Source organism: Bos indicus, chromosome 8 (genome assembly GCF_029378745.1).
Source record: "Bos indicus isolate NIAB-ARS_2022 breed Sahiwal x Tharparkar chromosome 8, NIAB-ARS_B.indTharparkar_mat_pri_1.0, whole genome shotgun sequence".
NCBI lineage: Eukaryota > Metazoa > Chordata > Mammalia > Artiodactyla > Bovidae > Bos > Bos indicus.
Window position 1 is genome coordinate 82,874,689 of NC_091767.1, and position 231,093 is coordinate 83,105,781.

The 231,093-nt window shown below is 40.7% G+C and overlaps 3 protein-coding genes, 1 long non-coding RNA gene, 1 other non-coding gene and 1 pseudogene across 13 annotated transcripts; 1 reads left to right on the forward strand and 5 right to left on the reverse strand.

The window, feature by feature from the left end:
* Nucleotides 1-32,624: 32,624 nt before the first annotated feature.
* On the reverse strand, nt 32,625-93,343 carry HSD17B3 (hydroxysteroid 17-beta dehydrogenase 3). Of its 2 annotated transcripts, none has more exons than XM_019965729.2 (11): nt 87,288-93,343; nt 82,327-82,373; nt 61,786-61,861; nt 59,927-60,034; nt 58,832-58,899; nt 57,222-57,257; nt 54,139-54,173; nt 52,676-52,757; nt 52,079-52,144; nt 48,171-48,320; nt 32,625-33,596 (listed from the first exon to the last, which is right to left on the reverse strand). In XM_019965729.2, the coding sequence occupies exons 1-11, from the start codon at nt 87,439-87,441 to the stop codon at nt 33,486-33,488; spliced, it is 933 nt and encodes a 310-aa protein (XP_019821288.1). In that variant the 5' UTR covers nt 87,442-93,343; the 3' UTR covers nt 32,625-33,485. The 2 variants fall into 2 exon arrangements, with proteins under 2 accessions (XP_019821288.1, XP_070651190.1); XM_070795089.1 differs by lacking the exon at nt 32,625-33,596 and adding an exon at nt 42,691-42,885.
* On the reverse strand, nt 63,653-63,758 carry LOC139184684 (U6 spliceosomal RNA). Its single transcript, XR_011568257.1, has one exon. It is a non-coding gene; the product is annotated as a U6 spliceosomal RNA (small nuclear RNA).
* On the forward strand, nt 64,251-79,683 carry LOC109562425 (CDK5 and ABL1 enzyme substrate 2-like; annotated as a pseudogene).
* Nucleotides 93,344-101,919: 8,576 nt separating the features above from the next.
* On the reverse strand, nt 101,920-160,104 carry SLC35D2 (solute carrier family 35 member D2). Of its 7 annotated transcripts, none has more exons than XM_070795090.1 (14): nt 159,812-160,093; nt 150,782-150,815; nt 148,805-148,891; nt 138,318-138,385; nt 131,364-131,435; nt 129,891-129,959; nt 124,478-124,580; nt 122,837-122,929; nt 119,480-119,567; nt 118,176-118,249; nt 117,208-117,275; nt 104,776-104,854; nt 103,583-103,665; nt 101,920-102,560 (listed from the first exon to the last, which is right to left on the reverse strand). In XM_070795090.1, the coding sequence occupies exons 1-14, from the start codon at nt 159,967-159,969 to the stop codon at nt 102,458-102,460; spliced, it is 1,179 nt and encodes a 392-aa protein (XP_070651191.1). In that variant the 5' UTR covers nt 159,970-160,093; the 3' UTR covers nt 101,920-102,457. The 7 variants fall into 7 exon arrangements, with proteins under 7 accessions (XP_070651191.1, XP_070651194.1, XP_070651192.1 ...); XM_070795093.1 differs by lacking the exon at nt 159,812-160,093 and adding an exon at nt 159,380-159,603; XM_070795091.1 differs by lacking the exon at nt 119,480-119,567 and having other exon boundaries at nt 104,776-104,891.
* Nucleotides 160,105-163,862: 3,758 nt separating this feature from the next.
* On the reverse strand, nt 163,863-190,000 carry ZNF367 (zinc finger protein 367). 2 transcript variants are annotated; one of them, XM_070795096.1, is made up of 5 exons: nt 189,150-190,000; nt 173,761-173,911; nt 170,724-170,843; nt 169,576-169,714; nt 163,863-166,379 (listed from the first exon to the last, which is right to left on the reverse strand). In XM_070795096.1, the coding sequence occupies exons 1-5, from the start codon at nt 189,564-189,566 to the stop codon at nt 166,157-166,159; spliced, it is 1,050 nt and encodes a 349-aa protein (XP_070651197.1). In that variant the 5' UTR covers nt 189,567-190,000; the 3' UTR covers nt 163,863-166,156. The 2 variants fall into 2 exon arrangements, with proteins under 2 accessions (XP_070651197.1, XP_070651198.1); XM_070795097.1 differs by lacking the exon at nt 189,150-190,000 and adding an exon at nt 177,862-180,590.
* Nucleotides 190,001-219,944: 29,944 nt separating this feature from the next.
* On the reverse strand, nt 219,945-220,742 carry LOC109562718 (uncharacterized). The gene is made up of 2 exons (XR_002181198.2): nt 220,618-220,742; nt 219,945-220,238 (listed from the first exon to the last, which is right to left on the reverse strand). It is a non-coding gene; the product is annotated as an uncharacterized lncRNA (long non-coding RNA).
* Between the last annotated feature and the right edge of the window lie 10,351 nt (nt 220,743-231,093).

Sequence of the window (231,093 nt, forward strand, 5' to 3'; positions counted from 1 at the left end):
TGGCCCCTACAACTTTCATAAGCACTCGAGTCAACCACCCACAGCACTGCCATTCCTCTACCTCTCAGAACCAAGCATGGCTCCCTGGTGTCTTCCAGCCATCCACCTCAGCTCAGCGCCCTCTACCTCGCTGCAGCTGAAGCAACTGTGAACTCCATTATCCTGCCCCTTCATATCTCTTCGTCTTTCTTCATATCCCTACCCAGCCTGAGCTCCTGACCTGGCACTGCAGCAGTTCTCTGCTGGGGGAGTCTGTGCTGGGTGTGCTAACCCCTCAGCTGAGACTGGAATACTAAAATCTAAGGCAGGAGGACTCGCGGCAGAACAGTAAGCAGGTACAAAGGCCCTGAGGTAGGGACAAGCTTAGCAGGTCCAAGAAACATCAAGAAGGCCAGTGCCCTGGATAGAAGTGAGTGAAGGAGGTGTGGCAGGAGAACAAGATGTAATACTAAATAGATGTAAACATGTGAATACACAGCTCGGGGATGGGCACCAGCATATGTTCAGCAAACTTGTATTTCCTTTCTTTCTGTGTTCAGTGGTATCAGACACTTCGAAGTTTCTAGTGTGGAAAGCACATTCAAATGTGGCCAGATCACGCAGGGACAAAAGACTGAGACAAAGCTTTGAACTTCACCCCAATCCCATGGAAAGCTGGTAGAGGGTTCTGAGCAAGGAAATAGCTAGTCTGAACCATATTTTTAAAAAATCATTTTGGGAGAATTCCCTGGTGGTTAGGATTCCCAGCTTTCACTGCCGGGAGCCTGTGTTTCATCTCTGGTCAGAAAACGAAGATCCTGCAAGCTGTATGGGATGACCAAAAAACCATTTTGGCTACTGTGTAAAGAAAGATCCATGGGAGTGAGACACGTTAAGAAGCTACTGCAGAGACAGAGCCTCAGTCTAGAACAGTGGCCCCGGTGGCAGTTGAAACAGAGAGGACTGAGTGAAGAGGGATATACTTTGGACACAGAGCTCAATGGATTTGCTGATAAACAATGTACATCTCGCTGTCCCAGTCACATCCCTAGGGTCTCCAGCTTCCCACTGACAGTGTCTGCATCTCTGGCCTGAGCCTTTACCCCAGAACCTCAGAAGTCTCTCTGCCAGGTACCCACAGCAGGCAGGAAAGCCTAGGGAGCTAACGTACCCCTGCCACTCCCACTAAGACCCTAAGTCAAATACTCTTTTTTTTTTTTTTCCATTTTATTTATTTATTTATTTTTGGCTGCACTCGGTCTTCATTGCTTCATGCAGGCTTTCTCTAGTTATGGAGAGCAGGGGTCACCCTCTAGTTGCAGTGGCTTCTTACTGTGGTGGCTTCTCTTGTTGCAGAGCATGGGCCCTAGGGTGCACAGGCTTAAGTAGTTGGACTTAAGCTGTGGACTTAGCTGCCACGGCATGTGGAACCCTCCCGGACCAGAGATTGAACCCATGTCTCCTGCATTGCAGGTGAAGTCTTAACCACTGGATCACCAGAGAAGCCCATAAGCCAGTTATTCTTAAGTTTGACATGTCAGTCCCCCAGCTCTCTTGTGCCTTGAGCTGGCTGGTTCGAAGATGTGTTTCCTACATTTCCACATGAGACTGTGCCCCAGTGTTCCACTGTGCTAGCTGGCCTTGTGCTCACCTGCTATTGGTCATCCTTCCCTGGCACAAAGTCAACCCCACGCCCTTCTGCAGTCCTCAAGTGATGACGACCCAGGTTGTCTGAATGGCTGACTTCATTCTCCTCTCTTCTATCTGGACAGATGTGCCTGTCCTGGAGGAATCAAAATGCTTCACCTACTTAAAACATCTTTACCTCCCAACACCAGATATGAAACAACCATATCTCTATTTCAGGCAGTCTCCAAATGCCCCCAGAGGAATGAGACCAGGATGCAGGGCTGGGGCATATGAACTCATCAGCCACAGGAATCCACCACTTCTGGCTGGATTAGAGGACTGGCGGCAGAGACACAATGAAAGCAAGAAGAGTAATTACTCAACATGAAAACAGTATTGATCTTTGGAGGGCTGTGAGGGACTTTTTCCCCCCTTCTCCTTGATTATACTTTAAAAATTAACTAAAACATACAATGTATATTAAAAATAGAGTATTCCTAAGATACTTGTGAATTATGAAGGGGAAAACTATAACTTTACAATGGAGAAAACTTGCAGACTTTTTCCATGGTAATGGTGCAAGCAGACCTTTCTGCCTCCTTGGGTAGAGAGCCCTGTGAGACCATGAGAGGATGTCAGGCAACCCAAATTCAGGGGCTTCCTACCAAATAACTGGCTTATATTCTTTCAAAATGTCTAGGTCATAAAAGACAAAGCAGATTGAAGAACTACTCCAGATTAGGGGAAACTAGAGAACCAATAGCTAACCCAAGATGTGATCCAGAAAAAGACATCTCTGGGGCAATGGGGGAAATATGAATAAGGTCTATAGATGAACAGTTGCTGTGCCAGTGTTAACTGCTGGATTTGATCTTTAGACTGGTCATAATTTTAGGTAATACAGACTGAAGGCTTGAGAGGTAAAGGGGCATTGTATCTGCAACTCAGTCTCAAATGCTGTTACCGAGGCAATCTGGGTGAAGAGTATATGGGAATTCATTGTATAATTTTTCCACATTTTTATAAGCTCAAATTTATTTCAAAATAATAAATTAAAAAATAAAAATGTATTGAATTTTTTAAAAAAATTTAAAGAACTTTTCAGAAAGAAAATAACTCCACATTCAGAGCCTGTGCTGTGAACCCATGGGATAGATTTTTGCTGTCAGCAAAGTTCCCAACAGCCGGGGAAGAACGAGGAACAAAGGCCCCCGCCCTGCCCTCCCCAGCTGTCAGAGCGCCAGACACACACACAGCTGCCTCTGAGGGGCTTTACTGAGAGATAAGTGCTGATAAGCCCTGCAGGTCATCTTCGTCAGCCACTGGCCCCCCAGCTAGCTGAGAGGAGGCCAGCCCTTCCAGAGCTCCTTCCGACATAAGCCAGAGCACAGCGAATTTCTTTCAAGTCCAAAGCTGCAGCTGGCCTCCCCCCCGGGTATGAGCAGCCCCGCAGCGGGGTGCCCGCCAGAGTAGGGGTACTGCCGGCGCCCCTTCCCAGAGAGGCCAGGAGGTCACAGTTGGAGTCTCCTTCTAATTTACAGGAATGCTGTTCTGTTTGGATCTGTTTGGGAAACTGAACAAAATCCCCACATCACGCTTAGTAAAAAGATAAGCTACAAGAAATACCCAGTGACCTAAACGTGTATCACTCCCATCAAGTCCAGTGCAGAATGGACCTGGGAGAACATTTCCTTTGCCCTCCTTTGGGCAACGCCTGCCAGGCCTGGGTGGATGGACCTCTGACGCTGCTTGTCATAGGACAAAGGACCGATCGCCTGGGGACCAAATCCTCCTTAACAACCATGAATGGTTTTCCAGGCCAGCCTGACCACACTGCACTTGTCTCAAGGAAATGTTACACTAAAGCACAGTCAAGTCTGTGCTTTGTAGCCCAGTCAGCAGAGGCTGGAACTGGACGTCTGGGTAGGACCCTGGACAGATAGACCCCAACTAGGTCAGTAAGAGCAAACAGAGGCTGTGCTCACAACAGATGCAAAACTCTGCTCTCCCCCACTTTAATTGGTAGTGGTGGGGGGAGCTCATTATCCAGTCCACAGGTTTGGGTTTGTTTTCTTTTTAACTTCTGGAAGATGTACCAATGAATCAAACCCATTCCACCACCTTGCAGTCATCCTGAGAAAGGAGAAATGAACGAATCCTGAGGCTGAAGAAGTCTCTAGTGCCAGAGAACTGCTTCTGAGAGGAAGCCACTGGAACGCTATCATGGAGGAACAGTGCCCTCGTGCGGCAGCTCTGGGCACGACCTGCGGGGCCAGCATTCGCTCCCTTGCCCCTCACTCCTCGCCTCAGCCTCGTCAAGGTGTGGAAGATAAACTGTAACCGTAGGTTGTATGTATCACAATTAAGATTGGTGTATGGGCGATTGGTTAACCTGAAGCTGGGAAGAACAGTCCAAATAAGGAGTTAAAGCTGTAGGCTTAAGGTCTGGCTCTAGAACGCTGGGCAAAGTGCTGAAATTCTCTGTTCTCTGCAAAGGGAGGAAAATAGTTTAAAGCTGTGTTGTTTGCATCACAGGTTTGTTATAAATATTACATAAGATAATGTGTGTGATACAGGCTTTACCATTCCCTACAAACACATACAATTCACACACACAGCAAATAGTAACTGAATGGTTTCAAAGGGATTCTCAACAAAACTCTGTCCTTTGAACATCCTCCAACACAGTCCAGTCCAGCTTTCAGGCTCACCCAGAATCTTTTGGTTGTAAGGAATAGAGATCTCTCTCTGCCCACCTCAGTGAGGCCAAGGACAGAGTGGCACTGCAGCAGGGGCTGGTGGAATCCAAGGACAGAACCGGTCCTTCAGCTGTAGTGCAGGTCTAGCCTCTATGGGGTGTCCACTGTACTGGGGTCTGTGCCACATCATGGTCTCTGCCAAGTGGCTATCACCTACAAATTGGAACTCTCCATCTACCTCTCCAAAGATTAAATTAAGAGCCTCTGCAGTTGCTGAGCTTCAACATCTTTTGAAAGGAGTTCAGGGTGGCACTCTGCTCTGGAAAAAACTGGCAGAACAGGTCTTCAAATAGATATTTTCAGGAGACAATTTTATGAGCCCAATTTTTGCATCTCCTCATATTTAGAAAAGTGCTAAAATCTGACACGATGACATCTGCTCCCCACAGTAAACTTCACAAGACTAGCAGAAACCTTCTGCAAAAAAAAAAAAATATATATGTGTGTGTGTGTATGTGTGTGTGTGTGTGTGTGCGTGTGTGTGTGCACACGCTTGGGGACTTGCCTGGTGGTCCAGTGATTAAGAATCCACGTTGCTATGTAGGGGATGCAAGGTTGCTCGTCCCTGGTCAAGGAACTAGGATACCACATGAGCCCATGTGCTCTGGAGCCAATGCACAGCAACAAAAGATACAACGAAGATCCGACATGCTGCAACTACCACCCAACGCAGCCAAATAAATAAATAAATACTTCTTAAAAATATGTGCTCGGTTGCATGTACTCCCCCTTCACCAAAATCACATGTATACTGACCTTCCTCTCTACCTCTCTGAAGCAGTTTCTCAGCGCTATCTGAGAGCAATCTGAAAGGCTATCTCCTGGATAGGACTCTGGATAGTGTCCTATCCCGTTCACATTCACATCACACAATACTGCCACTAACCTCAGCCTCTTTGTATCCAATTCCCTTGATCTCTAAAGTAAAATGTGTTTAGCCCCACCTTCTTTTAGAGTGGGGTCACTAACCAGCCTACAGATGGACCACAGCTAGTACTAGAGAAATAGCGTGACTTTGGATAAATATGTTTGTGCGTCTCCGCGGGGCCATGAGCCAAACGGTGGGTGATTTGGGCCAAATATTCAAGTAGAAGATGGGGAGGGTGAAGGCTGCATGCCTTTCTTGGATGCTAAGCTTTTTTCTTTGATTTTCATCGAGTCCCAGGGGCTGTGAAGGCACCCTGAGAGCAAAGCTTTGTAACTGTGGAAGACAAGGCTCCACTGCACTTTCCGAAAGTTCCGTGAGCCTTGGGGAGACAGACACCTTCCTTGGAGCAGAAGCAGGAGGTCTGATAGGGGGAGTGGGGTGGGCCTGCTTTCTGGTACCCCCTAGGTGAGCAGCACCTCTGAGAGCTAGCCAGGTACATTCTCAAAACTGTCAGGGAGGTGAGAGGACAGACCCAGTTTCTCAGTCTCAGAACTAGACCTGAACCCTCAGCCCCTTGCAGTTTGCATATATTAACCCTGGATAAAAGACTCCAGTTCATCAGGGACTATCGATAACCTTGCTAAATCCCATTCTTTCTACATTTTGGCACGTGTGCACACACACACACGTAGAGACCAGCAAACTGTCTGTGCCCAAACAGTGGCTGATCTTTACTTCCAAACTAGATGTAAAAGAAGCACTGGAGTGGAGGCTGGCAAGGCCGTGACTGAGAATGGGGATGCTTTACTCTGCGTCCCGGACGCCTCCCTTGCCTCACTCTATTCCCAGCCCTGCTTCTCGACCTCCTTGACTAGTGGAAATCTCCAGATGCTCACAGCACTGGGTCCTCTTCTCCAGATACCTGTCATAACTGCAATTCTACCTTCGTTTCTGGGGTGATTTGGCTGTCTCCCCTGTTGGGCCATCTGCTCCAGGACAGCTTCGGTGCCTTCTTACTGCCAGGTATATATTAGATACAATAAATACTTGTTGATTAAATGAAAAAAAGAAAAACTTAGCAAGATGACAAGACCTCTGGAGTAGGCCAGAGTCACCACACTAGGAATCCCCAGAAGGCAGAGCTCCATTCAGTGATTCTAATGGCCCCCAAATGAATGTTACTCAAAATGTCCTCACCATTTTTATAGAGCAATGCTGTGAGAACACAGTCTTGTGTATATAATAAAATTGAGTGGATATAATAAAATCTGCTCTTGAGAGGAAAAAAAGGCCAAATGCATAAATGTCTAGAGTAGAAAGACAGAGGAAAGAGATGGCATTTGTTGGGTACCCGTGATGAGCCAGGTACTGGAGGCTTCACCTGCTGTATGCTTAATCACTCAGTCATGTCTGAGTCTGTGACTCCATGGACTGTAGCCCACCAGGCTCCTCTGTCCATTGGGATTCTCCCAGCAAGAATACTGGAGTGGGTTGCCTTCCCCTCCTCCAGGGGATCTTCCCAACCCAGGGATTGAACCCAACTGTCCCAAACTGCAGGCAGATTCTTGTACCAGCTCGGAGGCTTCACCTGGCTGCATTATCTCACAACAACCCAACCGTCACATCCTCTTATCTTCATTTTCCAGGCAGCTAAGTATGAGAAATTAAATAATATTTAAAATGTACATGTACCCACCTCTAAACCTTATATTCTTTCTGCAGCATCAATATAAAAGAGGTGTCAAGCGATAAGAAGGTTCTGAGTGAGAAGAGAGATAGAATTTGAGATAGACTTTAATGTTAGAATTTTAACTGGCATAGACGATAAGAATGAGAAGAAAACAGCGAGGTCTTAGAATAGCTCACAGCTTACGTGGGTGTGTTGTTTCATGTGTGTGTCTTAGCCTGAGGCACTTCATTTGCCCAACCCTCTGCACCTCCTCCCAGCTGCTAAGTCCCTCAAAGAATTGCCTGGATCTGCAGTGGCCAATGAACGTCTCAGATGGTGGAGGGCCTGCTGCTTCACGATCGCTGCAGATGATAGTGAGTCACTTAAAAACCCAGATCCTGTAATACTGTGAAGTGGCTGGACCTTCACACATTGTTGGTGGGAATATAAGATGTGTAGTCACTTTGGAAAATAGTTTGACAGTTTCTTCAAAAATTAAGCATATACCCAGCATACAATCCAACTCTTTCATGGCCGCAGTCACCATCTGCAGTGATTTTGGAGCCCAAGAAAATAAAGTCTGTCACTGTTTCCACTCTTCCCCATCCATTTGCCATGAAGTGATGGGTCTGGATGCCATGATCTTTGTTTTTGGAATAATAAGATTGACTTACAATGATATATTTTTTCATTTACCTGTTGATGGGCATTTGGATTGTTTCCAGTTTGGGATTCTTACACATGTAGCTGTTATGAACATTTATGTCAAGTCTCTCTATGGATATATTTTCATTTCTCTCGGGTTAAAATCTAAAGCTGGATGAGCACTGAAGAATTGATGCTTTTGAACTGTGGTGCTCTAGAAGACTCTTGAGAGTTCCTTGGACTGCAAGGAGATCAAACCAGTCGATGTTAAAGGATATCATTGCTGAATATTCATTCAAAGGACTGATGCTGAAGTTCCAATACTTTGGCCACCTGATATGAAGAGCTGACTCATTGGAAAGGACTTTGATGTTGGAAAGACTGAGGGCATAAGGAGAAGAGGGCAACAGAGGATGACATGCTTGGATGGCTCAGCCTTCTTTATGGTCCAGCTCTCACATCTATACATGATTGCTGTCTAGATGATACATGATGCTGTGCTGTCTAGGTTTATCATAGCTTTTCTTCCAAGGAGCAAGTGTCTTCTAATTTCATGGCTGCAATCACTATCCACAGTGATTTTGGAGCCCAAGAAAATAAAGTCTGTCACTGTTTCCAATGTTTCCCCGTCTATTTACCATGAAGTGATGGGATCAGAAAAAAGATTTACTGAGCATGGCCACACCCATCAGAACAAGACCCAGTTCCCCCTCAATCAGTCTCTCCCATCAGGAAATTGCCATAAGCCTCTTATCCATCTCCATCAGAGGGCAGACAGACTGAAAACCACAATCACAGAAAACTAACCAATCTGATCACATGGACCACAGCCTTGTCTAACTCAATAAAACTATGAGCCATGCTATGTAGAGCCACCCAAGATGGATGGGTCATGGTGGAGAGTTCTGGCAAAACTTGATCCACTGGAGAAGGGAATGGCAAACCACTTCAGTATTCTTGCCTTGAGAACCCCATGAACAGTATGAAAAGGCTAAAAGATAGGACACTGAAAGATGAACTCCCCAGGTTGGTAGGTGCCCAATATGCTACTGGAGATCAGTGGAGAAAAAACTCCAGAGAGAATGAAGAGACAGAGCCAAAGCAAAAACAATACCCATTTGTGGATAGGACTGGTGATAGAAGCAAGGTCCGATGCTGTAAAGAGCAATAGTGCATAGAAACCTGGAATATTAGGTCCATGAATCAAGGCAAATTGGAAGTGGTCAAACAGGAGGTGGCAAGACTGAGCATCAACATTTTAGCAATCAGCAAACTAAAATGGACTGGAATGGGTGAATTTAACTCAGATGACCATTATATCTACGACTGTGGGCAAAAATCCCTTGAGAAATGGTGTAGCCATCATGGTCAACAAAAGAGTCCAAAATGCAGTATTTGGATACAGTCTCAAAAAGGACAGAAGGATTTCTGTTCATTTCCAAGGCAAACCATTCAATATCACAATTCTATGCCCCAAGTCTATGCCCCAACAAGTAATGCTGAAGAAGCTGAAGTTGAACGGTTCTATGAAAACCTACAAGATCTTCTAGAACTAACACCCCCCAAAAAATGTCCTTTTCATTATAGGGGACTGGAATGCAAAAATTGGAAGTCAAGAAATACCTGGAGTAACAGGCAAATTTGGCCTTGGAGTACAGAATGAAGCAGGGCAAAGACTAATAGAGTTTTGCCAAGAGAATGCACTGGTCAGAGCAAACACCCTCTTCCAACAACACAAGAGATGACTCTACACATGGACATCACCAGAATGGTCAATACCAAAATCAAATTGATTGTATTCTTTGCAGGCAAAGATGGAAAGGCTTCATACAGTCAGCAAAAACAAGACTGGGAGCTGACTGTGGTCAGATCATTAACTTATTGCCAATTCAGGCTTAAATTGGAGAAAGTAGGGAAAACCACTAGACCATTCAGGTATGACCTAAATCAAATCCCTTTATAGTGGAAGTGAGAAATAGATTCAGGGGATTAGATCTGATAGAATGGATGCCTGAAGAACTATGGATGGAGGTTTGTGACATTGTACAGGAGGCAGGGATCAAGACCATCCCCAAGAAAAAGAAATGCAAAAAGGCAAATGGTTGTCTGAGGAGGCCTTACAAATAGCTGAGAAAAGAAGAGAAGTGAAAGGAAAAGGAGAAAAGGAAAGGTAAACCCATTCAAATGCAGAATTCCAAAGAATAGCAAGGAGAGATAAGAAAGACTTCCTACGTGATCAGTGCAAAGAAAGAGGAAAACAATAGAATGGGAAAGACTAGAGATCTCTTCAAGAAAATTAGAGATACCAAAGGAACATTTCATGCAAAGATGGGCACAATAAAGGACAGAAATGGTAGGGACCTAACAGAAGCAGAAGATATTAGGAAGAGGTGGCAACAATACACAGATCAGATCAGATCAGTCGCTCAGTCGTGTCCGACTCTTTGCGACCCCATGAATTGCAGCACGCCAGGCCTCCCTGTCCATCACCAACTCCCAGAGTTCACTCAAACTCACGTCCATCGAGTCAGTGATGCCATCCAGCCATGTCATCCTCTGTCGTCCCCTTCTCCTCCTGCCCCCAATCCCTCCCAGCATCAGAGTCTTTTCCAATGAGTCAACTCTTCGTATGAGGTGGCCAAAGTACTGGAGTTTCAGCTTCAGCATCATTCCTTCCAAAGAAATCCCAGGGCTGATCTCCTTCAGAATGGACTGGTTGGATCTCCTTGCAGTCCAAGGGACTCTCCAGAGTCTTCTCCAACACCACATTTCAAAAGCATCAATTCTTCGGCACTCAGCCTTCTTCACAGTCCAACAATACACAGAATAACTATACAAAAAAGATCTTCATGACCCAGATAACCATGCTGGTGTGATCACTCACCTAGAACCAGACATCCTGGAATCTGAAGTCAAGTGGGCCTTAGGAAGCATCACTACAAACAAAGCTAGCAGAAGTGATGGAATTCCAGTAGAGCTATTTCAAATCCTAAAAGATGATGTTGTGAAAGTGCTGCATTCAATATGCCAGCAAATTTGGAAAACGGCAGAGGCCACAGGACTTGGAAAGGTCAGTTTTTATTCCAATCCCAAAGAAAGGTAATGCCAAACAATTCTCAAACTACCACATGATTGCCCTCATCTCACACATTAGCAAAGTAATGCTCAAAATTCTCCAAGCCAGGCTTCAGCAGAACATGATTTGTGAACTTCCAGATGTTCAAGCTGGATTTAGAAAAGCCAGAGGAACCAGGGATCAAATTGCCAACATCTGCTGGATCATCGAAAAAGCAAGAGAGTTCCAGAAAAACATCTACTTCTGCTTTATTGACTATGCCAAAGCCTTTGACTGTGTGGTCCACAGCAAACTGTGGAAAATTCTTCAAGAGATGAGAATACCAGACCACCTGAACTGCTTCTTGAGAAATCTGTATGCTAGTCAGGAAGTAACAGAACTGGACATGCAACAGCAGACTGGTTCCAAATAGGGAAAGGAGTACATCACCCTGTATATTGTCACCCTGCTTATTTAACTTCTATGCAGAGTACATCATGAGAAACACTGGCTGGATGAAGCACAAGCTGGAATCAAGATTGCCAGGAGAAATATCAATAACCTCAGATATGTAGATGACACCACCCTTGTGACAGAAAGTGAAGAAGAACTAAAGAGCCTCTTGATGAAAGTAAAAGAGGAGAGTGAAAAAGTTGGCTTAAAACTCAACATTCAGAAAACTAAGATCATGGCATTTGGTCCCATCACTTCTGCAAATAGATGGGAAAACAGCGGAAACAGTGACAGACTTTATCTTTTTGGGCTCCAAAATTACTGCAGATGGTGACTGCAGCCGTGAAATTAAAAGATGCTTGCTCCTTGGAAGAAAAGTTATAACCAACCTAGACAGCATACTAAAAAGCAGAGACATTACTTTGCCAACAAAAGTCCATCTAGTCAAGGCTATGGTTTTTCCAATAGTCATGTATGGATGTGAGAGTTGGACTATAAAGAAAGCTGAGCGCCAAAGAATTGATGCTTTTGAACTGTGGTGTTGGAGAAGACTCTTGAGAGTCCCTTGGACTGCAAGGAGATGCAACCAGTCAATCCTAAAGGAAATCAGTCCTGAATATTCATTGGAAGGACTGATGCTGAAGCTGAAACTCTAATACTTTGGCCATCTGATGCAAAGAACTGATTCATTCGAAAAGACCCTGATGCTGGGAAAGATTGAAGGCGGGAGGAGAAGGGGATGACAGAGGGTGAGATGGTTGGATGGCATCACCAACTCGATGGACAAGAGTTTGAGCAGGCTCCAAGAGTTGGTGATGGACAGGGAGGCCTGGCATGCTGCAGTCCATGGGGTCACAGAGTCGGACATGACTGAGTGACTGAACTGAACTGACGGGATCAGATGCCATGATCTTAGTTTTTTTAACATTGAGTTTTAAGCCATCTTTTTCACTCTCCTCTTTCACCTTCAACAAGAGGCTCTTTAGTTCCTCTTTGCTTAATGCCATAAGGGTGATATCATCTGAATATCTAAGATTATTGATATTTCTCCCAACAATCTTTATTCCAGCTTGTGCTTCATCCAGCCCAACATTTTGCCTGATGTACTCTGCATATAAGTTAAATAAACAGGGTGAAAACATACAGCCTTAACATACTCTTTTCCCGATTTGGAAGTAGTCTGTTATTCCATGTCTGGTTCTGACTGTTGCTTCTTGACCTGCATACAGGTTTTTCAGGAGGCAGGTAAGGTGGTCTGGCATTCCCATCTCTTTAAGAATTTCTCACATTTGTTGTGATCCACACAGTCAAAGGCTTTAGCATAGTCAAAAAAGCAAAACTAGATGATTTTTCTGGAATTCTCTTGCTTTTCCTATGATCCAACAGATGTTAGAAAATTTGATCTCCAGTTCCTCTGCCTTTTCTAAATCCGACTTGAACATCTAAAAGTTCTCAGTTAATGTACTATTGAAGCCTAGCCTGGAGAATTTTGAGTATTATTTTGCTAGCATGTGAGATGAGTGCACTTGTGCAGTAGTTTGAACATTTTTTGGCATTGCCCTTCTTTGGGATTGGAATGAAAATTGACTTTTTCCAGTCCTGTGGCCACTGCTGTTTTCCAAATTTGCTGGTATATTGAGTGCGGCACTTTCACAGCATCATTTTTAGGATTTTAAATAGCTCAGCTGGAATTTTATCACCTCCACCAGCTTTATTCATAGTGATGCTTCCTAAAACCCATTTGGCTTTACACTCTAGGATGTCTGGCTCTAGGTGAGTGATCACACCATCGTGGTTATCTGGGTCATGAAGATCTTTTTTGTATAGTTATTCTGTGTATTGTTGCCACCTCTTCCTAATATCTTCTGCTTCTGTTAGGGCCATACCATTTCTGTCCTTTATTGTGCCCATCTTTGCATGAAATGTTCCTTTGGTATCTCTGATTTTCTTGAAGAGATCTCTAGTCTTTCCCATTCTATTGTTTTCCTCTATTTCTTTGCACTGATCACTTAGGAAGGCTCTTTTATCTCTCCTTGCTATTATTTGGATACATATTAGTCAAACTAACAAAAACTAAACTAGAGAAAAAAATATTAAAAGTGAAAAAGAAAAAACAACAAGTAACATCCAAGAGAATCTCCATAGGGTTAACAGAAGATCTTTCAGAAGAATCTCTGTAACAAGTAGGAAGTAACAAGATATATTTAAAGTGATGAAAGGGAAAACCTACAACCAAGATTACCCAGCAAGTATCTCATTCAGATTTGATAGAGAAATCAAAAGCTTTACAGACAAGCAAAAGTTAAAAGAATTCAGCACCACCAAATCAGCTTTACAACAAATGCTAAAGGAACTTCTCTAGGCAGGAAACACAAAAGAAGGAAATGACTTACAAAAACAAGTCCAAAACAATTAAGAAAATGGTAATATACTGAGCACTGAAGAATTGATGCTTTTGAATTGTGGTGCTGGAGAAGACTCTTGAGAGTCCCTTGGACTGCAAGGAGATCAAACCAGTTAACCCTAAAGGAATTCAGCCCTGAATATTCATTGGACGAACTAATGCTGAAGTTGAAGTTCCAATAATTGGCCACCTAATGTAAAGAGATGCAGAGAAGGCAATGGCACCCCACTCCAGTACTCTTGCCTGGAAAATCCCATGGATGGAGGAGCCTGGTGGGGTTAGGGGTCACTAAGAGTTGGGCACGACTGAGCGACTTCACTTTCAATTTTCACTTTCATGCATTGGAAAAGGAAACGGCAACCCACTCCAGTGTTCTTGCCTAGAGAATCCCAGGGACAGAGGAGCCTAGTGGGCTGCCGTCTATGGGGTCGCACAGAGTCGGACACGACTAAAGCGACTTAGCAGCAGCAGCAGCAGCAGCAATGTAAAGAGATGACTCATTGGAAAAGACCCTGATGCTGGGAAAGATTGAAGGCAAAAGGAGAAGGGGAGGCAGAGGATGAGATGGTTAGATAGCATCACTGACTCAATGGACATGAATCTGAGCAAACCCTGGGAGACAGTGAAAGACAGGGGATCCTGGCATACTGGAGTCCACGGGGTAGCAAAGTGTCAAATGACTTAGTGACTAAAGACAACAAATAGGACGTTCCATCCAAAAGCTGCAGAATATACTTTTTAAAACACTTTTTTCTCAAGTTCACATGGAACAATTCTCCAAGATAGATAAAATCTTGAGTCATAAAACAAGCCTTGATAAATTTAAGAAAATTGAAATCATACCAACCTTTTTTCAAACCACAACACTATAAGATTAGATATCAATTACAAGGGGAAAAACTGTAAAAAAAACACAAACAGATGGAGGAAAAACAATATGCTATTAAATAACCGAGATCATTGAAGAAATCAAAGAAGAAATAAAAAATACCTAGAAACAAAGACAATGAAAACACAGTGACCCAAAACCTATGCAGTGCAGCAGAAGCAGTTCTTAGAGGGAAGTTTATAGCAATACAGTCGCACCTTAACAAACAAGAAAGTCTCAAATAAAAAACCTAACCTTAAACCTAGAACAATTAGAGAAAGAATAACAACAACAAACCAAAGTTAGTAGAAAGAAATCATAAAGATCAGAGCATAAAAAAAAATGAAAAAGAAATGAAGAAAACAATGACAAAGATCACTAAAACTGGCTGATTCTTCTAGAAGAAAAACAAAGTTGATAAACCATTAGCCAGATCCATCAAGAAAAAAAAAGGGGGGGGGGGGGAATCAAATCAGTAAAATTAGAAATGAAAGAAGAGAAGTTACAATTCATACTGCAGAAATACATAGAATCATAAGGGACCACTACAAACCATATGCCAATAAAATGAACAACCTGGAAGAAATGGACAAATTCTTAGAACAGTACAACTTTCCTAGACTGAATTAGGAATAAATAGAAAATATGAAGAGGCCAATCACAAGCACTGAATTTGAAACTGTGATTAAAAATCTTCCAACAAATAAAAACTCAAGGCCAGATGGTTTCAGGTGAATTCTATCAAACATTTAGAGAAATGCTAACACCTATGCTTCTCAACAGAGAAGGCAATGGCACCCCACTCCAGTATTCTTGCCTGGAAAAATCCCATGGATGGAGGACCCTGGTAGGCTGCAGTCCATGGGGTCGCTAAGAGTGGAACACGACTGAGCAACTTCACTTTCACTTTTCACTTTCATGCATTGGAGAAGGAAATGGCAACCCACTCCAGTGTTCTTGCCTTGAGAATCCCAGGGACGGGGGAGCCTGGTGGGCTGCTGTCTATGGGGTCACACAGAGTCGGACACGACTGAAGCAACTTAGCAGCAGCAGCAGCATCCTTCTCAAACTCTTTCCAAAAATTGCAGAGGGAGTAACACTCCTAAACTCATTTTCCAATGTCACCATCACTCTGTTACTAAACAGACAAAGATATCACACACAAAAAATTACAGGCCAAATCACTGGTAAATGTAGATGCAAAAATCCTCAACAAAATACAACAAACAGAGTTAAAAGGATAGTATGTCATGATCAAGTGGGGTTTATCTCAGGGATGCAAGGCTTCTTTAATATACACAAACCAATCAGTGTGATATGTGCCATACTAACAAATATCTACATTACCAATATCAAATTACCAACTTCATTTTTCACAGAACTAACACAAAAAAATTTCACAATCTGCATGGAAAAAGAAAAGACACCAAATAGCCAAAGCAATCTTGAGAAAGAAAAATAGCTCCAAGTATCAACATTTCTGACTTCAAACTATACTACAAAGCTACAGTAATCAAGACAGTATGGTCCTGACACAAAAACAGAAATATGGATATGGTATATTGTTATATACATAGTACTGACACAAAAACAGAAATATCATATGTTAGTAAAATAGTGCCATACTAACAAATAGAAGGACAAATACCATATGATCATCTCAATAGATATATTTAATAGAAAAGCTTTTGACAAAATTTAACACCCACTTATGAAAAATCTCTCCAATAAGTGGGCATAGAGGGGACATAACTCAACATAATAAAGACCATATCTAGCAAACCCACAGTAAACATTATTCTCAATGGTGAAAAACTGAATTTCCTCTAAAATCAGGAACAATACAAAAGTGCCCACTCTCACCACTATTATTCAGCATAGTTCTGGAAATCCTAGCCATAGTAATCAGAGAAGAAAATGAAATGAAAGAATCTGAATAGGAAAAAAAGTAAAATTGTCACTGTTTGCAGAAGACATGATACTATACATAGAAAACTCTAAAGATACCACCAGAAAACTAGTTGAGCTAATTAGTGAATTAGTAAATTTGCAGGATACAAAATTAATACACAGAAATCTCTTGCATTGCTATATACTAACAATGAAATATCGGAAAGATAAATCAAGAAAACAATTGCATTTAGCACTGCAACAAAAAGAATAAAATACCTAGGAATAAACCTACTTAAGGAGACAGAATTCCTGTATGCAGAAAACTATAAGACACTGATAAAAGAAATCAATGATGGCACAAACAGATTGAGAGATATATCATATTCTTGAATTGGAAGAATCAATACTGTGACAGGGGCTATACTAACTCAAAGCAGTCTACAGATCAAATGCAATCCCTATCAAATACCAATGACATTTTTCACAGACCTAGCACAAAAAAATTTCACAATCTGTATGGAAAAAGAAAAGACCCCAAATAGCCAAAGCAATCTTGAGAAAGAAAAACAGCTCCAAGTATCAACATTTCTGACTTCAAACTATACTACAAAGCTACAGTAATCAAGACAGTATGGTACCGACACAAAAACAGAAATACAGATCAATGGAACAGGATAGAAAGCCCAGAAATAAACCCACGTAACTATGGTCACCTCATCTTTGATGAAGGAGGCAAGGATATACAATGGAGAAAAGATAGCCTCTTCAATAAGTGGTTCTGGGAAAACTAGACAGTTACATGTAAAAGAATGAAATTAGAACACTTTCTAACACCATACACACAAATAAATTCAAAATGGGTTAAAGACCTGAATGTAAGGCCAAATGCTACAAAATGTTGAGAGGAAAACATGGGTAGAACACACTTTGACATAAATTGCAGCAAGATCCTTTTTGACCCACCTTCTAGAGTAATGAAAATAAAAACAAAAATAAACAAATGGGACCTAATTAAACTTAGAAGCTTTTGCACAGCAAAGGAAACCACAAACAAAATGAAAAGACAACCCTCAGAATGGAAGAAAATATTTGCAAATGAAGCAAGTGACAAAGGATTAATCTCCAAAATATACAAGCAGCTCAATATTAAAAAAACAAACAACCCAATCAAAAAATGGGGACAGAACTTAATAAAGTGTTTTGCCAAAAAAGACACATACAAATGGCTAACACATGAAAGGATGCTCAACATCTCTCATTATTACAGAAATACATATCAAGACTACAATGAGATATCACCTCACATTAGTCAGAATGGCCATCTTCAAAAACTCTACAGACAATGAATGCTGGTGAGGATATGGAGAAAAGGGAACTCTCTTGCACTGTTGGTGGGAACATAAATGGATATAGACACTATGGAGAACAACATGGAGGTTCCTTAAAATACTAACAATAGAATTACCATATGCTAACCTCCTGGCCTGAGAAAACCATAATTCAAAAAGACACATTTACCCCAGTGTTCACTGCAGCACTATTTACAATAGCCAGGACATGGAAGCAACCTAGATATCCATCAACAGATGAATGGATAAAGAAGGTATGGTACTTATACCATGGACCATTAATCAGACATGAAAAGGAACATAATTAGGTCATTTGTAGGGATGCAGATGAACCTAGAATCTGTTATACAAAGTGAAATAAGTCAAAATGAGAAAAGCAAATATTGTATAGTAATGCACACATATATATATGGAATCTAGAAAAATGGTACAGATGAACCTATTTGCAGGGCAGGAATAGGGACATAGACATAGAGAATGAACATGTGATTACAGGGGAAAGGGTGAGTGGTACGAATTGAGAGAGTAGTATTGACATGTATACACTTCCATGTATAAAACAGATAACTAGTTGGAAGCTGATGTGTATCTCAGGGAGCTCAGCTTGGTGCTCTGTGATGACCTATAGGGGTAGGATGGGTGGTGGGTGGGAGGGAGATTCAAGAAGGAGGGGATATATGTATACATATAGCTAATTCACTTTGTCATACAGCAGAAACAAACACATATTGGAAAGCAATCATACTCCCATAAAGAAAAATTCCATGGGATGCATTTAAAAAATAATAATGGGCAAAATTATGATGAGAAGTAACAGGCTATTTGCATAGTCTCAAAGTATTTTTCTACAAGATAATTATTAACTACAATGAGAAAAATAGTGCCTTTATGGTTACCATCTTAACCAGTGTTCAAACTTAACATCACCTATCATGAGATATTGTGAGTCTTCTGAATGCTGTCCCGAAAGCAAAATTTCTGTGGTTATTGATATTCAGTTGCTAAGTCATATCCAAGTCTGCAACCCCATGGACTGCAGCACACCACGCTTCCCTGTCCTTCACTATCTCCCAGGAGTTTGCTAAAATTCATGTCTGTTGAGTTGGTGATGTGATCCAACCATCTCATCCTCTGATGCCCTCTTCTCCTTTTGTCTTCAATCTTTCCCAACATCTGTACATGACTACTGGAAAAACCATAGCTTTGACTATACAGACCTCAGCTGGCAAAGTGATATCTTTGCTTTTTAACATGCTGTCTAGGTTTGTCATAGCTTTTCTTCCAAGAAGTGTCTTTTAATTTCAGGGCTGCAGTCATTTTGGAACCCAAGAAAAGAAAATCTGTCACTGCTTCCACTTTTTACCCTTCTATTTGCCATGAAATGATGGGACCAGATGACATGATCTTTGTTCTTTGAATGTTGAGTTTTAAGCCAGCTTTTTCACTCTCCTCTTTCACCCTCCTCAAGAGGCTTTCATTACTTTCTGCCATCAGAGGGATATCATCTGCATATCTGAGGTTGTTAATATTTCTCCCAGCATCCTTGATTCCAGCTTGTGATTCATCCAGCCTGGGATTTCACTCGATGTACTCTTTATGTAAGTTAAATAAACAGGATGAAAATATACAGCCTTGTTGTACTCCTTTCCCAATTTTGAACCAGTCAGTTGTCGCATATCCAGTTATAACTGTTCCTTCTTGACCTGCATACTGGTTTCTCAGGAGATAGGTAAGGTGGTCTGATATCCATATCTCTTTAAGAATTTTCCACAGTTTGCTGTGATCCATACAATCAAACACTTTAGTGTAGTCGAAGAAGCAGAAGTAGATGCTTTTTTCTGGAGTTCCCTTGTTTTCTCTATGATCCAACAAATGTTGGTGATTTGACCTCTGGTCCTCTGCCTTTTCTAAACCCAGCTTGGACATCTGGAAGTTCTCAGTTCACATACTCCTGAACCCTAGCTTGAATGGTTTTGAGCATAACCTTACTAGCATGAGAAATGTGCACAACAGTCTGGTAGTTTGAACATTCTTTGGCACTTCTTCTCTTTGAGATTGGAATGAAAACTGACCTTTACAGTCCAAGGTCTGCTGCTGAGTTTTCCAAATTTGCTGATATATTGAGTGCAGCATTTTAACATAGCAAGGAGAGATAAGAAAGCCTTCTTCAATGGACAATGCAAAGAAGTAGAGGAAAACAGTAGAATGGGGAAGACTAGAGATCTGTCAAGAAAACTGGAGATATCAAGGGAACATTTCATCCAAGGATCAGCATGATAAAGGACAGAAACAGTAAGGACCTAACAGAAGCAGAAGAGATTAAGAAAAAGTGGCAAGAATACACAGAAGAACTATCTAAAAATGTCTTAATGACCAGGATAACAAAGATGGTGTGGCCACTCATCTAGAGCCAGACATCCTGGAGTTTGAAGTCAAGTGGGCCTTAGGAAGCATTATGACAAGCAAAGCTAGTGGAGGTGATGGAATTCCAGTTGAGCTTTTTAAAATTCTAGTAGATGATGAATCACTAGCTAATCCCACAAAAAGGATGGCCAAAAAAGTCCATAAAAATATATTCACTATCAGCTACTTGTAAAAAACAGAATAACTCTTAACTAGGTTAAAAAACAGTGCATTTCCTACAAATTCACTAGAACACTCTCTTTTGAAACCCTAAGTTACCAAGCAAGATCTCTGTGCTGTGAGGAGGCTCAAGCCACATGGATAGGCTTCAACTGACAGCCCTAGCTAAGGTCCCAGCCAATAGCTCACATCAATTGTCAGATACTGTTACTTCCACCCATCACACCTTCCAGGTGAAGATGAGGCTTCATGCGTCTTGAAGCAGATACAAGTCTTTCCCACTATTTTGTTATTGTTCAGTCACCAAGTCATGTCCAACTCTTTGTGACCCCATGGACTGCAGCATGCCAGGCCTCCCTGTCCCCCACACCGTCTCCCAGAGTTTGCCAAAGTTCATGTCCGTTGCATCAGTGATGCCATCCAACTATCTCATCCTTTGTCTTTCCCACTGTATCCTATCTGAATTCAAAACCTGCAAAAGCCACAAACATAATAGAATAATTTCTTTAAGCTGTTAAATTTGGGTGTTCATTACACAACAACAGTAACCAGAGCAAACAGATATTCTTAGTTCTCTCTGAAAAACATTGACTACAAATCAGGGACTACGCTAACTAAACGTTTATTACCAAGTATAATGCTCCTCTCTGTTATCTACCCTTTCATTTCTTCCTACCCAAAGAATTTAGTGCTTATGAAGAGAATTGTGTTATTCCTGTTTTTATCTGTTGCATTTATCATTATAATTATTCAACGAATTAAAAATTATATAAACCAACAAAATCTTGTTATGAAAAGAAAGATGATTCAGTTCAGTTCAGTTCAGTTGCTCAGTCGTGTCCGACTCTTTGTGACCCCATGAGTCGCAGCACGCCAGGCCTCCCTGTCCATCACCATCTCCCGGAGTTCACTCAAACTCATGTCCATCGAGTCAGTGATGCCATCCAGCCATCTCATCCTCTGTAGTCCCCTTTTCCTCTTGCCACCAATCCCTCCCAGCATCAGATTCTTTTCCAAAGAGTCAACTCTTCGCATGAGGTGGCCAAAGTATTGGAGTTTCAGTTCTATCATCATTCCCTCCAAAGAACACCCAGGGCTGATCTCCTTTAGAATGGACTGGTTGGATCTCCTTGCAGTCCAAGGGACTCTCAAGAGTCTTCTCCAACACCATAGTTCAAAAGCATCAATTCTTCAGTGCTCAGCTTTCTTCAGAGTCTAACTCTCACATCCATACATGACCACTGGAAAAACCATAGCCTTGACTAGACGGACCTTTGTTGGCAAAGTAGTGTCTCTGCTTTTGAATATGCTATCTAGGTTGGTCATAACTTTCCTTCCAAGGAGTAAGCGTCTTTTAATTTCATGGCTGCAGTCACCATCTGCAGCGATTTTGGAGCCCCCAAAAATAAAGTCTGACACTGTTTCCACTGTTTCCCCATCTATTTCCCATGAAGTGATGGGACCAGATGCCATGATCTTCATTTTCTGGATGTTGAGCTTTAAGCCAACTTTTTCACTCTCCACTTTCACTTTCATCAAGAGGCTTTTTAGTTCCTCTTCACTTTCTGCCATAAGGGTGGTGTCTTCTGCATATCTGAGGTTATTGATATTTCTCCTGGCAATCTTGACTCCAGCTTGTGCTTCTTCCAGCCCAGTGTTTCTCGTGATGTACTCTGCATATAAGTTAAATAAGCAGGGTGACAATATACAGCCTTGACATACTCCTTTTCCTATTTGGAACCAGTCTGTTGTTCCATGTCCAGTTTAAGACCTAACAGAAGCAGAAGATATTAAGAAGAAGTGGCAAGAATACACAGAAGAACTGTACAAAAAAGATCTTCACTACCAAGATAATCACGATGGTATGATCACTCACCTAGAGCCAGACATCCTGGAATGTGAAGTCAAGTGGGCCTTAGAAAGCATCACTACAAACAAGGCTAGTGGAGGTGATGAAATTCCAGTGGAGCTATTTCAAATCCTGAAAGATAATGCTGTGAAAATGCTGCACTCAATATGCCAGAAAATTTGGAAAACTCAGCAGTGGCCACAGGACTGCAAAAGGTCAATTTTCATCCCAATCCCAAAGAAAGTCAATGCCAAAGAATGCTCAAACTACCACACAGTTGCACTCATCTCACATGCTAGTAAAGTAATGCTCAAAATTCTCCAAGCCAGGCTTCAGCAATACATGAACCATGAACTTCCAGATGTTCAAGCTGGTTTTAGAAAAGGCAGAGGAACCAGAGATCAAATTGCCAACATCTGCTGGATCATTGAAAAAGCAAGAGAGTTCCAGAAAAACATCTATTTGTGCTTTATTGACTATGCCAAAGCCTTTGACTGTGTGGATCACAATAAACTGTGGAAAATTCTGAAAGAGATGGGAATATCAGACCACCTGACCTGCCTCTTGAGAAACCTGTATGCAGGTCAGGAAGCAACAGTTAGAACTGGACCAGGAACAACAGACTGGTTCCAAATAGGAAAAGGAGTACGTCAAGATGATTATTATTATTAATATTAGGAAAACTAAAGTTAGTGCTTTGGCAAGACTCAATAATGGGAAATCAATAAAAAATTATCACAGTAGAATTAGAAATGGACAAAACAACTGTGAAATATTGTTGGGGGGATTTTGAAACTTCAAAATGATTCTGCATTCAGATTGCTTCTAAATGTGAAGTTCTCATCCCCCTTTAAAGAAATAAAATCTATATGCTGTAACTGATGCATTATATGAGTATGATTTATGTAAGAAAGACAAGTTGCAATTCCAATCAGTGGGACCATATTTAAAAGAAAGGACTTGGCCCTATGTCAAAAGATTGCCAAAGAAATACACTTTTACAAGTGTATTGGAAAAGCAAATGTCCATCAGGAGAAGAATGGATAAACAAAATGTGATATGTTCCTACATGAAATAATATCCAAATTGGAAAGGAATGATTGAAAAAACATAGATGAAACTCACAGACATGATACTGAGTAGTCAGCCGCAGAAGAACCAAGACTATATGATTCATTTACATAAAATTCTAGCACAGGCAAAACTAATCTATACTGATGGAATTCAGAAAATTTTCTGGGGTAATGAAAATGTTTGATAACTTGATAAGATCATGGATCACACCTGTCATTTTCAAAATTGTATAGTTAAGATTTGTATATTTTAATGTATGTAAATTTAACCTAAAGAAAATGGAATTTAAAAATTCAAGTGGAGGCTTGGAAGAAGATGAAGTTATAGATGAAGCAAGAAGAGCAAAATGTTGATCATTGTTGAAAAGTATAATGAGGGTGGCTTAAACTACTGTGATTGCTTTGTTTGTGTTTAGAATTTTCCATAATAATTTTTTAAGTTAAAATGTTTAACGTATGTGTTATCCTTCTTGATTCCCAGGTTTAACCAATGTTTCTGATGAGCTTCCCAACTCACTGTCCCACTTGGCGGTCTTTGTCACAGATTCCTGTGAGCTCTCTTCAAAGGGTGAGTCACAGCTCTGGCGTGAAGTTGGCACATGGGAGCTTATAAGACCACAGCTAGAACGGGGGGCCCACTGCTCCCTGACACATATTCTAACACCTTAAAAATATCTGCCTTGTTTTATAATTGATTCGTGTCTTGGTATCTCATTAAAACTTTAAATGAAATGTGATGTGATATAATAGAAATAACATGAATTTTATTCTCAGAGAGAGCTAGGGTCAAATCTCAGGTCTGGCATTTATACGTGTCCCTGAGGTTCCATGTCCTTATCTCTAAAAGGAGAGCAAAAACTATGCACAGACTGCTGTTCTCTCCCCATTTCTGTTATCCTTTTTTTCACATAATAGAAGTCTTGAGATTTGCATGTGTTGTCACAGAATGTCATTCTCTTGCAGCTAGTTTCTACCCATGGGAAATCAAAGAATATAGCTTTTACTATGTAATAGGAATACAAGTTCTATTATATAAAAGGAATGTTTCTTCAAATAAAACTGGCATACACTCTTTGTTCCATTTTTGTCATCCCTTTCTTCCATTTTGCTACCAAAATGCAGATGGCATTTAAATGTGTGAGATTCAGCCACCAACTTGACACCTTAGGAATAGAGTAGTAATAAGCTGGCAGGAACCTGGGTATTGAGATAGACACTGTGGGGAAATTAACAAGACGGAGCCAGTTAGGCTCTCTTGCTCTACACTCTCATGCCCTCTTGCCCCATGTTCTGTAAACAATGACTTTGCGTGGCTATGTAACAGCTGAGCTCACTTACAGCATTGCGCATGCACATCGTGAGGTACTCGCTTGGTCACGAGCTACCCTATGCATTACGCCTGTATGAGTTCCACCATGAAAGCCCTGGCTGCTGCTGCACTGGAGCTACACTGGAGCGACACCATGGTTATGTTGTGTGAGGTTATGTTGTGGCGGCTACTACAGCTGACATGCCAGCCAGGAAAGAATAAACATATCTGCAGTTCCTATGGCTCCTCGCGTCTTCTTCCAGCCCCTTAGCTCGAGTCTTGCCTAACCTGGATTCAGTGAACAGTGCAGACAGTATGAACAGCGAGACAGTTGGCTATAACTGTGCACTGTAGGATGCTTAGAAGCATGCTTGGCTTCTATTCATAAGAAATGCCAGTGGTATCCTCCTTCCCTGAGTTCAGATAACCAAAAATATCTCCAAACATTGAAAAATGTCCCCCGGGAGAGAAAATCACAACCACGATTGAGGACCACTGCTAAAGATGGAGGTATAAATTTATGCAACTTTTCTGGAAACAATTGGTAATAAGCATTAGGACTTTGTTTGTTGTTGTTGTTGTTGTTTTAATGTTTAGATCTTTCCCTCCAGAAATCCTACTTCAAAAAAAATAACCAGTAATGTAAATTCATACACACATGAGATGCAAAGAGCTGACTCACTGGAAAAGACTCTGATGCTAGGAAAGATAGAAGGCAGAAGGAGAAGGGGATGACAGAGGACGAGATGCTTGGATGGCATCACTGACTCAATGGACATGAGTTTGAGCAAGCTCTGAGAGATAGTGAAGGACAGGGAAGCTTGGCGTGCTACAGTCCATGAGGTCGCAAAGAGTCGGACATGACTGAGCGACTGAATAACAACAACATTTAAAAATGAGCAAACAATCTGAGTAAACATTTCTCCAAAGAAAATAAAGAAATGGCCAATAAACACTTAAAAACGGCTTGACATCATTAGCCGCCAAGGAAATGAAAATCAAAACCACAGTGAGATATCATTTTAAATCCACTAGATGGTTATGGTTAAAAAGATAGATAATAACAAGCACTGGTGAGGATGTGGAGGGCCCTTAATGCTTAAACCCTTAAACACTGCTGGTGGTAATGTAAAAATGGTATCCTCAGTTTGGAAAACAGTCTGGCAGTTCTTCAAAAGATCCAAACGTAGAGTTAACGTATCACCCAGCAATTCCACTCCCAGGTATATACCGAAGAGAAATGAAAACACAGAAATTTGTACAAAATGATCATACTACCATCATTTATAACAGCTAAAAAGTAAGAATAACCTAAATGTCCATCAAATGAGCTGACAAATAAAAGGTGATATTCTTCATAAAATAGAATATTATTCAGCAATAAAAAGGAGATACTGATATCTGCCACAAGATGGATAAACTTTGAAAACATTATGCTAAGTGAAAGAAGCCAATGAAAAACCTACGTTTTATATGACTCCAGTTACACCAAAAGTCTAAAGTAGGTAAATCCATAGAGACAAAAAGTAGATTAGTGGTTGCCTAGGGCTGCGGATGGGGCATGTGGATTAGAGAGTGACTTATGGGTATGGGCTTCCTATGTGGGGTGATGAAATGTTCTAAAATTATTCTAAAATTAATTGTCAGTCGCTGCTCAGCTTTGTGAACAATTTACAGTCTAATAAATACCATCTTACGGAAAATCCCAGATGAAACTTTTGGCCAATCTAATATATTGTTATAAGTTATTTGTAAAATTTTAAAAATCAGAAAATATCTAAATGCAAAGCAAAAAAAATTATACAATAAATATGTTTAGTCATATTAAGTAACCATTGTAAATCATCTTTTGAATACTGATTAACACAAGGAAATTCCATACTATAATCTTAAAGGGAAATGCAGAATGTAAAGTCTGTGTCTCAAACACACACAGAGAGAAAATGTAGAAAAGAAAATCCTTAACCAGTAAAGAATGGTTAATACTGGGTGATGGGATAAATGGTGGTCTTTATTTTCTTCTCTTTCTTCTGTAGTTTCTATATTTCCTATACTGTGTGTATTTTACAGTAAGGAAAATTATCTTTTAAAGATTGAGAAAAAAAGCTTATTTTCAAAACTTACTTGAGATGTATAGACTATAAGAGCTGAATAGCAAATTATTGATCATATAATACTATATATACTATACTAAGTCACTTCAGTCGTGTCCGACTCTGTGTGACCCCATAGATGGCAGCCCACCAGGCTTCCCCATCCATGGGATTCTCCAGGCAAGAACACTGGAGTGGGTTGCCATTTCCTTCTCCAATGCATGAACGTGAAAAGTGAAAGTGAAGTCGCTCAGTCGTGTCCGACCCTTAGCAACCCCATGGACTGCAGCCTTCTAGGCTCCTCCATCCATGGGATTTTCCAGGCAAGAATACTGGAGTGGGGTGCCATTGCCTTCTCCGTGATCATATAATAAGATCTTTCTAATTTTACTATTGAAGTAATTTTACTGAAAAGGCTAAGTGCCTTAGCCCAGCGGTCTCCAGTCCCTGGGCGGGTGGACTGCTACCAGTCCTAGGCCTCTTAGGAACCTGGGCCCACGGCAGGAGATGAGCAGTGGGCAAGCGAGTGAAGCTTCATCTACCACTCGCATTACCACTCGCAATGCATCGCTCGCATTACAGCCTGAACCACCCCCTTCACCCTCCTTCTCTCCCCTCTGCCCGCTCTTTCTCTCTTGATGACACCCTACAAAGATACACAAGCACACTCACTCACAAAAGCAGCTCAAAAAATGAATTGAGGGCTAGACCTTGAGGGCATTATGCTAAGACAAACGTCAGACAGAAAAGACAAATACAATATGATCTCATCTGTATGTGGAATCTTTTTTCGAAAACCCACTTTCATAGATACAGAGAGCAGATTGATGGTTAGCAGAGGCAGGGTGCAGTGGGGGAATGGGTGGGGGAGGGTGGTCAAAAGGTAAAAACATCCAGTTATGACGTTATCATATTCCCAGACAAGCAAGTCCTGGGGATGTAATGTGAAGCATGGCAACTGAAGGTACCAGTGTGCACGCAGGCTTCAGTCGTGTCCAACTCTATGCGACCGTATGGACTGCAGCCCCCCAGGCTCCTCTGTCCACGGGATGCTCCAGGCAAGAATGCTGGAGTGGGTTGCCATGCCCTTACAGGATTGAAGGATCGAACCTGCCACCCTTACATCTCATGGCAGGCAGGTTCTTTACCACTAGCACCACCTGAGGAGCCCAAAGGTGACAATACTATGTTGTATATTTGAAAGGGGCTAAGAGACCAGATCTAAAAAGTTCCCACCACTAGAAAAAAATGTTTGTGACCATGTGTGATGATGAATGTTAATGAAACTTATTGTGGTGAGGATTTTGCAATATATACATGTATTGAATTATGTTGTACACTTGAAATATGTTATTTCAAATATTTTTTCATAATATAATGTTATATGTCAGTTATGTGTGTGCATGCTAAGCCGTGTCTGACTCTTCGTGACCCTATGGACTGTAGCCCCCACCCCCATCTCTTATGTCTCCTGCACTGGCCACCTTGGAAGCCCCATAGGTCAATTATACCTCAATTAAAAAAAAAAAAAAAAGAACTAAAAATAATCTGAGAGATTCCTTTCCCCAAATTGGATTCTGTTCTAAAACTCCTACAGGATTATGGAGAAAAACCCAACAGTGCCTGTCCTAGACCATTAGAGGGCAGTCACAAGTTAAAACAGACTGAGTCCTAAGTGCAGTGGATAAGCTACAATGAAAAAAATCATCATTTTTTTGGCATCGGAAGCAGACAAACATGATTAAAATCATGCTGACCTTGGGATGACCGTCTTCAGCTTTCTTTGGCAAGCACTGGCTAAAAAATCTTTTTGAAGTAGGGCATTCTGGTTCCCATCCCACAAGAACAAGAAATGGACGATGCCTGAGGGAACTGCCCCAGCGACAGCTCCCAACTTTTTCAGAGCAGCAGCCCATAATCACCTCATTTTCCTGCTCCAAGTGTTGTCAGGGAGATTCTTCCGCCTTTGGCATCTAGGGAGGTAATACAGATGGAAGGCTGGAAGGACGACCAGCTGCTAATGCTGTTCCTTGGGGTCCTAAGCCCTCCAAACAAAAAGAAACAAGAGTCCAGTCCTACTCAGCGGAAACAAAAGTTCCATGAAATTTGGCAAGCTTCCCTGTTCCCAAATGATTCCCAGATGATGGTAAATTTGGAAAATGGTCAGTGTTGAAATCAAGACATGTGGGCCTGGTTGCAAAGCCTGATTCCGCCTCTCTCTCCATGACATGTGAAAGTGAAAAATACAGAGTTGGGGGCAATAGTGTTCACTCGTTGCTATTAATTCCAGTTGAAGAATCTTATCCAGGCAGGTAGGGCTATACTGTAGTGCTTTAGCCTACAGACACTGGAAGAGGACCCATTTCAAATCCCAGCTCTGTTACTCACTGGTCAGGTGAACCTATACAGCTTACTCACTTTTCTGTGGCTCACTTCACTGTGGCTCACAATTAACTTTCCTCATCTGTACAATGAAGGTAATGATAATGTGATTTCTTACCTATTTCCTAAGTTATTACAGAAGAAGAATTTACATAGTCCTGACACATTATGGCATCTGGTCCCATCACTTCATGGCAAATAGATGGGGAAACAATGGAAACAGTGACAGACTATATCTTTTTGGGCCCCAAAATCACTGCAGATGGTGACTGCAGCCATGAAATTAAAACATGCTTGCTCATTGGAAGAAAAGTTATGACCAACCTAGGCAGCATATTAAAAAGCAGAGACATTACTTTGCCAACAAAGGTCCATCTAGTCAAGGCTATCATTTTTCCAGTGGTCATGTATGGATGTGAGAGTTGGACCATAAAGAAAGCTGAGTGCCGAAATTGATGCTTTTGAACTGTGGTGCTGGAGAAGACTCTTCAGGGTCCCTTGGACTGCAAGGAGATCTAACCAGTCCATCCTAAAGGAGATCAGTCCTAAATGTTCATTGGAAGGACTGATGCTGAAGCTGAAACTCCAATACTTTGGCCACCTGATGCAAAGAACTGACTCATCTGAAAAAACTCTGATACTGGGAAAGATTGAAGGCTGGAGAAAAGGGGACAACAGAGGATGAGATGGTTGGATGGTATCATCGACTCATTGGACATGAGTTTGAGTAAACTCTGGGAGTTAATGACGACAGGGAGGCTTGGCATGCTGCAGTCCATGGGTCACAAAGAGTCAGACACGACTGAGCAACTGAACTGAACTGACACATGATTAGTACTCAACAAGTTATTATCTAGTGCTAGTGGTGATGGGAATAAAGATCTTAAAATACAGAATTTTTCTACCCTCATTTCATCCAGTCCGACATCTTAAGACTTTCCTATGAGGAAAATTCTCTCTTAAAAACCCTCAAAAATCTCATTAGAAAATCAACCCAGGATTAACACACCAGAAAAACCCCTATTTCACACAGGTAAAAATTACATCTAAAATCTGGCTCTGGTTTTATTAGCTGAGCTGCATTCCTTTTATCACCTAAGATACTGGTTGTATAAGTTCTTCTCCAAAGGCAAATTTACCAGGGATTGAAATAAAGGTTTAGAAACACAATGTCTACACTTTTAAAAGTTGTTCCATTGATAGTTGAAATGCAGTTGTTTTCCATAATTGATACAGGCCAGGACAAACTTATGGTAAGATTAATTAGTGTGGCTCATTTTCCAAAGATGTTCACAACAATATTTCCTATTACATGTGATACTTCTCTGATCAAGAGGTGGAGTTTGTGTTTCCTCCCAGTGAATCTGAGATGGCTTTCAAATAATGCCATGTGACTTCCAAGGTTAAGTCCTATAAGACACTGTGGCTCCCTCCTAGTTTTCTTTGGGATGCGCATTCATAGGACCCAGCCACCATGCTGCGAGGAAGACCAAGTAGCATTTAGAGAAGCCATGTAGGCATTTCCATCCCACAGCCCCATCCGGGGTCCCAGGTAACAACTTCTATCAATTGTCAGACATGTAACCAAGCAACCCTTCCAATGATGCCATCTCCAGAAACTGAATCATTTCCAGTCATTGAGTCTTTCCAGCTGAGCTCCCAGACATCATGGAGCAAAATGAACCCTCTCATTGTGCCTGTTCTGACCCCTAAAATCCATAAGCACAAGAAGACGGTTGTCAGTTTATGCCACTAAGTTGGGAAGTCAGTTATTACATAGCAGTAATAACTAGTACAGCTAGCAAGAGAGATTGTCTCACATTTAAGTAGATGAGTATTTAATGTCTATAAAATACCTCCCACTTTGTTGATATCATAAATTTCACAATGAGATACATAGTCTTTTGGCTTAAAGTTTTACCCCCTTTGAAACACAGAGTGAAGTAAAGTAAGAAAAGAAGTTTAATGTCCCAATCTAGGTGCTAGGAACTATTAATGGTATGACTTTGGTAAATCTCTTAATATGTGGGACATATATTGCAACCCTTTCCTCCAGATCCAGTCTGTACCCTTCCCCCTCCCCACCCACAACTTGGTATCTAAGGAGATTGATCTTATGAAATACATCAATGAGTTTCCAGTTGGATATGTCCAGTGGGAGGCACCAGCTGGAGATTCAGAAGAGAATAATGTTTGGATATCATTCCAGTAAAGGAAAAACATCCCTGTTTTTCCATTCATCCTTCTCACTACTCTCAAGTAATTTTGATCATCAGCTGTGTGGGGAGATTTGCCCACACCAGGCAATTCTTGGACACCTGCTGGATGTCCTACAATTCAACTCAATCCTGATGCTATCTGCCTGAAGATAGCATTAGATCTCACAGGTTCAGGGTTCAGTCCCTCAAGGCTGCTCCCACTTCATATGGGAATTGAACTTCAGGCTGTTACCTGGGCTTCTGACCAACTGGTTATAAATCAGGAGTTCCTACAACCCCCTCCTCAGGTGTGATCATTTGCTAGAATAGGTCACAGTTCTAAGGAAAATAGATTACTTACTAAATTACCAGTTTATATACAAAGGAACACAACTCAGGATCAGCCAGATGAAAGAGATGCATAAGTCAAAGTATGTGGGAAGGCATGTGGAGCTCCATGCCCACTGTGGGCATGATACCCTCCCAGCACCTGCACATGTTCACCAACCTGGAAGTTCTCAAAACCCCATAATTACACTTCATATTTTGTGGAGGCTTCATTACATAGTCGATTGATTAAATCTTTGGTCATTGGTGATTGAACTCAATCTCATCTCTCCCCAAAATTTGAGGAGTGGGGCTAAAAGTTCCAACTCTAGTCACATGGTTGGTCCCTTGGCAACCACCTGTCATTTTTAGGGGCTTTCTAAAAGCAACCTCATTAACTTAAACTAAAGTGCAGATGAAAGGGGCTAACTATGAATAACAGTTGACATATTTATAGATCTTAACATTTAGTAAATTCCAAAGAATGGTAATGAAAATGAAATATATGTTTCTTACTGCAAATCACAATGTTGCAATCCACCTCTCCCTGTCTATGGTGTGGCCACAGCCTAGTAACATCTTTCAGTCGAAGGTCACAGCTCCTCTGAGGCAGTGCTTCTTATACAATGCCCCTCTCTCTCTGCCTCCCTCCTTCCCAATCTTCCTAATATTTCCTCTTTTGCTAGCCCTTTCAGACCTTGGGGTAGTAAAAGCACCCCTCAATCACTAGCTCGGATGACTTACCTAACACTCTCCCCACACGTTTGCAATTAATTCCTCACATTTCTCAATCATGCCTTCTGTTTCCTCTTGGGATACTGGCTGATAAGGAGATTTTATTCTTCATCATAAAAAAGAGATTTCACACAACCAGCCTGCCTCATAGATAGAGCAAGATAATCAATGTGACAAATTAGCTCAGGTCCAGTCACAGGCTTCCCTGATAGCTCAGTTGATAAAGAATCCACCTGTAATGCAGGAGACCCCAGTTCGATTCCAGGGTCAGGAAGATCTGCTGGAGAAGGGTTAGGTTACCCACTCTAGTATTCTTGAGCTTCCCTCTTGGCTTAGCTGGTAAAGAATCCGCCTGCAATGTGGGAGACGTGGGTTTGATCCCTGGGTTGGGAAGATCCCTTGGAGAAGGGAACAGCTACCCACTCCAGCACATAATCTTTGTTCACACCACAAATGCAAATGACAGTCTCAGAAGAGATAGATGCCGCCAAGCACTGCCAGTACTTGGAGCATGATGATGTCTAAGGGGGGCACCCTTCATTAATGCCAGACAATACCAGCTCACCAGCTGGCATGCTCCTCCCTCAACTCCCTCAAGACTTGAATGAGTAATTCCCCAACATGCCACCCTATATATGTTGACAGTTGAAACCCTCAGTCCAGCACCCCAAGAACTGGAGACCTGTAAAAACCTCATTTCTGTAGATATCAACTCCTGCACTAGAACAATGGTTTTTTAAACTACTTTTATTTAGCAATGTATCATTTTTTGTTTTTATTTTTATAAACACAGTCTTACATGGAACTCCAAATAAAATTGAAATAGATAAATCTGGGGCAGCATTAGTTGAAACAAGGGGTTCCCAGCAACTGTCCTGAAGTAGCCATTGCCCCACCTATTCTCCTAGACAGTTTCCTGGGTCTCTAAGGAAGCCAGCTTGAGAACCAGTGACTACTCAAGAACTACTACAATCTTGATAATGTTTAGGGAATTCAGACAGTCTATCATATAGCTATAAAAGTAGATTACTAGGTATAATTGTTTTTAATATTCAAAGAATCAGAAGCTTTCTTCTCACATTATATAATCCCATATAGAAATTTTCCAGTATGACATACAGACACTCTTACCTTCTCTATTAAAACCCTATTGCACAACACATGTTTTTACATCACAGCTCTCCCAAAGATCTCCAGACTTGAGTAAAATTGCAAAAAAAAAGTTGAGTTTTATGTGCTGTATCTGTGACATGGGCCCTCCAGTTTCAGAGAGGTTAAAGGTAGTGGTCTGTTTCTGAGTCCTCTGTGGCCAATGCAGAATCTGGTGAAGAAAGCAATGCTGGATGGCACACGAGTTCACCAGCACTATCTGATGTTGGCATTCTTCTTGAGGTAGTCCACGTAACGAGTCAGGAGCATCTTCTGAAACACACTGCTGTAGAAGGCCCACGATGGGATCAGGCTCAGAATGACAGCCTTAAATAGACAAAGACATAAGTGTCTGGGAGAGAAGAGGAGCAAGGAGGATGCAATATAACATCTCAGTTTATATTCATCATCTTTAAAAATACATATCTGATGAATGAGGTTAAGTACCAAACCTTATAAGTAGTCATTAAAGTTTCAATGTCTTGTGACACTTTCTTGGCAAATGAGGTTTTCTCAGGAACCAAAGTGGTCACTTGTCAGATCAGTTGTGATATATTTCTAAATTAAGAGAACTCTGTCCATAGTAACACCCTCCCTATCTTCCTTCTCTTGGTGAGCACCTTTCTCTTGGCCCTTGATCTCCCAGTATCTTTATATTTATTCTACCAAGGTTCTACTAAAATGAGATTCCAGGAAAGAATCAGAAATGCTTTCCATCACCTGACACAATGCTGAGGCACACTGGTGTACCTGAACGCATGAAAGAGTTAATGAACAGGAGATTGGCCAAGACGGTGGAGTAGGAAGATGCTGAGCCCCTCCCCTCTCACAGGCACACCACAGTTACAGCTATTTACAGAACAACGATTAATGACAGAGACCTGAAATCTAGCAGAAAAAATCTCCTACAACTAAAGACAGAAAGAGGAAACCACAAAGAGATGAGTAAAAGTGGTGGAATGTGGTATAGTCGAGGCCCTTTCCCATGGGTAGGAGACCCACAAATAGGAAGATAATTACAAGTGCCGAGGTTTTTCCTAAGGAGTAGGTGTCTGAGCCCCACACTGGGCTCCCTAGCCCAAGGGTCCTTTGTCAGGAAGAGGAGGCCACAGAATGTTTAGTTTTGAAGGTCAGCAGGCTTACTTTCAGTAAAGCCAGAGGGTGTTAGGGAATAGAGACTCCACTTTTAAAGTGCTGTGTGCTTAATCGCTCAGTCATGTCTGACTCTTTGTGACCCCACGGACTATAACCTGCCAGGCTCCTCTATCCATGGGGATTCTCCAGGCAAGAATACTGGAATGGGTTGCCATGCTTTTTTCCAGGGGATCGTCCCAATCCAGGAATTGAACCCAGGTCTCCCACATTGCAGGCAGATTCTTTACCGACTGAGCCACCAGGAAACCCCCACTTTTAAAGGGTGCACACCAAATCTTACACACTCTGGGAACCAGGGCAGAAGCAGTAATTTGAAAAGATCCTGGGTCAGACCCACTTGTTGATCTTAGAGAACCTCCCAAAAAGGCAGGAGACAAGTAGAGATCACTCTGGAGATATAGACCCTTGGGCAGCCACTTGGAGAGCTCATTCTACCACTGATGCTGGTAAGCACCATTTTGGAATCCTCCGACTAGCTTTTTAGTGTCAGAACGTGGCCCCACTCACCAGCCTCTCAGCACCAATACTGAGACTACTCAGGCCAAGCAACTAGCCAGTCAGGGACACAGTTTCACCCACAAGTAGGCTGGCTGTCTTAGGACACCTTCTTGAACACCTAGCTTCCCCAGGATCCAGCCCCAACCTCCAGTGTATTGGCACTGGCCCCAAGACCCTCAGGGCCCCATGGTCAGCTGTCAGGCCCAAACCTGCCCATTAGCAGGCCAATACCAACTCCAGGACTCCCAGGGCCTGCAGCCAGAGACCCTGGGACTCAGTTCCACTCACTAGTGGGCTGTCACTAGCTCCAGGACACTTTGGGTCCTAGTCTTGAATACCAGCAGGCAAACACCAGTTCCAAGACCCACAGGCCCTTTAGCCAGAGAAGCCAAGACCTGGTTCTGCCCACCAATGGGCTGTCACTAGCCCCTGAACCCAGTCTCACCTACCAGCAGATGGACACTATTTCCAAGAATGCAACATTCCCACACCCTAACATGTCAAGACCCAGTCCACCCACCAGTAGGCTAACATCAGTAGCCTCCTGAAACACCTTGGGACTCATAGCTGCCCTGGAATCAGACCCAGCTTACAGCTTTGGAACACCACAGACTCAGCAGCCAGCCATGTGAAGAACCAGCCCCACCCACTAGTAGACCTACACTAGATCCAGGATGCCAAGCCCTGCAACCAGTCACCCTGAAGTCTGACTGCACACACCAGTGAGCCAGCGTTAGCCCTGGGACCCCGCTGGAGTTCCCACCTGGCTCCTAACAACCCAGACCCACCCGCCAGCAGCCTCTGCAAAAGACAGAACTGGGAGCCAGCCAAGCTTATCAGACCACCCACAGTAATCAGCCCACCAGAACAGACGAGCTCGCACAGTCCACATGGGGGCACTCCTAGAATATACAGCTCTGTTGAGCAGAGGAGAGCGTACTTCTAGGATATACAGAACCTTTCCTACAAAAGGCCACTTCTTCAAGATAGGGAAATTTAACCAACCCACCAGATACATAGAAATGAAAACAGTAAATTAGGCAAAATAAGGCAACAGAGGAATATGTTCCAAATGAAGGAACCAGATAAAACACCAGAAAAAAAGAATTAAGTAAAGTGGAGTTGAGCAATCTATCTGATAAAGTTCAAGGTAACGATCAGAAAGATGCTCAAAGAATTCAGGAGCAGAATGGCCAAAGATGAACAGAGTGAGAAGTTAAAAAAACAATTTTTTAAAAGAGAAAACATAAAGAGAAGATATTTGAAGATATAACAGCTAAAAACGTCCCTAATCTGGGAAAGGAAACAGATATCCAGGTCCAGACAGCACAAGAATCCCAACCATGATCAACACAAAGAGGACCACATCAAGACACATAGTATTAAAAACAGTAAAAATTAAAGACAAAGAGAGAATATTAAAAGCAGAAAAAGAAGAGCAACAAGTTACATAGAGGGGAATTGCCAAATGGCTATCAGCTAGCTTTTCATCAGAAACTGCAGGCCAGAGGAGAGTGGCGTGTGTATTGAAAAGGATGAAAGTGAAAAGCCTACAATGAAAAATGCTCTACCTGGCAAGATTTTCATTAAGATTTGAAGGTGAGAACAAGGGTTTTACAAACAAGCAAAAGCTTGAAGAGTTCAGTGCCATGAAATCAGCTTTACAAGAAATATTAAAGGAACTTGTTCCCTAGGCAGAAAAGAAAAGACCACAAGTAGAAATACAAAAAGTACTAAATAAAAAATCTCATCAGTATAGCCAAAGATTCAGTAAAGGTAGTAAATTAACCACATATAAAGCTAGGAGGAAAGTCAAAAGAAAAAAGTAATAGTAAAAGCATCTATATCCACAATAAGTAGTCAAGGTATAAACAAAACAAACAGATACAAATTATAATGTCAAAAAAGTAAATATGGAGGGGCAGGGGGTAAAAATGCAGAGTTGTTAAAATGTGTTTAAACTTGAGCAATCATTAACTTAAAACAATCATGTTTTAAGTCACCCAGCTGTGTCCAGCTCTTTGTGACACGATGGACTGCTGCACACCAAGCCTTGATAGCTATATATAAACCTCACGGTAACCACAAACCAAAAACCTATAATAGATATATATGCACACACAAAAGAAAAAGGAACCTAAATATAACATTAACAACTGTCACCAAATTAAAGGAAAGCAAGGAAAAAACTTTGAAAGGAACTACAAAAACAACCCAATTCAAATGGCAGAACATACATATCAATAATTACTTTAAATGTAAATGAATTAAATGCTACAATCAAAAGACACAGAGTGGTGGAGTGGATATAAAAACAAGACCAGTATATATGCTGCCTACAAGAGGCTCACTCCGTATCTAAAGACACACACAGGGAATGCTCTGGTGGTCCAGTTGTGAGGACTTAGCACTTTTACTGCCATGATCCCAGGTTTGATCCCTGGTCAGAGAACTAAGGTCCCACAAGCTGTGGCACTGTGACCAAATTAAGTAATTAATTTGGACACATACAGATTGAAAATGAGGGGATGGAAAAAGGTATTCCATGCAAATGGAAATAAAAAGAGTCAGGTTACAGTACGTATATCAGAAAAATACACTTTAAAACAAAGACTGTGTAATAAGAGAAAAAGTAGGAATTATTTAATAATTAAGGGATCAGTTCAAGAGGATATAACTATTGTAAATAGATGTGCAACCTACATAAGAGCACACAAACACATAAAGCAAATACTAAAGGGGGACACTGACAGTAGCACAGTAAAAGTGGGGGGACTTAAATGACTCACTTGTCCATCAGCGGACAGGCCACCCAGACAGAAAATCAATAAAGAAACACAGGCCTTAAATTACACGTTAGGACAGATGAACTTAATACATATATATATATAGAACATTCCTTCCCAAAGCAGCAAAACACACATTCTTTTCAAGTGCACATGGAACATTCTTCACAATAGATTATATGATAGGCCACAAAAGAAGTCTCAGGAAATTTAAGAAGATTGAAGTCATATCAAGCATATTTTCCAACCATAACACTATGAGACTAGAAATCAAACAACAACAACAATGAAAAAAAAACTGAAAAAAACACAAACATGTGGGCCATTGCTTAGCAGCATAAACGATATGCCACTAAACAGCTAGTGCATCACTGAAGAAATTAAAAACTGCCTGGAGACAAATGAAAGCAAAAATAATGATGTAAAACCCATGGGACACAACAAAAGCAGTTCTAAGAGGGAAGTTTATAATGATACAAGCCTATCTCAGGAAACATGAAGAATCTCAGATAAACTATCTAACCATACACCTAAAGGAACTAAAAAAAGAAAACATCCCAAACCCAAAATTAGTATAAGTAAAGAAATAATAAAGATCGAATCAGAAATAAATGAAATAGAGACTAAAACACAATAGAAAAATCAATGAAACTAATACCTGCTTCTTTCAAAAGATAAAATTGATAAACTTTTAGCCAGACTCATCAAGAAAAGAAGAAAGAGAATCCAAATCAGTAAAATCAGAAATGGAGTTACAACCAACATCTCAGAAATAAAAAGGATCATAAAATATTACTATGAACAATTACATGCCTATAAAATGGACAGCCAAGAAGCATTGGAAAAATCACTAGAAATGTACAATTTTTCAAGATTAAACCAAGAAGAAACAGAAAATATGAACAGACCAATTACCAATAATGAAGCTGAATCAGTAATTAAAAAGACTCCCAATATCTCCCAAGGCAATAAAAATAAAAGCAAAAATAAACAAATGGAACCTAATCAAATTTATAAGCTTTCGCACAGCAGATGAAACTATAAGCAAAATGACAACCTATGAACTGGCAAAAAATATTTGCAGACAATGCAACCAATAAGGGCTTAGTTTCCAAAATACACAAACTGCTCCTATAACTCAGAAAACTCCAAACAACCCAACTGAAAAATGGGCAGAAGACATAAGTAGACATTTCTCCAAAGAAGACATTGTTGCTGTTCAGTCACTAAGTCATGCCTGACTCTTTGTGACCACATGAACTGCAGCATTCCAGGCTTCCCTGTCTTTCACTATCTTCCTAAGTTTGCTCAGATTCATGTCCATTGAGTCAGTGATGCTATCCAACCATCTCATCCTCTGCCACTCACTTCTCCTTTTGCCTTCAACCTTTTCCAGAATCAGAGTCTTTTCCAATGAGTCAGCTCTTTGCATCAGGTGGCCAAAGTATTGGAACTTCAGCTTCAGCATCAGTTCTTCCAGTGAATATTCAAGGTTCAGATGGCCAATGGGTACACGAAAAGATGCTCAACATCTTATTTATTACAGAAATGCAAATCAAAACTATAATGCATTATCACCTCACATGAGTCAGAATGGCCATCATTAGAAAGTCTACAAATAATAAATGCTGGAGATGGTCTGGAGAAAAGGAAACCCTCCTACACTACTGATAGGAATGTAAATTAGAGCAGCCACTATAGAAAACAGTATGGATGGTCTTTAAAAAACTAAAAATAGAGTTGCCATATGATCCAGCAATTCCACTCATGGGCATCTGGAGAAACTTGAATTTGAAAAAATATATGCACCCTAATGTTCATACCATCACTATTTATAATAACTAAGACATGGAAGCCACCTAAATATTCACTAGCAGATGAATGAATAAGGAGGATGTATATATATATACATCTATGAATGAAATGATTTCATTTGAAGCAACATGGATGGACCTAGAGATTATAATAAGTGAAGTAAGTCAGACAAAGATAAATATTATATGATATCACTTACATGTGGAATCTTAAAAAACAATAAACAAATGGACTTATTAAAAAATAAAAATAGACTCACAGATATAGAAAACAAATTTATAGCTACCAAAATGGATAGCAGGGGGGAGGGAGGTAAATTAGGAGTTTGGGATTAGCAGATACAAACTACTATATATAAAGTAGATAAATAACAATATCCTATATCTCGTGATAAACCATAATAGAAAAGACTGAAAAAGAATATATATATGTAAATGTGTATATATATATATATACATATATATGTATGTATATATATACATATATATGTATGTATATGTATATATATATATATATATATAAACTCATTCTATGATACCAAACCAGACAAAGATATCACACACCAAAAAGGAAAATTACAGGCTAATACAACTGATGAATATAGATACAAAAAGTCTCAACAAAATGTTAGTAAATTCAACAATAATTAGAAAGATTATACACCATAATCAAGTGAGATTTATGTCAGGGATGCTAGGGTTGTTCAATATTCCCAAATCAATCAATGTGATACACCATATTAACAAATTCAAGAATAAAAATCATATAATTATCTCAATAGATGTAGAAAAGGCTTTTGACAAAATCTAACATCCATTTATGATCAAAACTCTCAACAAAGTGGGTATGGAGGGAATTTCCTCAACATAAAAAAGACCAAATATGGCAAGCCCACCACTAACATACTAAATGAGAAAAAGCATTCCTTCTAGGGTCAGAACATTCTCATCACGCTTATTCAACGTATTAGTGGAAGTCCTAGCAAAGCAATCAGACAAGAGGAATCCAAGTTGAAAAGGGCAAAGTAAAACTATCAGTTTGTAGATGACATACACTATACATAGCAAATTTTAAAGAGACCCAAGAAAACCATTAGAACTCATCAATGAATTCAGTAAAGTTTCAGGATACAAAATTAACACACAGAAACTTGCTCTGTTTCTATACAATAGCAACAAACTATCAGAAAGATAAATTAGGAAAACAATCTCATTTACCATTACATAAAAAAAAAAAAAAGACCTTTTACCTAAGGAGTTAAAAGACTTGTACTCAGAAAACTATAGGTCACTGATGAAAGAAACTGAAGATGACACAAAGGTGGAAAGATACAACATGTTCATGAATTGGAAGAATTAATATCGTTAAAATGACCACACTACCCAAGGTAATCTACAGATTTAATTCAATCCCTATAAAAATGCCAATGACATTTTTTCAAGGAAGTAGAACAAATAATTCTAAAATTTTCATAGAAACACAAAAGATGCAAAGGAATAGGCCAAACAACTTCGAAAAAGAACAAAGTTATGTATCATGCTACCTAATTTCAAGCTATACTATACAAACTATACTACTGTAATCAAAACAGTATGGTACTGTCACAAAAACAGACAGATCAGTGGAACAGAATAGAGAACTGAGAATTGAACTGACATTTACATGGGCAATAAATCTATAACAAAGGAGACAATAATATACAAGAGTAGAAAGACACCCTCTTCAATAAAAGGGATTGGGAAAACTGGACAGCTACATGCAAAAGAATCATACTGGACTATTTTCTCCCACCATGCACAAAATTAAATTCAATGTGGATTAAAGACTTAAATATAAGACCTGAAACTATAAAATTTCTAGGAGAAAATATAGGCAATATGCTCTTTGACATCAGTCTTAATAATATCTTTGCATATATCTCCTCAGGTAAGGAAACAAAAACAAAAAGAAACAAAAGAAACTATATCAAACTAAAAAGCTTTTGCACAGCTAAGGAAACTATCAACAAAACAAAAAGGTCACCTACCAAATGGGAGAAAACATTTGCAAAAGATTTGTCCAAAGTACACAAAGATCACATAAAACTCAGCATCAAAAAAAACAACCAACTTGTGTGAGGGAGATTCAAGAGGGAGGGGACATATGTACACCTATGGTTAATTCATGTTGATGTATGACAGAAATCAAACCAATATTGTAAACCAATCAATCAACTAAAAATAGATAAATATTATTTTTTTAAAATGGACAGAAGCTAGAACATGGAAGCAACCTAAACATTCATCAACAGAGGAATGGATAAAGAAGATGTGGTGCATATGTACAATGGGGTGTTACTTGGCCATAAAAAAGAATGAAATAATGCCATTTGCAGTGATATGGATGGAACTAGAGATGATGATACTGAGTGAAGTTAGAGAAAGATAAACTATATAATATCACTTGTATGTGGACTCCAAAGAAATAGTACAGATGAACCTATTTACAAAAGAGAAGTTGAGTCACAGGTGATGTAGAAAACAAATTTGTGGTTACCAGCGGGGAAAGGAGGGGCAGGGGGTAAGGATAAATTGGGAGATTGAGATTGACATGTATAGAATATATGACTAATAAGAACCTACTGAGTAGCACGGGGAATTCTATTCAATACTCTGTAATGACCTACATGGGAAAGAATCTAAAAAAGAGTGGATCTATGTATGTATAGCTGACTGACTTTGTTGTACAGAAGAAACTAACACAATGTTGCAAATCAACTATACTCCAATTTAAAATTAATTAAAAAAGAAAAAATGGGCAGAGGATTTGAATAGACATTTTCCCAAAGAAGACATATAGATATCCAGCAAGCACATGAAAAGATGCTCAACATCGCCAATTATCAGAGAAATGCAAATCAAAATCACAATAAGATACAACTTCACACCTGTCCGAATGACTATTGTCAAAAAGACAACAAATAACAAGTACTGACGAGGATATGAGAAAAGGGAACCCTCAGATATTATAGAAAACAGTATGAAGAGTTCTTAAAATATTAACAATAGACTACTGGAGAAGGCAATGGCAACCCACTCCAGTACTCTTGCCTGGAAGATCCCATGGACAGAGGAGCCTGGTGGGCTGCAGTCCATAGGGTCGCTAAGAGTCGGACACGACTGAGAGACTTCATTTTCACTTTTCACATTCATGCATTGGAGAAGGAAATGACAACCCACTCCAGTGTTCTTGCCTGGAGAATCCCAGGGACAGCGGAGCCTGGTGGGCTGCCGTCTATGGGGTAGCACAGAGTTGAACATGACTGAAGCGACTTAGCAGCAGCAGCAGCAGAACATCCAGCCACTTCATTCTTGGATATTTATCTGAAGAAAATGAAAACACTAATTTGAAAAATATATGCACCTTTATGTTCATTGCAGTATCATTTATAGTAGCCAAAATATGGTAGCAACCTAAGTGCCCATTAGTAGATGTATGGATAAAGAAGATGTGATATATATATATAATATATATGATGCAATAATTTATATATTAATAATTAATGTGTGTAATAATTTATATATTATACATAATTTACTCAGCCATAAAAGTAATAAAATTTTACCATTTGTGGCAACATAGGTGCACCTAAAGGGCATTATGCTAAGTAAAACAAGGCAGATAGGAAGACAAATACTCTATGATTTCTTTCATATGTGGAATCTAAAAAATCAAATGAATATACAAACATAACAAAACAGAAACAGACCCAAAGAACAAACACGTGGTTTCCAGAAGGGAGGTTGGTGGGAGGAGAGAAATAGATGAGGGAGATTAAGAGGCACAGACTTATAGTTGCAAAACAAATGTGTCACAGGCACGAAACGGACAGTGTGGGAAACACGGTCAATAATTATATAATATCTTTCTGTAGTGAGAGACTTACGGGGATAACTTAAAAATTTATAGAAGTATCTAATCACTATGTTGTGTAACAAGAACTAACATAAAATTGTAAGTCAATTATTCTCCAAAAACAAACACACAGAAAAAGAGATCAGATTTGCAGTTACCAGCGATGAGGATATGTTATGTGAATGAAGGTAGTCGAAAGGTACATACTTCCACTTAAAAGATAAGAAAGTACCAGGGATATAATGTACAACATGATAAATGTTGTATTATATACATGAAAGTTGTTAAGAGAATAAATCCTAAGAGTTCTCATTAAACAAAAAATTTATTTAATTTTGTATCTGTATGAGATAATGAATGGTCACTAAACTTATTGTGCTAAAGTTTTCATGTAAGTCAAATCATTATGATGTACACTGTAAATCTATAGAATGCTGTTATGTCAATTAAATCCCAATAAAACTGGAAGAAAAAAAATCATTTACAGAGTTAATGACTTACAGTCATGCTGCTAAGTCACTTCATCGTGTCCGACTCTGTGTGAACCCACAGACGGCAGCCCACAGGCTCCTCTGTCCCCCGGATTCTCCAGACAAGAATACTTGAGAGGGTTGCCATTTCCTTCTCCAATGCATGCATGCACGCTAAGTCGCTTCAGTCGTGTCTAACTCTAAGGGACCCTATGGACAGCAGCCCACCAGGCTCCTCCGTCCACAGGATTCTCTAGATAAGAATACTGGAGTGGGTTGCCATTTCCTTCTCCAGAATCAGTCATGCTGCTGCTGCTGCTAAGTCGCTTCAGTCGTGTCCGACTCTGTGCGACCCCAGAGACGGCAGCCCACCAGGCTCCCCGGTCCACGGGATTTTCCAGGCAAGAGTACTGGAGTGGGGTGCCATTGCCTTCTCCACAAATCAGGCATAGCAAGGCGTAAGTTATTATCATGGAGTATTTACTTTGAAAAAGGGGGGAAGCCGCAAGTTGAGGCACAGATGCCTATTTACATACATAGGAGGCAAGAGGCGCAGGCGTTGGAAGGTTCTTGACCTCAAATTACATTTGTGTCCTATAAGACAGGTCTAGGTAAAAGCAATTATTTCATCCACAGTGTCATCCTGTTAATCCAACATTCCTCAATCGATCTACAAAACATCCCAGAAACCATTTTTAGTTTCCTGCTTTGGGATACCTCAGAGGAGTGCAAAAATCACAAGGCTCAAGCTGCCTGAAGAAATCACGATACTCCCCACAAGGTTCAAGTTTTCCTCTAGTTGAACTTCTGTTGTTGAACCAATTGCCTTCTTCCACTGGCCAATTCTATGAATCAACACAACTTCTTCAAAAAACTTCATTTTTATCCCAGCCAGAACTTTTTAATTTCACAACAAACCCATTAACTTGGTTTTTTTAATTAATTAATTTATTTTTAATCAGAGGATAACTGATTTACAATATTGTGTTGGTTTCTGTCATACATGAATCATCCATAGATTAACATCATTAGCCTTGTCTTGAACTAAATGTTCTGGATTACTGAAGTCAGCCATAGATAAAATAAGTGGAAATATCAGCCTCCAAGAAAATGTTCTAAAAAGCCCCCTCTCCCATCCCCATCTTTATCTACCTTCTCCCAACCTGGAGGCACCATGTAGAAGGGACAGGAAATGTTTGGCATCAGGCAAAAGTGGGCTTAAAACCTTGCTTTACCATTACAAGCCAGGTGCTCTTAGGCCATTGGATCCATCTGAGCTTCATTTGATCTGATCCAGCTCTGAGCTTCGGTTTCCTCAGCTGTAAAAGGGGAGCCAATGTCCTGTCTCACAAGATGTTTAGGAGAATTAAATGAGGTAACTATGAAGCCCCAAGTTCCACATGGATTCTTAGGCAGAGGCTCCAGTCCCACCTCAGTTGTTGCCCCAAAACTCCTTGGGGGTACCCAGCATCCTGTGTTGACCTCACCTCTCTGAAGTGGAAGACTTGCTTGTCTGCTGGTTGATTTTATTTGATTACCCATAACTTTAGATTCAGTGATCTTTCTACACCCTGGAATATTCAAAATTGGTTTTAAGGGTTTTAATGATTTACGTGTTTTCCTTGTTTTCTCTTTTGCTTCACCAAGCACAGACTTTTTTCTTGTTTTTGGCATCTGTTTGCCAGTAGAGATCAGAATTTGTTACATAAGAAATCAAAGAGAAATTTTTTTAAAAACTCAACTTTTGACATCTAGAATTGTATCACAGTATGTAGCAAGACAATAGTCTTGCAAGCCACGCTATTGTCTCAAGAAAATATTTTCTAAATGCTAATGAATTCCATTTAAAACATCAATATCCTGGATGACTGCAAGTACAGAGTTCTGCTAAGGGATGGAGAGGATGTCTTACCCACTGAAAGTGAAAGTGAAGTCGCTCAGTCGTGTCCGACTCTTTGAGACCCCATGGACTGTAGCCTATCAGACTCCTCCGTCCATGGGATTTTCCAGGCAAAAGTGCTGGAGTGGATTGCCATTTCCTTCTCCAGGGGATCTTCCTGACCCAGGAATCGAACCCAGGTCTCCTGCACTGCAGGCAGACGCTTTACCATCTGAGCCCCCAGGGAAGCCCACCGGAGCTTGCTGAAGCCCACTGAAGTCTTACCCACTGGAGCTAGCTAAATCCCTCTAAGATGGACAGGATGTGACAGTGGGAAAGCATGCAAAAAGCCCTGGAGATGATGGGAAGAAGAGAGAAAGCGCGAGACATAGCCAGATGTGTGTTCTCTGATATGTTTGCCCTCTGGGCTTAGGCTGGAGGGCTGGGGGTCTGGGGTGAATGATAGAGAAGTGTGATAAATAAGTAAGGGTGGCCAAGGAGGGTTTATTGTCTCCACTCTTCCTGGAGTGCAGCCACAGAATATTATCTCAGCTTAGCAAGGTAGGTGCTGAGATTTGATTTTCCAGCACCTCTCAGTTCACGTTGGTGCTGATGCAGAGTAGAAAGCCAGAGAGCCTCTGTTAACCAAAGCTGCAGATGGACAGCTGGCCTCTGGTGGGATGAAGGAGGTAGCAGAGATTCAGGGATCTGCAGCCATCACTAGCTAGCCCAAAGGACAGAAAGAGTCACCCCCTCACGCCCACAGACATAAACTAGCAAGGTGAGCGATCATCAGGTAGATGAGGGGACACCGGCCACATACACTTAAGGACCAGTGGGAGCTCATAAGTACTCTTTCCCCAGTGTCATCTTAGAGAGGCAGGAAGAAGGGACACTCCAGCAAGACTGAACATTTTTCTCTAAATAATGGGCAGCATATTTCCTAAATGCACAGTTTAGATTATCAGATCAAACTAAGTTAAAATTCATTAGACATTCCACTAATTTGTTTTCATGCCATGCAGAAAGCAGTGGTCTGAAGAAAAATGAGATCAGCAATTGGCAATAAAGATCTTATATTCTTTCTGGTTGTCTACTTTGCAATGTGAGTTCGAACAGTGATTCCACACATTGTTGACATTCTACAGTAAAAGTAGCAAGTAATCAGCTAAGACATTCAATACCTCTTGCCACAGCCTCAGTACTGAGGCCCAGGAGATAGCCTAATGCTTTGGAAGGATTCAGTGCACTGCCCTATGAATCCCTCTAGCATCAGAGAGAGAAAGAAAGAGATAATTCCCACAGCAGGAGGAGAAGGGAACGACAGAAGATGACGTGCTTGGATGGCATCACCGACTTGATGGACATGAGTCTGAGCAAGCTCCAGGAGTTGGTGATGGACAGGGAGGCCTGGTGTGCTGAAGTCCATGGGGTCGCAGAGTCAGACACGACTGAGTGACTGAACTGAACTGAATTCCCACAGCAGAAAAGCATATGAGATAGAGGAGAAAGTCGATATACGAAGGAAAAGTAAATACCTGGCTAAAATTCTTTGGTGATGCTGGAAACAGAACTATCCTGTCTGTCTGTTTTCAGTATTAGTATGCAACTCCTCTACCTTTGTTTCATGTTTGTTTGTTTGTTTTTACTAAAAACAGCCCAGGGATGGCCAGAACTCCTCATGCCACATACTTCAGACTTTATTTCCACATTTGATGGAGTCCATAGCGTACAGGAACCGTCTTGTACTTGCTCACGAGAGCCAATTGTGAGCTTCCTCCTGAGTTCATGTGCAGTGACAACACAGTGGTAGCTTCACATCAATCATGGTAATCAATCAGTAAATGCTACACAATGGCAGTCCACTCCAGCACTCTTGCCTGGAAAATCCCATGGAAGGAGGAGCCTGATAGACTACAGTCCACGGGGTCGCAAAGAGTCGGACACGACTGAGCAACTTCACTTTCACTTTCTTTCACTTTCAAGGTATTTTGTTTTTTTGGTTTTTTTTTCCCTGGAAAGTTAAACATTTACTGGCACAGAAGGCCAAAAACATAGACAGCCCCTACAGGGAAGAAGCACCTTGAGTTTTGGTCTGACCTCCACAAAGCTCTGGGAATCACTTTACTTTCTGAGGGGAGAGGTGAGGCACCCAAGGATGAGATAAGCCAACTTCGGAGTCATCTACAGCTGGACATCCAGCCCTCCAGCTTCTCCTTGCCCTGGCTAAATATGCCTTTTCATGGGCTGGATTACCCTCAGCAGCATACCTCTGGCACCACCACCCTTGTGTGACAGAGAACTACTGAAAGCTCCGACAGCAAGGAAAAGCTGACTAATCCCTGCTGGGGCCACACGCATGCCTGTCCTCCCTTGCTTCAAGAAAGGAGAAGTTATCAATTACCAAGATTTCATGGGTGAGGCAGCCACAGGTTTCGTCTCCAATCGTGACATAATTCAGTGATTCTTTAACAAACTCATCCGCAGTCTTGGTTATCATGTTGGTACTTAGATACTTGGTCATTGGAGTTGAAATGGCATATGGGGTCAATACCTACAACGGGAAATGAAAACCATGACACAGGAGCAATCTGCCCAGCCCTGAGAAATTAACACCCATGTTACCATCCCTTCGTGTTCGAACTCTATTCTTCCCTTAAAAAGTCTCAGGACAATATATGATCATAGAATAGTTAAAGGTGTGGAACCAGCACAGAGCTGGGATCAGAAAGGTTGATTTCTGGCTTAATTTAGCAACCAACTCCGGATAAGGCCTTAGTCACACTACATCAGGTGGTTCAAGTAGACACAATGTGAGTGAGAACATGAACTCTTAGAACCCAGTTCCCCCACTTGGAAAGTGAAAATGCAGGACATCCAGTTATATTTGAAGTTCAGACAAACAATGGAAAAATGTTTAATTATATATCAAGTTGATGGGATATACTTATTCTCAAAATATTATCTGTTACCTGAAATTCAAATTTAACTGGATGTTCTATGTTTCATCTGGCAGAGATATCACAGAAGTTTATTTCTAACACACGTTACCAAAGTTGGAGCCCTTTCAAGTACTTTAGATTCCCACTTTCACACTTTAGTTAGGAGCCAGGAACGGCACATACCTCATAATCTTTCCTATTCTGGTAAGAAAAAAAAAAAACCAGCAGCACACTGGACTCTGAAAACCCCACCATGCTTCCACCAGTGGTCTCACCACATGTGGCCTGGCGTGAGGTTTCATGATGGGGTTTCTTACTTTATTCCCTGACATAGAGACCTTGGCATCTTCAGGGAAAAAAATCCATGTTTTTTTTCTTTTTCTTCACATTACTTTTGAAATTTTTGTCACATCACTTTTTTTTCTAATCACACTTGAAATTACATTGTTTCACAGTTGAATCCAGTGTGTTTCAGTCAATTCAATTCAATTTGTTCTCACGGAAATTGACACAGTTATTCATTTGTATAATACTTTTCTTCCAAAGATCTCTAAGTGTACTGTTAGAGAAATATAAGAAGTATCCTTTTTCAAACTCAGTTTTCAGATAGGGAAATAATAAAAGTGTTTCTATTCCCACAGTGAGTTTTGGTTGACAAAACACCTTTCTGTACAAAACAAGGGCTCAATAAACATTGGTAAAAATTTGCATAATTACTTATTCACTACATCTTCACAGTAACCCAGAGAAGTAAGCAGCTATTATAAACCCCTTTTTACAGATGGGGAGACAAACCCAGAGAGTTTAAGCAGGCTGTTCAGAATCACTCAGAGGATAAACGGTAGCACTGGGATTTGAAAATCAAACCCAAGGGTACAGTGCACACTGCCTCAGGAATTTTACAAATATTCATTGAGTACCAATTACATGTGTGTTTGGAGAGACCAGTTAGTTTTCAAAACATCATAGAGTCTTTGCCAGGACTTGTAGCAGCTCCAAGGCTTCTGCATGAGAGAAGGAGCTCCCTTCCTCTACCCCACCTCCCCCACATCTTCTGCTCCACAGAATCCACTGACTTAGCAGCTACAGTATCTCTGGCCCACAGCTATCAAGCTCAAGATGATACTGAGACTGTCACATGGCTAGGAAGTGGCTAAATGTTTAGTTTAATTATATATCAAGTATTGATGGGATATACTTATTCTCAAAATATTATCTGTTACCTGAAATTCAAATTTAACTGGATGTTCTATGTTTCATCTGGCAGAGATATCACATAAGTTTATTTCTAACACACGTGACCAAAGTTAGAGCACTTTCAAGTACTTTAGATTCCCACTTTCACACTTTAGTTAGGAGCCAGGAACAGCAGATACCTCATAATCTTTCCTATTCTGGTAAGAAAAAAAAACCAGCAGCACACTGGACTCTGAAAACCCCACCATGCTTCCACCGGTGGTCTCACCACATGTGGCCTGGCGTGAGGTTTCATGATGGGGTTTCTTACTTTATTCCCTGACATAGAGACCTTGGCATCTTTAGGGAAAAAAACCTTGTTTTCTTTTTCTTCACATTACTTTTGAAATTTTTGTCACATCACTTTTTTTTCTAATCACACTTGAAATTACATTGTTTCACAGTTGAATCCAGTGTGTGTCAGTCAGTTCAATTCAATTTGTTCTCACGGAAATTGACACAGTTATTCATTTGTATAATACTTTTCTTCCAAAGATCTCTAAGTGTAAGTGGCTCTGGTAATCATTAGCACTGCTCACCAAGTATTTCTAGTTCTTCTTTCTTCCAAACACATGATAGACTTGCACTTCCTGGGTCCCTATAGTTGGATGGGACCATGTAATCAGATCTAACCAATGAGAATGAGTAAAAGTGACAGGTGACCTATCTGACCCAGAGCCCTTAATTATCAAAGGAAGTTCTCTTGAACTTGTTCTGTTTTTTCTTTGACATGCCAACTGACAGTATTCAAGATGGAGGCTGCTCCATCAGCCAGGCACCCAGTCACTACAATGAATTAATCCCCTCTGACAGTTCACAGTGAATATGTAGCATGAATGAGAAATATATCTTTGTGGTTTTAAATTAATGAAATTTTAGGAATTGGTTTTTACTGCAGCAAAATTAGCTTACGCAGAGTAACACTGTTGCAAAAGGAATCTGTCCTCAGCTAGGAGCTGCAGAATGGATAGAAGGGAAAAATCTTTGATAAGTAAGACTTCAGTTCAGCAAGGCTGAGAATGGGATTGTACTCACTATAACTGGAAAGATGCTTTTATTTACACAGTTCCTACTATTAACTCACACCTGCCTATTGAATAAGCTTCATCCTATAACTTGTTAATTCATAGGAATGTCCACCTGAGTGTTTTAATTGAAAATTGGTATGTATAGCACTAATTTTAAAAATAAAACTATGAGTGTGACTTTTTCATATATAATGGTGGTGGTTTAGTTGCTAAGTGGTGTCCTTGTGACCCCATGGACTGTAGCCTGCCAGGCTCTTCTATTCATGGGATTCTCCAGGCAAGAATATGGAGTGGGTTGCCATTTCCTTCTCCAGAGGATCTTCCCGACCCAGGAGTTGAACTCAGGTCTCCTGGATCGCAGGCAGATTCTTTACTGACTGAACTGCATGGGAAGCCCTATTCATATATAATAGCATGTCATCAAACTTCTCCACAAACAATTAACACAAAAAACCTCTCTAAACTGTTTATTCCAAGTTCCAGAAACCACTTGAGAGTTAACTGTGTTGCCAAAGAAAGCACATGGCATATTGTTCAGGCTAAAGACCGCAGTGATGATACAATTTTCTGTTTACAGTTCAAACAAGGTCAACTCCATGACTCAAGAGGAAGCAGAGCACCTCTTCCCCTACTGCTCAAGAACCAGACTGTGGAATCTCTGTAGCCCATCACAGATGAACAGCAACCAAACACAGCATTCTCTCCCCTCTTCCAACATAGACCAAGTACCCGGTTTTCTGTTGCTTGTTCCCCACACATAGTTCCTCCCACATGAGCCTATCTTCTGGATCTAGGTCAGAGAGTAAAGGATGGTTAGACAAGATCCTAATTTCTGTCCTGATGGCAGCATCAGGCAGCAAGCATTTCTGAGCACCCACTCACCCCACCCCATTTCCTTCTCCGGCACTCAGGGCACAGATGAGGGCAGCAACAGGCAGAATGATGGTGGCCCCACTGCCACCTCAAGGATCACAGGAACCCACGTGGTGTCATACAGACCCTCTCTCCCAGTCACACATGCTCAGCCCATTCTGCCAGAAGGAGTGGCCCTGGCTCCATGGGGTCCAGAGTCCCCATTCCCAAGGACACAGAACTATTGACCTCACCTGGATGATGATTCCCTTGTCCTTATATTCTGCTTGCAGTGCCTTGGAAAATGTGCACACAAAAGCCTGGAACAAAAAGAAGAAACACCTAAGGACTTGATTCTCTCTTGGAGCCAACTTGCTCAGATTTCAAAGGACACCAAGAGAGCTTGCCTTGATGGGAGTTAGTTAGAACTTCATTTCCTGGTCTGGGAAGAGCTTCCTCAAAGCAGAAATATACATTTTGTAATAAATACCTACTTAGGGCTGCCATATGTGTAGATGCCATACCCAGGGAGGTCTCTGGGATGGAAAGAAACTATCAATACAATGTTACTTGTTGGCAGGAAAAGTGCACCGGCTCCCAGGCAAGGAAGTGAAAGGGGGCTGGAATTCTAAGGTGGCTGCAGAGCCTGGCTGTGCTACCCCAAGGCTTCATCAGCCCAAGGGCACATCTTTTTCAAATTTGCACCCAGATACTGGTGGACTAGCTCCCTGTACCTAGAAGAGTGCCTCTAGGCAAATCTGCCTATCAGCTTGCCAGATGATCTGAAGGAAAGAGCTAAATGGGAAAACCAAAGGAAGGAGAAGGAGACTTGGGCTACATCTGTCACTCACCTTGGAAGCTGAATACATGGAGTACAGAGGCCAGGGAAAGAGGGCCACCCCAGAAGATATGTTCAAGATGAGACCTTTCTGCCTAATAGGCAATGAAACAAAGTTTCAGTTACTTTGATACTTGATTACACCTTGAGAAGGGAGAAAACAAAGGGACTCATGTGAACACTAGGAAACTTCCATCCTCTCTAGGTTTCTGTGTGTGTGCTAAGCATTTTGCTTCCAAGAACTGAGTCCAACTTCACCTCCATCATGAACAATACTACCATACAATGATGTCAGTTGGTAGCCAGTTGACCTCAAGGGCTGGTGACAGGAAACAGGGGCTCAGCTCCAGCAAAGATCCCCCATGAAAATGCAGAGAACTCAGCTCAGACAAGACTCAAGGGGGAAGGGAGGCCTCTCTCTCAAGTGTGACCACATGAGCTCAAAGTCCCTTCTGACTCATAAAAATGACCCACAACAGGAAAGATGTCATATGTAGAATCCTTCCCTGGGTGGAATTTGACAGTCCATCATCAGCTTACACAGGCACTTCTACACAAGTCTCTGAGGTTCTTACCCTTTGGAAGTTCAGTATCTTTAACCCTTCCCTAATAGATGGATTCAATCCAGAAAAACCAAGAAGCTTCACATTTGAATACCAGGGCCAAGCCCCTTCTTTCTCTAGGGAAGATAAAACTATCAACCATTTGCTTTAATGAATACCACCTGAGCAAAACCAGTTCCCAAATGGGTATTGTACTGCTGCTGCTGCTGCTAAGTCACTTCAGTCGTGTTCGACTCTGTGTGACCCCATAGACGTCAGCTCACCAGGCTCGCCCGTCCCTGGGATTCTCCAGGCAAGAACATTGGAGTGGGTTGCCATTTCCTTCTCCAATGCATGAAAGTGAAAAGTGAAAGTGAAGTCGCTCAGTCGTGTCTGACTCTTAGCAACCCCATGGACTGCAGCCTACCAGGCTCCTCCGTCCGTGGGATTTTCTAGGCAAGAGTACTGGAGTGGGGTGCCCTTGCCTTCTCCAGGGCATTGTACTAGGGTGATTTAAAATGTGGAATAAATAGAGACACTGATGGGATAGTGATTTTTACCCCTAAGTTGGAGTATTCATTCTGACAAGAGTTGAAATACATAATAACAAAGAAATGGTCTCAGCCCAACTTCTGAAGTTTCTTTTAAGCTCATTGTGAGTTAGTTTTTTTTAATACAAGGTCTGCTGGAATTGCTGTTTTCTTCCTCCCTCCAGTATATGCTACATTTGACCTTCATATATGCTTATCTGTTGGCAAAGCTGGCCTGGTCCAGAATGTTAGGCTTTCAACCACAATCTCCATGAACTTTCACCACAGTTTTATCATTTGTTAAAGCAGCAGCAGATGAACCTTGTCCCCCTGATCCCCAGCTCAGCTGACTGCCAGGCCAGGCAGCACAGGCTGCTCCAAGCCTTTTCAAGGAAAGAACTTACCTTGATTCCATGTGTTTCAGAATCAGCTGTGTCATCTATAAGAGAAGACCAAAGCCCTGACATTAAAGAAACAAAGTAGCAATGGGCAGTGGGAATTTGGGAAATAGGTGCTGGAAGAAACTGGAGAAAGAACTTCAGCTTCTCAAATGGCCTTGAAAATCTGCTGACACTCATTGGAGGTAATTTTGGCAACATTAGAGTCTGCTGGAACCTACCCAAGGCATCTTAAACAAATGGCAAACAGTTCAGAGGCCTCTAGTTTCTTCTTCCTAAAACTGAAGTCTTTGTGGAAAACGGAGTGAAAAGCTATGGAACTGACATATGGCTATGGGACCAACAATGAGGCTCCCAGACTCCCTTCATTCTGGCAGAGAGCTAAAAGTAGGTTGGCCATTATAAAACCCCACAGGAGTTAGAATTAGGGAACCGTCAGGAAACCTAACAAGTGTCCATCTCACATACAAGGTACGAGATAAAGAAGGACATCTCTTCAATTCAACAGCAGCCTTGTTAGCCTGCATGCGGTCTATGAAATAGCTCCCTAGATACATGTCTGCTGGTCTGCTGGAGTTACAACAGGATTGAAAAATCCCTTCCCCAGTCCAATTTACTGCCCCCGGGAGAGGTCCTCCCTGTCAGTTCTGGAGCAACACCCTTGCCTTGATTCTCCCAACTTCATTAAGGTGGAGCACTGTTGGACAGCATTTCTCAAAGTCTCCCAAAAGCCTGATTGGGTGAATGATCCCAATTAGACAGACAACACCGGACTTTGTGGGTCCCTGTCTCAAACATTCCAGTATTTAGTCTCTTATCCTACCTTCCCTTTGCCCTCAAACTCATTCTCCAATTTTGCCCTTGATAGAGAACTCTAGTGTTTCCAGATGGTTCCTTTGGAATAACTAAATGATACTAGTCAACATTCAGAAAACTAAGATCATGGATCTGGTCTCATCACTCCATGGCAGATAGATGGTGAAACAATGGAAACAGTGACAGACTTTATCTTTTTGGGCTCCAAAATCACTGCAAATGGTGACTGCAGCCATGAAATTAAAAGATGCTTGCTCCTTGGAAGAAAAGTTATAACCAACCTAGACAGCATTATTAAAAAGCAGAGATATTACTTTGCCAACAAATGTCCATCTAGTCAAAGCTATGGTTTTTCCAGTTGTCATGTATGGATGTGAGAGTTGGATTATAAAGAAAGCTGAGCACCGAAGAATTGATGCTTTTGAACTGTGGTGTTGGAGAAGACTCTTGAGAGTCCCTTGGACTGCAAGGAGACCCAACCAGTCCATCTTTACAGAAATCAGTCCTGAATATTCATTGGAAGGACTGATGCTGAAGCTGAAACTCCAATATTTTGGCCACCTGATGCAAAGAACTGACTCATTGGAAAAGACCCTGATTCTGGGAAAGATTGAAGGCAGGAGGAGAAGGGGACAACAGAGGATGAGATGGGTGGATGGCATCACCAACTCGATGGACATGAGTTTGAGCAAGCTCTAGAAGTTGGTGATGGACAGGGAGGCCTGGCATGCTGCAGTCCACGGGGTCACGAATTGTTGGACACAACTGAGCAACTGAGCTGAACTGAACTGAGTCATGTTTCCAACCAGCATGGCCATCTTGGGCATGACATACTTAGAAGCTAACCTTCAATTTGTTTTCTTTGTTACTTAAGGAAGTTAGTGTCTACCAGTGTGTAAAAAATATATATATTTTTTAGAAAATCAAAGCATTTTTCTGCTAAAAGAATCAGAAGGTTGTCAAATACATTTGGGAAACCCTGTGATCAAACAGACCAAGACTAAAAGAGCAATGTATACATTAATGGAAAGGTTTTAGTGGTAAGGCTGCAGACAACAGTGGGACATATAAAACTTTCAGTTATATGGCCTGGGGATTTTAAAAAGCCATTAATTGCTCAACATAAAAAGAATGTATATTTACCAAAACAAACAAAAAAACCAATGGTATATATATATAGAGAGAGAGTTTTGGTCTGCTCAGCATCTACCCCCCTTTCCTCTGGAAAGCAGTCTTCTGCTGCCAGTGCATGTTGTGAAGATGAGTCTGCACTTCCCACTGCTCTACAACAAGGGTCCCAGTTTAATAAAATCAGTCATGCCTGATTCATTGCTGATGTTTCACTGAACCATCCAGAGCAGTTATGAGGGCTTCCATGCACAGTTGGGAACTGCGTATACCATACAAGATGCCCAGCTGTGGGAGTGAGTGTGGGCTAAAAGTCCAGGGTTCACTCAAGCCATTTAGATGGCTTTCATCATTCAGAGGTAAAGACCCTGATGCTGGGAAAGATTAAAGGCTTTTTTTGTTTCCACACAAAAGCATCATCTACTCATCAAGCATAGGGCTATGTCCACTCTCAGGCAGTACCTTTCTCCAAACTGTCTGCCCAATCTGTCTACCTTTTTTTTATTCATACAAAGGTACAGCATAGGATAGCCTATAAATGCTTATGCAGTAAATTCTAATAAAAGGACCTGAGTGCTGAATGGCACTTGACACACCATTTAGTTCAACCCTCAATACATTAATAGCAGATGAAGAATATGAAGTTCAAGGGAGCTAAATGGCATGCCCAATGCTGTCTACTTAACTAGTAACTGATCTGGAATCAGAACACACATGCACTTGAACTTCAATTCAACAAAAAAAATTTTTTTAACAAGTCTATAAAATTTAAACCACAGTCTCTGTCCTTTTTCCAAACAGAGTGAGCTTTCCTCTATTTACAAAGACTAAATTCAGAGGAGGGTACTCATTTTTATAAGTTGCTTTGGAATCCTGAATTCATCATCATCAAGCCGCATATGTTCTGACATATGACAAAACTGAATGCAGAAATAAGATTCAGATGCTAGGGAGAGTGAATTCACTGTATTTTCTTAATGAAAAATGAATGAGACAATTAAAAGGCTACTACATAGTCTTTCAATCAAGTACAGTTCAATTTTAAAGAATTCTACATTTACAGGGAAGGGGCCAGTTCTCCTGAGTTGCCAAATTCCAACAGCTACTACATTTTAATGCGCTGAGCACATACATTGATCACATACCTTCACAACGGAGGTGATGTTACAGTGGATGAGGCTCTGTAATAAATAATCACAATCATGATTTAGCTGGATCATTTGAGAAATTCTCTTGAGAAATATTCAATGCTAAAGAACCACAAAGTGGACAAAAGTGTGTGCCTAAATTGTTGTATCATTTAGTCTGCAAACTACACTCCAAGTTGATATTCAGCAACAATGCACTAGAACTGGGGAAAATCTGACAACTATACTATGCGTCTCCAAGAACATGATCTTGAATAGAAGTCAATTAAGAGTTTCCTTGAAAATTTAGGGAGGAATATGGACACTGTTTCTCAAAGGGAGATGGTCAATTTCCAGCTAAAGAAAGGGAGGTTGGTAAATGTGGGTCTAGAAGACACTAACATAAAGATTTGGAGAAGGCCATGGCACCCCACTCCAGTACTCTTGCCTAGAAAATCCCATGGACGGAGGAGCCTGGTAGGCTTCAGTCCATGGGGTCGCTAGAGTCGGACACGACTAAGCGACTTCACTTTCACTGTTCACTTTCAGGCATTGGAGAAGGAAATGGCAACCCACTCCAGTGTTCTTGCCTGGAGAATCCCAGGGACAGAGGAGCCTGGTGGGCTGCCGTCCATGGGGTCACACAGAGTTGGACACGACTGAAGCGACTTAGCAGTAGCAACATAAAGATTATTAAGATGAATGGTTGTATAATATAAGGTAGAGGTTCTGGGCTCCAGAAGCCAGATAAAGAAACTACCAGAATCACCCAAGACACACAAAGAAGGAAAGAGGGACAGACACATAGACAAGTACAAATGTAGACATAAATAAAGAAAAGCAGGAATGGAGTGAGCTTAATGAAAAGACACACAGACTTATGCCAGAAACAGGAACATGGAGTTAGACATGTGGCCAGAAGAGGTTTGGTGAGGAGGTTCAGCAGTGTCCAAGCAATCTGGCATTATTCGTCCATGCAGTACACTGGGGCTTACATGGAACCTTTAGGAACACTTGCAAGATTGGGGAATAGAAGCATCATAGCCTGTTCAAAATTGGTATAACCCTTTGATTTCAAAGGGCAAAGCCTGGAGAAGAGTCAAAATACACTGCCTTCAAAGACTGTTAATGCATAATAAATTTACTCAAGACCAACAATGACAGTCATGGGTCTGAGTTAAGCTTGTTGAACTTACAACACCCTCAGCCACAAAGTCTGTATTATGGACTTCCCTCACACTGAAAGTTGAGTGAATCTTATGACCTTGAAAGGCAAAGAAAGCCAAAGAGCTGGCTTTCTCCCAATGAATCCAGAGCTATGAATTTGTTAGGCAGCATTACTTCCCTTATAAAGCACAGTATAGAGCCCCCAAAAGACTGGGACAAGTGAATTTTGATGTGTGGAGAAGAGGGAAGATGTTCTTTTCCTAGAGATAGTCCAGAACAGTGATACCCTTCACTATGTATCAAGTACTCACGTGAGTACTTGAAAGGGACACCTCCAGTCATCCACCTGCATTGCAGAATTTTGACCACACTCCCATCACCCCTTCCCAGCCCTGGTATTACCCAGCTGGGGGCTCAGGACTGGGGGAGAGGAAAACATCCACAGAACAGTACAAGCCTACCTGGATGTCATCTGACGTGTTAAGGAAATGGCTTGGGAGAAGGTTTGGAAGCATTCCAACATTGTTGACTGACCAAGAAAGGCAAAACGAAAAGATATCAGAAGAGTCCATGTCAAATGTCTATTGAAAGCCTTAAAAATTGTCATATTCAACCCAGAAATTCTTCTCTTGAGAAGTTTTCCAAGAAAGCATGTACAAAAAGACTATATAAAAGGCTGTTCACTGCAACATAATTCAATAACAGTGAGGAAACTGGAAGGGAAAAAATTGTGGTCCAATAATATAATGCAGATAAAATGAACCATGGTACAGCCATATGGTGGGATGCAATGCAGTCATTCAAAACTATGACTGCTCAGAGTTTTAAAAACCTGGGAGAACATTTGTAATGTATAATTTTTTTAAATGTTGCAAAACCGTATGTAAGTTTAATCCTCATTTTGAAAATATGCATGTATGTATCTGGAAAAATATGTACCAAGATGCCATCTCAGGCTGTTAAAGATTTTAAGGAACTCATAATTCTTTTATGTGTTCATCTGCTCTTTCTAGTTTTCCTAGAGTACATTTTACATTATTATTAGTAAACATGTAATTATTTTGAAAATCAAATCCTCCTTCTCTCTACAATACATTGTACTGTGTATGCGCTCACAAAACAGATCATCTATAAATTATCACAGAAAAAAAAATTGGCTCTTATTTCCCAGATGAGAAACTCTATCCTCATATAACCATACTGACTCACTACTTCATGAATCAATCACGGCAATGTTGGTTTACTAAACTAATTCCATTAGACCAAAGTTTCCCTCTTCCTGTCAAATGTCAACCTTCAGTGAAAGAAAAATATTTTAATACTAGGAAATATGGTTGGGAAGATTGAAATTATGTAGGTTTGCTACATTCCAAAACCATATACAAATTAGTTAATCCAGTAATGCCTTTTGTAGAACTGAACTTTAATATTTGGTTTAATGCTACAGCTTACAGTCATGGGTTAAATTTAAGCTACTACTGAATAATCAAGTCTCACTAAGATCATTATTTCACTGACTTATTTCGACAAGCTTTGCATTATTGCAATTTACTTACCTAAAATTCCAATTTCTAAGCCTTTAAGTTTTTCTTTAATATAGTCATAGATGTCATCTTTGGCAAAATCTGCTTGTATTATCTTCACAGTACTTCCTATCGTCAGCTCTGCATCAGAGACAATAGTTATTTTTCAATGAACAGGTGTCTAAATCCCCCTCTTGTCCTTATTCCCCTAATATTCCCTGAGTATTACCTAAACAGAACAGACTCTTAAGAACACAAGCCCATCATCTTAATTAGAAACAAGAAATAACCTCAGATAAATGCTGGAATGTGTTAAAGGATTTGTGAATGATGGTTTCTGTGTGATTCTAAGAGTCACTGCAGTGACAAGTAAAGGCATTATAACAGATTTAATACAATAGTTCTCAAAGCAAGGCCCGCAGACCATAGCATCAGCATCACTGGTAACTTGTTAGAAATAAAATCTCAGGCTCCACCCAGACCTGCTGAACCAGGAAACCCTGGGAGTGGGCCTGGTGATCTGTTTTCACACGCACTGGGGGTGACTGTGGTGCATGCTCAAGTTTCAGACCCGTGGGCTGAGGGCTGTTAGAGCAAAGTGTGAGCCTTGTCCTCAGTGAGTATCCGGTCCTCTCCACGTACACTCAGAAACCCTTCGCATTTGTCCAACACTTTAGCATTTACAAAACATTTACACGCACAGTATATTTTTTTAATATTCTGAAGAATGAGGTAGGCATTGTCTCCACTTTCTGCAGGAGAAAATTAAGGCTCTAAGAAGCTTACTAGCTTGACCAAGGGCACCCACACCCTGCTCCGTCCAAGTTCAATCTTCTTTCCACTGGTCTATGTGAACTTGCCTTCTGCTGGAGCTTTTTCTTAGATATAAAAACTGCAGGCAGATTTCACTAGCTGCTGCCCACTCAGCTTTGGAGTTAGACCCAATATTTCTGGGGCAAGTGATCTTAAGGCATAGCCTGGGGACACTTCAAAGACACTACTTGTTTTTCAAAAAGACAATAAAAAGTGCACATTAAGGAAAATACTGAAGAATGTCCTAGTCCTGGTCAAAGTTATTTCAGATATCCAGTCAGAGAACAAAAGCAGAATTCACTGGTTCAAGGGCACTGAGCCTCCTCATTGTGAGTGTTCAGACACATACTCCCCCACGGTCTTCTCTTATTCAAATTTGTCCCAGGGAAATAAGACTGTCTGCAGACAGCCTGCTATGGTCTTCATGAGTCTTCATAGTTAAAGACTCATTCCTTTGCATTGAGTTTATTAATCACTAAGTTAATAGTTAATTATTCAAATTCAAATGCTCAGAAGGGGATATGATGATCATTATTGACTAAAAACACTTCAGAGTGGATCATCAAAATAAAATATTATAATATAAATCCTACCTTTTAGGGTTGTATAGTGACAACCCTCACACCATACATAGCAGCCCTGAATTAAATCTTTTTTTTTTTTAATCTAACAACTAGCAGTGAGCATTGTCTCTCATCCCTCTGCAAGGAGCACCGCACAGACATAGGAAGTCCCTGCTTTTGAAGGAAGTAACTGAAGCATTCAGACAGCTGAGGCCTCTGGATGAGGGGATCTGATTCTAGAGACAGACCCTAGACACAAGAAAGGAGTGGACCTATTTGTGGGGTGAACGTGTTTCTGCTTCATGAAGCCCAAAGAATCACTGATGAACTAAAGTGAGCTCAAGCCACTTATGTCCTGCACTTAACTTTGTAAACTGGGCTCCCCAAAGGAGGCTTGTACCCCAGGCACCAGAGAGCAAATGTAGGGATGCTGACAGATGCCTCTGCAGGCAGGATGTGAGCAGACCTGGCTAGTAGGCTCCACAAACATCTCCATTATTTCTTGGAGTCACTCACCAATCTCCGCAGCAATGGCCTGTAGTTTTTCCAGTGTCCGGCTGATAAGCACGACATTGAATCCCTGTCTTGCTAACTGAAGGTAGGGATGGGAAAACCAAAAGAGAGATGATAAGCAGACAAGGAAGGCTTGTTATATTAAAGTGAGTTGGGGCATCACCCATTTGGTCATAGGGTGATATGCTTGATCTTCCTAAGTTTAAATGTGCACAATGTGACAATGGCTTCTAGGCTAAGTAAAACAGCCACACTGGGCCAGGCTAAACGTGACGTAATACCAGTAGTTTCTTTGTGTACGTTTATTATACACCAGGGCTTCCCTCATGGTCAGCAGTAAGAATCCACCTACAATGCAGGAGACACAGGTTCAGTCCCTGAGTTGGGAAGATGCCCTGGAGCAGGACATGGCAACCTACTCGAGTATTCTTGCCTGGAGAATCCCACGGACAGAGGAGCCTGGAGGGCTACAGACCACAGGGTCTCAAAGAGTCGGACAAGACGGAAGCAACTGAGCACACATTACATGCCAGGAACTATTATTCTAAGTGCTTTTCTGTACAGATCCACAATCTGAATGCCCTCTACCTGAAGCATTTATGATCAGATGTGTGTTGGAATTCAGAATTTGGAGGATTTTATACTATAATTTATGTAACAAGGTCTAGGGCTGGAGGATTTCATACTATAATTTATGTAACAAGGTCTAGGGCAGCAACCTATAATTTAAAAAAAATTCTGCAGCAACTTTTGAGCTGGCTTCTATTCACAAGGACGTTCTTTTGTGGTTCTCCTCACTCAGACACAGTCATGGACCTGAGCCCTCTCTTTCTGCTCTCTGGCTCCCAACAGGATAGAAAATGAAATAGGGAACTGGAGAGTAAATGGATGTTTTCCTGAGATCACAAGGAACTCTCTTCAGAATGGACAGTGCCTCGACTCACAGGGGCAGAGCAACAATGTGCAGAAGCAGCGTACATTAATATGGCCCAGAGGACACCTGTGCTGGGCAGCCACAGACAGGCCCAGACTCCTCACACGTAAAAAATGCTACAGGTGAGGAAAGACAGAGTTTTGCCTGAAGAAAAACAGGAAAACCAACGTTCATCTGGAGTGAAACAGACAACATCTGAGTTAGTGACAAAGGACTTACGGAGTCCTATCTCAAGCCCACAGGTGCAAGGCTGCACACGAAGGCCACAGAGGCAGAGCCCAGAACCAAGGTCATTTCCAGAAATGACTGAGCCCCTTTGTAACCGCTGCCAAAAGCCCCCGATCCTTATTAGCCAGTTCCTGACCCCGTATTAGGCAAAAATGCCCACCCCGCTGCTCACCCTATAGTGCCCTAATAAATCACTTAATGCTACCCTTCCAGCAAGAATTTTCTTTGTCTTGAGGCTCCAAAAATTGGCTACTAACCCATGAAGAGTCACTTTCCCTGGTCTGTCAGGAACTCGGCCTGGTGTATTCGCAGCCTCCCTCACTATCTATTCAGAAGTATCTATTCACTCAGAACTATCTATTCAGAAGTATCAATTCATTCAGAACTATCTGTTCAGAAGTATCTATTACTTCTGTGGGCTCTCCCTTGAGCCAATCCACTGGTCTAATAACTTCCTGTGGACTCTCCCCTGGTCTGTTAGGAGGTCAGCTCTCTGTGCTTGCAGCACCTTCATTATCTCTACTCTTTGTTCTTAACAAACTCACTCCTTTCTGAAATACTGTCTGGAAATTCTTTTCCAACCCAAGCTCAGACTATGGAGACATGGCTCAATGAACTGAAATCCTTCTTAATGTTTTTAATTAAACAAAACTGTTACAATTTTAAACCTTGGTAAAATACACACGACATAAAATTTGCCGTCCTAACAACTATATGGAATGTTTCACAAATTTGCCTGTCATCCTTGCACAGGGCCCATGCTAATCTTCTCTGCATCGCTCAGTGTTAGCGTGTGTGCTGCCAAAGCAAACACTATGCCAAATTTTAACAAGTTATACTATAAAAACACTTAAGCTGAATTGAGGACTTTACCATATAGTCTCCAATAGCCAATATTCAAGCCTGTGGTCTCAGAATCACCTAGGAAGACATCAAACAAACAAACAAACAACACAATTCCCACCAAAACCATCCAGTTAACAATCTCTGAGGGCAGTGGCCAAAGCATGTGCAGCACCCTGCTCATTCCCAGGCCCATACCCAGCCATGCTGCCAGGGCCACCCAGCAGGTGCTGAAGAAGCAAGGGGACTGGAGATGCAACCAGGCTGCAATCTTCTCCCCTCGACGGGCAGCCCCAGAGTCTGGGCCTGCGCAGCAAGAAGCACCTGCTGCCCCTGCCGCAGCCATCTGTTGCTGGAACCCCCTGGCAGGGCCTTGAGACCCCAGGGACTGCTCAGCCCTCAGACTGGGCCAGAGCCTGGACAGGCAGGCTGAGTGTGGCCTGCCCTCGAAAGATGCAGTGGGATGTGCCTCTTTCAAAGAACCAAACATATCTAGATCCCCAGACCCAAAGGCATGGAGGAGACTCACTTCATCAAGGACATAAGGCAGTATGACTCCAAGAACCACAGGACTGCGCTGATCTGTGCCAAGTGGTCCCAGTGTGCAGCCTTCTCAGGCCCACCCTACAGAGAAGGCTGCGGGTCAGTGACCTGAGGGTGGGCAGCCAGGAGCAGACGCATCCCTCCAGCGGCTCTTCTGAGACAGTCTTCCAGTTGGGGGCAAATGGAGAGGTTGTGCCTTACGTCAAGTTCCTGTACTCCACCAACACCCTAGTCACACTCAAGACAGACAGCCCTGGTCCAGCGTCCCCTCACTCTGCCAGCTCAGATCTAGGGGACAACTCGGGGATGCCCTGGAGGACAACCCCAACCTCCTGGATGACTCTTGGGCCCTGTGGCAAGCACAAGTGCCGTCTTCATGTCCATCTGCTACATCACGACAGTGATAGGGTACGTGAAGCCCCCCAACCTCAAGAAGGACATGAGCAAAACTTTCCCAGAGAAGTCCCTGCACATCGAGCTAACGCTAAGCAAAATTAGAACTTTAAAACCAGAAATGCAGAACCTGTCCAGGAAGTGTGGTTTGGAGCCATGACGGTGTCCATGTCTACCTGTACTTGGAGAAGTTGGTCTTGCAGGGTGAGCTCAACAAGCAGAACTGCAGGCTCTGCACCCAGACCAGCAGCGACCTCCTCAAGTGTGACATGGAGCAGCTCATCAACAAGTTAAAAGAAAGGTTTCAATTCAACAGATGCAATCTAACTGGGTTTGAGTTCATGGTGCTCGTGGTCTTGGAACTTGTTCTCCACCTTCCCAAGAACCAAGTGTTACCTCATTATAGATGCTTCACTGGAGCTTCCCTGGTAGCTCAGCTGGTAAAGAATCCACCTGCAATGCAGGAGACCCTGGTTCGATTCCTGGATTGGGACGATCCACTGGAGAAAGGATAGGCTACTCACTCCAGTATTCTTGGGCTTCCCTGGTGGCTCAGTTGATAAAAATCTGCCTGCAATGTGGGAGACCTGGGTTCGACCACTGGGTTGGGAAGATCCCCTGGAGAATGGAACAGCTACCCACACCAGTCTCTGGCCTGGAGAATGCCATGGACTGTATACTCCATGAGGTCACAAAGAGTCAGACACTACTGAACGACTTTCACTTTCACTTTCTTTCATGCAGCAGTTCTAGCCCTGCCGGCCTCCATGGTGCTCCTGGCACTTCATGAGTCCGAAGGTGGGCTCCTGCTATCTTTAGTTTGCTGTTGATCCTCCTCTCTAACTTTCTCCATATACATGTTCCCATACATACATACAGAAATAGAAGTTTGTTTTGTGGGGTTTCTTTTTTTCACACTTTATAAGTGGCATTCTATGTGTATGTGCTAAGTCACTTTAGTCGTGTCTGACTCTTTGCGACCTTATGGACTGTTGCCCACCAGGCTTCTCTGTCCATGGGATTTCCCAGGCAAGAATACTGGAGTGGGTTGCCATGTCCTTCTCCAGGGAATTTCTCCTGTACAATGAAGTTATTCAGTTATATATATATATACATTCCTTTTTAAATGTTATTTTCCATTATGGTTTATCACAGAATATTTTATTTGTTTTTCTCTTTTTGTGACTGGTTTATTTTACTAAGCATGTCTTCAAGATTCATCCACATTGTAGAGTATGTCAGAATTTCCTTCCTTTTCAAGGCTCAAAAGTACTGTGTTATATGCCTATATCACATTTTGTTTATTCGCCCATCATCAATGAACTTTTAAGTGCACCTTTTTTGAAAAATTTTCCCACTGTGTTTATATTTTTAATTTTTATTGGGGTATAGTTGATTTACAATGTGTGTTAGTTTCTGCTGTACAGCAGAGTGGATGAGTTATCCATTCCTTTTTTAGATTCTTTTCCCATATAGGTCATGACAGAGTGTTAAGTAGACTTCCCTGTGCAATATAGCAGGTTCTTATTAGTTCTCGATTTTATATATATTATTGTGTATATGTCAATCCCAATCTCCCTTGTAACCATAAGTTTGTTTTCTACAACTGTGACACTATTTCTGTTTCGTAAATAAGTTCGTGTGTACCATTTCTTCTAGATTCCGCATATAATCGATATCATACGATATTTGTCTTTCTGTCTGACTTCACTCAGCATGACAATTTCTAGGTTCATCCATGTTGCTGCAAATGGCATTATTTCATTCTGTTTTATAGTTGAGTAATATTCTGTTGCGTATGTCCCCATCAACAGAGGAATGGATAAGGAAGATGTGGTACACATCAGAGAACACTGAATGTAGCTCTCTGTACTATACAGTGGGACCTTCTTGTTTATCCACTCTCTATATAAAAGCTAATATCTGCTAACCCCAACCTCCTAGTGCATCCCTTTCTAATCCTCTCCCCCTTGCCAATGTCCAGCCTGTTGTGTTTCGTAGATAGTTTCATTTATGTCATATTGACTTACTTCACTTGGTATGATAATCTCTAGTTTCATCTATGTTGCTGCAAATGGCATTATCTAGTTCTTTTTCTGGCTGAGTAGTATTCCACTGTGTGTATGCACACATCTTCTTTATCCGTTCATCTGTCAATGGACATTTAGGTTGCTTCCATACATTGGGTATTGTGAATAGCACTGCTATGAACATAGGCGTACGTTTATCTTTTTGAATTACAGGTTTGTCTAGATATAACCAGAACATACCTTTTGCCCATTCTACTCTTTCAGTTTTCATTTTCTTATCAATTTGTAGGAGTTTTATTTTTATATATTCTTGGTATTAATTATTCGCCTAATCTCAAGGATATAAATACATTTTCTTATAACCCTTTGTAGTTTGTTGATTTTTGTTGCTGTTGTTTATTTTTTGAGAATAGTGTGAGGTTGAAATCATCCAGTATTATTTTTTTTCAAAATGGGTGGCTAATTGCCTTGGCAACATTTTTCTATTCATCCATTTTTTTCCTGATTTGAAATACTTAGTTGTATGCCCAGTTCTCATATGTATGTGGGTCTGTCTTTGACCTGTTTGTTCTGTTGCACTGGACTGTTTCTTACTTCCTATGTCAGTGTCACTTCTGATCATCTTATAATAGGCTTTGATACCTGGTGTCTGATATCAAGGAAGTGGATTGCCATTTCCTTCTCCAATGTATGAAAGTGAAAACTGAAAGTGAAGTCGCTCAGTCGTGCCCGACTCTTAGAGACCCCATGGACTACAGCCCACCAGGCTCCTCCTTCCATGGGATTTTCCAGGCAAGAGTGCTGGAGTGGGGTGCCATTGCCTCCTCCAGAGGAAGTCTCTACAATTTGTTATTTTCTTTCAAAATGTTATTGTGTTTTCTTCTTTGTTTAATTTACCAAGTAAATGATAAAATTGTATTTTTTATGTATTATATTGAAATTAGATGGTGATTGCAGCCATGAAATTAAAAGACGCTTACTCCTTGGAAGGAAAGTTATGACCAACCTAGATAGCATATTCAAAAGCAGAGACATTACTTTGCCAACAAAGGTCCGGCTAGTCAAGGCTATGGTTTTTCCAGTGGTCATGTATGGGTGTGAGAGTTGGACTGTGAAGAAAGCTGAGCGCCGAAGAATTGATGCTTTTGAACTGTGGTGTTGGAGAAGACTCTTGAGAGTCCCTTGGACTGCAAGGAGATCCAACCAGTTCATCCTAAAGGAGATCAGTCCTGGGTGTTCATTGGAAGGACTGATGCTGAAGCTGAAACTCCAATACTTTGGCCACCTCATGCGAAGAGTTGACTCATTTGAAAAGACTCTGATGCTGGGAGGGATTGGGGGCAGGAGGAGAAGGGGACGACAGAGGATGAGATGGCTGGATGCATCACCGACTCGATAGACATGAGTTTGGGTGAACTCTGGGAGTTGGTGATGGACAGGGAGGCCTGGTGTGCTGCAATTCATGGGGTCGCAAAGCTCGGACACAACTGAGTGACGGAACTGAACTGAACTGAAGGAGAACGTTATATCTTGTTAGAAATCAGTTATCTCGTCCATAACATGCTATTTATTCAGATCTTCTGCATTCTTCTAAAACTTTTAGAAGTTTCTTCATAAAAATCTTGGGCATTTCTTGTTAGTTTGCATTAGTTAGGATAACTTAAGCTTCTATAACAAATAACTCCAAAATTTCAGTGGCTTCACACAATGCAGTTTGGTTTTTATCTTATATAACAGATTCTATTACACATAATTCTTTAGGACCCACAACTGAGAAAGGCATTGCCACCTTTAACTTTAGGTTTCCAAGGTTGCCCTGGCTGTTGACATCCAGCCAGTGAGAGGATTGAAAGAGGGTAGAGAAGACACAACTCTTCCCTTAACCTCCTTGACCAAGTGACACACATCGTTTCTACTTGATTTCACTGGCCAAATGTCACAAAACTCCAGCTAGATGTAAGGGAGTCTGGGAAATTCCCTGGCTGGATAGCTGCCTTCCAGCTACACCTTTATACAATGGAAGAATAGGGAACTGGGGGACACTTAGCTGTTCCAGCCATCAATATCTTATGTGGCCATTGTGAATTAAATTATTATGAATAACTAAATTGGGTCAATTTATATAATGGAATACCATACAATACTGAAAATGAATGAACCAAGTTCCACACACACAAGCATGAATGAATTTCAAAAAGCACAGTATTGATCAGAAGCAGAAACAGATTCCAAAAGACATATGAATCAATTTACATTAAGTTCAAATTAAGTAATGCAGCCAAATGTACTGGGAGACACACACATGCTACAGAACTTTTTTAGAGTAAGGGAATTATTAACACAATGTTCATGATAGTGTTACATCTATGGGGGTGAGGGAGGGGAAACACAAAGGCATGACATGTGCCTGTATGACAAGCTTCAAGGGAACTGGGGAGGCTGTATTTCTTAAGCTCGGTGATAAGGGATACTGCACTCATTTTAATTTTTATTTTTGTAATCACATTCAGACATTATATGAAGAAGGAAATGGCAACCCACCCACCCCAGTATTCTTGCCTGGAGAATTCCATGGACTGAGGAGCCTGGCAAGCTACAGTCCATGGGGTCACAAAGAGTCAGACACAACTGAGCGACTTTTGCTTATTCATTATATACATTCTTGTCTGGTACACCTCCTTCCACACACACACACATGAACACAGCCACAACATAATTGCACACTATTCAACATACAGTGAATTTAGGATATTCAAAGCCTGAATCAGAAATTATAGGGTTGAAGTCAAGCCACACAGGAACAGAGAAATGAAGCCAAGAAAATATAAAGATAATTAAAAGCTGCTGCTTTCATTTAAGGCAAGATGAAAGCAAATACGCTTACAGTGCAGCTGGAGTAATTTAGACTAGAATAATTTAGACATTAGGAAGAAGAAATTCCTTGCTGAAACAGCATAAGACACCATCATATATTGCCAGTACATGTAGGATAATATTCAAGAATAGAGAAAAGCAGTTGTTTTTCTTGGGTTGGGCTGAGCCAAGGGATTTTAATCGAAGAGGCAACTCTGTGCCATTACCTGTATCTGCCGGGATCACTGTCCTGGGAAGAATTCTAACAGCTTGTCTGACACACTGGAGCTTGTAGCATTTCTTTCATCCCAGATGTTGGGGGGTGGCACTAGAACTGCCCAGGTATGAAGAAATTAACCAGACAATCTTTAGTCATATATTTTGCTTCTAGCACTCTGTGCACATTAATAGCCAAGAATGCATGTTTACATATATTAGAGTGATGAAAAGTAAATCTTATAATGTTTAAATATATATTACATATATTATATGTATATAAATATTAAAATTTATAGTAGTAGAGGGTCAGTTAAAATTGGTTCAATAGTATAGAGGACAATCTGGCACTCATATCCAGTACTTGAGTGCACACACCCATTGATCCAGCAATCTTTCTGATAGGGATGTATTCTTGGATATATGTAGGTTTATTTTCAAAGATGTGTCTTGAAACATTATTGCAAATACAAAAATAAAAGACAAGCCCATCCCAATAAAAGAAACATAGTACATTGCTGGGATAGGATAACCTGAAATGATTAAAAGGAATGAAGGCCATCTGTTTGCCTTTGCTATGGCAAGATCTCCCTGTTACATTATTAAATGAACAAGCAAAGTTTAAACAAGGGTTTATGGTTGTGGGACACAGGATCCCAATTGTGCTCATGTGGAAAAAAGGTAAACATATAGGTGTAATTTCTGCTAAGAGACTGCTAGGGGGCCAGTAAAACTTGCCCCCCTCTTCTTCCCAGGTATGTGACTAGATGACACTCCTGGTCTTTCTTCTGGTTACAGGACTGAGTACTGTCAATGGGCTCCAGGACACAGACATGCTTATGACCCAGCTCCAATCTTGAAGAGTAGCACAGAGGCTTACAGGATAGATGAAGAGGCAAGACAGAAGGAACTAGACAGAGCCACTTGCCACTCAGGAAAGTCTCTGGATTGTTATGCTGAAATTACTCTGTACTATCAACCTCCATATCAACATGTAAGTATGGATATAGCCATGGTTTTCCTTTACCTTTTCTGAAAGGAACCTCAAGATATTGTGAACGCTGGTGACCTGTACAGAGAAGGGCCAGGTAAGGGCAGGAGTGAGGAGAGTCCTTTATTTCTCGTTCTATGCCTTTCTGTGCTGCTTGAGTTTTCTAATTTTATACCAGTATTACTTTATCTTTAATAGGAATTATCTGGGCAAATAGATAACGACCTTTTCTCTCTTTTCTTCCTTACACTTCTTTGAATTAAAAACAAAAACATTCTATGAAGACCTACAAGACCTTCTAGAACTAACACCCAAAAAAGATGTCCTTTTCATTACAGGGGACTGGAATGCAAAAGTAGGAAGTCAAGAAATACCTGGATTAGCAGGCAAATTTGGCCTTGGAATACAGAATGAAGCAGGGGAAAGGCTAATAGAGTTTTGCCAAGAGAATGCACTGGTCAGAGCAAACACCGTCTTCCAACAACACAAGAGAAGACTCTACACATGGACATCAACAGATGGTCAACACCAAAATCAGATTGATTATATTCTTTGCAGCCAAAGATGGAAACGCTTCATACAGTCAGCAAAAACAAGACCGAGAGATGACTGTGGCACAGATCATGAACTCCTTATTGCCAAATTCAGGCTTAAATTGAAGAAAGTAGGGAAAACCACTAGACCATTCAGGTATGACCTAAATCAATCCCTTATGATTATACAGTAGAAGTGACAAATAGATTGGAGGGATTAGATCTGATAGAAAGAGAGCCTGAAGGACTATGGATGGAGGTTTGTGACACTGTACAGGAGGCAGGGATCGAGACCATCCCCAGGGAAAACAAACGCAAAAAGGCAAAATGGTTGTCTGAGGAGGCCTTACAAATAGCTGTGAATAGAAGAGAAGCAAAAGGCAAAGGAGAAAAGGAAAGATATAAACATCTGAATGCAGAGTTCCAAAGAATAGCAAGGAGAGATAAGAAAGCCTTCCTCAATGATCAATGCAAAGAAATAGAGGAAAATGATAGAATGGGAAAGACTAGAGATCTCTTCAAGAAAATTAGAGCTACCAAGGGAACATTTCATGCAAAGAGGGCTCAATAAAGGACAGAAACAGTATGGACCTAAAACAGAAGCAGGAGATATTAAGAAGAGGTGGAAACAATACACAGAAGAACTACACAAAAAAGAAGATCTTCATGACCCAGATAATCACGATGGTGTGATCACCAACCTAGAGCCAGACATCCTGGAATGTGAAGTCAAGTGGGCCTTAGGAAGCATCACTATGAACAAAGCTAGTGAAAGAGATGGAATTCCAATTGATCTATTTTAAATCCTAAAAGATGATGCTGTGAAAGTGCTGCACTCAATATGCCAGCAAATTTGGAAAACTGAGCAGTGGCCACAAGATTCTAAAAGGTCAGTTTTCATTCCAATTCCAAAGAAAGGCAATGCCAGAAAATGCTCAAACTACCACATAATTGCCCTCATCTCACATGCTAGTAAAGTAATGCTCAAAATTCTCCAAGCCAGGTTTCAACAGTATATGAACCATGAACTTTCAGATGTTCAAGCTGGATTTAGAAAAGGCAGAGGAACCAGAGATCGAATTGCCAACATCCATTGGAACATTGAAAAAGCAAGAGAGTTCCAGAAAATCATCTACTTCTGTTTATTGACTATGCCAAAAGCCTTTGACTATGTGGATCACCACAACTGTGGAAAATTCTTCAAGAGATGGGAATACCAGAGCACCTGATCTGCCTCTTGAGAAATCTGTATGCAGGTCAGGAAGCAAGAGTGAGAACTGGACATGGAACAACAGACTGGTTCCAAATAGGGAAAGGAGTACATCAAGGCTGTATTTTGTCACCCTGCTTATTTAACTTATATGCAGAGTACATCATGAGAAACGCTGGGCTAGATGAAGAACTAGTTGGAATCAAGATTGCCAGGAAAAACATCAGTAACCTCAGATATGCAGATGACACCACCCTTATGGCAGAAAGTAAAGATGAATTAAAGAGCCTCTTGATGAAAGTGAAAGAGGAGATTGAAAAAGTTGGCTTAATGCTCAACATTCAGAAGACTAAGATCATGGCATCTGGTCCTATCACTTCATGGCAAATAGATGGGGAAACAGTGGAAACAGTGACAGACTTTATTTTGGGGGGCTCCAAAATCACTGCAGATGGTGACTGCAGCCATGAAATTAAAAGATGCTTGCTCCTTAGAAAGAAAGTTATGACCAACCTAGGCAGCATATTAAAAAGCAGAAACATAACTTTGCCAACAAAGGTCCATCTAGTCAAGGCTATGGTTTTTCCAGTAGTCATGTACGGATGTGAGAATTGGACTATAAAGAAAGCTGAGCACCAAATAATTGATGCTTTTGAACTGTGGAGTTGGAGAAGACTCTTGAGAGTCCCTTGGACAGCATGGAGATCCAACCAGTCCATCCTAAAGGAAATCAGTCCTGAATGTTCATTGAAAGGGCTGATGTTGAAGCTGAAGCTCCAAAACTTTGGCCACCTGATGTGAAGAACTGACTCATTTGAAAAGACCCTGATGTTGAGAAAGATTGAAGGCAGGAGGAGAAATGTACGACAGAGGATGAGATGACTGGATGGCATCACTGACTCAATGGCCATGAATTTGAGTAAACTCCAGTTATTGGCAATAGACAGGGAAGCCTGGCATGCTGCAGTCCATGGGGTTGCAAAGAGTCAGAAACGACTGAATGACTGAACTGAACTGACATAAACATGATCGGCCATCAGGAAAGTGCAACTCTAAAGCACGATGATATGTTACTGCACAGCTCTCAGAATGGCTAAAATAAAGAAAAAAATAACAACACCAAATGCTGCTGAGAATGCTGAGAAAATGGACCACTCACACAGTGCTGTTGAGAATGGTACAATCAATCTGGGAAATAGTTTGGCAATTTCTTAAAAAACTAAACATGCAGCTACCATGCTGTGCTGTCCTTAATCACTCGGTTGTATCCCACTCTTTATGACCCCACAGGCTGTAGCTGGCCAGGCTCCTCTGTCCATGGGGATTCTACCATACCAGCTGGCAATTGCACTCCTGAGTGTTTATTTCAGAAAAAAAATAGCCTTATGTTCACACAAAACTTACACATAAATGTTTATAGAAGCTTTATTTGTGTTGCCAAAATACAGAAACAACTTAAATGTCCTTCAATGGATGAATGGTTAAACAGACTGTGTAACCTCCATACCATGGAATTCTACTTAGTACTGAAAAGGAACAGAATATTGGGACACCCTGGATTAATCTGTAGAAAATTATGCTGGGCAGAAAAAAACCAATTCAAAAAGGCTACAAAGCATATGATTCCATTTATATAGCATTCTTTAAAAGACCATGTTATAGAACTGGAGACCAGATAAGCATTTGCCACAGGTTAAGAAGGAAGTAAGAGACACAGAGAACATATTCATGATTGCCAGCGGGGTGGAGAGGTGGGGGAGGAAAGGATTTGGAGTTTGGGATTAGCAGATACAAACTATTTTGTTATCAGCTGGATAAACAACAAGGTCCTATTGTAGCACAGGAAACTATATTCAATATCCTGTTATAAGCCATAATGAAAAGAATATGAAAAAGAATATATATAACTGATCATTTTACTATGCAGCAAAAATTAACACATCATAAATCAATTATACTTAAAGAAAGAAATAATGAAAGAAGGAAGGAAGGAAGGAGAAAGAAAGAGGGGAGGTGGGGGTATTTATAAAACAGCCACACAAGGGCTCCTTATGATGATGGAAATATTCTGTATCTTGACTGTATTGATGTTGATACCGTGACTTATATGATAACTTTGCAAGATTGGGTAAAGGGTACATGGGATCTCTTTGTATTCTTTCTTACAGCTACTTATGAGTCTATAAATATCTCAAAATGCCTGGTGGGCTGCAGTCCATGGGGTCGCGAAGACTCAGACATGACTGAGTGACTTCACTTTCATGCATTGGAGAAGGAAATGGCAACCCACTCCAGTGTTGTTGCCTGGAGAATCCCAGGGATGGGGGAGCCTGGTGGGCTACCGTCTATGGGGTCGCACAGAATCGGACACGACTGAAGTGACTTAGCAGCAAAAGGTTAGTTTAAAAAAAAAAGTTAAAGGAGAACTAAATAAATACAGGAAAATTAGGTAACAGTGCATATGCTCCCTAAGCACTGGGCAGAGCTGACTAGAACTCTGAATGACTGGAACCCTGCTGCTGCTACTGCTGCTGCTGCTAAGTCACTTCAGTCGTGTCCGACTCTGTGTGACCCCATAGACAGCAGCCTACCAGGCTCCCCCGTCCCTGGGATTCTCCAGGCAAGAACACTGGAGTGGGTTGCCATTTCCTTCTCCAATGCATGAAAGTGAAAAGTGAAAGTGAAGTCACTCAGTCGTGTCTGACTCCCAGAGACCCCATGGACTGCAGTCTACCAGGCTCCTCTGTCCGTGGGATTTTCCAGGCAAGAGTACTGGAGTGGGGTGCCATTGCCTTCTCCAGACTGGAACCCTGGGAGGCATTAAATATGCCTATTGACCTAACCTACTTGATTGTTCACAATCACTGGGTTTTCTTGTAGTCTCCAGTGATTAGAGGTAGATTTTGGCTACAGATCTCCCTGCTGCCCAACAACTACCCAGCAGATGATGTGTTGCAAAATGCAAACAAGTCTAAGACCAAATCCTACCAATAACGAATTCTGTCAGTAAGCAGCCATCAAAGCAATTATGAACCTGTTCTCATAGCTTAGTGGAGTCCCAGCCATCTGTCCCTTAGGCACTCTGTGAAGGCTCATCCCAGGTAGATACGATCATGTTCTGGGGGCAGGGTGCAGTCAAACTTCTGGCAGGGTTAGGTGACCGAATCCTCCACTCTCAGGACACGGGGCCAAATCCATTCAAGGTCAAGAACACCACTCTGCCCTGCTCATAGACACCACATCCTTGTTCACAGGAGGGCGAAAGTGCCTGTGCAACACTTCTAGCAAATCCACACATCTTGGAAGATACTTCCTCAGGAAAACTATCGATAACCTTTCTTAGGCTAAGGGGCAAACTCTGTAATGAAAGTCAGGTTAGCTGATGCACAGATGTTGATGAAGTCTGATTTAGCATCTTTAAAAATTAGCTGAAACCTAATTTGCCAAAGTCTTGGCAAAAACAGCACACTCTCTGGGTAACTTGCAGACAGTTTAATAAAAGGCTGATTTACAAAGTGTGAGTAGTGTGTGGAAAACCCACGATATTCTGGAGCTATTAACAACAGCAGCTGTGAACCTGAAAGGGTTGGGGGATGAACGGATACCAGAACCAGAGGGTGGAGAGGGCTGCTCAACAGAGCTACGGCCTTCAGCAGAGGGACACAACCTTCCCTGACCCACAGAAAGAGAGCAGAAAGAAACCCAGCTTCATGTTCCTGACTCCCTCTTACCTGTTGCCAGTGTCTCCCAACCCCCACAAACCCTGCTGAAACCAGAGATCAACTGAGGTGCTTGGTGCAGGTCAGCCTCCTGGGGCACAGAGGAGGGTGAAGAAGAGCAGAGAGTGAATCCTGAGGGGGCAAGTAGAAGAAACTCAACACACACCACCTTGGACATTATCTTCAACTGTTAACGCACAGCAGAAACGTGCACTCACTAATCTTATATACAAGTTTACCGTACAACCCAGTGATTCCATTCCTAGGTAATCTACCCAAGAGAAATGGAAATATATGTCCATGCAAAACAGCACATAAGAGTATTCGCAGCAGCATATTATATACCTCCCAAGAGGGAACAACCCACATATTCATCAGTTAATAAATGAATAAACAAACTGTGGTGTATCCATATGATAGAATATTATTCTGCAATAAAAACTGAAGAACCACTGACAAGTGCTACAACATGGATGAACCTCAAAAATACTCTGAAGGAAATCAGACCCAAACGACTGCATAGTGTGTGGTGGTATTTGTATGAAATGTTCAGAAAAGATGAGCAGCAGCCTAGGACTAGGGGTAGGAATGGGGGATTAACCATGGCCAGTTGTCAGTGATCTCACTAGGGTCATTAGGATGATGGACATATGCTAAAACTGGATAGTGATGATGGTGAACTCTTTGGCCAATTTACTAAAAGTTATTGTACTGTACATTTAGGTAAATTTTATGGTATGTGAATTATACCTCAAGAAACTTTTTAAACTTACAGACTCACATATATATCATATTATGCATGCTGAAGTATTTTAAAGCAAATTATACTCAGTATAACGCTGATCTTCAGTCATAAAGTATTATTACAAGTCCCACCCCTGGCCTGGAATCTGTATAGTGAGGTTTCACTTTGTAAAAAGACATATATATATATATATATATATATATATATATATATGTATATATAATTAGGGGTGATATTCTGGGTTCAATCCCTGAGCCAGGAAGAACCCCTGGAGAAGGGAAAGGCTATCGCTCCAGTATTCTTGCCAGGATAATTCCATGGACAGAGGAGACTGGCAGGCTATAGTCCATGGGGTCGAAAAGTCAGACATGACTGAGTGACTAACACCTTCCCTTTTTTTTTTCATTCTGCATCTGTCGTTTCTTTAAATAGTTGATTTCCTAGTATATTTTTAAATGACATGCAAAGAAATTTACTCACAGGCAGTTTGGCTGGAACATAGCTATGGAAAGGAAATAAGCCACAGAAAATCTCTCAAAGACTTTTGTATCAATTTTGACTGACTTGAGATAGAGAAAGCTTCATTCAGACCAGACTGAACAGAGGAGAGGGTAGGAAGAGGGTCCCTAAGAGAAACACATTTTCAGCTGTGCCCATACCACACTTCCCTCTGAAAAACAACCACCATGGAAAAACTAAACCAAGAAGAGTGAACCCCAAGGTAAACTGGGTGATAATGATGTATCAGTGTATGTTCACTGATTGTAGCAAACTTGCCACTCTGGAGTATATATGGGGACAGGGCGTATATGTGAACTCGCTGCACCTTCTGCAAGATTCTGTGGTCAGTCTAGAACTGCTCGAAAAAGTTGTCTACTTTAAAACTCTCAAAATAAATAGAAAATTAAAAGATAAAAAAATTAAAAGTAAGAACTGTCCAATTTTAAGGCTAGTGATATCGTGAAGTCTTCTCTTTCTCTCCTGGAAAATCCCCCACCTCCCACCCTCCACCAGCCCTCATTTTCAGTCTGGGAATCTAGCAAAGCATGGCTAAAAATTAAGCACCTTCGTCTCACAATTCACTTCATCAGCCTCCTGGAAAGGAAACTGTTCATTAAATGGAAAACAATTTGCATTTTCAGCACAAAGGACTCTCTGCCTTGTGGGCTTCCAGCCTCTCCTGAATTGTGCCATTTCTCTTACGAGCCATAGACTTTGTAAAGGTTCCCTGTGAAGTGGTCAGAGTCAGGAGGGGGGCATGGAAAACACTTGATTGTCTGGGCCAGCATTGTTTCCTTTGTCCATTTGAGCAGGGCTCAATCTTATTTCTAGAATGTCCAGGCTGACAGGCTCCATATATGGGTTTTACTGCCCCCTGCTTCAGGGAGTTAAGCCCCTGAAGCACTCACTTTCCCAGAATTCCCCGCTGGGCACTGTACTAAAGAAGAATGGCTGCTGCTGTGATAAATGGGCCGTTTTCCTTCTGCTGTGTGTTAGGGCCTGGTTCAAGGAAGGTGCTTGTCACCGCTAATCTGTAACAGGTGGTGGGAACACCAGGGAAGACAGGGCTTCTTCTGTGAGGCAGTAAATAGAAAAGCTTGAATTCAGGTGCCAAAGGAACAGAAATGGTGTGAAATACAGAGTGAAGCAGAGGCTTCAGAGGTGTGAAGAGCAGGCTCATTCTTGTCCTCCTTCCTCCATGCCATCCCTCTCAACAACTTTTTTCACCTGCTTCCAGTAATGGTTGACATTCCTTTAAAAGGAGACAAAGTCTCTTTTGCTTCTCCAGTTACAAATACAGACTAGGTTAGAATGCTTCCAGAAAGATGGAGTGAAAATACTTTTCCCTATCTCTACTATGAAATGCAACTAAAACAGGCAATGTGGACATAATACATAAAATAAATATAAGAAGACTCCAAAAGAGAGTGAGAAGAGTAGCTATGGGCCTTGAGACCTGAGGAAACCAGCCATGAGTTTCCTGGGTTTTATTTTTGCCTCATATATCCCAGACTTATTGCTGGATAAGCTGGATATTCAGAAACACCAACAGATATGGACATAAAAAGTCCCAACAAGAGTCTGCTGTCTCTAACAAAAAGACTAGAAAACGGGCACGCTAGCAAGGCTGAAAACTTTAGAAAATAACTGCTTTACTGCAGGCAAACAACTCAAATATATATATATATATATATATATGCATATAAGCTTCTACTGCCACCCTCGCCTCCAAAGGTTGAGGGGGGAGCTGACACTTCCACCCTGGGAAGGCTGCCCTAACAAGGATTCCAACCCCTGCCATGTTGGCATCAGATAAGTCTGAGCAGGATGCCAGGACTTTCATCCCAGCCATCCTACCCCTCATGTCAGCTGAGACTTGAGCTTCCACTTCTACCTGATAGTGCCAGAGCACCCCCTCAGCTCTCTCCCCTCTTCCTTCCCCTGGAATGATGACAGAGGAAGCCTAGTGGATATTCAGGACTTATACCATCACCGCAGTAACAGTGAGACCACTGCCTCCAAGCACCACTTGTGGAGAGCAGTAAGGACGCACTCTTTCCCCCCAAAATCCAGAGTGGCCTTTGAGGAGCCAGAACTCCTACCCATATCCAGCAACTGCCAGTGGAGGCCAAGTGGAAAACCTGGGCTCCTATTTCACCTGATAGAAAAATGTCAGCACCCTCTCCTCCCCATTCTGAAGCAATGGCCATACACATCTAAATAGGAAAGTTTAAATATGATCCAGAGTCTCACAACTTAAAACCAAAAATATCCAAGATTCAATAAAAAAAAAAACAAAAAAACACACCAAGAAGATCTCGGTTTGAGTAAGATAAAAGCAATCAACAAATACCAACATTGAGATGACATAGATATTAGAATTATCTGGTTAGAATTTCTAAAAAGCTGCCATAAAAACACTTCAGAGAGCAATCACAAACCTAAGTAAAACAAAAGAAAAATAGAATGTTTCAGCAAATAAAGATAAAAAGAATCAAATGGAAATTTTAGAACTGAAAAGTACAGGAAGTGAAATTAAAAAATCAATGGGCTCAATAGCAGAATGGAGAGACCAAGGAAAGAATCCATGAACTTAAAGATAAAACAATAGGAATTATCCAATCTAAACAGTGGAGAAGGAAATGGCAATCCACTCCAGTATTCTTGCCTGGAGAATCCCATGGACAGAGGAGCCTGGCGGGCTATAGTACATGGGGTCACAAGACTCAGACATGACTGAGCAACTAAACTGCAATCTAAAGAGAGAAAAAATACACTGAAAAAAATGCACAGCATCTCAGAGACCTACAAGGAAGGACTATAAGAAAAATCTCACATTGTGTCACCGGAGTCCCAGAAGAAAAAAAGGCAGAAGGAATATTTGCAGAAAGTATAAATGAAAAATTCTCAAATCTGTGAAAATGTATAAACTTACAGATTCAAGAGGCTAACTGAATCTCAAAGAAGATAAACTCAAATAAACCCGCACCAAGAAACATAACTAAACTCCTGAAAACTGAACACAAAGAAAAATGTGTTGAAGACAATGAAAGAGAAACAACACTTGACCTATGAGAAAAATTATTTGAATGACATGAAACTCACCAGAAACCATACAGGCCAGAAGGAAGAGGCACAACATTTTCCAAGTGCTGAAAGGAAAGGATTGTCAACTATAAATCCTATATTCAGCGAAATTATCCTTCTGGAATGAAGGGGAAATTGATACATTCTATGATGAAGAAAAACAATGAGAATGTGCCACCAGCAGAACTACTATAAAAGAATAGCTACAGGAACTTCTCTAAATAGATAGGAAATTAGAAAAGAAAAAATCTTGGAACATCAGGGAAGAATAAACAATAAAAAGAGTAAAAATATGGTAAATACCACACATTTTCTTTCTCAAAAAAAAAAAAAAGCAATATATGGGAGAGAAAAGGCAGCTTATACATTCAATAATAACAGTGGCTAAACTTGGAGAGCTTACTCTCTGCAAAGCATTTTGCCCACCTCATCCATATAACTTTTACAAAAGCCCAGATGGAATTAGCATCTCCTCCAGTTTATTGATGTGGAAATTCTGCAGTAAGCATATTGAGGCAGAGTTTGAACAGACAGTGATCTAATTAATTTTCAACCTCAAATTCTTAGCTATTACAATCCATAGTATTCCAGACTCTGAACTGCTTTCCTTGAAGCAGCATTTAGCAGGGAGACAAGAACAGGTTCTCTGGAAGAGAGAAAATCTTGCATGAAAGAAAGATCACAGAAAATTGTTTAATACAGCCTTAGAAAAGAATGAAAGGAAACAAAGAATAAGATTCTACAAGAGCAAGACAAGAATTAGTCTAGAACAGAAACAGAATTTGAAAGTTCTTAGGTGGTATCTTTTGTGCTAATAAAGACCTGGAAGCCCAGAAAGGATATATAATTCATCCAAAATCTGCAGACCGTGTCTGAGTGAGGACTAGAGTACATAGCTCCTGACCCTTAGACCACTGCCTAGTCGCTAAGTTGTGTCTGACTTTTTGTGATCCCCATTGACTGTAGCCTGTCAGACTCCTCTACCCAAGGAATTTTCCAGGCAAGAATACTGGAGTGGGTTGCTATTTCCTACTCCAGAGTATCTTCCCAGGGATCAAACCCACGTCTGCTGTGTCTCCTGAATTGGCAGGCAGATTCTTTACCACTGAACCACATGGAAGCCCAGTAATAGCTTACCAAACTACATATCCTGTAAACGCATTTTTAGAAAAGCGTTACTACCTGCTATCTATCTGTCTACAGAGAAACAAAAACCCTGGAAGAAAACACTCAAAGACATCATACACCAGTGACCCTCAACCCTATCAGATTCTCTTTATATTATTTTTTAATGTTCATTAATCTTCTTGAAATGAAAGTTTTATATATATATGCTACCTATACAAATGATTTTTAAATTAACATATACCCTGGCTATGATGTAAAGGATAAACACAAGGAAAGTAGTTGATAATTTTTTATTGTTTTAAGTATAATAAATGCTTATGGTACAATTACCCTAGAAAATAACAGTGCCCCCATAAATTCTAAAACAATTCCTAAGGAGAGATACTGCCACCTTTGAATATCATTGTATTTTTTTAAGGTAGCGAGGGGGTGAGATTGTGATTTTTAAATTTCCTTTTCAATAGAAAATAGTTTTCTTCGTAAAGGAATGTCTCTTGCTTTTCTAATCAGAAAAGTAGTGTTTGTGGTGACACATGACCATGGTATGTTTAATACAAGGAGAGGAGAAAGTCCCCAAGAACACAACCTACCTCGAATGAGTAAGCTTTCCCAATCCCATCTCCTGCTCCGGTGATCACTGAAAAAAGCAGAAATGGTTTTAAAGGATAGAATTAATTAATCTTTAAAATCTTCTTTCTTGCTGGCTACATTTGACTGCAGGCCTACTCTCTAAGATACAATATAATATTCCAAAGCAATGCCCTCCTACTCTCTAACCCAACTCTGCTCAACTGTGACCAACTTTGCTTAACTGGGAATGTTCCAGCCTTGACTTCCTTCACTAAACTTCAAAATGAAACTTTTTTTTGGATGAGGTTGGGGGAAGAGTTGGTGAGGCTATGGAAAACATGGTCCAAAATGAAACAAAGTGCCTTAGCCAGAAAACACTTTATTCAAACCCCATAAGGGTTTACAGTTCTAAGCCTTAATTCATCAAGGACAAGCAGTGTACTCTATTCTCTCTCTACCCACACACCCAGTTGTCACTGTAAGGATGTTTCAAGGTTCCTAGTGAAAGTCAAGTTCTCCCCATTTCCTATCCTCACCCTCATAGGACAGCAGAAATCAAAACCCATGGAAGATAGAGAACTTTTAACAAGGAGGAAAATACAGAAATGCAAAAAGAATATGGAGTGACATGAAGGAACCTAAAGAATTTGTGTTCACTAGATCAACTGATTAATAGATGACAGTGAGATGTGCTATCTAGTCCTTTTATAGTCCATAGCACATACATTAAAAATTTTTTTTAATTGGTAGAATATTGCTTTACAGTGGTGTGTTGGTTTCTGCTATATAACAATGGAAATTGGTCATAATTATATATTCCCTGCCCCCATCCCATCCCTCTAGGTCATCACAGAGCACCAGGCTCGGCTCCCTGTGTTATATAGCAGCTCCCCACTAGCTATCTATTTTACACATAAGAGTGTATATATGTGAATTCTACTTTCTGCAACTCTTGCCACCCTCTCCTTCCTTCACTGAGTCCACAAGTCCATTCTCTACATCAGCATCTCCATTCCCTCCCTGCAAATAGGTTCATCAGCACCATTTTTCTAGATACCATGCTATGCTATGCTATGCTAAGTCACTTCAGTCGTGTCCGACTCTGTGTGACCCCATAGACAGTAGCCTACCAGGCTCGCCCGTCCCTGGGATTCTCCAGGCAAGAACACTGGAGTGGGTTGCCATTTCCTTCTCCAATGCATGAAAGTGAAAAGTGAAAGTGAAGTCGCTCAGTCGTGTCTGACTCTTAGCGACCCCATGGACTGCAGCCTTCCAGGCTCCTCCATCCATGGGATTTTCCAGGCAAGAGTACTGGAGTGGGGTGCCATTGCCTTCTCCGCTAGATACTATATATATATATATGTGTGTGTGTATATATATATATATATGTATGTTAATATATACTTTTCTCTTTCTGACTTACTTCACTCAGTGTAACAGGCTCTAGGTTCATCTACCTCACTGCAACTGACTCAATTTTTTCCTTGTAGAACTGAGTACTTTTCCACTGTATAACAGCACATACATATTTAATGACTGAGCTCTAGAGTAAAACTCAATTGTGTGAATGTCATAGCTTCAAAATAAACTACAATTCAGTATATACCTATCTGCAATTTACCTTTGCAGCAAAATCGAAGGATATGCTTTCCAAAAGTGTGTACGAAAGCTGTGTGTGCATTTAGTTTACTTGAGAGGGAAAGCGGACCAAGCAAGCAGCACACTGGCAGAAGCACCCTCATTTTAATAATTACCAATTATTTTATGTGTTTATTTGGATACTTTTAAGTGACTCCATGCATATGACCTATTTCACTTGGTAGAGGTACTATGCTCAGGGTTCTGTTGTCTTCCGCTCCATCTTCCCCTTCCTTACAGGCGTCCTCCAAATCACCAAGTACCAAGCCTGAACTACATAGGCAAGATCCTGTCGCTAAGTGGCTGGCATCTACTGAGTGCTTACTTTCTGCCATGCACTTTATTTGGGGCGTTTGTTTGTCATTCACTTAGACCTAATTATTTACCAACTAAATTACACAGCAGCTTTACACAGCGTGAGATGGACAGGAGACAGAAGAGAGGAGGCGGCTGGCATCTGAGGTTCCTGGCTGCCTCCCCTCCTGCTCCTGTGCGTTAGCGGTGAAGTTCTCAGTGCCGCCTCCGTCCCAGTTCCCGGACCGGGCCTGGGACACAGGTTAAATTAGGTCCAGGCTCTGTCACTCCACAGCCACCTGGGTTCCCACTAGCAGCTTCTTCACGGGAGTTGGGGGTGAGGGTGACAGATGAGGCTGTTTGAATTTAGGGAGAAGGTGGAACAGGCATCATAGGTCCAGTAAAGCTCTTCCTTGTCAGGCTTACAGAAACACAGAAAGCGCATGTGGCTGGGCAGCCCCACAGCCACCATTTCATCTAACCTTCAAAACAAGCCTGTAATGCGGGGACCATCATTTCCCTTATAAATGAGGAAGCTAAGGGAAAGTTCTTAACCCAATCAAGGCCGCAGTGCTAAAGATGATGGCAGCAGGATCTGAACCCAGGCTTTGATCTTGGCCCCAAAACTCTATAAAGGATACCAGTGACAAAATTGGGAAATCGGCCACATATAGCTGCATATGAATTTCTTTTGGAATGCTTGTTCTTAGAAGGGCCAAGTTCTAACCCCTCAGAGCATGGCATTTAAATCTGTGTGGAGCTGGGCTTAAAGGATCCAGAACACTCAAGTTCAGAATGCTCAGCAAGTACTTTGGGAACTTCCTACTGACCTGAGAGGAAGGAGTTCTCACACATACATATCCTCTCTCTCTCTCTCTCCAGATATAACAAGCAACAGTTAAAAACACATTTTTTTCATGCCAAACAATTTCCATATAATAATTTTTTAATTTCCAATGCTGAGGGTATAAGGTTGCCAGCTCTTGCAAATAAGGACACAGGATGCCCAGTTAAATTTTAATTTCAGGTAAACAGCAAATAATTTTTTAGTATAAGAATGTCCCATGTAATAACTAGAGTATCATGTATTAAAAATTATTTATTTATCACTAAATAAGAAATTCAAATATAACTTGAGTATCCTGTATTTTATCTGGCATTCCTATAAGGTTGTTTACAATCTCTCCTATTTAGCCTGGGATTGTATTCCTAAAGCCACTTAAAATCTTTTTTATTTTTTTTAAGTCACTGGATTTCTTACAACCCTATTGTAGCATAAAACCTGACAGCTGGGTTTTTGTTTTTGTTTTTTTCTTTTTCATAATGCAAGGTCTTGGCTTATGCTTTGATTGCCAGTTAGGTATCAGTTTCAAAGAGGCACCTACTTTAAAAACGGTGATTGCTAATATAAGTTATTTTGGCCACAGGATAACGTAAAGAGCCAGATAATCTCCCCCAAACGAGGTCTCTTTTTTAAAAATTTTGTTATTCAGTTGCTAAATCGTGTCCAATTCCTTGCAACCCCACAAAACTGAAGCACATCAGGCTTCCTTGTTCTTCACTATCTCCCAGAGTTTGCTCAAACTCATGTCCATTGAGTCAGTGATGCTATCTCACCCTCTGCCACCCACTTCTCCTCTTGCCCTCAGTCTTTCCCAGCATCAGGGTCTTTTCTGATGAGTCAGCTTTTCGCATCAGGTGCCCAAAGTATTGGAGCTTCAGCATCAGTCCTTCCAATGAAAATTCAGGGTTGATTTCTTTAGGATTGACTGGTTTGATCTCCTTGCTGTCCAGGGGACTCTCAAGAGTCTTCTCCAGCACCACAATTCAAAAGTATCGATTCTTTGGCATTCAGCCTTCTTTATAGTCCAATTCTCACATCTGTACATGACTAGAAAAACGATAGCTTTGACTATACGGACCTTTGTAAAAAAAACCTGACGTCTCTGCTTTTTAATACGCTGTCTAGGTTTGTCATAGCTTTTCTTCCAAGGAGCAAGCATCTTTTAAAAATCTTGGTTGGTTTCAATAACTGACCATTTTGACCACTTGTTTTTTCTCTTCCCGTGCTTTAACTTCCCTCTCTTATGTTTTAAATTCACTATTAAAGAAAGAGTTCTTGAAACCCTAGGCCCCCAGTCCGGAATAAAATAAATGCAGAACCCCAGGCCCGTTCACTCTCTCCCTCTCTTTCTACACATGACCTTGTTGTGGCACCAGGTGCGCTGTATAATTTACAGGTCCTGTAGGTAATAAACCTTTATTTTTTCTTAAGTTTCCTGATGGTGCTGAAAGGCATTTTGCAATCATAGTAAGACCTACAAGGGCAGGCCAGGTCACAGCATTGGTTATTGATAGACTGACACCAACGCATAATACCAACTTTGAAATGCAAACCTAGCACTTCATTCAAGGAGATGCTGAAACCATAGCCTCCTGTTCTTCACCTTAAACTCAGCATAGGGCTGAAATTCTGCATGACAGTTTCAGGAGCCAAATTCTATTGAGAGGCAGTGATTAATCAATCTACTTGGGACATAAACCAGACCCAGATTCTGAATATAACCATTTAAAAACATGTCTCCACAGAGATCTTTATTGCCTTGATTTTGCATTACCCTCACTTGGTGACAGGTCTCTGAGAAATTAGTATAATAAAATGGATTTAAATTATTATTGGATTTCAGAATTTTGAAGCTCTGTTTAAGGAAATGAAAGCACTCTGGGTTTTTGAAAATCTGGGGAAGATGATACATAATTTTCTGCCTCATCCATGATTTGTATCATCAGAAACTCCAAAAATAAGAAAAACCAACTAGTGAGGATGAGAGGAAAAGCACACAGGAAAGAACTGAGTCACATTCTTCCTGAATGATTCTCCTGATGCCTCACATCACGTTTTTCAGTCAAGTTCATTTGTACTTTCCAACCCCGCAAATTAACCCAAAGGAATTACATCTTTGCTCTCAAAAGGAAAAGATGCAATATATCATTGAGACCTAAGTAATAATAAAAACAACAAGAACAAAAGATGAAAAGCTTTCTTTACCTGCCCATTCTCCCATTGACTTCAAGAAAGACCTTGGCAAAACTTTCCAGAAGTGCAGGAAAATACATTTAGAGAATCTCACGCATTTCATCAGGTAGACCAGGCAAACCAGCAACCCTACAAAAATGAAGAACTGCTCCAGAGCCTCCTTCATGATGGCACCATGGCAGATGCTGTTTCAGACCTGGTCCAGTCCCTCACAGCCTTCGAAGTGAGCGTGGCTGCTCTGCAGGAGCATCGGTCCCCTTCTGGAGTCACTGGGAACATTTCAATGAGTCACTGTGTCAAGGCATTCAGATTAGAGTAACTTCTTTACACAATCCTCTGATTCACAAGCTTTAAAATAAAATATTCTTTCTAATATTTTTATAGCACAGTTGGGCTTTTGTGAGGCAGGGGAGTGTTGAAGAAGTCAAAGGTGAACATAAAGATAAAGACCGGACAAAGAAAAATGGCAGCCCAGCATTCCCTCCCTAAATCTGGAAGCTAAAAAAGATACTAAAAACTATGCAAAATTCTAGAAGTCATTCATTCACTTAGTCAACAACTATCTATTGACTGCCTACCAGGTGGCAATCACTGTTTGAAGCCTTGGGAATAGAGAATAGTAAACACGGGCAGTCACTGCCAGGGGGAGCTGAGATTCAGAGTCAATATGCAAATAAAAAGATAATGTCACATATCAGTGCCATAAAAAAGTGCTGTGGAGTGACAGGAAAAAATTCTGTGAAGAGGTGGTATTTTGAGCTGAAATTTGAGTGGAAAGGAGATAGCCCTACAAAGATAAGTTTCTTCCTCCAGGCTGAGGGAACAGCTAGTACAAGTGACCTGAAATGAGAAAGATGCATGTATTTGAGGAGTAAATAGCACTACACAGAGGATCTGGTGTGTACAGAACAAAAGAAAAGAATAAAGTAAGATGGAGGCATGCGGAGGAGCCAGATACTCCTGGTGAGGAGTTTGGACTTAAGTGAGAGGAAGCCACCAAAGACACTCAGATAATTGTTGTTTTCGTTGTTCAGTCACTCAGTCGTGTCTGACTCTGTGACTCCATGGACTGCAGCATGCCAGGCTTCCCTGTCCTTCACTATCTCCTGGAGTTTGCTCAGACTCATGTCCATTGAGTCAGTGATGCCATCCAACCATCTTGTTCTCTGTCATCCCCTTCTCCTCCTGCCCTGTCTTTCCGAGCATTAGAGACTTTTCCCATGAGTCAGCTCTTCTCAGCAGGTGACCAAAGTATTGGAGCTTCAGCTTCAGCATCAGTCCTTCCAGTGAATATTCAGGGTTGATTTCCTTTAGAATCGACTGGTTTGATCTCCTTGCAGTCCAAGAGATTCTCAAGAGTCTTCTCCAACCCCACCATTCAAAAGCATCAGTTCTTTGGTTCTCAGCCTTCTTTATGGTCCAGCTCTCACATCCATACATGACTACTGAAAAAACATAGCTTTGACAATATGGACCTTTGTTGGCAAAGTAATGTCTCTGCCTTTGTCATAGCTTTTCTTCCAAGACAATAGCATTACATAATCTGAGTCACTTGATGCTGAGAAAAGGTGACCTTTTGGAGGTAGAGATGGAGAATGGTCACGACATAGAAACAGGGGAATGAAGAGACTCTGACATCATCCAAGAATAGTGTCCTCATGTTCAGCTCTTGGCCCTCTTCTCTTTGGTGTCCACACTTAGTCATTTGATGGCATTACCTAATCTCTTGACTTTAAGGACTTTGTGCACTGAGAACCCCTAAATGTATAACTTCAACGGTAACCAGGCTGCTCATCCATACTTGCATTTCCATTTGAATGCAAGTAACATTAACACCTCCATTTGAATGCTTAATAGTCATCTCAAGCTTAAGTCTAATAATGGCTTCTGATATTATCTTCAAATGTCAAAACTTATTTCCCTTGCCAATTTCCCTATACCAGAACATGGCAGCTCTTATGTTCCAGTTGTTCAGATTAAAAACCTTGGAGACAGGTTTGCCTGTATGTCAGGTGATGAGCAAAATCCTTTCAGTGAGGAGGAGACCCAGGAAGGAAAGTGAGAGGTACAAGTTACTGCCAAGTTCAGCCTGCATCGTTCTCTAAACCATGGCATGTATTTACCCTGGCACTTTCAACTAAGGTCCTTATCTGGAGCAGCTTCTCAGTTCCAATTGTCACTTGTTCATGAAGCTATGGGCTACCTGAAAAAAGTACAAGTAATATGGAGATTAAACTATAATTAGAGCAAATGAGATGGCCTTTGCCAACAGCGGCTCCCCATTTCTTCCCATTTTTCCGACTGCCCCTTATTTACTATGTCTTGTGTACCCAACTCTGTACTAAGCACATTACAAGGATTACCTGTCTTGGTTAATTATTACTCTTTCCACTGATGGTTAGTTGGCAGAAGCAGATAGTGTAGATCAACCATCTCAGCTCATCCACAAATGTTCCCAAAGGAGTGAGAGGCTGAGGTGTTTGATAAACATGAAGACAACAATTATTGTTTTTACTAAGGTCTGGGAAAAGCCAGGCCAATGTCCAGCAGTCTGTCCTGTGACTCTGGTTTATAGTTTTATTCTGAGCATATTTTTTATTGGCTTATCTTATTTATTGCTTGTGGTTGGGTCTCCTGCCACGACAAGTAAATTCCTTTGGATTGGGACTTTGCTTTGTAGAACAAAAGTACTCTGACCCACAGAATAGAAGAATATTCAAAAGAGCATTGTTTCAATAGGGAAAACTGAGAACTATCCCAATGAGTTTATTCTCACAGTGGAATATTATACAGTAGTGCAAATGAATGAATGATAGCCAAACAGAACAATATGTGACATTCAGACACAATGTTGAGTCAAAAAAAGCAAATGCCAGAATATTACATTAAGTCTGATATTTTATAAACTCAAAAAAGCAATATAAAGAAATATATTGCTTATGTTAAAATGTGATAAAATTGTTGTTACAAACAATGGAATGATAAACACAAAATTCAATAAAGTGGTTTCATCTGGGGAAAAATGATATGATGGAGAGGTCCTATAGGCAGGTATAAGCTACTGGTATCATGTGCTTCTTGAACTTAGCAGTATGTACATGAGTGTTTACACAATATAATACAATGTTTTATAACTTATATACATTTCACACATAATCTTTTGCTTGCAATAATTATACTATACTAAAATGTACAGTGAAAAACCTGAATATTCATGATGATTTCAAACATGAAAATTAAATAAAATATAATTATATGGTTAAAAAAAAGCAAGTAGTCAAGGTTGTATATTGTCACCCTGCTTATTTAACTTATATGCAGAGTACATCATGAGAAATGCTGGGCTGGAGGAAGCACAAGCTGGAATCAAGATTGCCAGGAGAAATATCAATAACCTCAGATATGCAGATGACACTACCCTTATGGCAGAAAGTGAGGAGGAACTCTTGATGAAAGTGAAAGAGGAGACTGAAAAAGTTGGCTTAAAGCTCAACATTCAGAAAACGAAGATCATGGCATCCAGTCCCGTCACTTCTGGCAAATAGATGGGGAAACAGTGGAAACAGTGGCTGACTTTATTTTTCTGGGCTCCAAAATCACTGCAGATGGTGATTGCAGTCATGAAATTAAAAGACACTTACTCCTTGGAAGGAAAGTTATGAGCAGCCTAGACAGCATATTAAAAAGCAGAGATATTACTTTGTCAACAAAGGTCCGTCTAGTCGGGTGATGGTTTTTCCAGTGGTCATGTATGGATGTGACAGTTGGATTATAAAGAAAGCTGAGTGCCAAAGAATTGATGCTTTTGAGCTGTGGTGTTGGAGAAGATTCTTGAGAGTCCCTTGGACTGCAAGGAGATCCAACCAGTCCATCCTAAAGGAGATCACTCCTGGGTGCTCATTGGAAGGACTGACGTTGAAGCTGAAACTCCAATACTTTGGCCACCTGATGCAAAGAGCTGACTCATTTGAAAAGACCCTGATGCTGGGAAAGATTGAGGGCAGGAGGAGAAGGGGACGACAGAGGATAAGATGGTTGGATGGCATCGCCGACTCAATGGACATGGGTTTGGGTGGATTCCGGGGGTTGGTGATGGACAGGGAGGCCTGGCGTGCTGCGGTTCATGGGGTCGCAAAGAGTCGGACACGTCTGAGCAACTGAACTGAACTGACTCAATAAATGTTGTTGTCAGTCACTCAGTTGTGTCTGACTCTTTTCGACCCCAAGGACTATAGTTCACAAGGCTCCTCTGTCCATGGGATTCTCCAGGCAAGAATACTGGAGTGGATTACCATTTTATTCTCCAGAGGATCTTCCCAACTCAGGGATCAAACCTGGGTCTCCTGCATTGCGGGCAGATTCTTTACCGTCTGAGCCACCAGGGAAGCCCACTCAATGAATATTCACTCTTTAAGGAAAAAGGAAAAATGAGCCTTTGTTTTGTGTGGGTGCAATGAAGTTTGTCCTGTTAAAGAAGTCTTTGGTCGACAGGTGACAGACACTGGTACAGGTCAGGGGCAAGCTGCAGAGCCTCAGGGAGGAGGGCTGGATCTCGACTGGAAGCCTGTGGAGTTAAGTGACGAGGAAATGCAAAAGAACGAACAAGGCAAAGAAGGGAATGGATTCCTTCACAACTGACCCATTTATCAATATTTGTTTGGGGTTTACCTGTCCCAGAGGACACAATGGTTGCACTTAATGTGATAAGATGTGGAGGGGAGAGCCAAGGGGGTGGGAAACTGGAGAAATTCAGAGAAAGAAAGAGGCCTGAAGAAGGCTGTAAGATAATTGTAAGGGCGTGGCCTTCCGCCTGAAGCATCTGTGTAAGTAAGCTGTGGTATGCATTAGGGGAAAAAATTATAAGAAGTTTCACACCAGAGAGACCTGAAGAGAATGTGACTTTGTCGCCAAGTTTTCAGTAAAAGAGAACAAAACTAATTTTTTCTAATGATGTGTGTCATCAAACGTCATCCAGAAATGGATAGCGGCTTTCACAAAGGTTTCTCTGATAGCTCAGTTGGTAAAGAATCCGTGTGCAATGCAGGAGACCCCAGTTTGATTCCAGGGTCGGGAAGATCTGCTGGAGAAGGGATAGGCTACCCATTCCAGTATCCTTGGGCTTCCCTGGTGGCTCAACTGGTAAAGAATCCACCTGCAATGTGGGAGACCTAGGTTCGATCCCTGGGTTGGGAAGACCTCTGGAGTAGAGAAAGGCTACCCACTCCAGTATTCTGGCCTGGAGAATTCCATGGACTCTATAGTCCATGGGGTCACAAAGAGTTGGACACAACTAAGATATGCAGATGACACCACCCTTATGGCAGAAAGTGAAGAGGAACTCAAAAGCCTCTTGATGAAAGTGAAAGTGCAGAGTGAAAAAGTTGGCTTAAACCTCAACATTCAGAAAACGAAGATCATGGCATCTGGGCCCATCACTTCATGGGAAATAGATGCGGAAACAGTGGAAACAGTGTCAGACTTTATTTTTGGGGGCTCCAAAATCACTGCAGATGGTGACTGCAGCCATGAAATTAAAAGACGCTTACTCCTTGGAAGGAAAGTTATGACCAACCTAGATAGCATATTCAAAAGCAGAGACATTACTTTGCCAACTAAGGTCTGTCTAGTCAAGGCTATGGTTTTTCCAGTGGTCATGTATGGATGTGAGAGTTGGATTGTGAAGAAGGCTGAGCGCCAAAGAATTGATGCTTTTGAACTGTGGTGTTGGAGAAGACTCTTGAGAGTCCCTTGGACTGCAAGGAGATCCAACCAGTCCATTCTGAAGGAGATCAGCCCTGGGATTTCTTTGGAAGGAATGATGCTAAAGCTGAAACTCTAGTACTTTGGCCACCTCATGTGAAGAGTTGACTCATTGGAAAAGACTCTGATGCTGGGAGGGATTGGGGGCAGGAGGAGAAGGGGACGACAGAGGATGAGATGGCTGGATGGCATCACTGACTCAATGGATGAGTCTGAGTGAACTCCGGGAGTTGGTGATGGACAGGGAGGCCTGGCGTGCTGCGATTCATGGGGTTGAAAAGTTTGGACATGACTGAGCGACTGAACTGAACTGAACTGAGTGACTTCCACTTTCAACCTTACCCCGCCCCCCGCACCACCACCCCCCCCCCCGCCCCGCCCCCCACACACATACAGCTAGATGTTCCTTGACACACAAGTCTCTTTGGAAAGCAACTTGCAAAATGGCACCTTGCTTCATCAGATCAAGCAAATGAGGAGTCAGATGAAAGAGAGAAGCCACACTCTTTTGCAACCTAATCTTGGAAAGAACCACCCATTACTTTTGCTGTATTCTATAATGAGAAATTAGTGCACATTCTAGGTCCAGCCCATATTCAAAGGGAGGAGATTATACAAGGAAGTGAATATGAGGAGGCAGGCATTGTGATCCGTTTCAGAAGCTACCCACAACATGTATTTACTATACGATGCCATTTCAGTTCAGTTCCGTTCAGTCGCTCTGTTGTGTTTGACTCTTTGCGACCCCATGGACCACAGCACACCAAACTTCCCTGTCCATCACCAACTCCCAGAGTATACCCAAACTCACGTCCATTGAGTCGGTGATGCCATCCAACCATCTCATCCTCTGTTGTCTCCTTCTCCTCCTGCCCTCAATCTTTCCCAGCATCAGGGTCTTTTCAAATGAGTCAGCTCCTTGCATCAGTGGCCAAAGTATTGGAGTTTCAGCTTCAACATCAATCCTCCCAATGAACACTCAGGACTGATCACCTTTAGGTTGGACTAGTTGGACCTCCTTGCAGTCCAAAGGACTCTCAAGAGTCTTCTCCAACACCACAGTTCAAAAGCATCAATTCTTTGGTGCTCAGCTTTCTTTTTAGTCCAACTCTCACATCCATACATGACTACTGGAAAAACCATAGGCTTGACTAGACGAACCTTTGTTGGCATAGCAATGTCTCTGCTTTTTAATATGCTGTCTAGGTTGGTCATAACTTTCCTTCCAAGGAGTAAGCGTCTTTTAATTTCATGGCTGCAGTCACCATCTGCAGTGATTTTGGAGCCCCATAAAATAAAGTCAGCCACTGTTTCCACTGTTTCCCCATCTATTTGCCATTTAGGGCAAATCTAATCTTCAGTAAAATAAATCAGAACATTGATTTATTTAACCCTAACCCTAACCCCCATCCCTGGGATTCTCCAGGCAAGAACACTGGAGTGGGTTGCCATTTTCTTCTCCAATGCATGAAAGTGAAAAGTTAAAGTGAAGTCGTTCAGTTGTATCTGACTCTTAACGACCCCATGGACTGCAGCCTACAAGGCTCCTCCATCCATGGGATTTTCCAGGCAAGAGTACTGGAGTGGGGTGCCATTGCCTTCTCCGGGAAAGTCATCGTTAAGTATACTTATATCAGCAAATTTTTTAAATGTTTGAGTTTTTTATTGAGGTATAATTGACATATGACATTATATTAGTTTCAGGTACACAACATAATGGTTTAATATTTGTACATGTTGCAAAATAATCACCACTGTAAGTCTAGTTAATATCCATCACCATATATGTTACAAAATTTTTTTTAAATATTTATGGTGAGATCTACTGTCTTAGCAACTTTCAAATAGGCAATACAGTATTATTAACTATAGTCACCAGGCTGTGTATTATATCCCCATAACTTATTTATAGCTAGATGTTTTTACCTTTTGACCTGATCACCCTACATCTAGTTCACCCACTGCTGCCCCGCCCCTTTGGCAACCACCAATATATTGTTTATCTGTAAATACATTGCGTGCTTAGTCATTTCCAACTCTTAGCAACCCCATGGACTGCAGCCCACCAGGCTCCTCTGTCCATGGGATTTACCAGGAAAGAATACCGGAGTGGGTTGCCATTTCCTCCTCCAGTGGATCTTCCCAACCCAGGGATCGAACCCAGATCTCCATTTCTGCAGGCAGATTCTTTACTACTGCCACCAGGGAAGCCTAAATTCAATAAATGGTAACAAAAAAGTGTCCTTATGATACATGTCTAGTAACTCTACATAGGATGGAGACAGAATAGTTTGAGATCTGGGCCTCTGAAACTGGAATCAAAGACCGAAATGCCTACAGTCAAGGCAGATTAGTGTGCATGTTAAGTCACTTTAGTCACGTCCAACTCTACAGCACTGTGGACTTCACCCGCCAGGCTCTTCTGTCCATGGGGATTCTCCAGGCAAGAATACTGGAGTGGGTCGCCATGCCCTCCTCCAGGGGATCTTCCCGACCCAGGGATCAAACTCATGTCTCATATCATCTATATTGGCAGGTAGGTTCTTTACCACTAGCACCACCTGGGGAGCCCCAAGGCAGACAAGTAATATAAATTAATGAAGTAGGCCAGGCACCTTAATCTGTATTGTTTCAAAACAAGCACATAGTAGGTGTAATTTCTATTTCCACAAATACACTCTTGAACCTTTGGCTCTCTTGATTCAGCTTTTATTTTCCTCCTATGCTCTCAACTCTGTTGTTTGGAGGTTTTTTAGCATTTATTTTTATTTATTTGGCTGTGCCGGATCTTTAGGTGTGACACGCGAGATCTATCAATAGTTCCCTAACCAGGAATTGAACCTGGGCCCCCTGAACTGGGAGCTCAGAGTCTTAGCCTCTGGGCCACCATAAAAGTCCTTCGACTTTGTTTCAAGGAAAACAACACTACAAGCACACTAATGAAAGGCAGACACTCAGTCACACGACTGGAGACACAGAAAATGGTGGAGAACATGACAAAATAACAACTACCCCCGACCTCAGCTCCAGCTGACTGTTACCCTATGGAGATTCTGGCCCACCTGGCAAGTTGTGATTTTTTTTTCAACTATTGCAAGAAATCCAGTTTCTAATGTGAAATTTCTCAATTTTTATTAAAAAAAAATTTATTTGAATGACAGCTAGAAAATAAAGCCACTAACTCAAAAAGCATTTTAACAAAGCATAGACTAATTAATCCTAAAGGAAATCAGTCCTAAATAGTCATTGGAAGGACTAATGCTGAAGCTGAAACTCCAATACTGTGGCCACCTGATGCGAAGAACTGACTCATTGGAAAAGACCCTGATGCTGGGAAAGATTGAAGGCCAGAGGAGAAGGGGATGACAGAGGATGAGATGGTTGGGTGGCATCACCGACTCGATGGACATGAGTTTGAGCAGGCTCTGGCAATTGGTGATGGATAGGGAAGCCTGGCGTGCTGCAGTCTATTGGGTCTCGAAGAGTCAGACAACGACTGGGCGACTGAACTGAATTGAACTGAGACTAAATAATGCAATCTCTAATCTTCCTTTGGACAATTTCCAGGGATCTTAAATGGTTTTACAGTCTTCTCTACTTCCCCTTGTATTCCTGGAGAGTGGGCCCACAGAGCATCTCACGCTGCTGTCCCACCTTCCCTAGACAGAATGTCACACTTCAAGTAAGCAGAATTTGAAGAACAAGGTTCAAGTACTGTGACACAATTACGAGGCACATCTCTGTTCTGAGCTGTGAGTGAGAAGGATGTGGCAGTGAAGCCTAGCTGTCCTGTCTCCTGGTCTCTCCCTTCCCTACCCTTTCCCCCCTTTTTCCTCCCCTTCCTTTCCTTTTGCCTCTCTCTCTCCCTCTGACTGCAGCCAGCTGACCACACTGGCTGGAGGAAGATGCCTTCCCACCAGGTAGCAGATATAAAAATTACCCCTGGGCTCATCCAGGAGCAAGCCTCCTGAGGCCAAAAATGGGACAACTTCTTGAGGAAACATATTAATCTTGAATTTTTTATTTTCCTCTAAAGCAGGGATCCTTACTTTTTTCAGTGCCATGAACTACAATGGCAGTCTATAGATGGCTACAGCCTCCTTCTCCAAATAATGTTTTTAAATGCAAGAAATAAAACACATAAAATTATAATGAAAACCAATTGTCATAAAGTTACAGCAATATTTTCTAAATATGATGTACTATAACATTAAAATACATATGAATATTAAAATACATCTAAATCTGATGTATTCTTCTTTATGAACATATTAAACAATAAGAACTAGTGGAGGCACTAAGAACTATAAGAATACTGAGCAATGCACCAATGATTTTCTACAAAAACTCTAAGGTGATACGAAAATATTTCAACTTCTATCGATAACTAAGTCACAAGTACAGCCAGTATTAACTATGGTCTTGCCTACATTCAAATGAAAAGAAATGCTGCATTTTCATTAGAAAAAATGAAGATGTTTTCTTTCTCCATTCAAGTTCATCAGCCCTCTAAATTCTGTGAACCTCAGGCTATGAACCCTTGATACTAAAAAGATGATCTGGACCAAAAGTCTGGGGTAGTGTGGCTCCCCACTCAAGTGCTCTTGCTTGGAAAATCTCATGGACGGAGGAGCCTGGTGGGCTGCAGTCCATGGGGTCGCTAGAGTCCGACACGACTGAGCGACTTCCCTTTCATTTTTCACTTGCATGCATTGGAGAAGGAAATGGCAACCCACTCCAGTGTTCTTGCCTGGAGAATCCCAGGGACGGGGGAGCCTGGTGGGCTGCCGTCTATGGGGTCGCACAGAGTCGGACACGACTGAAGTGACTTAGCAGCAGCAGCAGCAGTGCTCCTCAGATTACCAGGGTTAAAATGCAGATTCCTATTCAGTGTGTGTGTGCACCTGATATTCTGCATTTCTAACAAGCCCCAGGTAATGCTGATATTCTGATCCAGGAACCACACATTGCAGAGAAAAGGTTCTGAGGCTTATTATGGGAGACCTCAGCCTGGAATGGAGGTAAGAATCAGAGACACACAGATGGTGTTCCGTGACCCTGGGAGGTCCCAGGGATGGCTTCATCCTAAAGGGACATGTTTTGTTTTACCACATGCTTAGTATCTAGTGACAGAAAGGGAACTTAGAGATCCTGAGTTGCTGGGCGCCCTCAGTTTCCCAAAGTACAGAGTGGCAGCTACTGATCAGCTAAACCACTGACCCTTGACAAGTCCCAGTCCTCAAAATATATGCACAAGCACACACACCCATTCACAGAAAACAAAAAGTACTCACAAGTTGTAAACATGACTCAACAAGACTGCAAAGCTTAAGTGATCATGCAAAAGGAAAAAACTCACTAAAGTCTCTGAAAGTATTGACATATGTATCTTTGCCATTTTCCCGAGAGCACAGAAAATATATATAAATTAAAAATATGTAAAATATATAAACATATACTAACAATTATACACATATAATATATAACTCTTCTCTAAACTAGGTTTTATTCTTTAGGCAAACTCAGCTTTCACTAACTTCTAGTGCCCCTGTACTTTTACTTATATATGGAATATATTTTAAAAATACTAAAACAACAGGAAAAAGTACAAGTTAACAAACGTCACTGCTATTAGCAGTAAAATAGCCAAAAGTAAGCAAAGTAGCAAGTATATTAAACTAGTTTTCCTTGTTCCACTAGAATGGTTTTTATTACTTTTTTTTTTTTTTTTAAGAAAAAAGAAATCTGGAGACCTGATGCACTGGGCTATTCTTCTTCAGCCTCTCTGAAGTTCGTGGATCCCTTTTGCACCACCTCTCTGCATCCAGCATTCTCAGCTAAACTTAATTCAAAACCCAGATTGGCATTCCCATCAACCCACCCTAGTTCTGTAGAGGAGAGCAGAACTTGCACGTTTCAACCCAGCTACAAAAATCTGCCTGCACTGTCGAAGACCCAGGTTCAATCCCTGGGTCAGGAATATCTCCTGGAGAAGGAAATTGCAACCCACTCCAGTATTCTTGCCTGGAGAATCCCATGGACAGAGCAGCCTGGCGGGCCACAGTCCATGCGATCACACTGAGTCGGACAGGAGGAAGCTAGCCACAAGACACAGGACTGCTGGACTGCTCATAGGGTGCCCTCTGCTGGCCACATATGGAAACAAGGGAAGGAAAGCTTTCCACACTGATTTAAAAAAAGGCGGGGGCAGGTCATGTAAGACCAAGCATTTGAGGTGATTGCAAAAGAAAAATATTTAAATAAGAACCCCATTCCGGGAGGGATGTTCAAGACGGAGGAGAATATGTATACCTATGGCTGCTTCATTTTGATGTTTGACAGAAGATAACAAAATTCTGTAAAGCAATTATCCTTCAATTAAATAAATAAAAGGACCCCATCCTGAGGCATCCTGGCTATTGAAACAAAAGACCAACCATAGTAAGACTAGAAAAACACAAAAGCATCTTCCTTTAAGAATTCTAAAAATGAAAATTAGAAAAAACAATTTTGGAAGAAAACAAACCTTGTTTAAGCTTAACATTGAAAAAAAAAAAATGAGTTGAAGTTAACATTTTTCAAGTCTTAGTACTTTTGGTCCCTGGATTTCATTTGATGATGATGCAAGAAAAGGTGGTTACCCTGTTTGGGAGCCCCAAGGTAATATTCGAGAAGCCTTTAAAAGTAAATTGAAACAATAAGGAACTCCTACAATTCAAAAACACAAACAAAACCCAAACAACCCAATTCAAAATGGGCAAAGGATTTGAACAGACATTTCTCCAAAGAATATGTACAAAGGGCCAACCAGCACACGAGAAGACACTCCACATCACTAATCACCAGGGAAATGCAAATCAAACCTACAGTATCACTTCACACCCATTGAACAGAGGAGCCCGGCAGGCTACAGTCCATGGGTTCACAAGAGTCAGACACGACTTAGCGACTAAACCACCACCACCTCCTACTACTGCTACCAAAAAGAGCAAATAACAAGTGAGGATGTGGATAAACAGGAACCCCCTCACTGTTGGTGGGAATACAAAATGGTCTCTGTGTTACTGTGAAAAATGATGAGGCTTGGAGAGCTTCCACTCGATGAACACATTCATGTGCCAGGAGGGGTTATGAAAGCTCCAAACCATTTCCAATATACCTTGTCCTATGTACTTCTTTCCTTTGGCTATTCCTGAGTCAAATGCTTTATAATAAACTGGCAATAGAGAGTAAAGCACTTCCCTGAGCTCTGTGAGCCATTCCAGCAAATTACTGAACCCAAGGAAGCGGGTATGAAGACTCCAGCTTTCTGGTCAGTTGGTCAGAAGCACTAGTCACAACCTGAGACTTGGGACTGGCATCTGAAGTAGGGGGAATCTTGGGGGACTGGGCCCTTAACCTGGGGGGTCTGTGCGAAATCTGGGTGGAGACAGAATTTAACTGTAGGACCCCTTGTTGGCATCCAGAGAGTTGAAGAATTGCTTAATGTGAGGGAAAGTCCCTACACATTTGGTGTCAGAAGTGTTTTATGTGTAGAAGAAACAGGTTTCCTTTTACCATCCAAGAGCTGAATGCAGGGTCTCAAAGAAATATTTGTACACCCACGTTAATAGCAGCATTATACACAAATAGCCAAGAGGTAGAAGCAGCCCAAGAGTCCACTGACAGATGAATAGATAAACAAAATGTGGTATATCCATATGAGGGAACATTACTCAGTCTTAAGAAGAAAGGAAATTCTGACATATGCTGCAACATGGATGAACCTTGAGGACATTATCCTAAGTGAAATAAGCTAGCTGAGAGATAAATACTGTGTGATTCTACTTTTATGTGGTATCTATAGTAGTCAAATTCATAGAGACAGAAAACAGAATGGTGGTTGCCAAGGGCTGGGGAAAGGGAGGAATGGGGAGTCATTGTCTAATGGGTATAGAGTTTTGGTTTTGCAAGATGAGAAGGTTCTGGAGATTGGCTACACAACACTGTCAATATACTTAACACTACTAAACTGTACACTTAGAAATGGTTATGCTGATAATTGTATGTTATGTGTATTTTATAATTAATTTTTTTAATTAAACATGTCAACACAATCATTCCTTCATTTGCTGCCCTGTCCATCTGGTTCAGCTTCTATAAACTTAGAAAGTCAGAGCTGGCAGGGATTTGGGAATATTGTTCCATTGTACAGATTAAAAAATGGAGGCAACCATGGCAAGGTGACTTGTGGAGCTCTCAGTGAATCAGCAGTGAAGACAAGACTGAAAAGAAGGGCCCCTGATTCCCAGAGTGGGGCCTTACCTTGCGCCACAACCCCTGTGAGGACAGTCCATTTCTAAATGGTGCCGTATAGTGCGTGCGTGCTCATTCATGTCAGACTCTGCAACCCAGTGGACTCCTCTGTCCATGGGATTTCACAGGCAGGAATACTGGAGTGGGTTACCATTTCCTCCTCAGAGGATCCTTCTAACCCAGGGATCGAACGCACATCTCCTATGCCTCCTGCCTTGGCAGGTGAATTCTTTACCACTGAGACACCTCGGAGGAGATGATAAGAACTGTCATCCAATCCGAGGTTGCTTCCCACGCACCATTGGTCTGGGAAGTCAGGCAAGCCCAGGAAAAAAAAATATACCTTGGTTAAAGTTGATGTGATCTGAATTTCAGAGTCCCCTGAACAAACCTGGGAGGAGAACAGGAGAGAAATATAACCTACTTAAATAATATAACCTACTTAAATGTTGACAGAGCACGCTGAGTATTGTTTTTCCATTGAGTTATTTTGTAATTTTTCCCAACATGAGTCATTTATTACCCTTCAAGGCAGACTGAATAAAATGACTTACTGTTTATTGCCTGCCTACAATAACATAACAGTATGAGGCATGCATATAAATTATTTTTTATTTTACTTTGATGGTTGTGAAGATACCAACATATAAGATCAAATCAAAGCTAACAACTTTACTGGCAGTTAAGTGGTTGATTTTACTAAAATGAAGACATGTCTGCTTAAACCAAAAAAATGTTCTCATTGGCACTTTGCTTTGGCTGGGATCTTTGAAATTAAGGCCAAGGTGCTGATAAGCACGCTCACCAGCATTGGCCTTTGACCGCCCCTGAAGCACTTTGGATACCTGGAAGAGTACACAGGTGTGTGGGCCCCGCAAGTGCCTTGGAAACGATCCCTTTCACCAACTGTTTGAAAAGATTCACTTTCAGCTGGTAAGGCTTTGCCCGGGTACGTTTCTCAGGGTTGATGATGACTCCTTGTGCAGCACATGAGGTAGATTCGCTTTGCATTTTGCAGACATTCCTGTTGTGCCTTAACCAGAAGGGCAAGTGCCACAGCCAAAACAGCTGGGAATATCCCCCCCTCCCCACAGTCTGCAAGCAACTCTGCAATTCTGCCCCAGGTTCTAGACCTTCAAATCTTGAGAGATGTTTTCTTCATCCACAGGTTGTTTAGGCTTTAACTGGCTGCCTAGAGTTAAAAAGGAATATCTCAAGCCTCCTGCCATGCTGAAAGAAGGAAAAAAACAACAGTAAAAATAAATTCCATAGGTGGTACCATCAACAGTTATACTCTTGATAAAGATAATCAGCCTAATTTTTTTGATACTTTGGCTACTTATTTCTTTTTTCAAATTTTGTTGAAGTATAATTGATTTACAATGCAGTTGGCCTAATGCAGAGACATTACTTTGCCAACAAAGGTCCGGCTAGTCAAGGCTATGGTTTTTCCAGTGGTCATGTATGGATTTGAGAGTTGGACTGTGAAGAAGGCTGAGCACCAAAGAATTGATGCTTTTGAACTGTGGTGTTGGGGAAGACTCTTGAGAGTCCCTTGGACTGCAAAGAGATCCAACCAGTCCATTCTGAAGGAGATCAGCCCTGGGATTTCTTTGGAAGGAATGATGCTAAAGCTGAAACTCCAGTACTTTGGCCACCTCATGCGAAGAGTTGACTCATTAGAAAAGACTCTGATGCTGGGAGGGTTTGGGGGCAGGAGGAGAAGGAGAGGATGAGATGGCTGGATGGCATCACTGACTCAATGGATGTGAGTCTGAGTGAACTCCGGGAGTTGGTGATGGACAGGGTGGCCTGGGGTGCTGTGATTCATGGGGTCGCAAAGTTTGGACATGACTGAGCGACTGAACTGAACTGATTATCCTAAAATGGTGTCCTACCTCTGAGACCCCAAAATGCCTTTCAAAAGTATCTCCCAACATCTTTAACACATGTGCTTTGATGGAGCACAGATTTAGTGAGGCCCATTCACAAAAGGAAGGCCACGTGTAGGGTCTTTTCTGTGAGGAGGACACATGAATTAAATTCATCTCTCGACTCTGAATTTTCATTACACACATCCCCATGAACCACATGAGCAAGTATGTCATAAAGAGATGAACTGAATATTTCAAGTAAAACTTATTCTAGGAATTGTAACATCAAAACACCTCCTATTCTTTCACTTATAACATATTAATCAGGCTTTTAAAATTCATGTTACTAAAATGAATTCATTTAAAAATCCCACTTACCAAATATTTAACCCTACAAAGTTTAACACAGAGAAAATGTAGTCTCCACCTACTAACATTCCAATGTAGGCCACGGATACATTCTGCAAAAAGAGAGGATTAGTGATCTTAGAAGTAAAGGATTTGGGGGGAAAACACATATATATGGTGAAATCTGAAACAAAATATTTTAGTTACTTTTGAAAGAGATTTGCATATAATAGGAATTCATGGAATATTGAATATGTGAATAAAAACTATAACATATGGCTTTATAAAGAAAATGAAGTAAACTATAACACTATAATCACAGAACTGCATCATCCATACCTTCTTCCACATACTATACCAGAAAAAAGATGTAAGAGTTGGGTTGTAATCAGCTTTTCAGATCTCATCTCTTTATCATCACTGGGTAGGGAATTTTAATCATATTAGTCCTAAACGTAAACTGATTAAGACAGCTGACAAATTCTAAGCAGTACTCAGTCCAGGATATTCTCAATGGTCTTTGGGTAGCCAAAAGATAAGTCTACTGATGAAGCACTCATTCATCATAGAAGCTCATGTGAACAGAAACACAAAGCAACTGCAGAACAGAATTTAGAATACCTCACCCTCCGATTCATTAGTGTGTGTACTCAAATGCTGTACACACACAGCATATACACCAATCCCAGCGTTAATCACCTTATAACTGTGTGCAGATCTAGACTGAAAACAGTTCTTCATAAGGATTCCCTTAGTCAGCAGTATTCTCCCAGAAAATCAAAATGTAGATCACTCTGTATCTTGTCGCAGAAATTTGTAATTTTTTCAGCTATTTTACTTGGTTTTCCCATACCATCCCTTCCTTCCATTCCCAATTTAAAAGTTATAGAGGATGAGATGGTTGGATAGCATCATCAACTCAATGGACATGAGTTTGAGCAAACTCCAGGAGACAGTGAAGGACAGGGAAGCCTGGTGTGCTGTAGTCCATGGCGTTGCAAAGAGTCAGACCCAACTGAGCAACAGAACAACAAGCTTTAAAGTAGCAGGCCTTCCCTCTGTCTTGTGGATTAAAAGATTAGAAAATGTAAGAAGGGATTACCCAGCCATAGCTGAAAATATCACAAGCCTCCATTCTTACTATACCATGGATAATAACAACAATAAAATCAAACAGTCAATCCCCCAATTTGGTTGTTTATTTCAAGGCTTCAACCACTTACCTTGATGGCTCCAACCACCGCCGTTGTCAGGGCTGAATTGTAGTAGCTGCACAAAACTGTGGAGTACATCAGCAGAAACCTGGGACAAGGAAGCAAACACCTGAGTGGAGAGTCAGCTGTTTTAAACAAATAAAAAAGAAAAACATACTATGAAGATTTTAAAACCTACATTTTAAAACACCTCCTTATTAACTTCAACTTTTTACAGGAAAATGGTCTAGTCGTGCATTAGCCAAACTTTCTACCTTAGGTGTCCTTTTCATTTTATCTGTGCATTTCCCATCAGTGTTTCCACAAAAAGGGCATAAAGACAATAAGATTTTTTTAAATGATCTGAACTCTTTCACTTAACAGCTATGTTACAACAATGGTTTTCAATCCTCTCTGTGGATCAGAATCGCTTGATGCACTTTTAACACCATGATGCCTGACAGACAGTCTCCTTCATCTGGTTTGAGGTAGGGCCCCAGACATGTGCTGTATCAAAGATCTGTGGATGATTATAACGTGCAGCTAGTTTTGAGAAACACTGGTGTTAGCAGGGAAAGCTGCTGAACGATTGCTAGCTTTGGACTAAGAAGATTTAGATAATGGGTTCCACATGCCTAAATACTCCTGTACTCTACTACCAAAGTTAATTCAACAGGTATTCAGCATTGACCAGTATGTCCGACACTGGCCAACAAAATGATTACAGAATCATGACCAGGCATCAGAGAAGAAAATATATATTCACATACACAGAAAAGAATGAAGAATCCAATCAAAAGTAAAGAAATACATTCATTTCATTCAAGTAGTAAACAAAATTAGGTGTAACCCAAGTGGGGTGCAAAATTTCATCCACTGGAATCAGAGATTAAATGTTGAAAGAGGTTACCATCAAAACTGGTTAAGAATGAAACTGGAAAGATACAGAGAACATAAGATGTGTTGGATTTTAAAGCTAAATCCTAGCTTGGGAACTGTACTCTAAGAAAGGGCTCAGGCCCCAGGCATTAGGGAGACTCCCCCTGGGGCAATGTACCTACCAGTTTCAGGTCCAGGTCCAAATTTCTGATTGTTAACAATAGAATCTAGATCACTAATATGCAACACAATAACCATTTTTGGCCTGAATATGTTCATTACCAGGAATGATAGAGAAAAAATATTAGAGATAATATATATCAAGTTTTTATACTAAGTTAAGGAATAAACTCAATTACAAATAAATTTTGTAATCTTCAGAATAATGTATGTCTTTGTTATTAAGGTAATTACAACAATTTTACAAGTGAGAGAATCCAACATCTTGACTTTGGTTGTTTGTATCTGAAATCTATATTAAATTTGCAATTTTCACTTGAAAAGAATACAAAAATCTAAGTCTGTACACAGTATTCTGATGTTTAAAAGGTGATTTACCACATTGCCAAGTTTGGTTTACTAGATTTCAAAGAGTTTCTAGGTTTATAAAACAACCTGGCCCATCAGCTTCTCTAGGGTTTCATAACACCTTGGAATTGCTAGGAAAATATCAGGTAAATTACATTTGTAAATTACATTTAAGAAATTACATTTTTTAATTCACTAAGTTATGAGACTGATTTACAGTAAGTTGTTTAGGAGATTTCAATCACTTAAACTTCACTTAAACCATTAACCAAATAATGAAAGTATTCTTATATTAATACAAAAGTTACTAATTTTATAAATAAAGCAAGAGTATTTATAAATTGGCTTAAGAAAATACAAGTTTTTTTTACAGTTTTAATAAATTCAACATTAATTTATAGACCCAGGCAGCTATAAATAATCCAAAGCATGCATAATAAAAAGATTAAAAAATCAACCCAATGTTGATTGTTGCCTGCTTTTCTGGGCCTGGGTAGTAAGAGCACATAAGCCACAGCATCTGCCCTGGAGGAGCTAAGAGTCTAATAAAATAGCAGAAATCACAACTCCTGGGAGGGACCCAACCCAGTTTCCAGGACATAGTAAAGCTTCCTGTAGACTTCCTAACCTGGACCACAGCGTTATACCCAAGACAACAAAGATGTTCTTTATGTTCCAGTTTTGTTTAAATTTCCTAATCCAGGGTTCCAAACGTGCAATGTTTTCTTCATTCCAAATTTTAGTGAAACCACCTTGGCCAATTTCCATCTACCATGAATGTGGGCCACCAGGACACTCACCCACCAGCTGGGCTGAGTGAGGGGAGGAGTCCCTGTCTCCAGCCTCCTGGGGGAATCCGAATTAGCAGCAGTTCTCCTAAGTGCCAGATGGCGTCTGATACAGGAACAGCCACTTTCTACAGACAGACAGGCTGCATTTCTTTTGTTGCTGTTGTTCAGTCGTTAAGTCCTGCCTGATTCCTTGTGACCCCACGGAGTGCAGCACGCCAGGTTCCCTGTCTTTCACTATCTCCCGAAGTTTACTCAAACTCATGTCCATTGAGTCCGTAATGTCATCTAATCATCTCATCCTGTCGCCCCCTTCTCCTCCTGCCCTCAATCTTCCCCAGTATCAGGGTCCTTTTCTAGCTTCATATCTGGTGGCCAAAGTAATGGAGCTTCAGCTTCAGTATCAGTCCTTCCAGTGACTATTCAGGGTTTATTTCCTTTAGGATTGACTGGTTTGATCTCCTTGCAGTTCAAGGGACTCTCAAGAATCTTCTCCAGCACCACAGTTCAAAAGCATCTGTTCTTCAGCACTCAGCCTTCTTTACGGTCCAACTCTCACATCCATATATGACTACTGGAAAAACCATAGCTTTGACTAGACAGACCTTTGTCACCAAAGTGATATCTCTGCTTTCTAATACACTGTCTAGGTTTGTCGTAACTTTTCTTCCACGGAGCAAGCGTCTTTTCATTTCATGGCTGCAGTCACCATCCACAGTGATTTTGGAGCCCAAGGAAACAAAGTCTGTCTCTGTTTCCATTGTTTCCCCATCTATTTGCCATGAAGTTATGGGACCAGATGCCATGATCTTAGTTTTCTGAATGTTGAGTTTTAAGACAGCTTTTCACTCTCCTCTTTCATCTTCATCAAGAGGCTCTTTAAAGAGTTCCTCTTTGCTTTCTGCCATTAGAGCAGTATCATCTGCATATCTGAGGTTGTTGATCTTTCTCCCGGCAATCTTGATTCCCACTTCTGATTCATGTAGCCCAGCATTTCACATGATGTACTCTGCATAGAAGTTAAATGAGCAGGGTGACAATATTCAGCTTTGATGTACCCCTTTCCCAATTTGGAACCAGTCTGTTGTTCCATGTCCAATTATAACTGTTCCTTCTTGACCTGCATACAGGTTTCTCAGGAGACAGATAAGGTGGTCTGGTATTCCCATCTCTTTAAGAGTTTTCCACAGTTTGTTGTGATCAACACAGTGAAAGGCTTTAGGATAGTCAGTGAAGCAGATGTTTTTCTAGAATTCTCTTGCTTTTTCTATGATCCAACAAATGTTGGCAGAGAGAGTAACTATTATATAAAATGACTAGGCCCAAAGGAGTATATTAAAATTTTCTAAGTAATATAATAGTTTTCTATATGCAAAGGACCTATACAGTCCTTTGGCTAAGACCAAGATTCTGAACTAAAAGATCCTCCATTAGCTCAGTGCAAAGGAAACCACTTTTAAAACCAAAAATGTCAATCTTCACATGATAGTTTTGATTTTAGCATCTATGAATTAATAAAATGAAAAGACATTTAAAAGCACTGCTGAATTCTCAGTAGCTTTCTGCCATTCCATACTTTTAAAATCATACTTATCATCTGTGTACATCTGAAAAATGATGGCACAGATACAAGATACATTTATTCAGACAACAGATACCAGCTGGTGTTTATAGGGCCCCGAGGGATGGAGGTGCTCATGTGGAAACCCCTGGACCAGAACCCCTGCTCAAAGGTTTCTTCCTGTTTCTGAAAAATAACACAAAAAATAACTGATTAACCCAAAGTTGGATGGCACACTCCTGGCAGTCACAAGCAGAACCTAAATGGCCTTGTTTACATCTTGTTGTTGATTGCTATTCCACGTACAAGCATATATAGAAATCCAACACAAATGTTTGAGTAATAAAAGGCCACTTTCACACTCCTTCCACCAATCACAATGATACCCAAGCACATTACTCTCTTATTCCAAATTTCAAAGAACTTCAAGTACTCTCATCTTGCCCAACTCTAGTAAGAACTCACTCTTACCCCAGACCACAGTGGTGTGCCAAGGAAGCCAAAGCCATGGGATAAATATGGCCCATTTTCCTGGAGCATTGAGTTCACACTAGGATGTACTTTGTTGGGCAATGATGGGGATATCTAAACTCTTTGAAGGTTCTGTCACTCCAGTGCCCAAGCAACCAGCAGAATTGTTTTGTCTTGTACCCTACATCTTGGCAGTATCAGTGAAGTTTCAAAGAATAGAACATTCTTTATACTGTCAGCAGGGAAAACAGATACACTTGTATTTCTATTAAGGAACATATTACTGCTTCAGTGAGATCAAAGAGGCTGCTGTGTGCATGCTCAGTTGCTTCAGTCGTGTCTGACTCTGTGTGAGCCTATGGACTGTAGCCTGCCAGGCTCCTCTGTCCATGAGATTCTCGAGGCAAGAATACTGGAGTGGGTTGCCATGCCCTCCTCCAGGGGATCTTCCCAACCCAGGGATCAAACCTGTGTCTCCTGTGTTGCAGGCGGACACAGGGACATTTAGGCCTTTACTGACTCAGCCACCAGGGAAGCCCATCAAAGAGGCTGCTATTGGGGCAGAAACAGAGTCAAATAATTGCCTCCAGGGCCTGGGGGCTGGTGCCAGCTGCTGGTGTGAACGAACCAGAACCTGTCACTTCTGGGCAAGATTAAAAAGACCGGCAGAGCTAGCTTTTTAAAATCTAGTTTGTCTACTTGAATTTCAGTCTTATTTTACCTTTGCCTGTGTTAAATTATCGTGGCTGCCACAATCCGGTTTACCTGCCTGATGCAATTTCATCATAAGCTTTATTTACAAATTCTTGGTTACAAATAGCATTCCTTAAAGCTGAATCCTTAACCCTAGCTCAAAAGAAAAATCTGCCCTTTTCATCATTCTGTTGGCTTCTTAATGTACATTTTCAAAGTGTTAAAAAGTTTTTAAATTACATTTTCAACTCTGGATAGAGGTTGGGTGGTCAGAAAAAGCAAGTTGGAAATGCAAACTTGAAAGCAGTGAAAATAAGAGAGAAACTGACAGAGAGTTTTCTGGAGTCAGGGTTGGAATGTGCACACATTAATCCTGTGGCTCCTTGAGCTTGAACCAAAGCGAAGGGACAGTCCGAGCCCAGTCCCAGCTGCTCTGAAAACCAAGGATGTGCTCAGAAGCTTACAAAGGTTTGTATTACTGCCAAGAAGGAAATGATCTGATCACAGTGTCTTCTGAGTGAGAAACTGTAAGAAAGCAGCATTCTGAAAAATGCACCATGAAAAAATAGATTTCTTCTAAATCAGTTTCAGACTTAAAACTGACTGAAGATGAAGTACACATAATAGAAGAAATAATAAAAAGGCAGAGGAACCAGAGATCAAATTGCCAACATCCACTGGATCATCGAAAAACCAAGAGAATTTCAGAAAAACATCTATCTCTGCTTTATTGACTATGCCAAAGCCTTTCACTGTGTGGATCACAATAAACTGTGGAAAATTCTGAAAGAGATGGGAATACCAGACCACCTGACCTGCCTCTTGAGAAATCTGTATGCAGGTCAGGAAGCAACAGTTAGAACTGGACATGGAACAACAGACTGGTTCCAGATAGGAAAAGGAGTACATCAAGGCTGTATATCGTCACCCTGTTTATTTAACTTATATGCAGAGTACATCATGAGATGTGCTGGGCTGGAAGAAGCACAAGCTGGAATCAAGATTGCCAGGAGAAATATCAATAACCTCAGATATGCAGATGACACCACCCTTATGGCAGAAAGTGAAGAAGAGCTAAAGAGCCTCTTGATGAAAGTAAAAGAGGAGAGTAAAAAAGCTGGCTTAAAGCTCAACATTCAGAAAACTAAGATCATGGCATCCAGTCCCATCACTTCACGGCAAATAGACAGGGCAACAGTGGAAACAGTGGCTGACTTTATTTTTCTGGGCTCCAAAATCACTGCAGATGGTGATTGCAGCCATGAAATTAAAAGATGCTTACTCCTTGAAAGGAAAGTTATGACCAACCTAGACAGCATATTAAAAAGCAGAGATATTACTTTGCCAACAAAGGTCCGTCTAGTCAAGGCTATGGTTTTTCCAGTAGTCATGCATGGATATAACAGTTGGACTATAAAGAAGGCTAAGCACCAAAGAATTGATGCTTTTGAGCTGTGGTGTTGGAGAAGACTCTCCATTCTAAAGGAGATCAGTCCTGGGTGTTCATTGGAAGGACTGATGTTGAAGCTGAAACTCCAATACTTTGGCCACCTGATGTGAAGAGCTGACTCATGTGAAAAGACCCTGATGCTGGGAAAGATTGAGGGCAGGAGGAGAAGGGTACAACAGAGGATAAGATGGTTGGATGGCATCACCGACTCAGTGGACATGGGTTTGGGTGGACTCCGGGAGTTGGTGATGGACAGGGAGGCCTGGCGTGCTGTGGTTCATGGGGTCCCAGAGTCGGACACGACTGAGCGACTGAACTGAACTGAATCATAAGTGATTTGATTTAGGTCATACGTGAATTGCCTAGTGGTTTGATTAGATCTGATAGAGTACCTGAAGAACTATGGATGGAGGTTCACAATAACCATGATGGTGTGGTTATCCAGTTGGCACTCACCTAGAGCCAACATCCTGGAGTGTGAAGTCAAGTGGGCCTTAGGAAGCATTACTACGAACAAAGCCAATGAAGGTGATGGAATTCCAGCTGAGTTATTTCAATTCTAAAAGATAATGCTGTTAAAATGCTGCACCCAATATGTCAGCAAATTTGGAAAACTCGGTAGTAGTCATACAACTGGAAAACATCCGTTTTCACTCCAATCCGAAAGAAAGGTACTGCCAAAGAATGTTCAAACTACCGCACAATTGCACTGTTCTCGCCTGCTAGCAAGGTAATGCTAAAAATCCTTCAAGCTAGGTTTCAACAGTATGTGAACTAAGAACTTCCAAATGCTCAAGCTGGATTTAGAAAAGGCAGAGGAACCAGAGATCAAATTGCCAACATCTGTTGGATCATAGGAAAAGGAAGCGAATTCCAGAAAAACATCTACTTCTGCCTCGCTTTCTATGTTAAAGCCTTTGATTGTGTGGATTACAACAAACCATGGAAAATTCTTAAAGAGATGAGAATACCAGATCACCTGACCTGCCTTCTGAGAAACCTGTATGCAGGTCAAGAAGCAACAGTTAGAACCAGACATGGAACAACAGACTGGTTCCAAATTGGGAAAGGAGTACATCAAAGCTGTATATTGTAACTCTGCGTATTTAACTTCTATGAAATGCTAGGATGGATGAGGCACAAGCTAGAATCAGAATTGCTGGGAGAAACATCAATAACTTCAGATATGCAGATGACACCACCCTTATGGCAGAAAGCGAAGAGGAACTAAAGAGCCTCCTGAAGAAAGTGAAAGAGAAGGGTGGAAAAGCTGACTTAAAACTCAAGACTCAAAAAACTAAGATCATGGCATCTGGTCCCATCACTTCATGGCAAATAGATGGGGAAACAATGGAAACAGTGACAGACTTTATTTTCTTGGGTTACAAAATCACTGCAGGTGACTGCAGCCATGAAATTAAAAGATGCTTGCTCCTTGGAAGAAAAGCTATGACAAACTTAGACAGCATATTAAAAGGCAGAGACATTACTTTGCCAACAAAGATCTGTATAGTCAAAGCTATGGTTTTTCAAGTAGTCATGTATGGATATGAGAGTTGGACCATAAAGAAAGCTGAGCACCAAAGACTTGATGCTTTTGAACTGTAATGTTGGAGAAGACTCTTGAGAGTCCCTTGGACTGCAAGGAGGTCAAACCAGTCAATCCTAAAGGAAATCATATATTCACTGGAAGGACTGATACTGAAGCTGAAGCTCCAAATCTCTGGTCACCTGATGTGAAGAGCTAACTCATTAGAAAAGACACTGATGCTGGGAAATCTTGATGGCAGGAGGAGAAGGGGAATGACAGAGGCCAAGATGGTTCCATGGCATCACCGACTCATCAGATATGAGTTTGAGCAAGGTCCACAAGTTGGTGATGGACAGGGGAAACCTGGCATGCTGCAGTCCATGGGTCATAAAGAGTTGGACACAACTGAGTGACTGAACGACAACAACAAAATGCAGAGTACATCATGCTGGATGAATCACAAGCTGGAATCAGGATGCCAGGAGAAATATCAATAACCTTAGATATGCAGATGATACCACTCTAATGGCAGAAAGCAAAAAGGAACTAAAGAGCCTCTTGATAAACATGAAAGAGGAGAGTGAAAAAGCTGGCTTAAAACTCCACATTCAAAAAATGAAGATCATGGCCTCTGTTCCCACCACTTCATGGAAAATAGATGGGGAAAAAATGGAAACATGACAGGTTTTATTTTCTTGGCATTCAAAGTCACTGCAGACTATGACTGTATACACAGAATTAAAAGACGCTTTCTCCTTGGAAGAAAAGCTATGATAAACCCAGACAGCATATTAAAAAGCAGAGACATCACTTTGCTGAGAAAGGTCCATATAGTCAAAACATAGTTTTTTTTCAGTAGTCATATACAGATGTGAAAGTTGGACCATAAAGAAAGCTGAGCATCAAAGAACTGATGCTTTCAAACTGTGGTGCTAGAGAAGACTCTTGAGAGTTTCCCTGGACAACAAGGAGATCAAACCAATCAATCCTAAAGGAAGTCAATCTTGAATATTCACTGGAAGGACTAACACTAAAGCTGAAGCTCCAATACTTTGGCCACCTGATGTGAAGAGCTGACTCACTGGAAAAGAACTTGGTGCTGGGAAAGACTGAGGGCAGGAGGAGAAGGAGCCAACAGAGGATGAGATGGTTGGATGGCAGCACCAACTCAATGGACATGAGTTTGAGCAATCCACAATTCACAGAACTTTATAAATCAGCTATGTAACTTCATTGTTCTTGTTTTAAAGATAAGGAAATTGAGGCTCAAAGAGAGTAAATAACTAGTCCACAGACTCAGAACTAAAAAGCGGCAAAGCCAGGATTCAAATCCATCTGATTCCAGGGGAGAGGCACCGAACTGTTAGATTGATGCCATGAATTAATGTCCTCAAAAGACCCCCTTTAAAAACTGTTGCTTAGTCACCAAATCTTGTCTGACTCTTTTGCAACCCCATGGACGGTAGCCTGCCAGGCTCTTCTGTCCATTGGATTTCCCAGGCAAGAATACTGCAGTGGGTTGCAGTATTCTTCTCCAAAACACTGGGACTCACCTAATTTTCATCTTTAAAGTTGTAGAATCTGAAATATTGTTTTTATTACTTACTGATTTATTTTTAATTACTATGCCTTTATTGAGCTTCCCTGGTGGCTCAGATGGTAAAGCCTTTATTAGATTTTACTTGCAAAATGACTACTCATAAAATAACAATTAAGAACATTTATCAAGAGCGTCTTTGTTTTCTAGGAAGCACACTGTTAACTGGAAAAAAATGTATAGAGTTGTAGACAGATGGGGTCAAGATTTTGACAAAGAGCCCCAGAAGCTGCCAACTCACATCTAGGCACTGCCTACCCCACCACTCAATGAAGACAGCTGACATCAAAGGGTTTGTTTCTTGATTTTCTGAATGTCATGGCTACAAGAGCAAGTGAAAAAATATATATATATAAAGTGCAAGTGAAAAAAAAAAGCACTTGTATCTCATTAAGTTTCTTTTTTTTTTTTTTTCTCATTAAGTTTCTAATGACATAAGATAGAACTAAAACTTGACTCTGCTGTTTACATATAGGTGAACACAGGCTTAGGCAAGGAAAGGTACTAGTCTGAGTCTGTGATATAAGTTGAATTTTTTATTAACTGGAATGGGGGGAAGGTAATTGACAAAGAGTAACTCACACAGGTTAGCAGATTTTTTTCAAAATTATTTGTTCTCAGTCAGCAACTGGGATATAAATATCTTACTATGGTTAGGCAGGTTAGCAGATTTTTTTCAAAATTATTTGTTCTCAGTCAGCAACTGGGATATAAATATCTTACTATGGTTAGGCATTCAACAATGGCAGCCTAAGTACTGGGAGCACTTAGTACTCACCATTGTCAAACAATCAACGCCTGGAAAGAACACATTATTTGAGAGATTACTGGTTTTGAAAGAGGCGCAAGAGGTTGCCCAAAATCCCTCCTTTGAAAACAGGAGAAACTGGGTACAGGATCAGAGTACGTCAGGGCAGAGGCCATTGCAAAACAACAGTCTCTGGGCCTGAGCCCTGGGCCAAACCTCAAATGAGAAGAGACACTAGCCCACTGAGCCCAGACCCTCAAAAAGGCCAGAATGGTCCAAGTCAGGAGCACACCTGGCTACCAACAAGACTAAAAACAATTTGTCCATACAGGAAAGTTTCTCAAATTCCTAATTTTGGTCCACAAAATTATGATTAATTAAGATTAATCCTAACGATTAAGATTGAATCACATGCTTGCAAATCACAGGTCACCAAATACATAAGAAAATAAACCATAATGACACTCACAAACACATATTGAGTGGACAACCTATATATTTAGATTTTCAAGAACTGCAGATATTGGGATCATCAGATACAGAATAGCTATGTGTGTAATATTTAAAGAAATAAAAGATACAGTCACAAAGATAACCAACAAAAGAATGTCATGAATGAACAGATTACATTTTAAAAAAAACTGGAACTTTTACAAATAAAATTGTTAAAATAAAAAACTCCAGTGGGGAGGAGCGAGAAAGGAATAGGGGATTAAGACGTACAAGCTGCTATGTATAAAATAATCTATAGGGATATATAGTATAACACAGGGAATATGTCCAATACTTCATAATAACTATAAAGGACTATAACCTTTAAAAACTGTGAATCACTATGCTGTATACCTGAAACATATATAATTGCTGTTGTTTAGTCACTAAGTCATGTCTGACTCTTTGCAACCTCATGGACTATATAGCCCACCAGGCTCCTCTGTCCATGGGATTCTCTTGGCAAGAATACTGGAGTATTCTTATATATACTTATTAGAATACTGGAGTATTCTAATATATAATGGGTTGCCATTATATATTATTGTACATCAACTAAACCTCAATAAACTATAAATTTTTTTAAAACTCCAAGAAATAGGTTAAATATTAAATCAGACACAGCTAAAGAAAGAATTACTGAGCTGGAGAATATACATAAACACTTTTACTGTATATGAGACTACATTACTGCAAGGAAGATCAAGTTTAAGAATTGAAGACTATTGACCAAAGAGATCATGAGTTGTCTCAGTCCATCTACACAACAATGAAAATAATAATAATAATAATAATAATAATAAGGGGAAATTCATCTTTCTTCACAGGAAAAATCTTTCGACAAGTAATTCCAAGACAGTCATTCAAAGACCCTTTCTCATGGGCTAAGACACGGGTGCTTGCGTGTACATGGAGCCCAGCCCAGGAAGGATACTTCAAAGACTTCAAGCAGTGGAGAGGAAGTCTCTTCAAAACTTCTAAAGAGGAAAACTTCAGTAAGTGCCACAAGGCAGGGAAGAACAGAGGGTAGCTTATGTTCCCCCGTGCATCCTTTTGCAGCTTTTGAATTATTTACTAGTTGTATGTATTATCTACTTATGAAAGGAAATTTTCAAGTTTGGGGAACATATAAAAAAATACAAGCTGCAAGGCCCCTCAACAGAATGATACACCTGAGGAAAATTTTAAGAACAAAAGCCTAAAATTATTGGACAATGGCCTGGGCAAATCTCCTCAGAAAACACCCTGAATATAACAGGTACAGCACTACAGAAAATGGTTATTTCCACATATCTATGTGAGGTGAGAATCTTGGGAAACTTGGGACATTGGGACAAAGACAAAAAACACATTTGAATGTGATACGGCAGCTGACTTTATTTCAAACTAACTTGCAGAAATCAATAGGCAACATCATATTTTGGAGGTCATGGGTCCCGATCCACTCCTCTGCTACAGAGCTTTGTGAAATTGCTCAGTCATGTCCAACTCTTTGTGACCCCGTGGACTGTAGCCTGCCAGGCTCCTCTATCCATGGGATTTTCCAGGCAAAAGTACTGGAGTGGGTTGCCATTTCCTTCTCCAGGGCTGCTACAGGGCTACTTCTCAGAAAAAGCTGGAGAAGCACAGACTAAGGGATTTTGACAAAGCAGAGAGAATGCATATTTTGATTTGACTTATCAAGAGATACAACAGACCAAAGCTTCTTATCTGTGATTTCTTACCCCAAAAAACAGGAAAGAAGAAACTGTATGATAAACAGAACATTCTTCCATTGATTGAACTCAGTAGCCTATTGTTAAAAAAAGCAAAGAAAACTAATGGTTAGAATAATAATACTGGTTTTATCAATCTAAACATTCTAGTACAAATTCCACTTTCACAAACAGAAAAATACAGTTTCAAAACTCCTGGGTAATATCAGCTGTGAGAAATGGGGCAAATTACTTTTCTTCTCCGAACCTGAGGCTCATTTCACAAAATGGGAATTATTATTTTAAAAACTGCCTCAAAGGTCAATGTGAGGATTTAATTAAACTGTTTAGAACCTGGCAGGTGGCAAGAACAAAATGACAGCTATTATTGCTGTGGTTATTTTTAAATTTTTACTAATTTCTAGTCATAAAATCAAGGTTGTGTTCACTTTTTAATAATCTTAAAAGAAAGTTTATTATAAAATTAATGATATTGGCAAGACTAAGAAAACTTTTCAGTTCACAAACTATTTTTAAGAATTTGCACAAAAGGAAAAGGGTGGAAGGAGAATTCCCTGATGGTCCAGTAGCCAGGACTCAGCACTTTCACTGCTGGGGCCCAAGTTCCATTCCTGGTCAGGGAACTAAGAGCAGGCAAAAAAAAAAAGAATTTATAGATGCTTAAAAGTATCATGAACAAATAAACTATTGTTTCCTATTTACAAACCAATCAAGTAACTGGGGTAAAGGAGCTGGTAGAGAAGTTTAATGCTCAGCTTCTTCTCTTAGTCCCTGCTACTGCTAAGCCGCCTCAGTCATGTCTGACTCTGTGCGATCCCATAGACGGCAGCCCACCAGGCTCCCCTGTCCCTGGGATTCTCCAGGCAAGAACACTGGAGTGGGTTGCCATTTCCTTCTCCAGTGCAGGAAAGTGAAAAGTGAAAGTGAAGTCACTCAGTCGTGTCCGACTCTTTGCGACTCCATGGACTGCAGCCTACCAGGCTCCTCCGTCCATGGGATTTTCCAGGCAAGAGTACTGGAGTGGGGTGCCACTGCCTTCTCCTCTTAGTCCCTAGGTGAGAAAATAAAATTAACCCTTTTGAAAAGATAGGTAACAATAAAAAGGAGTATTTTATTCATGATTTTTCCCTTGCCTGAATCCAAAAATGATTTCACAGTGACTCAAGACTCTATGTAAGAATGTGCTTAATAACATGATTAAATGACTTCTACTCACTTTCCATTTAACAACACTTTGTTAGCCAAGTTTTAGTAACTTTATAGATTTAACACTAAATCCTCCTTAAGTTTATAATTCAAATTTTTAAACCAATTAAAGTGGAATTCTCTTCTCTGACTAGTACAACCTTGTCACACTTTACTGTACCTGTTTCATCAGTAATACTTTGCCCACCTTTCTTATGAAAAAAATACACATTAAATGTTGATAACCACCAAACCTGGTTGATGGGTACATGGGACCTGCATACTATTCTCTTTCCTTCTGAATAGGTTTGCACGTTTTCATAATAAAACTTTTCTTTTTAACACTTACTTTTGAAACAAAAAACATAGTCAATATAAATCTGTCTTGCAGGCAAGCCCCAAGCCAATCAAAGGGTCAGAAAACATCCAGGACATTTTATGCCAAGATTGTCAAAAATCAAAACAAAACAGAAACTTCTGGAAAACATTCTGTGTCTGAAAATTTAAATAAAATTGGGAATAAGAGAAAGCCACATGGCCCAAACTTCAAACCAAAGATAGGAAACATTTATCTACTCAAAGAACTGGGAGTATTTATAAAAACAATAAATAAAAACTGTATGTTGTTGATACCACATAAGCAATTGAGTGCTATGTGGTAATTTTCATTAAAAATATTTGGATTCATTGCCAACTTCAATTTTGATAGATTTTAATTTTATTCTGTTCCTTTAATAATGATGAGCTGTGTTGGTGGCATTTTAAAAAATCACATAGAATGATACTTATTTGAAAACAGAAAATAATTTTAAGTGAGTAACAATAAAGCACTTCCTGCTTTAAACTTACTATTTCTGTGAAAGTACGTTGGAGTGTGAATCTTTTTCATTTTTCATTATTTTTTTAAATCAGAAAAAAGTCCTATTATTTATTTCTATTCATCAACTGCAATACATTAACTGTACTTTGAACTTATTGCAGTGATTTGATTAACTAAAGAAAGTTTACACATTATTTTCCAGGAGCTTAATTTGTTAACAAGAGGAGCTGGCATTACTGACTTTGTTAATCACAAACAGAATCAGGGTGCTATTACCAGATCTGCAGACTGTGGAAGTCCAAGGTCCAGGAGTACAGTGAGTCACACACGTGAGTCTCAACAGAATCTCTGACCCTTCGGTCAGCTGGGAAAAAATGACTCATCAAAGTACTCCTTCCATTAATAAGAGAAGTTAACCTTTCACTCAAATTCATCAATCAACTTTCAATACAATCAAACCAAACTTGGTAATAAAACACAATTTTATATGGCAGACTAACACACCTAATTATATAAGCTCTTCTTATATTTTGTTCACAGTCTAAAATGGATTCAGCCATGGTTAAAAGTGACCAGCTGGAAGAAATTCATGATGATTCAGTGAACACAGGGCAGAACAATGAAGTGAAAGAAATGAGAATCTTACTATTTTTCCTACAGAGTTTTTTAAAATTATTGATTACAGTATCTCATCTCTTTTGGCATCTTTTACCATATAACACGTTTAAGTTAGTCAAATTTTTAACTTAATGATTTTTGTATTTTTGTCATCTTATAGAGGCCTCAGAGAAGGCAATGGCACCCCACTCCAGTACTCTTGCCTGGCAAATCCCATGGACAGAGGAGCTTGGTAGGCTGCAGTCCATGGGGTCGCTAGCAGTTGGACACGACTGAGCGACTTCACTTTCACTTTTCACTTTTCACTTTCATGTATTGGAGAAGGAAATGGCAACCCACTCCAGTGTTCTTGCCTGGAGAATCCCAGGGACAGGGGAGCCTGGTGGGCTACCGTCTATGGAGTCGCACAGAGTCGGACACAACTAAAGTGACTTAGCAGCATCTGGAATTTCAGAGAATAGTTATTATTGCTTGGGCTCTAAGGTAACTATAGGAACTTCTGTTTGAAATCTTAAGAGACTGATCAAATGGAAGAGGCTAGATAGGGTAAATACTGAGATACTCCAGCATGGAAAGTCAGAATAGAAATACAATATTCTCCTAGAACACTAGAATTGAGTAAGCTGAAAGTCAGAATAAGAATACAATATTCTCCCAGAACACTAGAATTGAGTAAGCTGAAAGTCAGAATAGGAATACAATATTCTCCTAGAACACTAGAATTGAGTAAGCTGAAAGTCAGAATAGGAATACAATATTCTCCCAGAACACTAGAATTGAGTAAGCTGAAGAAAATCTAAGGTCTCTTATACTTTCTAAGCTATAGTGATAGGTCATGCTTTTTCATATATGAAGGAAAGAAACAAACACTTTCAATATACAAATTTAAAAACTGAGATTACAGCAGAGGGTGTGTTTCTAGAGCAAGACAGCCTCTTGGATCCATCACCTACTTTCCTTGGAAAGTTATTTGAATATTGTGCCCTAGATTCCTTGTATATAAAACGGGAATAATTAATAATACCTTCTCCTCAGGCTATTGTGGCAATGTAATGAGATAGGTCATGTACACTGTTTCAAACAATGTCTGATAGAATGATTCCTCGATAATTATTAACTATTTTTATTATTACATGAGAAAGTATAATAATTCTGCATAATAATAATTACAGCAGGTGGCAACTTCTGAAAGCACCATGCTATAAGTTTGTAAGTCAATAACTTGAATGTAGAAATACATATTCCTATTGAAATACTGTTATAAATTATTAACATAATACATGTAGTCTATTTTCAAAAGGTACCTAAAATTCAGTTTCTGGTCACTATGCCATTCATAACATTGTTTCTATGGTGAAACAAACTTTTAGTTTCAATCAAGTGTTCTAAGAGTTCCTAGATTTATACTTTAGAAATAAATATATATCTGAAAATCTATAAAGCATCAGAATCTCAGAAGAGATAAATTCCAGAGACTCAAAAGAAAAACTCCTTTTTATAATAATGAAATGAGGCAAGCCAATAGGACTACCTCATTGAGGGCTCATAATTTCATCTTGTTTATGTAAGGCTGCTGGCACTAAATTGGTTTAATTGAAGGTAACTAAAAAATAAGTACTGTGTTTTTAGATATTCTGCCCTTGTTCATTATTAATAAAGACGCTTGGGGTGCTTGCTTTAACTTCCAATATTCTGAATTAACAATGAGGCCCAGGTTCACAAACTGAGACTCCTATATTAAAACTGCTGTTTCTTGGAAGTCTTCAATATAAACACATGGAAATGGATGTTTACCCCTGGGGACATTGCTACTAAGCCAGTCCACTATTCCCCTGTTCTGAGAAAGAAATCAGAAAAGGGAGAAAGTATAGCTCTGAGAAGGAACAAGAAGCCCTGATATTCACCCCAGGAGTCCCCAGGAGTCTGCAGCCTTCTGAAGTCATTCAAACCCCCAGCGGGCACAAGGGGCACTGAGGCTCAACCAGTGTGCACCACAACCATGCTGTTAAATGCAGAAATACTGTCGTATGGTAGGCAAACGTCTGCTGTGGTGGCAGGTGTAGGGGGCTGTAAACACCACCCCAGCCTAGCAACAACAGGATTAATGAGGGTTAATCCTGGCTACTGGTGCGGGGGGTGAGGTGGGCATCTGTGGGAGAGGCCAGAGGCCACGCTGGACAAGGGTTTTGCCCAGCACACCTCGTTTCTTACATGAACTTCAAGTGGTGTGTCTGGCAACTTTCTGAGTCAGCACATTTCCAGGTGGCCATTGTGGATGTTATGGGGTGAACATTCACCCTTCCTAAGAGATACTCCCATGCCCCAGCTGAACCTCATATCCTTCTGCTAATTTACCTGTCTCTGACAGGTATGCAGCAGATAAGTGAACAGGGCAAATACCAAAAGAACAAGATCTTCTCAAAATTCCAGATCCTGGAATATTTAGAGGCAGATGTCATGACGTCTGGGATTAGCTTTAAAATACTCCAGGGGAAGAAGGGGGAGTGAAAGCAGATGACGACAGATGAAATAAGAATGGTGAAATGCCAAAATACGCTGAAGTTGTGTGATAGATACATGCGAGCTCATCAAATCATTCTTTACTTTGTGCGTATGTTTCCAAATGTCCATAATAAAGGTAATAAATAAGTAAATCCATTTTTTAAACTATCAAAATCCCCTTCAATGTTAATTAACTTTCCCAGGGTCCTCACACCAACTAAGGGGAAAGGGAGACTCAAACTCCAGATTTTCGTTATTGTTGTCTTGCTAAAAGCGTCAAGGCCAGAGTTTTTTTGACTACTTCCTGCTACTTCCCAGGGGTTTAAAGACAAATGCAAAGAAAGGAAAGTGCTAAAGGTATTACTGAGGATATCAAACATCTTGCTTTTGGAAATCCTAGGTACCTTTAGACACTTTTTTCCTTTATACACTTTTTATTTTAATGAGTACTGCAGGCTAAATATTAAAATTGTGAAGACTGCTAAGTAGAATGAATGACTGTCATCAGCTTACCTGTCGAAGGTCTCCAGTGGAGACACTAATGATAAGAGTTGGGATAATCATGAAGCAGGCATTGTAGAAAAGCACTCCATATTTCCCTAACTCCTGCAAAAGCCAAGAAACTCCACTCAGTTTTAGAAATATAAAGTGTCAGATTTCTTGGAGCCATTTATTCCCCTCATGTACTTATGCAGAGTTAGAATACACATTCTGACCGGTTCTGTATTTGAATATTTTCAGCAAATTTCTGACATAAAATAAAATGCTTCAAGTATACTGTGATTTTTAAAAAAAATTTGTTTTACCCAAAAAATGAGATATAAAATGGATGGAGCTGGATGGACTCCGAGGTTCCACCAATCTTTAACATGCTGCTGCTGCTAAGTCGCTTCAGTCGTGTCCAGCTCTGTGTGACCCCAGAGACAGCAGCCCACCAGGCTCCCCCATCCCTGGGATTCTCCATGCTAATTGTTCCTTTTCTTTTTTTAAAGCATGCTATTCAAAATAGGAAGTCTGGAACAAAGTCAATAGCATTAAAAATGCTAATATAAACAAAACTTCTTAAAAACATCTGCTCCTTCTATTAAGGAACAGCAGGGTAAAAACACCAGGTATCTTGTTTCCAATCTTGCATAAATTTAATTTTCATTAAAGAGACTACATCCACCACTTTCCATACAGGGTGACATATTGTGATTCTCAAAAGGCAACAAACCCAGTTATGTAAAACTGCCATTAAAAAATAAATGATAATACAGAAAAATACAGTGCAGATAAAAAACAGCTCATAGGAATAAGCCTGTCCATCAAAGCAAACATCCTCACTCAACACTAAGAACTGGGAACAAAGGAATGTATGCCTGGCCCATCCTCCAGAGCTTCCTGCACAGCTGGGGTGGGGGTAAGGGCTTGGAGCTCCAACCCAGGGGCAGCCACATGGGAGGAAAGCCCATCTGCCCACCCGCCCCTCATGAAAGGGCCTTACCATTTATCCATTCCAGTCATCTAACTCCACAGAGGAGGAAACTGAGGTTTGGAGAAGTGAAGTCACATTAACCTGTCAGCCTGGTGGCTCAGATGACAAAGAATGCAGGAGACATGGGTTCGATTCCTGGCTCAGGAAGATCCCCTGGAGAAGGGAATGGCAGCCCACTCCAGTATTCTTGCCTGGAGAATTCCATGAGCAGAAGAGCCCGGTGGACTATAGTGCATAGGGTCATAAAGAGTCAGACACTACTGAGTGACCTTCACTTTCACTTTGTTCAGCAATACTTGCATCTGTAACCCACATCTCCAGACTCTCAAATTAGAGCTGCTTTCAGAATACTCCCGACTTTACTTGATCACTGATGGTGATGGTAAAAAACATCTAGTTTTACTTTGCCTTTCAAAATGATCCCCTTTCTATGTAGCATTCTTTCTTTGCACCCAAAATAGTGCCTATTTTTCCTTTCCTACCTAATTTTCACCCCAAATTTTGCATGACAAGGAATAACAAGAACCTATGCACAGTATAATTTAAAAGAAATTAGTAATCTGTAGATCATAACATGTAAATTAAATTACATGCCCGCTTTACAAGTTTATTTTTTTCATGTTATTTCAGGGGTCAGATGACAAAGCCTAAAAGCCAAAGAAGCGAAAGTCTGGTACCTTTGGGTCCATTTTCTGTTTGGTGTAAACGCCATTCGCTGCCGTGAAGATATCATTCAGGAATACAAAAATATACCCTTCCAAGTTAAAAGCAAGGTCAGAACTGGGAGGGAGAATACAAAGGAATATGATTATCAGAAACTCAAAAAAAAGAAAAACTCACAGCTTGGCCTCAGAGGCCTTCTGTTTTCTCTTTCCCTGATCAAATCCATTTGTAGTGCTAGCAAAACTGCCTTTTCTCTGGCATACTTTCCCCCTGTGTGGCGGTGAATAGCTAATTCTTCTCCCCTGCCTCCAGACAAGAACAAAATCAGGCCACCAGGAAGCTTCATCTTAATCATAACAGCTTAAAACCAGACGGACATTAACCATCTTCCTTTGACTAGGAAGCCCTTCTTTTGCTAATAAATCAGCATGAGCCTTGTTTTTCTAAGGGGAATGATTTGTTCAACCCACCTGTGGCTTTTCTTATTGTGGTACACAGGGCCATCCCCAGAGTACAGCCCTCTGGGGACAGCTGGGCAGTGACAGGCCAAAGAGGTAAAAGGAGGAACTGACACTTCCATCTGGTCCCCTAACGTCACTTCACCACCAGTACCCTCACTATCCATCAAAAAGGCAAGGCAGGGTCCATGTCCTTCTCTGCAACTCCTCTAAGGCCTCTCTCTTCCCATTCTTTGAATTCTCTTCAATTTCCATTTTAAATAAACAACACTACTATAAACATGTTTGAGGGGAATATGGCAAAGGGAGGAGAGTAAACAACAGCTAAGCCCAGATATGATTCATCACCTGCACTTGACCTTGCAAACAGCACCACACCCATGTCATAATTCATAAGTATGAATAACATGAATTATATATTGTCAAGGAGGATTCCTCTACCACCTTTGGGTCAGTATCTGGGGGCCTGCAAATTTAACTGACAATAGAGTAACAGGAGAAAAAAATACAAATCGTATTAAATATTTTACATGCACAGGAGTTTACAGAAAAAAAATGAAACTCAAAGAGGTGGTTAGACTATGGAGCTTATATACCACATAAATAGAGCAGAGGGTGTGGGCTTCAAGGAATAAATAAATTGTGGAAAAGGCACTGGGAAATATATGGAGGAAACTTATGGAAGATAAGGGTTATTTTAATAAGGTTTGCTTATGCTGACTCATCTTGATGCTGACTCTCTGTGTCTGGTGATAAGAACTGCTTTCCTATTCTGACTACGGACCAGGGACACCTTCACAAAGGGAAATTTATGGTCTACTTTTATGCAGAAAAGGGGAGGGCAGAGAACTCTTCCCACACTTGTTGATTCTCAATTCCTTCAACTCAAAATACCATTTATGTCAAAGTGGCACATTTTGGGGTGGCATATCCTCGTCCCCTTCAGTATCAAAATAAGATTATTTCTACCACAAAAGAGGGAAATATGCAAAAACTGCATCAAGATTGGAATGCAGATTAAACCAGACTTTGCCTGAAGCTTCCACTGGTATTACTTACCTACAAATATATTTGTGACATTATAATTTTAAATCATTGTAAATCAGAATTCTGTGGTTCAGTCACAAAAATAGAATCTCTCAAAGGAGAGTTTTCCAAATTGTGCCTACCCCATTCAGCTCAGTGTAAAGAAGAACCTGCACAGAAGATGGGCTTATTACAGAGGACTGGCATATGTTACAAGATTCTATGGAAGCTCCTGAGAGTCTAAACTGAATTATCTGGAAAATGTAAAACAATGCAAATAAAATAAGGATTTTGTATAACCAAAAAAAAAAAAAAAGAATCTGCCATCCTTAGGATGGCCAAGAGTTGAATGGGCAAAAACCTGAAGATTCCAGAGGAATGGAAAGGAAGTATTTTACTTACTTCCTCAAAGAGCCTTAGGGGAATTCTTGGAGTTTTCACATATCCTACTTGAGGGGGACCAAGAATTCCCAACATCATCTGTTTAGGCCAGTAGTGAAAGCACAGAAGTTTGAGAAGAATTTACTTGTGTTATAGATGGGGGCGGATTCATGGTTAACCCTTGTCATTTAGGGCTGTTCACAGACATTCTATTTCAACTGTTATTGGCCATGTAACTTGCTTTGGTAACACATGTCACTTCTGGGGAAAACTTTGGAGAGCCAGTGTACAATTCCCCACATGTCTTCTTCCTTTCTTGATGAGAAAGGAAACCCCCTTTGAGGCAGAGGTTCCATCAGCCTGGGTCCCTGAGTAGCTATAATGGGCAGAGCACCCCCACAGCATTAACTGATGTTGGTATGTACGTGGAATTGGGCGGAAATATATTTGGTATGTTAAACAACCAAGATGTGGGGTCTATTTGTTATAGCAGCCCAAACTGGCTCATCTATACTTGCATTTGATGAATTAATTTGAGTGACAGCACAGAAAGGTGGGGTTACAGCTGGCCTGCAGCTAAGACTGCACCCATTACCCATAAGGAGGTTATCCATTCTGTGGGTGCTGAGGAAAGAAAAAGTCGAGAATTACTACTCCAAGCTGGCTCTTGGGTAGAAGTCAGATGTTTCAGGAAGCACTATTTACCCTTTCAGCTCATTAGAGTTATCACATATGTTAAATATGAGCTGAATTCCTACTAACTGCTTCTGGAAATGTGCCTTCACACACACAGTACCTGAACTGCCATTCCTCATCAAAGACTTACATTTTTATAAACTAATTTTTTTTAAAGTCTTCAATGACTCTAAGTCAGTGGTTTTCAAACTGAGCTCCAAGAAACCTAGAAAAGAGAGGAGGCCCAGTGGAGACCTCAGAGCGCTGTAGGAGGAAGGCACTTTCAATAGAACAAATCCCATTTTTAGCTACTCTATGTATCTTATTCTGTTTGAACAAAAGTCTTCATGACCAAAACTTAGGCTCTAATTGTGGATGCTTAATGTCTGGACCAGCACTGAAACCAAACAGGCCAGCTCAGACATAGCTAGAATTGGAGAAGAGGAAATTATAGATAAAAATTCAAATAATAAACCCTGGCCTAGGTAAGGGACTAAACACATTTATAACAATAATTTGTTGTTCAGTTTCTAAGTCATGTCTGACTCTTTGCAACTGCATGGACTGTAGCACACAAGGCTTCCTTGTCCTTCACTGTCTCCCAGCATTTGTTCAAATTCATGTCCATTGAGTTGGTGATGCTATCTAACTATCTCATCCTCTGCCATCCCTTTCTCCTTTTACCTTCAACAACATCAGGGTATTTTCCAATGCGTCATCTCTTTGCATCATGTGCCCAAAGTATTGGAGCTTCAGCTTCAGCATTAGTCTTTTCAATGAATATTCAGGGTTGATTTCCTTTAGGATTGACTGGTTTGATGTCCATGCAGTCTAAGGGACTCTTAAGAGTGTTCCCCAGCACCACAGTTCAAAAGCATCAGTTTTTTGGCACTCAGCTTTCTTTATGGTCCAACTCTCACATGGTACATGACTACTGGAAAAGTCAGCTTTGACTATATGGACCTTTGTTGGCAAAGTGATGTCTCTGCTTTTTCATAAGCTATTAGGTTTGTCATAGCTTTTCTTCCAAGGAGCAAGCATCTTTCAATTTCATTGCTGCAGTAACAATCCACAGTGATTTTGGAGCCCAAGAAAAGAAAATATGTCACTGTTTCCACTTTTTTCCCCTTCTATTTGCAATATAACAATAATAAACATCATTATTATTGCTAATATCTGTCACCATCTACTAGAATGGAAACTCCATGAAGGCAAGAATTCTAATCTGTTTTATTAACTGCTAGATTCTTTAGCACATAGAATGATGCTTGGCATACAGTAAATGCTGCAACATGTTTCTGTTGGACTCAGCCATAAATTATAGTGAATCCTGGCTCACTATTATCTCATTTAATTCTCACAAGTGACCGTATTAGGTGGATGCTATTCTAATCTTCACTTAACAGTCAAAATAACTGAGACACAGGGAGGCTGAGTAGCTTGTTCTTAGTTACACAGCTGGTAAGTGAGGAGACTAGAATAAGGTTCCAGACATCCTGGCTCTGTAGCCTATACCATTAATTTGCAACTGATGATCCAGAACTCTTGTTTCTAAATGAGTTAATGAAACTAGTTTAACTGAAATTTCTCCAACCTTTTCTTTCTCCCCTTCACTTCATGTAGGTTTTTCTCTTCTATTACGGTTGTACCTCCATATCCACAGGGGATTGGTTCCAGGACCCCACACCTCTAACCCCTCCACATGCAGATACCCAAATCTGTGCATGCTCAGGTCCCTTATATAAATCGATGTGCAAAGTTTGTATGTAACCTATGCTGTTTTTGTTGTTGTTGTTGTTGTTGTTGTTAGTCACTCAGTCGTGTCTGACTCTGGGACCCCATGGACTGTAGCCCACCAGTCTCCTCTGTCCATGGAATTCTCCAAGCAAGAATACTAGAGTGGGTAGCCACTCCTTTCTCCAGGGGATCTTCCTGACCCAGGGATCAAACCTAGGTCCCCTGCATTGCAGGTGAATTCTTTTACGATTTGAGCCACCAGGGAAGCCCTAATCTATGTACACCATCCCATATACTTTAAATCATCTCTAGATTACTTGTAATACTTAATACAATGTAAATACCATGTCAACAGTTACCAGTGCACAGCAAATTCAAGTTTTGCTTTTGGGGATTTTCTAGAATTAAAAAAATATATTTTTGATCCATACCTAGTTAAATCCACAGATGCAAAAGCCTCAGATACAAATGGCTAAATGTATCATAAATGAGGAAACAGGCACAGAGAGGCTAAGAAAGAGCTAACAGACAGCAGGGTTAAGTTTCCAACCCAAGAAAAGTAACTGCACACATACTTTAAACACTGTGCTATAAAAGGAGTCTGAGTGCCTGCTTTCAGATGCAAACTTGAAGTCCTTATTCCTGGTCAGGCTTATTAATGAACAAGATAGCAGTCATACACTGGTATTGGCTCATGTCCCAAACATACAAATACATTTAATGAGAGTATTCCACCCTTGGAAATATTGACCGCTAAGGCATTACTGGATGATAAAACAAATCAGCATATAAGGACTTTATAAATCTGTTATATTCTTAGCCTAAGAACTTCTCAAAACTCTTGGTAAAATTTTTATATTGAAGACAAACATTCAGTAATAAAAGTACACAGTTCATTCCTTTTATGAAAAAAAGCTGTATTAATATCTTGTAATGCTCTCTATACATATTTCTCGGAAATGTTCTGGCCAACTTGGAACTCAGTTTGACTTTCACAGTAATATATGGAGGTTCCACTAACATCAACAGATTTGTCTCTTAGCTGTTCAATTCAACTGCAACCAGATGGAAAATGAAAAACGAGGACAGGGCCAGGCCTGTTGTCAAAGACACAAAGGAGTTATTGAGCAGAAATAGTCCAAAGTCTTACCCAGCTGCTACGAAAGCACCAAGAATGATGGCAAAGACACTGACGATGATGTTCAAGGAATACTGTTTCCTGTAATAAATAAATAGTGGGTGGAGAGATAGGTAGATAGATAAAGAAAAGGAGGAGGAGAGGAAAAATATAAATTATACTTTAAAATAAACTGAGAATAGACATTGTTAACAGTTTTATAGCTATCATAAAATCTAATGGACAATGCTTTATGTAAAAAGAGCACTAAAAGCACATTAAATGGATTAGTAAATCAAACCAAATTTACTCTATTTCTTAAGTATTTGTCTTAATCTAATTACAAATGTATTTCTCTGTTCTCACTAGAGAGATGCTGGGACACAATGCATAAGAGGTGAAGTAAGTCAGAAAGAGAAAGATAAATATTGTATTCTAATGCATATATACAGAATCTAGAAAAATGGTACTGAAGAATTTATTTACAGGCCAGCAGTGGAGAAACAGACATAGAGAACAGACTTATGGACATGGAGAGAGGGGAGGTGAGAGTGAGATGTATGAAAAGAGTAACATGGAGACTTATATTACTATATGTAAAACAGATAGCCAACAGGAATTTGCTGTATGGCTCAGGAAACTCAAACAGGGGCTCTGTATCAACCTAGAGGAATGCATTGGGGCAGGAGATGGGAGGGAGGTTCAAAAGGGAGGGGATATATGTATACCTATGGCTGATTCATGTTGAGGTTTGACAGAAAATAGCAAATTTTGTAAAGCAATTTTTTTTGTAAAGCAAAAAAATAAAATTCTGTCAAGCAATTATCCTTCAATTAAAAAAAAAAAGTGGAAGAGCTCCTGCTGGTAGGTCTAGTTGGTTTGTATTTTTATCAAGCATCCAAAGATTAAGATAAAATTCAATAGTAAAACTTACAACACCGGACCATCATCCTAATTTCATTGTTAAGTAATCTCCACAGCAAAACCAAGAATCCATTTTAGAGTCAACCTGAATATCTTTTACATGACATTTTTAAGCCAACATTATAAGAATTAATTTATTCTGATGTTACATCATAATTACTGCATCAGAATGAATTTCCCTGATCTCCTGTACACCTACTATAGTACAGCACACATCCTATACATGTGGACAACTTCTCCTTGCCATTCCAGGAGCAGTGTATATTCCATTCAGCTCAGAAAACAGATCTACATCTGTTTTGCAGTGGTTGGTTTTTTTAGAATTTTCTACCACACATGCATGTTATTTGTCTAATTGTAAAATTATAACTTTTTTTAAAAAAACACTCATAACATGTTAAGAAATCATGGACATAGGAGTCTGCTTTTAAATGAATAAACCATTGGCTCTTAAGTTATTACAACAAGCACTTCAAACCAACTATTTGTAAAGATGACTAGATGTTGAGAATTTGCTAGGTAAAAATAATGTGGGCGTGTGGGGAGAGGACACCAAAGGAAGAGAGGAAAAACAAAAATCACCCGAGTATGATGGTTTCCAGCAGTAAAGTAAGTGGAATGGTAAATTTCCTGAGCACAGTGAACATCGGCAAGCTGTCAGAAAAGAATCAAGTATAATAACATCAGACACCAAGTATTTTTTTAATGTTTTACATTTTCAATTAAGCCCATTAATTTTCTAAATTAAATATGAGTCAACTTTAATTATCACATATGTTACTAAGTCATATAAAATAATAAAAAGAAATGGAAATTTAATAATTTCATGCCACTTGTACTTATTAGCAATTCAAAACATCATACTATCCAACTACTACAAAGTGTTGAAACTACAAAGATTGTGTTAAAAGATTATATGCAATGTGAACCTATACACCCTTTGACAAAACAAGTTAGGACTAGGTATGGACAGTCATTAAATGGTCCTAACCGCAGATCTAATCACTTCTTGTTAGGAAACTTACCCTAAGATAATAACCCAAAGAAAAGAGAAAACTCATGTGCACAAAGATGTTCGCTGCAGTAGTGTATTTGGGGAAAATATCAGAAACAATCTAAATATCAGACAAGGCAATGATCAAACAAATTCTGGTTAAATCCACTTGAGGGAACATTATGCACTAACCCTATAATATAAAACTCTACTACTCTTAGAAAACAAACGTTAAATAAATCAAGGAGGTAATGAAACTATATAGAGTCTACAACTGTAATAAGATACATTCTATGTACAGAAAGAGACTGAAAGTGAATATTTTAAATAGTATGCAAGAGGATAAAATTATGGGTAATTTACCCCCAAAACTTTATGTAAAAGGCCATATTCACTGCCTTTTAAAAATACTTATGAGGCTTTCACTCAAAACCCAGAGATTCCAGGACACAGCTCAATGCACAGCCACACTGCCAGGGCTGGAGAAACCCACCCCCATCTGTTTCCAGTGTGACTCTCAGAAGATGTGACCTAAAGAAGGAAAGTCAGAACCTTAAGGGAGAGGGGGCAGCTCCTCCTGACCAGACCTGTGGAGGGGTTTCCCACGACAACCAGCGAACAGTACAGAAAGAATTTTCAGGAACTTTACGTCCCCACTTAAAGATGTCTTATGAGACTGGTTTGAATGGCCTTTTTCAAATCAAGATTTTAAAAAGTCATTATTTTAAATTAAATTCAAAAAAATACTTTTAGATGCCTTTTCAAAGCAGCACGGGAAATCCCTGGTGGTCCAGTGGTTAGGGCTCTGCACTCTCAGTGCCAAAGACATGGGTTTGAGCCCTAGTTGGGGAATTAATATCCCATAAGCTGTATACTGTGGCCCAAAAGAAAAAACAATAATAATAAAATAAAAGCAGATATGGATACTTAATAGTAAAAAGCTGAATGTTCTTCCCCTAAGATCAGGAATGAGACTAGGATGTTTGCTCTCACCACTACATCTATTTCATATTGCACTTGAATTTCTAGATAGGGCAATTAGTCCAAAAAAAAAAAAAAAAGCATATAGTTTGGGAAAAAAGAAAAGAAAGTTGTCTCTATTTTCAGATGATACATATCTAGAAAATACTAAAAAATCCACCATATAATTATTAGAACAAATGAAATAAGTATGCATGAAACAAAAAGAATATACAAAAATCAACTGCACTTCTATATACTAGCAATGAGCAACCCCAAAAGGAAATGAGCAATCCAAAAAGGAAATTAACAACTCCAGTTATGATAGTATCAAAAAGAACAAAATTCTTAGGAGTAACTTAACAAATGCAGTGTAAGAAGTGGAATACACTACGAACTACCAAATACTGTTAAAGGATGAAAGATTAAATGGAAAGACACTCCATGCTATGGATCAGAGACTTAATGTTGTTAAAATTGAAATACTTCTCAAATAAATCTATAGATTCAACACAATCCCTATCAAAATTTCAACCACCTTTTCATCCAGCAACGGACAGACTAATTCTAAAATCAGTGTGGAAATGCAAGAAAACCAACAAACCAAAACAATCTTGAAAAAGAAGAACAAAGTTGGTGAGCTCAATTTCAAAACTTACTACAAAGCTACAATTTTCAGTATTATCTAGTACTGGTTTAAAGTTAACCATTTAATCAAAGCATTAATATTGAGAATCAAGAAATAAATCTTTCTAATTAATTAGAAATGTTAAATTAATTTTTAACAAGGGTACCAAGACCATACAATGGGGAAATAGTCTTTCAATAAATAACGCTGAAACAACTCAACATTCATAGGCAAAAGAATGATTTTGGACCCCTACCTCACTCTATATATAAAAAATTATCTCAAAATATATCAAAGACCTAAATATAGGAAAACTATAAAACTCTTAGATGAAAGAATAGGATTATATCTTTATGACCCTGGATCAGGCAAAGTTTTCTTAGACACAATACCAAAAGCACAGCAACAATAACAAAAAATAGATATATCAGACTTTACCAAAATCTATAAATAGATAAAGAACATATCATAAATCCAAACAGTAGAATCTTATACAATCTTACTAAGGAATGAAATTTTGATACATGCTACAACATGGATGAAACTTAAAAACATTACACTAACTGAAATAAACTGGACATAATAAAAGGACAAATACTGTATGATTCCATTTGTATGAAATATCTAGAACAGGCAAATTCATAGAGACAGTAAGTAAAACAGAGTTTACCAGGGCTAGGGGGAGGGTGAATGGGGCATTACTGTTTAATGGCACAGAATTTCTGTTGGGGATGATGAAAACTTTCTGGAAATAGGTAGAGGTGATGGTTGCTCAAGACTGTGAATATATGTAATAAACTGTCCATTTAAAAGTGGTTAAAATGTTTATATTAGGTATGTTTAACTTTAATTATTCACTAAATTTTTAAAACCTTAAAACTTTTGTGCTTCAAAGTATACCATCAAGAGAGTAAAAAGACAATCCACAGAATAGGAGAAAATTTTGCAATCATGTATATAATAAAGCACCTGTATCTAGACTATATAAAGACTTAAAACTCAATAATAAAAAGATAAATAACCCTATTAAAAATAGGCAAAGGACTTGAATAGACATTCCTCCAAAGAAGCCAGATAAATGGCTGATAAGCACATGAAAAGATGGTCAGTATCATTAGTCAGCAGGGAAATGCAAATCAAAACCACAGTGAGATACCACTTCACAACCACTGCAACAGCTGTAATCAAAAAGACAGACAATAACAAATTTGGCAAGAATGTAGAAAAATTGTAACCCTCATACACTGCTGGTGGGAAAGTAAAATGGTACAGCCACTTGGAAAATAGTTTGGCAGTTCCTCAAAATGTTAAACACATACGACTCAGCGACCCCACTCCCAGGTATGGACCCAGTTGATAGCACTTAATCGGGCCCAAAACCATGAAGGCATCTTGGTCTTTCTTGTTCTCATACACTGTATGTTGTTAATCAGGATACTGTGTTAGCCCTTCCTTCCAAATATATCCAGCATCCATACTATGGCCTCAGTCTCACAACAAAAATAACTAGGAGACCCTTGGAGAAATGGCAGAAATAGTTTGATAAACCTGGACATCATGTGCCAGGAAGCAAGGAAGTAATCAAAGACTACTGGAGCCCTAGAACATAGGAGTCTACTCAAAGAGCTCCCACTGACCTGAGATGCCGGGGACCAGCCCCGGCTGATCCAGGGAATTCGAAGCGGGGACGGCGTCGGCGAAGATCAGGAAACAATTGCTTAATTAAACGTTAATTAAGGATATAAAGAGTAATAGAATGAGGATAGCTCAGTAGGAAAATTCAGTGGAGAAAAGAGGCTGAAATAAGGATAGCTCAGTGAGGAAATTCAGTGTAGAAAAGAGGCTGAATAATTCAGCCAGAAGGTAAGAGAAAGAACGACATGGTGAGACCAAGTTTCGGTGAACAAGGCCCACACTTTATTTTCCAAAGTAGTTTTTATACCTTAAGTTATGCATAGAGGATAATGGGGGAAGGGGTAGAGTCATGCAGTAAGCCAGGCTTTCTTCCTGCAAACTTATCATATGCAAAAGTTTAGGTGATTTGCATCATCTTCTGGCCCGGAGGCCTTTTTCTCTAAAGGTGATTATTCTAAAGTCAGGCGCCAGCCTCCAAAAAGCATTAGATAAAGTTGCATTCCTACAGAGCAAAGGTGTGGTGGGCTATAACAAGAAAAAGAATTAATTCAAGGGTCCCAGGTTACAAACATTAAAGCTACTATTTAAACCAATTATATTAATCAATACACTGCCAGGGACACAGCAGGTAAGGGATATGGAGACTTAGCAGCAAACATTGGCCCAACAAGTGAAAATCCCTTCACCAATACAATTTCTAATCAATCTTTTGACTGCTCAAAGGAATCTGTATTTAGACAGTTTAGAACATCTCATGCCTCTCACAGTTTGGAGGCTCGGAGCAATCACATGTGGCCGGAAAAACCTATTCAGGCAGGCTAGAGGACTTCCAAGGGAGTTTGTAGGTTGAAACACTGTCACACCCAGGAATTATTAACTGGAGCTATAAGCTAACTCTTTTTTCAGAGAGGTAGTGGGGGACAGCCCCCCGTAAAGTCAGAGGTGTAGGTGAAAGCACAAAGCAGAAAGTAGGCAGACTCTGGTTTTGGGGGTAGATTGCTCGAGAATTTCCAGGGAGACTCCTGAGGCTTGATCCCGCCTTTGCGTATGCCAAGCCTCCTTCCTCATGACCTTTGCCAGAGGCGGAGCTCGCTCCCCGCACTGAGATGATACAATCTAAGCATCAAAAGAAGATGCGTATAATGAACTAAAACATTAGGTAAATGAAACAAATAGCTCAATGGAACAGAATAGAGAGCCCAGAAATAAACCCACACAAATAGAGTCAACTGATCTCTGACGAAGCAGTAAATACAGTTCAAGGGAGAAAGACTAGCCTTTCAATAAATGGTTTTCAAATAACCGGACATCTACATGTTAAAAAAAAAAAAAAAAACAACTGAATCTAGACACAGGCTTTATACCTATCACAAAACTTAACTTCAAAATGGACCATACACCTAAATGTAAAACATAAAACCTCTGGAAGATAATGTAGGAGAAAATCTAGAGGACCTTGGTTTAGTAATGAGTTTTTAGATAAAATATCAAAGGCATAATCCATGAAAGAAAAAAACGATAGTGGAACGTCATTAAAATGTAAACTTCTGCTCTGAGAAACAGTGTTAAGAGAATGAAAAGGCAAGCGATAGACTGAGAGAAAATATTTGCTAAGTGCATATCTCATATGGGACTTGTAAATAACAATTGATGAGTTAATAATGCTGGTAAAAAACAAAACAAACAAAAATCTGCAGCTCACTACTGACGGTGACGCAACACTGGTTTATTACTCTGGAGGCCTAAAAATAAAGCTTTTGTCCTGCCTTTCCTGTATGAAATGGTGAGTGAAAATTTGTATTCACTGAGGAAGTTTAGATAATAATTGCAGAAGGGGAGATACAGTTTAGAAAATCATCATTTTTCAATTTGTAATGAAATAATGGATCTACACAGTGATCATCAGCGTGTGCTAACCTCATTAGGTAAAAAATTGATGGGGAACGTTCTAATGAAGGGACCAGACTGACCCCTTAAAATCATTAAAGACTGAATTTTTGATCAATTAAATATCATTAGAAGTGGGATAAAACATTATGTGCCCTGTGAGGTGATGCAGAAGAAAGAACCCAACATCACTAATAAACTGATCTTGCCTGAAAAACTGAATCTAAATTTGATTAAGCCTCTAGAACCAACTTCCAGTTTACTGAAAACAGGGGAGACAGAAACATACCACATGACACCATGCATAAGCAATTTCCTTCCTTTCTCCTCAGTCTTACTTGCTAAAGGCCTTCATCTTCCTCTTCTGCTATGCATGCAGAAAAGTATTGAAGAACACTTCTAATAAAGATGTTTCTAAGATCACTAAAAAAAAGAATCCCTCATCTACCCAGACCCCCAGTGCAAGAGCTGGGCAGCTATCAGGGTAACTGAAGGCACTCCCACGCTGCAAGTGGCTCAGAGAGAGGCCAAGAGGTTACACGGCAATACAGCAACAGCACCTGCCACAGGAAGCTTTAATACAAACTTGGAAATTAAGGAAAATTGGTTGACCTGATCCCAGAGAGAAACAACTAAAAGGTATAATCAGAAACAGGATTGTACATTTTGTTTTTCACAACCGCCACGATCTGCCCTTTCCAAACAAGAGTGACAGGCAACAGGTTTTATGTACTTTCTCCTTCTGGCTTACTTCCTACCTGCCTCTTTTCTACTCTTCCTATACGAACAGACTTTACTCCACTTCTGTCACCCTTTATATAAACTTGATTTTCTCATTATTCACACCTTTTTCATAAGGTTCGTGACCCACATGTGTACTCATTAGGCTACATATTTCACACCATTTTACAAATTATAGGATGACTTGTTCATCATACAGTTCCATTTTCATTTTTATAGGGACTATTAACAAAGTAGTCAAAGGACCATAAAATAAATGCAGATGCAAACTTCAGAAATATGTATCACATACTTGAAAATAATATCTGTCATTAATTTTTCCTTGTACCAAACTTGAACTACCCGAAAACTGACAGTGTTCCTGCTTTTATAAAACTGTGATGGAATCAAAAGTTACACAGAACCACATTCATATAAATGAATCTTCCTGGAAAATCATACGTTCTCTATCTTGATTTCTACAGATATCACATTCTATCTTCAGACTTGGACATAAAGAAAACTATATCAGCTTTTTAACATTTCTAAAGCATTATCAAACTCAAAACTACCTTATTTCCTTAAAATTATGAAATATTATTATCTTCCATATATAGCCCAAGCAATATCTTGAAAAAATCAAAGTTTATCTCTGTGACACTAAAAGAAAACTAGTGAAGAACCGCCAATCAACCGTTATTCTGCACTCTACCTTAATTTACTTGTGCTTGCTAATCCACTTATGTGGTTTCCAACGTAGAGGAGAGGCAGAGGAAACAGCTTCAATAAAAAAAAAAAAAAGAAAGAAAGAATATTTGGTTAGAACTCCAATAACATTTTCCTTCATCAATAAAGATGGTGACATTCACTCCGCATCAGAAAGCAAATCATTCAGAGTTCCTTTACTTGCAATGACTGAATTTTCCAGAATCCAGAACACATACAAGTTTCTCCATATGATCAAAAAATAGGTATGCAGTGATATCCCCAATCCTGGTGGTGGTGGGGAAGGTGGATAGAAACAGAAATTTTGGCCTTGCCCACATTAGTAGACTGTTTCCTGAAAACAAAGCTCTGAACAAGCACCTCTCTTGGGCGGAGACCCCTAGCTAGGTTGGTGAGTTGAGGATGGGTGCTTATAGTTTATAAACTCTATAAATATAGATCATGGATGAGGCTCAGAAAGCCATTGAAAAAGTGTACAAACTTCTGCTATCTAGGCATATAAGCACTTTTCTGGAGGAAGACAAAGGTTCACATCTCACTGACGTGTCAAATAGTGACGCTTTCAAAAAGCTGTGTATGCTGGCCGCGTTACTTTGTCTTAGAGCCCTACAATAAGTAAATATCTACCAAGGTTAAACAATGTAGCCTGTTCTTCTAAGAAGCAAGCATCTTTTAATTTCATGCTTGCAGTCACCATCTGCAGTGATTTTTGGAGCCCCCCAAAATTAAGTCTGTCACTGTTTCCACTGTTTCCCCATCTATTTGCCATGAAGTGATGGGACCAGATGCCGTTCCATTAAGTTTTTGAATGTTGAGTTTCAAGTCAACTTTTTCACTCTCCTCTTTCACTTTCATCAAGAGGCTCTTTAGTTTCTCTTCACTTTCTGCCATTACAGTGGTAGCATCTGCATATCTTAGGCTGTTGATATTTCTCCCAGCAATCTTGATTCCAGCTTGTGCTTCACCCAGCCTGGCATTTCACTTGATGTACTTTTCATATAAGTTAAATAAGCAGGCTGACAATATACAGCCTTGACGTACTCCTTTCTGGATCTGGAACCAGTCTAACCATGTCCAGTTCTAACTGTTGCTTCTTGACCTGCATACAGATTTCTCAGGAGGCAGGTAAGATGGTCTGCTATTCCCATCTCTTTAAGAATTTTCCACAGTTTGTTGTGATCCATACAGTCAAAGGCTTTGGCATAGTCAATAAAGCAGAAGCAGATGCTTCTCTGGAACTCTCTTGCTTTTTCAATGATCCAACGGATGTTGGCAATTTGATCTCTGATTCCTCTGCCTTTCTAAATCTAGCTTGAACATCTGGAAGTTCACAGTTCACATACTGATGAAGCCCGGCTTGGAGAATTTTGAGCATTACTTTGCTAGTGTGTGAGATGAGTGCAATTGTGCGGTAGTTTGAGTATTCTTTGGCATTGCCTTTCTTTGGGATTGGAATGAAAACTGACCTTTTCCAGTCCTGTGGCCACTGCTGAGTTTTCCAAATTTGCTGGCATATTGAGGGCAGCACTTTCATAGCATCAACTTGTAGGATTTGAAATAGCTCAATTGAAATTCCATCACCTCCATTATCTTTGTAGTGATGCTTCGTAAGGCCCACTTGACTTCGCATTCCAGGATGTCTGTCTCTAGATGGGTGATCACACCACCGTGGTTATCTGGATCATGAAGATCTTTTTTGTACCGTTCTTCTGTGTACTGTTACCACCTCTTCTTAATATCTTCTGCTTCTGTTAGGTCCATACCATTTCTGTCCTTTACTATGCTCATCTTTGCATGAAATATTCCCTTGGTATCTCTAATTTTCTCAAAGAGATCTCTAGTCTTTCCCATTCTATTGTTTTCCTCTATTTCTTTGCAGCCTTTCTTATCTCTGCTTACTGTTTTTTGGAACTCTGCATTCAAATGGTTCTATCTTTCCTTTTCTCCTTTGCCTTTCGCTTCTCTCTTCTCAGCTATTTGTAAGGCCTCCTCAGACAACCATTCTGCCTTTTTTGCATTTCTTTTTCTTGAGGATGGTCTTGATACCTGTCTCCTCCATAGTTCTCCAGGCACTTTGTCTATCAGATCTAATCCTTGAATCTATTTGTCACTTCCACTGTATAATTTGTCACTTCCACTGTGTAAGGGATTTGATTTGTGAAGTGTGTAAGGAAGTGAAACTAACACATGCCCCTGCCTGAGGCTTGCCACTCCAGGAGATATTTGCAAGAATTAAATGGTCTTTTTACTTTGTTTCCTTACCTCCCCACCATCTCTGATCCATAAAAGAACCTGGCATTCAGGCCTCAACAAGACAGTTATTTTGAGGCCTAGCCTCTCTTCTTAGTCAGCTGGCTCCCCAAATAAAGTCTCTTCCTTGTCTTAAAGCTTCATTTCTTGGATTTATTGGCCTACCGTGTGACACGTAAAGCGAGCTTGGACTCCTTAACACAACCACAATTAGAAAGCATTTATTTTTCGGCACTCAGCCTTCTTTATCGGAGAAGGCAATGGCGCCCCACTCCAGTACTCTTGCCTGGAAAATCCCATGGATGGAGGAGCCTGGTAGGCTGCAGTCCATGGGGTCGTTAAGAGTCGGACACAACTGAGCGACTTCACTTTCACTTTGCACTTTCATGCATTGGAGAAGGAAATGGCAACCCACTCCAGTGTTCTTGCCTGGAGAATCCCTGGGACCGGGGAGCCTGGTGGGCTGCCGTCTATGGGGTCACACAGAGTCGGACACGACTGAAGTGACTTAGCAGCAGCCTTCTTTATCATCCAACTCTCACATCATACGTAACAACCGGAAAAACCATAACCTTGACTACACAGTTTTAATTAACAGTAATCTTTTGAAGTTCCAACTACCTGATCTTTGTTGCAAAAATTTTTACATATGCTGGCTCCTCCCTTACCTCTTTGGTGCACTCTCTCAGAGCTATCTCAGCTGAGAGACTGCCTCCTGGGCTTAAGTCCTCATTTTGTCTTCACAATAAAACATAATTTTCAACTTTTAGGTTGTGTGTTTTTTTCTGGTCAACAATATTCTGGTTAACAGTGTACAACTGACTCAGTCATATAGCTGGTGATATTATAATTTCAGAGCTTCTTAGGTATTGAAGAGAATCAGTTGCCCCTACTACCATATAGAATTCAAAATAAAGGCAGTACTGACTTCTAGTTTCTGGTAACCATGGGCAAAATTATTTGTGTCAATACTGCTGCTGAGCTCTCTCCCCCGAGTGCGTGCGCTCTTTCTCTCTCTCTCTCTCCCCAACATGCGTGCACTCTTTCTCTTTCTCTCTCTCTCCAGCACGCTGGCGTGCTCCTCCACTCTTTTCTCTTCATGTCTTTGGGTTGGCATGCCCTCACTCTTTGAGGATGGATTCTCCTGCTATCTTTTAAATAAAATAGAGCTATAACACTGATTTGTCTAAGAGCTTTAACATGGTTTGTCTAAGACCCAAGAGCTGTGACGTGCTGAGGGCTTTAATGTCCATCACTTCGAACCTTTGTTGTGACGAGACAGAACCGAGGAGCATACACTCGCCTAACATCTATGGTGCCGTGACTCAAGGAAGAGGCCAAGCACAGCAGGAGCCCAATTCAGCAAAACCTCCCATGGTTGAAGCAGAAAGCGAAGAAAACCCAGCGCAAGGGAAGTGCCAAGAGGCCCATCATGCTGGAGACCAGGACAGCGAAAAACGAACTCAGCAGAAAGCTCACGCAGCTCAGCCTCAGATTCCAGAAGACCTCCAGTTAAGGACTGAAGAGGCCCACTCCAGCCAGCCTGCCTGTCACAGATAACCATCATGGGGCTGGAGCCAAGGGTGCAACTGGATGTGGCAGGTCAACAAGCTACAACATGCAGTGCCAGTTCAACAAAGATACAAAACTACAGCCGACCATGGAAAATACCGCTCACTCTTAGATGGACACCACTATGAAGACTCTGAGGCCTGAGACTAGCAAGAAGGGGAGGCCCAATACCCCTCGCTGTCCCAATTCAGCAGGAAGTAGCCAGAAAGACCTTGACGCCCCTATTCTCAAAGAACTGGACTTCTCATCTCTTCAGGGGGGAATGTTAGGTAGTTAGAATAGGAAACAGGAGTCCAAAATGGCGGTGGCTAAAAGACGAGGAAGGGAAAAGCCTGCAAAAATAGAATAAAGGAAGGTCAAAGGAAGGTCCGAGGACCAGAGTGAAGACCTCAGGTAGAACAAACAACACTCCTGGCTAGCCCAATTTGCATAGGGCAGGCCCGGGGGTTGGGGGGGGGGAGGAAAAAACATACAAAAGGAGGAGCCAAAGCGAGGTCTCTCTCTCTCTCTCTCCCCCGTGTGCACGTGCTCTTTCTCTCTCTCCCGCGCGCTGGCGCGCTCCTCCAACTCTCTTCTCTTCATGTCTTTGGGTTGGCATGCCCTCAGGCTTCAAGGAGGGATTCTCCTGCTATCTTCTAAATAAAATAGAGCTGTACCACTGGGGGGGGAAAAAAAATACCGCTGCTGAAAACAATTAAAAACGCTAGGTAAAATAATTTAAAACATTCATAAGGCATGAAAGGGCTAGGAAGATAGTGAGGAACTCCTAGGTCAAAAATAAAGGGAGAACAGAAACCCAGAGAGAAACAACGGAAGCCAGAGATAGCAGAATTACATCTCTGAAGCTCTGCGAAAGCAGAATTCAAACAAGAATATATTTCAAAAACAAAGGAATTTTTTTTTCCCTTTTTCAGACAAAAATGAAGAGAATTGAAGCAGACCATCAGAAAATTCTAAACAAGGTAGTTTCAGTCAGGAGGAAAACGGCAAGTGTGAGATCCACAAAGGAAAGGAAAACAAAGGAAGCAGTAAATATAAATGGACATTTTCTTAAAAGAAAATTAAAATGTATTACGAGATTTAGAGTGTTAAATCACTTAGTGGCAAGAGCATATAAGTTCAGAGGAAAGGGAAATGGAGTGAAAGTCCTTGCGTTGTTGACGGGAGAATACACTCACCATTATAATCTGGTGAGTTAGGCATGCCTGTTTTGGATTCCAGGGAAACACTAAACGAACTGAAACAAGAGTTCCACCTCGTACAATTAAACACTTTAATGCACCAGGAAGGTTTAACTAACTTAAAATTTTAGGCACCTATGGGAATTCCCTGGCAGTCCACTGGTCAGAGCTCTGTGCTTCCACTGCAGGGGGCATGGGTTCGATCCCTGATCAGGGAACTAAGATTCCCACATGCTGTGTAGTGGGACAAAAAAAAAAAAAAAAAAAGACCTAGGCACCTAATCATACAGTCTCAAAATACAGAAAACAAAACAAAAAAACCTAACAAATACCAAGAGAAATAGACAAATCCATAATCAGAGATAATGGCTGTAACAGTATCTCCATTCTCACATACTCTTAAAATGTGACTTTGATACTCCCTTCCATCCAGAGGTGGGCTTCCCTTGTGGCTCAGCTGGTAAAGAAACTGCCTGCAATGTGGGAGACTTGGGTTCGATCCCTGGCTTGGGAAGATCCCTTGGAGAAGGGAAAGGCTACCCACTCCAGTATTCTGGCCTGGAGAATTCCACGGACTGTATAGTCCATGGAGCCACCAGGAGTCAAACACGGCTGAGCCACTTTCACTTTCACTTTCCATCCAGAGGTAGGGTCTATGTCCTAACAGCAAAAGGTAACTAGAACACAGATAAAAGGCATCTCAAATAAACCTCCAGCAAACAACGTACTTAATGGCGAAATAGTAAAAGCTTTCCCTTTGAGATCAGACAAAAATGCCCAGTATTTACATTTCTAACACTGAATTGTAGGTCCTATGCTATACAGGAAAGCAAGTAAAAGAAATGAAAGAACGTTGCAGATACAAAAACTATATACAAAAGAAAGATGAACACATGTACCTGAGAAATGGGCTATTTCATGCTATGTCACTAAACAAAGGTCATCAGCTATTGCAGCCGCCACCTGCGCAGCCACAGCCTATGGTGAGCTGGTGAGGCGTAAGGGAACTCAGGAAGGAAAGAAAACCTGCCATATAGGAGCCATCAGACTGCAGTTGCTCCCAGATGAGACTTAAGGAAATTTAGGATATGAAAACAGGATACTGGCCCAGATAGCTGAGGTGCATATCAAAGGAATGATTTCCAAGCCCAGATTTGGCATCTTCTTGTAAACAGAAAACTGCTATATACCTTAAGTTAACATATTTGGTTTTCTTTAATTAACAGTAATTGTTTGAAGTTCAGACTACCTTCACTTTTTTGCAAAACTCCTATATGTCCTAGCTCCCTGCCTCAACTCCTCAGAGTAGTTCTCTCACGATTACTTGAGATGCTGCCTCCTAGGCTTGAAGTCCTAAAAATTCCTGCTGAATAAACTACAATTCAGAAATTTAAGGTTTGTGAACAATATTAAGTCAACATACCTCTAACTTTCCAAACAATCTTTTTTTGCCCATGCCTTGCAGCATGCAGGATCTTAGTTCCCTGACCAAGGACCAAACCTGTGCCATCTGTAATGGAACTGCAGAGTCCTAACACTGGACACCAGGAAATTTCCCTGTTTAAATGATATATGCAACAACAACAACAAAATCTACTTCTAACAAAAAATATTAGAACTCTATGGCAACCTACTCCAGTATTCTTGCCTGGAGAATTCCATGGACAGAGGAGCCTGGAGGGCTACAGTTCATGGTGTTGCAAAGTCAGACACGACTGAGCAACTAACACACGCACATATAAAGAGAAAATTATAAAACTTTACTGAGGGCAATTTAAAAGGGAGTATGTGTTTTCCTGGTGGCTCAGATGGTAAAGAATCTGCCTGCAATGCGGGAAACTTAGGTTTGATCCCTGGATCAGGAAGATCCCCTAAAGAAGGGAATGGCAACCCAGTCCAGTATTCTTGCCTGGAGAATTCCATGAACAGAGGAGCCTGGCGGGCTTCAATCTGTGTGGTCACAAAGAGATGGACAAAACTGAGTGACCAACACTTTCACTTTTATGTAACCATGTACACAGATTGTAAGATTCAACACTTTAAAGATGTCAATTCACTCCAAATTGCTTTAGAGCCTCAATGCAATCCCAATCAAAATCCAAAAAGCTTATTTTTCCTGAAACTTGACAATGTGCTTCTAATATTCATCTAAAAATGTGAAGAACCAAGAATTTGGGAGGTAAAGACTTGCTCTATCAGACAGCGAGACTTTGCATAGTGAAAGATTCTTTTCCATGAGAAAGAAATACAAGATAAATACATAATCAATAAAATAAAAAGACATGCCACAGAAGGGGAAAAATATATTTGTAATGCTATAATAACTAACAAGAGGACTATCATTAATATATTTTTAATGTATTTTTTAAACTCCAACACAGATCAGTAAGAAAAAGACATAAACCCAACAGAAAAATGGGCACAAGTCTTAACAAGTACTTCACAGAAGAGGATATCCAAATGGGCACTAAAAAACGAAAAGGCACTCAACCTCATTAATAACCAGGGAAATGCAAATAAAAGCCAAGAAGATGTCATTACACACCCAGCATTGGCAAGAATGAGGAGCAATAGGGACTTTCATATACTTTTGTCAGGAATGTGAATTGGTACAACCACTTGGGAGAACAGTTTGCCATTATCTTTTCTAGTTGACAATACGTTCACTCTAGGAGTCAGCAGCAGAGAAGGCAATGGCAACCCACTCCAGTGTTCTTGCCTGGAGAATCCCAGGGACGGAGGAGCCTGGTGGGCTGCTGTCTATGGGGTCGCACAGAGTTGCTCAGTTAGTTGCTCCAAAAACGACTTAGCAGCAGCAGCAAGAGTCAGCAGTTCCACTTCGTCATAAGCCTCCCAAAGAAATGACATGCACATGTGCTGTTTTGGACTGAACTGTGTCTGCTCTAAACTCACATCTTGAAGCCCTAGACCCCAGGTGACTGCAGGTAAGATAGAGCCTTGGAAGGAGGTAATTGAAGTTAAGTGAGCTAGTAAGTGTGGGGTCCTAATCCAATAAGACCTGTGTCCTTATAAGAAGAGGAAGACACACCAGGAGTGCATAGGCACCACATAAAGGCCACATGAGGTCACAGTGAGAAGGCAGCTGTCTATATGCCAAGGAGAGAGAACTCTCACCAGAAACCAACCCTATCAGCACCTTCATCTTGGACTTCCTGTCTCCAGAAGTGTGAGAAAATAAATTCCTTTTTTTTAAGCCACTTAGTCTATGGTATTTTGTTATGGGAGCCTTATCTGACTAATACATCTGCATCAAGATCCAGCTCTCAGTACATTCAGAACAGTACCTTTTATTTTTCTAGTGCCCAAACCAGAAACACCTCCAATTACCATAAACAGTAAAACAGATAAATTATATTTATACAGTGAATATAAAAGAATACAGCTACACACAACAGTGTAGATGAATCTTACCATCATAATAAAGTGAAAGCAAAATACAAAAAAATATATAGTTTAATTCCCTTTATATAACCTCCAAAAACAGGCAAAACTAAATTCAAGTATACATACAAACTTAGAAAACTTACAAAGCACTCAAGAAAATCATTACGACAAAAGTCAGAATCAGATCAGATCAGATCAGTCGCTCAGTCGTGTCCGACTCTTTGTGACCCCATGAATCACAGCACGCCAGGCCTCCCTGTCCATCACCAACTCCCAGAGTTCACTCAGACTCACGTCCATCGAGTCAGTGATGACATCCAGCCATCTCATCCTCTGTCGTCCCCTTCTCCTCCTGCCCCCAATCCCTCCCAGCATCAGGGTCTTTTCCAATGAATCAACTCTTCACATGAGGTGGCCAAAGTACTGGAGTTTCAGCTTTAGCATCATTCCTTCCAAAGAAATCCCAGGGCTGATCTCCTTCAGAATGGACTGGTTGGATCTCCTTGCAGTCCAAGGGACTCTCAAGAGTCTTCTTCAACACCACAGTTCAAAAGCATCAATTCTTCAGTGCTCAGCCTTCTTCACAGTCCAACTCTCACATCCATACATGACCACAGGAAAAACCATAGCCTTGACTAGATGAACCTAACAGGTAAGGATTCTGTGACCCCCATCTGATGACCTAGGTAAGGATTGCTGCTGCTGCTAAGTTGCTTCAGTCGTGTCCGACTCTGTGTGACCCCATAGACGGCAGCCTACCAGGCTCCCCCGTCCCTGGGATTCTCCAGGCAAGAACACTGGAGTGGGTTGCCATTTCCTTCTCCAATGCATGAACGTGAAAAGTGAAAGTGAAGTCGCTCAGTCGTGTCCGACTCCTAGCGACCCCATGGACTGCAACCTACCAGTCCCCTCCGTCCATGGGATTTTCCAGGCAAGAGTACTGGAGTGGGTTGCCATTGCCTTCTCTGAGGTAAGGATTACAATGTAATTATTCATTCAACTACACATTCATGGATGATGTCTTTTTACCCTATGTCTAGATATTTCACAGTTGTTTAAAGTATTTAAAACTATATCATAAACTAAGTGTAGGCAAGCCCAACAATACTCTGATTTTTCTTATGATGACTGGGTTAATACCTTTCCTACACTTCAGTGGTTTGTTTTTCTCTGTTTGTGGATGTCCCTGATTATTGATGCTGTAAGTATGTTTAGTCAGCCTGATGAATAATCCAGAGCTAGATGCCAATATTTTTCCAGGCCTTAGAGACATGGAGTGAACAATCCATGTGAGCTCTTTACTTTCAAGGAACTGCAATCTGACTTAACCTCCCTAAATCCAAAAATGTCACCATGATCCATTTAATACCACCAGTCGCAGGGGATTGTTCTAGGAATTAAATGTCTGGCCTCATGCCTGGCACCCAGCAACTGTTCAATAAAATTAGTTCCATTCCACATACCCAGGAAGAAGTGGCAGATCTCGTGTTTGTAGTTCTACCATGGGGGGAAAAAAAACAAACTATGTATATCAAATTGTATTTACTGTTTATTCCACTCACAGGTTTTATCTACCCAAGCTAAAAATGAAAATTTAAAGCAGAGATCAGCAAACTGGGAAGGCCCAAGAGATAAATCTAATTCATCTTCTATTTATGCAAATAAAGTTTTATTAGAACACAACTACATCGATTCATTTTTACACACATCACCTACAACTGCTTTCAAAGAACAGAGCTGAATAGCTGCAAGAGAGATAGTCTGGCCCACAGAGTCTAATTATTTGCTATCTGGTCCTTTACCAAACAAGCTTGACAATTTCTGTTAGAGAGTTTTGCTATTTCAGAAGACACATAGTATTTACTTAATATCCACTGCTAAGCACACACTTTTACTACCACGTTACATTAATGACCACTGAATGATACGAAATCTTTATTAAAAAGTTTCTAACCAGCAGGAAGCACAAGGTATATGGAAATGGACCTGTACTCTAAGATCAATTTGTAATTTTATATCATTTTCACATCTTCCAACATAGCTATATGTGCTTTCCATCACATACCTTTGTAGGAATTTTCTTGTCAAAATCAGGAAAGTGAATTATTTTATTTAGCTTGGACACGTATAGTATCATTATGGTAACTGCCATCTAAAGAAAATGGAAGAGAAAAATTTCAGCAAAATATCTAGAAAGACTATTTGAGGTACAAATACATCAGAAGAAGAAAAGAGATTCACCAAAAACATATGTATTGGAAAAATCTATTTTCTAGGTTCCAAAAAAATTATTATTCCTTAAAATATTAACTTTTTTTGTCACTGCATAGATTGCATTAGAACTATAGGCAAAAAGTATAACATTAAATAGACTCACACATATACATGTGATCTCAAGCGGTTCAAGGAACAAGAATAGAGGGAAAAAACAATGGTGTGCCCCAAACAGACCAGTATGACCACAGTCAGTGAGGCTGCTTATTGATCCTGAGCCATACCTACCTCCCATGTACTAAGCATATGGTCACCTTCCCCTATAAAGTAAGTGTTGGGGTGAAAGGAGGGGCAGAAGGGAGGCAAATTCCACACATAAACATATTTTGTAAAGTACACAATTTCTATAACACAGAAGACATTTTCTCTCCACCTAGCCAGTGTTACCAAAAATACCTCATTCAAATGCTCTTCAGCTGGGTTCCACCAGGTATATCAGGAATACTCCAGATTATTATTATGAAATAAATAGTTTTAATATCATCTTTCTATGAAAATTTTAGAATTTATTCACTTTTCTCCATATTAGGATGCAAAAACATAAGGACTCCTTCAACATGATTATTGTCCTAAACCTCAAGCCTGAGTGTACAGATACTTATGATAGATTTATACAACTCAGGCCATTCTGAATAATAATTGTAGTTTGTATTTATGACTTACCTTATAATTCTTAACAGAAATATACCAACACGATGTAAACTATTCTGCAACTCAAATTTTTAAAGTTTGGTCTACTGGCTTCTTCCCTTACAAACTGCAAATCAGAAAGGTTTTTTCCTTAATTGAGTACAAGACGTGAATTAATTTGCCTTGGGCGTTACATAGGGCATATTACCACATACTATTGATCTTTTAAAGTACTTCTTTAAACATATTTTCACACTGAACCATAAAGATATATTTTTATTACCTTAAGGAAACACTGTTTCCTTGTTATTTTTTCACCCTAAAATGATGTGCAAAGAGTATCTTGTTAGCAAAATGTTTAACTAGAATAATGTTTATTTGTATAAATTCCAGATTCACAATTTGAAATTTAGTTAACAGACATAATCTTTATATTTTTTCTCCCTGTAAACTAAAGATCAACAACAACAACAAAAAAACCCCTTCAGTACCTGTTAACATGGTCTACTAGAAATTACTAGCATATGACCCCAAACACAAAATGTAAGCAAGTCACAAAACAATATTAATGGAAAATTTCAGAAACAGCCAAATGTGGGTAAGTTTGAAAGTTTATCCAAGCTTAACCTTACACTTGAGAACAAACATCACGAAGTTCAGGAAGGAAACTGCAAACCTGTTTAGTTTGGCCCATAGAGAGTTTAATGAAAAAATATGAATCTGTTGCCACCATTTACAAATTGGGAGGTTTGCTGTGAAAATAAAATTTCCCTGATTCCTAGTGAGCCTCACCTCATCCCCCCAATCCTTTTCTTAAACAAGCACAGTGACTTCAACTGTGCACACTCATCTGTAACCCAGCAGGACTTAGAGGCTTCCAGTCTGCTGCCCCCTTACTTTAGAGTAATTAAATTCTATTAAAGAAATGAGAATTAGTCGTTTTTCCTACAAATACAACTATTCCTGAATTGTAAAACGAAATAAAACGTATCAATACTTTAAGTCGTTTCACCCAAAGTACCACAGTCCTCTGCCAACTGAACAAATTCGTAAACCACAGTCTTCAACAAAAGCACTTACAATTTCATCATATGTACTAACAAATAATTAAGAGGTTAATTTATCTTTTTTCACTTACCTGTCCAACTCCAAGAACAATTGGTGAGGGGAAACTACAAAAAATAGAGAATGACAAATAATTTTAGCAACTGATGAAAAAATTTGAAAACAATATACAACACAGAATGACAGGAGTTATTAAAAGGTTATGTTATTAAAAGCTTATTGAACTTATTAAACGGTTATTAAAAGGTCTTAGGCTATTTTTTCTGTCTTAGTGAAAATATCTAATTTGTTCATTGTTCATTTCTTTTCCATTTTTTAAACTGATCATTGCTAAACTTGGCAAACTTCTATTGCCCCTTGAGGCAGACTGTCATATTAACAAACAACACAGTTGTATATGTAGAAAGCCCAATTAATCTGGGGATAAATGACTAGAATTAATAAATAACTTTAGCAAAGTTACTGGATAGATGAACACGTGAAAAAAAATCACTTTTAAGTCTATACATCATAAAGACACAAAGAACATAATCCTTTTAAAGGTTTTCACTTTCAATAGCATGCAAAAACATCAAATAATACTAACTGGGTATTTTATAGTAATAAAAAATTATTTTTACTTTTTTAAGCATGAAATGATATTGTGGTGTTTTTAAAACAAAATAGTCCACCTTATCCTTTAGAAATTCATAATAATCTGGGGGGAGATGTTGGAATTGAGAAGAAGAGTGATATAAATGTAACAAACTTGTCGAAACTGGATGACGGCTACATGGAGATTCATTATACTGGTTTCCTTTCTTCAAAATACTATACCCAGGTACAAATCTAATAAAATGTTTCCAAGAACTACCTCTACATAGAAAACTATAAATCTATACTTAAAAAATGAAAGAAGTTCTAAATAAAGTTCATGGATTAGAATCAATATTGTAGTGAACAATTATCCACAAACTGATCTATAAACTCAAATCTCTCTTTACAAATAAGAACGGGTATTTTGTATTGACCCTGAAACTGAATTTCAAGGCAAAAGCAAACATGATCTAAGATAATCATGAAGAAAAAACATCGGAGGACTGATTCTGCTGGATGCCAGTATTCTCTTTCTTTCTTTTTTTTTTTGGCTGCAGCATGCTGGAATCCTAGTTCCCAGACCAGGGATTGAACCCATTCCCTGCAGTGGAATGGCAGAGCCCTAGCCACTGGACCACGAGGGAATTTCCCAGGATTGATTTTAAAGTCACACCAAATGAGAGAGTGTGGTATTTGCACAATGATATTCTAACCAGACAATGCAAGAAAACAGAGATGAGGACAGATACACGCCTACATGGAAACCTGACTCATGACAACAATGACCACACAGAGGAGTAGGGAAAAGACAGTCGGTCTTTTAACAAATGGCACCAGGCAACTGGATACAGAAGCTTGCTCCCTACCTAATACCGTACTTAACAAGGCAGCACATCACCTCGCCAGGCTCACTCACTGTCCAGCCCTTCACTGGCTCCCAGTCATTCTGTCCAGCTATTAAAAAGAGGGAATATCACTCAGAAAACCACCACCACCAACACCACCTCATCTCCTAAACTGCATGTCACAGGGAAACATGCCTGTTTCAGATAGGGTGAGAAGAGAATAAGGGACTAACTTACCTTGTCAGGGAAAACAGAATGAACAGCGCCACCATGAGAATAAAATGAACTCTAATGGATGCCGGATGTGTCACCCAGACATCTGCTTCTGGACTGAAGCCCTCATTCCCCAGTTTCCCAAGAGCACCCTCAGAAGGAGAAAGCTGCCTTGCCAACAGCTCCCAACTCCCTGAGACCAGCCTGTGTTCCAAGCCTGCATGTCTGTGCAGAGGTATAAAGGCCAAGGGCCCTCGACCCAATTCAAGACAACTCTGTTGAGCCCTTCCAGCTCCAGAGACCCTGGGATAAGGCTCTGTTGTGATGAAGCATAGCCCAGCTTCTCTGTCTTCTTAATCCTGCTTCCCTCACTCTCCCACAGGAGTGGGTCCCAAGAGCACTGCCCAGTATACTTTCCTCACATCTGAGAGTCTCCTTGCCTAGGAATACAACCTGCAACAGCAAGCAAAACAATAAGATTACAACATAAACAAATAGTAAAACAACAACAAAAGGCTTATGGAAGGAAGACGAAGAGCTCAGCCTAGCAGAGAATGTAACACAAGAAGCGAAGGCACCTTTTTAACTGTTTCCAGCTACAGAACACCTTAATAAGAAGATATCAACAAAATCAACAGGTCAAAATTGAGATAACAAAGCAAACAAGTGAGATGAAAAGGGAAGCACAGATCTTAAGGAAACCAACTGAGGAAGAAAACATAACTGCTGTATGAGTAATTTAGAAACAACGGAAGTCAACGACTGCTGCTGAAACATGAATTACCAAGAGGAGGCAATCACAGTGAATGAACAGGAAAAAGATACATTCTCAAAGGTAAACAGATTTCGAAGACAGATACCACCAGAAAGGGCTAACTTCTGTGCTGTTTTCTCTCAATAGAGAAAATAATTCGAAGATAAAAAAGGCAAATTTGTTTCCTTGACATGAGGAAAATAAGCAAACTCTCCAGATCTAAAAGCACATTTGTTGCAGAAAAAGTTGTTAAGAATATTCAACACGATTAATACAGCAGCCATGAACTCTCCATAAAAACCCTGCAATGGAATCCACCACTTAGGAGTCAAACCAAAACACTGGACTCTGGAATGGAGACACTGCGATAAAAGACTGCTGACTACTGCATTCATTTAACATAGACCAGATTCAAACACCTGTGGGATTATACTTACACAACAGGATGCTACCCTATAAAAGAAGACATGGAGGGGAGGGGAGATAGGAAGAAGTACACAGGTGTCATGCTTCATAGCAGAGAGGCCATACATACAGTCAGAAACTGAAGAAACATATTTGAAAGTCAACAATTCTTTTCATTGAACTCTAATTTCTCTTCTCTCCATTCAATTCAGTTAAAACTAAATTTCACACATACATGCAACTTGCAGCCCTCACCTTAAGCCTACAAACGCAGCCAGAATGACTAATGGTGTTACAACCCCTCATATGATGCAAGCTGAAATTTACAGGGTCCATTATTAGTATAAAGCCAAAAAATGTTTAATGTGAATGTAATCAAGCCTTTAGATCTAACTTTCAGTTAAAAAAAAAAAAGAAAGTAAGTTAAGTGAGACTTCAAAAAATAAATCAAATAATCCATAATAGGGGACACTTTATAACACACCTGGGTCAGGCATTTCAAAGTCAATATCAAGGGGAAGTGGAGAAGGAAATGGCAACCCACTCCAGTATTCTTGCCTGGGAAATCCATGGACAGAGGGGCCTGAAGGGCTGCAGTCCCTGGGGTCACAAAGAGTTGAACACAGCTTAGCGACTAAACAACAGCAATAATCAGGGGGAAGAGGTGGATGGGGAACTTTTCTAGATTAAAATATACTAAAAAGACGTATCTGTATACATTGCATGAAGTTCAATTTGTTCTTGATTCAAATGTTTAAAACAATCATAAAAACAACTTGGAGACAATTGGGATGACTATAGATTTGGTATTAGATTATTTTAGGAGATTACCATTTAGTTTGCTAAGAGCAAAAATGATACTAATGTCAGAGAATATCCATATTTCAGGAGAGGTATGTTGAAATAGGGCATCCCAGGTAGCACAGTGGTAAAGAATCCATCTACCAATGCAGGAGACACAGGAGATGTGGTTTCCATCCCTGGGTCAGGAAGATCCTCTGGAGAAGGAAATGGCAACCCACTCCAGTATTCTTGCCTGTGAGATCCCATGGACATAGGAGCCTGGCAGGTTACAGTCCATGGGGTAGCAAAGAGTCAGACACGACTGAACAAGCACACACATGCATGTTGAAATATCTGAGAGTGCAGTTCATGATGTATGAATGATGTATTCAATGGTTCATGCAACCCCATGGACTGCAGCACACCAGGCTTCTCTTCCTCCAAAATCTCTCACAGTTTGTTCAAATTCATGTCCATTGAGTCGGTGATGCTATCTAACCATCTCATCCTCTGCTGCCCTCTTCTCCTTTTGCCTTCTATCCTTCCCAGCATCAAGGTCTTTTCCAATGAGTCATCTCTTCGCATCATGTAGCCAAAGTATTGGAGCTTCAGCTTCAGCAAGAGTCCGTCCAGGGAATATTCAGGATTGATTTTCTTTAGGATTGACTGTTTTGATGTCCTTGCAGTCCAAGGGACTCTCAAGAGTTTCCTCCAGTACTCCAATTCAATAGCATCAATTCTTCAGCACTCAAATATAGCAAAATGTTAATTACTTAATTTTGGTGGTGTATGTACAAATGTTCAGTGTACTTTGCTTTCTACTTTCCTGTGTGCTTGAAACTTTTCATAATAAAAAGTGGTAGAGGGACTTAAGTGTTAATTGCTCAGTCATGTCGAATTCTTTGCAACCCCATGCCTCTCTCCATGGGATTCTCCAGGGAAGAATACTGGAGTGGGTATCTATTCCATTCTCCAGGGGCTCTTCCTGACCCAGGGATTGATCCTAAGTCTCCTGCACTGCAGGCAGATCCTCTACCATTTGAACCACCAGGTAAGCTCAGAGGGACTTTGGTGATCCTCAAACAATTGAATAATTAAATGAAAGCTCCCACTCATTTCCCACTCCTTTTTGAATTAAAGAAAGTAATTTATAAAGAAATGAGCAAATAAGTAGCTATATCTATAAATATACTTTATATAAAAAGTAATTCAAACTATCTTTCTCCAATCCATCCATCTATCTAAAAGATGTCTGAAGTTATTGCCTAATGTCAACTATATAGTAATTTTAAAAATTTTACCCTAATATTTTTCTCTTGTTTGAATTCTTTATAATGATCACACAGAATGCCTTTTCTTTTAAAAAATTCAAAATATTGATTCTAGATAGTGGGAATATGAACAATTATTATCATCATCTTCTTTGTACATTTGTATATTTAAATAACACCCAATTTTTAAACTGAATTATTTTTGGAGTGAATGCAAGGAAGTGAAGATACTATGTGTACACAACCTCTTAAAGTCTGACTCTGAAAGGATCAGAGAAACGAGCACTCACGTGGATCAAGGGATGGTTATTTTTGCTTGAGAAACCTAAACTTGTTTTAAGCTGACAGAGAGAGAGATGGCTGATGAAGAATAGAGGAGGATAATGAAAGGAGCAGGGAGGAGGGGACATCCAGAAATGGGGAGCTGGGCCCTCCACAGGCATAAAGCACTCCCTCCATCCCAGCAGAAAGGGGACCTCATCTGACAGTTTCTATTTTCCTCAATGAAGTATCAGAGGAGAGTGGAGGATGGGGGTGTGGAAGGTTTCAGGGTAAAAGAGAAAGCAGGAAGGAGACATTTCTGAAACAAGGAAAGCAAGGCTCCAGAAGAAACTAGCAGGTGGCAGAAGAGCTGGTTTTGAGGTTTGTGATCATCAAATTAAAGTCAACCCAGCCATACCTAAAGTGATTTTTTCTCCCAGGACAGTCAGAGTTGCTCAGTGCTGAAGGAAAGTTGCAAAAGGCAGGCTGTGTGAGATAAGTACCAGCCCAGGCAAGAGCTGGGAAGGATTCTTAGGGGCTTCCAGGGAGGGGCCCGCCAGCTAGACCAGGAGAGAAGGGACGCCTGAAGGGTGGATGTGGCAGAAATACCTGGGCTGCAGCACTAAGCGTGGATATCCTGCAGAGGGACTGCAGTGGCTGGCAGGGCCACCCTGAGCACACGGCCCTGGAAGTGACACGGAACGTGGGACACGACGGGCTTTGACGGTTCAGCACACGTAGCACGAAGTCTCGAGGGCTTAAGCGAGTCTGGGTGGAGAGAAAGACCAGGACTCCACTAAATGAGCCCCAGAAGCTTAAGAGGCACTATAGAGAGGACACAAAGGGAGTGCTAAGCCTGGACTCGCCACAGAGCAGAGGCAGTGGGGAGCTACGAGGACCCAACCCCACCTCCTGGCAACAGGTGGGGCACGACCAGGATCCAGCTCCTTCCCAGGAGCCGAAAGGAGCAGTGTCTTTAGGAAAGAGCCAGTTTTCATCAGAGTAGGAGAAAATTTGGAGTTGTTCTTGATTTTTAATATAAACTTCCAGTTCCCACCACTGGAGCCTCTGATTCAATAGCTTAAAAAAAAAATCTCTCCTAGGGATTCACATTACCAAGCAAGTTTGGAAACGACTGTGTTAAATGATCTCAAAGCCCTGGATTGTGTAAACAAACAGGAAGTACCAAGCAAATACTTGTTGAACTAAATACAACTAAGTTTACACTTTTTATTAAGCATTATTCGTAAAACCTTGCGCGTCAGAGAACAGTATTAACATAGTAACAAAAAAACAACTGAGATTGCCTGCACAAACCTCATGAAGGTGACTCCAAAGAACCACTGTTCTCCTCCCTGTTGGAGTGAGAGGGAGAAGAATCTGTGGGACAAGATGGGCTTTGATGGTTCAGCGCTGGTGTTCTTTGTAGTGCCTCCTGAGCTTCTGTGGCTCATTTAGTGGGGTCCTGGTCTTTCTCTCCACCCTTCAGGACTTTGGGCTACATGCGCTGAACCATCAAAGCCCATCTTGTCCCCAGATTCTTTTCCCTCTCACTCCAACATGGTCTGACTCCAAGTCCTTCCAAGGCTCTCTCTCAATGACCTAAGACTAACATATAACTAAGACCACTCATCAGTCTGGTACTCCAACCGGACACAATCTACTCAAATTGGAAGAGAAAAAAATATTCCCTGAGCTACATTCCCATAATCCTGTGAACTAGGTAACTGCAAAAGTTCTTCCTTCTACCTGACAACACAACATTCTATCCTCAAACAGTTAATGTCTGGATCAGATTTCTATGGCTTATTGTTATAACCCAATAACCCCAACTCTCTTCGCCTCAAAACATGCTCCGAAAGCATCCTGAGATGAGAGACTAAACACTGTTTTTTGAACAGGGCTCTCCAACTGTGTATCACATTACGGAAATGTAAAACATATAAGGTTATAAGGGGCTTTGCCTTGCTGAGACAAAAACAATTTCCTCCTTCAATCGTGGAACTCAAAATTTTAAAGATGGAAAGGTTAGAGCAGGAGATGCCTCATATAATTCTTTCCAATCAAACACTGTCCTTCATCTTCCAAGCACTTAACCAGTGTTTACTGGTCCCTGCTTCCAACAAGGAGACACATGTTTTTGGACTCATTGACAGTTCTGGTCAGTGAGCAGACTGCTTAGTCAAGAGCAGAAAGCAGAGATTTACCATCAAACTTCAACTGATATATCTGTCAGCCACTCCCCAAAAGCCTATTAACAGCATTCTCTTTTTATGATAAGTGTCTATTGAATATTATTGAATGAATGAAGGATCTGATCCTACTGACCTCAACACTCTCTCTCCTACCACTGGCTCATTCAGTTCTAGCCAGATCACCTTCTCTCTATTCCTCCAGTAGGCCAAGCTCATGCCCACTTCGCATATTTTCTTCTGTGTGGAATGCTCTCCACCAACCACTCCACCCCAGGAACTCTCACAGCAAACCTGAAATCACCTTGCTTATTCATGAGCCCACTTGTTCACTTTCCTCTCTGCCACTGATAAGGTAGGGGGCTCCACCGCAGGGTGGAGCTGCTTCCCTGGTGCTAGGGATTGGCACCTACTAGGTGCTCAGTAAATATCTGTTAGAGGTGGAACCAGCCAAGCTCACCTAGGTTTCAGCTTCTGCTAGTTTAAAAGAAGGAGGCTGAAGACACTCTGAGGTTTCTTTGTTGTTGTTAAGTAGTGTTCACTCTTTTCATGACCCCATGGACTGTAACCTGTCAGGCTCCTCTGTCCATCCGATTTCCCAGGCTAGAATACTGGAGTGGGTTGCCATTTCCTTCTCCAGGGGATCTTCCCCACCCAGGGATGGAACCTCTGTCTCCTGCCCAAGCAGGATGATCCTTTACTACTGAGCTACCAGGGAAGCCCTTTGGACTCTTTATAAAATTCTGATTTTACATTCTTGTAGCACAGTATAGTTTACAAGGAGCCCTCACTTATGACTGCTCATGCCGAGCTCTGGGAGATAATTTACAGAGATGTAAGTACTTTGGCCACCTCATGCGAAGAGTTGACTCACTGGAAAAGACTCTAATGCTGGGAGGGATTGGGGGCAGGAGGAAAAGGGGACCACAGAGGATGACATGGCTGGATGGCATCACTGACTCGATGGACGTGAGTCTGAGTGAACTCCGGGAGTTGGTGATGGACAGGGAGGCCTGGTGTGCTGCGATTCATGGGGTCGCAAAGAGTCCGACACGACTGAGCCACTGAACTGAACTGAATTATCTGGTGGAGCTGGGTCTAAATTCACAGCGCTTTCGATGCCTATATAACCAAAGCAGAATTAAACAGGATTTTCTATCTTTACAAACAGGTTCAAGGAAACACAAATTTGCTGGTTTACTACATATTCATAAAAAAAAAAAGTAGAGAATATGAAATTTTGTTTTCTCCATTTCCCCATGAACATGCTATGCTGGTAATTTGAGAATGAATGATCAAACTATGCGAATAAACTCATCCACTCAGGACTCTTCTGATGGTTGAATATCTAGACTTGTAGAAATAGCTTACATTTGAAAGACACATTCGGATCGCTAGTTTCAGTTCACTGGTGCTCTTGAAAGCACAGGTGCGCTTCCTGTCCTGCAGCAGTAAGTCGCGGTAAGGTGCGCCCGCGCTGACTTGCTAGCTTGTGGTTTGGTTTCCAGAAGAGTGCAAAGGTCCGGACTCTGAATACGTGGCCCGTGAGCAGTGCACTAGCCGCGCAAGTTGGCTCCGGAGTTAGCAACGAGACTTCCCGCTCGCCGTTCCCACCCACCCGCTGACCCGAGTGCGACCGAAGTGCACGAGGGCAGGCAGGCCCGCGGCTTTCCCTGGCTTTGGGACCTCCGGAGTCCGGCCAACACCCACCCCGCGCGGCGCCGGAGCGGGAAGGTCCCGGAGTCCCGCAGAGCAGCCAGGAGCCCCCGCGGACTGCTCCCAGCCCCAAGGCTCCCGCCTCACCGGTAGGTGGTCAGCAACGCCTTGTTGATCAGCACGAGGAGGAAGGAGCAGGTCCCGTAGAAGAGGGCCGACAGAAGCTTGGCCACCCTGGAAGGCAGCCGCGCGGAAGCGGGGTCCGCGCCGGCACCCGCGCCCTCGGCCTGGCCGCCGGCCGTCATGTCCCGCGGCCGCCCGTCTGGGCCACCCTCGGGCCCGCGCCACCCCAGTTCAGTCCCCGCCCCCAGCCAGCGCGGGAGGAGGCGCGGCCGAAACAGGAAGGGCCGCGAAGGGGACCCCACACGCCCTGCGCCCCAAAGCTGCCGCACGTAGGAGCGGGTTCGGCTCAAGTTCGTCGTCAAAGGCCCCACCCTCTGACTCTTGGCTGGGTTTAGGAGAGTTTTTAAAAACCCTATCTTCCTCTAAACTGCCACCTTAGAGAAAAACGTTAAGACTTAGGGTTTGTTTTGTCCTTTTTTTTAAAAAAAACAGTATTTTCAGTCCTGGGTGTTCATTGGTAGGACTGATGTTGAAGCTGAAACTCCAATACTTTGGCTACCTCATGCGAAGGGCTCACTCATTTGAAAAGACCCTGATGCTGGGAAAGATTGAGGGCAGAAGAAGGGGAGGACAGAGGATGAGGTGGTTGGATGGCATCACAGACCCAATGGACATGGGTTTGGGTAGACTCCCGGAGTTGGTGATGGACAGGGAGGCCTGGCATGCTGCGGTTCACGGAGTTGCAAAGAGTCGGACACGACTGAGTGACTGAACTGAACTGAACCTTTAATTTACATACAGTGAAATGCAGATTTTACAAGTCCACAGCTGCCGGGGTCCAGCCCCGGTGAAGCCAGGGAATTCGAAGCGGGGACGGCATCGGCGAAGATCAGGAAACAATTGCCTAATTAAACATTAATTAAGGATATAAAGAGTGGTTAAATAAGGATAGCTCAGTGAGGAAATTCAGTGGAGAAAAGAGGCTGAATAATTCAGCCAGAAGGTGAGAGAAAGAACGACATGAGGAGACCAAGTTTCGGTGAACACGGCCCGCACTTTATTTTCCAAAGTAGTTTTTATACCTTAAGTTTGCATAGAGGATAATGGGGGAAGGGGTAGAGTCATGCAGTAAGCCAGGCTTTCTTCCTGCAAACTTATTATATGCAAAAGTTTAGGTGATGTGCATCATCTTCTGGCCCGGAGGCCTGTTTTAAGACCCTTTCTTCAGAAAACTTATTTTTCTCTAAAGGTGATTAGTCAGGCGCCACCCTCCAAAAGCATTAGATAAAGTTACATTCCTATAGGGCAAAGGTGTGGTGGGCTATAATAAGAAAAAGAATTAACTCAAGGGTCCAAGATTACAAACATTAAAGCTACTACTTACACCAATTATATTAATCAATACACTGCCAGGGACACAGCAGGTAAGGGATATGGAGACTCAGTAGCAAACATTGGCCGAACAAGTGAAAAACCCTTCACCAATACAATTTCTAATCAATCTTTTAACTGCTCAAAGGAATCTGTATTTAGACAGTTTAGAACATCTCATGCCTCTCACAGTTGGGAAGCTCTGAGCAATCACATGTGGCCGGAAAAACCTATTCAGGTAGGCTAGAGGACTTTCAAAGGAGTTTGTAGGTTGAAACACTATCACACCCAGGAACTTTATTAACTGGAGCTATAAGTTAACTCTTTTTTTCAGAGAGAGGTAGTGGGGGACAGCCCCCCGTAAAGTCAGAGGTGTAGGTGAGAGCACAAAGCAGAAAGTAGGCAGACTCTGGTTTTGGGGGTAGATGCTCGAGAATTTACAGGGGGACTCCTGAGGCTCGATCCCGCCTTTGCGTATGCCGAGCCTCCTTCCTCATGACCTTTGTCATGGGTGGAGCTCCTGCTCCCAGCACACAGCCGCTGTTTTGACAAATGCATACAGCCGTATGATCACCCAAGTCAAGGCACAGATCATTCCCATCACCCCAAAAGTGCCCTTTGTGTCCCACTGAAGTCAATCCCCCTGGCATTGCATTCAGATTTCTATTACCGTAGGTTAGATTTGCCTTTTCAGAAAGCTCATACAAATGCACATGTACTGTTTCAAGGCCCTTGTCGCCCAGTTTATTGTTTTTGTGACTCACCCATGTTTGAGTCTTCATTGTTGAGTAAGTACCACAATTTGTTTATCCATTCCCTAGGTAGGTGGTGGCCATGTTTGGTTGTTTCCAGTTTAGGGCTATTACCCAAAATAAGGCTCCCACAAACATTCATGTATAAGTTTTTGTGTGAAAGTATATTTTCATTTATCTTCAGGAAGTACCTAGGAGTAGAGGGGCCACGGGTATAGTGGGTGCAAAGTCTCCAGGCTTTTCTTGCCTCTGGGTTAAGGCAGGTTCTCCCCTTATGTATTTCTTTTCTACAGTGGTATAGTTAAACATTGGTTTGTTATCCATGTTAATTCAAGGAGGGCCTCCCAGAACTGCCTACTCTGACCAGTCTACCTGCTCTAACATTCTTTCAATTAAATGTCCCATATTTTCATTCTAAATAATTAATTTTAAAAACTTGAAATTTCAACTTTTTAGAAAAGCTAGTTTTCAGGTTAAATAGAGATTGAAGCTATGCCATGCAGTGGTTTTCTGTTGGAGGTAATGAACGACCAAGAACATTTTTGGTATTGATTAGAAAGGACATCAATCCTGGGTGTTCATTGGAAGGACTGATGTTGAAGCCGAAACTCCAATATTTTGGCCACCTGATGCGAAGAGCTGACTCATTTGAAAAGACCCTGATGTTGGCAAAGATTGAAGGCAGGAGGAGAAAGGGACAACAGAGGGTGAGATGATTAGATGGCATCACCAACTTAATGGGCATGAGTTTGGGTAAACTCCGGGAGTTGGTGATGGACAGGGAGGCCTGGCGTGCTGCGATTCATGGGGTCGCAAAGAGTTGGACACGACTGAGCGACTGAACTGAACTGAACTGAAGATGTGATGTGACGTGTTAGTTGGTCAGTGGTGTCTGACTCTTTGTGACCCTTTTAACAAATAACTAGCACTAAAAAAGCCAGAAAGGAAGTCTACATTACCCAAAACAGAAAAGGAATATACATGACTTTTAAAATAGAAAATAAATTCATACTCAGGTTGAATTCAAAATCTGAAATTGGAAGTCATTTTAGTTAAGTTCATCAGAAAGATCAACTAAGTTTCCAGTAAGTCCCAGAGTCTCCAACTAAGTTTTGGCAACAAGACACTTTGGGGTTTGTTTTTTTTTTGGCCACACCACAAGGCATGTGGGATCTTAGTTCCTAGACTAGGGGTCAGCACCTGCCCCCCCTTTCATTGGAAGCCTGGAGTCTTAACCACTGGACCACAAGTCCAAGACAGTATTTTAAAGTCACTTTTCTAGACAGCCTTAATCATATTTGCATTTAATTTGCTTCTGTGTACATACTTCCTGGAACTTAAGTCACTGTCAAAAATCTCATCCTTTTGTGTTTAAACCACAACTCACACTGAAGAGTTGCTTGTGAAATTCTTTTGCACAAAGCCTGGACAGGCTGAAACCTTGCCATTGCAAGTAAACAACTAAAGATCCACCAAAAATAATTTAAAAATTAAAGCAATTTGCTAGACTCAGAAAAGTAAACGAGCCTTGAGTGGATTCTCCAGGGTTGACTTCAGATTCAACACATCCTGGATATAAGTGAACTAAAACTCCAGTTCCTGATTACCCTAATATAAAACCTGGGATAGAGCTGGCAGTAGTTTGATGCTTTTTCACATAAGTATTTTTACACTGTAATAATGAAAACAGATGAAGAAGTTAAATGAATATCTACAGTCTAAAAGGCCAAAATTTTAAAGTAAGGAAAAGGAATTCACACAATGGTTCCAACTATGCTAAAAAGATGTCTGAGACTGGAATGAAATATAAAATGCACCAAAAATAATAATAACAGGAGAATGTATGGTTACGTGATATTTCTTTCCATCTTTAAATTTTTATATCATGGTTATTGTATTTTTAAAAGGAAAACAAATTATAAAGGGTTTAAGAATGAGCATGTACTTTAAACTGTAAATTAAAGTAAGTTTTTATTCAAAGCAACTTTTAAAATTACAGCATGTTTATTCTTATGCTGTTAACTCTGCCAAACTACAACTTAGCCATATGAAGCATAAAACACTTCAAAAATTTGAATGTAAACCACATTTTTAACACACCTCAAATTTTAGATGCCAATGTATTTTTCCAAATATATAGCTTATATCAAAAAAGGAACATTTTAAATATTTCTATAGTAAATAATTGTAATAATTTCTTAAAACTTCCAATTATACAAATAAAAAATGTTTGTGAATATAACTATTATAATTGACAAAAGCTGACAGGAGAAACAAACAAAAACTCTTACTTTTGAAGGCCTTAAATTTTATTATGTGTGAACAGGCAAATATTTGTATTTTTTAAATTCCTACTGCATTTCCTTCTTTAGGTAAGTTCATTAAATTTCCCAAAACCAATGAAGCTTTTTATAGTTCATTTAAGTCATATTTGAGAGGAAAAATTCTAGAGAAAAATGTTGAAACCTAAACCAAGAAAATTCAGATGCTATAGTCTGTGCTCATAAGTGCTCCAAGTTAAAATTCTATATACCAGATTACAAAAAAAAAATTCTTAGACCATTACAAATATAAATTCTCTTATTACAAAAAAAAAAAAAATCCCTTAAGATTTGTAATTTACTGTACAGAGGAATTACATTTTTAAAGTATGTCCTCATCATACACATTATTTGTTACTATTATCTTTCACACTTTTGCCTCATTTCAGTACATTTACATACATCCCCTTCCCCATGGCTATATGTTTTAAACTATCTGTGTACTGCAACACATTGGGATTTTGAGATAAAGAAGCCTACATTTTAGATGTTTAAACTACATCTGTAGGCTACTACTTCAATACAAAAAAAAGAAAAAAAGGCACTGACGAGCCCTTATTTCTCTTATTGTGATGTTTATTCCAATTAAGCAATCTATAAAATTACCATGCTATGCATGTTATTTAGTTTCTGCTTAAAACAAGGTAAAATGATGGAAGTTTATGCCTACATAAAGGAGGTGAACTACTCTGCTCTTCATTTTTCTATTCATGCTTCAGTACATAAAGTGGTGTTTAAAAATTTCATCTATTTTGGAAAAAATTATTTAAAACCACCACACAAGTTAACACACTTGCAGTTAAAACTATTCCGGAAGCCTACTTATTTGAGTAGCTAATATTTTCTGCAGTGTTTAACTGATAGCTAAATTTAGTGAACACAAAATAGCTTGGCATGTTATTCTGAAGTAAAGCAAGAAGGTGGCTTTATGCACTGAAAATATAAATAGGAGGCTTCCATTTGCTAATAATTCTAAACAAGCAGTACATTTAAATTTAGTGTTTGCTAACAAAAGATCTAAAACGGTTCACTACAAAACAACCCTGTAGATGTCCCTTTTATTAATAAAAATCCAAGTGCCAAATCTCATTACAGGGCCCATAATACATTTTTAAAATACCGATTACCAAGTTACCTAGACTTTGCAAGATTAATCATTCGATTTCAGCAAATGAGAAACATGAAATGTGCAAAAGTTCCCAAGTTAACAAGCTAGGAATGACAAGTGCTTTCAAACCTAAACATCATAGTGAGTTGTAAAACCTCAGAAAGAGAGAATAAGACTGATTTCAATACAATTTTGAAAATTTTTAACTACTGTTCATCTTACCAAGATCTTCAAATATCTGTTTTCTTCCAAAGTCCCAAAGTTAGAAAGTCTTCTGAAAGTCAGTTTTCCATCTCTAGTCTTATTAGGCACACTATTTTGCAATTTTAAAATACATACCTTACTCACATCTTATACTTTCTGCTTGCTTCAGTGTTTACAGTATTATTAAACATACTAATATACATTGTTAAAAATGATCTTATAAATAATCTATTTAAACCTTCTTTGGCTACATGTACCATGCTTTTTTTTTTTCCCCCATACAAGTGTCTTATTCAGAAAGTGCTTTCTGTGAGAACTGCTTCCAATGAATGCATTAAACTTGCAAAATCTAGCCTCCCACAATACGTAGTTTTCTACCCTGTACTAGAAGTCCCATATTTACAAAATATTTTAAACTTTACAACAAATCTTTTACCATATAAAAAAGTGCAATTCTCTCTCACCCCATATTCTGGGGCAATGACATTCTTCATACATTTCTACAGAATAGCAGCCTATGATAAGCAAATAAGGTGCTTAGCTTATGCCCAAGGATCTACTTTTTAAGTATGCTGGGCAGTACTTTTGTACAGTGGAAGAGTCAGTGTTCGGGCTACTGGCGAAGCGGTGCTCCCGTCAGGTTGGCAAGCTCGATGAGAGCGAGGGCTCCGTGCAGGCGCTCCCGCTGCTCCTGGAGCCGCCGCTGCGCACCACTCTTCTCGTCGTCTTCCTCGTCAGACTGGAGATACTCCAGCGGGTCCTGCTGCTCCTGGTCAGCCTTCTGAACCAGCTTTCCTTTCAAGGTGGGAGTGCGCTGCTCTCGTGTTTCCCAGTACCTGTAATGAAATGCATCCGCATTACTTACACGCATAGATAAGACTCTCCAATGTTCACTTTTCTAAAAAAAAAAAAAGGGAGTGGAGGGGGTCTTTACTACAGTATTATTTTGTGTGTTTCAGTTTATAAAGTTACAAAGTGAATATGTTACATGTTTCTATGCTGCTGCTGCTGCTGCTGCTAAGTCGTGTCAGTCGTGTCCAACTTTGTGTGACCCGATAGATGGCAGCCCACTAGGCTCCTCTGTCCCTGGGATTCTCCAGGCAAAAACACTGGAGTGGGTTGCCATTTCCTTCTCCACATGTTTCCATCAGTTCAGTTCAGTCGCTCAGTCGTGTCTGACTCTTTGCAACCCCATGAATCGCAGCACGCCAGGCTTCCCTGTCCATCACCAACTCCCAGAGTTCACTCAGACTCACGTCCATCAAGTCAGTGATGACATCCAGCCATCTCATCCTCTGTCGTCCCCTTCTCCTCCTGCCCCCAATCCCTCCCAGCATCAGGGTCTTTTCCAATGAGTCAATTTTTCACATGAGATGGCCAAAGTACTGGAGTTTCAGCTTTAGCATCAGTCCTTCCAAAGAACACCCAGGACCGATCTCCTTTAGAATGGACTGGTTGGATCTCCTTGCAGTCCAAGGGACTCTCAAGAGTCTTCTCCAACACCACAGTTCAAAAGCATCAATTCTTCGGTGCTCAGCTTTCTTTATAGTCCAACTCTCACATCCATACATGACCACTGGAAAAACCATAGCCTTGACTAGACGGACCTTTGTTGGCAAAGTAATGTCTCTGCTTTTCAATATGCTATCTAGGTTGGACATAACTTTCCTTTCAAGAAGTAAGCGTCTTTTAATTTCATGGCTGCAGTCACCATCTGCTGTGATTCCATAACAGAGGGGAAAACTCAAGTTCAGGAAGCTGAAGGACTTGCTTAGAATTCCACAGTCAACAAATAGCAGCTCAGACTCAGCTCTGGAGTCATGTGTTTTCATCATTAAACTGATTTCAAGATCACATGTGAAATAGACTAGAGTAAAATATAGAAATAGAATAATCATAGAAGTCTATTTATCCTTTCCACAGAGGGATGTTGGCTTCTGATACAGCAAATTATGAGAAAGTTTAAACCCACCAAAAAGAGCACAAATGGATTAATAAGGGTAACACATAGAGCTTATTCAAGAATTTAAGAGCACCATCATTATTCTATTGCATGGTCAACTGATAACTCACAAGAGAAAATGCAAATATTCCACCGTTTTTGAAAACCAAAGAAAGGCATATTTAAATCACAGTACCATTACCTACAAAAATGTCCATTCATGTTCATAGCAGCTTTATTTGTAATAGCCAAAACCAACATAAAGGCCCATCAAGAGGTGAATGAATAAATAATTGGAGTTATGGCCATCCAACAGATTACTGCACAGCTATAAAAAGGAATGAACTTATACACTCAACAACACCATGACTCTCAAAATAATTTATGCTGGTTGAAAGAAGCCAACCAAGTACATAGTGGGCAATTCCATTTGTAGAAAACTCTAGAAAATGTGAACGAACTGTACAGAGAGAAAGCAGATGAGTGTTTTGGGGGGCTGACAGTGGCAGGGAGATGCAGGCTTACATCAGTGGATTACGAAGGGACATGAGGAGGCTTGTGGAAGTGATGGGTATGCTCACTATCTTGATTTTGGTGATGGTTTCACATATATCTACATATGTCAAAGCACATCAAATTATGTGCTTTAAATGTGTACAATTTATTGTTTGACAATTATGCCTCAATAAAGCTGTTTTTAAAATTACATACAAAAAAAAAAATTACAACTACCAGATTTCAGGAAACCCAGACTACTCAAACTAGAAAACTTGGAAATACTAAGAAATATAAAAAGAGAAATGCAAGAAGTTCAATATGACTTCAAGGACAACTAGAAAAGGAAAACAGCAAAATACAAGTCAGCAAGATCAGCAAGAACTAGGTAAGGGCTTTGAATGCTATAATAAAGGGTTTAGACTTCATACTGAGAACCATACTAGCATTTTAGAAAGACTGCTCTGGCAGCAGCATGAAGTACAGATTGAGAAGACTTAAGTGGCTGAATCTGAGAGTTGTAAAGGAAGTAGAATCCATAGGTTTGTCACTGAGTAGATGGGAGAAAAATAAGGTAAAGACAAAGATAACTAGTTAGTTTCTGGCTTGGGCAAAATTAGATTTAATGGGGCAGTGGAGGCCAGCAAGGAGGAAGAGGGAGGAAGAAAATGGTGCAATACTTGAGACAAACCCAATCCCTGCCTTTGTGGAGCTTATGATCCTGCAGGGAAGATAGTCATTGAATAAATAAATGTGTGATGGAGGTTTTGAGATAGAAAATACAATGTGTTATAAAATCATCTGTTAAGTGGATTTAACCTTATTTGTTTTGAGGGTTACCGGGTAGGTTAGGGAAGAACTTCCTGAAGTGATGTTTAATCTGAGTAAGAAATGAAGAATGAACAGAGTGGCTAAATGAAGAAAGAAGTGAGCACAAAGGGCTAGAAACTATGGGAACAGCGCTGTAGAGAGACAAGGAACCCAAGTGGCTGGAGACAGTTGTGTTCTAGAGGAAGGCAGAACCACAGAACATAATTAGGGATTCTAGAGTTTATCCTCAGTGCAGAGGAGACTAGTGAAGCTAGGGAATGGCACAATCAGCTGCTGCTGGTGTGTGAGGACTCCTTAAATCAAAATATCCTTACAGGAATGTTTTTATACTGGTCCCTTTGTTGCCATTAAAAAAAAAGAAACTGGATGCTTTGGGAAATTTTACTTTAGAAGAACCTCTAGTCTCTCTCTCTCTAATAATCAATACATCACTAAATTCAATATAAAGAAAATGAAGACGGATTGTACTAATGACAAATGAAATGCAACACATAAAAAGCATTATTTTCAAATGGGGTAAACCCTTGCTTTTAAATACATTGTGGTCTGGGCACTCAGACTAATATCATACAGTAGTCTTCTATCGCACACAGATCCAAATAAAACTCCTGACAATTCTGTGCTTTAAAGAAATAAAGTGCCATTTCAAGTTATTTTTAAAAAACGTGTACAAAAGCAACTTAAACTGATAGAACTGTGTAAGTCCCCAGCTTTAACCCGCACACTGGGCAGTGTTCCACTGTAGACTGCAGGGAGAGCCTTACTTTGCCAACCACTCAGCGGCAGCCTGGTTATCCACAGCCTGGGGCTTACTGAGAGCATCTGTGGGCTCCTCGCGCTTCAGCCTGGCATAAGGGTGCTTCGGACAGTGGCGGTTTGCATGGGTGAATCTGCTTAGGCAGCCTTCAAAACACAGAGGGAAACACACTTCATCAGAATCTGGATATCCAGCAGACATGGAAAGCGTTCAGTTTCACTGGTATCCAAAAAAAATAAAATAAGATGATGAGATTTATCATTCTGTAACTTGAGAAAAAAAAATAACCTTAAGCTGGTATTATCAATGCCACTGAGAGGAAGGTGAAGGCGGTTCTTTCACTTCCTGGTCATTGCAATGTAAATGCATTAAACCCCAGGGGAAAGTAATTTATTAGCACAAGTCATAAAAATATTCAAAAATCTCTGACCCAGGAATTTCGTTCTTGGCATCTGTCATAAAAAAATCCCAAAAGGTAAATAAAGCTTTAAATAGGAAAACAGGCCTCTCGGGTTTGTTGATAACAAGCAAATTTTAAAAGCAAATTAAATATTCAATATCTAACACTGAGGCAATCGTTATGTATATGTGCTACATTTGTAACAACTGATATTAATCAAGAAAACCACGGAGCAACAGAACAAAACTGTATTGAATTTCAAATATAACTGTGTAAAAATGTACATAAGAAAAACAGATTAAGAAACTGGTAAAACAGTAAGTAAACACTTAAGAAAAGTGTTAAGAAATAACCAACAGTAGCAATGTTGAGCTGGTAAAATCCTCCCCACCCCTGCCCCTCCTGAAAATTTAGACAATAATGTGCTTCCTTCAGTTTAACAGTTAAAAAGTTTAACACCTATGCTAAAGGCTGTATTTACTTGAATAGTTTTCTACTGCCTGCAATTGGTTATAGATTTTTAATTGCCCTTTATAAAGATTTTCACCTAAAAAGAATACTTTGCTTAAAAATCAATCATTTCCCAGCAATTGAGCCTGGATCACATATTAGCAAGGAAATATTAACTTAAGAGGTTTGATAAAATCTCTATCAAAAATTTCACTTACTAAAAATTCAAGCAAAAGATATTTTAACCTTTAACTCACAAACGGTTATTCCATAAACTTAACTTCTAACAACTTCTAACACCATACCGTTTTCTGAACAAACAAAAGGTTTTTCTCCGGTGTGAAGACGCTGATGGGTTTTGAGCTGTCCACTTTGAACAAAGGCTTTTCCACAGTCTGGATAGTCACACAGATAAGGTCTCTCACCTAAGTAAACAGATGTTATATTTATGAGACAATAAGGTGGGGAGGGGGAAGAGGCGGGGCGAGAGAATCAACCTTTACATAAGTCATGACTGCAAACAACAATAAAACATGCTACAGCCTCTACAGAGCTGCAAATGGAAGTGCTAAGGGCACACTTGGATAATATGAAGCAGCTAATCACTCTGGAAGCACAATGTTTTCTTTAGCCCTTGAGCTTTTAGGTACCGAGGTTCACAATCTTCGCAGTTATCATCTTCAGCTTATCCCATATTTCTCCCTGCAGTCTAAGTCGCTAGCTCTTGCTGATTATTTAAAATGTCTCCACTGCCACCCTCCTCTGGTCAGACTGGTCACCCCCCACCTAGAAGGAAGCCTGGCTGGTGGCTAGTCTCTGCCTCTGTGTACCACTTTTGGAGTAGATGACACAGAGCACTTGCTTTTTCCATCCAACAACTCTCTAAAACCACCCCAAACCCTACTATTCTCCTCGAACAAGCAAAAACGGTCTGCTGACTTTTAAATGGCCCTCTAATACCTGCACTGTAGCTACTGGGTTCGGGAGCAGGGTTTATCTTAACTTCCCTCCTGGAGATTCATTCCAGCCATGAGGCAGTTCCCTACCTTCTACTCCTTGAAATCCCTGTCTTTTCTGCCCATTCAAATCTTCCCAATCCAGTAGGCTCCCAGTGAAACTACTTCTACCCCCACCGCCCCCACCTCCAAATAATTCAGCAACATATCCTTCCACTAACTTAGTATCCTATATTGTTTCTGTATCATGAACTCTCCTTATACAAAGACGAATAGCACCTTGTACTCAATTTCAATTTCTGTACACGGCATAGTGTCAGGCTAAACAAAGTGCTCAAAAAGGTTGTTGTTCAATCATAATTAAACTTACTTCCTGAATAAACATTCTTTGGTCAACAATTATACATTGATTCTTCCAATATGACTCAAAGAACAGTAATGAGTCTTCCCTAAATTTTTTATTTAGAAATGTACTAAATGAATGTAACAGTTGGACACAAGTTAATAAACATAGACTAGAGTAAGAGAAAAGTTTTTCTACTCTCTGAAAGCATATACCATTAGAACTTAACTATAGCATGGATATCTTGGGCTCAGGTCCCTGGCACACAGTGTAATAGGTGTAGAAGTATTGGGTGGCACACAATGGATCAGTGGTAGATCAGTACTGGACTCAAGCACCTTTTTATTATGCCACGTCATCTTGAATCGTGGCAACTGATTCCACACTGGCAACATGTACTCTATAGCTGTGAACCGCTTATTTGGGGTTATTTCAGGCTGCTGCTGCTGCTAAGTCACTTCAGTCGTGTCCGACTCTGTGTGACCCCATAGACAGCAGCCCACCAGGCTCCTATGTCCCTGGGATTCTCCAGGCAAAAATATTGAAGTGGGTTGCCATTTCCTTCTCCATATTTCAGGCTAAGTTGATTGAAAAAAATTCTCAGAGTCAGATATGCATGAAATAATAGTTTTACTGAATGGTACCTGAATTCAAAACCTCTTGGCCACCTTAGTTTATAATGATTCAAAATTAAAACTTTACCCCTTTTCAGAAATTTAGCTAAGAACACCTATATTCTAGCATGTCATTGAACTTTATCTTTTCAAAAACTAAAAGAAAAAAGAAACAGGTGATAACCATAAACATAGTGGAACAAACAAGGGACTACAGGTTAAAAACACAAATTCTATGGCCACCTCATGTGAAAAGTTGACTCACTGGAAAAGACTGATGCTGGGAGAGATTGGGGGCAGGAGGAGAAGGGAAGACAGAGGATGAGATGGCTGGATGGCATCAATGACTCGATGGACCTGAGTCTGAGTGAACTCTGGGAGTTGGTGATGGATAGGGAGGCCTGGCGTGCTGCGATTCATGGGGTCTCAAAGAGTCAGACACGACTGAGTGACTGAACTGAACCGAACTGAACAGACCAAGAGAAATAGAATGAGAACCACTTCTAATGGCCACGTTCACAAAGTAATAAAAAACAGGTAAAATGAACTTAACTATACACTTTATTTAACTCAATACATCTAAAATTTAATCATTTCAATTTGTAATCATTATCAAAAATTATTAAGGACATTGTTTACTCTTTTTTTCATACTAAGTGTATTTTATGCATACTGCTCATCTCAATCTGGACGAGCCACAGTTCAAGTGCTCAAGGGCCACATACGTTACTGTATTGGCAGTATACTTCTAGACTAAAGAGTATGAGAAGTTATAAGTCAGGGGTAATTGGGTGCTTTCGTGCCTCAGTTTCCTCATCTGTAAATTTTTTGATGTCATTATTAGAAATATATGGCTCCTTCAGGGACCCACTTTCTCTGTGGCAAGAACAAGACCCTCTTTATATTATCTTTTTCTTCTCTGTATGGTATTTTAAATGCAAGTATGACTTCTTCACACAAATAAAGATATATGATAGTCTTGGGATAACTACCTACAATACATTTATTTCTGAAAAATTACTTCACCTTAGATTCAAATATCCTGATGGCACTGAGGACTCTAGACATTCTATTAAAAATTTGACTATTAGTGATTTAGGATTTGACTTACAAATCAGTTTTAACAGTCAAACAGACAACTTAAAGGCATATCAAGTAAAATTTGGATAGATAGGATAGAACCATATTTAGTAATAATACTCCTGTGACAGCTACACTAATTACCATGACAACTTTAGAAATCACATGGTATCAATGTTCAGAACTATCCCTCCTCACCAAAAGAGAACCTGACTATATGGTGCCTGCTTTTAAAATCTTACAATAAGGAAATGTGAGGCAACTAAAAAATTAATTTATAGGCCTAAACATCAAATCAGCTTTCATTTAAGTGTCACTTTTGGCATTCGCTAAAATTTGCTCAACTTACCTGTATGAGTCCTTTTGTGAGCCTGGAGTGATTTCTCCCGTGGAAACACCCTATTACAGATGTTACAACGGATTCTGCTGGACGAATGCTCTCCTTCATTTATTAAATCCCGTACAGTATCTGCTCTGGGTCTACCACGTCGGATTCCATCCTGTTAACAATTTGTAAAACATTAATATAATTTATTTCACTCCACTCATTAAAATATAGTATCATAATTCAGGCATACTTTGTGTCAGTTCAATTCAGTCGCTCAGTCATGTCTGACTCTTTGCAACCCCATGAATCGCAGCACACCAGGCCTCCCTGTCCATCACCAACTCCTGGAGTCTACCCAAACTCGTGTCCATCAAGTCGGTGATGCCACCCAGCCATCTCATCCTCTGTCGTCCCCTTCTCCTCCTGCCCCCAATCCCTCCCAGCATCAGGGTCTTTTCCAATGAGTCAACTCTTCGAATCAGGTGGCCAAAGTATTGGAGTTTCAGCTTCAGCATCAGTCCTTCCAATGAACACCCAGGACTGATCTCCTTTAGGATGGACTGGTTGGATCTCCTTGCAGTCCAAGGGACTCTCAAGAGTCTTCTCCAACACCACAGTTCAAAAGCATCAATTCTTTGGTGCTCAGCTTTCTTTATAGTCCAACTCTCACATCCATTCATGACTACTGGAAAAACCACAGCCTTGACTAGACAGACCTTTGTTGACAAAGTAATGTCTCTGCTTTTTAATATGCTGTCTAGGTTGGTCATAACTTTCCTTCCAAGGACTAAGCGTGTTTTAATTTCATGGCTGCAATCACCATCTGCAGTGATTTTGGAGCCCAGAAAAATAAAGTCAGCCACTGTTTCCCCATCTATTTCCCATGAAGTGATGGGACCAGATGCCATGATCTTAGTTTTCTGAATGTTGAGCTTTAAGCCAACTTTTTCACTCTCCTCTTTCACTCTCATCAAGAGGCTCTGTAGTTCTTCACTTTCTGCCATAAGGGTGGTGTCATCTGCATATCTGAGCTTATTGATATTTCTCCCGGCAATCTTGATTCCAGCTTGTGCTTCTTAGTTAAATAAGCAGGGTGACAATATACAGCCTTGACGTACTCCTTTTCCTATTTGGAACCAGTCTGTTGTTCCACGTCCAGTTCTAACTGTTGCTTCCTGACCTGCATACAAATTTCTCAAGAGGCAGGTCAGGTGGTCTGGTATTCCCATCTCTTTCAGAATTTTCCACAGTTTATTGTGATCCACACAGTCAAAAGCTTTGCCATAGTCAATAAAACAGAAATAGATGTTTTTCTGGAACTCTCTTGCTTTTTCGATGATCCAGCGGATGTTGGCAATTTGATCTCTGGTTCCTCTGCCTTTTCTAAAACCAGCCTGAACACCTGGAAGTTCACGGTTCACATATTGCTGAAGCTTGGCTTGGAGAATTTTGAGCATTACTTTAGTAGCGTGTGCTGCTGCTGCTAAGTCGCTTCAGTCGTGTCCGACTCTGTGCGACCCCAAAGACAGCAGCCCACAAGGCTCCCCCGTCCCTGGGATTCTCCAGGCAAGAACACTGGAGTGGGTTGCCATATTGTGCGGTAGTTTGAGCATTCTTTGGCATTGCCTTTCTTTGGGATTGGAATGAAAAGCACTTTGCAGACACTGCATTTATTACAATTGAAGGATTTGTAGCAACTCTGTGTAGTCAGATGGTAGTTAGCATTTTTTAGAAATAAATTTTTTTTTTTTTGGCTGCTCTGGGTCTTCATTGCTGTGTGCCGGCTTTCTGTAGTTGTGGCAAGCAGGGGTTACTTTCTAGTTGCAGTGTGTGGGCTTCTCATTGTGGTAATTTCTCTTGTTGCAGTTCCTGGGCTCTAAAGCACAGGCTCAGTAGTTGTGGCACACAGGCTCAGTTGCCCCACAGCATGTGGTATCCTCCTGGACCATGGATCAAACCCATGTCCCCTGAATTGGCAGGTGGATTCTTAACCACTGGACCACCAGCGAAGCACCGAAGTGTTTTTTTGGACAGCAAGGATCAAACCAGTCAATTCTAAAGAAAATCAACCCTAAATACTCATTGGAAGGACTGATGCTGGAGCTGAAGCTCCAGTACTTTGCCCATTTGCTGCAAAGAGCAGATTCCTTGGAAAAGACCCTGATGCTGGGAAAGACTGAAGGCAGGAGGAGAAGTGGGGGAACAGAAGATGAGATGGTTGGATTGTCATTGTTGTCATTGACTCAATGGACATGAGTCTGAAAAAACTCTGGGAGATACTGAAGGACAGGGAGGCCTGGAGTGCTGCAGTCCATGGAGTTGCAAAGAGTCAGACATGACTTAGCAACTGAACAACATTTTTTTTTAAGACATAATGCTATTGCACACTAAAGAAACTATAGTATAAACATAACTTTTTATTCACTAAGAAACCAAAAAAGTTGCGTGACTTGCTTTATTGCAGTATTGGCTTTACTGCAGCAGTCTAGGACTAAACCCACAGAATCTCAAAGGTGTGCCTGTAAATAACCATTTAACACCTTTCTTCAGTGACATCAGTGAAATGGCAGAGTAGGTAGTTTCAAGGTCTCAACCCCCACAAATCACTGAAAAATCAAGCAAAAACTGCCAAAATCAGCTTTGTCACAACTCCATAAAATAATCAGAAATTTACAGCAACTCAGCCAACAATAACTCAAGAAACTGGCAATGTAAAACTGCAGGAAAGTTGTGTAGCACACTTAACAACTCCTTGCCCCACCCTCTCCTCACAGTGGTCTTTGAAGATAGTTGTCTTCATTCTCAGTGTAGGATCCCTTCATTCTCAGTGTAGGATCCCAGTCCCTGGTTCAAGAGAGAAGACTTTATATTCTGAAAGAATTGTGTTTGCCTGTTTTCCCCAGCCTGGAGGCTACCTGAAGCTCTGACTAACTTAGAACTCTCTCTGGGCAGAAAAGTGGCTACATGGAGGGCATCCCTCCAAAACCTTGTAAGGCCAATAACAACTTACTGCCACCTGGGGAAAAAGATTTCAACAAAGGCACACAGACACACCAAAAGCCTGGGAGGACAAGTTGGGGAGAGAATTTCTTCGGGAAGTTAGGGCATTGAAAAGTGCCCACATATCCTAAAGGAAGGAATTTAGAAAGCCACATACTTGCCCAGCACAGGAATCATACTCAGAAAAGATCTGAGAAGAATCAAAGCTTTCACTTCTGACTGATTTTTAGGCTCAGCACAAGCAAGAAATGAAGGTTAAAACAGAACTGTAAACAGTCTGGCTAAGTATATAAGGAGAGCTACAGCACAGAACCATTCTGCAAAGTTAAATGCTTTTACTTTTTTACTTTGTTTTTCTTTCTCCACCACCCCCCCGCCCCCCGCCCAACCCTGCCCTCTGTTTGGTTCCAAGCACTCAAGAAAATCTCAAAATATGAGCTGATCTCAAGCTAAAGAAAACAGACTTCAGAGAACAAATGCAACAAAGAGTTCACAAAAATAGTTTAGAAAAGTCACCAAACAACTACAAACCACAGTACACAATTAAAACAAACTCTGAGGAGAGAGAATTTGATTTCCAGAGCTACTCCTTCATAATACTCAAAACACCCAGTTTTCAACAATATATCACAAAGCATGCAAAGAAAAAAAAATACGACCCATGCATAAGAGTTAATTTTTCCTACGAGGAAGCAGACCTTGGGCTTACTAGTCAAAGAAGTTAAATAAACTGTCTTAAATATGTGGAAAGAGGTAATAGAAACCATGGACAAAGAACAAAAGAAAACCAGGAGAACTCTGTTTCAACAGAGAATGCCAATAAAGAAACAAATGATGTTTAAAATATAGAAATTCTAGAACTAAAAAATACAATAACCGAAATGAAGAAGAAAAAAAAAATTCACTCCAGAGTCTTAATGGCAGATTTGAACTGGCAGGAGGAAAGAACCAGCAAATTCAAATATAGGTCAACTATTTTTAATCCAGTTTGAGGAACAGACAAAGAATGAACAGGGCCTAAGGCACCAGTAAGACATCAAGTGTCTTATGGGCCCATTTGGGCTGCTAAAACAAAATACTACACACTGGGAAACTTATAAACAACAGAAATTTATTTCTCACAGTTCTTGTGGTTGTAAAGTCCAAGGTTAAGGTGCCGGCATGGTCAGGTGAACGACTACTTCCTGGTTCACAGCCAGTGCCTTCTTGCTGTGTCCTCACGTGGCAGAAGCGGGCAGGAGAGCTCTCCAGGGCTTCTTTCATAACGGCTTTAATTCTGTTTATGAGGGCTCCACCTCCATGACCTAACCACCTCCCAAAGGCCCCATCTCCTAACACCATCATTTTGGGGGTCAGGATCTCAACACACAAATTTAGGGGGACACCTTAGCATTAAGCTTATCAACACACACACACAATCAGAGATCCAGAGGCAAGAGGAAATAGGGCAGAAAGAATATTTAAAGATATAATGGCTGCAAACTTCCCAGAGTTGATAAGACACAAGTCTAAACCCCCAAGAAGGTCAATCAACTTCTATAATAAACACAAAGAGAGATGCAAAGGGAGACATAATCAAACAATCAAAAGACAAAGACTCTGGAAGCAGTTTTTATCATGCCTACAAATTCTAAATAGGATTAACAGCTGATTTCTCAGGAGAAATTGTAGAAATCAGTGGGATATGTTTAAAGTGCTGGGAGGGAAAAAAATCAAACAATAATCTTATATTCAACAAAACTATTGTTAAAAAATGAAGACATTAAGCATTCCAAGATAAACGCGAAGAGTTCATTGCTAGCAGATCTGCCCTACAATAAATCTGAAGGGAGTTAATTCTTTAGGCAAAAATGAAAAGACACTAGACAATTACTCAAAGCCATACAAAGAAATAAACAACACAAGGTAACTACCTAAGCTAGAAGTATTGTACTTTGGGCTTATAACGTCTCTCTTCTGTCCTATATAAAAGGCAAATGCCAAGTGTATTAAAAAATAGTAAATCTTTGTTAGTGGGAACACAATATAAGGTGTAATTGTGACAACAATAACAAAAATGGAGAGAAACAGAAATATATGGGAGCAGAACTTTTGTATACTATTGGAACTAAGGTGATATTAATTCAAAATAGATTTTTTTCACATTTTTAAGAAGTTAAGCAAAATTCCCAAGGTCATCACTAAAAAGAAGAAAGGAAGGAAAAGAATACCAGAAAAGGAAACAAGAAAGGAAAGAAAACGATAAACTACAAAAAACTCAATCACAAAAGGAGGCAGTAATGGAGGAATTCATAAACACAATAGGTATAAGACATATAGAAAACAAAAGGGGAGTAGTTCTTCCTCATAAGTAATCACTTTAAATGTAAATTGATTAAATTCTACAAATAAAAAGCACAGATTGGCAGAATGGATTTTTTTTTTTTTTAATGAACCAACTATATGCTATCGACAAGAAACTCACCTTAGAGCCAAAAACATAAAAAGGTTAAAAGTGAAAGGATGAAAAAGAGAACAATTATAAACACATGCATACCTAACAACAGAGCTCCAAAGATATATGAAGCAAAAACTGGCAGAACTGAAAATAGAATGAGATAATTCAAAAAAGCTGGAGATTTTCACTTTCAATTAATGAATAGGACAACTAGACAGGTCAACAAAGACAAAGAAGACTTGAACAACACTATGAACCAACTACACCTAACAGACATGTGCAGAACATTTCACACAAAAACAGAGAAATACCCATTTTTCTCAAGTGCACATGGAGCATTTCCCAAGACAGACCATATGTTGGGCCCAAAGCAAGTATCAGTAAATTTTAAAAGATTGAAATCATCCAAAGCATCTTCTCTGACACACATGGAATGAAACTATAAACCGGTAACTGAAAGAAACTGGAAAACACATAAAATATGTGGTAATTAAACACTCTGAAATAGCCAATGGGTCAAAGAGATCATATACACAGGTTCAATGCAATCCGTATTAAAATCCCAAAGGTCTTTGCAGAAATGGAAAAAGCAATCCTCTACTCATGGAACTGCAAGAGGTTCTAAGTAGGCAAAACAATATTTTAAAAGAACAAAGCAGGAGGACTCACACTTACAAAACCTATTGCAAAGCAATGGAAATTAAGACAGTGTGGTACTGGTGTAAGGATAGACATAGGCCAATGAAATGAAATAGAGAGTCAAGAAATAAACCCTTATTCTACGGCCAACTGATTTTCAACAAGGGTGCCAAGAACACTCAATAGGGAAAGAACAGCTCTTCAACAGTTCTTAGATAACTGGATTTCTTCCTGCAAAAGAATGAAATCGTACCTCACACAATATATCAAAAATTAACTCAAAACGCATCACACCAAAATGTGAAAGCTGAAACTTTAAAACTCTTTTTAAAAAAATGAAAAGGGATAAATATTCATGACCTCAGATTTGACAGTGGATTCTTAGATGTGGCACCAACAGCATAAGAAACAGAAGAATACACAAACTGGACTTGAAATTAAAAACATTTGCACGTCAAAAGACATTATCAAGAAAGTGAAAAGACAACCTAGAGAATGGGATATGATAAGTTGCAAATCATTTATCTGATAGGTTTCAGTATCTAGAATATATAAAGAACTTTTGCAACACAACAAAAAGAAAACTCAAATAAAAAAGGGGCAAAGGACTTGAAGAGACATTTCTCCAAAGCAGTTATATTGATACATATTGCCAGCAAGGTCATGGAAATACAAATCAAAACCACAGTTCAGGTTAATTATACTTCAGTAAAGCCTGAAGAGAAAAAAAATAATTTAAAAAAAAAAACACAGTGAAATACTATTTCACACCAACTCAATTATATTAAAAAAAAAAAAAAAAAAAACCACCAGGAACATAAGTAGGAAATAAGGTGATTTTTGACATGAATGTGGAGAAACTGGAAACTTCTGCTGGTGGGACTGTAAAGTGGTTTAGCCATTGTGAAAGAGATTGACAGTGTGATACAGTATCATATATATATATGTACATATACACATACAATGGAATGTTATTCAGTCATAGAAACAGTCATACATGCTACATGGTGGATGACCCTCAGAAAACAGTATACTAAATAAAAGAAGTCAGACACAGAAGGCCACATATTGTATGATCTATGTTATAAGATGTCCAGACAGAAAACAGTTGGTGTTTTTCAGAGACTGCCTATAGAGGGGAAAAGCGAGTGGCTAAATAATGAATAAGCAACTTTCTTTGGGGGTGATGAAAATGTTTTGAAGCTTGATATAGGTGGTAGTTTCACAACCTTGTGAACTACTAAATGTTAGTGAATTACAATTTAAGATGGTCAATTTTATGCTATGTAAATGTCAGCTCAATTAAAAAAAAAAAAAAACTAAAGAGCTCAGAACATACTATGGCCTTTAGTTAATAATGTATCAATTTGGTTCATTAATTACAGTGAATGTGGGACTTCCCTAGGGGTACAGTGGCTGAGATTCTGCACTCCCAATGCAGGGGGCCCAGATTTGATCCCTGGTTGGGGAATTAGATGGCACATGCCACAAATGAGACCTGTGTAGCAAATTTTTATTTTGTGTAGCAAAATAAAAATATATTGAGCACAACATGTATCAAAATGATGTAAGATAATGGCAACAGAGGAGACTGGGTACATGCTTTATGGGAACTCCTTGTACTGTCTTAAGATTTCTAGGTATCTAAAACTAATCAACTATAAGCATTTACTTGAAAAAAAAAAAAAAAGGTTTCTTCCCAGGTAAGTTACATTTTTACACATACAAGTTATATATAAAAAATAACACCTACATCCAAACTGAAGATGTCTTTACTGCTTTCCATATAAAAACCTAAAGTCTTCCTAAAGCTTAAAAACATCGCCTGAAACCTTGATAATAAGCAAGATTCCCTTCAGTCAATGTTCACCTTGAAAGAAAAGCATAATCTCAATATGGATGAGTATCTTATAGGATAAATCATGTCTAAATATTCATAGATATTAAAACCTATTTTGCCAACAGCTTAGAGATGGAAGCAACCTAAATGTCCACTGACAAATGAATGGACAAAGGAAATGTGATATTTTCTTATTATTCAGCCTTAAAAAAGGCAAGTCTGTCATATGCTACAACATGGATGAACATTAAGGACATTATTCCAAGTGAAATAAATCACAAAAAGATAAATACTACATGATTCCACTTACATGAGGTATCTAAAGAATTTCAAAACTCTTAAAACAGAAGCAGAATGGTGGTTGTCAGGATCCAGAATGGAGAAAATGGGAGCTAGATGGGTATAGTTTCAGTTTCACAAGATAAAAAAGTTCTGGAGTTCTATTATGACAATGTTCATATAGTTAGTACTTTAAAATGGTTAAGTTGGTAAATTTTTTGTTTTTTCTTTTTTGCCACAAAAGTGAAAAAAGAAAAAAAGAATGTAAGAAAGCACTGTGGCAGATTATTAACAATGTTAAAATATTCACTGCCCCTCCCTCCTGTCAGCCCCATGGAGGCCAACTTGGCCATATGGCTTTGCTTTGACCAATAAAACATGAGTGGAAATTACATGTGTGACCTCTGAGCAAAAGGTTTACAAGCCATCACAAGGTTCTACCATCTCTCTTCCTGCTCCACCTTAAGACTCACATGTCCCAGGTAGGGAACATTCCCTTCTAGGTCCCAGAATGACAGGATAAAGAGCACCCTCACAGGATGCATAATACAAGATTTGCATAGGTTGAGATTGAGATTTTGAGGTTGTATTCTGCAGCATGGTTTAGCCTAAGCTAACTGACTCAGGTACGTTGTTAATATATGTTTGTTGATGGGATAAAAATCTCACCCATTCTCCACAATAACTGTATAAATTGTTGCTGGTTATGGTATCATGGGGCTTCCCTGATAGCTCAGCTGGTAAAGAATCTGCCTGCAATGTGGGAGACCTGGGTTTGATCCCTGGGTTGGGAAGATCCCTTGGAGAAGGGAATGGCTACCCACTCCAGTATTCTGGCTTGGAGAGTTCCATGGACTATAGTCCATGGGGTCTCAAAGACTCGGACATGACTGAGCAACCTTCACTTCACTTCATGGTATCATGAATAATTGTTTTAAATATTGTTTTAAATGCAAAATAAACAAACCATCTATGATCCATAAAAATCACAGGTGATTGGTTCTGTTAAGAAAGAAATGGAACATGAAATAAGGTTAATTAAAAACTTTAGTGATTCAGCTCCGCCACAGCAAAAAGGATCATTTCCCTACTGTTTTTTAAATACATAAAACATACTATTCACTGTATTACAATTTGAAATAACTGATTTAGTATCAAATAAGTAAACTATTTAATATCAAAATTTTAAGATTACCCATTATTATTTTCTGTTTTTGGTTAAAAAAAAATTACAGTGGGGGAACATTTTTTGTTTAAGTTAACTGTTTGGTTGCTTCCCAGTAACTCTAAGATCTTGTCTCAGCTACAAACCACATGTTCATTTTCCAAATGAGAAATAGAGCTGAAAAATGCAACATAATCCAACATCTCAGTGATATGCAGGTAAAGCTTCACTAAATGTATTCTTTTAGCTAAGAAAATTAAGCAAGGCAAGTAATCATCTGATACCCTAAATAAATGAAAAAAGAGCATCTTTTAACCATATATACAAAAATGTCACTCTAAGAAAACTTTTCATTTCAGCCTTAGCAATTAAAAACAAAAGCATGTTTCCATGTACATTTTGACAATAACAAAGTGTTAACTCATCAGTGACTAAGTATACTTGTAATTTAAGAGACAAACCTTGTCAAGACTACTTGATGATCTGCAAAAATAATAATAATAATAAATAATTAGAAACTCTAACATATCTTATTGCTGCCACTGCTGCTGCTGCTGCTAAGTCGCTACAGTTGTGTCTGACTCTGGCGACCCCGTAGACGGCAGCCCACCAGGCTCCCCCATCCCTGGGATTCTCCAGGCAAGAACACTGGAGTGGGTTGCCATTTCCTTCTCCAACTCATGAAAGTGAAAAGTTAAAGTGAAGTTGCTCAAGCACATCCGACTCCTAGTGACCCCATGGACTGCAGCCTACCAGGCTCCTCTGTCCATGGGATTTTCCAGGCAAGAGTACTGGAGTGGGGTGCCATTGCCTTCTCCGTATCTTAGTGCTATTATGTGGCAACTGCTGCAAAATAAGCTACTAGAAAGAAGTAAAATAAATATATTGCTAAAAATGTTTGCATATCTCAGCAATTTTAATTTTTAAAACAATCCCAATACCACCAGAAGGTATTGCTAAAAATGTTTGCATATCTCAGCAATTTTAATTTTTAAAACAATCCCAATACCACCAGAAGGTAGTGATTTTAAAATGTTCTCTAAAATATGTCACGATAAATGTTTTATTTTCAAACATCAATAACTTTAAAAAGTTATTTAATAAAGTTTGAGTTATTTCTCAAGACACTTAGAATAATGTACACATTTCCCTAGGCTTTAGAAAAAGTTATATTCAAACTTGATGTTTGCATGATTACTAAAAACACTAAAAGTTCTTGACACATTTTTTACAAAGCAAAATTTGAATAAAATACACAAACAACCTGGAAGGAAAAGAAAAACAGTTTTCAGTGGAAGAGGTGTATACCTTCTTGTTTTTATGAGAAAATGTAAACAGATCTTATTTCCCTTTTCCAATTCAGATTTGATCCAAATTTCCTGTGGCTCACATATCTGCTTCCTAATGCCATCTGTTACTTTGACTTATCTTCACAACTTTACAAGTCTTAATTTGTATCTATCTATTGTGGAAAATTTTGAAAGAGATGGGAATACCAGACCACCTGACCTGCCTCTTGAGAAATCTGTATGCAGGTCAGGAAGCAACAGTTAGAACTGGACATGGAACAACAGACTGGTTCCAAATAGGAAAAGGAGTACATCAAGGCTGTATATTGTCACCCTGCTTATTTAACTTATATGCAGAGTACATCCTGAGAAACGCTGGGCTAGAAGAAGCACAAGCTGGAATCAAGATTGCCAGGAGAAATATCAATAATCTCAGATATGCAGATGACACCACCCTTATGGCAGGAAGTGAAGAGGAACTAAAGAGCCTCTTGATGAGAGTGAAAGAGGAGAGTGAAAAAGTTGGCTTAAAGCTCAACATTCAGAAAACTTAAGATCATGGCATCTGGTCCCATCACTTCATGGGAAATAGATGGGGAAACAGTGGCTGACTTTATTTTTTGGGGCTCCAAAATCACTGCAGATGGTGACTGCAGTCATGAAATTCAAAGACGCTTACTCCTTGGAAGGAAAGTTATGACCAACCTAGATAGCATATTCAAAAGCAGAGATATTACTTTGCCAACAAAGGTCGGCCTAGTCAAGGCTATGGTTTTTCCAGTGGTCATGTATGGATGTGAGAGTTGGGCTGTGAAGAAAGCTGAGCGCCGAAGAATTGATGCTTTTGAACTGTGGTGTTGGAGAAGACTCTTGAGAGTCCCTTGGACTGCAAGGAGATCCAACCAGTCCATCCTAAAGGAGATCAGTCCTGGGTGTTCATTGGAAGGAGTGATGCTGAAGCTGAAACTCCAATACTTTGGCCAACTCATGCGAAGAGCTGACTCATTGGAAAAGATCCTGATGCTGGGAGGGATTGGGGGCAGGAGGAGAAGGGGACGACAGAGGATGAGATGGCTGGATGGCATCACCAACTTGATGGACACGAGTTTGGGTAAACTCCGGGAGTTGGTGATGGACAGGGAGGCCTGGCGTGCTGCGACTCATGGGTTTGCAAAGAGTCGGATACGACTGAGCGACTGAACTGAACTGAACTGAACTGACTGATTGCATGTAGTCTCATAAAGCACTTCAATTGAGATATCATTTTGAATAGTGTACTATATAAGTCTACTTGCATCTTCTTTTTTGGGGGGTGCACTGGGTGTTCATTGCTACATGCTGGCTTTCTCTAGGTGCAGTAAGAAGGGGCTGCTTCTAGTCATGGTGCATGGGCTTCTTATCACACTGGTTTCTCTTGTTGCAGAGCACAGGCTGTTCTGGAGTATGTAGGCTTCAGTGTTGTGGTGCATGGGCTTAGTTTCCCTGCTGCATGTGAAATCTTCCTGGACTAGGGATTGAACCCATGTTTCCTGCATTGGCAGGCGGGTTCTTAACCACTGGACCACCAAGAAAGTCCATTTTTCCTTTTCCTTTTTTGGACAAGCCACCCAGCATACAGGATCTTAGTTCCCCCACCAGGAGTTGACCAGGGATCAAACCCATGCCTCCTACAGTGGAAGAAGAGTCCTAACCACTGGACTACCAGGAAATTTCCTACTTGAATCTTAATATTAAAGGAAAAAAAACAAAAAACTCTAAAGTCAACTCACAGAAGCAGTATCATGTAGGGATTAAGAGTAAGAGCTTTAAAAGGTTCCAATCAGTTCTGCTGCTTATCATATGATATTAACTTTGGGGACTTCTCTAATTCTTTTCATCAGATAAACAAGGTAAATTGATTAAAAAATTCAAAACAATCAACACAAAGTCTGGTGGTTTGCTCTGCAAGGCAATGAATAATAAATAGTGGCTACTGTGTTGATGAAACATGTTAATACGATGTTATGTTTAAATATGGTGGTGATCAAAACTACTGGCTACTACAAGGCTAAGTACAGTTTAGACGTTTAAAATGATCTGTGATAGAAAGGTGAAACAGGATAGGCAGCTGGCAGGTCTTGAAGGGTAAATCTGAGGATGTGCAGAGAATTCAAACTACACAGGTCCCACAGTGGAAAAATAACTTCATGAATGCAATCTGAGTAAAGGGCACAAGCTATGGGGGCTTGGAATATCCTTTGCCAGAGGAATATTAGACCTGCTCCCTTCCGTCCCAGAATTCTACAACCTGGGGAGAGACAGTGGTAATATATAACTGTATCCCAATAGTGCTAAACAATCTTGTGATGAGGGGCCAAAATAAGCTGGCAGAAGATGGATATTTTCCCCACAGGCAGGGGAGGCAAAAATTGGGCAGCAACAAACAAAAAAGCAAGGACTGAGACGCTGAAGCCTCCCTTCCCAGCAGTGGTAACAAACAGTGAATGAACACAAATGTTCTCAAACCCATAGCAGTTATTGCCTCTTACCCAAATACTGAGAGAAGGGGACGGGGGGAGGGGGCCAGAGGAAAGCATGCTATTGGCACCAACTATATCTCAGACTTGTTTTCCATCTTCCCAAAATGTGAGCAGATTCAACCACTATGATTCACTCATGCATGTGGAGATAAAAGAACTATGAGTACTTTAGAAAAGCAAAACAAAAGAATTAGACTAAAACTAAAGAATGTACTGATCATAAATCAAACTAGGTAACTGCCTTAAAGCAAAGTATATTCCAGACCTTCCCCCATCAGGATGGAGATGCTAAATGAATGAATTTTTTGGAGCTGTATTTGGATTCTTCACTGATAAAAGGATCAACTTGTCTAACAATTTATGAAACAGTTATAGTATGAAGGACTGTGAGGAGGGAAAAAAGTAACATGTATAAAAAGCTTTTTACATGTTTTTCATTAACTTGTACTATATTTTACCTCTGATAAATAGACAAAGTAAAAATAAAATTCAAACTCATGCATTATTAAGAACTTTTTTTTAAAGATTTATGTGAAGATAGACTGTTTGGGGCCAAAAATCCAAACCAAACAAACAACAAAAAAACCCCATACCTACAGAATTTCATTTATCTATGATAACATTAACCTCCTTGGATAATCCAAAATTAGATTCAGTTATAATCAAGAATAAAATAATAGATGCAAAATCGTCTACAAGTAAATTATGCATACATGTCTTTATGTTGCTCAACTATATAACCTACTATACGTTTTTTCAAGTGGTAAACATGTAAATGTATTAATATGGAAAAATACCTAGGCTACCCAGCCAGCTTATTAAAGCCTATTTAGAGACAGCACACTGTGATTGCTCACTTCACAAATTCAGCACTAATATAAATATTTCTACTACTTCTTTCAAATTTTTACTCAAGTATAGCTTTAAGAGTTGAAGTGTGTCAAGACATATAGCTGTATAATTACAGTTCTTTAATAACAATGCAATTAGTAACAAACTGTACCAATTTCCTCAGGGCTCAACAGAGTTTCAGTATCTTTGCTACTGTGTGTAAAATGATGACCAACTTGTTTCAATTTATACAGTATTTGCCAATATAGATGCACTTATCCACAAGGTGATTTATCTTTAACAAACTGCTTACCTTATATAGCCACTTAACTAATAGAACTTGAATGCTGGACTTGTATCAGCAATACTCACACAAATACTTCTCTGTTATTGTTTAGTAGCTAACTCGTGTCCGACTCTACTATGACCCCATGGACTGAACCACCCAGGTTCCGCTGTTCATGGGATTTCCCAGGCAACAATACCGGAGTGGGTTGCCATTTCCTTCTCCAGGGAAATTCTTCCTCACCCAGGGATGGAACTCGCGTCTCCTGCCTTAGCAGGCCGATTCTTTACCACTGAGCCACCATGGAAGCCCTGCTTCAGAACTTGGAGCCACAAAAACGCGTCTATCCTATCAGCATTCCTGCTACCTAGCTGTGTACCTTGGGGAGCTCCCTTCACCAATACCTCTAAGTATCAATTGCCTGATCCGTAAATTGTAGGTTTGAATCCTTCCCGGTTCTAAAACAGACTGCGTCTCCAAGCAATTTGAAGTCGGTGACAACAGCGTCCGATTCCACTCTGTGCTCTCATAACTTAGCAAAGTTGTACGCTTACTTAGTACAACTGGGAGCCCAGTTGTACCCGCTGGGTAAGATTCCCCTAAGTCCCTTCTTGTTCTTCGGCCGTCTCCGCAAGGCATCTTTAGCAGGGTCGTGGTGTCTGCAGTGATGAAGCAGAAACGGCGCAACCCCTCCCTTCCTGCACCCAGAGGAACAGTTGAAGGCCTGCGGCCCCCTCCCGCCCTCTCCCTCCAGAGAGGACTCAGCGGTGAGCCGAACGGCTGACAAAGCCGGCTGACCATTCCGGTCCGTGACCCCCAGGCCGCGTTCCCGCCCACTGCACCTGCTGGCCAGTGGCTTCCGTTCCGCTGGGCCTCCCCAAACCCCTGCCGAAGTCACATGACTGAAGTCCAGTCCCGCCCCCGAGTGCGGGGGCCAGATTTTTGGCGCGCGGCAGTGACGTCAGCGTCCTGTCAGCCGCCACCGCCCGCCCCCACCGCAGCCAAAGAGACCTCGCGGTTTTAACTCGGCCCCGCCCCGCCCGCCGAGTCCGCGGGCGCTGCCGGCCCCGCAGCGCCGTTAACGGGCCTCGACTGCCCCGCGCCCCGCCCGCCCGCGCCACTTACCTTGAGGTGGCCGCTGTCCGGGCTGCTCGCCTCCTCCTCGTCTTCACCTCCCGAGGCGGCGGCGGCCGAGACGGTGGGCGGCGGCGCGCCCCGTCCGCGAAGCCCCAGGTGCTCGGCGGTGGCGGCGGCCGCAGGCAAGGCAGCCGAGGCTGCGCCCCCGGAGGCTCCGGGGCTGAGCGTCACGTTGTGCGCGTTCTCGCCCCAGCGCCACGGGTACACCATGAAGTCGCTGAAGCCAGGGCTGGTGGGGATGAGCGGAGGCGGCGGCTCTGGCTCCCCTCCGCCGCCGCATGTGGGCTTGATCGGGGTCGTCCTGATGACCGACACCAGCACCCGCTTCGGGGAATCCTGGCAGAAGATGACGGGCGGCGGCTGAGGGGCGTTGTCCGCCATCTGCGCCTCCACACCCCGGATCATTGCCTGGCCCGGATCCGCAGCTCCGGCGGCCGTGGGCCGCACTCCCCGAGCCCGGGTCTGGTCCTTGCTCCGCTCGCCGGCGCTGCTCCGAGTTGCTGGCTCTCAGTCTTGCCGGCTCTTAGTCCCGCCGGCTCATGGCAGGCGGACGTTTCCTGGAACTCTCCTGCGCTGCGGCCAGTGAAGGAACAGAACGGCTCGGCCGGACCAGACGGTCAGGGCTGGACCCCCAACCCTTGGGTCAAACCCGCTCTCCGCTGTTTATACTCTCCAACGCAGGCTGCAGCTGCAGGAAGCAGCGGGCGGCTTGCCTTTGCGATGACAGGGAAGCTGGACGCGAGGCGCCGAGCCCCCGAAAATAACAACCTGCCGCCGGGGTCCCTACTCCTGTTTTTCCCGCGTTACATTTCGCGCCTGGGCGGAACCAATCACCGCAAGGCCCCTGCCCGCTGGCCGCAGCGGCGAGTGACAGGACGCGCGAGCCAATGGCCGGGCCTGGACTTCTTTCTAGCCAGACCGGGGCGGAGCCGGACCTGCGCGCGGGTCCTTTCTGCCATGCTATTGGCCGCCGCTCTTGTATTTTTTTTTTCTTCCAGAGGAGCCAACAGCGTTCGAAACTCCAGGGGAGCGCGCGACGTCGGCACTCACCCAGACACACCCTCCGGGAGCCCCGCCCCTGCTGTCCCTCTGCGCGGGTAGTCGAGGTTGGCGACCAGTGGGGGTGACGGGCAGGGGCAAGCGACAAGAGGGTTGCTGATTGGAGAGGTTTCGGTGACGGGGAGGGCTAGGGGCGGTCGTTGGCCGGCGGGGGCTTGCGTTTGCCCACCCCACCCGCCTGTGGCTGTTGGGCTGTAGTTCCCGCGCGGCTGCGAATTTAAAGGGCTGGGGCCCGCGCCGCCCTCCCGGTTCTCAGCTCCCGCCACCCGCTCAAGAGGGACCGAGGCCTTCTTACTGTAGTTTCTAGTAGATACCAAGAAGTGTGTAGTTTCTTAATGATTCCCGTCAGCCCAGCTGTTGGACTCGCTGAGTGGACCCAATCCGCGCCCCCGACTCGCCCCAAGACTGAGGTGGGCATCAGTCACAGCCTTCGCCTCCTCGGGCGTCGGTTTCCCATCTGTGCTAAGTAGGATAGTTAAGGAGGTCATCTCTGAGTTCCCTGTGTGCTGCTCGCGCCGGAGAGACACGAACACAGGCGAGTGTCCATTCTCACGCTCGGGACGGATGCCCCAAAGACGCCAGAGGACTCCCCGCCCTCCTGCCGCGGATCCAAACCCAGTCTGGGGCCGCCCCTTCATCCCCCATCTGAAAGGGTGTGGAGCTATGGATGCCCCGGTCATTCCAGACCCCACTCGGCACCCAAGGGATCTTGATTGACAAGAATCAAAAGTCTGACAGTCAACCTCCCCCCGCCCAACCCCTGTCAGGGGCACTTTGGGTCTCAGAAAGGGATGGGGCAAAATGGAATGTCCAGCCTGGTATTCCCTAGAACGTGAAAGAAGTGACTATCTTGTTTTGTTCTTTGCTGTATTGCCAGGGCCAAGCCTGACTTGTTTTAGACTTTCAATAAATATTTGTTGAATAAATGAATGAATATCCAGTAGTTAACAGTTAGGATTAGTAATTAGAACAGGCCTACATAATAGATAGCTGAGTATTCTCTCCCTCTCTGCCCCCACCCCCAATACACACACAGACGTCTGTCCCCTAAGTGTTTAAAAACAAGTACAACTTATATAAACAACTTCTAAGATACATTTTTAAGTGATTTTTTTTAAAAATATGGAATAGTGTGATTTTTTTCACATTTTAAAAGGTGAGGGGAAATATATACACTTTAGCTTTTAAATATACAAAGTACCTCTAGCAAGGTACACAAGAAACTGATACATAAGTTGACCCCAAGGAGGGGAATTGTGTAACTGGGAAACAAATGGAAAGATTTCAGAAGATACAACATATAATTTTGTATCTTCTGAAATTTGAAGCAAGTGAAAATATCTTTTTAAAAAATAGTATGTATGTACCATTTCCTGGAGGCTTACTGTATTAATAGCAAATATCTACCAATAAGGTAGATGAATGCTTCTCTCACGTTCTACTGCTCTCAACAATTCTGTGAGGTAGGTATTACTATTCCCACTTTATAGATAAGGAAATTTGAGGCTCATCCAAATTCACCTAACTTGATAAAAATACCTTGTAAGGATGGCTCTGAAACCGCCTACGGTTTATACTCCCTTAGGGTTTGCTGAACAAAAGGAAGTGGCCGAAAACTGTGGGTCTCATATTTCTGAGATTGCCCCCACCCCCCACCACATTTCCTTTTTTAAAAGATTTATTTTTTGGTTATGCTGGGTCTTTGTTGCTGCATGTAGGCTTTTACTAGTTGAAGTGAGTGGGCTCTAGAGCACAGACTCAGCAGTTAGCGCAGGGGCTTAGTTGCCCCAAGGCATATGGGATCTTCCTGGGTCAGGGATCTAACCAGTATCCCCTGCATTGGTAGGCAGATTCCTAACCACTGGACCACCAGGGAAGCCCCCCTGCCACACACACACACACTTTTATGAGACCTGTTTCTCAAGTCTAAAACCTTTAGGTTTTCTTTAGAGATTAAAACCAACGATATTTTAATAAATTGATGATATGGAAAGATGAAAGTTTATCTCTCATTTTACTTAATAAACACTCATTTTGTTTTTACAATTTTATCCCAAATGACTGTACCGGATACTTCTGAATCCATTGTAAGGAAAATGTAATTCATCTATTTTATACTTGAAAAACAGTGAAAAGTAAAAAGTGATATATCCAACTTGGACTCTCAAATTACCGGTTAAGCAAGATCCAGCAGATTAAGCACCAGCCAATAGTTACTGTTTAACAAGGCCCAGAGTGTGAGATGAGTCATTCAGAACCAAGAACTAACTTTCTGCTTCTAAAAATTATTCTTCATCAACAGTAACCTGGCAACTCTACTTGCTCTCTGCCACAAGAGAATGAAAGGCATGCCAGGAATTTGTGAACTGGGCAGAGGGTGATTCCTTGAGCAGAGCTGAGGACATGCAAGATCTGCTTGTTTGGCTCTATTTCCCTGCAACTAGGAGGCTGTCTGAAGTGTGCGGATCATATTTCTGGTGTCTTTGTTCTGCCCTAGTCAAAGTCTAAATACTAAAATTGAGAATACTGAGATTCAGAGTAATAAAATTCATCTAAGGATACTTGCTATATTATTACAGTAGTCTTTCCAATTGTTAAAAATGTAGACCTGGTAAAGATATATACCTCAAACACTCTTTTTAAAATATACTTAATGGTTTCAAGATAAAATCTGAGTAAAACAAAGCAAGGATTTTTTTTTTTCACTTTGAAAACAATATCAACGAGAGCATTTGGAGCTGCTTGACTGCTACAATATCTTCCTATGTGAGAGGCTGAACATAACATAGATTCTGTTAAGTGATTTGTCTTCACAGCTAAAAGTGCATATAAAACAGCTTTGCAAATAAATGTAGATGAAATGGGATAAAAATGCCTGATCACTTGTTTTGACATTAACAGGAAAATATTTTACTGTAAAAATTCTCCAAAATAATTTTCTAAGTGTTCTATTTGGCAACAAACTCAAATTTGAGTTCCAAAAAGTCCTCTTAAAATGAATGAAACCTCGGAGGAAATGGTTCCCCATAATATATCAGTGGGGTTTTTAAGCTCTAACAATAGGAGATTATCTACATAGACCATATCTACATATCTTTCTTCAAAACAGCTTTCCCCAAAATATTTTCCAAAAGGATTGTGCATGAGAGTTTCATCCAGTTAGGAGAAAAAGGAAACATTTTAAACATCTATTTACCTATTTACTATCACAAATGCCCAGATATCTCATTGTGATGATACTGCTAATTTTCTTAGAAATAGCTCTTTTGGTTTTAAATAGGCAATCTAACTTTGGTTACAAGTAAGAGTAACTTCAGACCAGGTTAGAAAACAAAGAATTATTAAAACAGGGGAGTCAAATGGAGTCCAAAGTCAAGATTGGAACCTGAAACGTCATCTGAACCTGCTGGGGATACGTGGTTTCCAGCCTCAGTTCCTGGCTCTATGGATGTGCTTCATTCTTTCCTCTCTGTAGACACACTTGTTTGCTTTTCCACATATGTTGCTAAATATACAAAACCATACACCAGCCTCTTGAGTTATTTATGCTGTCTTCAAGTCACCAGAAGAAACAGATTGGCATTTACAAATTCAGTTTCAGATTATTAAGAGGTAGAATGTGATTGTCCACTTTGAGTCAGGTCATTCAGTCAGCAGGCACAGTCCAGTAGTGAAATGTGGTATGTGGATGCTTGCCAAGTTGCTTCAGTTGTGTCCAACTCTTTGACCCCGTAGACTGTGGCCCACCAGGCTCCTCTGTCCATGAAATTTTTCAGGCAGGAATTCTGGAGTGTGTTGCCATGTCCTACTCCAGGAGATCTTCCCTACTCATGTCTCTTGCATCTCCCGCACTGGCGGGTGGATTCTTTACCACTGCACCAACTAACCTCTGTTATTGAAACTGAAGTTTTTTTAGTTTGCTGTTTTTACAATCAATGCTTTAATGACAATTAAATCTTTGTCTGTATCCATGATAATCTTCTCAGGTTATATTTTTCTATGTAAAATTGATAGGTTCAAAAGTTTACAAAATGTTTTAAGTTTTTTGATATGTATTAGAATATTATTTAATCTTATAAATCCCATTTGAAACATCAATAACTGCAGATATATCAGATAATCTCAGATATTTCTACCACTCTAATGGCAGAAAGTGAAGAGGACCTAAAGAGGCCTCTTAATGATGGTGAAGAAGGAAAGTGAAAGAGCTGGCTTAAAGCTAAATATTAAAAAAAACCTTAAAATCATGGCATCCAGCCCCATTACTGCATGACAAATAGAAGGGGAAAAGGTGGAAGTAGTGACAGATTCCAATGACACAAGAGAAGACTCTACACATGGACATCACCAGATGGTCAATACAGAAATCAGATTGAACAGATGCTTTGCAGCCAAAGATGAAGAAGCTCTATACAGTGAGCAAAAACAAGACCGGGAGCTGACTGTGGCTCAGATCATGAACTCCTTATTGCCAAATACAGACTTAAATTGAAGAAAGTAGGGAAAACCACTAGATCATTCAGGTATGACCTAAATCAAATCCCTTATGATTATACAGTGGAAGTGACACATAGATTCAAGGGATTAGATTGAGTGCCTGAAGAACTATGGACAGAGGTTCATGACATTGTACAGGAGGCAGTGATCAAGAGCATCCCAAGAAAAAGAAATGCTAAAAGGCAACATGGTTGTCCGAAGAGGCCTTACAAATAGCTGAGAAAAGAAGAGAAGATAAAGGCAATGGAGAAAAGGTAAGATATACCCATCTGAATGCAGAGTTCCAAAGAATAGCAAGGAGTGATATGGAAGCCCTCCTCCATGAGTAATGCAAAGAAATAGAGGAAAACAATAGAATGGGAAAGACTAGATATCTCTTCAAGAAAATTAGAGATACCAAGGGAACATTTCATGCAAAGATGGGCACAGTAAAGGACAGAAATGGTATGGACCTAACAGGAGCAGAAGATATTAAGCAGAGGAGGCAAGAATACACAGAACCATACAGAAAAGATCTTCACAACCCAGATAATCACGATGGTGTGATCACTCACCTAGAACCAGACATTCTGGAATGTGAAGTCAAGTGGGCCATAGGAAGCATCACTACAAATAAAGCTAGTGGAAGAGATGGAATTCCAGTTGAGCTATTTCAAATCCTAAAAGATGATGCTGTGAAAGTGCTGCACTCAATATGTCAGCAAATTTGGAAAATTCAGCAGTGGCCACAGGACTGGAAAATGTCAGGTTTCATTCCAATCCCAAAGAAAGGCAATGCCAAAGAATGCTCAAACTACCACACAATTGCACTCATTTCACACGCTAGTAAAGTAATGCTCAAAATTCTCCAAGCCAGACTTCAACGGTAAGTGAACCATGAACTTCCAGATGTTCAAGGTGGTTTTAGAAAAGGCAGAGGAACCAGAGATCAAATTGCCAACATCTGTTGAATCATCAAAAAAGCAAGAGGGTTCCAGAAAAACATCTACTTCTGCTTTACTGACTACACCAAAGCCTTTGACTGGTGTGGGTCACGACAAACTGTGGAAAATTCTTAAAGAGATGGAAATAGCAGACCACCTTACCTGCCTCCTGAAAAATCTCTATGCAGATCAAGGAGCAACAGAATTGAAAATGGAATGGCAGACTGGTTCCAAATCAGGAAAGGAGTCTGTCAAGGCTGTATATTGTCACACTGCTTATTTAACTTATATGTGGAATATATCATGCAAAATGCTGGGCTGGATGAAGCACAGCTGGCATCAAGATTGCCGGGAGAAATATCAATAACCACAGATATGCAGATGACACAATCCTTATGGCATAAAATGAAGAAGAACTAAAGAACCTCTTGATGAAAGTGAAAGAGGAGAGTGAAAAAGTTGGCTTAAAACTCAACATTCAGAAAACTGTGTCCATGGCATCCGGTCCCATCACTTCATGGCAAACAGATGGAGAAACAATGAAACAGTGGCGGACTTTATATTTCTGGGCTCCCAAATCACTGCAGATGGTGACTGCAGCATGAAATTAAAAGATGCTTGCTCCTTGGAAGAAAAGCTATGACCAACCTAGACAGCATATTAAAAAGCAGAGACATAACTTTGCCAACAAAGGTCTGGATAGTCAAAGCTATAGTTTTTCCAGTAGTCATGTATGGATGTGAGAGTTGGACTATAAATAAAGCTGAGCAGCAAAGAACTGATGCTTTTAAGCTATAATGTTAGAGAAGACTCTTGAGAGTCCCTTGGACAGAAAGGAGATCCAACCAGTCCATCCTAAAGGAAATCAGTCCTGAATATTCATTGGAAGGACTGATGTTGAAGCTGAAACTCCAATACTTTGGCCACCTGATGCGAAGAACTAACTCATTGGAAAAGACCTTGATGCTGGGAAAGATTGAAGGCGGAGGAGAAGGGGACGACAGAGGATGAGATGGTTGGATGGCATCACCAACTCGATGGACATGAGTTTTAGTAGGCTCCAGGAGCTGGTGATGGGTAGGGAAGCCAGGCATGCTCCAGTCCATGGGATTGCAAAGAGTCAGACATGACTGAGCGACTAAACTGAAGTGACAGATTTCCTCTTGGGCTCCAAAATCACTGTGGACAGTGACTGCAGCGGTGAAATCAGAAGACAATTGCTTCTTTAGCAGGAAAGTGTTGACAAAGCTAGACAGTGTGTAGAAAAGCAGAAACATTACTTTGCCAACAAAAGCCCGTATAGCCAAGGCTATGGTCTTCCCAGTGGTCATGTATGATTGTGAGAGTTAGACCATAAAGAAAACAGAATGCCAAAGAATAGATGCCTTCGAACTGTAGTTCTGGAGAAGACCCCTGAAAGTCCCTTGGACAACAAGAAGATCAAACCAGTCAATCTTAAGGGAGAGCAACCCTAAATACTCACTGGAAGGACTGATACTGAAGCTGAAGCTCCAGTATTTTGGTCATCTGATACGAACAGCTGACTCATTGGAAAAGTCCCTGATGCTGGGCAGAAGAAGAAGAGGGCATCAGAGGATGAGATGCCTGGATGGCATCACCGATGCAATTAACCTGGGCAAACTCTGGGAGATGATGAGGCCTGGCATGCTGCAGTCCATGGGGTCAGAAAGAGTCAGACATAACTGGGTGACTGAACAACACAACAATAATCCCATTTGATGGGCTTCCCTGGGGGCTCAGACGGTAAAGAATCTGCCTGCCAATGTATGAGACATAAGAGACGCAGGTTCAATCCCTGGGTTGGGACGATCTCCTGGAGAAGGGAATGGCAATCCAGTCCAGTATTTCTTGCCTGGGAATTCCATGGACAGAGGAGCCTGGCTGGATAGTCCATGGGGTTACATAGAGCCAGACAAGACTGTGCATGCACACACTCATCCCATTTTATAAGTCCTGAATTCAGTGTACTTTTGTTTATTTTTCATCTTCTCCAGTAGGTTTCAAATTGCAGAGCATATCATAGGTTAAATTAACATTTGTTAGTTGATTAACTTTATAAGTTAATATGTGTAACGTGGTTGGGAAATATTACATTGAAGTATCAATATATGAAATTTGTTTAATACACATACAGGGATAACAATTGGTGATAACTTAAACTGACTATAAGTTAGAATTTGGTTCTTAGGAAAAGGACAGACTCTCAAAATAACTGTAGTTTTTGCATTTACCCAATTCATTTGATTTATCACAGGGAATAAAGTACCCAATGTGCTGTATGGAATCATTATTACCCTGAAACATAGCAGGAAGCTCATGTTCCTCCTTTCTATATTCAGAATGATCCTATGGCACTAACTGACTACTTATTGTCCCCTTCTTTCTTTATAATAAAATCCCTGTATTTTTGATACATCATCCTCTGTGCATGCATGCTAAGTCATTTCAGTAGTGTCCGACTCTTTGTGACCCTATGGACAGTAGCCCACCAGGCTCCTCTGTCCAAGGGATTCTCCAGGCAAGAATACTGGAGGGGGTTGTCATGATTGCCTCCAAGGGATCTTCCCAACCCACGGATCGAACCCAGGTCTCCCACACTGCAGGCAGATTCTTTACCACTAGTGCCACCTGGGAAGCCTGATACATCATTACACCTAGCTGAAATTCTACACTTACCATCCTCTCTTGAGAGTGGGGCTTCCCTAGTAGCTCAACTGGTAAAGAATAAGCCTGCAGTGCAGGAGACCCAGGTTCAATTCATGGTCAGGAAGATCCCCCGGAGAAGGGATAGGCTATCCACTCCAGTATTCTTGGGGTTCTCTTGTGACTTAGCTGGTAAAAAATGTGCCTGCAGTGTAGGAGACCTGGGTTCGATCCCTGCATTGGGAAGATCCCCTGGAGAAGGGAACGGCTACCCACTCCAGCATTCTGGCCTGGAGAATTCCATGACAGTCCATGGGGTCTCAAAGAGTCGGACACTACTGAGCAACTTTCATACCACTTGAAACTAGATGTGGTCATTGTGAATTAACTATTAGGCAATGTTACGAGGGATGGAATTTCAGGAAGCTTCTTTAGTCTTTTCACCCTTCTTCCCTCTTCCAACCTGAATTGTGAATGTGATGTCTAGAGTTTAGCAGGCATTCTGAAAAACTGAAGCTTAGTGTTAAGAATGGTAAAGCAAAAAAGCAGAAGCAACAGCCTTGACTTGATGCAACAGCCATACCTACCAAGACAGCCCAGTTCCAGATATCTTTTACATGAGAGAGAAATAAACTTTGGTTTTAAGTTATTCTTATTTCAGGAATATGTTACTAATGACCCAAAGCCATTCCTAATTGGTAGAATACCTATATCCAAGTTGGATTTCAATTGAATGGCTCTAATGACATGGTTAGGTCATCTCACACGCTAGTAAAGTAATGCTTAAAATTCTCCAAGCCAGGCTGCAGCAATACGTGAACCATGAACTTCCAGATGTTCAAGCTGGTTTTAGAAAAAGCAGAGGAACCAGAGATCAAATTGCCAACATCCGCTGGATCATCGAAAAAGCAAGAGATCCCAGAAAAACATCTATTTCTGCTTTATTGACTATGCCAAAGCTGTGACTGTGTGGATCACAATAAACCGTTGAAAATTCTGAAAGAAATGGAAATACCAGACCACCTTACCTGCCTCTTGAGAAACCTATATGCAGGTCATGAAGCAACAATTAGAACTGGACAAGGAAGAACAGACTGGTTCCAAATAGGAAAAGGAGTACTTCAAGGCTGAATATTGTCACCCTGCTTATTTAACTTATATGCAGAGAACATCCTGAGAAATGCTGGGCTGGAGGAGGCACAAGCTGGAATCAAGATTTCCGGGAGAAATATCAATAAGCTCAGATATGCAGATGACACCACCCTTATGGCAGAAAGTGAAGAGGAACTAAAAAGCCTCTTGATGAAATTGAAAGAGGAGAGTGAAAAAGTTGGCTTAAAGCTCAACATTCAGAAAACTAACATCATGGCATCCAGTCCCATCATTTCATAGCAAATAGATGGGGAAACAGTGGAAACAGTGGCTGACTTTATTTTTTCTGGGCTCCAAAATCACTGCAGATGGTGATTGCAGCCATGAAATTAAAAGACGCTTACTCCTTGGAAGGAAAGTTATGACCAACGTAGAGAGCATATTGAAAAGCAGAGACAGTACTTTGTCAACAAAGGTCCATCTAATCAAGGCTATGGTTTTTCCAATGGTCATGTATGGATGTGAGAGTTGGACTATAAAGAAAGCTGAGCGCTGAAGAATTGATGCTTTTGAACTGTGGTGTTGGAAAAGACTCTTGAGAGTCCCTTGGTCTGCAAGGAGATCCAACCAGTCCATTCTAAAGGAGATCAGTCCTGGGTGTTCATTGGAAGGAGTGATGCTGAAGCTGAAACTCCAATACTTTGGCCACCTGATGCGAAGAACTGATTCATTGGAAAGAAAAGACCTTGATGTTGGGAAAGACTGAGGGAAGGAGGAGAAGGGGACAACAGAGGATGAGATAGTTGGATGGCATCTCCAACTCAATGGACATGGGTTTTGGTAGACTCTGGCAGTTGATGATGGACAGGGAGGCCTGGCTTGCTTAGGTTCATGGGGCCACGAAGAGTCGGACACGACTGAGCGACTAAACTAAACTGAACTGAATGACAGGGTGGTCTGCTGTGTCACACAACTAGATATCCACCAAAAGATGTGTCCTTCCTTTTCACACTGCAGAATTTTCCTATAAAAGAACAGTATTGATAGAGACCACTGTTTTGTCACTCCATACACCTGGGTGTCACCATGTCACTTGCTCTCAGCAATGTAATATGAGCAAAAGCAGTATGTTATTTCCAGACCAGCAATGTGCCTAATCCACAATCTCTTCTCCTGTCTGTCAGCTGGATGCAAAGAATCAAACCAAAGACTTTGAGTCCTTAGGAACTAGCAAGGCCACAACCTGAAAGGAGGTAATGTCCCTCCATCACCACAAAGAGAGGAGCTGCCAGGCATTAAGAGCGTCAGGGAATGTTTGTTACAGCAGTCAGAATTACCTTAACTAACACAGAAATTAGAATCAGAAGTAGGATGTTGATATTACAAAAATCCAACAATATGTGAAGCTGGGTTCATGATCAGGTGAAGGTGGCAAAGAAACTGGTATCTGAAGCTGAAGAGAGAGATGCATGTCACAAGAGATTTGGCAAAACCGTCTAACTGGTAAGTTGGAAGGAAGACTATAGGCCTGTTGAGAAGCTTTAGAGGAAGCAGTTGGTAAGAGTTGGTGTGATAGCATATACTGACGTTTGTTTTCAGCTTTTAGCAATTTCCTACAAGCAAAAGATGGAATTCAGGGAAAGATTGGCCAGTTTGAGAGCAGAAATGAAATGTAACAGAGAAAAACCAAACACTGGGGCCTCTAGGCTCTAGGTGTTGCAAAAACTGACTTTTGCAGGTTCCAAACAGTAAGAGACAAGACCAAAAGAGATTTAGGTACCTAAACTTATAGCTAAGGCAACAATCAGATCAAGAGTGCATGGTTTTCACCTGCTGTTTCATAGGGTTTCAGTGTAGTGAAGAGAGCAATAGCGGGCAAAGAAACAGAGAAACAGATTAGGCCGCAGAATTCTGCCTAGGGTACAGTTATAGTCATACTGAAATGCCTGAGTGTAAATAGATTAGAAGGCTACTAAGTGCCACAAAGAATTCCTGACCATAAGAGGTCACAGGATAGGAAACCAGAAGGCATAGCCAGAATCTACTCCGTGAGAACTCACGCCCTCCCCATTTCAATACCAGCCCTGCAGGATTTTGTCATTTCTATGGACTAAGGACAGCTATGTGTCTCCAGGTTTGCTTGCTTTATTGAGTCTTTTATCCTGTCCCTGATCCACCATTGTATTGTACAGCAGACAACTTTGTGGTTTATAGGTGATAAACCATGAGGAGCCACTTTGGGGTTTGCAAAGAGGACCGGGTTGTAGTAAATTGGATGGATCTTTGGAGGAAATGAGTGTGTTCTATGAATGAGAAGGGTGCTCTTGGAGATTTGGTGGCTAGAGGCTTGGGGGGGATGGATAGCTATCTACCATTAAAAAGAAAATCATGGGCCCCAAGTGGGGCCACTTATACTAAGCCCTGCCATCAAACCAGGGCTTAGTACCTAACTTAATTGGAGTGTCAACATCCCCCAGAAATTTAGTTTTAACAGGTCTGCCAGGAATTTTCTGCTCAGCACCTATAAGGTGATCTGTCACGTGGGCCCTCACCATCCTCCAATGGAAGATGAGATATCCACCTCCCAGACTCCTTCTATCCCCCATAGGGAGGTCACCTAAGCCTGGAGTAATCTTGCTGGTATGACTTTCTTGTGTTGCCTTTTAAAAACTTTCCCTTTCAGTAGTACTTTGGCGCTCCTCACTACTTGCTAGATGGAATGCTGCCCGATTCGTGAATTATCCAATAAAGCCAAATAGATCTTTAAAATTTACTTGGTTGAATTTTTGTTACTTAACACCACTAAAGGTTCATTTTCTACAAAGATTCTTTTTTAGTCCAAGGAATACGTTTCCTAGACCCCCGTTATCTAGGTGGGAATTGTGTGACAAGTTGCCATGAATTAATGTGATCAGAAGTGATGTGCTTCACTTTCACAATCCCCCATTGTGATGCTGAGGACACGGCAGATGAACAACAACATCAGCATAACCTGGGAACTTGATAGAAATGCAACTGATTGGATCCCATCCCCCCAACTTACCACCACCCCCTGCCCCAACCTACAGAATCAGGATGAGACCCAGCAACATACAATTTAGCAGGCCCTCCAAGTGATTCTGATGACGCTCAAATTTTAGGACCACAGATAGTAGAGCTCAGTCTCTAAGAGGCCTGAGTCCTTCTCTCCCCAAGGAGGAAAATCATCCATCAATCAGGAACACTTCTTTTGGAAAAATTAAGTTATTTCATGTTTGGCCATCAAACATTTGTGAATGTACCTGTTTCAACAGCTAGAGTCACTTTAATTCACTTGAGTTTGGAAAGGGGCTGAGAACCAAAACCATCTACACCAGACTTACCCTGGACACTGAGAACTGAAACTACATCGCTCCCCACCTACCTCATCCTCTACGTTGACATCTACAACACTTTTTTATTCCTCTGTCTTCATTAGTTTTCTGGAAGTCTCTTTCCCAGGCAAATGTTGAAGTTCATCACAGAAAATTCCTAAAAGATACTCTTCAAAGGAAGACATCCACAGGCTGTTTGAGCCCTAAGATTCTTGAATTCCTAGTCTCAAAACCCATTCTTTGTTATTTTCACCAATCCTGAACAGTTTTATCTGATCTTTACCCAATTCTAATCAAGTCCCTACACGGAAAGACCTGTCTTAAGCCAAACTTCAAATTCTCAATGAGTTCTCCTGACCTTCCCCAATTTGAGAAACTGCCTAAATTCTGAGGAGATGTGATTCTTCCTTACCAACATAAGCAGTAAACTCAGCTCTATTTTATCAATAGATTGTGTTAGTGATAACTGGGCGCTATCACTAAACAGGGCTGACAGAATACTACTATATCCATAAGTTAGTAAATAAGGCAAGTGGAAATCACATAGATTGAGAGCATATTAAAATGTATGTACTTAAAAGTAGAAGAATGAAATCACGGCATCCTATTCCTCCCTGGACAGAGTATGACCTTGGGCAAGAATTTAATAGAACTTATATATAAGTACTGACTTGACAGTCTCAGCGAGATCTAATATAGCTAAGGGAGCAGCCTGTAAAAGGTACAGTTTATGGGCTAAAAATAGGATTGCTTTGTTTTCCTAGAAGACCTGAGAGGTCATGATTTGAAAGCAGAGAGCAAAGAAGGCACAATGAAGGTAAAGAACCAGTACATTTTATATTATAATGTCCAGTAAATAATGTACAGGACAGATTCCATTTATCAAGAAATGGCTTATAAATTATGAGTAAGCAGGGAAATACTTCTCTTTCTCTTCATGAGTTTACTATGCTACTTCTGGGGATTAAAACTTGTCCTTGGGAGATGATATGATGAACATGAATATATATTGTTTTATTCCATAGTTAGCCTAGACAGTCCAGAGAATAAAAGATATGTTGAACTCTTTTATTCAACAGAGATCAACAGAACAAGATTCTAAGTTACCCACCGCTACCCTAACCTGCTTCTTGAAACTTGGAGCACCAAAGTCTGCCCTCACTTCCACATCCCTCTGTTCTGTGGGACTTGGAGAGTCACCACCAACTCTTCTTCTCCAGGCCCTCTTCCCTGGGGTAATTATTCTAGTCTAGACTTGAATAACTCATACTTAGGGGTTAGGGCTTCCCTGATAGCTCAGTTGGTAAAGAATCTGCCTGCAATGCAGGAGACCCTGGTTCGATTCCTGGGCCAGGGCAATCCCCTGGAGATGGGATAGTCTACCCACTCCAGTATTGTTGGGTTTCCCTGGTGGCTCAGCTGGTAAAGAATCTGCCTGCAATACGGGACACCTGGGTTTGATCCCTGGGTTGGGAAGATCCCCTGGAGAAGGGAAAGGCTATCCACTCCAGTATTCTGGCCTGGAGAATTCCATGGAGTGTGTAGTCCATCGGGTCACAAAGAGTTGGACACGACCGAGTGACTTCCATTTTCTCTAAGGGCTTAAGCTGCTAAGTGAGAAACATAGATTCAGAAAAGACCAATCCTTATGTGTAGGGTCTAGATTTTCTTGAAAAGTAACAAGGGATTGGGACACCTGTATGAACAGGAGGCACTTGCATAAGAAAAGCATGGCCTGGATGACAGGGAGGCAAGAGATTAATGCAGGAATGAAAAGTCTTCATGGAGGTTTTAACTTCTGGAGTATTCATACCTAGAACTTTGGGGAAATGATATTCAGTGTATACTTTTGAGTTTTTCCTCTCTTGCATAACAATTTCAAGCTTTCAGAAAAGCCTGGTGCATCCTCAGAGGCATGCATTGTAGTCCAATGAATAGTAAAGAACAAGGCAGAAAGGGAAGTCTAACTGGCTCAGGCTTCCTAGGCTTGTGTGGAGAACAGGAGTCTAGGAGTTCTAAATGGTGACTGGCGGGACAAAGGACAGAGTCGATAAGGGCAGAGAGGGACAGCCAATGGGAGAAACTCAGAAGAACTTAAAAGTAAGATCCCCATCTAAAAATATACACTTATATAGTTTATTTGCTTGTAGAACTTCACAAGTATAGTTGAAAAAACATGGTGAACAAGTTACATGTTTTGCTTAAGATAAAAAAAAATTATCAAACTTGAAATTAGACTTTATTTACAGATGAAGACATTGTGAGAGCTCCATAAAGGCCATAAATATTTTGCTGTATAAAATAAAATTGCCCTTTTTACAAATTTATGGAGACAAAAATAGATTAGTGCCTTCCTTGGGCTAGAATTGAAAACAGGATTGACTACAGCTGTGCAGAAGTTTCTTCTGTGGGTAAAAGAGTAGCTTTAACATTGGATTATAGTGATAAATGCACACCGCAAGATTAAATCAAATTGTGCACTTAATAGGAGAATTCTGTGGTAGGTGAATTACACTTCACTAAAACTGCTTTTAAACAAAATTCCCAATTGCCTTTTTCAGTTAAAAGGAATACTTATATGAAACCCTCATATCATCAATGAAACTCTCTTATGAACATGCATCCTAAGACTACTTGGCCTTTAATCAGGGAAGAAATTAAGAAAAAATTAATTCCAGAGCATTGTTTTTGAAGTGAAAAATTGATGACTTACCTGAAAATACAATAAACATCAACTTTTAAATAAGTAATTAAATAAAATCACACCCATGTTTGCAATTTGTTAGGAAGTATCTACAATACAGAAAATTATCCTCAACTGTATATGTATAATGCGCTGTTAAAGCTCCTATAAAATAAACTGTTTATTACCATTATTTTTTTCCTCCCTTGGAAAATAGTTAAAGCTGATTCTACCTTTGAAGATATCTCAAAATTTTTCAAAGCAAGTGATCTGAATTTGTTCTTCTCCATATTGCCTGACCCAACTCCCCTGGCTAAAACTGAGTGACCCATGAGCAGGATTTGGAATTGGGTCTGAGAGAGTCAGTCAGCCAGTCTGTGGGTGGCTAGAATGTTAGCAGGTATGTTAAGAAGCTGTGGGGCAGCAGTTAGCCAATAAATGGAGAAGAGAAGAGATGATCTAAGAGAGATGAAGTCTGACGGACAGAGCCCGCAGAGGGGAGACCCAGCAAAGGTGCAGTGTGCTTCCTGACCTCTCAATGACCCTTCAGCTCCCAGAGGCCCAGCCGCATTTCTGTCCAAGGTTTCCAGAAGACACCAGGTTTTCTGTTACTTGCAACCAAAAAGTCTTAATTGAAGCAGAAATGTAATTATATGCACAGGGATATAACTGGGAGGATAGTCACCAAAATGGCAACATTGATTCTATGTGAGCAGTGAGACTGATGGTGATGTTTTTCTTCTTGTATTTGTATAAATTGTCTATAATTAAAGTTGCTATTTTGTAACAAGATTACATTTTTATTGTAAAAAATACATACACATTTTACTTTTTTAAACATTTGACAGTGAACAATTCAGTGGCATTTAGTACATTCACAATATTGTACAGTAATCACCACTATCTAGTTTCAGAACATTTTCAACATTCCAGAAGAAAACCTTCTTCTCATGACACTATTACCATTCCCCCTTCTCTCCCTAGGGCTTGGCGACAACTAACCTGCTTTTTCTCTCTGGACTTGCTCATTCAAAAAGGTTATATTTACTTTGGACCTGCTCATTGAAAAAGGTTATATTTACTTTTTAAGGCTGACATGAATAAAACAATAATAGCTGACCCCCCGAAGTTTTGTGGCTCCCTTGCTAACCTGTACCCATAGACGTCTGACATTCCAGAGTACGTCTTTGGAAATGTGTGATCTCTTATCAGATTAAATTTATCTTAGGAATTAAATGTCAAACTTCTCTAATTAGAAGACCTAAAGTGAATAAATGTTACAAATAAACCTGACATTTTCAAATGTGCACATGCCAAAGTAAGAAAAATTATTTCCTAAAAATAAAAGTCCTGACTCTTTCTGAATGATCTTTGTCCATACTGCCAGTACTTGTGTGGCTTTCATAGTGTGCAAGCTTGATGTTTAACAGGACTAATGCTATTGTCTTTTTTCTGTATCTGTAGCTTAAAGTTATATAGCAAAAGTTTTACTATTAATTAGTGGCTCTATGAATTTTCTTCAGGTTTGGTAGATTGATCGAAAGGGATATACAGGCAATATGTAAGCTTGAGGGAAAAATAGAATTATTTTACAAAATTCACAGTAATAGGCAAAAGAGAAAACCATTTGCTTAAAAAAATCTTTACAATAAAACCCCAAAATTCCATAAATAGACATATCAATGATCAAGACATTAGATAACACTAATTCTTCTACTTGGAAAGAGAATTTATAGATATGAATAGATACCACCACCAATTTAACTTTGGAATATAGTCTTCATGTTAGAAATTCTAAAAACTCTGCATCTTTGACTATGTAAAGATGCAGTAGAATATCACTAATTTTAAAAAAGAGTCAGTGTGAGAATTGCCTGTCAATCCAGTGGTTAGGACACTGTATTTTCACTGCTGAATACTTGGGTTCAATTCCTGGTCAGAGAACGAAGATACCACAAACCCAACGTATGGCCAAAATACAAGTTAGTAGCTATGCATTTCAATTTTAATGACAAATCTGAAAATGCTGATTTATTTGAAGCCATCCAGCCATACTAAAAAAGCATTTAAAAATGGATCAATGTCTATCTCATGATTGCATGAGAATCAATGAGATAAGATGTGTGAAATTTGGTACTCAGTTAATTGCTTTTAAAAATGAAAGTAACCCTCTTTGCAAGTCATTTCCCTACAATCTGCACAGCACTGAATATAATATTCCTCAAAGAACACGTGAGTTAATTGTATAAAGTGTGTCAGAAAATTACGAAATAACATACAGTGTGTCATACAATTGAAATTCTTTATGATGTTAATGCATTCTGCAATTAAGAATGATTCTGCTTGCAAACTTTATATATTGAATGAATAAACAATATGGTCTTACTGTATAGCACGGGGATATGTATTCAATATTTTGTGATAAACCATAATGGAAAAGAATATACATATATGTATAACCTTGCTGTTCAGCAGATTGACACAATAGCCAAGATATACTTAAATTTTTTAAAAAAGGAATGATTCTGCTGTATAAAAAAAAGCTAACTATCTAAAATGTATTTCTTTTTTTCTTTTTTATTGTTATTAAAGATATATAACAGGAAATTTACCATTTTAATCATTTTTAACTGTATAGTTCAAGGGCATTAAATACATTCACATTTTGTGCAACTGTCAACATTATTTGCATCATCCCAGACAGAAACTCTAAATTCTATTCTTCCCTCCCTCAGGGCCTGTTATTCTTCCCTCCCTCAGGCCCCGTTTAACCCCTAATCAACTTTCTGTCACTTTGAATCTGGCTTATCTCAGTTCAGTTCAGTTCAGTCGCTCAGTCATGTCCGACTCTTCGAGACCCCATGAATCACAGCATACCAGGCCTCCCTGTCTATCACCAACTCCCGGAGTTGACTCAGACTCACATCCATCGAGTCAGTAATGACATCCAGCCATCTCATCCTCTGTCGTTCCCTTCTCCTCCTGCCCCAATCCCTCCCAGCATCAGAGTCTTTTCCAATGAGTCAACTCTTCGCATGAGGTGGCCAAAGTACTGGAGTTTCACCTTCAGCATCATTCCTTCCAAAGAAATCCTAGGGCTGATCTCCTTTAGAATGGACTGGTTGGATCTCCTTGCAGACCAAGGGACTTTCAAGAGTCTTCTCCAACACCACAGTTCAAAATCATCAATTCTTTGGCATTCAGCTTTCTTCACAGTCCAACTCTCACATCCATACATGACCACAGGAAAAACCATAGCCTTGACTAGACGGACCTTTGTTGGCAAAGTAATGCCTCTGCTTTTGAATATGCTATCTAGGTTGGTCATAACTTTCCTTCCAAGGAGTAAGTGTCTTTTAATTTCATGGCTGCAGTCACCATCTGCAGTGATTTTGGAGCCCCAAAAAATAAAGTCTGACACTGTTTCCACTGTTTCCCCATCTATTTCCCATGAAGTGATAGGACCAGATGCCATGATCTAAGTTTTCTGAATGTTGAGTTTTAAGCCAATGTTTTCACTGTCCTTCTTCACTTTCATCAAGAGGCTTTTTAGTTCCTCTTCACTTTCTGCCATAAGGGTGGTGTCATCTGCATATCTGAGGTTATTGATATTTCTCCCGGCAATCTTGATTCCAGCTTGTGCTTCTTCCAGCCCAGCATTTCTCATGATGTACTCTGCATATAGGTTAAATAAACAGGGTGACAATATACAGCCTTTAAGTACTCCTTTTCCTATTTGGAACCAGTCTGTTGTTCCATGTCCAGTTCTAACTGTTGCTTCCTGACCTGCATACAAATTTCTCAAGAGGCAGGTCAGGTGGTCTGGTATTCCCATCTCTTTCAGAATTTTCCACAGTTTATTGTGATCCACACAGTCAAAGGCTTTGGCATAGTCAATAAAGCAGAAATAGATGTTTTTCTGGAACTCTCTTGCTTTTTCCATGATCCAGCGGATGTTGGCAATTTGGTCTCTGGTTCCTCTGACTTTTCTAAAACCAGCTTGAACATCAAGGAGTTCACGGTTCACGTATTGCTGAAGCCTGGCTTGGAGAATTTTGATGATTACTTTACTAGTGTGTGAGATGAGTGCAATTGTGCGGTAGTTTGAGCATTCTTTGGCATTGCCTTTCTTTGGGATTGGAATGAAAACTGACCTTTTCCAGTCCTGTGGCCACTGCTGAGTTTTCCAAATTTGCTGGCATATTGAGTGCAGCACTTTCACAGCATCATCTTTCAGGGTTTGAAATAGCTCAACTGGAATTCCATCACCTCCACTAGCTTTGTTCGTAGTGATGCTTTCTAAGGCCCACTTGACTTCACATTCCAGGATGTCTGGCTCTAGGTGAGTGATCACACCATTGTGATTATCTGGGTCATGAAGATCTTTTTTGTACAGTTCTTCTGTGTATTCTTGCCTCCTCTCCTTAATATCTTCTGCTTCTGTTAGGTCCATACCATTTCTATCCTTTATCAAGCCCATCTTTGCATGTATATGTGTGTGTGTGTGTGTGTGTATATATATATATATATATATATATGCTGCTAAGTTGCTTCAGTTGTGTCCGACTCTGTGCGACCCCATAGATGGCAGCCCACCTGGCTCCCCCGTCCCTGGGATTCTCCAGGCAAGAACACTGGAGTGTGTTGCCATTTCCTTCTCCAGTGCATAAAAGTGAAAAGTGAAAGTGAAGTTGCTCAGTCGTGTCCAACCCTCAGCGACCCCATGGACTGCAGCCTTCCAGGCTCCTCCGTCCAAGGGATTTTCCAGGCAAAAGTACTGGAGTGGGTTGCCATAGATATATATATATCCACTCTTCTTTAGATTCTTTTCCCATATAGGTCATTACAGAGTATTGGGTAGAGTTCCTTGTACTATACAGTAGGTCCTTAGGAAAGTGAAAGTGAAGTCACTCAGTCATGTCCAACTCTTTGCAACCCCATGGACTGTAGCCTACCAGGCTCCTCTGTCCATGGGATTTTCCAGGCAATAGTACTGGAATGAATTGCCATTTCCTTCTCCATCAGATCTTCCCGACCCAGGGATGGAACCCAGGTCTCCCACATTGTAGACAGATGCTTTACCATCTGAGCCACCAGGGAAGTCCTTATTTGTTATCTATTTTGTATATAGTAGTGTGTATGTGTCAATCCCAAACTCCCAATTTATCCCTCCCCTCACTTTTCCTCCTATAACCATAAGTTTGTTTCCTGCATCTGTGATTCTGTTTTGTAAATAAATTCATTTGTACCATTTTTCTTTAGATTTCACATATAAATGATAAATGATATTTGTCTCTCTCTGTTTCTGACTTCCTTCAGTGAGTATAACAATCTCTAGGTCCATCCATTTTGCTGCAAGTGGCATTATTTCATCCTTTTTATGGCTGAGTAATATTCCATTGTATACATGTACCACATCTTCTTTATTCATTTCTCTGTCAATGAACATTTAGGTTACTTCCGTGTCTTGGCTATTGAAAATAGTGCTGCGTGAACATCATGGTGCACGCATGTTTGAATTAGAGTTTTCTCTGGATATACACCCAGGAGTGGGACCATATGGCAATCTATTTTTAGTTTTTTAAGGAACCTCTATAATCCCAAAGAAAGGCAATGCCAAAGAATGCTCAAACTACTGCACAATTGCACTCATCTCACACGCTAGTGAAATAATGCTCAAAATTCTCCAAGCCAGCCTTCAGCAATATGTGAACCGTGAACTTCCTGATGTTCAAGCTGGTTTTAGAAAAGTCAGAGGAACCAGAGATCAAATTGCCAACATCCGCTGGATCATGGAAAAAGCAAGAGAGTTCCAGAAAAACATCTATTTCTGCTTTATTGACTATGCCAAAGCCTTTGACTATGTGGATGACAATAAGCTGTGGAAAATTCTGAAAGAGATGGGAATACCAGATCACCTGACCTGCCTCTTGAGAAATTTGTATGCAGGTCAGGAAGCAACAGTTAGAACTGGACATGGAACAACAGACTGGTTCCAAATAGGAAAAGGAGTACGTCAAGGCTGTATAGTATAACCCTGCTTGTTTAACTTATATGCAGAGTACATCATGAGAAATGCTGGACTGGAAGAAGCACAAGCTGGAATCAAGATTGCCAGGAGAAATATCAATAACCTCAGTTATGCAGATGACACCACCCTTATGGCAGAAAGTGAAGAGGAACTAAAAAGCCTCTTGATGAAAGTGAAGAAGGACAGTGAAAACATTGGCTTAAAGCATGGCATCCGGTCCCATCACTTCATGGGAAATAGATGGGGAAACAGTGGAAACAGTGTCAGATTTTATTTTTTTGGGCTCCAAAATCACTGCAGATGGTGACTGCAGCCATGAAATTAAAAGACACTTACTCCTTGGAAGGAAAGTTATGACCAACCTAGATAGCATATTCAAAAGCAGAGGCATTATTTTGCCAACAAAGGTCCGTCTAGTCAAGGCTATGGTTTTTCCTGTGGTCATGTATGGATGTGAGAGTTGGACTGTGAAGAAAGCTGAGTGCCAAAGAATTGATGATTTTGAACTGTGGTGTTGGAGAAGACTCTTGAGAGTCCCTTGGTCTGCAAGGAGATCCAACCAGTCCATTTTGAAGGAGATCAGCCCTGGGATTTCTTTGGAAGGAATGATGCTGAAGGTGAAACTCCAGTACTTTGGCCACCTCATGCGAAGAGTTGACTCATTGGAAAAGACTGATGCTGGGAGGGATTGGGGGCAGGAGGAGAAGGGAACGACAGAGGATGAGATGGCTGGATGGCATCACTGACTCGATGGCCGTGAGTCTGAGTGAACTCCAGGAGTTGGTGATGGACAGGGAGGCCTGGCGTGCTGTGATTCATGGGGTCGCAAAGAGTAGGACACGACTGAGTGACTGAACTGAATACTGTTTTCAACAACGGTTGTATGAATTTACATTCCCACTAACAACATAGGAGGGTTCGCTCTTCTTCACACCGTCTCCAATATGTATTATTCCTGGACTTTTGAATGATGACCATCTGACCAGTGTGTGATGGTACCTCATTGTAGTTTTGATTTTTATTTCTCTAATGATTATCGATATTGAGCATCTTTTCATGTGCCTATTGGCCATATGTATGTCTTCTTTTGGAGAAATGTGTATTTGAGTCTTCTGCCCAGTTTTGGACTGGGTTGTTTGTTTCTTTTGTTATTGAGTTATATGAGCTATTTGTAAATTAATCTCTTGGTAGTTGCATCATTCGCAAATATTTTCTCCCAGCTCATAGGATGTTTTTTCATTTTGTTTATGGTTTCCTGTCCTTGCAAAAGCTTATGTTTAATTAGATTCCATTTGTTTATTTTTGCTTTTGCTTCTATTGTAAAAGTTAATGATTTTTAAAATTTTAATTTTACATTCTGCTACTTTATTGAATTCTTCTAATATTTAAATTAACTTTATCATTGATTTTTGAGAGGTTTTCAGGTATACTATCATATCATCTACAAATAAAATTATTTTTACTTCTTCTTTACACATTCTGATGCCTCTAATTGATTTCTCTTGTCTTAATTGTATTGGTTAATACTGCTGGATCACTGAAAAAGCAAGAGTTCTAGAAAAACATCTATTTCTGCTTTATTGACTATGCCAAAGCCTTTGACTGTGTGGATCACAATAAGCTGTGGAAAATTCTGAAAGAGATGGGAATACCAGACCACCTGACCTGCCTCTTGAGAAACCTATATGCAGGTCAGGAAGCAACAGTTAGAACTGGACATGGAACAACAACTGGTTCCAAATAGGAAAAGGAGTACGTCAAGGCTGTATATTGTCACCCTGCTTATTTAACTTATATGCAGAGTACATCATGAGAAACGCTGGACTGGAAGAAGCACAAGCTGGAATCAAGATTGCCAGGAGAAATATCAATAACCTCAGATATGCAGATGACACCACCCTTATGGCAGAAAGTGAAAGGAACTAAAAAGCCTCTTGATGAAAGTGAAAGAGGACAGTGAGAACATTGGCTTAAAGCTTAGCATTCAGAAACCTAAGATCATGGCATCTGGTCCCATCACTTCATGGGAAATAGATGGGGAAACAGTGGAAACAGTGTCAGACTTTATTTTTTTTGGTCTCCAAAATCACAGTAGATGGTGACTGCAGCCATGAAATTAAAAGACACTTATTCCTTGGAAGGAAAGTTATGACCAACCTAAATAGCATATTCAAAAGCAGAGGCATTACTTTGCCAACAAAGGTCCGTCTAGTCAAGGCTATGGTTTTTCCTGTGGTCATGTATGGATGTGAGAGTTGTACTGTGAAGAAAGCTGAATGCCAAAGAATTGATACTTTTGAACTGTGGTGTTGGAAAAGACTCTTGAGGGTCTCTTGGGCTGCAAGGAGATCTGACCAGTCCATCCTAAAGGAGATCAGTCCTGGGTATTCACTGGAAGGACTGATGCTGAAGCTCCAATACTTTGGCCACCTCATGCGAAGAGTTGACTCATTGGAAAGGACTCTGATGCTGGGAGGGATTGGGGGCAGGAGGAGAAGGGGATGACAAAGGATGAGATGGCTGGATGGCAACACCGACTTGATGGACATGAGTTTGGGTAAACTCCGGGAGTTGGTGATGGACAGGGAGGCCTGGCGTGCTGCGATTCATGGGGTCGCAAAGAGTCGGACACGACTAAGCGACTGGACTGAACTGAACTGAACTGACTACCTGTAGTACAATGTTGAATAGTAATGGATAATCCACATAGTTGTCTTATTTCCAGTCTTAGAAGAATTAATTGCCTGCAATGTTTGCTGATTAAATAGGAAACTAGTTTTAAGAGTAAGGTATGTATTATATCCTTCTCTTGTGTCTCAGCTGGTAAATAAACCATGTGCAATGCAGGAAACCTGGGTTCAGTCGCTGGGTTGGGAAGATCCCCTGGAGAAGGGAAAGGCTACCCACTCCAATATTCTGGCCTAGAGAATTCCATGGACAGAGGAGCATGGGGTCACAGAGTCAAACACAACTCAGCGACTTTGACTTTCACATATATGGATATATACTCATGTTAAGAAAGAATTCTTTAATTCCTGTGTGTTTTTATAATGAATAGGTATTGATTTATTCAAAGACTTGCTCTGCTTCTTTGATTCTTTTTCTTGGCTTTATTAATATTATGTATGACACTAATTGATTTCTAAATATTAAGCCAAATTTTCATTTCTGGAACATAACCCACTTGGTAATTCTGCATTATTTTCTTAACATGGCATTGAATTATTTTTGCTAATTATTTTTTCTAATATTTTGATTAGAATTTTGTGTCAATATTCATGAAAGATGTTGGCCAATAGTCTTTCTTTGTACCCTATTTAGTTTAGATAGCAGTGTTATACTTGCTTCATGGAAAAAACAAGTAAGATTTCCTTCTTTTTTAATGCTTTTGATATGATGGTTTGGTTGTATTCCCCTAGGAAATTATTCAGGCCTTGTGCTTTTTCTTAGGGTAGTTATTTGATAATTTTTTTTTTGTTTCTTCTGTGGAAACTGTTTTCTTTAAGCTTTGTAATTCTAATGGGTTCAATTTTGCTAATCTGAGTTTCCCTAGGAAATTATCCATTTGCTATAGGTGCTCAAATATATTTGCATGGAAGTCTGCAAAGTGGGCTTCCCTGGTAGCTCAGACAGTAAAGTATCTGCCTGCAGTGCAGAAGACCCAGGTTCAATCACTGGGAAGGGAAGATCCCCTGGAGAAGGGAATAGCAACCCATTCCAGTATTCTTGCCTAGAGAATTCCATGGACAGAGGAGCCTGGTGAGCTATAAGTTCATGGGGTCACAAAGAGTCAGACATGGCTAGGTGACCAACAATAACACTGCAAAGTAGCCCTATATGGTTTTTAAAGGTTTCTTGTCTCTGGTTATTCTCCCTTGTTGATATTAAAGTGTGACAAGAGATATCTGATGGGTGAAGGAATGAAAGGAGACTTTCTTGTTATTCTTGGTATGTTTTTATATTCCTTTTCTTTTTCAGTGGAAATGTTCATGTGTTCTTTATATGAAAGTGAAAGTGAAGTCTCTCAGTTGTGTCAACTCTTTGCGACCCCATGGACTGTAGCCTACCAAGCTTCTCTGTCCATGGGGTTTTCCAGGCAAGAGTACTGGAGTGGGTTGCCATTTCCTTCTCCAGGGGATCTTCCCCACCTAGGGATCGAACCCAGGTCTCTGGCATTGCAGGCAGATGCTTTACCCTCTGAGCTACCAGGGAAGCCCCCCATTCCTTATATAATTTTTATATAAGGAAAAAAAATTCCTTATATAATTTTTTAAAAAGCAATATGAACAAAAGAATGAAGCCCAAAAGGGATATAGACATATGCATGCACACAGAGGGGTGGTATCTAACTGGTAAGTGTCTACTATATGAGACCTATGTATGGCTCAGTCACCCTCCTTGATAAAAATTAATGTGCCAAGGTCCATTTGAGTCAGCCAATTCTTTTAAAAATTATATTTGTATCTAAGGCACATTTTGGAAATGACTGCCTTATTAGTTAGAGCACATTTTCAATGTACATACTGCCCCCCATATCTCCATCTCAACAGAAAGCCTCTCCATGAGCATAGATACAGATTTCTCCCATAGTAGAGGCAGAGTCCTTTGGTTATATCAGGTGCCCCAAAATTGAGGACTGATCACTACTTTGACATAATGATAATACCTTCCATTCTCATGATGCTTTTCAGGCATTCAAAGCACTCATACAGATTTTCTTATTTGACTCTCACAATATCTCTGTTAGGTAGACTTGGCAGGTTATCTTCATTTTACAGTCGGAGAAAAAACCCCAAAGATTATGTGGCTTTGCTAAGGTCATTTAGCTGACATGGGGCAAGGGGAGTACTGGCACCAAGTCTACTCTTCTTTATGCTGCAGTGCTCATCACAAGCTGACTTCTCCTAGGCTGTGTTTTAATAGTATGCCCCATCACAATGCTTGCTAAATTGATAATGTCAATAACAGCAATGTTATATAAGCAAAACAATTTAGAAACTGTGCTTTTAAGTGCTCACTCAGACTTAAGAGGGTAATTATATAATGACTTAGGAAACCGAGCCATTTAAAAAAGACTTTCTACAATGGCCAAAACCGTCTCTGATGCTAAGCAAAGGAATAAAGTACATTGTATTGCTTAGCATTTTTGTTTAGCTGAAAGTACATTTTTAGATATTCTACCACCATTCATTCAACAAATATTTACTGAGTGCCACTTATGTGCCAATCCCTGTTCTCAGCAATGAGGATACAGCAGTGGACAAAGCAACGTCTCTGTTCTCAGAGCTCACATCCTAGTGGAAGGAGACAGACAACAAATAAATGAATATACATCACGAAAAATGCTGTGGAGGAAGATAAATTGGGAAATGGGGTTTAAAATGGACTGTCCAGGGAAGGTATCTCTGATAAGAAGACATCTGAGCAGGGATGGAAAAGAATTTAGAGAATGAGTCTTATTGAAGAAACAGCTCCAAACAGCAAGACCCTAAAGCAAGAGAGAATTCTGCCATTATTTTCTTTTTAAAATTTTAATTGAGATATAGTTAAGATACACTATTTCATAACTTACAGGTGTGCAACATCAGTTCAGTTCAGTCGGTCAGTCATGTCTGACTTTTGTGACCCCATGGACTGCAGCATGCCAGGTTTCCCTGTCCATCACCAACTCTTGGAGCTTACTCAAACTCATGTCCATCGAGTTGGTGATGCCATCTGACCATCTCAACCTCTGTTGTCCCCTTCTCCTCCCACCTTCAATCTTTCCCAGCATCAAGGTCTTTTCCAATGAGTCAGTTCTTTGCATCAGGTGGCCAGAGTATTGGGGTTTCAGCTTCAGCATCGGTCCTTCCAATGAATATTCAGGACTGATTTCCTTTAGGATGGACTGGTTGTATCTCCTTGCTGTCCAAGGGACTCTCAAAAGTCTTCTCCAACACCACAGTTCAAAAGCATCAATTCTTTGGTGCTGAGCTTTGTTTATAGTCCAACTTTCACATCCATACATGACTAGTGGAAAAACCATAGCTTTGTCTAGATGGACAGCTTTTTAATATGCTGTTTAGGTTCATAACTTTTCTTCCAAGGAGCAAGTGTCTTTTAATTTCATGGCTGTAGTCACCACCTGCAGTGATTTTGGAGCCCCAAAATATAAAGTCTGTCACTGTTCCCATTGTTTCCCCATCTATTTGCCATAAAGTGATGGGTCCGGATGCCATGATCTTAGTTTTCTGAATGTTGAGTTTTAAGCCAATTTTAGAGGTTCTATTTTATTTATAGCTGCTATAAAATACTGGCTATATTCTCTGTGTACAGTACATCCTTGTAGTTTATTTATTTTATACACAATTGTATCTCTTGATCCCCTACCCATATCTTGCCCCTCACCTCTTTCCTCTCTCCACTAGTAACCACTAGTTTGTTCTCTATGAGTCTATTGCCTTATTGTTACATTTCCTAGTTTATTTTTTAGATTCCACATGTAAGTGATACCATACAGTAGTTATATTTCTCTAACATTTCACTTAGCAGAATATACCCTCCAAGCCCATCCATGTTGTTACAAACAGCAAAATTTTATGGCTGAATATTATTCCATTAATTAGAACTGGACATTGAACAACAGACTGGTTCCAATGGGAAAGGAGTACGTCAAGGCTGTATATTGTCACCCTACTTATTTAACTTATATGCAAAGTACATCATGTGAAATGCCGGGCTGGATGAAGCACAAGCTGGAATCAAGATTGCCGGGAGAATACCAATAACCTCAGATATGCACATGACACCATCCTTATGGCCGAAAGTGAAGAAGAACTAAAGAGCCTCTTGATGAAAGTGAAAGAGGAGAGTGAAAAAGTTGGCTTAAAACTCAACATTCAGAAAACTAAGATCATGGCATCTGGTCCCATCACTTCATGGCAAATAGATGGGGAAACAATGGAAACAGTGACAGACTTTATATTTTGGGGCTCCAAATCACTGCAGATGGTGACTGCAGCCATGAAATTAAAAGACACTTGCTCCTTGGAATAAAAGCCATGACCAACCTAATCAGCATATTTAAAAACAGAGACATTACTTTGCCAACAAATGTCCGGATAGTCAAAGCGATGGTTTTTCCACTAGTAATGTATGGATATGAAAGTTGGATTATAAACAAAGCTGAGCACCAAAGAACTGATGCTTTTGAATTGTGATGGTGGAAAAGACTCTTGAGAGTCCCTTGGACAGCAAGGAGATCCAACCTGTCCATCCTAAAGGAAATCAGTCCTGAATATTCATTAGAAGGAGTGATGCTGAAGCTGAAACTCCAATACTTAGGCCGCCTGATGCGAAGAACTGACTCATTGGAAAGAAAAGACCTTGATGCTGGGAAAGACTGAAGGTGGGAGGAGAAGGGGACAACAGGAGATGAGATGGTTGGATGGCATCACTGACTTGATGGACATGAGTTTGAATAAGCTCCAGGAGCTGGTGATGGACAGGGAAGCCAGGCGTGCTGCAGTCCATGGGGTCACAAAGAGTCAGACATGACTGAACAACTGAACTGAACTGATTATTCCATTGTGTATATGTATATACTATATCTTCCGTATTCATTCTTCTGATGATGGACATTTAGGCTGCTTTCATATCTTGTCAATCATAAACAATGCTGTTATGAATATTAGGATATATGTGTCTTTTTGAATTAGTGTGTTTTCTTTATATATATATATATACATACATACACACACACACACACACACACACACACACACATATATCCAGGAGTGGAATTTGATGGATCATGTAATTCTGTTTTCAGTTTTTTGAGAAACTTACATACTGTTTTCCACAGTAGCTACACCAACTTACATTCCCACCAACAGTGTACAAGGGCTCCCTTTTCTCCACATCTTCACCAGTATTTGTTGTTTGTGCTCTTTTTGATGATAGCCATTCTGACAGGTGTGAGGTTCTCTGACATTCTTAAATGTGTAGAAGAGAGCACTAATTCTCTCATACCCAAATGATCCAAAAAGGGCCTCCAGAGCTCAATGTTTTCTCCATGATTGGAGACTCAGTGAGAACAGTGTCTTATATTAATATTTAAAATAAAATTTTAATAAATAGTAGAACCTACTGTGCTTCTGTTGCTTAAACTATGTCAATTATTTAAAAAAAAGAAAAAACTAAGTTTTTTATTAATCTATTTTTATCTTTATGTCTTCAGCACATAGACACTATCTTTAGTCCTTGTTTTTTAAAATATTGCATTTTACCTGAAGAGCTTATGTAAGCTACACATCATGAAGCTCTTGAAATTTAGTTGACGAGTGAAACAACCAGAAGAGATGCCTTTTTATGCAGACGTTTGTAGTGCTGAACTGCCCTTTGTGTTACTTCTTGCTCAGGATGCTTATGTACTTTTGTTACTGAAACGCAAGTCCATGTGCCCAATGCGCAGTGAGGTGAACCAATACTGAAATGTTGGAGTTCTGAACAGAGAAAGGTTTATTGCAGGGCCTTGCAAGGAGACAGGTGACTCATGCCTCAAAAACCCCAAACTCCCCGAAAACTTTCAACAAAGCCCTTTTCCAGGAAAGGAGTGGTGGAGCATGGTTAGTTGTTGCAGACTTCTTGGTGTCAGAGCCTTTCTTCTAGAAGTCAGGTCATGGTCAGGTAACGATCTTCTTGTAAGTCTCTACCAAACAAATGTTATTCTGTGTTCTGACAAGAAAAGGCAAGGTCTCAAGGCTCAGCTTTCACCCTCCAAGGTCCAGGTCCTGGCTAAGAGGAAGCAGATCTCAGTTGGCGGCTACCTCAAGGACAGGTCCCCAGACTCTGCCCAGCTGTCATCACTGAAGGAGCCAGGTGCCCAACTTAACTGATCCTCAGGCTCCTAAGGCCACTCAAACCACGGGAGCTATGTTCTTCAGACTGTGACCCAGGCAGACTTACACTGCTATTAGGTTGCAGAGGCAGAGATCGGGGGAGATTCACTGCTGCCTCAAGGCCTGGGCCTGGACAATGGGCAGCCCTGGCCAGGGCTCTGGAGCCCAGCAAAACACAGTCCCCAGACTGTTTGCTGGGGCCCCCAGATCACCTCGTGGCCCAAGACTGGGTGAGCTGGGGGCCCCAGGGGAGAAGGGCAGGATTCGCCTCTTACCTCACTCTGCCTGACAACCACCACTCTACCAGCTGTTGGGTGAAGGGCCCACCAACAGTTGCTTGCTTGGAGAAGGGACCCACTGTGGTGCTGACCAGTGGCTGAGAGACTGTTAGTGGTTTCGAGGTGACTGTTACCTGGTAACGGAGTGGGGGGTAACGGCAAACAATGACTATGTGCTAAGAGCTGCACACTGCTTGCTCTAGTACACTTTCTCTTATAGTTTCTCTATGCTAAGGAAACATCTTGGATATTTAGTATCTTTGTGTTATTGAACCCCCAATCCGATGATCTCCAAACTCAAAACCCAGTGACCTAAAACAACAACCATGTTATTATCTTATGATTCTGTGGATTGACTGAACTCAATTGGGCAGTTCTTGCTGTATCTTAGGCAGCTGGTGGGGTTAAAGTCATCTGGAAGCTTCTGGCATGCAGAAATGGCTAAGTTTTCTTCCTTTCCCATGTAGTTTTGTGGGGCTTCCCAGGTGGCGCTAGTCGTAAAGAACCCGCCTGCTAATACAGGAGATGTAAGAGACATGGGTCCAATCCTTAGGTCAGGAAGATCCCCTGAAGGAGGAAATGGCCACCCACTCCAGTATTCCTGCCTGGAGAATCCCATGGACTGGTTGGGTTATAGTTCATAGGGTCGCAAAGAATCAGACATGACTGAAGCTACTTAGCATACCCACGTGATTTTAGGGCTTCTCCTCTTCATGTGGCTTTTCCACATGGCTGCTAGGGCTTCCTCAAACCATGGAAGTTAGGTTCAAGAAGAAAATTGAAGCTTTTCTTAAAGGCTAAGCCCAGAATTGGCACAGTATCATTTCTACTTTACTCTGTTTCTTAATAGTCACAGCCAATCCAGATTCAGTGAGGGAGGTGACTGCACAATACATGATACTGGAAAGTGTCATTCATTGAGAGCCATCTTTGGAGATCAGTTATAACACCTTCTCATCCTGCATTATCATTCTGTGTGTTTACTTTTGTTAGATCATCTGATAGAAAACTTATAAGACATACCAGTACAAAGTGTTATGCAATCACAGAAAAGGGAATGGCCAACAGTTTCTGGTAGGGAAAATAATAACCTTGAAAGAAAGGAGAATTTAAAGCTAAATCTTGAATGATAAATAGTCTCCCTGGGCAGATTAGATAGATAAAACAGCACATGTGAGGTCGCCGATGCATGAAGAAGTCAGGGGTGTTTGGGGAACAAAAGTATTTTCACTTTAGCTCAGCACTTCCCAGATTCTACTGTGTACAGACATTTCTTCGGGACCTTGTAAAGTGCAGATTCAGATTCAGTGGCTCTGTGGTTGGCCTGAGATTGTGCCTTTCTAAAAAGCTCCTCAGTGACTTGCAGCTGCTGGTTCACAGATCATCCTTAGAGAGTGAGATGAGAGCTTATTTTTTAATATATTTCTAAAATATAATCTAAGCAGAAGAGCAGCATTATTTCAACATCTTAGTTAATGCAAACTTAGCTTGGACACAGTATAGCTTTCAGTTCACAAAATTATGTTTTTTAGGGGGTCTAAGTTGAACTGAAGTATACCATTTCCCTACTTGTGTTTCAGTGAGCACTCCCTCACAAAATTCTACTGGTGATAAAATTACAGACCCCCACTCAGCTTCCTCTTAGGGCTCTTCTGAGAACTGTGCCTTAAATGCACAATGTCTGTTCCCAGCTTGCATAGCTCTTGAAGGAGTGAAACCGTGTCCTACTCACAACTAAGCTGTTAGCTCAGTGTTTAGCAAAAAGCATTACGGTTAGGAGTATAGACTCACATTCCTGATCCCAGAACTACCACTTACTGAAGCATTAATCTCATGGAATTAATTAATTAACGCATTAATTAATAATAATAATTAATGCATGCATTAATTAATGTACATGCCATACATACATGGCATTGTAACCTGGAGACGGAAGAAGTATTCACCTCTTCCAGTTGTTGTAAGGATTAAACAGAAAATATTTAGAAAGATTTAGTAAGCCTCTTGATGAAAGTGAAAGAGGAGAGTGAAAAGGTTGGCCTAAAGCTTAAGATTCAGAAAACTAAGATCATGGCATCTGGTCCCATCACTTCATGGCAAATAGATGGGGAAACAGTGGAAACAGTGTCAGACTTTGTTTTGGGGGGCTCCAAAATCATTGCAGATGGTGACTGCAGCCATGAAATTAAATGACACTTACTCCTTGGAAGGAAAGTTATGACCAACCTAGATAGCATATTGAAAAGCAGAGACATTACTTTGCCAACAAAGGTCTGTCTAGTCAAGGCTATGGTTTTTCCTGTGGTCATGTATGGATGTGAAAATTGGACTGTGAAGAAAGCTGAGCGCTGAAGAATTGATGCTTTTGAACTGTGGTGTTGGAGAAGACTCTTGAGAGTCCCTTGGACTGCAAGGAGATCCAGTCTGTTCTAAGGGAGATCAGTCCTGGATGTTCATTGGAAGGACTGATGCTAAAGCTGAAACTCCAATACTTTGGCTACCTCGTGCAAAGAGTTGACTCATTGGAAAAGACCCTGATGCTGGGAGGGATTGGGGGCAGGAGAAGGGGATAACAGAGGATGAAATGGCTGGATGGCATCACCAACCTGATAGACATGAGTTTGAGTAAACTCTGGGAGTTGGTGATGGACAGGGAGGCCTGGTGTGCTGCAGTTCATGGGGTTGCAAAGAGTCGGACATGACTGAGCAACTGAAATGACTGACTGACTGAAGCCGTATATAAAATTTAACTATGATTATTAGCAAATGTGTGGAATAATGAATCTTACAGACAAAAGAAACATTGTCACATCCATTTAATCATGTGAATGCATTAATTAACTTGCACACATTAATTAGTTTGTTGCATTTTTACTTTACTTTTAACACATGCAAAATTGTCAGGAGCACATACATGCAAAGAAGAAATTCACACAACAAATATTTCCTGGATGAAAAGCACTTTTGCAAGTACTGAGGATGAGGCCATAAAGAAGGGAAGGAGAGGACAGAAAAATGAATTATATAAGATTCCTCACCTTAGGGAGGACAAATAAGAATAAGAATTATAATACAAAGTAAAACAATCCAATACCACAAGAGGGGTGCCAGTAACATGTTCATGCTAATCGTCACTTGTGGGGAATTCTGTTTGTTGCCTGCCCAGCCATCCATTCCTGTCTGCTGGTATTGGAAACATTTTCCTTGGGGATCCACTTCATTCACTCAGCTTCAGTTGAGGGGGCTAACTCCAGCTTGACCTGGTGAACTAGGCCCTTTCCTTTCTAGCTTGGCTTATAACTATAAGGATTTTTAAATGTCACTATTGGGACTATCTACAGAATGAAACAGATCAAAGGGAGGTAAATATAGAAGAAAATATAGCAAAGAGATGGCAAGTGGCGGAATGAGAGGTCAAGTCCTAGTATGGTTTGTCAGTGACACAGCTATGCCTGATAGACTCTTGGACTTTTTTCTTAAGCCAACAAATTCCTTTGTTTTAATTATAGGATTTCTGTTGCTCACAACTGTAAGGATCCTGAATAAATGTGGAACCTAGAAGTTCTAAATTCCAAATTATTTTATCCAGACCTGATTAAAATTACAACCAAGACCAACGTTTTAATAGTAGGACAGAGAATAAAAAACATGCCTTTTGACATGAGTGCCTGAGGATATAAAGCACTGTGGTAGACAGTAACATACTGACATAAGAAAACTGGAAAGAACCTCAGTGACACTAAGAATACAAATATTTGTTGGTATTCTGTTTCTGGTCATCATTAATAGATTTTGGTTAGCTCGGCATTCTCCTGCAGCATCCTGATTCTTTTTATTTTTTAATTGAAGGATAATTGCTTTACAGAATTTTGGTGTTTTCTGTCGAACTTCAACATGCTAACCTCAGCATCCTGATTCTTAATGATTTATGATTCTATAACCCCTAACTTGGGCTTCCCTAATAGCTCAGTTGGTAAAAGCCTGCAATGGAGGAGACCCTGGTTTGACTCCTGGGCTGGGAAGATCCCCTGAAGAAGGGAAAGGCTACCCACTCCAGTATTCTGGCCTGGAGAATTCCATGGTCTGTATAGTCCGTGGGGTCGAAAAGAGCTGGACATGATTGAGCGACTTTCACTTTCACTTTTCACTTTCAACCCCTAACTTTGAAACTGTGTACTTGCTTTATTCATTTGCTGTGGCAAACTGAATTTGAATCCACTTATATTTGGTAACAACTAAGGCAGAAACTATGATTTCACTGATATTACCACAATCAACTCAACTGACACAAAAGACAGATGAGATACTCTTAGAGTCAGGAAACATATTTTTGTTCTTGCATATATTATTCAAGTAGAAACCATTATAAAATAATATAATTTTTCAACCTTTTAAAATTTACTTCTTTGGTTTTATCCTCCCATAAACCATATGAGGAATACAGAATCAATTTAATTATCCTACTTTTACAGAGGAGAAAAGTAAGCAAAGAGGGAGCAACAATCCAGTGGCAAAACAGAGTGTGTGGAGTGTAACTCTTCGATGATTCACAAAAACTCACACCCTTTACAGCCTCACTGGTGCCTCCTCCTTGGCCCACACCCAAGTGTTTCTCTCTGCATGTGAAAAGTGAAAAGAAAGTGAAGTCTCTCAGTCGTGTCTGACTCTTTGCTACCCTGTGGACAGTAGCCTACCAGGCTCCTCCCTCCATGGGATTCTCCAGGCAAGAATACTGGAGTGGGATGCCATTTCTTTCTCCAGGGGATCTTCCTGATCCAGGGATGGGACCCAGGTCTCCCGTATTGCAGGCAGACCTCTGAGCCATATGCTGCTGCTGCTGCTGCTAAGTCGCTTCAGTCATGTCCGACTCTGTGCGACCCCAGAGACGGCAGCCCACCAGGCTCCCCTGTCCCTGGGATTCTCCAGGCAAGAACACTGGAGTGGGTTGCCATTTCCTTCTCCAATGCATGAAAGTGAAAAGTGAAAGTGAAGTCGCTCAGTCGTGTCCGACCCTCATCGACCCCATGGACTGCAGCCCACCAGGCTCCTCCGTCCATGGGATTTTCCAGGCAAGAGTACTGGAGTGGGGTGCAGTGTTCTTGCCTAGAGAATCCCAGGGACGGGGGAGCCTGGTGGGCTGCCATCTATAGGGTCGCACAGAGTCGGACATGACTGAAGCGACTTAGCAGTAGTAGCAGCAGTAGGAAGCATTACTATGAACAAAGTTAGTGGAGGTGATGGAATTCTGGCTGAGCTATTTCAAATCCTAAAAGATGATGCTATTGAAGTGTTGCTGCACTCAATATGCCAGCTAATTTGGAAAACTGAGTAGTAGCCACAGGACTGGAAAAGGTCAGTCTTCATTCCAATCCCAAAGAAGGGTAATGCCAAAGAATGTTCAAACTACTGCATAATTGTGCTCATTTCACATGCTAGCAAGGTAATGCTCAAAATCCTTCAAGCTAGGCTTCAACAGTATGTGAACTGAAAACTTCCAGATGTAAAGCTGGATTTAGAAAAGGAACCAAAGGGGGAACCAGAAATCAAATTGCCAACATCCATTGGATCATAGAAAAAGCAAGAGAATTCCAGAAAGACATCTGCTTCATTGACTATGCTATAGTTTTTGCCTGTGTGGATCACAACAAACTGTGGAAAATTCTTAAAAATTGGGAATACCAGACCACCTTACCTGCCTCCTGAGAAACCTGTGTGCAGGTCAAGAAGCTACAGTTAGAACCAGACATGGAACAACAGACTGGTTCCAAACTGGGAAAGGAGTACATCAAGGCTGTATACTGTCACCCTTCTTATTTAATTTATATACAGAATACATGATGCAAAATGCCCAGGCTGGATGAAGCTCAAGCTGGAATCAAGATTGCTGGGAGAAATATCAGTAACCTCATATAAGCAGATGACACCACCCTAATGGAACAAAGTGAAGAGGAACTAAAGAGCCTCTTAATGAAGGTGAAAGAGGAGAGTGAAAAAGATAGATTAAAACTCAATGTTCAAAAAACTAAGATCATGGCATCTAGTCCATCACTTTATGGCAAATAGATGGGGGAAAAAACGGAAACAGTGACAGTGTTTTCTTGGGCTCCAGAGTCACTGAGGATGGTGCCTGCAGCCATGAAATTAAAAGATGCTTGCTCCTTGGAAGAAAAGCTACGACAAACCTGCTGCTACTGCTGCTGCTAAGTCACTTCAGTCATGTCCAACTCTGTGTGACCCTATAGATGGCAGCCCACTAGGCTCCTCTGTCCCTGGGAGTCTCCAGGCAAGAATACTGGAGTGTGTTGCCATTTCCTTCTCCAATATGATAAACCTAGACAGCTTATTAAAATACAGAGACATCACTTCGCCAACAAAGGTCCATCTAGTCAAAGCTATGGTTTTTCCAGTAGTCAGATACAAATGCGAGAGTTGGACCCTAAAGAAGGCTGAGCACCAAAGAATTGAAGTTTTCAAACTGTGATGCTGGAGAAGACTCTTGAGAGTTCCTTAGACAGCAAGGTGATCAAACCAGTCAATCTTAAAGGAAATGAACTCTGAATATTCACTGGAAGGACTGATGCTGAAGCTCTAATACTTTGGCCACCCGAGACGAAGAGCTGACTCATTGGAAAAGACCCTGATGTGAGACGGATTGAAGGCAGGAGAAGGGGACAGCAGAGGATGAGATGGTTGGATAGCACCATTGACTCAATGGACATGAGTTTGAGCAAACTCTGGGAGAGTGAAGGACAGGGAAGCCTGGTTTGCTCCAGTCCATGGGGTTTCAAAGAGTCAGACATGACTCAACTACTGAAAAACAACAGTGTACATTTTGTGTGTAGTTAAACTTCACTGCATTTCCACTGGTACCAATAAATAACTGCTATGAGAAGGCTGGTAGTACCAGCCTTCACACCTCACTGCTTTTTTTGTATGCTTTGTTTTCTAAATTATATGATTTCATGCATTTTTGGTTTTTTCTTTTTGTTATCATAGTTACTATCAAATGGCTTTTTACTGAGGATGTAGTCTGTGCCAAGTATGGTGATGAACACTTCATATGCATTATTGGACCCAGTTCTCTCAATAAACCTCTGAAGTAGGTACCATTATTGCCTCCTTTTTACAGATGAGAAAACTGAGGCACCATAATAAGGAATATATCCAGGGTTACAAAGTCAATTAGTGGCATTGCTAGGATTCAAACCATGATTTAACTCCAAAATATAAGCTTTAAAATTTTTGGCAAACTAAACATAAAACTTATTATTTTAGCCATTTTACAATTCAGTGGTATTTAATACATTCACATTTTTTGCAACCGTCACTATTAGTCCTAGAAAATTTTTGTCACTCTAAAAGGTAACCTCATACCCATCAAGCAGTCACTCCTCATTCCTCCCCCAAACCCCTTATCTGTTTTCTGTCTCTTAAGGATTTGCCTATTCTGGACATTTCATAAATGGAATTATATAATAGGGGATCTTTTGTGTCTGTTTTCTTCCACTTTTCATAGTGTTTTCATGATTCATTCATGTTGTAGCAGGTATCAGTACTTCATTTCCTTTTTTGACCAAATGTTAACCATTGCAGCACATTTAGTTTATCTATTAATCAGTTGGTGCACATTTGGTTGTTTCCACTTTTGTCTATTGTGAAGCTCTAATATGAACATTCAGGTAGAAGGTTTTGTTTGAACACCTGCTTTCAATTCTTTTGGATAAAAATTATAGGCTTTTGATCATAAGCCTCTGTTGACTCCAAGAAGGAAAAGAACAGATATCTTAAAATCTTCATTCAACAAATATTTACTGAGAACCTACTATTCAGCTACCTAGAATGCTAAGCACTGGGAATGTAAGTTACAATGAATAAGACAGACATCATCCCTGCCCTCCTCAGGAATGACAGAAAACTGAGTAAGTTAGTAAAACACAGACCTGGCAGCAGTTATGATTAAAGGTTCCTTTTTCATATGCTATTAAAGGGAAGTCAAAGCCGGTAATGATGCATCTGAGCAAGATGCAAGATGCTATAATGGAATGCTTTTGGATGCAAGAAACTAGTACAACTAAGACTAGTTTAAAGGTGAAAACTATTCTCTTCACCTCCACTGAAAGTATCCTAGTCAAAGTCACTATCATCACCTTTTCCCTGTAGCTCTGCAGGAATCTTCAGCTTGGGTTGCCTCCAGTACTCTTGCCTGGCAAATCCTATGGATGGAGGAGCCTGGTAGGCTGCAGTCCATGGGGTCCCGAAGAGTCGGACACGACTGAGCGACTTCACTTTCACTTTTCACTGTCATACATTGGAGAAGGAAATGGCAACCCAGTCCAGTGTTCTTGCCTGGAGAATCCCAGGGACGGGGGAGCCTGGTGGGCTGCCGTCTCTGGGGTGGCACAGAGTCGGACACAACTGAAGCAACTTAGCAGCAGCAGCAGCAGCTCTTAGAATAAAGACCATTTATTGCTTTGTGTGTGTGTGTGCTTAGTCGCTCAGTCATGTCTGACTCTTTGTGATCCCATGGACTGTAGCCTGCTAGGCTCCTCAGTCCATGGGAATTCTCCAGGCAAGAATATCGGAGTGGGCTGCCATGCCCACCTCCCAGGGATCTTTCCAACCCAGGGATCGAACCCAGGTCTTCTGCATTGCAGGTAGATTCTTTACCATCTGAGCCACCGGGGAAGCCCATTTACTGCCTTACATAAGTCTGAGGTAGGAAGTTTCCTGATTGTGATAAGTCAGCAGCTCCACAGCATCAAGGAACTAGGTTTTCTCTATCCTTCTGCTCTGCAATCTTCATCATCTTCATAGTCACAATAAGGATAAGCAACTTGAGGGATCATGTCTTCCTACATAACAAGGACCAAAGTACAGAAGTGGAAAGATGGCAGATCCCACCAAAAAAAAAAAAAAAAAAAAGTTCCCTCTAAGAAATTCTCCAGAATACTTCCCCAGGTCTGTTCTGCCAGATTCGCACCAAAAGCCTATTCCTACAGCAACCATGGTAGGGGAATGGCAGTACAAAGAGTGATTTAAGATTAATCAAGTTTGAGGCTGGAAAAGGGCCCAGTTCCCCAATGGGTCAAACAGCTACCTGATGCACCAACAAAACACACTTTTGGGAAAGTGTAAGAGAGAAAGGAAGAGTTGTAATATAGGCGATGTATAAAAGTGTCTCCATGAGTGCCTAAGCAAGAATTCCTGGAGAAAGTCCAATTCATGTTCTCCTCTGAACTTCAAGGCCTCAACTGAATAAAACAACCAACCAACCAAACAAAACAAAAACAAAAACCTTAAATCTCAACATGTCCAAGACTGAACTTATGAGTCTCATCAAAGTGGTCTCTTCTAATGCTTTCTTTGTGAATAGCACCACCATTCCAGTTGTAAGAGCCAGAAAAACGGGAGTCATCATATTCTTTTTCCTTACCAGCTGTGTCTGGTGCATCATTTAGTCCATATAACCTCCAAAATAGCTCTTGGATCTACTACTACTCTCTTCACCTCCACTGACAGCATCCTACTCCAAGTCACTATCATCACCTTTTCCCTGTAGATCTGCAGGAATCTTCAGCTTGGTTTCCCTGCATCCAATTTGACCTCCCACCAACATAGTTCTCCACATTATAGCTAAGCTGGCCTTTTTAAACACATGCTCATGCTTTAAGTTTGCTTCCCGATGCTCCTGGAATAAAGACCAAAATAAGGCCCTTCCCCAACTCTTCAGTCTGGAGAAGGAAATGGCAACCCTCTCCAGTATTCTTGCCTAGATAATCCCGTGGACAGGGGAGCCTGGTGGGCTGCTCTACATGGGGTCGCACAGAGTTGGACACGACTGAAGCGACTTAGCATGCATGCATGCATGCATTGGAGAAGGAAATGGCAGCCCACTCCAGTGTTTTTGCCTGGAGAATCCCGGGGCAGAGGAGCCTGGTGGGCTGCTGTCCTGGTGGGCTGCATAGAGTCGGACACGACTGAAGGTACTTAGCAGCACCAGCGTCAACTCTTCAGTCAATTCAGTCGCTCAGTCGTGTCCGATTCTTTGCGACCCCACAGACTTCAGCATGCCAGGCTTCCCTGTCTATCACCAACTCCCGGAGCCTACTCAAACTCATGTCCATCGCATCAGTGATGCCAACTCCCCAACTCTTAGCAATTCATTTAACTGGTGTTCTTTGAGCTTTCCACCCCACCTCAGACTTGTGCACTTGCCATTACTCCTGGCCCTTGTTATCCTTCATATCTCAGCTTAACCGTCATTCCCATGGGAAAGCCTCTCCAAGCTTCTTAAGTAGGTCATAGAGAAGTCTGTGCTTTTCCTTCAGGGCACTTTTCTGCCTTAAAACTAAAATCTTCCGAAACAGGGAGCTAGTATCTCCTACAACATAACACCTTCACATAGTAAGTATACATTATATAGTTTTCGAATCAATATATACACTTCAAAGAAGAGTGGACGATGATAAATGT

Coding starts and splice junctions, on each gene's coding strand:
- HSD17B3 (XM_019965729.2), bottom strand. CDS start 87,441: ATGAAGGAGGCTCTGGAGCAGTTCTTCATTTTTGTAGGGTTGCTGGTT. Junction 61,862..82,326: donor GGAAAGCTTACTCATTCGAG/GTAGGTTGTGTT, acceptor CCCTACCTTCAG/TTAGCAAGACAGGGATTCAA. Junction 52,758..54,138: donor CTGAAACACATGGAATCAAG/GTAAGTTCTTTC, acceptor ATTGCCTATTAG/GCAGAAAGGTCTCATCTTGA.
- SLC35D2 (XM_070795090.1), bottom strand. CDS start 159,969: ATGACGGCCGGCGGCCAGGCCGAGGGCGCGGGTGCCGGCGCGGACCCC. Junction 131,436..138,317: donor GCAAGCACAAGTAAATTAAG/GTAGAGTGCAGA, acceptor CTTTTCTGACAG/CTTGCCGATGTTCACTGTGC. Junction 118,250..119,479: donor TTCCACAGTCTGCAGATCTG/GTAATAGCACCC, acceptor TTTCTCACCTAG/GGACTAAGAGGAGAAGGCAG.
- ZNF367 (XM_070795096.1), bottom strand. CDS start 189,566: ATGATCCGGGGTGTGGAGGCGCAGATGGCGGACAACGCCCCTCAGCCG. Junction 170,844..173,760: donor TCACAAAAGGACTCATACAG/GTAAGTTGAGCA, acceptor CTGTTTACTTAG/GTGAGAGACCTTATCTGTGT. Junction 166,380..169,575: donor GCCGCTGAGTGGTTGGCAAA/GTAAGGCTCTCC, acceptor ATTTCATTACAG/GTACTGGGAAACACGAGAGC.